The 245,963-nt window shown below is 37.2% G+C and overlaps 2 protein-coding genes across 12 annotated transcripts; one reads left to right on the top strand and one right to left on the bottom strand.

Annotated features, from left to right (window-relative positions):
- The first annotated feature begins 54,389 nt into the window (after window positions 1-54,389).
- Window positions 54,390-167,489, top strand: ATF7IP (activating transcription factor 7 interacting protein). 11 transcript variants are annotated; one of them, XM_014834208.3, is made up of 15 exons: window positions 54,390-54,576; window positions 103,899-105,421; window positions 110,759-110,842; window positions 111,860-112,005; window positions 113,393-113,530; window positions 122,062-122,127; window positions 138,101-138,174; window positions 139,284-139,372; window positions 141,705-142,343; window positions 147,026-147,090; window positions 153,996-154,074; window positions 156,128-156,283; window positions 157,909-158,091; window positions 159,266-159,378; window positions 162,846-167,489. In XM_014834208.3, exons 2-15 carry the CDS (start codon window positions 103,906-103,908, stop codon window positions 163,263-163,265), a joined length of 3,768 nt encoding a protein of 1,255 aa, XP_014689694.3. In that variant the 5' UTR covers window positions 54,390-54,576; window positions 103,899-103,905; the 3' UTR covers window positions 163,266-167,489. The 11 variants fall into 11 exon arrangements, with proteins under 11 accessions (XP_014689694.3, XP_070350956.1, XP_014689693.3 ...); XM_070494855.1 differs by having other exon boundaries at window positions 110,762-110,842; XM_014834207.3 differs by lacking the exon at window positions 54,390-54,576 and adding an exon at window positions 69,681-70,020.
- Window positions 167,490-168,202: 713 nt separating this feature from the next.
- Window positions 168,203-217,934, bottom strand: PLBD1 (phospholipase B domain containing 1). The gene is made up of 11 exons (XM_014834211.3): window positions 217,175-217,934; window positions 207,396-207,615; window positions 196,469-196,552; window positions 194,983-195,121; window positions 190,102-190,242; window positions 189,530-189,674; window positions 175,633-175,833; window positions 175,387-175,527; window positions 171,202-171,387; window positions 170,429-170,535; window positions 168,203-168,487 (listed from the first exon to the last, which is right to left on the bottom strand). The coding sequence occupies exons 1-11, from the start codon at window positions 217,284-217,286 to the stop codon at window positions 168,296-168,298; spliced, it is 1,668 nt and encodes a 555-aa protein (XP_014689697.2). The 5' UTR covers window positions 217,287-217,934; the 3' UTR covers window positions 168,203-168,295.
- Between the last annotated feature and the right edge of the window lie 28,029 nt (window positions 217,935-245,963).

Here is a 245,963-nt window from a genome sequence, read left to right on the forward strand (position 1 = left end):
CTTACCAGTTCAGCCTCTTTGAGGTGAGATTGGCTGATATTTGCAGCCAAGGATGATATTCAACATATTTGACCATCAATGTATATTGTAAATTAATCTATATATCAATATATAAATGTAAAAAATTTTAAATATATTTTCCTTCATTTCTAAATTATGTAAGTTATATATATGTATAAAACTGTTTATTCAATTACATATGTACATATGTAGGTGTGTATAAAGCTGCTTACCATATGATAAAAGCTTGGTGCAAATTGTTCTTCAAATTATACAATATTTCTAAATAATTCGTTGATTTTTAGAAATATTTGATATTACCTTTCTATGCAGCTCTCACTGGCTAAATGATGCTCCAGTATGAGCCATGATTTCATGGAAAGAACTGCATAAAACTCTTCCAACAATATTTCAATTGAATTGATAGTCATTACGTGACCTGTAATATAAACAAGTTTTAAATTTGTCTTACAACCAGCAGTTTTATTCATGGTGCTGATTTCTCAGTTTCCATTGAACTGAAGAAAATCCATTCAAAATATTTCAGTAAAATTTTTTTCCTAATAATTAGACTTTTATATAATCAATATACATATTATCAACAATCAAATAGAAAATGCCATTTAAAAAATAAGACAAAGATAATCCTTCAGGCCAGAAGAAAGGCAGTTAAATGTGTGCTCATGTGCCAGGTTGCCTGGGTTCATGCTGGCTTGCTAGATAAATTTTAAATAATTTTCTGTACCTCAGTTTTCTCATTTGTAAAATATGGTTGATGATGATTTCTTAAATGAGTTAATATAGTTTTAGAATAGAACCTGACACAGAGAAAATGCTCTGTAAGTATTAGTTAACATATTTATTAATAAAATTAATGTCAATGTCCTTGGTCAGTAGGCATTCAGTGAGTTTTAATGAATTCATCACATCGAGCGGGGGTGAAATTCAGCAAGGATATTGAAAACTGGTACCCATACCCCAGGTCACCCTTGGCTCCAAACTTCCCTAAGAGGCTTGTCTTTTCCTGCATCCTCCCTCCTGTTTTGGGAGTATCTGCAATGCCAGCAGAGAATACAGAGCTCTATCTATCCATGGCTGCATTTGCCTGGACTATGACCTACCCAACTGCATTTTCTCTCCTTCTTTTGCTCAGAGCCAAAATTCTACAGAAATTGCAGCTTCCAACAACAGTCATGTGAGGGCCACTCAGAGGGATCATCAGCAAGGGGTGCCTAGATGGACCCTAAGTCTTTGACGCTGGAGTGCCAGCACCAAATCAGAGGCCCTGTCTTCCTCACTGGGCTTAGGATCTAACTCTCACTAAGGCAGGGGCACCGTAGGACAGGAGACGTGGGCGTCAGAGCCCAGCCCAGTAGTGACTGGCATGGACATCAACCAATCAGAAAGGACAGTGGTCACAATTCTGAAGCAGGGTCATTAACCCTTTAGTTGCTTGACCTTAGGAAGTCTGAGAGGTTCCAGGGAAGAGGCCAGAATAGTCAGGGATGCAAGGATGAAGAGAGACTCATGGGCTTAAGGCAGTGGTTTTTTATTTATTGCCAGAGAAGTGGGTCTTTTGGTTTTTTTTAAAAACAACCAGTGCTTCCACACCAGTGCATCACTGGGCTTCATACAGAGAGAAACGTGTTTGAGGATGACAAACGTTACGTTACCTCCACAACTCTTCACCATACCTCTGACTGCTGATCTGGAAAACCTGTATTATGGGAGATATTCTGGAAGATCTCCACATGGGGCTTAGCAAAGAATTTTTTTTTAACATTTATTATTTTATTGTTTATATTTTTATATTTATAAACAAAGAGTACTAAAGTATTACAACTGTTATCCTTAAGCAAAGTAGCTCAAGGTCACAGAGTCCTTTCTTGGAATATATTTGCATATTTGCACCAAGAGAGAATGAATAATCTATGCAAATCCACTGCTTGAGGCTCTTTCCCTAAGGCGAATATCTTCCCAAAAAGAGAGAGACAGAAAACCTATCCCTTCAAACCCCAAATAGAACAAAAGAAAGATGCACTGAGATTTCTCTATGGGTAGAATTCTAATTGGATGTCGCCACTGAGGATCTTTATCATTCAGTATGCAATTAGGACAACAAAAACCACTCTAGTTATTTCAACCAGAAGAGATTTACATAAAGGAATTGGTTCAAGTTTGTTGAGAAGTCTGAAGAAGGGAAGGTTACTCAATGAGTAGTAAAGGACTACCATTTCTAGGTTGAGGGAACAAAATCGTTAAGCACAGACCAAGGGTATGTGCAGCTAGGGCGTGTTACTAGAATCCAGCTACCTGAGCTGCAGTCCAGGAGCCTGCAAGCCTGGGCTGCTTTTGGAGTCATTGTAGCTTCCTTTGCCCCACACATTGTTACTACTGTTGCCTCTGCCGCCAATGCTATTGCCACCTCCATTCTTTTTATCACGGTTGCAGTCTTTGTTGTTTCAACTGCTGTTTGAAACGAAAAGAAGAGTCACATCTGCCCTCCTCCTGTCTTTTAATCTCCCTCCATTGGCAGAATCTGATCAAAAACCAGCTAGTAAAAGTAGGTTACAGAATCTAAGCACCTTACAACAAACAGCAGAGCACTAAGTGTGAGAACGAGGGTTGAAAACAAATAAATAAATAACCAGCCTAGGAGGTTATAAGGCAGTTACACCACATGGACCCTAACAGGGTTAAGACACTGCTTCACGTCCCCTGGAAGGTTCTGTAAAGAGACACAACAGCAAAGCTGCAGGCAGCTACGTTAGAGTCTTCAGCCCTCAGATGCTGAGGATGCAGGATGATAGGAACTAGGAACTAGGAAACTTCAGACAGTTGAAGATTCCCACCTCAGGCAAAGGATGAGGGACAAATGCAATACTGGTAATGTCTAAATATTGTTTTTGTGAGTGAATTTGATAGGGGGAAAAGGACATGTGAATTCCTATTGCCTTTATCTCTTTGTGTCCTAAAATTGCAGTATTGCTGAGATTAAAGTGCAATCTTATCCAGGGATAGAAAACATCCTTATATTTGGAACTTTAAAACAGCAAGGCATTCATATTAGGACAATGTAGATGGAGAGAATAAGGTATAATTACTAAGGTCAGCACTGTGGAAATAAACAAAGACCAACCAAATGAGGACAAGTGAAGGCTACTTATTCAGAGCTTGCTATAGCAAGGGAGTCAACCACCATTACTATGTTTTGGCAGTGAGGAATAAATGACAAGCAATAGGATATATTGGAGTATATGTGGAGGCCATTTGGTTTAAAACTAATTCGGCCTGACATTTTTTTCCCCAGAGAGGCCTGCCATGGCCTGTTGAGCATGCATTGTACATCTGCTTTAAACTTTTACAATGTCCCAAAGCCAAAAATGATGACCTTACAGATAGGGATGTTGCCTCCCCCATATCAGCATTTCTTTAAGGATAAGCATTTTTTTTGTCCCAGAAACTAAGGATTAATTACTGACCTGCTTTAACTCATCTCCTGACCACTGAGCTGCTGATCACCCACTTGCTGTGCTCACCTCGTGACCACTGAACTGCTGTGCCAGCAAGATAGCTCATGATTGTTGTAAAAAGGATACTCCTGTCATATGTGATGTATGCTCTTTGTTACAAGATAGTATGTAACCACTCTGTATACCCCATTTCTTTGGAGGGCTTCCTTCCTTGGTGAAGGTCGTCTTCAACCTGGCTCATATAATAAACTCACCCCAATTTTGACTTGTAGATTGATTGTGGATTATTTGTATCAACAGCAGAGACTCAAAGGCAGGCAAAGAAGTGGAAAGCTTCATAGTGGAAAAAGGGGAAGGTTTCAAATATACCCTAAATAAAGGCTGTTGGCATGGGGAACCTGTAGGTGGCCTGATTAGAAGTGAGGCAGGTTATGTGATTGGTTAGGGATGCATATATCGCTTTCTCTGGCTGGTTGTAAGTTGGAATTGGGGACAAAAATTAGGGAAGCCTTCAGTTATTAATCAAGTCCTGGCCATTTGAGGCTGGTTGTCACAGGATTAGGTTTTAGTTTCTCGAACTATCAGTAGAGATAGCAGTCTGACTTCCTGCAAGTCTGACTTATAGCATGCCAGCTTTCTGAGCTGGCCATTGTAAATAATAGATCGGTTTCCTGGGCAGTTTGCTTCAGGTTGTTGGCATATAGGAGGACAAACTTTTCCCCTGCCCTCTTATGTTCAGTGACTGGGCCCTGAAAATTAAGCTAACAAAAGACCAAGTAAGAGGAGAAAAGCGTACAAATTGTATTTGATGTGAATATTTTTACGTGCCATGGGGGCTTCATAGTGAAGAACTGAATACCCCAAAGAAGTGGTTAGACTCAGAGCCTGATATACCCTTTTAACCAAGGGCTATAATGTGCAGGGAAATGACTAGACAAAGAAAAGGGGTTTAGGTTTCTACGGGCAGTAAATTGTGGGAAAATGACTCTCTGTCTCTGGTGGTAAGAATGTTCTCTTCTTCCTGGTGCCGGGAGGCCACCTTTCTAATGGGAAGTTTGTGACCTGCTTTTAGGCGGAAAGGGAGAGGGCACAGAGTCCTTCCTGCATCACTCTTTCTCAATTGCCTTCAGCTCACAAATATGCCAAATGGCATATTTTGGGTGGCATGTTTTGATCCCCTTCATGGGTCAAAAGATGTGTTTTTATATATGATCTGGCCATTGTCTATCTGTATATTCAGTCTCTCAACTCCAGATTGCAGATGTAGAGTTGAGATCGTACTCCTTCATAAACAACTCTATCAAGCCTGCTCCAGAATGAGGCAGTAGGAATTTACTTACATCTTGGTGGTTAATGATTCTTCTGAGCAATACTGAGGCCAGGTTGAATATTAATAAAAGGAAAGCAATGTAACCAACTAATTTTCCCTAAGATATTAAAAAATATAACAGCCACTTTTTAATCCTGCACAGGGTGTTTGAATTTCCCAAGTTAATACTGACACCCCATATGCATTTCCAAGGGGTAGAATTTCAAGCTTGATGAAATGGAGACGTTTAGCCAATTATGTTGGGGCAGCCTCGCAACTGAGCTGCCTTAGGGCAGATTTTTTAGAAGCAGACCCTAAGCAAAAGATTTCAAAGCAAGTAGTTTGAGAGGTGATCCTAGGAAGCGTTCTTAGGAGAGTGGGGAACTGAGATATGCAAGGGAGGAAGCCTAGACCAGTTACATTAATTACCAAGCTACCACTGGGGGAACTGAGGCTCAATCATTTTGGGAGCCTCTGGGAGTTGTCCCACCAGGGGGAGAGAAAGCTGGGGTATTTATCCTCTAATTCTCATCAGTCATTAGCTGAGAGTTGCTCCCAGGGGTAACTCCTCAGCGCTCAGAACCTGCTGTGCACCTGGGCTGAGAGAAAGTCCTCAGTCAGAGTCATGCCCTAGCATAGGACGTTGTCTGTATGTATAGAAACAGTAAGTGTTGTGGGGATACGGGCATGGTACTGACAGTATCTTCCACACTGGCCAAGAAAATGAGGTGTCTGACTCCCTATAAAGTACTGAGATCTAGAAGATTTCAGAAGTACTTTCTAGCAGCTCTCCAGGTTGCCTACCTTCTTCTTCCCTTCCCTGTGGGTATGTGTGTATAGTATATCCCAAAAATGTCCGACCGGTCTGACTTCCTTTTCCTGTACATCCCAATTTCAGGCTCTGACCTGCTCTTTTGTTCTTTCAGAATTGATTGTGGCTGGGTTTGGGGGGAAAAACTATATGCACCACAGTAGAAAACAATGGGAATAAAACCAAGTATTAGATAGTACGCCCACCAGCACTGATATCCTGAGAAGGACTCATGACTGGTTATTTTTCAGTCAGAAATGCGTAAACTGAATCAAATCATGAGGAAACATAAGACAAACCCAAATTGAGAAACGTGCTATAAAATAGAATGGATTCTTAAAAAATGTTGATATTATGAAAAGCAAAGAAAGAATAAGGAACTTTTCCAGATTGAAGGAGACAAAAGAGACATGACAACTAAATGTAATATGTGATCCTCAACACTATCCTCAAAGAAAAAAAGTCCCATAAAGGACATTACTGGGACAAAATCAGAATATGAGTCACAGAATAAGGTATCAATGTTAAATTTTTGAATTGGATTAACTGTGCAATCGTTACATAAGACAATATTCTTGTTCCTAGGAAATACACACTAAAATGTTGAGACAAAGGGCTATGAGGTATGCAAATGTGTCTGTTCTCAAGTGTAGCTTCTTTAAAGAGTTAAGTTGTTTTGAAACTCTTGAATTCAGGGTGATTTAATAAAAATTATGAGAATTAATGCTTCTTTTTGTACACACACACACACATGCAAGAACTGATTGTGACAACTTAGCCTAAAGTCTCTGCTTCAGTAGGCAGTATGCCAAGGATGTGACATTAATCTTTCCTCCGCTTTTAAATGTTAAATAAAACCAAAAAATGGACCCTAGCTCTTGCCTTGAGTGGAGCTCTACCTAATCAGGGGTTTTGCTTTTGGGGAGCTGACGTGGAAATAAACTAACAGACTGTCAATAAAACTGATTCCTTCCCAAGCCATTAACTAAACCTTGGAGACATATTGGCAATCTTTATTGATTGTTGCTCATATAATATGGTTCTCTGCTCAGCATGGTGGACTTTCAAGATAAAAACTCTAAAGCAACAAGGGATAAGAATCAGAGTAGTACTCCTGGACAGTAGGCCTATATGTATCGAGGTATAGAGGTTAAGCCCTCGGGCTCTTGCAGGGAGATTGGGTTACAAACGCGGCTTCACCACTTACTTGCTGCATGACAGTGAGAATGTTACTTAACTTCTCTAAACCTGTTTCCACATCAGTAAAATGGAGATAATAACAGTGCCACCTTCCTATGGTTCTTAGGAAGATTTAATGAGATAATGTAAGTGTCTCCATTCGCGTAAAGGTGGCCTACATATGCTTTAAAACCTAATGTATCAGTCAGGGTTTAGTGAGGGAATAGAGTCACTATGTGTATTATGAGACGACGGACTTATTACAGAATTAGAGCTTATACAACCGTGGGAGGAGCTGAGGAAGTAAAGATCCGGAAGGGGAAGCTGGAGGAACAGTAACTAAGCAATCCTCCCAAAGCTCTTGGGGGTGGGTGGACAAGTTGAAGCTTGAAAGGAAATCAGAGAAGCCAAGCACATCCGTCAGCCAAAATGGGACTGCGAATGGGGAGCTCACTCAGCACTCTGGGAAGCTACGCCTCTCCACAGCTACAATCCCTGTATGTCCACTGCTGGGAATCTGGTGGTTGTTGATCAGCAGGGCCAGCGATTGGGAAAAAGAGCCTGCAACGGAACAGAGGAGAGTGGACAAGCTGAGCCCACTGAGCACCTTGACGTCTGCCCATCATCACGTGGGACAATGAAGGCCTTCAGAGGGGTGGATACTGTTTCACTTCTGCCTCCCAGATTATGAGCAAATTCCTCTGTGGTCAACTCTAACCTGGAATCATAGAGGAAAGGGGATTCTGGGAAACACATTTCCCAGGTTAGCCAAACTGACAACAGAATAATCCAGCATACCCCAAATAATACTGGCTTTAAAAGTATAGTTTATTTCTGTCTCATGTAAAAGAAGCCTAGAGGTAGTCCTTCCATAGTGACAGGGATCTAGCTCTTTAGATCTTTTTGCTCCGCTGTGCACAGCAGGCAGCTTTACTCTATAGTCTAAGATGGGTAATGAAGCTCCAAAAATCATGTCCTCATTCCAGCTAGCAGGAAGGAGAAAAAGTAAGGTAGAGTTTGACCATTCTTTTTAAAAACACTTCCTGGAAAAATTACACAGCTGCAAGGAATGCTGGGAAATGTAGTCTTTATTTCAAGAAACAAAGCAGGACACAAGTAGCAGTCCTTGCCACAGTCCACTCATCCACACATGCTCCTTCTTTCCACATATAGACCCCCTCCCTTTGAGACATAACTCCAAAGTGCCATCTGGTTACTGCATTAAACTCAAAGCCCAGAATCTCTGGGTGCCAATTCATTCATCTCCATCATGGCAAGATGTAGCCACTCACAGTCCAGAAACCCACAAACTAAAAGTTATTTGCCCTATCCCTTCACTCTTACTCAATATATAATGGTAAAACAGGACTAGGATAACTTTAACTAAAATTCCAGTTGACTAAGGAGAAAACAGGAAACTTTCACACAACCCCGTCGGCACTGGTCCATAGAAATTATTGAACTCTGCTGGGCAGGAATCGCAAAGGCTGCCTGGCCTGGGAATGGAGTTCCTTGATTAGCCTACCAGGCAGCCCTTGGGTCTGCCCTCTATGATGAACTCTTTCACTTACTGTCCTTCATATGTTGACATACTGTCTTTCACATGTTGAAGCCCCAACCCCCAATGTGACTACATTTGGAGATAGGGCCTTTAAGGAAGTAATTAAGGTTAAATGAGGTCAAAATGGTGGTGCCCTAATCCAATATGATGGTAGTCCTTGAAAGAAAAGAGAAAGAGTCATGAGAGGAAAGGCCACATGAGGACACAGTGAGAAGGTGGCTGTCTACACAGCAAGGAGAGAGACCTCAGGAGGAGCCAAATGTGCTGACATCTTCACCCTGGACTTCTAGCTTCCTGAACTGTGAGAAAATACATTTCTGTTGTTTAAGCACCCCAGTCAGTGGTATTTTTTGATGGCAGCCCCAGAAGACTAATCCAGTCCTCCTGGCCTCTAGCTTTGCTATTTCAAAAGTTCTTCCTTGCAGGCAATATAATTCTTTCAAATAGGAAGGCATTTTTATTTACTTTCTGTCAATTCTCTGTCCTTGTAATCACAGCCAAAGAGCCTGTCGAGACATTGAGTTTTTTGTTTTTAAGCCTGAAGACTTGTCTTTTACTTATTGGTTGTGGTATTCTGCCCATCCGTTTCTCTCTCATCTTAATGGCAGCTACCTCGAAGTTGTTTACAACAGGCTTGAGTGCGAAGAAACAACCCTTAATCTACTCTCTGCCAGCTGGTTGATGCTTTTGTATAATGAGGCACTAGTTTTATCTCCTGCCAAAGCTGTAGGTTTTCAGCCACTGCTTACACCTGGTTGAGCTGGGGTGCAGAAGCTGTTGCTCTTCTCATCCCTGCAAGGGCCCAAATTATCAACTTGGACTGCAGGCCTCTTGTAGCAAAACTGTAGGCCCTTCTGTCTGTTTCTATACTGCCTGTCTTAAGCCTGGAAGGCTTTGCTGAAAGTGTCAAGAAAGAGCCAATACACACAGAAATCATTCATCTTTCCTGTCACTGGCCCTAAAGTTACAGCCTCGGTCAGCACATGGTCTCTTTTCCAAGCCAAAGCAGGGAAATGTTTGCCATCAAATCATCAGGCTGCAATTTGGAGTCTATACCACCTGCTGCCCAGCTTCTAGGCCAGTACCCCGACTTTAGTTCTTGTTAGGTACAGTACCCACTTCCAAGTGCTTAATGGATTCCAAGGATCCGTTTAGTATGAAACACAGAAACCTAAAAACAAGAGACAATTCAATCAGATGCAAGTTCTTCTCTTTCACGCATATTATGCTGGAAGTAAGTGGGGCAGCGGCAGTCCTCAAGGTCCCAGTCTTCTATCTTGTTGCTCTTCCATCCTCACAATCTTCCTGCAAATCTGCTGAAGCTTCTAGCTAGTAGAAAGAACAAAGGTGTAAAGAAGACGATGCCTCCACCCTTTAAAGACAATTTTCCAGAATGCTACCTTTGCTGACACCTGTCAGTTAGAAGTTAGTTCTATGGCAGCACCTAGTGAGAGGGGGTGCTTTCAGCTAAGTGTGGGAACACAGCTGAACGGCCAAACTGCTAGAAAGAAGAGGCCAGAAAAGATACGCTCTCTCCCTTTGGTTCACTGCCCAGAAAAAGTACTCACCAATTCCAGTTGTGCCCTATGGGTAGAAATTTAGTTATTTGGCACACCTACCTGCAAAGGCAGCTAGGAAATAAAGCCTTTATGCTAGGGAGCCAAATGCCCAGCTAAAAACGGAGAGTTTTATTACTAAGGGGAAGACAAGAACAGATATCTGGTGACAAATAGCAGTAGTGCCTATGGCATGTGGCACAGTGTCTATCACATAGTTCAAAACTGAAAAAGTGTTAACTATTATTTACATCAAAACATGACTCAGGGAAGACCCTACACAGGTACCTTGTTTCACTCCTACTCAGATAACTTTTTTTTAAACAGGTTTTTTTTTTTTTAAATTTTAGAGCAGTTTTAGGCTTACAGCAAAATTTAGCGGAAAGTACAGAGAGTTCCCGTGTACCTCCTGCCCCACACATGCATAGCCTCCCCCACCTTCAGTGAATAATCTTTTATGTTCACTATACAGAAGTGAAACCTAACTCTCCATTTCTTGATATCCTTCTATTGTCATCACCAGCACAAAAAACTCAGCTGATATTTTGAGTATGACGCTACTTTACTATCACTTGAAGAAATCTTAGGGTACAAACTATTACATACATAAAGAAAACTGGAGTGGAAGTTTAAGGAATAACATCAATGTTCTCTATACTTTCTTAAGTTTATATTATTAGCATATTTCATGAGTGTTAAAGAATGAAAGCAAAGCATAGATCAATAGAATATTTATTGTACCTCTGAGGGTATGCGCAGTGTGAATAAGTATATTTTATATTATAATTTTCTATTTGGAGAGCCAATAAAAATTAATATTGCTTTAATAACACACAGAAGAGGATGTTAAACTTGATCAAATCTTTGCTAATGGTAAAGCAGAAGATTTAGTGGTTCTCAACTGGGTACAGGGGTCAGATGAGGAACATTTCAGGAGCCATGGGAAAGGTACCCTACTCACTACTCTACTCCTCAAATACTCTTCTCTCTCTCCCTTAACATCTGAAATTCCTTTCAAAAGAGATAAAGCCTTTTACTTCACAAAGGTTTTAAAGAAAAAAAATATATTATTAGAGACCAAAGCTTGAGAGCTCAGTGAAAAAGTGTTGCTACCAAGTGGGGAACCCATTTGGACACTCTAAGTAGGCTCTTGGAAATGAGCCCTGAGGGAGGAAAAGTGCGATGGTCTTTGATGTCAAAACATCATAAACTCTATCTTCCCATATTAGAAAAGCAAATTCTCTGATTCCCTGCTTCCTGGGCTTATCAGTTGTGTAAGCACTGAGCTGGCTGGAAGGGATCTACTGTGCATTTGGAGCCCATCTCGGGATTATGGCATCCAACCACCTCTGATGAGTACATGAGGTCCTCCTTTGGGATTAGAGTGCCTATCTTTCATTTGACATGAATCAGGATTATTTAACTCAGTCAAGTCTGCATCAGGGCCACAGGCTAGGTGTCCAAGTCTGTTAGGTGAAGGTTTATCAAAAGTAAAAGATAAATGCAATTAAGTATGGGAGTGGCAGAATAATGTAAATAGGCTTCAGTCAAGGTATAAATAACTGATAACAGATTCTGTCATATTCTGTTTGGAAAGAAGAAAGGAAAACAAGAACTTAACAAAATTCCAATACTTTATCTATTTATTTATTTATTTTGGTGAGGAAGATTGGCCCTGAGCAAACATCTGTTGCCAATCTTCCTCTTTTTTTTTTCCTCCCCAAAGTCCCAGTACGTAGTTGTATATTCTAGCTGTAAGTCATTCTAGTGCTTCTATGTAGGATGCTGCCACAGGATAGTTTGATGAGCAGTGCGTAGGTCTGTGCCCAGGATCTGAACCTGCAAACACTGGGTCGCTGAAGCAGACACTCAGCCACAGGGCTGGCCCCTCCAACACTTTAAATAGGAGGTGAGCCAATAGCAATTGTAGATGTGTGGCAGTGAGTAAGCAAACTTAAGAAGAAACAAGAAGCAGAAAGGAGGATTGCTCACATATTAGAATATGAGGCACTCAGACAGAATCTCTCCTGCAGGTTGCCATGTTACCTGAATTCCACCACTAGTCTTTCCTTTACCTCTATAAGTGTTTTCATGTTTAAAAATCCACTTTTAAATTACAGTAATGTGCTGCATAACAATGTTTCAATCAAAAACTGACCACATATCCCATTCACAACAACATGGATGGACCTTGAGGGTATTATGTTAAGTGAAATAAGCCAGATGGAGAAAGATGAACTCTGTATGACTCCACTCATAGGTGGAAGTTAAACATAGAGACAAAGTGAACTGATTGGTGGTTACCAGGGGAAAGGGGGTGGGGGGAGGGCACAAAGGGTGAAGTGGTGCAGCTACAACATGACTGACAATAATGTACAACTGGAATTTCACAAGGTTGTAAACTACCATAATCTTAATAAAAAGTTAAAAAAAAAACCTGACCACATATATATGACTGTTGTCCCACAAGATTAGTACCAAATAGTCTAGGTGTGCAGCAGGCTATACCATCTAAGTTCGTGTAAGTACTCTCCATGATGTTCACAAAACAGTGAAACCGCCTGACGACACACTTCTCAGAATGTGCACCTCTTGCCAAGTAACATACAACTGTATTAATAACTTAGGAATAACATTACCAGAAATTAGCTAACTGAGAAGGAATGGAAAATAAAAGATGTTGGACAATAAAGAAACTTGAAGGGGATGAAAGCATCAGAAGGGGAAAGATGTCAAATGTAAGCTTCACCTCCCTCACGGTCCCATCCACAGCTCTCCTGGTAGTTAAGTTGCAGTCTTCAATTACTCAATTTACTTCACTGCAGAATCACACAAAACATTGTTTGCATGTTGTTCGAGTATCAGGTAGTGCCCCTAATTTAATACCCAGAGTAATTTCTTTAGTCACAGCAGAGCAAGGTCTTTTCTGACTCCAACCCGAGGAGACCCCTTTCTCCCTAAGGGAACTGCTTTTCAGTTAGGTGCCCAGTATTCAACTTCATCTCAGTTTGTAAAGAATTTCTTTCTTTCTTTTTTTTTTTTTTTTGAGGAAGATTAGCCCTGAGCTAACTACTGCCAGTCCTCCTCTCTTTTGCTGAGGAAGCCTGGCCCTGGGCTAACATCCGTGCCCATCTTCCTCTACTTTATATGTGGGACGCCTACCACAGCATGGGGTGCCAAGCGATGCCGTGTCCGCACCCGAGATTCAAACCGGCGAACCCTGGGCCACGGAGAAGCAGAATGTGCGAACTTAACCACTGCGCCACCAGGCTGGCCCTGTGAAGAATTTCTTAAACGAAATTCTCATATTACTGGGCAAAATTTTCCACAATCAGCATTTTTTAGCTTCTCTTAATTTTAAAGATTTATTTGTCTTTCAAAATTTAAACTACAACTGAGAGTTTTTTCCTCCACTCTTTCCAAAAGGAAGTAACTCACCCACCTGAGATTATATTGGTCTCCCTTTTGCAAGAGGATTCTGCCCGAACAAGGAAAAGTTCCAGGAGTTCTTAAAAATGTAAATGACCACTTGTACCAAAGAGATACCTACTCTTACACCAGGATTTTATCTTCAGGTTTCATTTATATCTAAATGTGGAGTAAGAGGGCAGGGCAGCAGGAAAACTCCACCCTTCCACTCCATTTGAGAAATAAAAGTAGAGGGGAGAAATCCTAAAATTACTTGCCACTTGTCATTTGCTAAGTCGGAAACTAGTCTACCGTAAGAACACTGTAGCTTCCTTTTTTTCTGTCATGGTTTTTCATGCTAATTTAGTTCCTGGTAGTGATTAACAACAAAACTTCTGAAGAGGAAAATCCCTTGTCGTGGGTTTGTCTTTAGAGCCTGAGAGAACAGTGTGAGATGGCAGCACCGGAAGGCGAGAAAGAAGGCTACAGCCTCCACAACAAGGAAGAAGGGACAACAGGGGCTGGCACTGAGACAGGGCCCTGTGGCTGAGCAGTCCTAAGACCCATGTGTGTGTTCTCAGCTGGCTGTCATAACATCCTGAATTTGTTATCTATGATCGTCAGTCTTACATTTATCTCCTAGAGCATGCCGAAGCATTCAGGCAGCTGTTGGAGATGGGAGATCCGTGGTCAGTGATTGGTCTCCTCACTCAGACTGGACCAGCTAATCTCTGTGGCGGACATGCTTGCCCAACCCCCACACTCAGCTCCCAGGAAGAACTTCTGTTTTCATTGTCTCATTATTAGCTGGATTTATGTGGGTGCTTAGCAGCCTCCACTATCAGGTCACTATTATCCTTTATCCTTTCATGTTAAATGTGGCTTTACATGGGGCTGGGAGGAGGGATGGGGAAAAGAAAAAAAAAACGATAGAATCAGCTCATTTTCTCTCTTTTGTGCATGCAAATTCCCAGATTTAAAGGCTTTTTTCTTTATATATAAAAAATACAACATAAGTGATATTTATTATGTAGTTGTTCATATGCTTTATAGAGATTTTTAAATCTTCCTGACATATGATAATAGCAAAGCCTCAAATGCTTGATAGTGAGTTCAGCGGCACACATTTATTAGATCAAAGAATCTTCAGTTTCTGATTATTCCAGATGGCAGGCTAGGGTGTTTATTTTTAGTTTATGTTGTTGTCATTGTTTCAAATCTTTAAACAGTCACAAATTTATTTCAATTTGTTAACTTCGAGCAACCAATTAGCAAATACTGATTTGCTCTAACCTACTTCATTTTGTTTTTAAAGCTTGGCCCTGAGCTAACATCTGTTGCCAGTCTTCTTGTTCTTTTCCTTCTCCCCAGAGCTCCACCAGCACACAGTTGTGTACTCTAGTTGTAGGCCCTTCTGGTTCTGCTATGTGGGACGCCGCCTCAGCACGGCTCGATGAGCGGCCCAGGATCTGAACTGGCGAAACCCTGGGCTGCCGAAGTGGAGAGCTCGAACTTAACCACTTGGCCACAGGGCCAGCCCCCTCTAACCTACTTCTTACAACACACTTTGTGAAGGGCAGCTAGGCATCAGGCAAGTTTCCTGTACTTGAGTGGCTAAAATCTGATTGGGGAGATTAGATATAGGGGGCTCTGTTATCCTTTGGTCACCAGGGTTGATTCGGCCTTTGTAACAACAGGAGTGCTCGTGTCCTTGCACAGGTGCAGGCCTTTCAGAAAGAGGCTAACTTTCTCACACAAAGATATGAGAAACACTCTCCTTCGTACAGGAAGCATTTGTTTACCAGTATGGGGAAACACTTAAGATGTTGGAATAAGCAAAAGAGATTCGTGGACATACTTTCAATGAAATAAATAAGCAAAAGAAATTACTGTATATACTTCCAATGAAATGCTATAATGCTAACATTAGCTGATCATATAGAGACATTCACTTTTGTCTTTGACTAGGCTATTTTACAACTTTTTAGAGAACTGAAATTAACTTGTGGAAAACAAGTAATAATGCAAATAATTCTTGCCCAGAGCCATACATATAAATTCTGTCCAGTGGGTGACAACTCTCCCTCTCTCACAAAAGCCAGTTTTGCATCCACTTGCAAATTCATTTCAATATCCCTGATCAATAAATATGTCTGTTTAAATTCTCCTTTGAACATACTTTAACATCTGGTTTCGAAATTTAACTAAAGAGTTCGTAAAATCTTTGATACATGTTATTTTTCTATTTCTATGAGAATCATGATTTTATCATTTAAAAAAATTATTCTTTAACACTAGTAACAAAAATCTGCTCAAACTAACTTGGGCAAATGGGGAAATACAATAAGAATACACAAACCCGTTTCAAGGAAAACCAAAGCAGAATGCCTTCGGACCTCACTGGATCTGGAACAGGAAAATCTTCAGCAGCCCAAAGTGGGTCATCTCACTATCTCTCCAGATTCATGTGACCTTTTTGTCTCTGCTTTTCACCTCTTTCAGCAGACTGATTTTCTCTGTTTTTCTATGTACATGAGGAAATCGCCCCCAAGCCCTATAGTTACAGAAACTTCTCATTTATTCATTCAACAAAAATCTATTGAGTACTTACTATGCCAGATACCTCATGCTCCAGCACCACCAACCAACGGATTAACATTTCAGTGTTCCCATACACATTCCTGGAAGACAGAATCTTACTGGTTTAGCTGGGTCATATATCCACTCTGATTAGTTGTACCCAGAGGGAAAAAATCACATAGTCCACTGCCACATAGTTCTCTCCTATAGGAGAGAATTCCTGAGAAGACAGCCAAAGCAGACAAATGGAATAGCATGCTTTCTCCACACATGAAATGTAAGCTATTAACATAATACATTGTTAGATATACACTCTGTTGCAATCCCAAATGGAGTATACTGCAATACAATTCTGACACAAACCACCCAGAGTTAGTACAGGCACCACAGGTTTAGAGCTCAGTCCTCCACAGACTGCCCTTATTTCAGTTGCCAACCACGAGTTCCAGAGGGCCTCAGCCCACCTGTACTTCTCACTGACTTGACTATATATTCAGGGGTTCCTGTAACCTCCTCACTTTGATAATTCACTGGAACAACTCAGGCAAGTGCTGTACTTAGGATTAGTTTCATTATAAGGGATACAACTCAGAAACAGTCAAATGAAGACATGTATAGGGTGAAGTCTGGGAGGAAATGCAGAGCTTCTGTGGCCTCTCTTCATGGACTCCAGGTAGCACATCAATGTGTACACCACCTAGGAAACTCCACTTGGTGTCCAGAGTTTTTATTGGGGTTTCATTACACACTATTGAGTAAATCATTGGCCACATGTTTAACTCAATCTCTAGCCCCTCTTGCTTCCCTGGAGGACAGGCTGGCTCAAAGGCCAAAGCATCTAATCCTCTAATCACATGGTCTTTCTGGTGACCTGTCCCCATCCTGAGGCTATCGAGGGGCCTACTGTAAGTTACCCACTAGTATAACAAAGACACTCCTCTCAGGAAGTTCCAAGGGTTTTTGAAGCTTTGTATCAGGAACCAGGGACAAAGACCACATATATCTTTATTATACCACAATATATCTTTATTCATGTTGTATTAAATGCTATCAGAGTTCAGGCATTTACTTCCCACGGGGGGTTACTAGTTAAGATAAAATAAGCTGGCTTGTAGGAATAGAAGTTTCAAGAGGGGAAGAGGACAGATAAAGCAATTCAGATGAGATTTTTAAAATTTCATTGTTTTACTATGACATATTGGTTAAAAAAAAAAAAGGTACTTTATTTTTGTTTGACCGAAATGAGATTTTGTGTGGAAGATAAGGTGCTAAAGACACCTGGAGTTCAAAAGTGAAGGATTGTGTATACTAGGCTAATGACTTTAGTAAAATTATCCTGTCGATAGGATATTTCATCAAGGAGGGGAGAGTATCATAAGTGGTATTTTAGGTAATCAGATTGACAGCAGTATGTAGTTTGAACTAGAATAGGTAAATTAGAGAAGCTATTAGGGAGTGTCAAAATCTAATTTTAAAAAAGTATAATTTTTTAAAACATGATTTTTTTACAAACATAGAATGAACATGTGTCAATGATTATTATTTAATTTACCCGTGAGTTGGGTGGTTAGTTAGTTCAAATGAGAATTAGATGAATGGAGGATATATTACAGTCCATCTGAAAAGCATACAGAATTACATTTGCTAGGTTTGAAATAAAACTTTGGATTTATTTTTTTCTTTGGGAAAGAAATCATTTTCCTCTCTCCCTGAAGAAATTTACAACTTAACCTGCAACTTCACAAAGTCTGGGCTCTGATCAACAGTAAATATTAAATCACACAAAAGTATATTCCCTAGAAAATTAAATAATCTGGGGGGCGGGGGAGTTTGTTAGACATTAAGGGACATGCAGTCATTTTTTTGTCTTGTTTCTGAGTTTTGGATAATTTTTCTTACTAGTTCCCCTTATGATTAGAAAAAGTTTCTGAAGATTGGTCTTGATAACACATATTTTTACAAGCTAGACATTGTATTTCAGCCTGATTCATTTATGTGTGTGGTTTCCACAGATTAAGAACCATTCTAGTTCCTTCACTGTAGGCTTGTCACAGCTGATGAAATGAGATTCATTCTCTAAAACGATACTCCAGTACAGCCCTGAAAGAAAAGCTGATTTGTTCAGGTGTATCTTGATAGAGAGTAGGAGAGATTCTTATTGAATGTCTGCAAATTACTATATTGACATGCAAAATAAAGAGATTCAGCAGAAGTATTTGTTCTTGAATGCCGAGGGGTCAGGGAGAACAAAGTATCATTTAAACAATGTTTCATTTCAGTTAATAAGCATAGTCTACGCCATTCCGGGTTGGAGATAGAATTTGAAGAAAGAGAAAGGGCTTCCTGGTAGGCTCATCAGAAAATAGGACATTATGAATAATACAACAATATTCCCCCCAAAATAAAATATTAGGTTTTTCTCATCAGTTCACACAGTACTATGTAGATCTTGTTTTGCACAGGATCTTGGGTTAGTAGGTTTTCACAGTCATGCCTTCTGATCTAAAAATAATTTGGAAATTACAGTTCAGCCCTCTGGTACAGTCTGACAGGGTGTAAACAGTGCTGGCTCAGAAGCCTGTGCCGATGAGTCTATTCACTGCAGTACTAATAATTAGAGTAGATGGTACAGTCCTGTTCTTGAGGCTCTGAGGCTGAAGACCCAATTTGTACTTGTAGCATATGGCAAAGCCCTTAGGCAAGCAGGAGAGGAAAACAGAAACCACATGTTGATGATAAGACTCAATGGCTCTGATTAATTAATAACACTAGCCAATAATATCAGAATGGAGAATAAAATTTTTTATAGGATAAAATATATAACAATTTCATTAAATATTGCTCAATGTTTTCCTGAAGATAAGAACATATTAGGGGCAGTAAGAACATTGGCAAGTCTTCCAGATAAAGTATACACAGTATCTGAAACAGATTTATATTAATACTTTACCTCTTCAAAATTCATCAAGGTAAAGGTACTCAGCATCGCTAATCATCAGGGAAATGCAAACCAAAACCACAATGAGATATCACCTCACATCTGTTTGGATGGCTATTATCAAAAAGACAAAAGATAACAAATGTTGGCAAGGATGTGGAGAAAGGAAACTCTTATACACTGTGGGTGGGAATGTAAATTGGTACAGCCATTATGGAAAACAGTATGAAAGTTCCTCAGAAAATTAAAAATATAACTACCATGTGATCTAGCAATCCCTCTTCTGGGTATCTACAAAAAGGAAATGAAATCAGTATCTCAAAGAGATATCTGTGCTTTCATGTTTATTGCAGCATTATTCACAATAGCCAAGATACGGAAGCAACCTAAGTATCTGTCAACAGATGAAAGGATGAAGAAATTGTCATATACATATACTATAGACTATTATTCAGCCTTAGAAAAGAAGGAAATCCTGCCATTTTCAACAGGATTGTGACAGTGTGGCTGAACCTGGAGGACATTATGTGAAGACACACAAAGAAACACACTGCGTGATCTCACTGATAGATGAAATCTAGAAATGGCAGATTCATAGAAGCAGAGAGTAGAATGGTGGTTACCAAGGGCAGGGAGGTGGGGGAAATCGGGAGATGTCTGTCAAAGGGTGCGAAGTTTTAGTTATGGAGGATGAATTTTAGTTCTAGAGATAGAATGTGCTACATGGTTACTATAGTTAATAGTACTGTATTGTATACTTGAAATTTGCTAAGAAAGTAGATCTCAGGTATTCTTAACACACACACACACACACAACTATGTGAGGAGATAGATATGTTAATTACCTTGACCGTTGCTATCATTTTATTATGTATATCAGAATATAATGTTGTACACCTTAAATATATGCAATTTTTATTTTAAACTGTAAAAAACAATAAAATTAACCAAGAGAAAGTTACACTTCTGTATTGACAGGGAAGGTCTTCCTAAGCACTTTTTAAGATAGTGTGAAAATAATTACAAAATCTAGAGCATACCAAATAAACTTCAGTTTTAGATTTCTCTTTCAATAAGATAAAAGAACAAATCTTTGTGATTGCCAAGGGGCCCTCTGGGAAACCCCTACCACAGTGTAAATGTGAAAAACATCTTGAGGGTTTTTTTTCCTGAATTTAGGCTCTAATCTTGGCAGGAAAAAAATAAAAAACTATCAGAGAAGATGTGCTCACTTGATTAAATAGGAGCATATATACCTTAGAACAATAAATGATTAGAGCTTGGCTGCCTATTAATCAAAGTGTCAATAAGGTAATTAAAAATAAACACAGCAGAAGGTAACACAATTGGTAGGAACTTTAGCTTTTTCAGAATTGAGATGCTAAAAAACAATTAAGTACAGCACAAACCACAGAACATTATTTTAGTGAGATAACGAATCTCTTCTATCTGGGCAGAAGGTAAAAAATAACATTTTATTTTTGCAGAAATAGAAAAATCCATCCTAAAATTCACATGGAACCTCAAATAGCCAAAACAATCTTGAAAAAGAAAAACAAAGTTGGAGGACTCATACTTCCTTATTTCAAAACTTATTACAAAGCTACAGTAATCAAAACAGTGTGTTACTGGCATAAAGACAGACAGACAGACCAATGGAATAGAATAGAAAGCCCAGAAATAAACCCTCCATATATGCTCAAATGTCTTTTGACAAGGATCCCAAGCCATTCAATGTGAAAAGGACAGTCTTTTCAACAAATGGTGTTGGGATAACTGGATATCCACACGCAAAAGAGTGAAGTTGGGTCTTACCTTACACCATACACAAAGCTTTCATTCCATTGCTTGTTTCCTTTGGTCCACAGAAGTTTAAATTTTGATGTAGTATAATTTATTTATTTATTTTAAAGATTTTATTATTTCCTTTTTCTCCCCAATGCCCCCTGGTACATAGTTGTATATTCTTCATTGTGGATTCTTCTAGTTGTGGTATGTGGGACGCTGCCTCAGCGTGGTTTGATGAGCAGTGCCATGTCCGCGCCCAGGATTCGAACCAACGAAACACTGGGCCACCTACAGCAGAGAGCACGAACTTAACCACTCGGCCACGGGGCCAGCCCCTTATTTATTGTTTTTTTGAGGAAGATTAGACCTAAGCTAACATCTGCCACCAAGCCTCCTCTTTTTGCTGAGGAAGACTGGCCGTGAGCTAATATCCACACTCATCTTCCTCTACTTTATATGTGAGACGCCTGCCACAGCATGGCTTGACAAGCAGTGTGTAGGTCCGCACCACGGATGCAAACCGGCAAACCTCCCCCGCACTGAAGTGGAATGTGTGAACTTAACCGCTGTGCCACTGGGCCAGCCCCCGTTTAGTTTTTGAGATTTCATGTGAGTTTTAGGAAGGTTTTTTCTATTTCTGCAAAAATAAAATGTTATTTTTTACCTTCTTTTTACTTTCTCCCAGATGTGGGAGAAATACAGGAGAAAAGCTTCATGACATTAGATTTGGCAATAATCTCCTGGATATACACCAAAAGTGCAGACAACAAAAGAAAAAATAAATCAGACTACATCAAAATTTAAAACTTCTATGCACCAAAGGAAACAATCAACAGAATGGAAAAGGTAACCAATGGAAGGGAGAAAATATTTTCAAATCATGCATCTGATAAGGGGTAAATATCCAGAATATATAAAGAACTCCTAGAACTCAATAACAGTAACAATAAACAAATAACCCAATTAAAAGATGGGGAAAGGACTTGAACAGACATTTCTCCAAAGAAGATATACAAATGGCCAAGAAGCATATGAAAAGATGATCAACATCCCTGATCATCAGAGAAATGCAAATAAAAAAATGAAAACCACTGAGATATGCCTTACACCCATCAGGATGGCTCCTATGAAAAACAAACTAAAAATGGAAAATAACCAGTCTTGGCAAGGATGTAGAGAAACTGGAATGCTTGTGTACTAGTGATGTGAATGTAAAAAGGTGCAGCTGCTATGGAAAACAGTATGGTGGTTCCTTAAAAAATTAAAAATAGAGTTACCAAATGATCCAGAGATCCCACTTCTGGGTATGTATCCAAAAGAACAAAAAGCAAGGTCCTGAAGAGCTATTTGTACAACCATGTTCATAGCAGCATTTTTCACAATAGCCAAAGGGCGGAAGCAACTGAAATGTTTGATAATGGAGAAAGTGATAAACAAAATGTGGTATATACATACGAAGAAATATTATTCAGTCTGAAAAAGGAAGGAAATTCTGACACATGCGACAACATGGATGAATCTTGAGAACATTATGCTCAGCAAAATAAGCCAGTCACAAAAGACAAATACTGTATGATTTCACTTAAATGAGGTATGTAGAGTAGTCAAACTCATAAAAACAGTAACTAGAATGGTGATCGCCAGAAGCTGGGGAGAGGAGAGAATGGGGGGTTTTTGAATGGGTATAGAGTTTCAGTTTTGCATAATGAAAAATTCTGGAGCCTACTTACACAAAAATGTGAATCTATTTAAAACTACTGAACTGTGCACTTAAAAATGTTTAAGATGGTAAATTTTATGTTATATGTATTTTATCACAGTTAGAAATTTTTTTAATTTAAATAACATTTTACTACCTCTAAATCTGCCAAGACTAAACTTTGGCATTTTAGTAGAAAGAAAACCAAATTCTACTTTCCATTAATATTTGGCAGGAAATGATTCATTAAGCTCCTTATAAAATGTTGCTTTTGAATAAGTCCATCAAAACTGAGCAAACTTTGCAGGTTTTTTTCAACACATTCATCACTGTTTTTCAGATTCATTGCTTCTTTTCAGACATCGCAGGTATTAGAAACTATTGCAAATAAAGTTCACATTCTGCACACCATTTACAATTTTCTGAAACTATTTAAGTTTCATCATTAGATTTCTTCTCACATTCTCCGTCAACCAGGGACATTAGGACAAAACTAATTTCAATTTCCCTTGATAAACAAAACACATCCTATTACCTTGCATACCTGGTTCTATTTCTCTGCCACTATTGCTTCTAAAATAGTGTACTAGTTATTAAGTTAGTCTTCTAGCTCCAAATCCACCCTTCTATATTTTGCTCTGTGATGCTACAGCTAGGATTCTTCATATAAGAGATCTGCATGCCAGATGGCTCCATTTTAGGCTCTGTCTACAGAACTTGTTAGAAGGAGACGGCAAGGCTAGAAGAAGAAGAAAGGACTCACCACTTCCTGTCTGCTTCCTGTCTCCTTGTGGTTCCTGTGAGCATCACCCCAACAATGCTTCTTCACCCTGGCAGCAGCAGTGCCTGCTTGTAGAAGCAGCTGAATCTAGTTTGCAGACTTCCCAGCAGTAGCAGAATGAACTTAATTTGCCTCCAATACCCTCAGAGACACCAGCAGCAACTGACTGCGGCCCCCTCAGCGCCTATTCCTCAGAAGTCTAGATTTTAGCTCTACATGGAGTTTTCTCTAAACTTTTAAGTTTTAATAATTCCAACCTCTTTCCTTGGTTTCTGTAGCATTAAGGGTGTTAGCTGCTTATTGCAATGCTACTCCTATGATATGCGCAGTGATCCGTCACCGACAGACTTTGAAGAAGTGACGTGATTGGTCACTGATGATGATGTGCGTCTGTTATTTACATAGTGATTTTTGTGCTGAAGACTGTTAAAAGATAAACGGAGGTATATTAAAAATTTTGAGTTTATTTGAACAAAAATCAATTTGAATCGGGCAGCATCTGATCTAACAGACAGAAAGGAGCTCTGAGGAGCGGTACAAAATGAAAGACTTTTATAGGCAGAAGGGAGCAGGAACAAGGAAGTTATACTAGGCAAAAAAGTGAGTTGGTTACAGCAAGGTTACTTTCCTTTGGGAGATGGCAGGGTTCTATCAGCAGATTACTAACTAGTGCTATCAGCTGATCCCTGACTGACTGGTTTAAGATTCCATTTCGGGGAGAGCTGAAACTGTAATTCGGTCAAGTCTCAGCTTGGTGATCTGGGGCTTAGAATAAACAACTCCATTTGGGGCCCGTTGCCTTGTTTTTAACAAAAGCTATCAGCACGGTTTTTACTTTATGCAATTACTCACAGTTACTATACCATGGTAACTGAAATGTGAAACATGTTGTTGGGGGACTGGTGTTATTTAGTGAAACCGTTGTGCTGTGAGTTGAATGGTGATCCTGAAAAATAATTTGAAGTCTTAACCCCTCGTCCTTTAGAATGTGAACTTATTTGGAAACAGAGTTGTTGTAGATGTAATTAGTTCAGATGAGGTCATCCTGGAATAGGATGGGCCATTAAGCCAGCATGACTCATATCCTTGTAAGAAGACAACGTGAAGATGGGTAGGAAGAACATCGTGTGAAGATGGAGGCAGAGATTGGAGTTATGTGGCTATTAACCAAGGAGCACCTAGGGCTACCAGAAGCTCTAAGGGGCAAGGAATGAGGGCTCTGCCGACACCAGACTTCTACCTCCAGAAAAACTCTAAGAGAATAAATTTCAGTTGTTTTAAGTCACTCAGTTTGCGGCACTTTGTTACAGCAGCCCTAGGAAACTAATACACTTGGTGACTGTATTGCAGAAACCTTCAGTTCTCCTCCTGTGCCCTTCTCCTTTACTTTCACACAGGACGCTTTACTGCTGACACTTCCGGTCACCAAACATGTGTGGTTTTTTCCCCACATGAAGCAATTCTGCGACACCAGCTGGGTGTCATCCTACTACTTAATTCTGACACTATTACCTGGAGATAGCATCACATCCCACAGGTTAAGGGCTCAGTCCCACAAGAGTGCCCCTACTTTAGATGTCAGTCGCAAGTAGTAGGACCCCAGCTTATCCACAACTTCTGTGTGACTTGACTACAAATCGACTTTCCCATGACCTCCTGCCCCATGGACTTGATTATTTGCTAGAACAGTTTGCAAGAACTCAGGGAAACACTGACATCTACTAGTTTATTGAAAGATCTGATGAAGAGATACATAGGGTGAGGTCTGGGACGGTCTGGAGCACAGGAGCTTCTGTCCCCGTGGAGTTGGTGTGCGTCACCCTCCTGGTACGTGGATGTGTTCACTGACCTGGAAGCTCTCTGGACCCCATACTATTGGGATTTTTATGGAGGCTTCATCATGTAGGAATGATCGATAATTAACTCTATTTTCAGCCCTTCTTCCTTCTCAAGAGAATAGGGGGAGGGGCTGAAAATTCCAAGCTTCTAATTATGACTTATTCTTTCCCGTGACCAGCCCTCATGCAGGTGCCCACCCAGAGTTGGCTCATTAGAACAAAAGACACTCCTTTCACTCAGGAAATTACAATGGTTTCAGGAGCCCTGTGCCAGGAACTTGGTGGCAGAGACCAATATATATTTTCTCTTATCTCACAGTAAGTAAAATTATAAAATGTTACACATGGTAAAATAAAATGTGGTAACTAAAATTCATGCATGTCAGAACTGTGCAAAGGAATGACTACCTGTAGTCTTTATTACCCATATTATGTATACATTTTAAACAAATATATCTAACTGCTATTTCACAGAGAGAACCAGGAGGTAGAGTATTAAGACCTATTATATGTAAGCATTTTAGCACATCAGTGGAGCATATCTGTGATGACCCTCATGGCCACATACACACATCATTTTAACACTTTCTTAAGGCCGCAGAAGTGAATACTGCCAGCTGTTTAATAACATATAAACATAAGAAGCAAAAGTATATATACTTTATATATAAATATATATTTTATATATAATGACCGATATTCATTATTCTATCATATTCAGAAATTATCCAGGTAAGCAAAGATGAACCATTAATTTACTAATATTAGTGTCGTAAAGTTAACTAAGGGTCTTGGAGATTTTGTTTAAGTCGACATGCTACAGAACATAATTACTATTGATATGAAAAAGTTGTCAGAACTATAATTCAATTTATAATTTAATAATTTAAATTATAATTTAATTCAGAAACAAAAACAAAACAAAGTCAGAACAAAAAAAAGAGCGAGACGCAGGACAGTCAGTGACGGCAAGATTACATTGCTGCTTGGAATGCACTCCAAAGATCAAAAAGAGAAATGCCTTAAATAACCCATGAGGTGCACGTCCTGAGCAAGACAGTTTCACCGGCTCTCGTGGGCGGGTGAATCCACTTGGGCCTCTAGGTGGAACAACTTCCATAACTGCGAAAGTATAATTTTATTTCCAAAAAGTTAAAAATGACTCAAACACACATAGAATGACACCATCAAGAATTTATTTCTTTAAAGAGGGAACTAGCAGGATTGTAAAGTTGATTTAAGGGAAAATTAGAGAAATTAAGGACTATATAATAAATCATCAGGAAAGACATATTGAAATAAATTTGTTAAGTTTAAGACAAAAGTGGTTAAATTCCTACTGGCCAATAATGCTATAACTTATAATGGTATCTTTTCTACAGAACATTAATTATTTCTATCTCTGCCAGGAAAAAAAATCTACAAGGTGATATGTACCTTCACAGTCTTAAACCATAGTAACTAAGTAATCCTAGAACTAGAGAGATCCTGTTAACAGGATAAAGTATAACATCGAACGGATATGCAACCATCTTTTGCTTTAATTCCAAGTTCAGGATAATTTTTCTTAACAAGAAAGAGAACCAGAGTAAAGTGTGAAAAAAAAATATTAGTTCAAGTTTATTTCTTATCTAGACGTTCATTTATTTCTTAGTTACTTCTGCCACATTTTTGCAGATTGCTAGGATCCCAAGCCAGGTGGAGACTGTAGGTCATCTAAAATTGCTTTCGGGGGCCGTCCTTGTGGCCGACTAGTTAAGTTCGCACTCTCTGCTTTGGTGGTCCAGGGTTTCGCCAGTTCGGATCCTGGGCGCGGACATGGCATGGCTCATCAAGCCATGCTGAGGCTGTGTCCCACATCAAAGAACTAGAAGAACCTCCAACTAGGATATACAACCATGTACTGGGGAGTTTTGGGGAGAAAAACAAAACAAAAACGAGCACGATTGGCAACAGATGTTAGCTCAGGGCCAATCTTTAAAATAAAAATAAATAAATAGATAGATAAATAAATAAATAAATAAATAAAATTGCTTTCACTGAGAATTTTCCCTTAATTTATTAGCAAAGGCAAGAATTCTAACACCTTTAATTTCCTTTTAAGCAGGTAAATACTAATGTTTCTTCAATGGGAATGCTTTTAGCTGAGTTTCTAAAAATGGAGAAATGGAGTTTGAGGCAGATGAGGTTCTAATATAACTCTCACACTCCATACCTCCCCACAAATAAATATGAATATTTTTTTACATTTATTTATACCTGTATCATCTGCAAAACTTACTTTTGGTTGTTACAGTCAACTACAACTTAGTTATATGTTTTGTTTTGTTTTTTCCCCAAGGAAGATTAGCCCTGAGCTAACTACTGCCAGTCCTCCTCTTTTTGCTGAGGAAGCCTGGCCCCGAGCTAACATCCATGCCCATCTTCCTCTACTTTATATGTGGGACGCCTACCACAGCATGGCATGCCAAGCAGTGCCATGTCCGCACCCGGGATCAGAACCAGCGAACCCCCGGCCGCTGAGAAGCAGAACATGCACACTTAACCGCTGCGCCACCGGGCTGGCCCAGTTATATGTTTTGAAGTACACATTCTTCGGTCTTCCCAAAGACCCTATATTTTTCAGCATAGAGCAGTGGTTAAGAGGGCAGCATAACTCCTTCTAGCTCTAACCTAGGTCTGCTAATCTGTGATTAACCCTTTTTTGTCTCACTTTCTTTATCTGGTTTTATGCTGAAAAGGAATACAAATCTTCCCCAAGAAGGAATATTACACTGGTTCTTCACTGCCCCATCAAATTCATGAATCAAGGTTCAATTATTTACCGCTCTCTCTAGCCATTTGGAGTCAAGTGATAAACAGCCGTCCAGGCAGTTGTTCTCATAGTACATGAGGGTCACTAAGAAACTTGTTAAAGTGAGGATTCCTGGCCCTGTATGCAGACACTCTGATTCTATAGAACTGAAATCAGCTCAGGAGTCTGCATTTTTTACCCAGACTTCCCAAGGAATTCTTAGGCACATGGACCGTATAATTTTGAGAATAGGAACAGAAAACTAGTTTTCTATACCAACTGATATGGAGGCAGAAACCAAAATAGGATTATTGGTAACTATATTGTTGGGAGGATTTGGGGTTGGCTTGGCCCAAGTGGCAACTTTAAGAAAATAAAACAGGTGTAATGATTCAGGCACAGCAGTTACTGAGGTTAAAAGAAAAGCAGCAGACAATTAGGCACTGTAATATAAGTGCTACCGAAAGATACCTCACTCCAGATAGCAATGGTTTTAGCTTCAGAACAGTGGTATTTACAAGAAAAATTTGACAACTAGCTTGCTAAGATGTTTCTTAATGTGTATTTTAGAAAAACACTGGTCCTAACAAAGAATGCTTTAAATCACCAGACTAGAATGACAGGCACTGAGGCAGTTCTCTGACTTAAATAAGTTTATAAAAGTAGGACATCAAATGAATGAGAGATGACGAACCACACAGAAAAGATGATATAATATCATACACTGGGAGAAGGCAAATAGCAAAACTTTTTATGAAGTTTTGATACTGAATATGACCTAACATAATAAGTCCTTAGGACCCAAGACATCACTAATTCCACTGGTCAGAATATGGGCTTGGAGAGATCATATGAGAGTTAGAACTCTAGTATAAATTTGTTGCACAGTTGGCCCAATCAGATTCTGAATTCATCCTGAGGTTTCAGATAGTCCTTGCCTAAAACATGATGGCTGGTTATTTAGTTGGATGGTATGACCCATATTGTGGTTATCAATCATCCTTGGCCTTGTTCTTGCCCAATGGGCTCATGAGCAAAGCAGCAATGGTGGCAGTGAAGGAGGCCATCATGAGTTTATCACCTTGACTTCACTTTACCAAGGCTAACTCATCTGCTAGCATTGCTAAAGTTCTAACTGGCAAGCCACAGTGATCAGTGAACAATTAGAAGGAAAATAGAGAGAGAGCCCATCCATACTTTAAGGGGAATGCTATCAACCTGATTGTAGGTCAACTTCACTGGGCTCTTCCTGACATGTAGAAGACAATGTTTTGTTCTCACCTAGATTCCCTCTGGTGTGTATTCATTTCCATGGTTATAGTGCCATCATCTATAAATTTATTGGATGCATTATACACCACTATGATATTCTAGCCACATTGCCTCAGACCATTCTTCACGGCAAAAGAAATGAGGCTGAAGCCCAGGGTATTTATCGTTATCATACTTTCTTGCGCCCACAAGTTAGCTATATAAGAAAGTGGAACATTTTATTGAAAATCCAATCAGGTATCAGATTGGGAACCTCATTTTGAAAAGTTAGAGTCCGGTATTGCAGAATGTGATATACGTTCTGAACCAGTGACCCAAAATGATACTTTCTCTCCCATAATAAGGAATGAGATTCTAGGAGACTAGCAATGTACTAAAGAGTGGCACTGCTCATGATGACATCTAATGATCAAGTTTCAGAATTTTTCTCTCCTGATCTTGAAACAACGGACTTTTCAGCTCTCAAATCTTAGTAACTGAGGAGAAGATGGGATGTGGTAATAGTAGAAATAAGTTAAAAGAAGAAACTGCCATTTGCTCCTTATGCCACCAAAGCAAGAGGCAGAAAAGAAGGTAATGACTTTAGCTAGATGATGGATCATGATTATAAAGGAGAAATGAAAAGTATAGCAAGAATCCTAGGGAACTCCTGAGGTCATCTCTTTTTTACTATTATCTAGTGGTACCAGAGTACCAGAGACATGTACAGGCAGGATCACAAATGATTCATTACCCTCAAAATTGAAGGTGTGAGTCACTCAACTGGGGGTGGGGTGAGTAGGCAAGGGAAGAGAGGAAAGGGAAGAGAAAACAGTGCAAGCTTAAGTGCTGCAAGAAGGCAAGGAATACACAGTGTAGCTAAAGGGAGACGTAAGTCATCAATCATAAATACGAGCTATTGCCTCATGACCAATTACAGACATGAGGGCTTTAGCTATAGTCTCTACATCAGATTGATCGTTATTGCTATTTTGTTTTTTTACTAATTATAATAGAAATTACCAATTGTCCTCCACCATCTCTTCCTCCTGTCCTTTCTTTGTAACAGAATACCCAGTTTTTATCTAGGCTCATGACTTCTCAAAATAAAGACTGCTTTTCCTTATCTGTCTTTAAGCTTGGTATGTCCATGTGAGTAAGTTCTGACCAGTGGAATAGAAGCAGAAATGTTTGTCAAAGTCCTTAAGTGGGGGTTGGGGGGACATATAATTTTCACTTCCTTGTTTTTCTTGTTGACTGAAATAACATGTTTGCTGTATTATTTGAGACTATTCAATTCTTCCACACATGGTAAGACAAACAAATGAGATATTTGAAACTCATAAGAAGTATTAAGCCTAGATAACAGGTAAGCTAGTAACTTATGAGATACAGGTGAAACTCACAGAATGTGTTAATTACAGATAATGTATAATCCAGTAGCTTGTGAGACAGGCAGGATTTATAAAAAATGTTAAATATAGATTTTAAGTAAGTTAGTAACTTGTAAGACACATTAAAGTTACAAAATAATAAATGGAGTATATGACAGGACAAACAAGAATGTTATTTACAGGCAGAAAGAGGTGGAAAGATCAGGTCATGAGGTACAGATGTAACTCCAGACTGACAGCTATGCCATCCTTACGCTGGCTACTGTGGTAGACAGAATTATAAAATGACCCCCAAATTTCTGGCCCTGGTGTATATATATATCTTCTCTGAGTTATTCATCAAACGCTAATTTAGGTGTTGTTGTGAAGGGATTTTTACAGATGTATTTAAGATCCCAAATTAGTTGACCTTAAGATAAAGAGACTATCCAGGTGGGCCTCACCTAACTCCAAGAGCCCTTTATTTTTTATTATTATTATTTAAAGATTTTATTTTTTTCCTTTTTCTCCCCAAAGCCCCCTGGTACATAGTTGTATATTCTTCGTTGAGGGTCCTTCTAGTTGTGGCATGTGGGACGCTGCCTGAGCGTGGTTTGATGAGCAGTGCCATGTCCGCGCCCAGGATTCAAACCAACGAAACACTGGGCCGCCTGCAGCAGAGCGCGCGAACTTAAACACTCGGCCACGGGGCCAGGCTCCAAGAGTCCTTTAAATCTGGGCCTAGACAGCAGAGACAGAGAGCCAGAGATTCAAAGCATGAGCAGTTGATGCACCATTCCTGCCTTGAAGATGGAGCGGGTCACATGGCAAGGAATGTGAGCAGCCTCTAGGAGCCAAGAGCAGCCCCTGGTTGACAATCAGTGAGGAAATGGGGACCTCAATCCCGTAGCTTCAAGGAACAGAATTCTGTCAACAAGAAGAATGAGCTTGAAAGTGGATTTTTCCACAGAGCCTCAGACAAGAACTCAGCCCAGCTGAACCTTGATTTCAGACTTGTGATACCTTGAGCAGAGAACCTAGTCATACCGTGCCAGACTTCTGACCTACAGAACTATGACTAGCAGATGGACATTGTTTTAAGCTGCCAAATTTGTGGTAATTTGTCACACAGCAATAGGAAATTAATAGTTACTCATTATTGATGTTCTTCATGGTCCCCTTCTGGCCCCACATGTGCTCTACCCTACAAACATGGATAACACTTATAGTTGTTCAGCAAGCTAAATAGGGAGCTACAATTGCATCCAGGCATACTCACCCTTGCCCCTTGCTGATAGAGCAAATGAGTGTGTTGGTTCCAGTTACCTTCTGTGTGCCAAGCTCCCTTGCTCAAATTCCAGTTCTGCTCCTCATAATCACACCATCAAAAGGGAAGACTGATGTTGTAGAGAGAAAGAGAGGATATATGAGCATTGTGTAACCCAGAATACAGGTAGTGTGGTCCTTCCACTCACTTGCATCCTATCATAAGTATGTTAACTGTTATCCCCTTTCTCTTTCCTTCTCATTCCGTGTTTTAAGTTTATTTAATAAGCCACATAATTTGAGCATCTTCATGTGGTCTGCAGGCCTTTTTTATACCATGATATCTGTGATAGCTTGCACGGTAGTGTACTTAGAGGCTACTGTTGCATCAAGGTAATTTCCCACAAGACAAACGTGGACATAATGGTTGGCACTCAAGTAGCCATCTTGGACCCATGAGATGAAAGGTACATGGTGACAATGGAGTGGCCATAAGACAGAAGGAGGAAGAATTTAGAAGGAGCCTGAGTTCCTTACATAATGGAGGGCTGTAACAGCCCTGGATTGCCTACCTCCGACTACACTAGTCCCCATTATCCACAGGTGACATGCTCCAAGACCCCAGTGGGTGCCTGAAAGTGCAAATAGTACCAACTCTATATATACTACGTTTCCTCCTATACATAATACCTATGATAAAGCTTAATTTATAAATTAGGCACAGCAAAAGATTAACAACAATAACTAACAATAAAGAAATTATAACAATATACTGTAATAAAAGTCACCATAGATCTTAGCAACCTCAGCATACGATTTTTTTTCTTTCCTTAAGTCGAGAACTTTCACCTTTTCACTTAAAGGAAGCACTCTACAGCTTCTCTTTGGCATGTCTGAATTGTCAGCACCACTACTCTTGCACTTTGTGGTCATTATTAAGTCAAATAAGGGTTACTTGAACACAAGCATTGTAATACTGTGACAGTCCATATCTGATAACCGAGACACCTACTAAGTGACTCACAGGAGGGTAGCGTATACAGCGTGGATACACGGGACAAAGGGATGAGTTATGTTCTAGGTGGGACAGAGTGGGACGGTGAGAGATTTCATCACGCTACTCAGAGTGCGATTTAAAACTTATGGACTGTTTATTTCTGGAATTTTCCACTTAATATTTTCGGACTGCAGTTGACCGTGGGTAATTGAAACCATGGAAAGCAAAACTGTGGATGGAGAGAACTATTGTACATTACATGTGTGAGAGAACTAAACTTCTATCTTTTAAAACTCAGTATTATTGATTTTCGGTCACTCACAGCAGAACCTAACTCTATTTGTACTAATGTTTCATGTTTCCTCCACTATTTTAAATAACTGGTTGTCAAAGTGTGGTCCAAGGCCATCGAAATGATCTGAGCTACTTGTCAAAAACTTAGTTTCTTAGATGCTCCCCTAAGGTTCTGGTGGGGCCCAAGGATTTGCACCAGTGATGAGCCTCCTATTATGCCACTAATATTGGTAAGCCACTGATCAATAGGGAACGACTGTGGTGTTTACATTCAGAATTTAGTCCAAAGACTAAAGAGCGGCTAGGGGTAAAACCTGTATGGGTCCCCAAAGGAATTAGAGGGCTAATATAAAATACCTGGAGATTTTGAATTGAAGGGAATAAACAACTTTGAAAATTACCCCTTGTATTAGTTTAGTGTGGCTGCCATAACAAATCGCTACAACTTGCTGGCTTAAAACAATATACATTTATTCTCTCACAGTGCTGGAGACTACAAGTACAAAATTAAGGTGTCAGAAGGGCCACACTTCCTGCAGAGGCTCCGGGGGAGAACTGATCCCTTGCCTAGCTGCTGGTGGCTGCCTGCCATTCCTTGGCTGGTGCCCACATCACTGCAAACCCTACCTCTGTCTTCACATTGCCTTCTCCTCTGTGTGTCTTTCTAATCTCCCTCTGCCTCTCTCTTATAAGGATGCATATGATGGTGTTTAGGACCCACCCGGATAACCCAGGGTCAATGCTGCCTCTGAAGGTCCTTAACTTAATCACATCTTTTGCCATACAAGGTAATATTCACTCTTGGGCCATATAAGGTAGTAGTCACAGGTTCTGGGGATTAGGAAGTAAATATATCTTTTTGTTGGAGGAGGGACATTTTTTTCTCCTACTACGTACCTTCATATCACTTTTGGATAGAGTAGTTATTCCTGTGTATTAAGGACAGTTCGAATACATTTATAGTTTTTCATGTGATAGATCATCTTTGGAATTATAAGGAGACATTTCATGCATTACACCCAAGAAGTGAAATATATTGGACATAAATGCATACTAACTGCCACACTCACTGTCCTTTTTTAACTCAAGCCCTGCTCAGGGCAGCTGCTTTGAGTTGCATTCCAGTTTTCTCTGATTAGATTAGGGTAGAGACATGATTCAAGGGAAGCTACCTTACAACCTATGAGATTGCCTCTAGAAATGATTGTAAGTATTTAAGACAAACACATTAGCTTCCTCTGTAATTTGGACTATGGAGTTTGAAATATGGAGAAGAGAGGGGCTGGCCCTGTGGCCGAGTGGTTAAGTTCGCGCGCTCCGCTGCAGGCGGCCCAGTGTTTCGTTGGTTCGAATCCTGGGCGCGGACATGGCACTGCTCATCAGACCACGCTGAGGCAGCGTCCCACATGCCACAACTAGAAGAACCCACAACGAAGAATGCACAACTATGTACTGGGGGGCTTTGGGGAGAAAAAGGAAAAAATAAAATCTTTAAAAAAAAAAAAAAAAAGAAATATGGAGAAGAGAGATTTAGTGGGACCTAAACTCAGGGTGAGACATAGATTTGGGGTGGGACCGACCTGAGTTCTCTCTTTCTTTTTTTACCCAGCTTTCCACTAGTTCCTATGCACTCCATAATTGGAGACGTCTGTTGTACTGAAAGGATTATGGTATACTGAGTCAAGTATTTAAATCTTGTCCCTACCACTTAATAGCTCTGTGATTGTCACTTGGTCTCTCTGATCTTTAATTTTGTCCACCATGAAGATTATGTTTACCTATCAGGGTTGTGAAGATTACACGACACAATGTATTTGAGATACCTAGCACAGTACTAGGCACACTGAAAATCCACAGTAAATGGAATATGGTAAGAGCTTTACTGCCCTTTCTAAAGAGAAATAGGTAGGGTGAGTAAAACTACAAACATAGTCAAGTCACAAAGAAATCTGACAAAGTTTTTACAGTCTTTTGTAACTCTTTTTATGAAATGTTATCAAGAACTCATTGGATTCCTACTTTCCAGATTCAGTCTAGTTCAACACATATAATTTTGTTAAAATTTCTCTTCCTATCAGGTGTGATTATATCATAATAATAAGGAATAACTAACTTTTGTTCAGGCGCCCCCTTATCTCTGAGCAGAAACTGGCATTTCTGACCATCTATAGATTGCAGGCCCTATGTGACCATGTCCTGGTCCTATTGGGGCATTTCTTGGTTATATATGGTAGTGATATTATATTGCAGCCCTAATTGACATTAACAAGACTATTTTTATGTAGTAAAAAAGGGTATTCATATGAGTCCAGCATCATAGATCTCTTCAAAGACAAGCAGAACTAAATCTGGACCAGGAAGCTCCGGATTACTCCTTACAGCCTCACTAATACTATACTTTGATTTCTGCTATAACTAGATACATCCATTCTTGAAAAATTTCTCGTTTAGCAAAACTATGCACTAAAAATACTCATTGAAAGCTCATGCAACATTTTAACAAGAGCAGTAGCAAAAAATGCTAATGAAAATAATAGCATAGTTAGAAAGATATACTAAATTCCTAACAAATAAATACTACAAAAAATATATGGGGGGAGAAACCATGAGAAGGTAGCATGAAGGAAGAAGGTTAAAAGAAGGATCTTAATAAGGGTTTAAATTATGAAGACCTGCGCAGAGCTACATTATCAGAATTTCCGAGTAGAGAAGCTATTGCTGACTTTGCACAGAATGTAGTGATGCCAAGACTTTGGCTCATTTTATTGCGTTTGTTTGTTTGCACAGACCCTGGGAAGAATTGCGCATTAAGCATTTTCAAGATGGAGTCTGGGCCACACAGAGCTAAACAGAAGAACTTGTGAAGTATGGGCATCCTGCACTCTTACCTTCCCTTGCAGCTTTCTGTGTTCCACTAAGTTTGCGTATTACACATTCAGCTGTTGGTACCTGGTGCCCAAACAAACTGGGGTTGAAACAACCTCTACTTATGGAAACTGAGAGTCTGCCCGGAACAACTGCCTCCCTCATGTCCATATGCAAGTACTCATTGAAGTGAAATATAAATAGGAAGTAATTCAACAAAAGTTATACCAACATTTAAAGAGATATCACATTTAAAACCATCCCTTGCGTTAGCCACATAGAATGTCGTTCCGGTAACTTGAAACCTAACATTTTTAACCCTAATTTCTCTTTTATGAACCTCTTTAGATCTCTCTTCACCTTTTTGTTCTCAAAGCCTTCCTCCTTAAGCAATCTAGCACTTCAGTTCTATCTAATGATAGACATTCATTTTTTTACACATATATTTTATACAAATATGGTTTATGAAATAAAATGAATATCCATATGCACAGCACTTTCTTTATATTTGATACAGCTGAACTGTGACAAAATCTCATACATAATCTCTTTATTTTCAACTCTAAGCCTGGAGGTAGTCTTTGTATCCATGCCAGCTAGCAACTTTTCTTTACCTCAGTTTACTTTCCTTCTCTCTAATAATCGATGTAAGGTATAGCGACTGAAGGGCTGTTTTGCTAATACACCCATTCTTTAATTAACTATTTGGTTATGTGCCATAAAAAATTAATTTAATATATTTAAATAAAAATATTTTTCGTATAAGAAAAAGCAAAAGATATTTACTACATTGAAAAAATGCATCTTTTAAAAAAATCATATCAAGACACTTTTAAAAGCTCTACGGAAATAAGTAAATATATAAAGTTTTTCATTTACCAAACCAATAAGCACTAATAATGTTAGTCAAGGCTCTAAAAATTTAGGCTATAAACGCCTATTATTTTCCCCTTTTCTCTGTTATTGGAATATTTGGAGAAAAAATTGACTCCAATGGAAACAATAGCTTATTTATTTATCTGTGAGCTGCCCTTTAATATTAATTGAATTTTCCAGCTTTTATTTCCCTTAAAACACACATGCACACACACACAACGCACACGCACGGTTCTCCACATACATATGAGTTTTGAAAAGTAAACTCAGACACACAGCAACTGGGAACATGAATGGTTCCATCAAGTTCCTTTTAGTAGGAGACCAACAATTTTGGTTGGAAATCTTGACCCTTTTTCAAATCAATAGTCTCTATATATTCGTTCTATATATGTGTTATTTTTCTCATTATTTCATTTATTTATTTGTTTGTTTACTTATGGTAAAAACACATAACATAAAATTGACCATCTTAGCCATTGTTAAGTGTACAGTAGTGTGAAGTATATTCACATTGTTGTGCAACTGATCTCCAGGACTTTTCATCCTGCAAAACTGAAACTCTATACCCATTGAACAGCTCCCCAGTTTCCTCTTCCCCAGCCCCTGGCAACTACCATTCTACTTTCCATTTCTATGAGTTTGACTACTTTAAATACCTCATATAAGTGAGATCATATAGTGTTTGTCTTTTTGCGACTGGTATGTTTCACTTAGCATAATTTTCTCAAAGTTCATCCATGTTGTAGCATGTAACAAGATTTCCTTCTTTTTTTAAGGCTGAATAGCATTCCACTGTGTGAGAAAGAAAATCCACATTTTCTTTATCTATTCGTCTATCAATGGACATTTGGGTTGCTTCTACCTCTTGGCTATTGTGAATAATGCTGCAATGAACATGGGTGTGCAAATATCTCTTTGAGATACTCTTTTCAATTCTTTTGGATATATACCCAGAAAGTGGGGTTGCTGGATCATATGGTAATTCTATTTTTAATTTTTTGAGGAACCTCCATACTGTTTTCCCTAGTGGACATTACCATTTTACATTTACATTCCCACCAATAGTGCTCAAGTGTTTTGATTTCTCCAAATCCTTGCCAAGACTTGGTTATTTTCTACTTTTTTTTTTTTTTTTAAGGAAGATTAGCCCTGAGCTAACATCTGCTGCCAATCCTCCTCTTTTTGCTGAGGAAGACTGGCTCTGAGCAAACACTGGTGCCCATATTCCTCTACTTTATATGTGGGATGCCTGTCAGAGTGTGGCTTGACAAGGGGTGCATACTCTACACTCGGGTTCTGAACTGGCAAACCTCGGGCTGCCAAAGCAGAACATGTCAACTTAACCGCTGTGCTACCAGGCTGGTCCCTATTTTCTACTTTTTTGTTAGTGGTCATCCTAATGGGTATGAGGTGATATCTGACTCTGGTTTTGATTTACATTTCTTTAAGGATTAGTGATGTTGCATGTCTTTTCATGTTTATCAGCTATTCATCATCTTATTTTAAAAAATCGGTAAAATATGTGTAAGTCAGAAAGCGGGTGTACTCTAACGTCTTTTGTCCTGTCTTCTTGTGAACTCACTTGGCAAAAACATGCAAGAACTCCCTATCCCATTCTCTGTGTTTGCATCTTGGGCAGCTCATTGCTGCAAAATGTGCACCTATTGTGTCTTCAAAGAATTGTAAATCTTCTCTGGAGGAAATAACATCATCTGGAGATTTTATAACTTCTAAACATGACTTAGCACCTGATCAAGAATTACTAGGTATGCCAAGAGACAAGACCATAAGATAGATAAGTGAAGACAAAATAGAGGACAGAAATAGATCCATAGCCAATCCAGACATTGAAAACAGCAGACAACAACTTAAAAATAATATGCTCAAGAATATCAAAGTAGAGATGGGCAAAATCAATGAAAGAATGGAGAATTTAATCAGAAAAGTGTAATCTATATGAAGGAATCAAATGGAATTTCTAATTCTAAACTGTAATTGACCTTAGCAATTACAGTTGGCCAACTCAGTAGAAGTCTGGGCCAAACTCAGTAGAAGGTCAGATTAGCATAGAAGAGATCACTAGTGAACTGAAAATAGAAAATTCTTTTTGAAGTACAGAAAGAAAAAAAAAGAATGGAAAATACAGAAAAGAACATAAGAGAATTGTTGGTCTAATTAAAAAGTCTAACATACATCTAAATGGTGTTCCAGAAGGAGAAGAGAAAGAGTATGTGGCAGAAAAAATATTTGAAGAGATAATGGCAAGGAATTTTCCAAAATTCTCTCATTGCTCTCTTCTCCTTCTCTTCCTCCCACTCTTCCATCTCTTTTTTCTTCTTTTCTCCATGTTTCACTTTGGATAATATATATTTGCTCTTCTTCAAGTTCTCTGATCCTTTATCTTATGTGCAGTGTGCTCTTAAGACTGTACAATGAATTCTTAATTTCAGTTATTGTATCTTCCAGTTCTAGAATCTCTATTTGCTTTTTGTAGAGATTCATTTTTATTACTTAAATTCTATATATTTGCACCTGTTTTATATGTCTTTTCTTTCGTTTTCCTTAATACATTCATAATAGAAATTTAAAAGTCCTTGTCTGCCAATTTCAACACCTGGGTCACTCTGTGAGTCTGCTTCTAATGACTATATTTTCTCTTGATTACAAGTCACATTTTCCTTCATATTTGTATGTCTTGTTTTTTTTTTATTGTATCTGGAACATTGTATATCCAAAAACTTATGGGAACTAAAATATTATTTTGTCCCAGAGAGTGCATGTCTTTTCCACTGTCAGGAAGCTAGAACGAGGGACACTGCTTTGATACAGTCAGGCATTTTGCTCTGCTGGGGTCTGAATTCCAGGTGTATCCTGTTTGAGTTCATCTCAGGTTTCAAACATCTTGAGGGTGAGATTTGGAGTTCTCGCCTGTGTATATAACATACCTATTCCTCTAGCAGGACTCTGAAACTAGTCATTGTGAGACTACCAACATCTTATCTGGAAGCAGAACTCCTGCAATTAACAAATTTATAATCTGTTCATGAAAGACAATTTGAAAAATATCCCAAATAGAAAGAAACAACAATCAAAACACCATCACTTCAATAAAGCTACATCATTATTTTGATGTATTTTTTAATAGAAGTTGTCCTGGGACTAGATAGTTTATAATTGTTTCATTATTTGAGATTCTGAAATTAAGTATGTACTTTGATGAAGGGTGAGGCTACCTAAGAAACATTTTTTTGCCAGATCCTAAAGGAAAATAATATTCATAATGATACTGCTTGCTTTTAAATTTTGTCCAAATTTCACTGAGAAGGAGGCATTCATACTTTTACATTCTTGAAAAATCATTAGTGTGGTAGTTAATCTGGTGTGGCTTGTTGAATTATTAGTCTCAGAATTCTTGTTGGGAGTTGTGTGCTGTGCCTATCAATGGTTCTTTTAAACAACTCTTTTTAATTAATACCCAAATTTTCTGGTTCTGGAGGTATTAATTTTGGTTAATCTCTTAGGTAAGTAGGTCCATAGCTGTTAGTAATTTTTTTAAAAGGGTAGATAGTTCATATATTTTCCGAACCTTTGAGTATCTAAGAATAAATGTGTTACTTTTCAACATGAAAGACAATTTAAACATAAATTCTAATGTCCCATCTTTTCCCCCTCAAAACTCTTATGATATTGCTCTATTAAGTATTTGGTATTTAATATAACAGAGGAGAAGTCTGATGTCAATGTGATTTTTGTTTCTTCAAATATAGCATGTTGTATCTCCATCCTTCACCCAACCACCAAATACCCATCCATGGCATATATACCCTTTTAACCCCATCCTCAGCTAAAACTCATAAAGTTTTTCTTTATCTTGCCTATTATTCAAACATGCTAAATATTTTTAAATTTAGGTCTCTTTTTTTTATTAATATCATTTGAAATGTACTTCAGAAGGCCAAAGTGAAGTCCTGGCCATTCCTCTCTGAAGGTCGTCTTAATCACATGTGGTGACAGACAAAGAGGTGCTTGGCAAGTTCCGGATTGCCTTCACTCTCCTTCACTTCACCTCAGCTTGTCTTCCTGTCTGCCAAACCTGTTTATGAGCAACAGACACTTGGTTTGGACCCATAGAGGCAATAACAAACAGAGACAATAGCTTTCGCTTTGCAGTCCCAATTAGACAGCTATATATGTTTGACTTTTCAGATTAAATAGTTGGTGACTCCTTCTCTATTCCTCCAACTAGCCTGCTTGGATTACTTCCTCAGCTTCTACTACAGGTGTAGAAGGTTTGAATACTATAACAAATCTGTTATTCCATATGACTCATTATGGTCTCCAGTTCTCTTACTAAACCCTAGCTGATACTGTTATTGGTACTGGAAATTGGTCCAGGGGAACAGAAACATGATGATGGGACTTTAGAATTGATTCTCTGACCTGCCTACATTTAGGATTAATGACACTGTTGTCGGTAGTAAATGGTAGCCCATTGCATGAAGTGGCAAAGTATTACTTAAATTTATAACACATGGTCACCGGCAATCAAGTGCCTATAGAAAGAGCTATTGCGGTAGTTTATGACAGGAGAAAAATAATAGCATTAATGGGTTCATTCTAGGTGCACTGTAGAACTTGAAGAAAGAAAATAATGAGTTCAGAGCTTTAAATTCCTAGCTTTAGATCCAGATAGGGAACCAGAGGGCTTCTTGATTGCCCAAAAACAAACCTTTATCTCTTTCAGTTGTGGAGTGTCAAGATTTCTGAACAAGCTCAAAGGCTGAGATAATGTCCTCCAATTTGTGGCATATGCTCTGATTCAGTGACAAAACTAGGATGCATGAGTCTTAAAATCAAGGGCTGGAAATAAGAGTGCTTCCTTTTGCAATTATGGTTAATGTTCCAAAAGTGAATTCTCTTGTTTCCTATCCCACAACTTTGGGCTTTGCGGGTCTGGAGGTTTTGGCTCCCAAGGGAAGAATGTTCCACCACTGGACACATTGATTCCATTAAACTGGAAATTACCTGGCTTTTTAGGCAACTCATACCAACAGACCTAAAGGTAAAAGGAAATTACTGGACTCTTTGGGGTAATTGACTCTATTAAGGGAAAATAAGGTTATTGCTACATAATGGACATAAAGAGAGGTATCTCTGGAACACAGGAGATACTCTGGAGGTGCCTCTTTGTGCTCCCATATCCTATGATAAAAATTAATGGGACACTACAACAAACCAATAAAGTCAGGACCATTAATGGCTCAGACCCTTCAGAAATAAAGATTTGGACCATTCCATCAGGTAAGGAAACACAACCAGTTGAGGGCAATGGCAACACATACTGAGTAGTAGAACAAGGCAGTTATAAATACCAAGTGATCAATTGTTATAAATACCGTTTACAAGCATATAACCAATTGTTATCCTATCCTAACACTTATTAGTGATTATTCTCCCTTCACTGAACCCCAAATGATTAACTTCTCTTACCAGAAGGAGGAGGAATGACTGTGGACAAACAAAAACAACTATTGTGAACTACGAAAACTTTCATTAGAAGGGATTATGGACTGGCTCTGTGCTTAATAACTGTAATTCAACATTACAGTCATAAAGACAGAATCAGGTTACCACTCTTATGCTTAGGATATTTTACCTCAGAAACTGAATGTTTTTATTTTAGATTAGGGATAATATCTACTATGTATTATTAGCTATAATTTTTAAAAGCACTCAATGTAGGGCCAGCATATAGTATATTAGTTTTCTTTGTTCCTTCCCCTTCCAAAACTACTTCCTTGCTGAATATGTGTATATATATTATCCTCTTTAACATCCTGAAAAACCTTGTTCTTTTTCTTTCGTTTGTTCATTTCTTCCCCTATAAACTTTAAATACAGGTTTTCCTTTTCTTATAAAAAATATTAATTTGGGTCTTGTAGATGAGAGCTTCCTAACTGATGTACCAAGATACAATGATGAGCCAAGGCCCAGTGATGTGCCATGTATAGGTTACAGGTGTGCAGCTACACTGACCCTCTCAGCTATCAGTGCAGCCAGCTTGGGTCTGGGGCAGCTGGAATCCCCATTATTTTTGTTCTCCCCGGACCAAGAGCAGCGTCTTTTATTTACCACAATGTTCCATACAAAAGCAGCAGCATCAATTTTTAATTTGCACTATGACCGAAAATATTATAATTCTACAAAAGGGAATTAGGGAGATTGATTCTTGGAATTAATATTATCAAAAGTGATTTGATTGATATAGATTGGATAAGAGCTGGGATATGAAAATTAGTACAAGATGCTTTGATTCCATTTTGGCATCGCTCTTTTACTGAGGCCATTTTGGTGTCGTGAACATTTGGACTCTGTATTTTTATTCCAGAAATTTTATACCTTATCCAATTATTCTGTGTTCTTCAGCTCAATACACAGCAGTTAAGCAAAAACCTTGCTTAACATGTGGAAAGGGAAAGAACTAAAAAAGCTCTAAGAAATTCCTCCAATGAAAAGGGTATTTGCTGCCTATGTAATTTAGTGCGGTGCTCTCATTTTACTAGTGATGGTAGAAGCTCTATATTTGTCAATAGCTGAACATTTAATAATTTGATTTCTCTTATCCTATTATGATTTTTATTCTTTTATTTGCTGAAATTATTTCTTAAAATTATTCATTTTATTTTTGCCAAACTAATACATGGATATAGTTTTAAAAACCTAATAGTGCTGAAAGTCTTAGAATAAAAACAGCACTCCACTATCCCTCCCCTCCCTACTCCATCTCTCTTTCCAAAAACAGCTACTTGCAACTTGGAAGCTCTATTTTTCTGTCATTTGGCTAAATATTTCTAAGTGACATTCACATGTCGCTATCACTGTGTTTACCCATTTACTTATTAACTTACTGGTATGGTAGATTATGATTCGTCTCACTTATACTCCATTCCTCCAAAGCACCCGAATCTTTATTCTCTGAATATAGCTAAAGCATTATGAAGTCAACATCAAGTATTTACACTATTAAGACCAGGTAAATATTATTCGCTGTTGAACCAAACAGTACCTTATGATTATATCTCCATTTTTCTCTAAATTAATTTTTCTTATGGATAGTAATTGGCCTGTTTTTCATTTGTTTGCTGTCCTTTTTATTAAGGATTATATTCCCATCTCCTCAATCATATATCTTGAAAATTTCCTCCCCTCTCTTGGATCTTTTCTTTTCTGAATTATCAGTTGGAGGCAGGACCTCCTGAACTGATCCTCTTTTTAAGAATTCTTTTTCTCCTATTTTCCATTCTTTGTCTTTCTTGAATTTGACTGCTTAACATTCCAAAAACTCTTATTTTTTTAAAGATTTTATTTTTCCTTTTTCTCCCTGAAGCCTCCCTGTACATAGTTGTGTATTTTTAGTTGTGGGTCCTTCTAGTTGTGGCATGTCGGACGCCGCCTCAGCATGGCTTGATGAGTGGTGCCAGGTCTGCACCCAGGATTTCAACCGGTGAAACCATGGGCTGCCCAAGCAGAGGGTGCGAACTTAACCACTTGGCCATCGGGTGGCCCCCACATTCCAGAAACTCTTAATTTTTAAAATTTTGATGATGATATTTATAATATTCAAGATCTTATTCTTGTTCTCTGTTCTTTTTTTAATCATGGGAAAATATACATAACCTAAAATTTACCATTTTAACCATTTTTAAGTGTACAATTCAGTGGCATTAAGTACATCCACAATTTTGTGTAACCATCACCACGATCCATTTTCAGAACATTTTCATCATCCCCAAATAAACTCTGTACTCATTAAACAATAACGTTCGATTCCTTATTTCCCCGAGTCCCTAGTAACCTTTATTCTACTTTCTCTCTCCATGAGTTTCCCTACTTTAGGTACTTCATATAAGTGGAATCATACAATATTTGTCCTTTTGTGTCTGGCTTATTTTATTTAGCAGAATGTTTTCAAGGTTTACCCATGCTGTAGCATGTATCAGAGTTTCACTCTTTTTTATGGGTGAATAATATTCCATTGTATATATATATATACCATGTTTTGCTTATCCATTCACTTGTTGATGGACACTTGGGTTTTTTCCACCTTTTGGTTATTGCAACTAATGCTACTATGAACATTGGTATATAAGTTTCTCTTTGAGTCCTTGCTATCAGTTTTTTTGTATATAACCTAGGAATGGAATTGTTGAATCCTATGGTAATTCCATGTTTAACTTTTTGAGGAAATGCCAAACTGTTTTCCATAGAGGCTGTACCATTTTACATACCTACCAGCAATACATGAGAGTTTCAATTTCTTCAGTTTCTTGCCAACCCTTGTCATTTTCCTTTTTTTGTTGGTGATAGCCCTCCTAATTGGTATGATGTGATATGTTATTGTGATTTTGATTTGCATTTTCCTAATCACTAATAGTGTTGAGTATGTTTTCATGTGCTTATTGGCTATTTGTATATCTTTTTTGGAGATGAAGCTATCTATTCAAATCCTTTGCCCATTTTTGAATTGGGTTTTGTTGTTGTTGTGTGATATAGGAATTTTTTATATATTCTGGATATTAATTCATATTTGCAAAGATTGTCCCATTAGGTGGGCTGACTTTTCACTCTCCTGATATTGTCCTTTGATGCACAAAAGTTTTTAATTTTTTAAATTGAGATATAATTGACATATAACATTGTATTAGTTTCAGGTATACAACATAATGATTTGATATTTGTATATATTGCAAAGTAGTTGCCACAATAAGTCTAGTTAACATCCATCACCACATAGTTGCAAATTTTCTTTTATTGTGGTGAGAACTTTTAAGATTTACTCTATTAGCATCTTTCAAATATACATTAACTATAGTCACCACGGTGTACACTACATCCCCATTACTTGTTTATTTTATAATTGGAAGTTTGTACCTTTTGATCCCCTTCACCCATTTTGCCTACCCCCCACCCCACACTTCTGGCAACCACCTATTTGTTTTCTGTATCTATGAGTTTGTTTTTTATTTTGTTAGGGTTTTCTTTTTTTTTTCAGATTTCACATCTAAGTGACTTCATACAATATTTGTCCTTGTCTGACTTATTTAACTTAGCAAATTGCCCTCAAGGTCCATCCATGTTGTTGCAATGGCAAGATTTCATTCTTTTTTATGGCTGAGTAATATTCTGTTCTATATATATATATATATATATATATATATATATATATACCACAGTTTCTTTATCAATTCACCCACTGATGAACACTTATGTTGTTTCTGTGTGTAGGCTATTGTAAATAATGCCCCAATGAACATAAGGTGCACATATCTTTTTAAGTTAGTGTTTTCATTTCCTTCGATAAATACCCAGAAGTGGAATTGCTGGATCATATGGTAGTTCTATAGCACTTTTTGAGGAAGCTTATACTGTTTTCCACAGTGGCTGCATCAATTTACCTTCCTACCAACCGTGCAAAAGGGTTCCCTTTCCTCCACATCCTTGCCAACACTCGTTATTTCTTATCTTTTTGATAATAGCCATTCCAAAAGGTATGAGGTGATATCTTACTGTGGTTTAAAAATTTTTTTTTCTTATCCCCAAAGCCCCCCAGTATATGGTTGTTTATTCTAGTTGTGAGTGCCTCTGGTTGTGTTATTGTGGTTTTGATTTTTATTTCCCTGGTGATTTGTGATGTTGAGCACCTTTTGGTCATCTGTATGTCCTCTTTGCAAAAATGTCTATTCAGATCCTCTGCTCATTTTTAAATTGGATTGTTTGGAGGGTTTTTTTGCTATTTAATTATATGAGTTCTTTATATATTTTGGATATTAACCTCTTATCAAATATATGATTTGCAAATATTATCTCCCATTCTGTAGATTGCCTTTTGATTTGGTTGATGATTTCCCTTGTTGTGCAGAGGCTTTTTATTTTGATGTAGTCCCATTTGTTTATTGTTGCTTTTGCTTTTGGTATCAAATCCAAAAAATCATCACCAAGATTGATGTCAAAGAGCTTACTGCCTGTGTTTTCTTCTAAAAGTTTCATGGTTTCAGGTCTTATGTTCAAGTCTAATCCATTTGAGTTAATTTTTCTGTATGGTGTAAGATAGTGGTCCAGTTTCACTCCTTTGCATGTGGCTGTCCAGATTTCCCAACACTATTTATTGATGAGACTCTCCTTTCCCCATTGTATATTCTTGGCTCCTTTGTCATAAATTAACTGACCATATATGCATGGGTTTATTTCTGGGCTGTCTATTCTGTTCCATTGTTCTATGTGTCTGTTTCTATGCCAATACCATACTGTTTTGATTATGATAGCTTTGTAATATAGTTTGAAATCAGGGCACGTGATGCCTCCAGCTTTGTTCTTCTTTCTTAAGATTGACTATTAGAGTTTTTTTGGTTCCACACAAATTTTAGGATTATTTGTTCTATTTCTGGGAAAAACGTCACTGGAATTTTGATAGGGATTGCATTGAATTTGTAGATTGCTTTGGGGACTATGGACAGTTTAACAATATTAATTCTTCTAATCTTCTAATCCATGAACATAGAATATCTCTCCATTTATTTATGTCTTCTTCAATTTTTTCATCAATGTCTTACAGTTTTCAGTGTACAGATCTTTCACCTCCTTGGTTCAATTTATTCTCTGGTATTTTTATTCTTTTTGATGCAATTTTAAATGAGATTCTGTTCATAATATCTCTTTGTGATACTTTGCTATCAGTGTATACAAATGCAACAGATTTTTGTGTATTGATTTTGTATCCAGCAACTTTACTGAATTTATTAGTTCTAACAGTTTTTTGGTAGAGTCTGTATGCTTTACTGTATATAATATCATGTCATCTGCAAATAGTGACAGTTCTACTTATTTCCTGATTTGGATAAATTTTATTTCTTTTTCTTGCCTAATTGCTCTGGCTAGGCCTTCCAATACGATGTTGAATAAAACTGGTGAGAGTGGCCATCTTTGTCTTGTTTCTGATCTTAGAGAAGAAGCTTTCAGCTTTTCACCATTGAGGATGATGTTGATTGCTGTCTTGTCATATAGAGGCTTTATTATACTGAGATATGTTCTGTCTATACACACTTTGTTGAGCATTTTTATCATAAATCAACATTGACTTCTGTCAAATACTTTTTCTGCATCTATTGAGATGATCACATGATTTTTATCCTTCATTTTCTTAATGTGGTGTAGCACATTGATTGCTTTGCTGATGTTGAACCATCCTTGCATTCCTTGAATAAATCCACTTGATTACGGTATATGATCCTTTTATTGTATTGTTGAATTTGGTTTGCTAATATTTTGTTGAGGATTTTTGCATCTACGTTTATCAGGGATATTGGCCTGTAATTTTCTTTTCTTGTGGCATCCTTGTCTGATTTTGGTATCAGTGTAATGCTGGCCTCCTAACATGAGTTTGGAAGTGGTCCCTCCTCTTCTGTCTTTTGGAAAATTTTGAGAATGATTGGTATTAATTCATCTTTAAATGTTTGGTAGAATTGGGGCCGGCTCCGTGGCCGAGTGGTTAAGTTCGTGCGCTCCACTGTGGGGGCCCAGGGTTCGGATCCTGGGCGTGGACATGGCACCGCTCGTCAGGCCACGTTGAGGTGGCGTCCCACATCCCACAACTAGAAGAACCTGCAACTAAGATATAACAACCATGAAATAAAGCAGAAAAAAAAAAAAAAAAAAAAAGATTGGTAACAGTTGTTAGCCCAGGTGCCAATCTTTAAAAAAAAAAAAAAAAAAAAAATGTTTGGTAGAATTCACCAGCAAAGCTATCTCGTCCTGGACTTTTGTTGTTGGGAGGTTTTTGATGACTAATTCAATCTCCTTACTCATAATCAGTGTGTGTTCAGATTTTCTATTTCTTCAGGCTTTAGTCTTGGTAGGTTGTATGTTTCTGGAAATTTATCCATTTCTTCTAGGTGATCTAACTTCTTGGTTTATAGTTGTTCATATAAGTGTCTTATGATCCTTTGTATTTCTGTGACATTGGTTGTAATGTCTCCTCTTTCATTTCTGATTCTATTTATTTGAGTCTTTTCTCTTTTTTTTTGGTGAGTCTAGCTAATGGTTTGTCAATTTTGCTCATCTTTCTAAAAAAAACAGCTCTTAGTTTCATTGATGTTTTCTATTTTCTTTTTAATCTCTATCTCATTTACTTTTGCTCTGATCTTTGTTATTTCCTTCCTTCTGCTAACTTTGGGCTTCATTTGTTCATCTCTTTCTAGTTCTTTGAAGTGTAAAGTTAGGTTGTGGAAATTCTTCTTTTTTCTTGATGTAGGCATTTAGTGCAATGAACTTCCCTTTTAGAACTGCTTTTGTTGTATCCCATAAGTTTTGATATGTTGTATTTCCAATTTCATTTGTCTCAGGTATTTTTTTTTGATGAGGAAGATTCTCCCTGAGGTGACATCCACTGTCAATCTTCCTCTTTTTATTTTTTGCTTGAAGAAGAGTAGCTCTGAGCTAACATCTGTGCCAGTCTTCCTCTATTTTGTATGTGGGTAGCCACTTCAGCATGGCTGACAGGCGGTGTAGGTCCATGCCCAGGATCCAAACTCATGAACCCCAGGCCACCAAAATGGTGCATGCCACACTTAATCACGCCACAGGGCTGGCCCCTGTCTCAGGTATTTTTAAATTTTGCTTTTGATTTCTTCTTTGACCTATTTTTTCAGAAATGAAATATTTTTATTAAAATGAAATCAGTTACAATTCTAGAACTCAATGCTGTTTAGTTGCTAGCTTAAAAATTGAATATCATGTTTCATTTATGTTATTTGACATCTACATGTATGGCATACAAATAGGAGTAATGTGGATTATTTAATATTTCAAACATTTTTCCAGAAGCTACATACAAATGTTGGGAATGCTGCAATAAGTTCTGAGTACCTACAGAACCACAAACTAGAAAATGCAAAAACTCAAGAAAAATGGAGGATTGACATTACTGTCAAATGAGTGTGTTATGCAAAAATCTATTGAATCAGTACTAATAGAGAAGAAGGATCTAATTTGCTGCTCAACTTTTTTACATACTCTAAGCTGTGTGTATGCTCAACCCACTGACCTTCACAGCATCTGATAGATGCCTTTTTTCTTTTTGAGGACACAATGCAAGAAATATGGAGAAGCATTCTCCTGAGGCCTTGAATAATATTAGGAGAGCAGATGTTTAAGGTTACAGTTCCTATTATGGTAGTGCTGAGTGTCAGATTATGAGTGACAAAGGCACCAGTGTATTCTTTAAATGTGTGTGTATGTTATGATATGTAGAGGCCCTCTAAAATATGGGGATGAGGACTGAGGCCTTCGTTACCCAGGTATAACTACAGTACTGGTTCTATCATTTTACTGAGTGTCAATTAAATATCTTCTAATAGGACCCATTTCACCCACTTAGGTGACGTCACCTATCTACCTTGGAAGATTGTTTAGATAACTTTTCCCTTCTCTGATAACTTCTTGCATTAGTTTTCTATTGCTAAGTAACAAATTACCACAGATTTAGTAACTTAAACCCACACGTTTATTATCTCAGGTTCTGTGGGTCAGGAGTTTGGGTCTGACTTAGATGGATCCTCTGCTCAGAGTCTCAAAAGGCTATAATCAAGCTGTTACTTGAACTCATTTTCATCTGAAAGCTTGATTGGTAAACAATCTGCTTCTGAGCTCAGTTAGTTTACTGGTAGAATTTGTTTCCTTTTGGCTATAAAACTGAGGGTCCTGGTTTTTTGCTGGCTTTTTGCTGAAGCCTAACCTCAGGTCCTAGAGGCTACCCACAGATTCTATAGGCCACTTGTAGTAACTGTCCACATGTGCTTCTTCAACATGGCTGCTTACTCCATCAAGGCAGCAAGGAGAATCTCTCTCCTTAGGGAAGGCCCAGTTCCTTTTTAAAGGGCTTCTTTCAGATCAAATAAATCCCATCTAAAATAATCTGTCTTTTGGTTAACTCAAAATCAATTTATTTTGGACTTTAATTACATCTGCAAAATTCATTCACCTTTACAATAAAAATTCTATTTGCTAGGAGCAAGTAATAGGTTCTGCCCACACTCTACTGGAGAGGATTATACAGGGTGTGAACACAAAGGGGTGGAGATTATCTTAGAGTTCTGTTTACCACACTTCCCATTTTTGAGAGTTGTTTCTTGAGTTCTGCCAGGTTTGTCTAATTAACACCACGGTAAACTTCTCTGCAAATTGGTGGACAATAATAAAAATCATCAGGTCATGGTTAATTCATATTCTTTTTTACTGATAGTGTAGAATGTGCATATAGAAACTGCTCAAGCTCAGCTGTATCTATACTATTACTACTCTGACAAGTACTACCACTACTATTACTACCATGATTACTATTAGCTAACACTTATTGAGATATTACTACAGGCATACCTCAGAGATATTACAGGTTCAGTTCTAGATCACTGCAATAAAGTGAATATTGCAATAAAGTGAGTTACATAAAATTTTTGGTTTTCCAGTGCATATAGGAGTTAGTTTACACTATACCATAGACTAAGTGTGCAATAACATTATGTGTAAAAAGAATGTACAAAACTTAATTTAAAAATACTTTATTGCTAAAAAATGCCAACCATAATCTGAGCTTTCTACAAGTCATAATCTTTTTTGCTGGCGGAGGGTCTTTTAAAAAATGCAATATCTGAAAAGTGCAATAAAATGAGGTATGCCTGTATATACCCAGTATTGCTCAAAGTGTTTTACCAGAATTTAATCTTTATAAAAACCTTACCAGATAGGGCTATTTTTGTTATCCTCACTTTATATTTCAGGAAAATTTGCATAGAGAAGTTAAGAGCATGTAGCAAGTAAGAAGTAGAGATAAGATTCCAAATCAGGTAGTAAACCACCAGAGCCCATTTTTATAAGCACTGCATTAGTCTGTCTCTTACAGTATTTAGAAACGTCAGTTTTCGTCTTCAGTTGTTCCTTTCGCAAGTTTATGCTATTTTCAAAAATCCTATTTTTCCTTGTTCAGTCGCTGCTCAATTGCTACAACTGAAATTCATTTATTCATGTTTATTATTTTAGGTTTTTTTGCTTTTTGTTCTTTGGATCTTTTCTTCTGTGAGAAGTTCTGTGATCTTGCTTTACTCCAGTATTTTTTTCTAGAAGAATATTCAGTCTGTATGTAAAATATGTAAAATAATGCCATAATGGTGGATAAAATATGGAAATCCTTCAGTACTGACTGGTAAGTAGCTGCCATACTCCTGAATACTTCTCCTACCACCCAGTCGGCCTCAGTCCCCAGCTCAAGAACCCCTGGACCTCTGCAGTCCTACAACTAAAGGATTAACATCTAACAAAGTAAGGAGTCTTCAGCCTGCTCCCACTTAATTGGTCAGTGCTTGGTGCCACAGAGATTGATAAACATTTTTTTTTAAGATTTTTAAAAAATTTTTTCCTTTTTCTCCCCAAAGCCCCCCAGTACATAGTCATATACTCTTCGTTGTGGGTCCTTCTAGTTGTGGCATGTGGGACATTGCCTCAGCGTGGTTTGATGAGCAGTGCCATGTCCACACCCAGGATTTGAACCAACGAAACACTGGGCCGCCTGCAGCGGAGCGCGCGAACTTAACCACTCAGCCACCGGGCCAGCCTGATGCATATTTTGATTATCAACCCATCTAGAAGTTGAAGTCACATCTTTTTCATTTTTCAGTGTCTTTGCATTTTTGTTTTAACTAACATGAATTCTCTTTCTTTTGTACCTATTCTGACAGCCAATAAGTTCCACATTATAAGTCAAGTCAAGTATCATCTCCTCTTGAAATTTTTCCCATGTTCTATGAGAAAGATTTAGGTCCTGTTGTTTTATATTTCTTTTATACTTATTGTATGCCTCCGTGACAGAAATGATCTCCTAATTTTATCTGTATATGTGACTCATTAGGGGATGTGTCATTTCCTGTGGTCATCTCCAGTGCCTAGAATAGTGTGTGAGTACATCATAAATACTGTACTTGTTGAATGCAATATGAAATGACTGGTTAGATCAACCAGCAGCTAGAATGGCTAAGGCGGCTGTAGATGAGTGGTTGAGGATATTTGGGGAAATTCAAATACAATAAAACTGTCTAGTTGGAGTCTTAGGGAGGAAAGTCTAGAATATGAGCATATCTAAGAAAATTGATCATTTGGTGAGTTAATGCTGAATTATTTTTCCCTTTGCCATAAGCCTAGACAATTGAGATTGAGCTATTATAAAAATGATACCTTTTTATTACTTTTTATTTGCTTATAGAAGAAATACAAAGAGAAACCTAATGGACTCTATTATTCCAATCTCATTTCTCTTATTATTATAGAGTAAAACTTTTAAGATTGATATCAATATTTATAATTTACTGAGCATCTATTTTATAATTGAGCACCTATATACTAAAAAATTTCAATACATAGTTTATTATAATTGAGCCTCCATTTGTAATTTATGGAGCACCTGTGTACTATGTTCTGTGCTAAGTACTTTATAAAGCTCAGCAATTAAGCAATGCAAATCTAATTGTGTTATTTCCTGACTTAGAACCTTTTAAGTGATTTCTCATTGCTCTCACAATAAAGTCCAGCCTTTAGGCAACAAATCTATTAGATCAGTTATCATGTTAGAGATGACCTCTTTTAGGGAGGCATTACTGATTTTCCAAGTCCGAATTAGGCGATCCTCCTAAAAGCCGCCCAGCATTTCAACTAAGTTGAAAGGTGCAAACTATAAAAATAAATATCAACCACCCTGTACTAATTTCTTATTACTTACAAAAATTTCCCGTTTACTTTTCTGTCTCCTTCACTATAGTACAGATTTCTTGAGGACAAGACATTTCTTGAGGACAGACCTAATATAGGTCCGGAACACAGTGATTGCTAAATAATACTGAATGAATAGATTAATTTAAGAGAGAAATTACGTTAAAAAACAATAACCAAGCCTTACGATCTGTCAGGCTCTTCTTACTTTGCAAAACACATTTACATTTATCCTATCATTTAGCTCTCTAAACCAATCTGAACTACAGGCATTAACACCATTTTAGAGATGAGAAAACTGAGTAACAAACTTATTCCAAGGAACAGGCAAGTAAGCATGAGCACTTGGACGTGAGCCCAGATCTCCCAACAAATAATGTAGCACCTTCTCCACCACATCCCGTGGCCAGGGTTGGCTCCCAATATAAAACTGAATCACAGGGATACAACTTCTGGTGGAGGGGTATGATTGCTTGCTCCGTGCTTGCTCTGGCTCAGAACTGAAAGAAAAGATGTGTTTTCGCTATGTCCTCCTTACTTATACAGTTTAAAGTATACTTTGTATATTTTTTATAAGTTATAAACAAATCAACATACTCCAGCCTTTTTGCAAACCTCTTCCCCTCTGCTCTTTAACTCTCACCTACCTATTTCCTTCCTTCCTTCTTTCCTAAGACTCATAGAGGGCGCTCACAAAGTGCTACTCATTGGTTGAGCGAAGCTCCACTTATAAACACACCTCACACTGCAACTGAAAGGCGCAGCGCCACCACCTCAGACTTACTTCTCTTTTCCACGGCAGGAGGCGGGGCCAACTCACCTCATTCAAATAAAAAACCGGGAGATTTGCATGGGGAGCGGCCAGTCCGTGAGCCTATTGGCTGACACCACAGTGGGCGTGGTCAATGCTACGACCACTGAGCCCCGCCTACATTAATTTGCATAACGGCCCCGGCGCGTGCAAGGCAGAAGCGGGTTTGTTTTTGAATCTGCGGCGGCGGCGGCGGCGTCAGCGGCGGCGCCGAGACTGAAGCGCGCGAGACTGAGGCGGCAGCGTTGGGGACGGCTGCGCGGCACAGCTCTGTAGGAAGGAACTTGGTTCCTCCCCTCCTCTCCCGCCCCGAAAGGTATATGTGAATCCCAGGGGCTGCAATGATCACATTTTCTTAAATTACTATTGTATTTAGGAAGAGTCAAGACCGCATTATGGCGGCTGCGGGAGTTGTACTTGCGCCTGCGCGGTTGCGGAGCTGCGGGCGGGCGCTGCATGGGAGCACGTGATCTTGCGGGGTCGGGCTCTAGCTGCAGTTGTGCAGCTGGCGGGCGGTGGCTGCGCAAGCGCAATATTCATTTTCGAGATCTAATGTTCTTGTTGGACGCCATTTGGGTTCTAGGTTTAATTTTGCTCATTCTTGACGGGTTTCGTTTTGTTACCCTCAAACTCCCACATTTTTCAAGGAAAACGTTTTTCTCATGTTGTACTCCTGGACCGACCCTGAAACTCTTTTCTTCTATTTCTCCGATTCTCTGAGAAGCTGTGACTTAATTTTCTGTAAAAATGCCTGTCACTTTTGGTTCTTGATTATAATTTCACTTTTAGGGTATTGCTGGATTCCGGTTTGTGTTAGGGAGATAAAGATGAGCGCCTAGTGGTGTTCTCACGGGAAGTGCATTTATTTGAACTGCATATTTGCAAATGCTTTTTTAACCCTGTTTTTGCCAGTTCTTTTATCATGGTTGTGTGGAATGTTTACAAAATAGAAACAATTTGAGTTTTGGAAATATGAGAGGAAGGGGTGTTGGAAGAACCGATATGATGTTGTTTAAAAAGAAATCTCTATCTCCTTGGGTATTTACTTATTTTTTAAAATTCTTGCTCCTAAGTCTATGAAGTTTTAATTTTAATCAGTTCCTGTGCCTCTGATCATACTTGCATTTGAGTTGTACATTCTTTCAGTCTCTGATCACTTGTCCGTTACTGTTTCAGTTAGATAATTTTTGTTACTCTGACGTTTTAAATTAAGTCATTTTCTTGGCATTTTGTTTGCTATGATATGTAAAATGTAACACTTGGGAAGTTTTTCTGAAAAAGAATTCTACAAAGAACTCTCAACTATACTGAGGCCTTTATGAGGAAATCAAGTTAACCATCAATCAAAAAATCAGTTGATTTTTTAAAAAAGAAGCTGCCCCATATACATGTGTATAAGTTACGGTTTTGTTTTTTTTTTTTTTTAATTTTGTGTGTTCCTGGTTTTAGTTTCTTAAAGAAGGTAGTTATAAGTATGCTACAGATTATTTTAGTTTAAAATGATAGTCACTATATTTAAGCGTTATGTAACACCCCGGGAGAAGTTTTATACAATTTGATATAATTCTCCCATTGTGCAAATTACTTCTTAGCTAAAAACTTGTAAATGGTCTTCTTAGACTTCGTCTGTGGTTTGTATATACAACAGTTGGTTTCTTGGGTGGTTCTATACCTCTAAGCTTGCATCAGTCACCTGTCAGGTGAAGAAGTGGCTGTTACTTTATAATCTTGATCGGTTTAGGGACATTTTTATTTCCTAAAGCAAGTAGTGTTAAAGTATTAAGTAGATGTAGTTGAAAGGAATTCTTTTGGTTGGTGGATTTTCTTAAATGACATCGCCTATGAGATAGAATGGAATGATAGGAAACATTTTTTTTTTCTCAACAGAAAATTTGTCGTTGATATAATGGCTGGACCTCTGAAGTCTTCTACACAGAAATATGTTTGGAAGGCAGTTGTGTAATCTCTTCTCTTTTATGCTTCTGGGGTGATTACCCAGCACACCCCTCCCCACCCCCTAAGACATTATTTCAGGTGTTTTCAAGTTGAAAATATGTTGTATTTTCTGTATTTGTGTATGTATGTGCATATATGGATACACATACATATTTAGGTTAAGAAAAGAAGTTTGATCTTAGAGCATGGTACACTTTGCGTTTCCAGAAAAGTGAAATATTTTGGTTTGTATATTTATATTCTCATTTGATATACAAATGATTGCCTTTTAGGTTAATGTTGAAGATCCTAAGAGGTATTTGAAAACACTGAAGACCATAATGTAAATATTTATTGATAGGACAATTTTTGTGTCATGTTTTTTAGAAAGGCAAATATAGTTTTATAAACTGAAAACTAAGATTAATGAATTGTCTGAACATCCACTGTTTGTTCATTGGTACACTGTCAATAACAAGAATGTTTTGAAATTTTGGTTTGTTGCTTAAGATGACACAAAATTTTGACACGTATACAGCATATATAAATATTAAGACTAGGTTACTCCAGGAATGAATACTAAGTTACTGAGGTCGTTTAAATTCTTTTTAGTTTTGTGAATTTTAAACATGATAAGTTAAGTTTAGGAAAAAAAGCTTTGAATGATTAAGCCATAAACCATTAAAATTGTTTTTTTCTATAAATTATGATTTGAATGTGTGATAAATATATTTAATTTTTTTAACTTGTAGCACATTTGGAAAGTGTTGAAAATAAGCAACATTTAGAAATAAACCTTTGGTGATTTTTGTGACTTTTCCGTGGTTGATCAATATTTGTTGATTAATGATCAATGATCAATATTTATTGATCGATATTTTTTCATTTGGATCATAATTTCATTCCTGCTCTTTTAACGTCGTAGTAACTTGTGGATGTTTTCATACTTCGTTATTCTTGTAAAATATTTTGTAGTGCTTACATAATATTATATCATGAAAATATCCCAAATTATAAACTCTTCTTCCAATACATTTTTAAATGGCTACATAATATTATCTCTAATAAGAATGCACTGTGACTTATTAAACTTTTTTTTCTTGTTGGCAATTTTATTTGTTGCCCATTTCTCTATTATAAATAATGCTACCATGCACGTCCTTGTACATGAGTCATGATCTGTGTCTCAAGATTTCTTTGAAATTACTGTTTCAAAGGACTTTTAAAGTAATTAACAAAATTGATAAAAACTTAGTTTTCCATCATCAATTTGGTGGTTGAAAAATAGTAGCTCATTAACTTTTTTTGATAACCAAGAGAAGTTGAACTTTTTATGTTTAGTATGTATGCAGTTTTCTCATTTTTTGTGAATTAGCTGTTTGAGGTTTGAGTATTTTTCTGTGGTGGATGTTAATGTTTTTATGTTTTTGTAACAGCTATTTATGGATATTAGCACTTTGCTTTTCATATTTTTTGCAGTAGTTTTTTTTAGTATATTACTTTTTAAATTGCTTATAGATGAACTTTAGATTCTTTTGGTTAAATTTTTAGAAAGCCAACTATTTGAAGTTTTATTTAGAGTTGCATTATACCTAAACTGGGGTGGGTTTACATCGTTATACTATTTGTTTTCTTTATTAATGAATATGATACACTTCCTTTGGAGCCTACAAAAATGTACTGTTTTTAGGAACTCTGGGAAAATTTGTGATTCCTGTTACTTTTCATTAAGATGTTATTTTACTTGTTTCCTGGTACTCATTTAATGTTAGTAAGGATGAGTTGACAGAGGATATAGGACTACATTTCTATTTTTAATCTGCTGTAGGACATGGTGACATGAAAATAATACAAGTATGAAGTGAGAACTGGGGAAAATAGGTTGCCAAAATAAAGTGTTCTACAGTATTTGAAACCAAAATTTTTCTTCTCTGTTTAACATAGATTTTTTTTTTTTAATGGAGGAAGTTTGAAAAGTTATCTAATTCGTTTTCTGGCCAGAATGAAGCCTAATACTATAATAAAGGTAAAAATTTTTTTTTAGTCTCTTTGGTGATATTAAGTTGCTATATTCTCATATAAGGATGTTTCCTTAAATTTTAACATAAATTGTTTTTCTCTTAAATCAGTTTTTTGTGCTTATTGTAGTGAAAAGTATTATCTTGATTAATAGTGATATATTTCAGTTGTAATTCTACTTTTTCATAATGGGTACAGCAAAGTAAGTCAGGTTATTGCCAAAATATTTTTATTGAACTAGTTAAACTTGAAAATTGGTGAAGGCATGAAAAGAAAAAGTCAAGGAAGTGAAGATAAAAATCAAGTGGTAAAATATTATTGGCTTTATGAAAATAAATCTAGGAAATAGGTAGAAATCAAATGTTAAGATATTGGCTTTTCTTAAGTATTTTCTTTTCTTTAATGAAAATTTCCCGTCTTTGGGAATTTTTCAAGCAAATTCGCTTGTAGAAGTTTGCATATTTTACTTTTTTATGTGACCTTTGCCCTTACCTGAGAACTTTTCCTGGTTCTGACTAATTATGATACTTGATTTTTCAGGCTATAACCCATGAGAAGTAGCAAAGTAGGGACAGGAGAAGTGCTGCTAGAGAAATGCATATGGTTCAGGGCAAGAAATGATGGCTAGCATCTTGAAGAGTGAAGGGGGGTCTGATTTCAAGTGTTAGAAGCAAGAATTTAAAAACTTAGTTTTGAGGTTGGTTAGTTTGGGAATCAGTACTCCTAGAGCTGAATCAGTATTTATAGCATGTTTATTATGGTACTTGATGATCTAATTAATGATTCTGAGTCATAGAGAAATTTAGTTATGTTTAACTTATTCAAGAAGGCAAAGAAGTGTATGACTTAATATAGAAAGATTTCTATTTTTTTTTTAAGTTTCGAGGTATATGGAAAATTCATATGCTGGCATATCTAGTTTTTTCACAGAGTCACATGTAGAAAGAAGTTTGAGGATCAAGTTCCTGCCTTTGAGTTCCTAACAGTTGAGGGGCATATTATAGATAAAAATTAGGCGATGTTTTAATGTTATTTAAACAGTAGATTACAAAAATACCGTCGAGTAGCTCTGGGGAGGGAGCCATAGTCCTTGTCAGTTCCCTAGACCACCTAGAAATTACCTATCCATTAGTGGAGCTTCTGTTTTACAATTGTTGCTCATTTGAACTTTGTTATGTTCTTTAGAGAGCCCAAGACTTTAAAAATTAGTTCAGAGTGTTCTTTCTCAGAGTGTCCTGCAATCTACAAAGTAAATCAGTTGTTTCTCCTGGCATTTTAGTTTGTTCAAAACAGAAAAGTGAATTCCACAAAATTAAACTTTGTTTACATATGTTTCAAGTAGCACAGTGGGAACCATTTTGTCCTGGAAGACAGACCGGGTGAGTGCTGGGCAAGTTTTCAGTCATTTAAGTCCTGCAAAATGAGAAATGCAGGGCACTAGTGCTTATTTATATAATGTGAATGTTTTCAGTTTTGGATTTTGATCATTTGGATCTTTGAGTCTTTAAGAGAATGACTCAGGCATCTCCTTGGCCACCTTCCAAAAAATGTGGCAGCCCTAAGGGTATAGTTGATGGTGCCTCCCTGAGAGTCTTTATAATTGGACCTATATAAACATGAAAGTCTAGGAAATGAAGATGACTTGTTAACTTACCATCAGAAATATTCACTTATTCATGTCTGCAATTTTTTATTGCTCTTAATGTTATAAAATGTGTTATAGTATTTGGAATCTAACAACTAGGAATCACTGTCTATATACCCTTTAGTTTGGGAGAGAGGCCCCCTTTGTATGATGGTGAGGTAAGGTAGTAGTGTCACAATATCTTACTATATAATCCTTTGTCCCTTCTTTGTTGTCTGTATAGGCCGGTGCTTCTTTGGGGAACTGTTGTCTTGGTGGGTAGCTAGGAACTATGTGTCCGGCCTTCTATGGCACTTTCTCATTCTTAGAAGAAATTTGGATTGTACATTGGAATATGACTCTCAGAACTGACAGAGCTGTAAAAGGATCTCTCCTTGTCAGTAATTCTCAAAGATAATGCCTTCCATTTTGTAGAAAGGTGACCCTAGAAGGTGGGAAGAGAATCTGCTGTTCTGAGGGACAGGAGATAAAGGATTTGGTGAAACATTAATGAGTGACTTGAGTGCTTCAGCTAATTCTCAACTAAGGCTTTGGAGCTTAGGAGTCTCTCTGTCCTGTTACCCTTATTAGATTCAGTGTCTTAAGCAGAAATGGGTAAAAGCCGGGAAGAGAAAAAAGACCACCTTTGAACTTTTCTACTGTTCTTATGTCCTTTTAGGCAGTAAATGTTTGGAGCTAGGTGGATTAGAGTTAAGGCTAAGCTGCTGAGATACTATTACTGTTGTTTAAGGGTGGTAAATGTTTATTTCTCCCATATAGCAATACAGAGGAAGACTGGTTAGGGTTTCTAGGTGGCTTTGGCTTCACATACAGTTTCCAGGTGTTGAACATTGTTTCTAGGTTGAACATGACCACTCCAGCGTTTCAACAGCAAGGGGCAAGGGAGAAAGGGCTGTGGGAGTGCACACTCATTCTTGTCAGAGCATGATGTGGAAGTGGCATCTATCACTTTGACTCGTATTTTGAGTGAGAATTTAGTCACAGGAACATACTTAGCTGGGAAAGGAGGGTTGGGAAATGTATATCTTGCTAGATAACCTTGTGCTCAGCTAAAATTAGAGTGTTTTATAAAAGGTGAGAGCTGTTTTGAGAATTAGATCCAGTTATCACTCTGTATATCTTCCTTTGAAATGGAATTTTGAGAGCTTTGTATTCATGATTTGTGGCTGAGGTTGTAGTTATTAGAAATATTTCTCTTTTCTGGTAGAATTCTTCCCCTTTCTGGTTGCCTTTGAAAACATATTAAATCATGATTAGCGTTGCAAGAATTGGAAGTTTAATTCAATTTTTGAACTTTAGCATACAGTGTTTTAACCTTTCCAGTTAACTTGCTTATTCTAAAAGGATGAAGGACTGCAGGGAAACTGTCAGTGACAGTTGTTTGAACTGCTTATTTTAGTCTCAGAGTTGAGTTTATGTTTGAATTATCTTATCCAGATTCTATTTTTTTCCACTTATAACTATATGTATAAAATACACATTTTCAAGATGGAAAATGTGACTTTTGAGGGCCTTGAAATATACACAGGTAAAAAGATTGTGGTTGTAAATTCCTTGCGTATAGGTAAAACTTATGTGATTAATAAGTAAGTAATTAAAAGCTTTCTGTAGAATATGATAAGTTTAACAATAGATATTTGTGTAAGGCACAGAAAGTAGGACTCTATTGAGGGGAGATCAATGAACTCTTAGAGGAGTTTATTTTAAGGGATGCATTAGAAGAATATGCTCAGTAAAGGGAATAAATTGGATGTTCAAAATCTCAGAGGTGGGAAAGAAGGTAGTATGTTAGGAGAACTCTAAATAGCTCCCTGATATAAATCCTTGATCTTTGTAAATAAGAGTCATTGCTGCTAGGTGCCCACATAATATGCCTAATAAAGGATATTGTTACAGCTGGAAGTTCTCTAATTTCTCTTTTTTACTTTGCTATACTTTGTCTCTCTTTTAAACGCATTTATTTCTCTCTACTTTTATGTTTATAGTTATTTGTGTAGTACTTTATAAGCTTTCTGCAGTTAAGAATTGTATCTTACTGACATATCTGACAAATGTCACATTTTAAGGCCGATTCCTTCTAGTTAGGTCTGATAAGACCACTATTAAAAGTATAAGATGGCTTTCTACAATGCCTACCTTAATAGTCAATAAATATTTGCTTATTGAAAGAATAGAACCCCTTTGTTTTAAGTGGAGCTTCAGAAAAAGGGAGTAAGATATTCTAACTCCTTTCTTTCCATTAACTCATGATTATTCACAAATGTCAGAACTTTATTTTTTTTAATACTTGAACATGAAATTTGCTTAAAGCACTCTGCATAAATTGTCAAAAGATTCGACAAGCACTTTGCATGTGAAAAATTATAAATAGTAAAACAACTTCTGGAAAAAATTATTTCATCTCTTTCATTAAGAAATAGAAGAAATTTAAGAAAATAAGGAAACACCATTGCTTACCTATTAATAAGAAGTTCCTAAACTATAACTCTGAAGGCCATATGTATGCAGATCAATAAGAGTTTGATGAAAAGATGGAATGATATAATTGTTTTATGTTTTAAGTTTATATAATTCACTCCGTATAAAATTTACTTGAAGTGATTTAAAAGTTAGGAGATAAAAACAAGTCAATGAAGAAAGAAAGAACAGGGGAAAAGGCAAAGGATTTTCCTAAAACCAGTTTGTAATATAGTGAAGTGGAAAGAACCGCAATTTTGTCTTGGGACCTGGGCATTCCTTATCTGTCAAATGGTGATACCACCTGCCTGGTAGGGTTGTTGTGAGGGTTAAATGAGATTAGATATATAAACTGCTTAGCATTTGTTCCTGAGATATTTTTCTTTTCTGGCTTCAATCAATTGGTGAATTCAATTAGTCAGGCATGAATATTTACTAAGAGGCAGCTATGTGCAGCTATAGGGAGCCCCGCAGTGCAAGGAGATTTATAGAAAACAACAGTATTCTTGATTACTAGAGCTAGAATTTAAATGCATTTAAAAAGTAATTTAGAAAAGCAGGTCTGATAATATCACTCACTAGTAGGGAAAATAAGCATTTAGAAAAGCAGCTTATTTGCAAAGGTTTGTGAGAGAGTCCAGGTTTAGGACTGATGGATTAAATTAAAAAAAACTTAAAGTAGGGGCGGCCCCATGGCCAGTGGTTAAGTGCGCGCGCTCCGCTGCAGGCGGCCCAGTGTTTCGTTGGTTCGAATCCTGGGCGCGGACATGGCACTGCTCATCAAACCACGCTCAGGCAGCGTCCCACATGCCACAACTAGAAGGACCCACAACGAAGAATATACAACTATGTACCGGGGAGCATTGGGGAGAAAAAGGAAAAAAATAAAATCTTAAAAAAAAAACCCAAAGTATTTAAAAAATAGAAAACCCTACAAGATTACTAAATTCACGAGGTTTATGGTAAGCCTCTTCATGGTGGAAAAGTGGCCATTTTCTCACATTAATTCTCATATCTTCAAGGTTTGTTAAATTTCTGTAGACAGTCATATTGCCAAAGTTAGAGATGTAGTCATTTGTTTGGGGGACTGGATCTACATACGTTTATCCCATTTTCTTTTTTAAATTTCAGGCGCAGAGTGCTATCTTCCACTTCACCCCCCAGCTATGGAACTTGCTGGACAGGCTCACTCAAAATTGAGACAAAACAAAGTATCAGTTTTGTTTCGTAACCCTTCCTGTGGCCACATTTCTGTCCCTTAAGGCACAGATTTAACTATATAAATTTGTTTAATGATTTTCTAATTCTTTATTTTGTTTGGATCTTTTATTTTATTTCACTGTGTTATTTAGATAGGTCTAATGAGGTGTTGATTGATATAGAAAAACTTCCCTATAGGCTGATTAACAAAACTTTGTCCATTTGACATGAGATTTAAGAGTTAACATCTGTCTAGATGCTTTGTAAAGTATAATAATTTGCTTATTTATTATCTGCTTGATTACAACATCAGGAACCAAGAGCCATCTAATTTATCTCAATGAGTTTTCACCTGCAGTACTTAAAACTGGTTAGGGTATCATGGTTCTTTGAGATTCCCACATTTGTCAGTGTTCTGTGTTTGGCAGGAAGTGATATTCTTTATTCCCTTTAAAGCTGGGAATCCATAAGCTGTAGAAGAGATACTAAATTGATTTCCTGTGAAGACGTAGTAGGCATCATTTCTGCATTTGAGGTGCAGTCCTTGTTTCTTGTCATACCTAATTAAAAGAGTTTTGTTTTTAAATGTCACATTTCTCTTGTGGTCATGGTTACAAATTTGATTTATCCAATTTTATCCTGGTAGGAAGGAAAACAGTTTCTTAATGAAACTATGTAAACTGGTTCATAAAAAATAGACTGTTATGATACTTAATATAATATTAATGTTTGTGCTAAGTAGTTTTTAGACAAGGCCAATCAATATATTCAGTATTTTTCTACAGAATTATTCTTGAAGTGTTCTGGTGGTTTATTAACTTATCACCTATATTAAGATCATTCAGAGGGTAATTTTCCCCTGGAATTCTGAAGGTATTGGATCAAGATATTATTTAAATTACTGCTTTATACAAAATGTATCTTAAATTGAGAGTTAAAGCTATATTAAGAAGTTGTTTTTCCTACATGACCATTAAGATAAAATATTAACCACAATGAAATCAGTTCATTTAGTCCTAGGTAATTCTTGTTTTACTGATCTAGGGTGAAGTAATCTACTTACACAAAGTTGTCTGCACTGGACTAACACAATCATGGAAATTCTAACCTATTCTCTTGATACATTTATGACAGATGTTGATTCACGAATATAATGTTAACTTTATAACAGGATGCCTGCATCCATGAATCTTTTCCATGTAATAGTAATAGTTAAGATGATTTGGTACAGTCCTTTACTTCAGATTTTGATGTTTATTTAGAAGACACTTTTTTTTTCCATCAGGTACAGTGACAGCAAGGATCTTGACTCACTTTTGTTTCTTGAGTCTCATTGCTCTAGTCTGACCTAGTTGCTCTCTATATCTGGTACACCACTGTCATCCTTAGAATTTTATTTACCACTGTGGGGATTTCCTTCACCCCTCTTCTGTGTAGGACCCTTGTTTTCTATGTGTCATGTCTTTTTATTGACTTATTCTGTCATTAGGGGGAGGAGACCATATTCTCTAGTAGCTTTTTGAGAAGATGTGTGTGAGAGGCATATCTTTTGAGACCATGTGTGTCTGAAAATTGTCATTCTGTGTTTTTATGCTTGATTGATAGTTTGGCTAGGTATAGAAATCTAGGTTGGAAATTATTTTTCTTTAGAATTTTAAAGGCACTGCTCCCTGATCTTGCTTCTATTAATACTGAGAAACCTGAAGACATTCTTATTTCTGACTTTCTCCTCCATGGAAGCTTGTAGAATCTGAGATTAGCTCCAGTGTTCTGAAATTTCACTGTAATTCCTTGAAGTAGAACTGTTTATTATTGTTTGCTCACATTCACTGGGCCCTACCAGACTAGCAACTTTTGCCTTTCGGTTTAGGAAGTTTTTCTTAAATGATTTCATTGGTGACATCTTTCTTTTGCCATTCTGTCATTCTAGTATGAATTTTCAGATGGGTACTCCAGTTTTCTTATGTTTTTCCTCCTATTTACAACTTTGTCTTTTTGCTCAGGCAGATTTCATCAGCTTTGTCATTGAGTCCTTCTGTTGAGTTTTTCATTTTTTTCTATCATGTTCTCAATTTCTTTTTTTTTGTTCCTTGCCTATAGTATTCTATTATTGACACATAAATGCAACATCTTTTCTTATCTGTGGATATTAATATTTTTTGAAATTTTCTTCCTGATAGTCTGTTACTTTGTGTTTTTGTTTTGTTTTGCTTTTTTGTTTTCATCTCTATCTTCCATGTTACACTTTTCTTAGTTCCCTACGTCTTCCTTGCCTGACTGTAGAATATATTATGGAAGATTAAAAAGTTGATTAGAATGTCTAAATTTATCAGTTTTGAACTTCACTATAGGCTGATTTGAGTAGGCCATTTTGGGAGAGCTCCCAAGACCTTAAGGTCTTTTGTACTTGTTAAGATACCCCCAGAGAATATCCTTCCATTTTCATCTATGGAGAATAAGGGTTTGATTGTAGCATTCTGGGAGATTATTGGAGGAACAGGACTAGGAGTCTCTGCAGTCAGCAATGTTACTCTCTTTTTGGTATGTACTCTCATTTTTAACTGTGGATGTTGTCTTCAGACTTTTGCTAGGATTGTGGTGAGCAGGTATTCAGTGGAATGTATTTGGTGACGGCATCTAGGGTATCTTACTGCTTCACAAACAGCTTTCACTAGTCCCTTTTTTAACCACATCATCCTATTTGCTCCCCTCACTTCAATTTCCAAAGGTACCTAGTTCTTCTATTTCCTATGTCTTTTGAAATTGCTGCCATGTAAATCAAATTGGTTCTTAACTTGTTCCCAGTACAACCTGGAATATGGGTTTTGGGGAGCTGCTAAGTTAGTTACCAGTGGTTCTGCTTATTTTCCAGCTCCCTAAATCTTTGTAGCTATTGTCTCTCTTACTTTTCTCCCTGTTCTTGAGGATTTATGCCTTCAAAAAATACCTTTACTGTAGTTTTTAATAAGTATGATGTTGATAATTTGTATAATTAAAGTATATTAACTGGATAAATGAAAAGTATATTTACCTTCTCTCTAGTGCAATGAAACCTTTTGTTTAGGTTCTATGGAATTTTCAATATTTTGCATATGTAAACTTTTCTAATAGTGTGATATATATAAAAAGTGTAGTTGACTAGAGTTAATCCTCTTCTAGTTCTGTTTCACAATACTTGTGTGACTGCTGGCAAATGATTACATTCTCTGGTCATAAATATCTGAGATTATAGCATTCTTATTTTACGTGGTCATTGTAAGAGTGAAATGAAAAAATTATGTGGAAAGTGCTAGTTTTTATTTAGGAGGAGATAAAATATTGAGTAATCATGGAAATATTTGCCTAATATTAGAAATAGTTTCCAAATGTGTTTACTTTTACATATAAATGGTGATTGGGTTTATTAGACTGACCCTATCTGAAACAAATTTCTTATAATCTATGACATTATATAATCAAGTTATATTCTTTCTTAGTAATATTAAAAAATTTAAATGTAAATAGTATGCTTATGTTCTATAATTTTCTGTAGATTTTCCTCAGAGTTCAGCTGTTCTAAGCATGTAGTAGCTCCTGTATAGTGCCTATAAAAACACTAAAAACTGGAAAATGCTCTACAAAAGGTATTTTTTCCATCCTAGGTTTTGAAGTGCAGAGGTCTGTTAGGCCAAGACCACAAACTTAATTGACTTATTAGTTGACTGCTTCTTCTTCCTAGAAAATAAGGGTTGAGATCCTGAAAATGAAAGTCCTTAAAGATACAGAATTTTCTAAGATTTTTGTGGTAGAAATGAAAATACTGGGAATTAATTTCAACTCAGTATCTATTGAGCAAATAAACATTGTTTCACACTATGGAAGTGAATGGAAATGAATTAAGTTGCAGTTTCTGTCCCTTTGGAACTGATATATAAAGATAGAAGTAATGACGTTTGTTAAGTGTAATGATAACATGCATGAAAGATCTTGAGAGAGAGCACTTGGACCTGGTTTGGGAGATGGACATAGTAAGGAGAAGGGAGAGTAAGGAAAAGATTGTCAGTAAGAAGGAAATTTAGGTTGAATCATGAATAGGATTTATCGGGTGAACTAGGATATTTTTTTTGGGCTAGAGAGTGAAACATGTTGGCAGTGGCACCCGTTTTCCGAATAACAGCCTAAACATTTTCCTTTCCTAAACTGTTTCCATGATGTACAGAAACACAACCAATGTGGAAAGGGGTGGACAGAGTTCCGTGGGCTCAGGCTGAGTGTAGTCTAGGGTACATGGAGGTCTTAGCACTTTTGTGAAGTTGTGTAATCTCTGAGCTTGTTTCCTCAATCACGAATTGGAGAGAAAACCTGCCTTGTAGGGTTAGTGGGAGAATTAATTGAGATAATGTGTATAAAATTTACCTAAAGGCTTGATCCACATTAATGTACCTCTCTAGTCCTTTGTCTTGTAAAGCCCCTTACATATAGTAGACAATCAGCATATTTATTGATTTGACTTACTGTGCCTTGGGATAATACAGAAAATCTAGTAAGTTGGTAGTAAAATGATTATAGTGGCTGGAGGAGGATTGGTATAATGATGAAATTTAGATTGTGTGTCTTATTTTGAAATCTAAATTGGGTGAAAAGTAGATCTTATAGCCAATAATAGTAGCCATCTAGCTGCTTAGCTTACCAAGAAAGCTTAGACTGAGGAAAAAGTAGCCAGGGTTTACATTGGAAAGGTATTTGAGAAGACAGGGGAGGCTTAAAGGGGGGAGGGGGCGGCGCTTTATACATTTCATGATGTGGTACGTAACTTGAATCTTTGTGGAACAGACTTCCAAAAGAATCTGCTTCCTGAATATCAGAATCCGTTCATCAAGCAGCTCTAAGTGTGTTGGCTATTTGTCCCCCATTAACCTTACTCACATTCCGGTGCTACGGTAATTTCTATCCTGTTTGACTCTTACCAAGGTCTTGCTTTCAATGAATAGATTTGAGCCACCGTCAGGGAATCACAGTTACATTTTTGAAGAACTAATGTGGCTTGGATCAGGTACAACCTTTTTTTTTTTCCCCTGAGACAGTACCCGAAGCAGTTTTTATATACATGATCCAGTTTGCCTCATGTAGAATAAATAAGGACCTTATAAAAGCTGATTTTTTTTTAACCTTTATTATGGAAAATTTCAAATATACAGAAATAGAATGAAATAATGAACTCCATGTGCCCATCACTCAGCTTAAACAATTATCAATTTATGGGGCCCTTCTCCTTTTAGTTACACCCCTCCCACTCCCTACACCCTTAACAATTGTTTTAATAAATACCCAGATGTAGTGGTGGATAGAGACCAGATAGCACAGGCCAGCTAAATTTGAGAAAGGTAAACCAAGGGAGAGAGAAGGAAAAGGTGATAGCTCGTGTGAACTGTCAAGCAGATTCCTCAGGTCTCTTGATGGCTAGGTTACTGCTAAGACAGATTTGTTGGGATCTCTCTCAAATTTGTCTTGTTAATATACCTACTTTCAGACTGAATTATACCCTTTTGGTCTCCTTATTTGTTTTTCCCCAGGAGTGTCCACATTCTTTATTTGCTTTTTACCCATATCAAAATGTTGCGAGGTCTGTGGCAGGGCATGCAATTTAATTTGCCCTGGGACCAAACATTCACCTGGAAATGTCTTTGTGACCATCTGGACTACAGAAGAGAAGAAATTATTTTTATCTTTATGGCAGATTACTCAAAATAACCCTTGTTGCCATCATAGCTCTAATGACTCTAGTCCCTCCCCAGCAGTTATTTAAAATTATTGTCAAGATTCAAAAATTTGATTGCCAGCTTTAACCATTCTGCTGGATTTGAGCACTTTGGGGCTTAGATTCTGTAGGGAAAATCTTTAATTAGCCTTCTATAAATGGAAATTGACTATCAGGATTTAAACATCTTAATTTTCCAGAAATTGTAAAAATTGGCACTCTTTTCATGATAAAAGTACTATAAAAGATTTTTTAAAAAGGGAGCCTTGAGCAGAGTTTGACTTTTTTTTTCTGGACTGAAATGGAGGCTTTTTTTTCAAGCGAATTCCCTGATGTTTGCTGTGTGTGATTTGGCTCTATCTCTGTAACTGCTAATATGTGGCGTGGACTTCAAGCTGCCTGGGATCTGGATGTGCCCAAAGTCTGTATTGCAAGTCGGGTTTCACAGGCATTATGTTACAAAACTGGCTTGCTGCCTTAGCTGTTTTCTCTGTCCTGAGTAGCTGCATTGTTTGTTGCAGTATATGCATTAGCTGTTGTCTGTGTTCAGTTTCCTGCAGGCTGACAAAGTGGGAGGGGCTTTGTTTGATTCATAGCTGAGTTTTCACTGTGTGAGTTCTTGAGTGCACATTGCAGCCATCTTAATTACACTTTAGTGCAACTGAGACAGTGCAGCTGTCTCAAAATGGCTGCTAACCTAGTCTTTGTAGCTGCTTAGGCAGCAACTATGCCAGTGAGGAGACTTGTCACATGCATCAGGACCAGAGGTAAGAACCAATTACTCTTTATCTTTGAACATTTTAATTAAAAAACATTGTAATTTTACTGAGTTTATATAGGAAGATGAACTTAGAGCTTGCTGGCTAAGAACTTGAAATGTTTGCTGATAGAACCTTTAAGCCTCTGTTATGGAAACAGTACATAGGTTGGTGAGGTCAAAGGTTAAATTCCTGTAATTTCTCACCATCTTATGTTCTGTCATTGCCAGAACATTTGATCATCACAGTAGTGTTTTTCTGGCTCTAATTAACTTAATATTCCTTTTGTGTTGGATATTTTAGTTTGCTTGATATTTATTTGTAGAAATTAAAAGCAGTATATCATCTGAATAGACTTTTAAAAGAGAAGCCATAAATAAGCCTTGTTTTGCACGAAGAATGCGATTTTCCTGGCTTTTTGTGTGTGTATGTGTGTTTTGGAGGTATTGTTTGGTAGCTTTCTGGAAAGAATGTTAATTCTCTGGATATAAATCATAGTTACAGAAAGAAAAATTTTTTTAAGACTGTTAGAGTTTTTTTGTACTATAGGTTCCAATTCTTTCTCCTTATGCTGCCTCCTCCCGGCCATCCAATTCTTTCACATTTTTAATGGTGCTAACTTTTTATCCTAATTACTTTTTTCTTAAAGTGGCATTCAGATTCAGATTTTGAATTTAGAAATAAGTTCACACCTTCTAGGTCTGGATACCCCTTTTCTTTATAGCTAATGGATTCTAGTGCAACAGAGCTGAAGCAAATGCTCAATTGTTTCAGTTAATTAAGTGATATTAATTGTTGATGTCCACTTTAGTCTTAGTTTAAACCTGTGGTATATTTAAAAGTAATATAACTCAATGATTTTATAAGTTTAGTTTCAAAATTTTCAAAAAGCTTTCTTAACATTGTTCTGAAGTAGAAACGTTTATTGAGATATTGTAAGTTCATAGTGACCCAGAAAGGTGGGAGAATGAAATTTGTATTCACATAATATTTCAGATAGCAGAACAGTTATACTTTAAGCGCTAATATTTAAATTGCAGTACTCATTAAAATTTTTTCTAGGTGGTATAGTACATTCCTCTAGCTTTGTCAATAGAGTATTTTGAATATATCCCTGACTAATAGGACATAGAACAATAAGTTTTGAACTTTCTAAATGCAACAACTTTTAAAAAACAGCAACTTTTTGCACATTAAATTCTTATGAAGGACCCCAATATATAAAAGGGATACATGTGGTATTTTATCGTTGTATACTTATTTTATAATGTACATTTATAACCTTTACTTATTATAAGTTTATTTAATAAAATGAGAACAATTAGGTTGATTAAAACAAAATTTTGAAATCAGATCATATATGACAGTTCTAATCTTCTATTAGTGTCAGGATCTAGGTCGTTTATTTGTAGAACTCCAGGCGCTAAGGGACTGTGGAATTCAGTTTGAAAAGTATTCTAGAACGTATATTCTGTTTTGATTTTCATGAAGGTAGAGTATAAGATCTATATTTATAAAGTTTAACAGTTTAAAATTGCTGCCTTGCCAAAAAATTGTGTTTATATTTGTTCTTAGTTTCTTTTAAATAAAATAATTGTTCATTTGTTCAGTGGCCTAAAATATATTTGACATTACTAGCTCAGTTTCATCAACAGCTTTAGCATGCTTATTTCACTTTCATTAACTTATTACTTTGTAACGTTGTTAGGACTATTTATGTGATATAGTAGATTCTCATAAACGGAACATTACTTTATGTAAATCCAGCCCTATGAACTTGCCCCTAAAAGAGAAAAAGAACACTGAATTCATTATGCTTGAGAGATTCTATCCATCATTCCTTTCAATAAGGTTGTGCCCTGGAGTAAGACATAGGAGAGCGAATGTGCTTAATCACTCTTATTTTCATGCCTCTCATAGTATGCACAGCTCACTGTGTTTCAAAAGTTTCATACAATTCAAGCCAGCTACTTGGTTTGATATTCTTTATTGCTGGAGGAAAACTGGCTAGGTTGAAATTATTGATCAACTTATGTTAATCTTCAGAGTAGGACCTCAGGGAAATTTTAATGATCCACTCTTTTTGCCTTCTGTTAGGGACTATAAAATTTACCTCCACCCTTCACAAGATGACTCCACTGATTATTTCTTGTACATGGGGAAACACCAGCCCTCTGTGGGTACTCAGGATATTGTTGCTAATTCTTTCAGTGCCATGTTACAGTTTTGCAACTATAAGCATAAACTAGACCTCACTGGAATTATTGTTTTTGAGATTGGTGAGTGTTCAGATTTTCTATGCTGAATTTCAGGTTAGCTGTTGTGCTGAACAACTGAGGGCATAATAAATCTGGGACCTAGGTAATTGAGATTTTTTTTCTTTTGAGGAAGATTAGTCCTGAGCTAACTGCTGCCAATCCTCCTCTTTTTGCTGAGGAAGACTGGCCCTGAGCTAACATCCGTGCCCATCTTCCTCTACTTTATATGTGGGACGCCTACCACAGCGTAGCTTGCCAAGCGGTGCCATGTCCACACCCGGGATCGGAACCGGTGAACTCCAGGCCACTGAAGCGGAATGTGCGCACTTAACCACTGCGCTACTGGGCTGGCCCCGATAATTCAGATTTTATGTTATTATTTTGTCACTTTTTCTTTCCCATTTGTTTACTCTTTTCATAAGCCCTTTCATTAGCGTAAGCCTTTAAGGGAAATGTTGAGATAGAGGAAAGAACATTAATCAAGAGTTCAAACCTAAATTTGAATCCTGTTTTTGCTACCTTTTTCTTGTATTGACCAACTCATTCTATTTTCTGACTCTTGGTTTCTCCTTTATAAAATGGAAAAATTCTTATCTATTTGGCAAGGATATGCTGACGATCAGTTTACATAATGTTTCTGAATATTACCATGAAATACTCCACAGATATCTAATTTTCCAGTAATATTTGAATGCTTTTCAGTTTCTTTGCTTCCCAGATGTCATACATTTTATCATATGTGATTGGGTCGGGGAATGTGGTATGTTTAAAAAGTATAGGAAATTTTTCATATAACTCATGCTCAGAAGCAAGAAGTGCTAACTAACATCAATATATATTCATATTTGTACCACTGGCTTCTACTCTGTTACATGAAGTACCCATCCTTTGCTGTATTGGAGTAGTAGCAGATGTATTTATTAACTAGAACAAATATGGAATGTTGGCATTACAGAAATAGAGGAGTAGGAGAAATGTTTCAGTTCTAATCTGGGTGAGTCTTCCAAATATACTGAGAAAAAATTATTTCTCTAAAGAGATGATTTGAGTTCAGGGCCTAGAGTTTTATGCGTTTCAGTATAAATGCAATCTTGAGAACAGTACAGTTCTCTTTCAGTGGCCATAAACTGGCAGCCAACAAACTTATTTTATACTTTGGCCACTGCCCCATTTCTCTAGTTGTTAATATTTAAAGCTGTCAGGTTTTACATAAAAATCTGGATGTCTCATCTGTTGGAAAATAGAAGAGTGGGCAGCACTGGGAATGCATTTCTGCTTGAGAAAAATAACCTATAGTTAAGTAGCTACTATCCCTTTCAGATAGGGCCTGCTCATTCTGCTCACATCTGGTCTTCTCCCTTAACTCACATTACCTGCTAGGTCCCTGTAGGCTGTTTCTTTTAAATCTCTGTCCTACTTATTTGACAGATTGTTGGCAGCTGTCTAAAATACAGCTTCTAACCCAGAAGAGAATAAACATAAGTAAAATCTAGTCTACTTCACTTGGTAGGAGAGACAGCATATGTAAAGTCAGTTCATTCTTTCTTTTTTTTTTTTTTTGGGTGAGGAAGATTTGCCCTGAGCTATCATCTGTTGCCAGTCCTTCTCTTTTTTTTTTTCACTTGAGGAAGATTATCCCTGAGCTAACATCCGTGCCAGTCTTCCTTTACTTTTTGTATGTAGGATGCCTCCACAGCATGGCTCATGAGTGGAGCAGGTCTGCGCCTGGGGTCCGAACCCACGAACCTGGGCCAGTGAAGTGGAGTGCATGGAACTTTAGCCACTTGGCCAAAGTTTGTTCTTTAGAAGATATAGCATCTTTGCTAACCGTTAGCCTTGTCTTAACTTTTATATTAGAGTACCGTGGTAGCTGAGTGAAGGAGAGCCAGAAACATCAGCAAAAAGTGACGACTGAAAGTGAAGAGATTAAAAAAGTATGAATTAGAAACATATAAGTACTTTGAGGTCTTTTAGTGTGACAAGTTCTCTTTTCTTTAAATGTTATCACTGTGTTAAAGACATGACTATCTATCAACTTGATGTTCTTGATGATATTGAATAGGAAAAAGTTAAACTATATTTAAGATAGGCAGTTTACTAAACAAGTAAATGAAGTACATTTTATAAAAGATTTTTGCCTAAATTGATTGAGCTAAGAAGTTTTCACACTTAAAATGAGTAAGTTCCTAATAGAAAGTTTTCTTATCCACGCTAGACTAGATAGTTTCAGAGGCTGTTGTAAACTTATTTTTGTTGAAAGTTTGCTCCTGTTTGCGTTAACTTTCACTGTCTCAACTGTGTGAAGCTCACCTTGATGAGCCGTGAAACGTGGTGGTTTAGAATCATGAGCTGGTGCGAATTTAAATTCCACATTTTCCAGAGTGAAAGCTGGCTTCTCAGCATCTGTGTAATACCACGACGGTGGTAACTCCAAGGAAACGTTAAAGCATGTTATTCCTTTTTAGAAAATGGCTTTCAAGTTAGAAAACTTGACTGAAAATTGAAACAGCAGGTAACTTGCACAGGAAACACTGACTCCCCCGCTTTCCTACTCCTCATACTCCCAAAAAAGAAAGTGATTTGGGAGAAAACTTAGTCTGTTCAAATGAGGGATTTTTAAAAAATTGCTCAGGTTAGAACTTTCACAAAGTGTTCTCTATTAGTAATTTGTAACAGTCTGTTATTAGTCATTAATGTGTAAATATGAAAATGATGAAAACAGTGCTTATTGACTTAATGAATCTTTGAGTTTAACGAAAGAGGGAGTTTAACCCAGAAAAATCTGAAGAGTTGCTTCCGCATCTGCCTGAGGGCTTCTACCTGCCCTGCTGACGGAAGCCAGAGCCCGCTGCCCAGGAGAGCCATCTGACCCGGTGCTTTCCTTTGCTGACACGGGAACATCATGGCATGCAAAGTGGAAAGTATTAGTATAGAAGTCAGGAAATGGATTATTTTTGTTCTGGTACTGCTATTAAGTAATCGTATAGTTTTGGGTAAATTATTTAAGCTCTTAATGCCATCCCTTGACCGTTCAATGATTGTGGGAGGTTGGTTGAGTTACATAAAGGAGTCAGGGAAGAATGCGAACTTTGGAGTCAGAGTCAAGGTAAATTCATGTTCTTCCGTTCACTAGGTAGAAGTTTATATGAGAAGTGTAGATATAGTGCTCAAAGTGTAATGCCTGTTTATGGTGAGTGCTCAATAAGTCTTATGCATTATTTTTTATGGGGTGAGGCCAGTTGCTTACTTTTAGAACCTCAGTTTTTTATCTTTAACATGGGGGAGAGTCTACCATACAGAACTGATGTTGGGATTTAAACGAGCATAACAAATAGAAAGCACCTAGTGCACTGTGTGGCATAAATTAAGTATGAGAAAGTATTGGTTGGCTTTTCCTTACAAGGTTCCCTCCAGCACAGTTTTTCTCTGTTTCTTTTTTTGTCATATGGAATTGGGCTACTGGGTACCTTAGGAAAGGATCTTTAGGGAGAGGGCTGTTAGGGGCCTGGCTGATTTACAATAACAATGCTGGAGAGCAAGGTGTGTGAATCTCAAAGTGGAGCCTTTAAAGAACCCAGAGGGGACAAAGTAAGAATTCTTAGAGCGAAAACAAAAATAGACTGTAAATTGATCAATTGATTCAGCAAATTTAACAAATATTTATTATGTACCTGTTATTTGCCAAGCCCTGTTTTGATGGTTGGCATACAAAACCCTGCCCTCAAGGAGTTTACACTGGGTCAGGGGAAACGGGAAGACAGACAATAAATAGGAGAAGGTTAACATAACGAGAGACGGAGAATGCTGGGGGGTAGGGTGGAATAGGCAGCCCATAGCTAGGTGAACACTATTCAAAGTGTGGTCTGTGGATGAGTTCAAGGTTAGTTCAGATTCATTTATCTGTTTGTTCTTGGTCCTCCCTGAGATAAAATTAAAGTGTCTCGATATTTTTATATCAATCCAATAGGGTAACTTTATGTCATTTGGATCAAATAGTAAAAGTAATTGAAGCTTATATTTTATATGCCTTTTTTAAATTTAATTTTTCAAGTAATTCATTTTCATTGTATTTTACAAAATTATTGATCTGCGATGGATTAGAAATAAAACATCGGTGCTTTCTTATTGTTAAAGGTGCGCTAAGCTAGATGAATAACTTTGTTGCTGACGCTTCAGTAAGAAGGTTGTAGAGAATTTGAGCTTCTTATATTTTATTAATTCACTGTCAGGTGATTAGTTTAACTTATTTGACTTTAAAAAAGCAGTATGTAAATACTTGTTATTTACATTATATTTTATGCTAGCCTGAATGATTTTCTGTCCTTTGGTTTTCAAGTACTTTTATTCAATGAGTTGGCTGCCTAAATTAGGAAGAGGGAGGGTGGAGGCATCTACCAAAATTAAAACTGGAAGAAATACAATATTTAGATGATTTCCAGCTCTGAGATTTTATGACCAATAGCTCTTTTGGTATAAGACCTTTCCTCCTACCCAGTGTTACCTATACAGTGTATACTACATGAAATCACACCGTTTTATATATATTTGTCCCTGTCCCTTTGTCTGCTGCTGGTAGAACACAGAATCTGAGAAGAGAATATGGTTGTCTGAGGAAATCTATTATTGCTTATCAAAGATAAGCTAAGTAACACTTAGAATTACCCACATATTAAAAGTCTCCTAATTCCTGTTGATATAGGATAACTTTATCATTCCCCTAATTTAAAGCCGTATTATCTTTATCGTGTAGTAGGGGTAATTTAAGAACTATGTTTTTAAGACAGCTGAAAATAAGATTAAAAATTAAGGCACATATTATGGATAAAGCCTAGCTAGCATATTAAGAACTTCTTTTCATTTTATCATTTTAGATGTGGCACTAAAGTAGTTTCTAGATTGTTATTTGAAAATGAAATTTAATGTATTTATATTCCATAAAATAAGTGGGAAAATAGAAGTAGAGATATAGAATTACTTATTAGTAGATCATAAAGTAACTACTAAAAAAATTTAGGGGCAGGCCCCGCCACCGAGTGGTTAAGTTTGCGCACTCCGCTTCGGCGGCCCAGGGTTTTGCTGGTTCGGATCCTGGGCACGGACATGGCACCGCTCATCAGGCCACGCTGAGGTGGCGTCCCACATGCCAGGACTAGAAGGACCCACAACTAAAATATACAACTATGTACTGGGGGAATTTGGGGACAAAAAGCAGGGGAAAAAAAGGAAGATTGGCAACAGTTGTTAGCTCAGGTGCCAATCTTTAAAAAAAAAAAAAATTTGAACAAAGGACTTCATAGATAATGACTCAACTCTTACCCAGTCGGTACATGAATAATTTAGGTTCAAAAAGAATGTGCCACTGACAAAATATGTTCTTGTGTAGCTATTTGTAATTTGTCATGCCTGAGTTTTAGTATTGAATGCATGCTTTAGTAATATTAACTAGTGGTAAATATGTTGAATTATTTAACCATCATTAATAGTGGTACCTGAAGATGCGTTTCAGTTTTATTGTTTGGTGAAACAAAGCAGTATGGTTGTAAGAGCAAATCTATTTAATGATCATTTACTATTTAAGTGATTAGTTAAAATTTGAAAGGTAACTGTCTAGTAGAATGAGGGTGGCTAAATTTTAGCTAATGTGAATGATAAAAATAGCAATGATTGGATTTATGTAATCATATTGGTCTATGCCACAGATAAACTAAGGCTTTTGAATATCTCTAGGGGTTAAAAATGTTTATGGTGTGGTGGGGGTAGATTTTCAAAATTATTAGTTGATTTTCTGTTATTACCTGGATTTGAATCATATTAGTAAATAGATAACTAGGTATATTCTAGAACCAGTCAGTGCCTCTTGGGGAACGAATGGGGGAGGGTTTACTCAGCAGTATTCTCCTTTACTTTGGTCATGAAATGAGAACTGCTTTATGTAAATTGTTCTTACTGGCGCCAGCTAGCTGTAACTGCAGTCTGGCTGTGCTAGGGCAGCAAATAATATGTGTCGTGGATTTTCTGTTTGGAATGTATAAGAATTCAGCTCTTTGGACTGAAAAAACAGTTGATGCATTAGAATAGGAGTACTAACACCTCCACAACTGACAGTGGCTATATGGAATAGTGAGAGCTATACGCCTTTGAAGCTTTTAGTCCTGCTTCTATAGATTCATGCCTATTGATACTGTTGGGTAATATGTGGGAGGTACTCAACTGCGCTCAGTTGCTGCAGCCCTAATAGTTGGCAGCATAGAAAGCAGTACAAAAGAATTCTCATTCCAGGCATCTTCACTTTCACCTGTCCTTTGGAAGATGTACTTTGTGTGTTCTGTGAGCTTCATTGACATATTGCCTGACGTTTTTTGGCTTTTGTGGTTAATGGGATGTTTGCTGCACAAACTACACAACAGATGTGAACCACTGTTTGAAAGGAATTTTAATATGTAGCCAATCTACTGTATTCCTCCTTTTTTATGAATATGAACCAAACACGGAATTTAGGCTCGAGAAGGCTGATCTAGAAGTCTGCATTAGCTGGTAATGTTTATACAAATGAACTAAGTAGCAGTGGTTTATAGAAGAGGAGGTCCTTTTCACAATATCAAGCTGCCCACAGGTAAGAGATTCAGGTCCTTTTTCTGATGCTCCCCCACCCCTTCCTCCCCCCCTCAGGCCTCTCTCTCTCTCTCTCACCATTGGGAAGTTTTTTGTTTTAGTTTTAATAAAACCAGGATTGATAGATTGTTTAATGTTAATTATCAGGAGATTTTGAATGCTATATTTGGATTTGGTCTTTTAAAAAATATTATTTTCACCTTTGTTTATTTTCTTCAGGTTTGAATTGAAATGAACCGTGGGCTTCATTTATGAATATTACTCATGCATACAGTATCTTCATATTACATAGAAATCAGTTTTAGGTCTCTTTTCATTATAGTCCTGTTACTGTGTTCTCAGTTGTAGTGACACCAACTGGTACATACAGAGAGATGACATTTTGTAACCTTGCTAAACTGTAAAGTTTTAGTGTAAACGTACCATTTTGAATTTATCATGAAAATCACACTGCTTATGTTTTCACAAATGGCTCATTGACATACATTAATGTATGTTCATATATATAGCATGGTCAAGTTTGCCAGTTCCATTGTTATCCTTTCCATTTCCACATATTTACATTTATCTCAATTTTAACAAAGTGGATTTCAGTCTAAAACTAAAATGAATTTATTAACTAGAAATTCCATTGAATTGAATATTTTATTTTTTAAGCTAGGTGAAGAGTTCACAGGCATTTGTTATTTTTTTTGAATGCCTGAAAAATTGCATACAGAAAAACAAAATCTCATTGAAATAAAAATAAAGAACTATATGAAATAAAGAATATATAACCATTACTGAAAGATATGAAGATTTGTATTTATAAAGAGATGCAAGTGTGTATGTCTATTAATATCAGTATGGCCAGTGATAAAATATATTACTGATAGATAGAATAATTTTGAGGGGATGAGTGTAGGGAGGTGAGTAAGTAGGGTGAAGTGAAGAGTAGTAGTGGGGCTTGCTTAGAAAAGTAGAGGAGGAAAGGAATTCTATTAGGCAGTTCTCTGCTCTTTGCCTCCCTCTCTAGAAGTTAAACAGCAGGCTCTTTCTGCAACATAAAAGTATTAGTTTTAGGTGGGACTGCTAGTTCTCAAGATTCTGAAAGGCAGTTGGTTCTTTACTACTACGTGGATGAATACTTAAAAACTAGAGGCCAGCAGTGATAGAAACCACGCTCATGTTTCAGGGGCACGAACTGTTTCCTCTTGCCTTTTGACATTGTTGCTTGGGCTTTTAAAAATTATTGTTTTAATGTATGTTCTCTTAAAGTATAAAACTTTCTATGTTTGTGTGTGGTTTTATCTCAGTAAATAATTTCACTAGGATTGGAGAATGGCTATGGTAGAAAGATATCAATTTTGATGAATGTGCTTGATGTTGAATGGGGAGAAAGTCATGTTTCTTTTGGTCTGGAGAACACACATATCTAAAACAGTTGGGAAATCTTTTCAGACTTCTCTCCAGCCATTGTTTGTGAGCATCTTGGGCTGGGAAGATAAGTTGAAATGGACTGATTGGTTTTTACATATAGATAAAGAGGCAAGAAGTTGTTAGACCAAAACAGTAGTTTACTGAATGCTATTAGAGTTACGGGTCATAGCAAAGAAAGTGAGGGAAATTAGGACAGAGGAGTATTCTGTATGGAGACAAATAAAGCTAAAAGGAAGCTTGTAAAACAAAGATAAAATCATGAGGATAAAGATGTGTAATATTTGAGACTACTGAAGTTCAGTGTGAATGATCACAGGGATAATCAGATAAAACTTGAGGGGGGATAAAACTTGAGATTTTAGTTCCTGTCTTCCTCTTAGACAACAAAATTTATTTAGCAAACAATGTGGAATCACAAAATGTTCCATGTGAAGTGGAGCTAAGTGGTCCAGTCGTTTGCACGTTGCACAGGAATCTACTATTTGGTATTCCTGATGGGGAATTACCTAATTTTTGCTTCAAAATTTCTAATGACAGAAGGGAGAGTCTCTAATTTCATAAGGGAGTTCCTTCTTTTGTTGGTCATATGAACAAATTAACATTTGTTGATTTTAAGACAAAGTTGGCCTTTCCTTTCTTTTTGTTTCTGCCCCCTGCCTTCTGTCTGTCTTTTTTTCTCTGTGTCTGTATCTCTTTATTTGACAGATCTGCACTATTTAAAGAAAGCCATTAAAATTCCCTTGGGTTTTCTAGGTTAAGTATTCTCCATTTTCTCAACTGTTCCTCATCAACATGTTCTAGGTCATTTTTAGCCTGGTCGTTCTCTTGTATGTCCTACTGTTTTAAAAGTTCGTCTTTATCCTTGATGCTCAGAACTAAATGTAATACTAAAAAAATGTCCCCCTTCTCTTTGGCTGTATACCTCTGTTCTGCAGTTTAATTTTGCATTGACGTTTTTGGCATCCACCTACACTGCTGAATTTTGTTGAGTTTGCAATAAATTAAAATACCTCAGTCTTTTTCACATAGTCCATTGGTAACCTTTAATAAACTTGAATATTTGAACCAAGTGTATTACCTTGCGTTTGTAGTTGTCTTCTTCGTAATAGCTAATATTTATTATGCTTTCTTTCAATTCTCCTTGCTGTATTTTCCCCTTGTTAATAGTCTTCAAAGAACTGCCTTTTGGTTTCATTGATTGCTTGCTATTTTGTTGAGTTTTCGCTGATAATTTTCTGCTTTTATTGTAATTCCTTGCTTTGGGTTTATACCTTTCCTCCTTTACTAGTGTTTTTGTCTGTGCTTTCTTATTAATGTGTGCGTTTAATGCCATCAGTTTTCCTTAGAGTATCATTTTAGTTGAATTTCCTAGGTCGTATTCTTTTAATACTTTGTTGTTATTATTATACCACTGATTTCCTCCTTAATCTAAAAGACTTTTTAAAAAAAAATTTATAAGGAGATACTTTTCCTGTCATTTCATTGTTGTTTATCTAACTTTATTATGTTACGGCCAGAGAATGTGTCCTTGTGTGATTTTTTTTTGTCTTTGAATTTATTAATATTTTCTTATCACCAGATAACACAATCAATAATAATGTACGTTGGATGTGTTCATGAAAAATGCGTATTCTGGGTTTTTTGGCTATTCAATTCTATTTATTTTTCTTTTTTCTAGCATGTTAATTGAGAAGTGCATTCTTTATATTACTTTTGTTTTCTTCAACTATAGATTTCAGAAAGAGATATGTTTATCTCTGATTGTGGATTTATTAGTTTTTTCCTGAAATTTTTCAACCTGTTTTTGTTTTATGTGATTTGAAGCGATATTATTTAGGTATATCAAAGATAGATGTTTCTAATGGATTGTGCCTTTTATCAATAGGAAATATTTTTTTTGTCCCATCACTTAAGTTTTAATTTGAATTCTTTTTTATGTGTAATATATAAGTTTTACATGTATACTTACCATTGTTTTTTAGCATTTGCCTAGTGTATCATTTTCCATTCCCTAATTTTCAGCCTTTTTATGCTATTTTATTATAAGGTGTGTCTCTTGTTTATAGTACATATCTGATGATATTTTTGTCATTTTACCCAGCTTGAAACTTATTTTTAGACTGATGGTTTTCTTATTTTTGTACCATATTCTGCAACCCCTAAATCTATTAACTTCCATCTTGTAATTATCTGGGATTTTAATTTCAGAATATTTATTTTTAAGACGATGCATCGTCAATTATTTCATCCTGCCTATGAATTTTACTTGTTTTTTAGAGCATTGCTATTTGCTTTATCTGAGTTCCTTCTTAGGGTCTTTTGCTGTCTTGTACCTGTTGTATATCTTCATGTAATTGTTTTACCAAGGGTCTGTTTCCTCAAACTTTGCTGAGAAGTAATATCTTTATTTCTCTATCTTGGTTGATTGCCAGTTTTTCTGGCAATAGAATTCTAGGCTAAAACTAACTTTTCCCCTGAACTTTGAGGATATTGTTAGTTATTTTAACATTCAGTATTGGTGATGACAAGTCTGATGTCAGTTTAATTCTTACTACTTTCTAGTTAAATGATTATTTTACTCTTCCTAAGTTACTAACATTTCCTCATATTGGTTTTAACCAATTAAAATCTTAACACAGGGGCCTGCCTGGTGGCATAGCAGTTAAGTTTGCATGCTCTGCTTTGGTGGCCTGGAGTTTGCCAATTTGGATCCTGGGCACGGATCTATGCACTGCCTATCAAGCTATGCTGTGGCAGGCATCCCACATATAAAATAGATGAAGATGGGCACAGATGTTAGCTCAGGGCCAGTCTTCCTCAGCAAAAAGAGGAGGATTGGCAGTGGATGTTAGCTCAGGGCTAATTTTCCTCAAAAATAAAAAACACAAACAAAAACCACAATATGTCTAGGTGTTAAAAAAGTATTTTTTGCTTGTTTAATTATTCTGTTTTGGTAATCAGTAGGCCTTTTCTATGGAAAATGTATATAGTTGTTAGCTCTGTGAATATTTTTTTCTTTTCTTATTTTCTTCTCTCCGTTTTTCCTAAAAGTCTTCTTCAGTGAAAGTTGTTGCTTCTGGGTATGTCCCTCATGTCTCTTTTGACTTTCCTGTTTTTCCTTTGTATAATATTTTAGAGAATATCTGGTTTTCATTCAGATTCAGGTCATGTCAGCTGTATCCATGCCACTCGTATTTTGAATTTCTAAGATTTCAGATTGATTTCTTTTTATATTTGCTTGTTCTTATGGGTGAAATAACATCCCATATACTTTGAAGATATTTAATATGTTATTTTAAAATGTTTTCTGGGGGCTGGGCCCATGGCCGAGTGGTTAGGCTCCGCTTTGGCAGCCCAGGGTTTCGCCAGTTCGAACACTGGGCACGGACATGGCACCACTCATCAGGCCGTGCTGAGGTGGCATTCCACATGCCACAACTAGAAGGACCCACAACTAAAAATGCACAACTATGTACTGGGGGGCTTTGGGGAGAAAAAAGGAAAAATAAAATCTTTAAAAAAAAATGTTTTGTGTTCATTCTGCTACTGATTAACAAGTTTTTTGTTTGTGAGATTTGGCACCTAACCTTTTTTAAAAAAATTCTTGATTGTACTTATTTTTGTATTTGAGATTTCCTATTTTACTTTGAGTGGATGCTGACTCAAGTGATTGTGAGGGGTGGGGAAGTGGTACTTGCTGCTCATAAGATATGCTGGGAATTTGTCTTTGGGTGGTAGCCTCCTTTCCTTGTCTCTTCTGGAGCTTAGTGTCTATGTGGATCACTACTCTATCCACATTCATAAATGTCACTGCTGCCCTGGGTTAGCATTAGCATGGAGAGATTGGGGAAAGTCTAATGAGCTTAGCTGTTAAGATACAAATTATGTGAATGTGTTTTTATTGTGAAAATTAAAACTAGCTTAACAAGTCTAAATGAAAGTCTAAATTTATATTCCCTTATCTCTCTCCAAGTGAAGTACTGTAACTGGTTTGGCATTTATCCTTCCCTACTTTAAAATATCACTGGCATCCATATATAAATGTTTAGAAAAATGTTATTTTGTGTTTTAAAACATAATGGCATAAAAAATGGAAACATTTATTGACTACTTCTATATGTAAGTGCTTTCTATCTATTATCTCATTTAATTCACAAAACATTTTTATGAGGACATGCATTGTTGTAGTCTCAGTTTCATAGATGAGGATACTGAGGCAAGGAGAGGATAAATATCTGAGATAGGTCACTTAACTAGGAAATGATAGTACCACTATTCAAATAGGTATGTGTGGCTCCAGCATCTGCAGTATAAGTACTAAGAGTTCTGCAGCGGCTTTGTTGTACACTTGATATTCATGCCCATGAAAGAGATCTACCAGATTCTTCTTAACTTCTTAGTGTTCTTTAGTGTGGATGCTCCAGTATTTTTTTAATCTTTATTATTTTTATTTATTTATTTTTAGGAAGATTAGTCCTGAGCTAACATCTGCTGCCAATCCTCCTCTTTTTGCTGAGGAATGCTGGCCCTGAACTCATATCCATGCCCATCTTCCTCTACTTTTTATGTGGGACACCTACCACAGCATGGCTTGCCAGCGGTGCCATGTCTGCACCCGGGATCCAAACTGGAATGTGTGAACTTAACCGCTGCGCCACCGGGCTGACCCCTCCAGTGTTTTTTTTAAACTATGCTGTTGGTGATGGATATTAAATTTGTTTGTTTCTTTGCTATTACTGTACAGCAGTAGGTATCCTGATACATTCCCTTTTTTAGACATGTTAGTGTATCTTAGGATGGGTATCTCAGGTGTCTTTGGTCTGTCAAAGTGATGCACTATTCCTGCCTGTTTGCCCTTAAAAATGGTTATGACAATGAACTCTTCTACCAGCAGTGTATGAGACTACTCACTGCTGTATACTATTGCTAGTCATAAATAATTGTCAATCTGATGTGTAAAAATATATTTTCATTTTGTTTTGTCTTTCCCTAGTTGTTAGTGAACATTTTTTTATATTTGTTGTTTTATTAATTGCCTGTTTAAGTTTCCTTCTTTTTCTTTTGAATTGTCCTTTTTATTCACTAATAGATGTTCTTTTTTATTCTGGATACTAATCCCGTATCACTTTGCTTTTTACTTTTCATATATTTCTCAAAATTTGTGGCTATTTGCAGTACTTTCTATGTCTTTGAAATTTTCTGTTATTTCATATCTAGTCTATTTGCTATTGTGCTCATATGCTTAACTGCTATTTTGATCCATTCTCAACCATTTATTTCAAAATCCATGTATTCTCTATTAATTTGTGATACTTTTCTATCACACATTATATTCTTTTATTGCTTGTATCTGTCTTTTGGATAATTTATTGCATTCTTTTATTTTATACTTATGATAATTATTGCTTTGTCATATACTCTCACATCTGAGAGGGCGAGCATCATTTTTTATTACTTTTGATTTTCAATTTTCTTCCTATGTTTGCCGTTTTTTCCTTTACAGATTAACTTTTACAAGTTTGTCATGATACAAAAATATCTAGGTGACATTTTGGTTAGAATTACTTTTAATAAGTTTTATCCAAGAAGAATTGTTACTTTTTCTACATTGAGTCTTGTATCCAATATAGCTCTAATATTTCACATATTTTCATACCTCTGTGAATTTTTTCATATATGTTAGTGTTTCTAGGTACTTTTTTGCTATTCTGAAGTAAATATTTTCTTCATTATATCTTCTGACTCTGTTTGAACTCTTACTACTTTGGTCAGGATTTCTAGAACAATATTGAAGATAGTATCACACTTTTTTTCCCTTTAATGGAAATCCCTTTGGTGTTTTACCACTAAATGTGATGTTTCCTGTTGGTTTGAAGTAGCCTTTATCAGCTTAAGGAGCAATCTTTTTGTTCTTTTTATTTTTATCAGTGAATGTGTATTGAAACATATTCAGTGCCTTTTCAATTTCTGTTGAAAATGACTTGATTTTTGCAACCATTTTAGGTTAATAAATTTCTGAATATGCTTAATGTTTTCATTGTTAGAGGTTTAAAATTGAAAAACAGTGCAGTTTGGGGTATAAAGTTGGTCTCTTCTTTAAATAGTTAACCTGACATATGGGGATAAAGGAATTTGAGGAAAATACATCGTTTCTTGTGTGCTGGTCTTAAAGATCCAACAGAGAAAGTCTTGGTCATTTCCCACAGACTGTTCTCCTAGTCTCTTTAAGGTCTGTTCTTTGCACTATGCATTTATTGAGTCCATTGTTATACCGTTAACAGTGATGTGGCTAAGTGGCTAATCTTACGTCCTCTATTCTCTGGTAGAATAGCTTCAGAGTCTTTTTTTCAACATAAAAAAGATGATAAAAAGTTTAGGATAGAAATATAATAAATATTTGGAAATACCAAAATAAGGTCCTTGATTTGACTTTGTGAACCCTTGTAAAGAGCTTGGTGGCCTATTGCTTTTATCATTGTATCTTTTTGATATTTTTTTCTTTTCTTTTTCCTTTCTTTCCTTTTCTTCTTTTTTAAATTCTGGAGGCTCTAGGCTCAGTTAAATATTTTCATGTGGCAGAGAGCCAGATTTCCAATAGCCCTGAACTCAGCATGCTGCTGTTGCTTAGCAACTACTTGTGAAGTCTTGTGGATATAACTGAATTATGAATAGGATTATGAGCAGAAGATCAGTTGAAATTGCCATTGGAAAGAAAGGCATAGTCGTTTTCCCCCTTCCTATTTGAATTTGAGTAATTCTTTATGCAGAGTCAGTTTTCAGAAATCTGGCTTATGAAAATTGGGAGTACTAACCCTATCAGGAAGACAATAAGGGCTCTGTAGAGGTCTTGTTTGTAATTACACATTTGAAAGCATGTTTTTGATTATTAGGATTAAACAGTCTATCTTGGAGAGATGTCAGTTAATGGAAAATAGAGAGTCCTAATTTTCATGGTCATTCATGTAGAAAGATATCTATACGTTGTATTGCTGCCTATTTCTCTTCCACATTTATATTAAAGTGTACATGCAGTAACACTTTATCTTGGGCTGTATTTTTATATGTTTAATCCCATTGTTTCTTTAGAGTGTCTTAAAAATTGTCCTAGAATGGTGATAGTGATCATGTAGACATTTGATAAATATTGACTATGTGAATAAATCAACCTGTCTTTATCATTCTTAAGTAAAGCAGTGCATTTTGGAGTGGAACTTATTAAAAATTTATTTAAGAATCAAAACTTAAAGAATCTTTTCAGTTCTGATTTAATTTCCTTTTATTGCAGATGGAAAACTTCAGACCTAGAGATAAAAGGATTTTTTTAAGCCAAACCCCCCTGATCTGTGCTTTTTCTTCATCAGTCTCTCTTATGCATATCTAGAAGCTCTTCTTTTTGCACTCATATTTCATCAGTTTACACAGATTAATTGTATTCTGTAATTTATAATAAAAATGTACAACTGAATTGAGTAATAAGCACAACTAATATGAACAGGTTTAGATGAGGGCAGAAGAACACGAGAGATCTCAGTGTATTTGTGGTTATCAGTCAGTATGTTTATAGGCTGGGTAGAGAACATTGGCTCATTTGGTGTAATGGTCAGGAAGATGATTCTGAAGTATAGTGTTTTTTGGACAGATCTCTGCAGATTTTTTTAGGTTCTAAAATATGAAACAAAATGATAATTCTTGGTTTTAGAAAAGGAGCTCTGTTTTCTTAAAATACATCATAAACTTTTGATAATAGCTTCCAACAGACTACCCTGTGAAACTAAGCTTCTTAGGAACATTTGCGTGAAAGAAGATTATAGTCTTATGCATTGTTTGACAGGAAAACCTTAGAATGGGAATGTAGTTTTTCTTCTTTTGCTCCCTGGAGATGTGGTGGTCCATTCTGAGTTTTATGCCCAGGAGAGATCTTGCTATCAAAAGCATAACTTTTTTCCTTAAGTTCCAACTGCAGAAAGATACAGATTTACAGATAGGATTGACAGAAAAAGTTGTGGTAAATATAATTCTAATTATATCTACAAGGAGGGATAAGATACCAGTAATATTGTTTTGCTACAGAAGAGGAAAGCAATAGGTACCTAGAAGAATTTGAGTTTCCTCCAGGATATGAAAGAAGATTAGAGTTCTTCCTTTAGTTTAGTTATGTTTGTTATTAAAGTTAGACCTCTGTACACATAGGCTAGGGCCACAGAACATCTGGCTCCCAGCTGACATTTTAAACTTCTGTGGGTTCTTGGGAAGGAGGGTGAGAAGAGGAGGAAGAGAATGGAGAGATGGAGAGCGAAATTTCTGGAACTACGTAAATTTTTCCAGGGCATTTTAGTTGCTGCACTAATTGTTAGCACTAAGATGCCATTGATTCTTTAGTCCCTTCAAATTTAGATTGGAGTATGATAAGATGTGTGACTACTTTGAATAATGTTCTTCAAACATTGTGCCGTATCTGTTCTCTTGACATTAAACTGTCTGGTATAAATAAAAAAAAGTATTATAACTATTTTAAATAATACCTAAGAAAATATGAAGTGCTGAGATTTATATTTAAAGTGATATTTGACTTACATATCTGGAATTATCAAATAACTTTTCTCACTTGTAGTGCCTTGTTATCAAAATTTCATCCACTTGTTATATTGTCCCCCATTAATTATAACTCATAGGTTAATGCATCCTGCTTTCCTTTGTGATGAGGATCACAGTTTATTTGTTGAGATAAGTAAACAAGATCTATGTGCCTATTAGATTTAAGTTATTTTGAAGATGTGAATACAATCGTAGTTAGATTCCGTATATCCAAGTCAACATATAAATACAAGAATAAGGAAAATAAATAAGACAGTAAGCTAAATTACTTTTCATCCAGACCAGTGTTTAAAATAACAGTATTTATGTTTTTAAAAGCTTGGTTAAACTTAATTTTAAAATCTGCTATCCTTAAATGTTTAGATTAAAGGGATGTGTTAGTTAATGGATCGCTCCTTTGATTTCCTCCGTCCTTCAGTGGAGCTCCTTTTGTTACTTGAAAATGTTCTGCATTCCTGTGCGTTTTACAGGCATTGTTTCTAAGCTTTATTCATGATTAAAATAAGCCCTTTACATATAATTTTCATAATTAAATGTTTAGAATTTCCTAGTGTCAAATATATGAATTCATTTTGCATTTTGGATAACAGTGTCCAAAGAAAACATTTTAAAATTAATTCATCATTTCATTAAAACATTGAGGAAGGGTGTGAGGTAAGAAATGCATATAGAACATATACTTTTAACATGACTGTCTAAGCAGCCTTTTATTTCAACAGCTGTAATTTAAATTCTTGAAATTAAAAAGTTGGGTCTTTTTCTCTATTTTTTTGATTTGCTTATTTCTTACTAGCCCATAATCTTCATAGTTATTACATTGTTTGCCATCTTTAGGAATTGAAATCTACTCCAGAGTAAATTTGTAATGCACGGAGAAACATGCATATTAAGCATTATTAGCTTGGAAAGTTAGAATGATGAAATGTATTCTGTTATCTGGGTGATAGAGTGAGAAATATCAAGTATTGTCAACTTTACCCCACTTTAGGCAAAATTGAAAACCGGAAAATAGCAAGTATACGAAAAACCAAATATACAGATTATACTTTTACATGTTTAACTTCTACTTGACATGAACAGTAAGAGTTTGTTTTCCTCACTGACAGGAATTATTTTATTTTGATTGAGAAAACAGTTATTGAATGCCTTCTATGTGGAAGACACTACTGTATGTTGGAACAAGTTTGTGTTAAAAATGAATAAGGCATAATAATCTCCACCCTATTTAGAGATGTGCTTTTATAAGTTATTTAATCTTTGTATTTTTAATACACAGTAAACCGTCTTTTACCCATATCTCAGATTGCCAAATAATTGCGAGGAAAAAGTGCTAGGAAAAAATGCAGTGCTGTTCAGATTATGAGAGATTTTAGAGAGCCTTGAATGTATTAGACTCGTGATTAAAGCGCTTCATTATTCTCCTGAAAAAAGAAAAACACTTAAATATATATGTACATATATATACACACACATATATACATATATATAAATAAAAGCACATGGACAATGAATGGCATGTAACTTGAAAGTGGCCGATTTATTTAGCTTAGCGTTCATTTTTCTTTAATTGCCATGTAGTAAGAAAAGGTGCCAAGTTAATATTTTAGATGATGAAATGCAAGGCATATCTTTTTCCCCAAGAAAATAAACTGGTTTTCGTATTAGTTTGGCTCTCATATTCACTTCTATTCTGGGATTCAGTCTAGCATATTGTTTCTATTTTTAGGCTGTTGCCAGGCAGATTTAAAGTTTCTCCTCTTATGGTTGCCCAATATCTAGCTTTCTGATTGGTTTACATGAGCCTGCTTTCTTTAGCCAACCACAGTGACTATGCAAATTGTATTTCAGTTTCTGTTGCTGTGAGAGAACTGTTAAGATGGCTGCAGGGGGCTCCCTTTAGGGTATGTTTATTATTTTAAAGAAGATTTTCATCATTATATAGTAATAAGCAAAAGTAGACTTCTTTCAAAATGATCTTTAATTTTTTGAAATAGGAAATCTGACATCTAAATAAGTTTTATGAGGCTTGAAAAATGCCTCCTTTGTGTCAGGTTTGATTAATTTTAATGGTACTATGTCTTGCACTGTCAGAGGCAGCACTATGTGTAAGTGGGTATATGTTCCTTTTTGTTAGTAAATAAGATCCTGACTCTCCAAAGCAAGGTTGTCCTCTGTATGTAAACCTGCTATGTGAACATGTTAGCATATTAGTTTACAATTTTGTCAAAAATATTCTAGATTACTACCTTTGCTTCCTGAAAGAATAATTTGGTTTTCATTTAAAAATTATTTTAGATGTTAGTTATATGTATATAGCACACCATTCTTTTAGTCTGTATTTATTGAGTGTGTACTATGTGCCAGACACTTTGTTGCTCAATATTATACCAGAATACTTATTTTATTTTTTGTTGGTTTGTTAAATGACCTCTGAAGCACATCATAATGATATCAGCATATTTTAAGGAGACTTAAAATGTATTAATGTTATACTGGATACATGATGAGACATGCCAAAGTGTTTCATTAAACAATACATAAATATAGGTATTAAAGTCCATTTATAATAATTATTTCTAAAAAGATACATTTAAAGTACTGACAGATAGAGTCAATGGTGGCAAGACAGGTCTTACTGAATAAAGACAGTATTGATAAAATGTGACAAAGCTGTGTGTAACTCCAGATAGTTCAATAAGTATATCTCATTTTAAAACAAATTTACCAACATTAATTACATATAATGCCTTTTGGATATAATGCCAGTTTATAATAGAGGAGAATGCTTCTATTTTACTTAAGACCTTCTAGTTCTTCTGGTAAAAGATAGTTAATTGTGTTTTCCATGTGTAGAAGGTTTTATTAATATATGAACATGGAGTCTTCATTGGCACATGCTCAATACTGTTTTTTTTTTTTTTGGTTGATAAAATTTGTTTTCTCTTTTATTTTATGAATTATCTCATGCCCGTTACTACCATCCTGTGAGATAAGCATGCTATAGAATTCTGTCCCATGTAGGACCTGGAAAAAGAGTAACACTTATCTAAGATGAGCACGAAAAAGAACAAGGGTGCTGTTATTTTATGTATACTGCCTTGCATCACCTCTATAGTTACACATAGACTTGTTGGCCTATAAGTGTAAATGCCCTGAAGTGTGAACCAGTATTCAGGTTTCTTGGTATAGTTGTTTGCCCATGTCGGAAGTGTGACCTAGTAAAGGGAGGTTAGATTAAAAGCAAATGAAACACAAAATTTTCAATTGTAGTTCTTCTATTCTTTTTTTTTTAAATAACAGATTTATTGAGGTGTAATTCACGTACCATACAATTCACCTGTATAAAATGTACAACTCAGTGGTTTTTAAAATATTCACAGAGTTGTGCAACCATCACCACAATCAATTTTAGACCGTTTTTACTACCTCATAAAGAAACCCTGTACCCTTTAGCAGCCACTCCTGATTTCCTCCCAACCTGTCAACCCTGGGTGACCACTAATCTGCTTTTTGTCTTTATAGGCTTGCCTATTCTGACCATTTCATATAAACAGAATCATTCAATCTGTGGCCTTTGTGACGGGCTTCTTTCACTCAGCATATTTTCAGGCATGTTGTAACATTTATCAGTACTTCATTCCTTTTTATGGCTAAATAATATTTCATTGTATGAGTATACCACATTTTATTTATCCACTTATCAGTGGCTGGACGTTTGGGTTGTTTTCCCTTTTGGGCTATTATGAATAGTGCTTCTATGAGCATTTGTGTACAAGTTTTTGCATGGACATCTGTTTTTCTTTCTTTTGGGTATATCCCTAGGACTGGAATCGCTAGTCTTATGGCAACTCTATGTTTAACGTGTTGAGGAACTGCCAGACTGTTTTTCAAAGCATCTGCTCTATTTTACAATCCCACCAGCATTGTATGAGGGTTCCAATTTCTCTACATCCTTGTTAACCACACTTGTTATTTGTTGTTTTTTTGATTATAGTAATCCTGGTCTGTGTGAAGTGTTTCATTGTGGTTTTGATGTGCATTTCCCTGATGACTGATGATATTGAGCATCTTTTCCCGTTTATTGCTTATTGGCTTTTCTTTGGAGAAATATCTAGTCAAGTCCTTTGCTCATTTTTAAATTGGGTTGTTTGTCTTTTCATTATTGTTGTAACAGTTTTTATTTATTCTGGTAGAAACAGGTCTCTTATCAGGTATATTATTTGCAAATATTTACTCTCATTGTGTGAGTTGTCTTTTCACTTTCTTGATGGTGTCCTTTGCAGCACAAAAGTGTTTGATTTTGGTGAAGTGCTGTTAATCTATTTTTTTGTTGTTGTTGCTTCTTCTCTTTGGGTCATACAGGAGAAACCATAAGCACAGTTGATCATAAATGCAAGAGTTATTTCTCACCTGGCAGCTTTGTTTCATTGATCTATGTGTCTCTCCTTTTGCTAGGAGCACCCCGCTGTCAGGATTACTGTGGCTTTGTAGTAAGTTTTGCAAATGAGAAGTGGTGAGTCCTTCAATGTTGTTGTCCTTTTTCAAGATTGTTTTGGCTATTTTGGGTCCCTTGCATTACCATGTGAATTGTAGGATCAGCTTGTCAGTTTCTGCCAAGAAGATAGCTGGAATTTTGGTAGGGACTGCTTTGAATCATTAGATCAATTTTGAGAGTATTGGCATCTTAATATTAAGCCTTTTGATTCAAGAGTGTGGGATATCTTTCCTGTTATTTAGGTCATCTTTAATTTCTTCAACAATGTTTTGTAGTTTTCAGAGTATTAAGTTTTGTACTTCATTTTGTTAAATTTATTATTTTTGATTCTATTGTAAATGGGATTGTTTTCTTAATTTCATTTTGGATTCTTCATTACAAGTGTATAGAAATAAAATAGATTTTTTATTTATTGATCTTGTATCTTGCAATCTTCCAAACTCATTGACTAGTTCTAGTAAGTTTTTAGTGGATTCCTTCTGATTTTCTATATCTAAGATTTTTTCTTCTGCAAATAGAGAATTTTACTTTTTCTTTTCAAGTTGGATGACTTTATTTCATTTTCTTGCCTAATTGTCCTAGCGAGAACTCTCTAGTCAATGTGGAATAGAAGTGGTAAGAGCAGAGCAGACATTTTGTCTTATTTCTGATCTTAGGTCTAGAGCTTTCTGTTTTTCAGTATCAAGAATGATGTTAGCTATGGGTTTTTCCTAGATGACCTTTATCAGGTTGAGGAAGTTCCCTTCTAGTTTGTTGAATGAGTTCTGTCATTTTTGGCTAAGATGACTTATGGATGTTACTTTTTAAAAGGTAACTGAGTATTTGGGAACCTGGTGGTAATACTGTTCTAGCGAATACAGGAACCAGTCTGCATCCTGGTGAAATGGAGAGTCTCCTGTCAGATCTAACTTATTGCATGGATGAGTCTCAGCAATTATATTAAGTGAATTCTCCATTTTCAAAGAGATAGAGAAGAAAATTGTGGCAAATACCATATAGTTTATTGCTTAACATTCTAATAAAATAGAACACCCCGTGGTAGCAAATTTAAAGAATGAAGTGCGCAAGAAGGGTGCCTATGCTAGTGAAAACGACTCCGTGCTCAATTGGGTGTCTGGTTGACCTTACCCAGTTAAAGTTATTGTCTGTGTAATGGAATGTATGATAGCAACATGGTTATTGATATATTAATTCAGATCATATGTAAAGTTGAATTTATATAAATTGTCACTTAAATAAATGAGAAAAGAATATTCCTTGGTATTATGTCTGACGTATAATTGCCCCTTGATAAGTGTCGGTTCCTTTTTCTCCTTTTAAGGAGTGTTTAGTTAATGAAAAGGGGAATTCATAATATAGAAAAAGTATAAGGTATGCCTGAGAATAACAAACATCAAATTCAAGATTATGCTTATCTTTGTGTTGAGGAGTTGGGATAGAGAAGGAGGAGCGTACTATCTGGTGGTGTTACACAGATGGCTTTTTTTTTTTTTTTTAAAGATTTTATTTATTTATTTATTTTTTTCCTTTTTCTCCCCAAAGCCCCCCGGTACATAGTTGTATATTCTTCGTTGTGGGTCCTTCTAGTTGTGGCATGTGGGACGCTGCCTGAGCGTGGTTTGATGAGCAGTGCCATGTCCGCGCCCGGGATTCGAATCAACGAAACACTGGGCCGCCTGCAGCGGAGCGCGCGAACTTAACCACTCGGCCACGGGGTCAGTCCCTGAAGCCTTTGTTTTTTATTTCGAAAGTTTTATTGCTCATCCAGGTGACAGATACACACATGTTCATTATGTCAGACTTTATATCTTACTGCGTGTTCACAGTATTTCATAATGAAAAATAAGTTATAAAAGAACATCAGTATAGCTCGACTTAGTAAAATAATACGAAATTTAGGCTGGACTGCAATTTAGCGAGTATTTGGTATAACAGGCTCAGTTTTACAGCTGAGGAACCTGAAATCTAGAGTTGGGTTTATTTATCCTATGCTGACTGTTATGCTAATGTTAGAACATGGAGTAGACCCAGTTTTGTCAGTTTAGAAATCGTTGCTATGCCAAGCTTTTTATAATTATATATTTTTAAAATGTGGAAGATCATATGATACTTCACTGTTATTCTCCCTTCCTGTAAGAAGATTATATATCTTTTTGCCATGTGACTTAAGTGTTTCCCCATGGGAGCTTTTTACTTCTACACCCTCTTAATGTCTAACTCGGCTTTAGCCAATGAAATGTGAGTGAAAATGATGTATACTATGTCTAAGAAAAAGCTTTACAAGTCATATATTGTATGGTTCTGTCATTGTGGTCTTTTTCCTCTGCCACAAGACCTAGATTTGGGTGTTAGGGGATGCTGTTCCTTCAGCCTATGACCTAGAATGAAGAAGAATGTTACGAGCTAATAATTTTTTTTTTAATTACTTCATTATTACCTAGTGAAAGCTGACTGATATAGAAAGTAAGCTCTCCACTCCTTCTCCGTAGGTTGGGTCAGTAAGAAAAGTAAGAGCTATTTTCTGGCATTTGAAGGATTTACATCTTTCAGCTTCTTATAAATTATTCTGGGTGTTTTAATTCACCCAAGCAAAGTGTGAAAAATACTTTTGGACGAGTGGCTTCTTAGATTCCTGAGGAAATAAATACGTGGCTTTCTGTAACTTTACTCATTGCATAAGTAGTAGTAGAGTTTGTGAGTGGGACAAGCTAATGGATAACTGCTCTGATGGATCACTGGCTGATTTTCTAATTGGGGGGGGGTGTAATTTGATAGATATATTCTGAAATGGCATTTGTTGGGTCAGGTCACTTCGTTTTAATTTTCCTGTGTAACAGCATGATCCCAAAAATACACTTGGGGAAGTGATCTTTCAAGCGTCTTGCATTTTTTTCACACACACTACTCTAGAATTTCTCAAAACATAGCAGTGAGCGCAAAAACAAGTTCGATTGTAGTGACCCTTGTGGTTTTGATGTATCCAAAATTTCAAGAGTGTGCTCTGCTCCTGCTTTGTCCAAGGAATTGTTAGTAAAGCGACTCCCTATTTCCTTTGTTGTTGGTTCTTTTTTAAAATTTAGTTAGCGAATATGCCATTCCTTATTTTGAAACCCCGGCTAATAGCAGTAGGTTGATGATGAGCAAAAGGGATTATTTGTTGAAGTGTCAAATATTATGATCACTCAATCCTTTACTGAATTGTTGAGTATTACATAAGGAACAGATTTTACCAACTAATATATTTTTTAAGATGATAGGATAGCTATTGATAGTGTTTTTATGCAATTGAGAGAAGAACCATAGCATAGTAGAATTGAAAATTGTGAACTATAGCAGGCTCTGGATTCTCAAGTAAATATTACCAGTGCTTTGTGTGTGACTGGGAAAGAGAACTTCTAGAAAGCAAGAGAATATGGAAACATGATGAAAATCTTTGTGGGATTTTTAACAAAAGTGGTGAAAGTAGTGGTTACGTTTTACTAAAGTTGTAGAAAATAATAACAGAGATGACAGGATATCCAGTATTTAAGATAAAAATTTAGGAAATCTGGGGGCTGGTCTGGTGGTGTAGTGGTTAAGTTTGCCTGCTCCACATCAGCAGCCCAGAGTTTGCAGGTTTGGATCTGGGGCACGGACCTACACACTGCTCATCAAACTGTGCTGTTGTGGCATCCCACGTACACAACAGAGGAAGATTGGCACAGATGATAGCTCAGGGCCACTCTTCCTCAAGCAAAAAGAGGAAGAGTGGCAATGATGTTAGCTCAGGGCCAATCTTCCTCACCAAGAAAAAAAAAAAGAAAAAAAAACAATTTAGAAAGTTTGTATACTAACTTAGTATCAAAGTGGATGAACTATTGTAGTATCAGTTTCCCCAGTCTCATTAATGGGCAGTACATAGTAAAGCAGATTATTACATTTATTGTGCAATACACTGATGCTTATTTTTTATTTTTTATTTACGATTATCTCAAAATTCTCAAGTAAAATTTAGGAGTGCAAAATAAAATCACGCATTTCTCAACTGAGAATGGGGTTCTTAAAGAATCCAGTAGCAGAGTTGCATTTCTAAAGAGGCTAGTAATCGTCAGTATAAAGTGATTATTTAAGAGTAGGCCGTTATTAGTCAGACCTATTGATTAATATTTATTTAAGCCATTTAACAAAAACTCAAGTTTGAGTAAATTATTTTCAGCATTCCATTATTCAGAATAATGTTATACTAGTGTCAGTTAGCAGCATGAATAAAATTGGAGTGTCTGTGTCAAAGATAGAAATGTCAAGTCCACTGAAATGGCTTTGCTTAACATTTTGTAAGTTTTATTTTTAAGTATACTTCATCAGGTACCCATAACTTTGAATTAATATAGTGTTTGTATGTGCCTGGGGTTTGACCCAACAATCCTGGTACTTTCTGCTGTTTTGTTAGATAAGGCTCTTCTTACCTTGTTTATTTAATCAGAATAACCCTGCTGTAGACCTGTTACTCAAACAAAGAATCTGGGGGTATATTATGAATATATTTCAGTTTCATCGTTCACCTTTGTTTTCACATCGTTTGGATTCTTGGTAGGGCACTTGCCCTCATCTGCTTCCCTTGTTGCTGGGCAAGGTTTGTGATGCTGCTGTGTGATTGGCTTTCGGCAACTGCGGCTTTGAGCCAATCAGACAGTGAATTTCAGTTCTCTCACAGGACTGAAGCATTGCAGCAGCTGCTGATTTATTTTCCTTGGGGAGAGTATATAAACTAAGAGTATGGCTGCAGCAAGCTCCCTCTTGGGTATGTTGGAAAAATTACAGGGTTTGTCTAACTGAAGGAGAAAAAAATGAGGTTTATTTTTAAAACTTGTTTACTCAGAAAATCTGATTGGGTAATGAATTTGAGAAAAAATATATTATGATGACAGATTTCCTATTTTTATTTTATAATTTTACATTTAAAAGACTGTAGAATGATGGTCAAATAAAAATTCCCGTTCACTTTACATGAATATTTACTGTGTAATCCACACACTTGCTTGATTGCTTCAAAAGGGGAGAGCTCGTATAACCTTTCTGTAACCTGCTGTGAAAGGCAGTTAAGGAGAAAAGAATGTAGTAATTTTCTTGTAACACTTAATATAAGTTGTCAAGAATCAGATGTTTTAATTTTATTGGATGACTCAAACTAAGTCAGTTCAGTGCAGTAGACAACAAAACACTTCATAATGCTATCCATAGTAGACCTTTGGGTCCGGAATACTAGTAATTTTTAGACTTGGAAATCTATAACAATAGTGATAGGTGGGTATGAAAATAATCTTGTTAGTTATTTGGATTAAAGTTTTGCCAGATTTTTAGTTATCAATGTTTTATAAATGTTAAGGACTATGGATTTTTTAAAAGAAATTTCCACTTGAATTTGGCAGATTCTAACCCATTGTGTAGAAAAGTATGTTCTTTTTATGTAGTGTCCATGTTTGACTCATTATCCAGGTAGGAAATTGATTTATTTTTCTGGAAACATGCACAGACATTTAAAGAAAGATAAAATAGCATAAAAGATGTATATCTGACTTGTTTATTTATGTGGTACATGTAACGCATATTATATGGGTTTAGGATTTTATGCAATTATGTTCTAGATTACTTATATCAGACAAAGAACCTCACTGAAGTGTTGCGGATCCAGGTTTTAACTATGTTTCCCTGACCTTATTGTCTGTCTCCTGTTGCTGGGCAGGAATCAGAATGCTGGCAACTGATTGGCTGAGTTTGTGAGCAGCTCTTGAACAGCCACTTAAATTCTTGAGCTTTTTGAGCAGGCAGATTGTAGGCTAAGACGTTACAGCTTTTGGTAATACTTCCCTTTGTTGTTTCATAGCTATGATCTCTTTGCTAGAAAGAAGGGTGGAAGGAGTGGGTGGAGGGGGGTGAAGCAGAGAAGAAAATAATGGTTTCACTTAAAGAAGAAGAGGCTCATTGGGCTTTCCTTAAAAATAATTTAACCAAAATTTGAAAAAAATTTCCAAGCCATAGAGACTTATTTGCAGGTAACACTCTCTTCTTGGTTATTTGAATATAAATTCCTTTGGTAAAGGTGAAACCCTTGTTATTGCCGTAGAAAGATTTTATTAGTGGTGGTATTTCCCTAGAGTTCTTGAATCTGAATATATAGAGTAGGAACTTAAAAAAACAGTTTTTTGAGTATCTTTTTCATGAAAAAATATTTTCAGAAGAAAGTAATCGCATTTTACACATTTACTGTTAGATATGGCAGACATTTTCTGCTGTAAAATATAAGTGCTTTTTCTTGTGAAAATGAATTACAGTCATGTGAGAGCTTCATGATTTTAGTGTCCCCACCTGAAAAAGTATTTCTTTTGTAGAATAGTTTTGTGAATGGCATCTCAGTCCAGATGACGGTATTTAAAATGATTCTTAGAAATGTTTTGTTCCGGTAATACAGCCCCATTGGAGACTTGTTTGCAGGTAACACACCCTTCTCTAATGTGTATCTTTCTTAAATACTGTTTGCTTATGCAAAATAGATTTTTAAAAACTTACTGTTGATTGGTTTGCACAGATATGGCTGAACTAGTTTGAACTGGTTGTTCAAGCTACTTCCTTATTGCTTTGTCTGTTTTTCATTCTACTTAGAACCCATGAAAGATCTGGTAAATGGCTGTAGTGTGCTCCCTTGTGGGTATAGATGGTAGTTATTCTGTAATTCTTTGTACAGTACTTTATTATTACTGAATAGAATGGCCGTTTTGTTGATAAAACCAGCTTGCTTCGATGATATTTATTTTTATTAAATGTTATTTGGTCGTGGCAGTTTAACATTAGACATGATGTTTGCATGTTGAATTTTCTAATTTATATACAAAATACCAAAAATACTTGAGGGAAATTTGTCCCCAATTCTTTAGTTTATGCCTAAAAAATTTCTGAATAAACATAGACAATTATGATGATAACATTTATTGAGTGCCTACTACATTCTAAGTGCTTAATATATAGAATCTCATTTAATCATTACCACAACCTCTGTGGCAGGTACTGATATTATTTAGTTTCAGGTAGCTGAAACTAAACGTTGAAATGTTAGGTAACTTGCTCTGTGTCATTTATAGTAAGTACATGGGAGAGCTGGAACTCAAATCCGTGTTTCTGTCTACAGAATTCATGTTCTTAATGGGGTTACTAAAAATTATGAAAATATACTTTTTAGAGGAATGTATGCTTTTAATGCAATTGGCAATAATTACCTGCCATCCATATAACAGATGAGAAATGTAGATATTAGGTCAAAATCCAACAGAATTGCAGGTCAGTATTTGAAATTACTTTTTTTTCCAGTATTTGAAAAAAATATGTGTAACCATACTTCTTATATTGTAAATTTAATTATGTGTGTCTGGAGTCAGCAGGGAAAAGTGACTATAACCTTTTCATTCTGTCTTCTTTACAGAAAATTTTTCAGTTTGCATGAGTTTGGATTGGATCATGGGTTGGAAAAAACTTGATGTTTAAATTTTAGACTGCAATTAATAACCTTTAAAATATTACCTATGGTAATTTTGCATTGAAGTTCTCGTTCAATTGAAAGGTAATTTTTGGAATTAGTTTTTACTCAGTTCCATAATTTAAAAAGCTAGGAAGACTAAGAAATATAGTATAAGTAATTGGCTTAAAGTGAGAGAATGAATGCAGAATGTACCACAACCTAGAAGTACTGTGACGAAGTACTGTGTCAAAGTCGTGGGTTCTCAAACTGTGTTGGTCTGGGGCGAATAGGCCAGGTCATTGTTTTATGCCTTTCAGCCAGAAAAACAATGGGACACTAGGAATACAGCTGTAATTGAACAAGTTGGGCTTATTATTTGTTGCAGCAAGGGAGAATGCCCATCATGGGGAAACCATGAGGCACATCAGTAAGAGACTGTTGGAAAAAACACCTAGTATATGACTTGGTTATAGTATAGTATAGGTTGGATTATTTTGGGGAGAGTTGGAGGAAGTAGAGCCTCACTCTGGATTGGGTTCTGTCAGAAGGTGGGGGCCGTTCTGTATCTCAGTAAATTTTATCTATAGGGAGGACAGATTACAGTGAGAATAAAGCTGCAGTTGATAAAGAAGTACCCATCACTCATTTGGTCATAGAGGGAGATGTTTGATATTTTACAGGTTGCATAGGGACCTTGTCTAATTTGAATGTTGAAATGGTTTTATGTTGAAAAGGAGAACAGCAGGGTTTCGCTGTAAGCGTCAAATCAGTTTGTAATAACATTGAGGCCCAGCTATGAGCCTCAGATAAATTCTCAGATGTCAGAGGCTGCTTTTTTTCTTCTCCAGCCAAAGCAGGTGTAACCTACCATCATTCCCACTGGTAAATGGTGATGGTAAGTGGATATCCAATGTGAAAGCAATATTCTTCCTCCTTTATATCTTAGTCCTTAAAGGACTTTTATTCCACTATAGAATGGTGACAATGTCTTTCTCCAGGACCAAATCCTTGCCCTCTTTTGTTTGCCTTACTGCACTGGCTAGATGTTAACATAGAAATGATGACAGAGAGCATCTGAGTCAGTGTTGAGTTTTTGTCAAATGACTATTCTGTATTTGTTGAGATAATCTTTTATTTTCATCCTCTTTCTGTTAACGTGGCGAATTGCATTGCTTGAATTTTTTTTTTCCTAAATTTATTGTCTCACAGTTTAGGAGGCTAGACGTCTGAAATCAAGGTGTTGGCAGGGCCATGCTCCCTCTGAAGCAGCTAAAGAAGGATTCATTCCAGGCCTCTCTCCCAGCTGTGGCTTGTTGCAGCCTAACTCGAATCTTCATATGGTGTTCTCCCTATGTGCGTGTCTGTGTCCACATTTTCCCCTTTTTATAAGAACACCAATCATACTGCATTAGGATTAATAATGACCTTATTTTAATTTGATTACCACTGCAAAGACTGTTGAAATAAGATAACATTCTGAAGTATTGGCGCTTAGGGCTCTAATATATTTTTATTAAGTGGACACTTTGGTTGAGTCTGAAATAAAGCCATAATGCCTCATGACTCATTCATAATCTACGTTGCTTGATTTTTGAATATGAAACCAACTTTGTATTTTTTTAATGAGCTTCATGTGGTCATATTATATTACATTTTTAAGAAACATAATTCTAAATAACTCATAGATGAAAGAAGAAATCACAATGGAAATTACAAAATATTTTAACAGAACAATGATGAAAATAGGATGCAACAAAATGTGAGATGCAGCTAAAGTAGTGCTTGGAGGGAAATTTATAGCTTAACATGTGTACATTACAAATAGGAAAGATCAAACGTTGATGATTAATGTTTAACCTGTTGACGAATTGCCAGAGTGTTTTCCACAGCAGCTGCAATATTTTGAAATCCCACCATCATGCGTGAGGATCCCAGTTTGTCCACATCCTTGCCAATACTTGTTATTCTCTCTGATTATAGCCACCCTGGTGTGTGTGAAGTGTTATCTCATTGTGGTTTTGATTTGCATTTCTCTGATAACTAATGATGTTGAGCATCTTTTCATGTTTATTGCCTATTGGCTATTGGCTTATTGGGTATTTGTATATCTTTTAGGGAAATGACTATTCAAGTCCTTTGCCTGTTTTTTTTTTGGTGAGGAAGATTGACCCTGAGCTAACATCTGTTGCCAATCCTCCTCTTTTTGCTTGAGGAAGATTGTCTCTGAGCTAACATCTTTGCCGTTCTTCTATTTTGTACGTGGGATGCTGCCACAGCATGGCTTGATCAGCGGTATGTAGGTCCCAGCACTGGATCCGAACCTGCAAACCCTGGGCTGCCAAAGCAGAGTGTGCAAATTTAACCACTACACCACTGGGCCAGCCCCGACCCATTTTTAAATTGAGTTATTTTTATTGTTGTTCTTATTCAGTTGTAACAGTATTTTATATTTTCTAGATGTAAATCTCTTATGAGATACATTATTTGCAAGTATTTCCTTCTGTTGTATGAGTTGTGTTTTCACTTTCTTGATGGTAATTTCTTGTTAATATGTTTACAGTTGTTAGTCTTGATATGCCTGGTTGCAAATGTAGTCTTTCTTTACACGTTTCTTAATTCTCCCTTCTCCTTGTCTCTATTCTTTTCCCATTCCCCTACTGCTTTCATTTTCTTGTACTTTTATTTTTCTTTCTCCGTCTACTTTTTTACTTTGTCTACTTTTTTAATGCTTACCTATCTTCTCCAGACTCTGAAACTATTAGCTTACTGAAAATGAAAACTAGAAACTAGTCACTTTTTTCCTAATACTTCCTAGTAATTGATCTTCTATGGACTGTACCTATTATCAATTTTATATTACATAAAACCAATAAATATGAAAACACACAGCAAGGATTATTGTCAGTTTTTCAAAATGACTTGAAGTGCTGCTTGGTTATAAGATCAATTTGCAGTAAGGCTGTAATTAGATGGGTTCTGTTTCAATTATTATAATCTCTCTTTCTCTCTCTCTTTAAAGATTCAAAATGGATGGTATAGAAGAACCTCAGAAAAAAGTCTTTAAGGCTCGAAAAACGATGAGAGTGAGTGATCGTCAACAACTTGAAGCAGTGTACAAGGTCAGAGAAGAACTGTTGAAAACTGATGTCAAGCTATTAAATGGCAACCATGAAAATGGAGATTTGGACCCAACCTCACCTTTGGAAAATATGGATTATATTAATGACAAGGAAGAGGTGAATGGTATTGAAGAGCTTTGTTTTGACCCTGAAAAAAGTAAATCAGAATGGAAAGAAACACCTTGTACCTTAAATATTAATGTAAAAAACAAGCAAGATGATGATTTAAAGTGTGAATCTTCATCTCCTAATAATGTAGCTCCTGAACTAGCCTCTAAACTGACTGCTGAACCAACTTCTGATCCAGCCGCTGGTGATCTGGCTACTGAAGATCTGGTCTCTGGAGATTCAGCCTCTGGAGATGTGGCTTCTGAAGTATTAACCTCTGGTGATCCCACCTCTGGTGATCCTGCCTCTCATAATTTCACCTGTAGTGATCCTGTCTCTGGTGATCCCGCCTCTGGTGAGCCTGTCTCTGGTGAACCCGTTTCTGGTGAATCAGTCTCTGGTGAACCGGTCTCTAGTGAACTGGTCTCTGGTGAACCGGTCCCTGGTGAACTGGTCTCCAGTGAACCAGTCTCCAGTGATCCAGCCTCTGATGATTCATCCTTTGGTGATCCAGCCTCTGGAGCATTGACCTCTGATGATCCAGCCTCTGGTGATCTGGCCTCTGGTGATCCGGCCTCTGATGAACCGACTTCTGATGAACTGACTCCTGAGTCAGCCTTTGATCCCACTTTTGAACCAAGTTCTGTACCAGTTTGTGAATCAGTTCCTGAAACTGACAATAGAGAGTTTAGTAGCAATAAAGGTGATGATTTTCTTGAAAAAAATAGGGATGATGATAAGTTAGATCAAATTTTCTCATTTGATGAGAAAAATAAAGTTGATAGTAATATTGATGCTGATGAAGAAACTCTAGAAACAGATGATACAATTATTTGTTCAGATCTACCTCCTGAAAATGAGAAGAAGGTAGAGGAAGATGCCATTATAGAACCTGCTCTTGGAGAGGAGGCTATATCTAGCAGTATCGAAATTGACCAAAGTGAGAAGAATGAAGATGAAAATTCTGCTGACCTTGCAGAAACCATTAATGAAAATGTTATGAAAGATGACAAAAATGAGAATATCTTAGAAAACACAGACTCTATGGAGACAGATGAAATCATTCCTATTTTGGAAAAGCTTGCACCTGCTGAAGATGAACTCACCTGCTTTTCTAAAACTTCTATCCTTCCAATTGATGAGACAAATCCAGATTTGGAAGAGAAGATGGAGGGTTCTTTTGGTTCACCATCTAAACAAGAAAGTAGTGAGAGTTTACCAAAAGAAGCTTTTTTGGTCCTCTCAGATGAAGAGGATATTTCGGGTGAAAAAGATGAGTCCGAAGTTATATCACAAAATGAGACATGCTCCGCAGGTTAGCATATTTAAATTTTAAAGATTTTGACTGTTTAATAAAACATTCTTACAAAGTTTTAAATGTCTTTTAGTTGCACAGAAAGTTGAGAATGGTGGTGACTAGAGTGATCTTTTAACTTCATAGATTCTTAGCTTCATAGAATTCAGAATTATAAAGTATCTACTCTGAGGAGTGGTGTGTGAAGTGCTAAGGGAGATAAAATAAGTAGAAAATATGGCTGTTGCCCTTAGGGGCCTTATAGTCTAGGAAGAGAGTTAAAATGGACCAATATAACACTATGAGATTGCAATTTCAAATCAGTACATAATTGGTCAAAGTCATAACAATTGTTCTTGCTGTCATTTAGTAACCAAATAACTTAGAATCTAAAAGTCTACTGGTTTAATTTATTTGCTTCAAGTGTAACAAATTAAGTTTTACAGTTTTACCGTTGACATCTGTTTCTTTTAATATTATTTGTCTGGGGAATGACACCACCATTGCCGGAAGCCAGAAACCTTGAAGGCTGATTATCTGTTTGATGAAGACTTCATCCATTTCCTTCCTCAACCCTTGTGTTTACGCACCCTACTCTCTTCCCCCTCATTTTCTGAATGATCTCGCTATAACCTAAATCTCTTTTATTTGATTGTGTTTCCTGTCTTTAGTTAGATCGCTATTACTTTTAGGTTAATTCCAGACTCCTTATATAAAAGGTATGTAAACTTGATTGTTTGTTCAATGCTTGTCTTTCCCACCTCTTTTATTATTCCTAGAGAAAAAAGAAAGAATGAGAAAAATCCTACTTTGCTTTCATGGTCAAACTCAAATATCATTCCTATATGAAACTTTCTCTGTTCTTTCAGATTGGTACAAATATTTTTGTGTTCTCATTGTATCACATTCTGTTAGAGATAGAGCTCTGTGAGAAGAGTGACCTTACAGCATGAAACATAGCATCTGGTTTCTAGTTTGTTCAAAGAAAAAAATAAGGCAGGCCTAGGAGAAATAGAGGATTTTTTTCTCCAATATATCATACCAGCTTTTGAAGGTGGAGATTTGTTTATTATTAAAAGATGACTTCATTTCCAAGAGCCTTTATTCAATCATTAAACCCATAGAGAGAGACAGGCTAGGCTCTTCCTGGTTCTGGGGATTTAAAGGTAAAATTTAGTACTTGCGCTCGGGATGCAGACAAGAATTAAAACCAGGCCGTTAAATAGAAGGCTGTGAATCCAGTAATAATGTTAAATTGGTATTCTGGGAGTTTAGAGGAGGGTGACTTTATAAGACTATAAGATGTGTTCAGGAAAGCACTTGCCTTTCACTATCTGTATACATAGGGTTTTAATGAAGATAATTTCTCTTAATGGCAGCTCCATCCTACTTGCTCAGGCTAAAAACCATAGAGCCATTGTTTTTTTTTCCTTCCAATCCATATCCATCCATCAGGAAATCCTGTTGGCTCTACCTTTATAGTAGATCTAGAATCCAGTCTCTTCTTACCATTCTTCACTGCTTTTTCCCTTGCTCTGAGCCACTATCATCAGGCCAAAATAATGCCTAGATGATAGTAAGTGCTCAGTAAAAATTTGTGGAGTGAATGAATAATTGGTAATATAAGAGAAGTATATCATGGAGTACCTTGGTTACAGTCCTAAAGCATTCTGATAACACTGTGGAGTCACTGAATGATTTCAAGCAGAAGAGAAGGACATGGTGAAATTTATGTTTTGGAAGATAATTAGGTAACAGTGTTTAGGGTGAACTTCATTCATTCATTCATTAAGTATTTATATAGAGAGTGATATTGGTGCAGGTCCTAAAAAAACCTTTTGGTAGTCTGTATAAGAAAGGCATAGCAAATTGCAGCGTATTATTTTGTGAGTTTATACGTTTTACTTTTATGTCTTGTTAATGGAGACCATCCCTCCCACACAGTGCAGTTAAATGCAAAGAAATTAATATTAAGCTATCCATGATTGTATAGGTTGAAAATTGAAAGTTGGCTTTGTCTTTGGTTACTTACTTTTAGACTTTTATCTGATTGTATATTATTAGCATAGTAAGTTTAGTGACATTTAATTTCTTAGCTGGTAACTAAATTTTACTTTCTGTCTCCCTCCTGCCCCACCCCAAAGGAACTTTTGTGTATTGTGGGTTGAAGTATAATTTCTTCATTGGTTCTTAAATTATATTCTGTTCTGTTTATATGGTAGCAGAATCTGTTATGTCATATTTGTTGCTGTGCACCTCCTGAGGTGTTAGTTTCTTCAGATTCTTTATTCATGAATAATTTTTAATGTTTTCCGCATACAGAATTGTACATTAGCAATTCCAAAGTCTGGCTCTTCCCTCTAACTGTTAACACTTATGTGCTGTACTAAGAGGAAAATATAAACCTCCATCATTTCAGATGATTGTTTAGCAAATTTGTTTTAAATACAGCAGTTGTGATGGGTATGAGCAGCAACAAAAAATAGTGAAAGAGATCAGAAAGCCAGGAGAAAAGCTATTTTAATTTTGCAAAAGTAGAAGAAAGACCTAAAAGTGTATTGCAGATATACCTTTGTAGGCCTTAAGACACTATCATATTGTTGGATAGTACTATATAATAACTGATACTCAGTAAATGATTAAAATGATAGTCTAAGAAGGCTAGGAAAATAAAGATTCTGTGGGAAAGTTTGAATACTAGAGGAGGTACACACATTAGATGTACCTTTCATGCACTCTCCATATCGTCTACTCTCCTCTAGCTACTGTTCCATCCCTCTCAGAGCCATCCTTCAAGTAATGTTAACAAAGCTAGCATCAATTCTTCTTTTCCGGTTTACTCTTTAACTTAATTGAATTTTGATTTCTACTTGGCTAGGGCCCCTCCTAATTGTCCTCAGTGAAGTGACATTGGTGCTAATGTTGTTAAATCCGGGGCATCTTTTTTTGTCTTTGTCTCTTAGTGAGCTAGTTGTCTGGTTGAAAGGAAAGAATACCATACGTAGAACTATATATGAAAATGTGCCAACTTGTAATGAGGCTATGCAGTCATGTGCCACATAACAATGTTTTGATCAATGACGGACCACGTGTATGACAGTGATCCCATCAGACGAGTACCATATAGCCTAGGTGTGCGGTAGGCTATACCATCTAGGTTTGTGTCAGTACCCTCTATGGTGTTTGCACAAGATGAAATTGTCTAACAACACATTTCTCAAAACATATCCTCCTTGTTAAGTGGCACATGGCTGTATTCAAGACCAGAATTATAGCAGAAACCGTCTGTGAGTGAAGACAGATTCTAAAAAAGATACCTAAATATTTGGCGGAGTTTCAGGAGTCCCAGGAATTACTTGAAATTATTATATAAAGATGTCTGTGTGCCTGGGCCTTTGATTATTATTCTGAGTTGAAGGAGATCCACTCAGATTCTCTAGAGGCTTTGTGGGGAAAAAAAAAATTAAAGAAATATAGAGCCTTACTCCTTTCTGTAGAATCTGTTAATACCATTTTTCTTATCCCAAGTTCTTTCCATTAAATAAAACTTGAGCATAAATTTTAATTTGTGTGTCTTTTCTAAAATCCTGATGAGTGTTTCGATTTAAGTGTTGAAAATCTAGTCATGTCCCCTAAGCACATCTGGAAAATAGAAATTGGATGGTAAGAGGACATTTTTGAGTAAAATGAAGGAATTTCAAGCTAAGCTTGACATATCTGAAAGGAGAGGGAGTAACATAAGCATCGAGAGGCAGGCCCGTTTGCTGTGCTGTGTTCTGGATGATCGGGCTTGCAGTTACTCTCATTGGAGCCCTGGCTAATTTTGTTCTTTGGGTGATGTGATGATTTGCTAAATAAAGACTATGTAAACCTTCGTCTCTAGCAACCCAATTACTCTGTGTCTCTGGAAACTCTGGGACTAGGAAACTCAGGAGTCATCACCCTCAGTATTAAAATCAGGAAGAAGTATAGTTATGTATAGAAAAAAATGCTCTGTAATAAGTTTGCTGTCTATAAAGAAGCAAAACAAATTTTCATTTCACTGAAACTGGGTTCAGGGATGAGATCTTAAAACATTTCTAGTGAGCATAGCATGGTAAATGGAAAGTTAATTTTCTAATACTCATGTGTTTTAAAGTTTAAAAATATTTTTAGTAATCTTTACTATAAACTTTTTTGGTTTTTTTACTATAGTAACATTTTACAGCTTTATTGTTTTCATCTTAGTGTGAAAAAACTATTTGTAAGAGCCTTAATAGGTTCATCAATGATCCTTGTCTCTACCCATTTTCACCTAAAAGGTCTTTTAAGTTTTTTTTACCTTGACTTCTACCATCAAGGCTGTTGGGATTAAAACCCTGGCGCTGGAGAAGACATACCATATCAAAGTCTTTGTATAGTGCTCTATTCCTTGTGATTGCTTAGATTTGGTTGCGGAATATGATGAAACAAAGCATGCTCTATTGAAGTCACTGAGGAGCCAGTTGCAGTGATGTAAGGGGAAAAATAGAAACCCAAATATATTCATGATTTATTCTTCTACCCCATTTAATGACTAAGTTAATTGAGGAGTATAGAGTGATTGACCAAAGGCCATTTCTGGTACCACTGAGATTTTATTTGTTATAACAATGTAATTGTATAGACATTTTTAGCAATATTTTTTGGTGGCACTCTTTATTATATTTTGTATGCCTCTTGAGAAAGTTACTTAATCTTCTGAACATTACTCATCTATATGATGGCAAAAATACTGTTTATAGTGTAGGATTATATTGAGGATATGAAGTCATATATGTCAAACGCCTAGCTCAGTTGTTGGCACTAGTATTAAAGTAGCTGTTACTTTTAAGTAAAACTTATATTATCTTTAGGATAACTTTTCCATTCCTGTTTTATGAACTATCCCATAACCATTAAAATGACATAATGGTTTAACCTGACTGGTCAAACTATTAGTTGTTTTGAATTTGCCAGTAATTTGTAATTTTTTATAATTGTCACAACCACTGTTTTAGTTTTAATAATTGAATGTAAAGGAGTCTAAGAGCTTTACAGTAGTTTTCACTTTTTATTAATCTATTGATGACAGTAAATTAGACTTTTTGTTTTAAAATCTGTGCCATTAAGTTTTTTCCCATGTTAAGAGTTCATTACAAATTTGCAGGAACATTTGAAAGTGGACTTAGTTATTCATTTCTACCAATTCATGCTCTCTGTTTATTCCCAGAATTTCACATTTTGAGACTCTCATTTCATAAAAGATTGTTAATGGATAGCTACACCAAAAGTATAAATTATAATGAGCTGCTGTGAGTTTTAATGGAAGTAAGATTTCCTTATCTATTTTTGTTATAGCAGAAGAAGAAAGTAATAAAAAGGACAGCAAACCTGAGGAAGAAGAGCAAGTAATACATGAAGATGAAAGGCCTTCTGAGAAAAGTAAGCCCGTACACAAAAACCTGAACTAGTTTAAAAGAAGGTCATTCATTACTTCTGCTTTTAAGGCTGTGGAGTATACTTTTCTGTTCATGAGATGATTGTAACATTTTGCAATTTAAGTAAGCCACAGTTAAATCGTTCAGATCTGTGTTTAGAGCATGGGACTATAAGAATCTTGCCTGGGGCGGTATAAGTGAATGGAAGTATGTGTCTCAGTCTCCTTAAGGTTCTTATGGTTCATGGGGAAGAGGAATGATGGGACTGAGTAGCCTTAGGTTTAATGGGAACATCATCGGACTAGAAGTTAGGAAACCTGGATTCTGTAACTGCCCCTGTCATACTACTCTCCACGTATCACTGTGTAAGGTATGATTACGAGAGACGTCATAGGGTAAAACTGGATTTAAAAAATAGGCACATAGATATGGACATAAAATGAAGTGGAGAAGGGTAGGGATGGTCACATAAGGACCACATTTGCCTTTAAAAAGTGTGGAGATTTTAGTGGTTTCCTGTTTTATGTATTGAAAAAGAAATTAGATAAAACTTGCTTATAATCTCATGATTGTTACCAGTATTTGAAATTTTCTAAGTGAAGATCTTTCAGTATCTATTCTTTACTAAATTTACTTTTATAATGACATTAATTTTATTATTTTTATATATTTGAAATTCATTAGGATATGTTAAGAATAACTATTATATTATTATTTTCCTAAGGCTGATGATTAAATAAGAATTTTTCCTACTGAGGAGGAAGAATTAAATATTTAAAGCTATGCACAGTAGTTAGAAATCTGTGACATGAGAATGAACACTGTATTTTGTCAGAGGATTCATGTGCACTATAAAATTTAGCAAAGAGAATGAATGTGAGATGATTTCTTCTCATCTTTTATTCATATTTTTAGGTGATTTTCTATCTTAAAATGAAGATTTCAAGGAAAGAGGATGGAGAATAGACATTAAGGTCAGTAACAAAAACACCTGACTGATCATTATGCTTTTTGTTCTCAGGTGAATTTTCCAGAAGAAAACGTTCTAAATCAGAGGACATGGACAATGTACAGTCCAAACGCCGTCGATATATGGAAGAAGAGTATGAGGCAGAATTTCAAGTAAAGATTACAGCCAAAGGAGATATTAACCAGAAGCTACAGAAGGTATTATAGATTATTTGTTAAAAACTGTGTTAAATAAAAAGCACTCCCATCTTTATTCTAGGTTTTTGACATTACTCTGTATTTTGCTGATATATTCAGGTTTTTCATGGAAAGAGAAAACTTGAAGTTAGTGGTTAAAGTTATTATCCTGAATAATTTAATTTTAAAATTTCTTCTGACTCTTTTAAAGCTACATATTTTTTTTAGATATGGTAGTAATTATCAAAATGGAAGAGAGAGATGATGACTTCTTTCCTTGCTTTAATAGCAAACCTGAATATCAGTTTTCAGATTTTATTCTTTCTTCTGTTTTGAACGTTATTCTAGTGAAAACATTAGAGTCTTATATGTTAGCATTTTAATCTTTGTAATAAGCTGGTTTCATGGTTATAAGTCCCTACATTTGAAAATCTTTGTTGTGTACTTTAGATTTAGTATTAAAAACAGTGGGGACAAGGCTTTAGGACTAGAAAAGGGAGTATTTAAAGTACAGACTTTGGAAACCTTCCCCTATGTCTGCTAACCTAGAGACAGAAATACTGAAAATATGCAGTATTTAATATATTTGTCAAAATGTGTTCACAAATGTTTATGACAAATGCCTTTTTAAGAGAAGACTATGAAACTCAGGTGAAACTAGTTTTTCAAAGTCTGATAGATTTAATAATGAAATTATAAATAATCTGGGTTTTAGACCAATGTTCTTCCACTAAGACACTATATGAAATATCTGCACTATGAAAAGGAATAGTAAGGCAGTAAAAAGTGGGGTTTTTCCCCCTCCCAGTTTTTTTTAATTTGTCATATGGAGATAATAATGCTTATTTAGTCTTTCTTACAGAGGTCTCTGAGAGCTCTATATAGATAGCTGTGTGGAAGAATTTTGAAAACTTCTATGTGTACTGTTTACTTCTCTAGAACAGTGTTGCTCAAGTATGATCCATGGACATGCACCACGTGTCCTGTTTGTTATGGGTCCATAAGGAGATAAATATGGAAATTGTGAGTAGGCATTTAGAAATGTTTTCTAGAAATTTCATAGTGCAGTGACATTCTTAGTGTCTCACAAAAATATCATCTGCAACAGATTAGAAACTTTAAAAACTGGTCTTTTCTTTAATTGATTTCCTTTAAATCCTGATAAAGGGTGTGGGAAGAAAATATTAAAAGTTCAATTTCAAATTATTTTTAAAATTTCACTCTGGAAATTTTCTCTTTGTAGAAGTGGAAGCTTTCAGCAGACAGCATTGTTTTATGGATGCCAGCATGTTTTCTCATTAAACTTGTTAATACGTTAGTGCTATTTATTATTACTTAAGAATATTTACTGTTTGCTACTTGCAGATGTGCCTTTTTTGCTGTAACAAAGGAATATATATTTCTTTAGGTTGTACAGTGGTTGCTGGAAGAAAAATTGTGCGCGCTGCAGTGTGCTGTGTTTGATAAGACTTTGGCAGAGTTGAAAACACGAGTGGAAAAGATTGAATGTAACAAGAGACATAAAACAGTTCTTACTGAACTACAGGTTTGTACACTGACTTGAATTATATACTCAGATGTATCATTTTTATAACTCATCTTTGGGGATACATTTTCAAAGTTGACAATAAAGTACATTTAACCTTTCAAAGTTAGAAGTAAAAGGAGCCTCTATTAGTTTGCTGGGGCTGCCATAAAAATAGTTCCATAAACTGGGTGGCATATAGAAAGGTTTTGTCTCATAGTTCTGGAGGCTAAAAGTCTAAGATCAAAGTGTTGGCAGGATTGGTTCTTTCTGAGGGCTGTGAGGAAGAATCTGTTCCATGTGTCTCCTCTCCCTTCTTTTGGTTTGCTGACAGTCTGTTGTTCTTGCCTTGTAGAAGCATCATCCTGATATCTGGCTTCATCTTCACATGGTGGTATACCTGTGTGTGTGTCTGCCCAAATTTCCCCTTTTTACAAGGAGACTGGATTAGAGTGCACCCTACTCCACTATGACCTAATCTTAACTAATTACTTCTACAGCGATCTTGTTTCCAAATAAAGTCAAGTTCTGAGATACTCAGAGTTCAGTTTCCATATATGAACTTTTGAGATACACAGTTCAACCCATAACAGAGCCTCAGAAATTATCTGATTTAGTGCTTCTTAAATATTTTTTAGTCACTGAAGAAAGACTGACATCATTTAGCGTATCCTAAGTAGTAAATGATATTTTTTGTAAGTGATTCTTTTTATATTAATCCACTTCCTTCCATGGATCCTTATGTTTTAAAGACATTAGTTTGTTAATCTATATTTCTTAATAATTACTACTTTTTTTTTATTAAATGTGTTTATATATTAACATATAGTGCCAGAGCTTCTAATCAGCTGAAATGAGCACATGCTGTTGTAACCCATTCTAGTCTAAGACTAAGACACTGGAAGTTTTTATTGGTACGTTCATTCTGTCATAACTAAATGTGTGGTTTCTATTAGGCTATCTGAAATATGAGCACAGTCTGCAGATGCTGAGTTGCAAACCACTTACAGAGCCTTAGTTTACAAATGAGGGAAAAGTAGTCCATGAAAATAAAGTCACTGTTTCCCAGTTAGAAGCAAATTGCAACCAAATGTGACTAGAATTTATTTGTTTCATTTCTCAACCTAAAATTTATTTTCTTGGTTTCATATTGTTAACTTTTTTTGAGGTGAAACTTTAATTAATAAGCTCTTTGTAGTAATTTTGCATGCACCATTTAGGACAACACTCGTCCCGTTTCTGACCTTTAGCAGGTCTCTCTGTAGTGATAGTGTTGTCTAATTAGTAAACTTTATTTTACTGGTATTGTTGAGAATTTTGAATAAGAACTTGAAAATGTCTGAAGTTTTAAAGAGTAATTTCATTCATTGTTTCTCATCAGTCCCATGGCTGCAACTAGGATTTTGTGTTTTTAAAACTTGAGATTTTTGAGGGGCTGACCCCGTGGCCGAGTGGTTAAGTTCGCGCACTCTGCTGCAGGCGGCCCAGTGTTTCGTTGGTTTGAATCCTGGGCACGGACGTGGCACTGCTCATCAAACCACGCTGAGGCAGCATCCCATATGCCACAACTAGAAGGACCCACAACAAAGAATATACAACTATGTACCGGGGGGGGGGGGGGGGGCTTTGGGGAGAAAAAGGACAAAAATAAAATCTTTTAAAAAAAATTAAAAAAAAAAACTTGAGATTTTGACTCCTATAGTCTCACGTAAGGTAGAAGTCCAGAACTCTTAACATTCAATAAACCCTTGCACTTGGATGTTTCTCTGTAGCCTCAGAATCTGAGTCTTTCCAGTACTAACCAGATCTCCTCCGCAAGCAAATCCCCCTTCTCATTATTCCTCTTAGAATTCTTGAATTCTTGGAAAAGTCTTCAAAGAATATCTTCCTGTTGTTCCTCTTAGTGACAGTTTTTGAGTTCTTGGAAACTGATTCCTCTCAATCGTTTCACATACGTAGTGAGTTGCAAAATGACAACTTTTTTATTTCTTGTAAAAGACTGTCTTTTACCTCCTCCCACTTTCCACAAGGCCATTGTTACTCAGTTCCTTGATCATAGTAACAGCCTTTTACATGACCACTTTGGTACTACTTTTTAAGTCCTACTGGTCCTTCTCAAGCATTGTATGCGTCTTTCTAAAGTAACTGCTTGTTTCATTCTCCTCAGTGTAGTCCGGGTTCCTCAGCTGTGCACCAGTTTAAACCAGTATTCATTTTTTGCTTTTTTTAGTTTGGATCTGCCAGTTTTTGACACACTTTTCCTAATACCTACCAGTTGTTTCCCTGTCCTGCAGAGTATCAGTGCTCATGGTACTTTTATTTGAGGCTTTCAACCTCATATTGTTTCTCCCATTCACTCACTCTTAATGATCTGCCCTTACCATGCCATTTATTTAAATTTTATTAAGCTCAATTTAGTTGCTGTCTCTGTATTGTTCTGATATTTAGGTTTTTATGGAAATAAAGTTCAGATAACAAAATAACTTTTGAAGTTTACAGTTTAGTGGCATTTAGTGCATTCACATTGTTGTGTGACCATCATCTCTCTCTGGTTCCAAAACGTTTTCCTCAACACAAAAGAAAACCACCTGCCTTAAAAAACCTTTAACAGTCACTCCCCACTCCCCCCTCTGCCTTACTCCTGGCAACCCCTAATCTGCTTTCTGTCTCTATTGATTTACCTATTCTGCATAATTCATATGAACTAAATCATAAAATATGTCACCTTTTGTGTCTGGCTTCTTTTTCTTAGCATAATCTTTTTGAGATTTATGTACATTGTTGCATGATTTGGTACTACATTCCTTTTTTAGGCTAATTAATATTTACTTATATCTGTATACTCTTAAAAATATTTGTAAACTATTGAAAATAAGTAGGTGTTAATTAAAAATGTTAAGTGTAATCCCCAGAGTAATCACTAAGGAAAAAAAATATACAGATATATAACATAATGGATACACACATGCATTTCGTTTATGCATTATTTTGTTGATGCGTATTTGGCTGGTTTCCACCTTTTGGATACTGTGAATAGTGCTGCTGTGGACATTTGTGTACCAGTCTTTGAATACCTGCTTCCAAATCTTTTGGGCTTATACCTAGGCATGGAATGGCCATATGGTAATTCTTTAACTTATTGAAGAACCACTCAGTTGTTTTTCAGAGCAGCTGCACCATTTTACATTCCTACTGGCAATGTGTGAGGGTTCCGTTTCTCCACATCCTTGCCAACACTTGTTATTTTCTGTTTTGTTTTGTTTTTTTTAAAAAAAATTATAACATCCTAGGGAGTGTGAAGTGGTGTCTCAGTCTGGTTTTCACTTGCATTTCTCTAATGACTAGTGATAGTTGAACATCTTTTCATGTGTGTGTTAAACACTTGTGTATCTTCTTTAGAGAAATATTCAAGTCTTTGCCCATTTTTAATATGGGTTTCTTGTTTTGTTGTCAGTTGTAAAAGTTCTTTACATATTGGATATTAAACACTTTAGGAAATAGGAGTTATAAATGTTTTCTCCCATTCTGTAAGTTGTCTCTTCACTTTCTTGATAACGTCCTTTAATGCACAAAATGTTTAAATTTTGATGAAGTCTTGTAGACAGTGCATAGTTGAGTCGTGATTTATTATCCACTCTGCTGAGCTCTACCTTTTAATTGTGGAATTTCGTCTATTAACTTAGATTTAAAGTAACTACTGTTAAGGAAAGACTTAACTCTTGCCATTTTATTTGTTTTCTACCTTGTTTTGTTCCTTAATTCCTCTATTACTGTCTTCTTTTGTGGTTGAATTTTCCTAGTGTATCATTTTGATTGCCTTCTTGTTTCTCTTTCTATGTATTTTTTAGTTTTTTTCTTAGTGATTACTCTGGAGATTGTATTTAACATCTTGAATTAATACCTACTTATTTTCAGCAGTATACAAAGCTCTATTCCTTTACGACTCTGTCCTGCTCAAATCTGCTGTTGAACCTCTTTGATGAGTTTTTAAATTTTAACGATTGTACTTTCAGCTCCAGAATTTCTATTTGGCTTTTTAAAAATATAGTTTCTATTTCTTTCTTGATATTCTCTATTTGGTGAGACATCATTTTCCCTAAAGTTCTCTGTGCATTGTTTCCTTTAGCTCTTTGAACAGATTTAAAACCATTTAATTAAAGTCTTTGTCCAGTAAGTCCAATACCTGAGCTGTCTTTCTATTAATTCTTTTTTTCCTGTGAATGAACCATATTTTCTTGTTTCTTTATATGCCTCCTAATTCTTTTTGTTGATTTGTGGGAATTCTGGAAATCAGATGTTTTCCCCCCTACCTGGGGTTTGTTGTTGCTGTCCATTGTGGTTTGTTGTTTGCTTGTTTAGTCAGTTTTGTAAACTGTTTTTTGAAAGTATATATTCTTTGTTGTGTGTGGCCACTGAAGTCTGTGTTTTGTTAGCTTAGTGGTCAGCTGGTGTTTTGACCTTAAATACTTAGAGCCTAAAAAAGCAAAAAGGAGGAAGGAAAAAAACCACTCCCTCAGTCTTTGAAGATTGGCTGTGTGTTGGGGCACCCCTTCAATGCTTGTTTAGGCCTTTTACAATCTGCCTTGTGCAACTTGCTGTATCCTTCACTTTCTGCTTACGCAGACCCTGAAGGCCAGTCATAGGTGAAAGCTTCGGATCTATTTAGACCATTTCTCAGCAGGCATTCTGTCCTGGGCATTTGCGTAGTCTTCTGGATTCCCCAGTATGGGCAAGAGCTTTTAAAGCCCCATTTTTGCTGTATGTCACTTTTCCCAACCTTTTCCCTCCCAGGCTTTTCTGTTTATTGCTTCCCAAAATTGTTGTCTTTTGCTCCATTATATTATACTTATACTTCGTATCATCATTAATTTTAGTATTAGTGGCTTTTTTTTAAAACTCCACAATTAAATAAAAGTAGACTTTTAAAGGACTTGTGATCCTTTTATTGTAGTGTAAAAATTTACTATACAGGCATACCTCGTTTTTGTTGTACTTTGCTTTGTTGCGCTGTGCAGACATTGCATTTTTTTTTACAAATTGAAGATCTGTGGCAATCCTGTGTCTAGCAAGTCTATTGGTGTCAAGTTTACAACAGCGTTTGCTCACTTGAGTACGTGTGTCACATTTTGGTAATTCTTGCATTATTTCAAACTTTTAAATTGTTTTCTGATATTTGTTAGGGTGACCTTTGATATTACTATTGTTAGTGTTTTAGGGCAACACCAGCCATGCCCATGTGAAATAGCAAACTTAATCGATAAATGTTGTGTGTGTTCTGACTGCTTCACTGATTGGCCCTTCCCCCATTTCTCTCCCTCTCTTTGGGCCTCCCTGTTCCCCAAGGCACAACAATATCAAACTTAGGCCAATTAATATTCCGACAGTGGCCTCTAAGTGTTCAAGTGAAAGAAAGAGTCACGTGTCTCTCACTTTAAATCAAAAGCTGGAAATGATTAAGCTTAGTGAAGAAGGTGTGTTGAAAGCCAAGGTAGGCTTAAAGCTAGGCCACTGGCATCAAACAGTTAGCGAAGTTGTGAATGCAAAGGAAGAGTTCTTGAAGGAAATTAAAATCTGCTCCGATGAACATATGAACGATAGGAAAGCAAAAACAGCTGTATTGCTGATAGGGAGAAAGTTTTAGTGGTCTGGATAGAAGAGCAAATCAACTACGACATTCCCTTAAGCCAAAGCCTAGTCCAGAGCAAGGCCATAACTCTCTTTAATTCCTGTGAAGGCTGAGAGGGGTGAGGAAGCTGCAGGAGAAAAGTTGGAAGCTAGCAGAGGTTGCTTCATAAGGTTTAAATAAAGAAGCCATCTCCATAACATAAAAGTGCAAGGTACAGCAGCAAATGCTGATGTAGAAGCTGCAGCAAATTATCCCAAAGATCTAGCTAAGAAAATTCATGAAAATGGCTACACTAAACAGCAGATTTTCAATGTAGATGAAACAGCCTTCTGTTGGCAGAAGATGCCATCTAGGACTTTCGTAGCTAGAGAGGAGATGTCAATGCCTGGCTTCAACACTTCAAAGGACAGGCTGACTCTCTTGTTGGGGCTGATGTGGCTGTTGACTTTAAGTTGAAGCCGATGCTTATATACCAGTCTGAAAATCCTAGGGCCCTTAAGAATTACGCTAAAGCTATTCTGTCTATGCTCTGTAAATGGAATAATAAAGCCTGGATGACAGCACATCTGTTTACAACATGGTTTATTGAATATTTTAAGCCAATTGTTGAGACCTGCTCCTCAGAATGAAAGATTCCTTTCAAAATATGACTGCTCACTGGCACTGCATCTCGTCAGCCAAGAGCTCTGATGGAGCTGTGCAAAAAGATTAATTTGTTTTCATGACTGCTAACACAGCATCCATTCTGCAGCCCATGGATCAAGGAGTAATTTTGACTTCTGAGTCTTATCATTAAAGAAATATGTTTCATTAGGGTATAGCTGCCGTAGTTGGTGATTCCTCTGATGGATCTGGGCAGAGTCGATTGAAAACCTGAAAAGGATTCACCATTCTAGATGCCATTGAAAACATTCGTGATTCATGGGAAGACGTCAAAATGTCAACATTAACAGGAGTTGGGAAGAAGTTGATTTCAGCCCTCATGGATGACTTTGAGAGGTTCAAGACTCCAGTGGACGAGTAATTGCAGATGTGGTAGAAATAGCAAGAAAACTAGAATTAGAAGTGTAACCTGAACATGTGACTGAATTGCTGCAATCTCATGATATAACTTGAATGATGAGGAGTTGCTTCTTATGGAAGAGCAAAAAAGTGGTTTCTTGAGATGGAATCTACTCCTGGTGAAGATGCTGTGAAGATTGTTGAAATGACAACAGAGAACTTAGACTATTCCATAAACTTAGTTGATAAAGCAGTGACGAGGTTTGAGAGGATTGACTCCAATTTTAAAAGAAGTTCTACAGTGGGTAAAGTGCTATCACTTAGCATCACATGCTACAGAGATATCATTCATGAAAGGAAGAATCAATCAATGCAGCAAATTTCATTGTCTTATTTTAAGAAATTGCTACAGCCACCCAGCCCTCAGCAGTCACCTCCGTGATTAGTCAGCAGCCATCAACATTGAGGCAAGACTCTCCACCAACGAAAAGATTATGACTCGCTGAAGGCTCGGATGATGGTTAGCATTTTTTAGCAATAAAGTCCTTTTCAATTAAAGTATATACATTTTTTTTTAGACATCATCCTATTGCACACTTAATAGACTACAGTGTGGTGTAAACATAATTTTTATAGGCACTGGGAAGCCAAAAAATTTGTGTGACTTTATTGCAATTATTTGCTTTATTGCAGTGGTCTTGAGCTGAATCTGCAGTGTCTCTTGAGGTATGCCTGTACATTAAAAAATTTAGTGAGAGGATAGAATTGAGTAGTACAGACTTTAGAGGAAAGTTCATGAAGTTCTCTATTCTGCTGTAATTTTTAAGGTATAAATTTCTTGGTAGAAGCAGGAAATTAAACTTTTGTGGATTTTCAAATTAGTTGTCCTTATGTATTTTTAAAATGGGCTAGTTTGGGATTAAAGTCATTTTTAAGTTTTTAATAGTATAATTGGTTCACTGTGCGATATGACTTTTGTCCACATACTCTTATTAAAACCTGTTTTTAATTATTAGCTCCTTCTCTGTGTACTAAATAGATATTTTATAAGAGCTAGAAATAATTGTCAACATTCACATATATGGAGAATTAGTTATATAACAACTTTCTGTATTAGTTTAGGGATTGGTTGCTTTCTGAATCATGAAAAAGTTTTATGTATTTTCACTTTTTCAGAGATGTCAAATTGTAAGGCAAATCCCAATGGTTATTTCCATGATTTTTATTATTTTTTAAGTAGAAAGATATATAAGTTTTAGGTTTATATATCTGATGCATTGTCAGATTAGAACTGTAGTAACTTCTAAGAAAGTCTTAAAATGCTAAGAATTATCATTTGTTGTGGATTCAGTAGTAACTGTGTAATAAAATTAGAAATTATCAGCAAATGTTTAGCTTTTCTACTCCTTCCAGACCATACTTCCCCCCAAAACATACTTTTAGATAATTGCAAAGAGAAGTAAAAATGGAATATTTCCGCCAGAAAACAGAATATATAAATAATGATTCAGTATATTACACATATAGCCATAAGTAGTATTGATGAGGGATCTTTTATGACTTACAGAGATGCTTACTCATAATTCTCATGGAGAAAAGTGTGGTTACAGCTGCGTTAAAAAATAACAAAAAACACAAGATGAGATAATCTGAAATGTACTGGTTTGTGAGCAAACGTGCATAGTTCTAGGAGGAGAAAGCTAACCTAAAATTAAGGGTGTTTACTTCTGAGTATTGAGTTCGAGTCACTTTAGCTTTCATTGATTTTCTGTATTTTCCAAGGGTATATTTTACAATCAACTTCCCTTATTTGCTGTTAGCTATTTTCTGAGGATCATGTTATCTGTGACTTTCTTATGTATGCGTGGGTTCCTTCTTAACGCCATAAACCACTTGATTTCCGTTTTGTTTTTGCTTTTTTTAGGCCAAGATAGCCAGGTTAACCAAACGCTTTGGAGCAGCCAAAGAAGATCTTAAGAAAAGACAAGAAGTAAGAATTTTTATTCTTGCATAATTAATATTAAGCTCTAAGTGGTAATCTTATGAAAAGCTAAGTTAGGTGGAAACTTACCTTATTGTATGTCTGAAATTTGCCTTCATACTGTTCGCTTCCTTTATGTTGTTTCTGGAGCTGCAGCTCTAGAACTAATTATTAACCCTTTTCTAATCCTCAGTTGCTGTTCATATATCAACACTTACATTAATCTATTTTATGTTATAGCATTCTTGAAGCTGTATTTTCTGTCCATCTTTAAAATTATGATTTTGGGATTTGTCTTGCCATATTTCTTTCTTTTTTTTTTTAAATTCTTGCCAGTGTCCTCGTCTAGTCTGTTATCATTTCCTCCAAAGTATTTTAGTCTACTTTCCACTGCCTCGAGTAGCCCTGTTTGCCTCTTTCTTCCCCCATGTAGTTAAGTCCAAACATCGTAGCAGAGCACAAACTCAAGTCTGTAGTCTAACTTTTGCTTTTTATTATTTCCTTAGTTATTCTGTAATATGTAATACATATTTTTAATACATCAGTTGTATATTGCATTATAGCTTTTATTTGAATTTCTTTCTTTTCTCTCTTTTTTTTTCCACTTGAGCAAGTTACATTTGTTTGTGTCTTGTTAGCTCCATTGTCTGGCATGTAGTAATTGGCAGTAATAATTATTTCAATAGTAATCCTTATTCATAGAGGATTTTTCTGTTGATTCATTTTCACATCTTCTTGACCTTTAAAAAAATTTATTTTGAAATAATTATAGACACACAGGAGTTGCTACAGTTGTACATATACTCCTATGAACTCTTTACCCAGCTTCTCCCAGTGGTGAAATCTTACATAACTGCAGTATAGTATCAAAATCAAGAAATTGGCACAATTCTACTAAGTAGTTATAGACCTTACTGGTTTTTGCAGTTTTTACTTGAATTCATTGTATGTGCGTGTGGATGTTGTCCTACATAATTTGATCCCGTGTATAGGTATATGTAACTCCCACCACAGTCGAGATAAGGAACTGTTCCATCACCATAAAGGGGCGCCCTCATACTGACCTTTTATAATTTCAACCTTAGCCCATCTCCCCATCCCACCCACTCCCTGTCCCCTGGTGACTACTAAACTGTTCTCCATCTCTGTATTTCTATATTGTTTTTACTTAACTTTTTTAAGCTCTGGTTTCTCTCTCTTCCTGAGCAACTGCCAGTTGGTTTTTATCTTTGTTTTACACAGACTGATCTCACTAAACCCTCATTTGGCCATACCCAAAGATTTTTTTATTATTATAGTCTTCAGTTATGTAATTAATTCTCTGATTCTAAATTCCACTTTCTCAGCTTTGTTTCTTTGTCATAATGTAAAAACTGAGCTATTTTATTTCTTATATTGGAAAATTGGTGTAAACCATTTTTTTTGCCTTTTTTATTTGCTATGCCTGAACCAAACAGGACTTTGACATTTTTCTGTTGTTTCGTACAGTATGGATTTCCACTTTTTTCCTTTCATCCTTGTGTCTGAACTAAGCGGCATGCTGCCCAGTGTGTACTTTTCCAGTGTTTGTGCATGTCAAATTTCTTCTCAAAATGACTTTCCAATTCTTGTTTATTTAGTCAAAGGACATAGGCAGAGCCTTTAAGGAATAAAGATGAAAGTGTTACCCTCCCTGAAAGGTTTGTGGTGGAGACCTACAAGTAGTAGGGAAGCAAGGAACAAATACTGTGTAATTCCTAAACTTTGGGGAAGCTTAATTTGTACAATTAGGGCATGTGGTGGTTAAAGAAAAACTGCAAGGTAGTCTTCAGTCTTTCAGATTCTCTTCCTTCCTTAGTTAGCCTGTGGGCAAGGCCAATTTTAAGTTCCAAAATTGGACATCTTTTTATCTATTCTTGTTAATATTTTCTTCTTATGAGAGAGGTTTCTAGAAGTTTCAGGAATTTTGTTCTTTCACCTCCTAATTTCCTTTAATCATGCTATTCGCTGTAATTTTATATCTGTGTCTTGCTAGGTTTTAAAAACAGGAGAGGGCCAGCCCGGTGGTAGAGTGGTTAAGTTTGCACATTCTGCTTCAGTAGCCTGGGATTCACTGGTTTGGATCCCGGGTGCAGACCTACACACTGCTTATCAAGCCATGCTGCGGCAGGCGTCCTACATGTAAAGTAGAGGAAGATGGGCATGGATGTTAGCTCAGGGCCAGTCTTCCTCAGCAAAAGGAGGAGGATTGGTGGCAGATGTGAGCTCAGGGCTAATCTTCCTCAAAAAAAAATATGGACAAAAGAAAAAAAAAACAGGAGAGATATAGAAAGAATGTTCAGAACTTTAGTTCTCTCCCTTATCAAAATTAATAAAAAAACAGTATCACTTTAAATACTTTTCTTCTATTTAGATTTGCTCCTTGGTCTTCTGATATTAACCAGTTAAAAACAAATCCCACCATTCAGGTTTGTCTTAAAACATTTTCTATTTTAATTTCTAAAAGAGCAGAAAATGCTCATAAGCTGTTTGCTATTAAGACCACATTCATAATGTGATCTGTTTTACTCCCTTATGATTGGTATCTCTAATTTTCATCCTTTCTAGTTCTTACTATAAAAGAAATGTCAAAATATTTCTCATCCTTAATGAAAATCAATGACCTAGTTGATTCTCAGTCACGTTTTAAATTAAATCTAAATCCTACATTAAAATTGTTTTTCATTTTGTGATGCACATTTTAAAAAATTCTTATTTTAATTGTGGTAAAAATATGTAACAAAATTTACCATTTTTAATTCTACAGTTCAGTAGTTTAACTCTGTTAACATTTTTGTGTAACAGATCTCTAGAACTTTCACATCTTGTAAAACTGAAACTCTGTATCCATAGAACAATGCCTCCCATTTCCCCCTCCTTTTAGCCCGTGGCAACCCTCATTGTTTTTTCTGTTTCCATGATTTTGACTACTCTAGATATCTCATAAGTGAAATCATATAGTATTTGTTCTTATGTGACTGGCTTATTTCATTCAGCATAATGTCCTTAAGTTTCATCTATGTTGTAGCATGTGACAGGATAACCTTCTTTTTAAAGGCTGAATAATGTTCCATTGTATGTACATAACACATTGTTTTTATCCATTCATTTATTGATGGATATTTGGGCTGCTTTCATCTCCTGGCTCTTGTGTATAATGCTACAGTGAACATCGGTGTGCAGGTATCTCTTTGAGATCCTGGTTTCAAGTCTTTTGGATAGGTACCCAGAAGTGAAATTGTTATATCATAGGGTAATTCTATTTTTACTTTTTTGAGGAGCCTCCATACTGATTTCTGTCCTGACCATACCATGTTAACTCCCACCAGTGGAGCACAAGTGTTAGAGTTTCTCCATATCATTGTCAACGCTTGTTATTTTCTGTTTTGTGAGTGGCCATCCCAATGGATGTGAGGTTCTATCTCGTTGTAGTTTTGATTTGCATTTCTCTAGTAATTAGTGATGTCGGACATCTTTTCATGTGCTTATTGGCCATTTTGTGTATCTACTTTGGAGAAATGTCTGTGCAGATCCTTTGCCCATTTTTTAATCAGTCTACTTCTTTTCTAGTTTATAAGTTGTAAGACTTCTTTATATATTCTGGATATTAACCCCTTATCAGATATATGATTTGCACTTATCTTCTCCTATTCTACAGATTTTCTTTTCACTCTGTTGTTTCCTTTGATATGCAGGAGTTTTTAAATTTAATGTAATCCCCTTTGTTTTTGCTTTTGTTGCCTGTGCTTTTGATGTCATATCCAAGAAATCATTGTCAAATCCAATGTAATGAAGCTTCCCCCTATGTTTTTTGCTAGAAATTTTATAGTTTACACCTTAGATTTAGGTCTTTAATCCATTTTGAATTAATTTTTGTGTATGCTGTGATGGTCCAACTTTGTTATTTTTCATTTGGATACTCAGTTTTCGCATCATTTGTTGCAAGACCATTCTTTTCCCTTTGTTTAGCCTTGGCACCTTTGTGGAAGATCATTTGACCATAGACCTGAGAATTTAGTTCTGGGTTCTCTATTCTGTTCCATTGGTTCATGTATCTGTCTTTATGCTGGCACCATACTGTTTTGATTCCTGTAGCTTTGTAACATGTCTTGAAATAAGGAAGTATGAAGCCCGCAAATTTGTTGTTCTTTTTCAAGATTTTTTTGGCAATTTAGGGTCCCTTGAGATTCCATATGAATTTTAGGATGCTTTTTTCTATTTCTGCAGAAGATGCCTTTGGGATTTTAGGGAATGCATTGAAAGTTGATCACTTTGGATAGTATGGACATTTTAACAGTATTACGTATTCCAGTCCATGAACATGGGATGTCTTTCCATTTTTTTGTGTCTTTTATTTCTTTCAACACTGTTTTGTAGTTTTTACTGTAAAGATTTTTTGTCTTCTTGGTTAAGTTTACTCTGAAATATTTTATTCTCTTTGATGATATTCTAATGGGATTATTTTCTTAATTTCTTTCTCAGATTGTTCCTTGTTAGTATATAGAAATACAACTGATTTTTGTGTATTGATTTTTCTATCCTACAACATTGTTGAATTCATTTATTAGTCCTAACACTTTTGTGGGTATAGACTCTTTAGGGTTTTCTAAATACAAGATCATTTTATCTCCCAACAGAGATAATTTTACTTCTTCCTTTCCAATTTGGCCACATTTTAGTTCATTTTCCTGCTTCAATGCTTTGGTGAGGTGTTTCTAGTACAATGCTGAACAGAACTTGGAAAGAATGGGCAACTTTGCCTTGTTCATGGTCTTAGAGGGAAAGCTTTCATTTATTCACCATTTAGTATGATGTTAACTATGGAATTTTGACTATGGTCTTTTTATGTTGAGGTAGTTTCCTTCCATTCCTAATTTGTTGGGTGTTTTTATCATGAAAAGGTGTTGAATTTTTTCAAATGCTTTTTCTGCAACAATTGAGAAAAAATCATGGTTTTTTCACTTCATTATGTTAATGTAGTGTATTATGTTGATTGATTTTCATATGTCGAGCTATTTTTGCATTATAGAGGTAAATCTCACTTAGCCATGTTGTATAATCCTTTTAATATACTGGTGAATTTGGTTTGCTGGTATTTTGTTGAGGACTTTTTCATCTATGTTCATCAGGGATATTAGCCCATAGTTTTATCTTATTGTAATATCTTTGACTCTGGTATTAGGATAATGCTGGCTTCCTAAAAGGATTTTGGAAGTGTCTCTCTTCAATTTTTGGAAGAGTTGAGAGAGGCAGTTGTTAATTCTTCTTTAAATGTCTGATAAAATTCTTCAGTGAAGCCGTCTGGTCCTTGGCTCTTTTTGTTGGTAGGATGATTTTGATTACTGATTCAATCTCCCTACTTGTTTAGTTTCATTCACATTTTTATTTCTTCTTGATTCAGTCTTGGTAGGTTGTCTATTTCTAGGAGTTTATCCGTTTCTTCTAGGTTATCAAATTTGTTGTCATGTAATTGTTCATACTAGTCTCCTATTATTTTTATTTCTGTGGGAACAGTTATAATGACTCCACTTTCATTTATGATTTTATTTATGTCTTCCCTCCTTTTTCTTAGGTAATCTAGGTAAAGTTTTGGTGATCTTTTAAAACACCAACATTTACTTTCACTGATTTCTTTTTCTATTGATTTTAATTTCTCTATTTCATTTACTTTTGCTGTAATCTTTATTACTTTTTTCCTTCTTCTAACTTTGAGTTTAGTTTGTTTTTCATTTCTAGTTCTTTCAAGTGTAAAGTTAGGTTTTTGATTTGAGATCTTTCTTAAAGGATTTACCATTTAATCTTTCCTCTTAGTTCTACCTTTGTTGCATAAAGTTCTTTGTAAATTTGGTATTTTGTGGTTGTGTTTTCGTTTGTCTCAAGATCTTTTCTAATATTTCTTGTGATTTCTTTTGCACATTGGATTTTTAAGTGTTTTTATTGTATTTTTTTTTTCAGTTATTTTATTGTGGTCATAATGGTTTATAACATTGTGTAGTTTCAGGTGTACATTATTATTTATCAGTTTTCATATAGACAGCATCATGCTCATCACCAATAGTCTAATTTTTATCTGCCATCATACATATGTGCCCCTTTACCTCTTTCACCCACCTTCCAAGCCCCTTCCCCTCTGACAACCACTAATCTGTTCTCTTTATCCACATGTTTGTTTCTTTTCCACATATGAGTGAAATCATGCTGTGTTTGTCTTTCTCTGTGTGGCTTATTTCATTAATATCATACCCTCAAGGTCCATCCACGTTGTTGCAAATGGGATAATTTTGTATTTTTTTATGGCTGAGGGTTTTCCATTGTATATAAGTACCACATTTGCTTTATCAATTCATCCAATGCTTGGGTTGCTTCCATGTCTCAGCTATTATGAATAATGCTGCGATGAACGTAGGGTGCATAAATCTCTTTGAATTGTTCATTTCAACTTTGTTGGATAAATACCCAGTAGTGAGATAGCTGGGTTGCATGGTATTTCTATTTTTAAATTTTTGAGAAATCTTAATACTGTTTTCCATAGTGACTGCACCAGTTTGCATTCTCACCAGCAGTGTATGAGGGTTCCCTTTTCTCCACATCTTCTCTAATGTTTCTTATTTTTTGCCTTGTTAATTGTAACCACTCTGACAGGTGTAAGGTGAAATCTTATTGTAGTTTTGATTTTCATTTCCCTAATAATTAGTAGTGCTGAACATCTTTTCAAGTGCCTGTTGGCTATCTGTATATCTTCTTTGGAAAAATGTGTTTCTGTCCTCTGCTAGTGTTTTGATTGGGTTGTTTGTTTTCTTGTTGTTGAGTTGTATAGGTTCTTTGTATATTTTGGAAATTAACCCCTTGTTGGGTATATGACTTGCAAATATTTTCTCCCAGTTGGTGGCTGGTCTTTTTGTTTTGTTCATGATTTCCATTGCCTTGCAGAAGCTCTTTAGTCTGATATAGTCCCATTTGTTTATTTTTTGTTTTGTTTCCATGCCTGAGTGGACATGGTATTTGAAAAGATGCTGCTAAGACCGATGTCAAAGAGAGTACTGCCTATATTTTCTTCTAGAAGTTTTATGATTTTAGGTCTTACCTTCAAGTCTTTAATGCATTTTGAATTAATTTTTGCGTATGGTGTAAGATAATGGTCTACTTTCATTCTTTTGCATGTGGCTATCCAGTTTTCCCAACACCATTTATTAAAGAGACTTTCCATTCTCCATTGTATGTTCTTGGCTCCTTTATCGAAGATTAGCTGTCCATGGATGTGTGGTTTTGTTTCTGGGTTCTCTGTTCTGTTCCATTGATCTGTATGTCTATTTTTGTGCCAGTACCATGCTGTTTTGATTACTATAGCTTTGTAGTATATTTTGAAGTCAGGGACTGTGATACCTCTAGCTTTGTCCTTTTTCCTCAGGATTGCTTGGCTTGTTCAAAGTCTTCTGTTGTTTCATATAAATTTTAGAATTCTTTGTTTTTTTTCCATAAAAAATGTCATTGGGATTCTGATTGGGATTGCGTTGAATCTGTAGATTGATTTAGTTAATAGGGACATTTTAACTATGTTTATTCTTCCAATCCATGTGCATGGAATATCTTTCCATTTCTTTATGTCATTTTTGATTTTTTTCAATAATGTCTTATAGTTTTCTTTGTATAGGTCTTTCACCTCCTTGGTTAAATTTATTCCTGGAAATTTAATTATTTTTGTTGCAATTGTAAATGGGATTTTACTTTTGACTTCTCTCTGCTAGTTTGTTGTTAGTGTATAGAAATGCAACTGATTTTTGTAAGTTGATTTTGTACCCTTCAACTTTGCTGTAGTTCTTGATTATTTCTAATAGTTTTCTGGTGGATTCTTTAGGGTTTTCTATATGTGGAATCATGTTGTCCACAAAGAGCGAGAGTTTTACTTCCTCTTTTCCAATTTGGATACCTTTTACTTCTTTTACTAGCGTAATTGCTCTGTCCAAAACCTCCAGTACTATTTTCAATAGGAGTTGTAAGAGTGGGCCCCCATGTCTTGTCCCTGTTCTCAGAAGAATGGCTTTCAGTTTCTGACTGGCAAGTATGATGTTGGATGTGGGTTTGTTACATATGGCCTTTGTTATGTTGAGGTAGTTTCCTTATATACCCATTTTAGTGAAAGTTTTTATCATAAATGGATGTTGTCACGTGCTTTCTCTGACTCTATTGAGATGATCATATGCTTTTTATTCCTCATTCTGTTAATGTAGTGGATCACATTGATTTGCAGTTGTTGAACCATCCCTGCATCCCTGGTATAAAGCACACTTGATTGTGGACATGATCCTTTTAATGTATTGTGTTTTGTTTGCCAATATTTTGTTGATGATTTTTGCATCTGTGATCATCAGTGATATTGGCCTATAATTTACCTTTTTTGTATTGTCCTTTTCTGGCTTTGGGAATGGAGTGATGTTGGCCTCATAGAATGAGTTAGGAAGTGTTCCATCCTCTTCAATTTTTTGGAATAGTTTCAGGATAGGTAGTAAGTCTTCCTTGAATGGTTGGTAGAATTCTCCAGAGAAGGTATCTGGTCCTGGACTTTTGTTCTTTAGGAGGTTTTTGATTGCTGTTTCGATCTCTTTGTTTCTGATTTGTCTATTCACATTCTGTATTTCTTCTTGATTCAGTTTTGGGAGGTTGTATGAATCTAAGAATTTATCCGTTACTTCTAAGTTATCCAGTTTGTTGGCGTATAGTTTTTCATAGTATTATCTTATAATCCTTTGTGTTTCTGCGGTGTCTGTTGTAATTTCTCCCTTTCATTTCTAATTTTATTTATTTGGGCCTTCTCTCTTTTTCCTTAGAGAGTCCAGCTAAGAGTTTGTCAATTTTGTTTATCTTCTCAAAGGACTAGTTCTTAGTTTCATTGATCCTTTCTACTGTATTTTTTAGCCTCTATTTCATTTATTTCTGGTCTGAAGGGGATAACCCTTCTGCTGACTTTGGGCTTTGTTCTTTTTCTAGTTCTGTTAGATGTAGTTTAAGATTACTTATTTAAGCTTTTACTTGTTTGTTGAGTTGGGCCTGAATTGTCATGAGTTTCTCTCTTAGATCTGCTTTTGCTGCATCCCATAAGAGTTGATATGTTGTATTTTCATTTTCTTTTGTTTCCAGTATTTTAAAAATTTGTCCTTTGATTTCTTCATTGACCCAATGGTTGTTCAGTAGCAGCATGTTCTTTAGTCTCCACGTATTGTGACTGTCCCAGCTTTTTTCCTTGTAGTTGATTTCTAGTTTCATAGCATTGTGGTTAGAAAAGATGATTGATATAATTTGTCTTCTTAAATTTATTGAGGCTTTGCTTGTTTCCCAACATATGGTCTATCTTTGAGATGTTCCATCTGCACTTGAGAAGCATGTGTATTCTGCTGTTTTTGGATGGAATATTCTATATATATCTGTTAAGTCCATCTGATCTAGTGTTTCATTTAAATCCATTAGTAACTTGTTGACTTCCTGTCTGGATGATCTATCTGTTGATATAAGTCGGGTGTTGAGGTCCCCTACTATTATCGTATCTTATTACAGCTGAGATGTGTTTCCTGCAGGCAGCAAATTGTTGGGTCTTGATTTTTAATCCATCCAGCTACTTTGTGTCTTTTGATAGGAGAATTCAGTCCGTTTAAAATTAGGGTGACTTTTGAAATATGAGGGCTTAGTAGTCCAATTTATTCCTTGTTTTCTGGTTATTCTATATTTCCATTCTTTCTCTTCCCTTATATTTCTGACTGCCATTTCAGTTTGCTGGCTTTCTGTGATGGTTTTCTCTTTATTTATGAATAGTGACTCTCCTCTCGTTTTTTGCTTAGTGCTTACTGTGAGCTTTCTATAAATGATCTCCATTTTCTGGAGATGAGATAGCCCATTCTCTGATAGCCTGTTATGTCCATTAGCTTAGGAACGTTCCATCCCTTTTCTCTTCAACTTCTCGGTTATTGTCATAAATTATTCTCTTTTGTTTTGTGAGTTTGTGACTAAATTGAAGTGTTTATAGTTATTTTTGATACTTTCCTTCCATTTATCATTTATGTTATAATCGTTTGCTCACCTGTTCTGATAGATAGCTTCAATTTTCTGGTTTCGTCTGTCTACTTATCTCCTTGCGCAAAGCTTTGGAAACCTTTGCCTTTTTCTTTCAAGTATGAGGTGTTCCTTCATCATTTCTTGTAACAGATATCTAGTTGCGATGAACTCCTTTAACTTTTGTTTATCTGGGAAAATTTTTATTTCTCCATCATATCTGAAGGTTAGTTTTGCTGAATAGACTATTCTTGGCTGAAAGTCTTTGTTTTTTATTATTCTGCATATATTATTCCATTCTCTCCTAGTTTGTAAAGTTTGCGGAGAAGTCTGCTGAAAACCTGATAGGGGTTCCTTTGTAGGTTATTTCCTTTTGCCCTGTTGCCCTTAATGTTTTTTCTTTGTCCTTAACTTTTGTCAGTTTTACTGTTGCATGCCTTGTAGAGGTCTTTTTGCATTGACTTAATTAGGAGTTCTGTTGGCTTCATGTACTTGTAAGTCAAGTCCTCCCCCAGGTTTGGGAAGTTCTCATATTATTTCTTTGAACAAGCTCTCTTGCTCCTTTCTCCCTCACTTCTCCCTCTGGAATACCTATAGGTCTTAGGTTGTATTTCCTTATTGAGTCAGATATTTCTTGGAGAATTTCTTCATTTAAAAAAAATTCTTAGTTCTTTCTCTTCCTCCACCGGAAGCATTTCTATATTTCTGTTCTCTAAATTACTAGTTCTGTCCTCCATAATGTCAGCTCTGTTTTTTAAGGATTCTAGATTATTTTTTATCTCATTTGTTCTGTTTTCATCTGTGGAATTTATGGGGATTTTTGTTCTTTTTTTAGTTTCAATCTTTTTGGTCAAGTATTCCTTCTACTCATTAATTGTATTCCTGCGTTCATTGGACTGTCTTTCTGAGTTTTCTTGTAACGTGTTGAGTTTCTTTATGTCAACTATATTTTGAGTTCTCTCTCATTTAGAATGTAAATTTTTGTGAGTTCAGGATTGGTTTCTGAAGAGTTGTCATTTGCCTTCTGCTGTGAAATGTTACTGTGGTTTTTTGTGGTGTTTACTGAATTGATCCTTTGCTGGTGTGTTTGTAGTAGTATCAGGTCACAGATTTCTCCTGCCACCTCTGGAGGGGAAGGAAGCTCTGTTTTCCAAACCTGCAACCTCTGCTGGAATCTTTGCCAGCAGGGCTTGTCTGTGTTTGCCCGCTGGCCGCAGCCTCTTGGCAAATCACATAGAAACTTGCAGGTGCTCTGGTACAGGACTGCTGCCTTTGCAGCAGACCGGCCAACCTAGTGTGCTAAGTGGGAGAGGAGGGGCACTTTCCTGTGTGCATGCAGGCTACTTTGCACTCATAGGTGCTTTGCCTGAGCTGCTGCACTTGTTGGTGGCTCCTTAGTGGGGGCTGTCTCTCTACTCGGTGGAGAGCGATCCCATGTATGGGGGCTACTGTGGCATGGCATGTGCTCCCTTGGCTAGGCCGGATCTCTTTTAAACTGAAAACATTCATGTACAGGCCTCATTGCTCCCTGCCTCCTCTTACAGTCATGCTTGCTACCATGTGAGGACCTGCCACCTAGATTGCTGCCACTGAGGAAGGGGAGGGATCCACTCACCTCTTTCCACTGCTTCCTGGGGATCCAGTCCCCCCACTTTCAGATGTGTGGTTGCATGGATCTCTCAGACATCCTATTTTGCTTTTGAGGGACTCCTCTATTGGTTAATGAATGTGTGTTTAGTTGCACCTTAGTGGGGAGAGACTAGAAACAACAGATTCTTCCATGATGCTGATGTCACGTCCCTTTTAAGTGAGTTTTTAAATTTCTATGTATTTTTGACTTTTCCCTTTTCTTTCTATTATTGATTCCTAGTCCTTTTCCATTGTGGTCAGAAAAGATATTTAGTATAATTTTCATTCATTTAAATTTGTTAATGCTTGTTTTGTGACCTAATATATGTTCTGTCTTGGAGAGTGTTCCATGTACATTTGAAAAAAATGTTTATTCTTTTGTTGTTTGGTGAAAATTACTGTGTGCGTCCATTTTGTCCATTTATTCTATAGTGTTGTTCTGTTCTCCTGTCTCCTTATCATTTTCTGTCTGGATTTACCTAACCATTATATAGAATGATGTATTGAAGACTACTACTATTATTTTGTTGCCGTCTATTTCTGCTTCTGTTCTGCCAGCTTTTGTGTTGTATATTTGGGGGCCTTGATGTTATGTGCATATTTACTTATAAATGTTATAGCTGGTCATTTGACCCTTTATTAGTATATAAAGTTCTTCTTTGTCTCTTGTGACAGCTTTTTACTTTAGATCTCTTGCCCTATGTATGTACGGCCACCCCCTACTCTCTTTTGGTTACCATTTGAATGGAATATCTTTTTCCATTCTTGTATTGTCCGCCTGTGTGTCTTTATATCTAAAGTGTGTTTATTGTTTACAGTGTATGACAGCATCCTGTTTTTGTATCTATTAAGCCAGTGTATGGCTTTCCATGCAGAATTTAAACCATTTAGATTTTAAGTAGTTACTGTAGGGAGGGACTTTTTATTGCCATTTTGTTAATTATTTTGTATTCATCTTGGTGGTGTTTTGTTTCTTTTCCTTTTTTGCTTACATTGTGTGTGGGGTTTTTTTTTTTTTACTTAAAATGTGTAATTCTTTTCTCATTTTCTTTTATGTATCTTCTTTAGGTATTTTCTCTGGGGTTACCATGGGGATTACGTAAACTATCCTAAAGTTACCACTGTTTTAAACTGGTAACAACTTCAATCACATCTAAGAACTCTCCTCTTTACAGCTTCACCCCACTCTATGTTATTGATATCTTACATATCTTTTTATATTGTGTCTTGTTTAGCATAGATTTACAGTTATTTTTAGTGCTTAAATTCTGTTCCAGAACTAACCATGATTTGTGCACCATCTTTACAGTAATCTAGGATTCTATATTTGTTCATTTATCTTTACCAGAGAATTCCATATTTTTGTGTGTGTTCAACTTGGTATCTAGTGTCCTCTCATTTCCAGTTCAAGTACTCTTTTTTAACATTTCCTGTATGGCAAATCTAATGGTGATAAACTCCCTTCAACTTTTTATTTACCTGAGAAAATCAGTATTTTGCCTTCATTTTTGAGTGAAAGGTTTGCTGGATATAATAGTCTTGTTTGGCAGGGGTTTTTTTCCCCCAAGCATTTTGAATATATCATCCCACTCCCTGAAGCCTGCTAAGATTCCACTCAGAAAATCACTGATAGTTTTTGGGGAGCTGCCTTGAGTGTCACTTTTCTCTTGCTACTTTCAAAATTCTTTATTTGTGACTTTTGACAGCTTGATTGTGTTGTTTCTCATTGAAGGTTGCTTTGAGTTATCCTCGCTGGAGGTTTTTGAGCTTCTTGAATTTAAATGTCAGTTTTCTTCCTCGGATTTGGAAAGTTGTTGGCCATTATTCATGGCCATTGTTCAAGCAGACTTTCTGCCTGTTTTCTTTCTTCTTTCATTCTGGGACTTCCATGTTCATGTGTTGGTCCACCCAGTGGTGTCTCATAAATCCATTCAGCTGTTTTCACTTATTTCAGTCCTTTTTCTTTTTGTTCCTGTAACTTGATAATTTTAAATGACTTGTTTTCAAGTTCACTGATTCTTTATTATACTCGATACAGTTTGTTGTTGATCCTCTCTAGTAAATTTTCAATTCACTGATTGTATTCTTCAGTTCCAGAATTCTGTTAGTTCTATTTTATAGTTTCTATCTCTTTATTAATATTCTCATTTTCTTAATGCGTCATTTTCCTAATTTCGTTTAGTTTTCTGTATTCTGTTTTGTCTCATTGAGAACGTCTTGTTGGTTATTTTCAATTCTCTTTTGGATAATTCATAGATCTTTGTTTCTTTAGGGTCAGTTCCTGGAAATAGATTGCTTTGATTGGGCCGTATTTCCATTTTTTTGTAAGTCTAGTTCTCTTTTGTTGAAATTTGCACATTTAAAAAAATTGCCACCTCTCCGTGTCTCTTTGGAATATCTTTGTACAGAGGATGATCTTCATTAGTCAGCCCAAGTAGATACTCTGGGGGCCTCTCAAACCTTTTCAATATCTCATCTTCTGTGAGCTTGTGCCTGTAATCTCCCATCTGAAGCAGTTTTTCTCTTTCTACTTGGGAGCTCCCCCAGCTGTCTTTCATAATTCAGTCTTGGTTTTGCAAGCAGTGGTTTGGGATGTCCCTCTGCTGTCTGTCTGTGTTGCTGTTATTTTTCTGGTGCTGTACCAAGCCAATAGACTTGCCTTTGTTCTTTCCCACCCAAAGACATTCAGCGTGTACTGCTTCCTCCAGGTTAGGTAAGACAGGAACTAATGCCTTGGGTAGTTGCCCCAAAAGCCGGAATGTTGCATGCAAGTTCCACTCTTCTCTTTCCTTCCTGATGTAGAAGCCTCGAGTGGGGAATTTTCTCTTGATTGTGCAGTGATGTGTGGGGAGGATCATGGGGTTTGGCATGTAAGTGCAGCAGAACTTCTTGCCCACTGCAGTGCACTGCTTCTTGGCTGTCTTCTCACTTGGAGTGCTATAACCTTTCAACTGGTTTCTGGAATTCTCACAAAGGAAATTTGATCTGTATGTTATTATATCATTGACTCCGTGAGGGAAGGGGGTGTGGGGATTCCTAGTGTTCTGTCTTTCTGATGTCAGCACACAGTAGTGTTTAAGGTCCTGTATCTTATGACTCCATACCAGGTTCTAAGGCAATTGTATTTATTTCTGTTTTATGCTTTACTCCTCTTTTTTCTGTTTTCTCTTTGAAGTATTTTTTACCTTAACTATTTTGTGTGTACTAATTACTCAAAGACCTATTTGAAGATGCATTCCTTTCCCCAAATACTTTTTTAAAAACTTTTTCCATTGACACTACACTGTTATTTTGCTTTTCTATTTGTTTCAAATATCTTTGTGTCCACAGATTTTAAGTAGTTAGAGCAGTTTTTCTTAATTCAATCTTTTGTCACCTCTACACATATAACCAGTATAATGCTATTCTTTTTGGTTAAAATTACCTTTTTAGCCTATAAAAATCAGCAAGATCTACTTGTTGTTGAGAAGAGAGGAGTGAATAGTGGCATCTGTTTGATGTGATCCTAAGCACTTGTCACCTTCAGTTTAACATGTGGTATTATTACACTTAATTAATTCCTGAGCAGAGTTATTTTATTTATTTTTCTCAATTTATGTAATGAATAATGATAGTGTCATTAATGATAGAGGCCCAAATAATGGTAATTAACATGTAGATGTTAGCATTCATTTCTATATTCCTTGTTTTTGGGGGTGAAAATGTTGAAGTTAGTTGATATTTAAGTTTAGAATTGAGACATCTTTTTATGAAATTATGTGACATAGTGGCAAATAGTTTTTAAACAAAAATCGTAAAAGTAATTTGATTTGAGGCCTAAGACACCACTTAATTGGTAATCAACTACTTCTGGGGAAGAATAAATATGTTCCTTGCTTCTTGAGTTTCTTGTGGTAATCTTGTGCCCTGCTGTGCCTGATACATAGTAGGGATTCACTAGATAATTATTGTGAGTGTGTCCAGTTATTCTTTATATTCATATTGTTAGTATTTGTTGAACCCTTAAAGCATGTAAGCCGTTTTTACATTCTTTATTTATTCATCTCAAAAAACTGACGTGTAGGCATTATTATATTCATCTTTCATGTGATAAGCAGCTGTTTCAATAGAATAAGTAATTTGCTTATAGCATAACTAATAATTGGCAACACCAAGATTCAAATTCTTGTCTCAACTAACAGTATTTTTCACTATATTACAGAAGTAACAGATAGTATATTGAAAGGATTAAAGTTATATCTTCAAAGATTTCTGTGTTTTGAGTTTTATTTTACATTGTATTTTTGTCCCCCAGAATCCACCAAATCCACCTGTCTCACCAGGGAAGTCTGTGGTTGATGTCAACAGCAATAACAGTGTGCCCTACAGGTAAGAATTATGAACAGTCTCTTTGTCACTTCTTTTTCTTTGTTATCTTATCCTCTTTTTCTGCCATTTTTTTTTGTTTGTTTTTAATTAAATTTACTTAAACTTGAAGAAAAAATAAAAACACTTTACCCATTTCTCCCATCCACCACCTCCTGCCTCTGGCAACTACCAGTCTCTTCTGTGTATCTATGAGCTTGGCCTATTTATTTATTTTTAGATTCCACATTTAAGAGAGGTCATATGGTATTTATCTTTTTCTGTCTGACTAATTGCACTTAGCATAATGCCCTTGAGGTCCATCTATGTTGTTGCAAGTGGAAAGATTTCATTCTTTTTTATGAGTGAATAATATTCCATTTATACACACATACCACAGTTTCTTTATGCATTCATACATTGATGGACATTTATGTTGCTTTCATATCTTTGTTATTGTAAAAAGTGCTGCAGTGAACATGGGAGTGCATATATTGTTTTGAATTAGTGTCCTAATTAGTCCTAATCATCTGGTAATTTTATCTTTAATTTTTTAAGGAATCTCTATACTGTTTTTCATAGTGGTTGTAGCAATTTACCTTCTCACCAACAGTGCACAAGAGTTTTAAATAACAAGTCTGTCAAGTTTTTAAATAACAGGACAAGCTTCTGATTTTTCTTTATTTTCCATAACAATCTTGGAATGTAGTCCTATGTATTTATGTAGAGGTATATGTTTTGTATACTGGACTAAGTATGTTTCCTTCTTTTTTGCTTTGTCATAGTTGTTTATGCATATTGGTTTTGTTAATTATTATAGGCTTTCTTTGGTCATTGCGGGTTTCTTTAACCACTTGTCCTAAATAATATTCTCTCAAATAATGGAGAAATGCTTTGGTCAGGGGTGATAAAAACTAATGTCTGCAGATATTAAGACCTACATGTGGTTTGCAGGTAGAAGTACTGAGGACATTAGAATGTAGGAGGAAGACTCTTCCCTATGCTCTAGTTTAGTGCTACAATACCCACGCCTAACCACTCTTTTTCCTATAAGCCACTGATTTCTCTATACATAAATCAATGTCCCCTAGAATGGCATATCCATTGACTATTTGTGTATGTATATTTCATAGAAATGTAACCACAGTGAGACAGATGCTGGAGTCCAAAAGAAATGTAAGCGAGAGTGCACCACCATCCTTTCAAACCCCTGTGAATACAGGTAATGTTCTTCAACACCGAAATACATTTTCCCAGGAACTGAAGGCATTGGTTCTCTTTTATTACATGCTTTTGAGGTTCAGAGGGACTAAGAAACTGAGCATATTGGTCTAAAATTGAGTGCTAAGTAAAAAATTTTATTAAAATATCAGGATTACAAATATGCATACAAGTATAGAAATTCAAATCTCCACTATAGTGTTTCTTAAACTTTCTGGTCTCCATATCCCTGTATAAACTTATAAAATGATCAAGAACCCCCAAAAGCTTTTGTTTTTGTGGGTTATATTAATTGATACTTACTGTAGTAAAAATTAAAACAAACATGTTAAATATTTATTCATTCAAAAATATTAAAAAAGCATTATGTAATTCACATAACATGTTTTAATGAAAAACAACTATTTTCCAAGCTTAAAAATTTAATGAAAAAAGTGTTACATTTTTATAAATCCTTTTCATACCTTGCTTAAAAACTTAAGAGGGCCTAAGATAGCTGGATTCTTATATGTATGTATGCATTCAGGCTGTTACAATTTGTTGTTTTGATTTATGCAATTTGAAGTATATGAAGAAAATTCAGCTTCATACAAATTTGTAGTTGGAAAAGGGTTAGCCCTTTTAGAGAATTGTGGATATTTTTCTTTGACACAGTCAACTTGTTGTTTATTAAAGGTTTGTTGTAAAGTGGAATCTGAAACCATACCAATTAACTTTTCAAATTTTTTTATTAAATTCATTCCTCTGTCTTATAGTTGGATATATCTTTTATGAATATCATTCCTAGATCATTTGGAAAATATTCACTGATTTATCTAAATCTTCCAAATTTTGAGACATCTCATTAATTTTTTTAAAGAATCACATTCATTTATTTCACTGTTGAGTCTAAAAGTCTAAAGTTTGGGAAACTGTCATGCTCTCAGTGGCAAATAGTAGCTTTTTCCAAAGTTCTAATTTTTCTTTCTAAAACTTTAATTTTACTATTGCCAATAAACATTGTTGGTTGTTTTCTGTGAAGTGACTGCTTTACTTGGTTTATTTTTAAGAGGAAATTTGCTAACTACCCAAGTATGAACAACCACAGTATGTCTGTAAGTCATTCTTTCAAGTATAGATAGTCTTCCATGAAAAAGGCTGTTAGCTCAGATTACAACTCAAACAATCATAGAAGCTCTTTTTCTTTAGCCAGCCGTTCTACTTTGGTGTGCAGCAGTAATGCTGTATGAGTGTGTACTTCCTGTGTCTTCACACAGCATGTTAAGCCTTATACTGAAGGGTTAAGATTTAATGAAATAGGTCGTTTTTACTACTTCATCATGGACATTCTTACATGGAACTGGTTTTGTTTGGTTGTTTTTCACTGTGAACATGTGGTGGTAAAGAGTGCAGTGACAGTTTGGTACTGCTACCTTGGTTTTTGTACTGCATCAGAAGCTTTACTCACCATTGCCTTTTCCCTGTCCCTACAAATACATACATGGTGAAAAAGTCAAATGTCTTATTGTTGTTAAGAAAATAGTTTTGACATTGCAAACTCCCTGAAAGGGTCTCCATAACCTCCAGGTATCCCCCTGGACCACACTTTGAGACTCGCTACTCTTAGTAACCATGTTCAAATGAGAATAAACACAAGTAGTTGAACCAAAATTACTTTAAGACTCCAGTGATCATCAGCTTTATTTTCTCTCATCTTTGGCCTTCTTCCTCATTTCTTAATTCATCTCCCATCTTCATTCTGCTATTTTGCATATCATAAAATGTCAGTAGAGTATCAAAGAGGCAGCCTCCTCTCACTAGTTCCTCTCCCAGGCAATTCAATAAAACTTGATCCTCAAATTCAAGTTTCACATGGTCCAAATGATAAAATACCATGACAAAGCCTATCTGTTATTCATTAATAGTGATGACTGTTAATGGATTTTTTCTTTGAGTATATATATTACCAGTGTCCTAAGGATTTATAGTGTTTTTAGTGTAGTTTCAAAAATATCTATAAAATTTTACTAAGTTTTCAGTGTTTTTTTATTTGTTTTTCCAGTTGGTTACTCTGAAGTGATTATAGTAATTTTCAGACTCTTATGATACTGAGATAGCTGTTCTCCATATTAATCATTAACCATGTGATAGTCTCATAATGTACCAAAAATAGCTATGAAAATATTTCTACAGATTTAATTCTAAGAATTTCCAGAATTAGATCTGGAAAAAAATTTCATCATGAAAGACGTTACTGTATCTACTGCAATGCATTAAATTTGTATTGTGTCATATTATCCTGCTTATAAATGAAAATAACCATTTAAACTGCAACTTCTTTTTTCTTTCTATAGTATCTTCAACCAATCTTGTCACTCCTCCAGCAGTTGTCACTAGTCAACCCAAATTGCAGACTCCAGTGACTTCGAGTTCTCTGACAGCACCGTCAGTTCTTCCTGCACCTAACACAGCCACAGTAGTTGCTACTACTCAGGTGCCTAGTGGAAATCCCCAACCTACAATCTCTTTACAACCTTTGCCGGTGATTTTGCATGTACCTGTTGCGGTATCCTCCCAGCCTCAGCTCCTACAGAGCCATCCAGGGACTTTAGTGACCAATCAACCATCTGGCAACGTTGAATTCATTTCTGTGCAAAGCCCACCTACAGTGAGTGGTCTTACCAAAAATCCAGTATCCTTGCCGTCCTTGCCAAACCCTACTAAACCAAACAACGTTCCTTCTGTGCCCAGTCCTAGTATTCAAAGGAACTCTCCTGCCAGTGCTGCACCATTAGGAACAACACTTGCTGTACAGGCTGTTCCAACAGCACACTCTATTGTACAAGCCACAAGGACTTCTTTACCCACAGTAGGCCCGTCAGGACTCTATAGTCCATCAAATAATCGAGGTCCTATACAGATGAAAATTCCAATTTCTGCTTTTAGTACTTCATCTTCGGCAGAGCAGACCAGCACTACCACCCCAAGAATTGGTAAGTCACTCTGTAGGTTTAATAATAGAAATGCAAGCATGTTAATGGCCTATAGGTAATTGAACTTGTGTGTGGGTGTGTGTGTGTGGAAGTGGCTAGCATTTTTGAAAGAACAGAGTAAATAGAATATCCTAGAGATTATTTTTAGTAAGTTTTTGGTTTTCAAAGAAATGATGTTGTTAAAATGGGATTTGAAAGAGTTTGAGTGAGAAGTTAGCATTTATAGTTGATCTTTTAGTAATTTTCCTAATCTGGGTGAATTTTTCGTTTAGGCTTTGTAGCAAGCATTATGAATTGCTTTTATAATACATTTGTCAGGAATATCTGAATAGAGCAAATTTATTTTAAAGTATCTAGAGGACATAATATGTGTTTATAAAGGGAAAATAAAAACCAGATATCTTCCCTAACCAGCTGGAAAATGCCTTTGTGCATTCATGACTCACATCTTCCAAATTTGAACACTTTAAAAATTGTCCCTCTCTAATTTACTACAAAATGTTTGCTTCTGGTTTTCTCTTTTGTATATTTTCCCATATGACATATGATTATGTTTGTATATACTTCGAAGTATTACAAAAAGGAGAACTTGATTGTTCTTGTATTTAAAATCTGTAAAACTGTATCTTCCTTGTTCTTAGAAAGTGTGCATTTTGCTTGCACTCTTGAACTTGCTAGTATTCGTTTCTGACTCCACATCTATTCCCACTCCTCTTGAAAAGACAGGCAAGAATGGGTAGACATCAAGTGTATAATGAAATTGCTATAGTATCTGTCTTATTGATATAGTAAGTGACCACGAAATAGAAGAAACAGATTCTAAAGTACAAAATTACTTTTATAAGTGAGATGTACAAGCCTTTGGGTTTTTTTTCCCTAATTTCTTCATGTAGCCATTAGTCATGTACTTGCCCTGTGAGTTTGTTTTCTCATACAAAGTAGTGATGATATTTCACAGAATTGTTGAGAGAGTAAATGAGTGGCAGATCAAATTTAATATTGGACTGCAGCTGAGAGTCACCTCATACAATTAACATCTGGGATATAAGAGTAAATCTGAAATTTTATATAAAAATGCAATTATTAGTAATATTAGTATTTAAAATGTATGTTTGCACAATACAATAACAATATTTTTTAGCATTATCTACTACCGTATTATTCCTTAGACACTCTAATTCATGTTTACAACACTAAAAGATGCTTACTTTTAATTGAGGTTAGATGATTAAGATTTTGGGGGATTAGTTCATTTTTCTCTAATTTATTTTTCTAATCCTCAGTATTTTTTAATATGTCAAGGGGAAGATGATTTATCATGGACATTGTTTTATGTGATTTTGGAGCTTTTCCTCTTTAGAAATATTGAGCATAAGTTGACATTGTTTTTAATTCATAGTCACAAGGTGAGATATATTCTTAAATATAGCACTTTTCCTGAAAGACCATGGCCTGAAAAGAAAGAAATAACTCAAGAGATTTTGATGAATGTTACGAATTCTAGTACTCTAAATACTTCTACACATATCAAATTATAGTATAATTTCATTACTGTTCTCAAAATTTTTATGAATATTTGTTTACGGAAAGGGTATATTTTCCCCTGTTATCTAGCTAATGCACTTTATTAGTTGTAATGTGTCAGTCTGTTTTGTATTTAATTACTTGATTATTCTTAATTATTTTTGTATATAAAATTAATAGTTTTCACAATCATTATTAAATAGTGCATCATTCTACTTTTCTGATAATATACATTTATACTTACACTTAAAATTTTACATTTTAGCATATTTAAGACATTTATATGTACTTTAATATATAAATTATATTAAGGAAATCTTCATTTCAAGCTCTATTTAGAACGCTTATCTTTGAAACGCTTACTTTACATTTGAAAGTAAATTATTAGGTATTAACTATAAATGTAAATGACAGGCTTTGTTTGTGTGTTGTTCATAATATTAATTAGATTGAGATCCTATGAGATGATACTTTCTTTGATCATGTATAATTTCAGGAGTGCCATAAATTATGTTAAAGTAGGCATTTAGCTGTTTAGGCTTCCCGAAAACTAACTGAAGCCAGAGAGCAAATTTTGGCTGAATATGAAGGTTGAAGCTAAACTTTAATACCTCCTTAATATGATAAATTAATTAGTTATATAATTACAACTTTTTGTCTTGTACTTATGTGGGTATTGTTGACTTAATGAGAACATATGCTAACTAGATCACTTGTATTTATATATATTTTATTATAGTTCATACATCCCTTTTAGTAAGTCATTCTTTTCTGTCTGTTGTAAAGTAGAAATCATCCTAGAGACTACTTGGAAATTTAGGGCTTAAATTATAGCTAATTTCATTCATTCGTGAAATATTGAAGGCATGTATTGTTCTAAAATCCTGCAGACACAGAAATGTATAAGATAGTCGCATTCTCACCAAGCTCACAATCAAATAGGGATCTGGGCTGTTAAATGAGTAATTCATTATAATGTGATAAGTATTAAGAAATGCAGGTTTCTGTGAGAGGATATGGGAGATCTGGAAAGGTAAGAGATAATGAATGGGAAGACGTGGGAAGTAAGGTTAAAGGATTTTTGCAGAGGAGTGTGACATTTATGAACACTGGCTACAGGGAGGGGAATGGTTTGGAGGGGATAAAAATGGAGTTAGGGAGACCAGTTAGGAGGCCCTTGTAGTGATTTAGATGAGAAGTGGTGTGAAAACGGTTTACAAGTTTTGCATTCCATTTTTTTCCGTACAACAGTTGTCCAGCACCTACTAAGGGACACTAATTGGCACTCCTGTAAAACGCTTTGTTGACTCTGGTAAAAATGCAGTGTTGGTTAAAAGTGACCGTATCTATTAAGAATAACAAGATAGAGATGTTTCCCAAATGATAGAAAGATTCCAAGGTACGATTTCTTATTTCACACCCTGATTAGTTTTATTGATACATAGATTGATTTATAACTTTTTACTTTCAGAAGTCATCTAAAGTAGATATTATAGTAAAAGAAAACAAGAAGGATGCAGTGAAACTGTAAAATGTTACATTAAGAACCAAGAAAAATGTCTGTAATAAAGGGGCAGGGGATATTACTTGAAAATCTAGATTAAGGAATATTATTACAGTTCTGTGAATAATTGACTCCTAGCTCTGAGACAGTTAGGTCAAAGAGTGAGTCATACTGGATAACAAAACTCTCATAGTTATTTTAAAAATAAATATATATTTCTGTGTGTGAATATGTATGTATATAAACTTTTATTAAGCAGTCTAAGTCTTTCCTGAATCTTGAGGAATTTTTTGTATGAGAATATGTAAACAAAAGAAAAATGAAGCTCCCTCATCTACTTTTCATCTGAAGTTACCTTTTATTTTCATTTGAAAATGAAAATGAGTTTCAAATCCAAGTGAATATATTCTAGCGTGGTATATAAACAACTTTGGTAGTGAATCGCTGAGGTTTTGGTAATGTCATCAGTGTATTTTAATACTCTGCAGTGTAGGATCAGTAACCTAGAATTAGTTTTTTGTTAGGTAGTATTTCGGGAACTTCACAGTCCAAAACAGATGCTGATTCATTATAAGTGAAGTAATTTTAAGATCTTTTTAAAAAACTAAATAATATCTTACTGTATTCTTCCTACAGAAAGAGCTAAGATAATTCAGATAGGGAGAAATTGTAGGGAAAAATTGTAAGGGCCTCCTTTTTACTTTGCTAGCCTGGAAAAACCAATTTTAAACAGTTGATGTTTACCCTGATTTTTTTGATGTACAGGTTTATATGTGTATATATGGAAATATATTGTTCTATCTCCTGTTTTTATTTATTTATTTTTAAAATAAATGATTTACACAATATGTGTTCTGAAGATTTGCAAATGAAAGGAATGCCATATTTTGACCAAGAGGGTTTTTATGTACAGAAAGCAAGGATGGGCTATTTCAGTATTAGAAAACTCCTGTTAACGTAATTCGCTGCATTTCCAAAGAGGAAAGGCTAAATAATTACCTTAGTAGATGCTAAAGATATCTGATAAAATTTAATACCTTCTCTTTAGAAACTGAGGCAGAAAAACATAGTTGGTTTATTTTCTCTGCTGTTCCGGAAGTGGCTCTCATATGTATGTCTGTACAGTGTGTGTGTGTGTGTGTAGCACAAACAATACAATTTAATTGAAAAATGAATAAAAAAAGAAAAATCATCTGTGATTGAACCACGGAGGCTATGCCTGTGTATTTTCTTGGAATCACTGTGTTTGTAACTATTTTTCTAAGGACTTTCTTATATTTTTTGCTATGGCATTGTTTTTTTCTCCAAAGGTGTATAGTATGGAAGAATTATATATTTTTTAACCATTCACTCATGTTAGAACATTTAAGTTATGCACATCTTAAATTGTTCCCTGAGATATTCCTTAGGATAGAGTTAAAGTTTCTGGGTCAATGGGTCTGTCAAGTTTTTTGATCCCTATTGTGAATTCATCCTTCTGAAAGATGTTGTAACAGTGATCTGTGAAAGACTCCATTTACGTACGTGACATGTTGACAGACAAAAAAATAACTGGAGAAAATTATATGAATTATTGTATATAAAGCAACACAACCTTTCATATTTTGTAGATGCTTTTAAAAATGACTCTGACTTTTTTTTTTTGACTCCTCAGAAAACCAGACAAACAAAACAATAGATGCTTCTGTTAATAAGAAAGCAGCTGATAGCACATCACAGGTAAGATTTTTCCTTCTATTTCAAAGTAAAATTCTAATTATAGTCCACAGGAGAATGGTTTTCCATCAGTATTCTTTGAGACAATGAAAATTATTCTATTTTTTACAACTGTCCAAAGATTTTCAAAGAGCTTCTCTGTAATGTTTGACAAGAATTGGATTTCTTTGCTTTGTAATTCTCTCAGAGATAATATTAGTTTATTATATTAACTAGGTACTTAGGTTATATAATTGATGGTCTGGTTATTTGCCTTCACATGGTTTAAAGATTCAGTCTGCACAAGTAGCTTCTCTCTGGCCCATCCTTTTAAGATGGTCTCTCTGTCTTACCCTCTACACCTCAACACATATAGAAAGGCACCATTTTAGCTTCTTCAAAGCTGATTAGAAATAGCTGTTTGGAAAGAAAATCTTAGTCTTTCTGATAGCATATTAGCACTTTGCCAGTCTTGCTACTTTTTCATGTTAAATCTTAATCCCCCAGGAATGGGGTAACTACTTTTTTCCTGTGTTAACAATATTGTTCCTTCTTCTTTCACTACGTAGCTTTAGAGGGAATAGATGTGTAGGGAAGTCATTAGGTTTTTGACAGTTTTATTGTATTTTCTTCCCTTCCTCTTAATCATTTCAAGAAACTCATATATTTTTCTAAAAAACCAAAAAGAAGTCTTGAATAAGCCAGGCACAAATAAATGACATAAATTTTAAAACAAAAGCATAATGATGTTTAATTATGTCTGTTTTCCTTTAAAATGGATTTTTGACCAAAGCTAGATATACAACATGGTTTATAGATCAAATTAAAGCTATTAGAAATATTTTTAGTTCTGTCAAATTATAGCAGTCTTTCTGTATGGTATTAAAGGTCAAATTTGTGATTGTTTCTGAGAATGTCCTGTGGATTATAGCTACATTTTTAATTAAAAGTAATGAGATACTTTACTTTCTGAAAGATGTGGTACAGAAAATGTTGATATATTCAGTGGTTTTTGTCTGACATTTATAGGAAGTCTAGCTTTATTTTGTAAAGTCAACCTAAAACTAAACAAAGAATTTACAGACATCTTTATTTCTCTCAGTGATTTTTTTTTTTGGTTTGGACAAGCTAAGTAACATTTACAGGACAGAAAATGGACATTGTAATGACTTGTTTAATCATCTTATTAATGGAGAAATAACGATAAAAATGGTGATAGAGTTATGGTGTCTAATATGGTAGACACTAGTCATGAGTAGCTATTCAAATTAAAATTAAACTTTACTTCCTCTGCCACAGTAGCCCCATTTCAAAGCTCAATAGCCACATATGGCTAATGACTACCATATTGGAAAAGACAGGTTTTGTCATTGTAAAAGGTTATATTGGGTTGCTGAAATGAAATGTATATAATATCATAAACATTTAAGTGAAATTAAAATTGATATAAAAGTTGCTCTACTTTTAAAATTCAGGAAAAATTAAAGTAATATAAATCCCAGTTACACCCAACTGCTTATTATATTCTAGAAAATCTGAAATATTATGTATTACTCCATACTTCATGAGTTTGAGAATCCAGAATATTTTACTTTGCATTGTATTATGTAACTGACATATTTGATGAAACAGCTTATACCAGTCAATCCAAAAGTCAGCTGAATCAGTAACTGCATCAGACAGCAAGAGACAGTACAACCAAATATTAAGCTCTCAATGGATATTTTATTTGGCGTAGAGGAGGAGGAATTCGATACCGTCTTATGAAAAACATGCAAGCAGTTTGACTAGGCAGCCAAGCTGTGCAAGTAATGCCTTGTCAAAAATAGCAGAGTTTCAGCTTTGAATGAGTACTACTTATGAATGTAATAAATGTAATATGCACATTTTATTATATAATGAAAAACCATTATGGAGGTATACAAGTGCTGCCAGTTATAAATCCTTGCTTTGCTGGTTTGACTTTTCTGGTACAAATATAATTTTTGTCATTGTGCTGAGTATCTTCATTAATGTAACACTATTGGTCTTTGGAAGATATATTAAGAAATTACATGTTGGCTTTTTATTAAATATGCCACTTAATAGCAACTAGAAAGTAATGTACACCAAGTAGACTGTGATGTTTTAGAATGTCGCTTTCTAAGTACACATGGCTAACTTCTTTTTTCTGTGCCAAATCTTAGTTGTGCTTCTGAGCACTTTAAAGCTAGTATAGATTAGGAGGAATCTGAGTGGCTGGTATGGAAATGATTATTGTTCAGTCATACCTAATTAGGAAATAATTAAATATGTAAAATGGTCTTTTTTTGTAGTCCTTGAATGAAGATTTCTCTAATATCCCCCAAATAAGAATTTATTAACATATTTTGTAAAATGAATTATTACTACATATTTTATTCATATATCTCATTTCACATATACCTTATTAATATATTTCATATATTGAAAAGTAAACTTATTATTTAAATTATTAGCATACATTGTCATACTTTCTGCTGCCATTTGTAGTTATATTGCTGTTTTGAGGGATTCAGGCTTACCGTCAAGTTTGCTGATTTGCTTGAAGGACTTAGAAGACCCATATCAGGTTGTACTCTTGGTTATGGTTTACATAGCAAAAAGGTAGAGAGCAAAAACAACAGGAAAAATATATGCACCAAGTGGGGTTCAGAGAGATCAGGCACAGGCTTCTAAATCCTCCCCTGTCCAGCATTGCATGAGATGTGCTTTCTCTCTGTTACTAACTGCAGGGACATGCCCTGAGAATCTCTGCCCAGAGAAACCTGATTGAGTCTCAGAGTCTGAGGTATTTTAGAGGGCTGGTCATATAGGCATGTCTTTGTATGTTACCAGTCATGGCAGCCACAACTCAGGACCCCAACAGTGAAATCAGGTGTACACCATCAATCTTAATGTTTGTGCGAATCAATCCTGACAAGTCAGTATGACACTGTCCATTATTCAAGGTGGACCTAAGAAAATTACAAATCATTTACGTAAACTTTCCAAGGGCCGCATTCCTAGTAGCTAGCCAAGCTTCAGTTATAGTTCCCAGTTCCCTGGGAGAGATGTGCAGGGAGTGAACAACCAGGTCTTCTGTCTTAACTTTCTTCGCAATTGTTGAATTGCTCTACTGTAGCCTTTCAAATATGTTCTTGTTATTTGTTTCATTAAAAAAAAAAAAATCTCTACAAAGCCAACATCTTTGCTCTCTTGAAATTTCCTTAGTGTTCACTTAATGGGAGTTATTGTTGGAGAATAACACATGATTAGATAACTTTTTAATAAAATATGTTCTTAGTACAGGCATACATCATTTAACGATGATGATACGTTCTAAGAAATGCATTGTTAGGCGTTTATGTTGTTGGGCAATTTTGTCGTTGTGTGAGCATCATAGAGTGTACTTACACAAAGCTGGTGGTATAGCCTACTATACACCTAGGCTGTATGGTACTAATCTTATGGGACCTCTGTCATATATTGCAGTCTGTCCTTAACTAAAACATTCTTTTGTGGTGCATGACTAGATTAAAACCTATTTGACCCAACTAAGTTTTGTGGGGTTTTTTTTGATAGTTTCAAGTTGAGAACTTCAGTAATACATGTAATTACAGATACAAATGTGTGATGTCTCTGATTAGATACGGATTCTTAGAAATGGTGTCAGAAAAAATGTAAAGATACATAGATAGGTATATGTGTCTGTTTATAAATCTATACCTGTTGGCATAGAAATAATAAACTCTAGAGTCAGACAACCAGGCTCCTGTCACTTAATAGTGGGTAACCTTTGGGCAAGTTATTTAACACCTTGGACTCGTATAATATGTAGCTAATGCTGGTACTCACCTCATAGGATTATTATAAAGATTAAATTTGTTAATGAATGTAAAACAATTAGCACAGAGCCTAATAGGAGTAATGCTGGCTATCATGATTGTCTTATGATTATCTTATAATTGCTATTAATGCCTATTTAAGTAATTACCAATTCTATTTTTAAAGAAGAAAATACAGCCAGGAAACTACGTGTAGTATATGATAATAGATGAATTGTATCAGTCAGGTTATGATCCAGAAAAATATAATTCAGTAGATTATGTCATTGATTGTAAACCATTTTGTCCTATTATAGATTATACATTATAGAAAAATATGCACTTCTATAATAGAACATCAAAAGCTATGAAGGGAAAACAACAAAATTAATGGGAGAAATAGACAAATTGACCCTTTTATCATTATTAAGTTTCCTTCTTTGTATCTCATCTAATATTAACATGGTCATAGCAGCTTTTTTATGCTTACTTTTTTCAGTCTGTTTGCATCTTTGTATTTAAAGTGAGTATCTAGGAGGAAAAAATAGTTATTTCTTGATTTCTTGATGTGTTATCCCATCTGACAATCCCCACATTTTGATAGGAAATTTGAGTCCATTTACAGTTAGTGTAATTATTAATATGATTGGGTTTAGGTCTGATGTTTTGTGATTTTAAAAACTTGTTTCATCTCTGTTTTTTGTTTGTGTGCTTTTTTCCTGTTTTGTGCCAACCTTTTTCTTTTTTTCTTTCTTTTTAAGTATTCTATCTTAATTCTTCTGTTGCCTTTCTAGCTATGTGTGTATTGACTTATTTTTTTTAAGGTTTTTTCTAGGTTTTACAATATGTATCTAAATTTTAAAGTTATTTCTCATTATTCTTAGAGTTAATATTTAATTACTTAGATAAGTTATGGGAACCTTGGCACTGTATATTTATATTTACCCCCTACTGCTTTTGATTTTCATGTATATTACATTCTTGTTTTCTTATGCATTATGGTTTTATTTTCACATATATTGCATTCTGTATTGCATCTACATATGCTACAAATCTATAAATACATTGTTTTTAACTTTTATCTTAGAGTATCATATATCTTTTAAGGAAATTAAGGAAAGCTATATTGTCTTTAATATTTATCCTCATATTTACTTACTTGGTTCTCTTTATTCTTTTCTATAAATCTGAATTGGCATTTCCTTTCAAACTAAAGAATTTTCTTAAGATTTTTTTACAGTGTAGATGTGTTTGTGATGAGTTCTTGTTTTTTGTATATCTAAAAATGTACTTTTTTGTGTTCAACCTTCTTTTTCTGAGGAGAGCTTTATTGTATACAGAGTTCTTAGTTTATACATTTTGAAAAAATTATCAGCCCTTTGAGTATATTGTTTGAGTCTTCTTAATTCCATAGTTTCTGATCAATACTCAGCAATAACTCTTTGCTCCTCTTGGAGCAAACCTCTTGGATTTGCAAATTAATGTTTTTTATCAAATTTGGGAAGGTTTTGGCCATTGTCTCTTCAAATAATTTTTTCAACCCCATTCTTTCTTTCCTTTCTTTTAGAGTTTTACTGAACTGCTTCTTTTTATATTATACAGGTCTCAGGTTCTTTTCATGTTTTCTTGTGTTTTTCTTTCTGTAAAATTTCTACTGATCTAGGATCAATTTCCCTGAGTCTTTTCTGCCATCTACAATCTGCTCTTGAATCTCCCTGGCTAATTTTTATTTAGCAATCGTACTGTCAGCCCTAAAATTTCTATTCTTTTTCAGTTTCTACTTCTGAGATTTCCTATTTGCACATTCATTATTATCATGCTTTCCTTTAATTCTTTAAACATATTTTTAACTGCTGCTTTGAAGTCTTTGCTGAATTAAACATCTGGCTCTGCTTGGAGTCATTTTCTATTGAGTATCTTTTGTCTTTAGTTGACTCCTAGTTTATTGGTCTTTGTATATTTTTCTAGTAATTTTTGATAAATTTAAATTTAGCAAACTTTGAAAAGTGGACCTTATAGATATATTGTAATGAGTGGATTCTGTTTCATTCTTCAAGGATTTGTTAGGACTTTTACTTTGAATTTTATATATTTGTGGTGTTTGTTAACAGGTCCGTTTCTATGAAGTCATTGTCATATAAAGGTTTATAATTGTAAGATTTAGAATTACATCATTATCTTTGGATTAGGCCTGAATTTTCTGACATCAAGGAATTACTTTCTTTAATTTCACAAAATCTGAGTTTCGCAGAAGAAAACCTTAATCATTGGAGTTAATCTCTTATATCATAAAGTAATTATGATTAGCATTTATTAAGCAGTTGCCATGTGTCATGCTGGGTGTTAAGCTCTTTATATACATATTTGGATTAATCCTTGTAACAGACTGCATATTCAGATTTTGGAAATTGAGGAAATTACCTTTCAACATAAATTCACATAACTAATAAGTACTGGAACTAAAAGTCTTTTTGTCTCAAAGATCTTGGTTCTTTAGGTCTGTGTTGTACTTCTTTCCTTTTTTGTTGCTATTATATAGTTAAAAAATTTTTTTTAAAATTACATTTCTAATGATTTTGGACAATGGGTTAACTTGGTCAAATTGGGTATTAGTTAACATTACTGTATATCATATCCTATCCTATCATACCATTCTTTAGGGGAAAAAATAGATTAAGTTATTTTATATAACCTAATTCTAGCTTTAAAGTTGCCTTTAGTGTTTTTCCAAATTAATATTGACAATTTAGTGTAGGATTGGTCAACATTTTAAATGTTGGAAAATGAATGATGTTTCTCTTTAATCATTTATCACTTAAAGCACTTAACTTCAATATCTCTATGCAATTGACAGCTTAATTTTTTAAAAAATACTACTAAAATTTCTTGTGAAAATATTTTAAAATTATTTTTGCATCATGGTAGATATTTAGCTGCTGAGAATCCTGGGGTCATTTATCTGACAAACTGTCTTTCTTTAGGGAAAGCCATTTAGAGGTCCAGATTGAACCAGGCTGCTCATTATCTTCGTTTCCCCTCAGTATTTCATTTTCCTTTATATCTGCCAGAGTTTCCTTTGCAAAATGCACAAGTTTTGTTTTTCAGAGTGGAAAAGCCGCAGGCAGTGATTCAGGTGGTGTCATTGATCTCACAATGGATGATGAGGAGAGTGGAGCTTCACAAGGTACTTAAATATAAGTAATTGTACTAAAGAATGCTTTGATACCATTTTTTCCTCTGAATCTAGTATAATATTTATTCAATGAAGACAGATCTCTACAGCATTACACTTGGTGTATTTGTATCCCTTTTAGTATGGGAATTTTTTAGATTAGAGTTAAAAAATAGAAATCAAATCTTGAATGAAGATGAACAAGGCATAAAGGAAAACAGAACAGTTAGAATATTTAACTTATGGAGCACCTCTTATTTTGTATCAGTTATTTCACTTGATCCTTGCAATAGCTCTATAATGCCCATTTTAAAGTAGAGGATAAATTCAGAGAGTAGGAGTCACTAAGGGATCTGGGAATCAAATTAAATGCCCTTTCTCTGTGTGTGTGTGTGTGTGTGTGTGTGTGTACTTTAATGTAGATAGTTTTAAGTATGTATACACTTAATTTTGGTTATTTGAAATAATTTCCTTTATTTAGTGTTATATAAATACAAATGAATGTAATGTTAAAAAGCATGCAAACCCAATATCCTCAATATTATTCTGAGTTAGAATATTTAGAAACTATATTGGATAGATATTAGCCAATTTTCCCAGTTGTTCTTCTGCAGTGTTAATAGGTGTTCTATGAATAAAAAGTTCACTGTTAAATATGCTTGGGAAATGCTGAATTAAACAAAATTAGGAGTTTTTTTTTTTTTTTCAGTACAGACTTCTCTGAGCCTTTATTATGCTAATTTATAATGTAATTCTTCAAGAACGATTCAAGATACAAAGTATTTCTCAAACTTACTTGCACAAAATAACTGTTCGCAGATATATCTGTAAAACTCTGTGATAATTATATAATGCATGTGGAAAATCTAGTAGGGTCAGATGATAAGTTTATTGTCTTAAAGACGTTAAACTTTTCAAAAACCTAAAGATTTAAAAATTGTATTTTAGGAAATAAGATCGTTCAATTGGTTTTAGGTATACAATTGATTATGTGACAGTAAATCAGCTTTTTTGTATAAAATGCATGTAAAATTAGAAGATTTATGCCATCATTTGTCAGAGTTGAATTCATACTAGTATGGTTATTCTTAAAAAGTTTCAAATCATCTCTCTTGCTTTTACTGTTTTTTAATACATGAGTCTAAATATAATGAACGTCTAGAGGACAAAAATACAGGTTTATTTTTCAGAGGACACAGGCAGGCTGATTCTGAATAAAAAAGTAAGTAAGCGAAGTTTGTCATCGGAACTCTTGCCCTTTTCCTTTCTAACATTCTTACCTCGTGGGATCTCTTTCTATTGTCCCACCTGAGTGTACCTTCAATTCTCCCATTCTAGAGTGAGTTCTTCTCCATCAGCACCCAATTAAAGTGACAGTTGCTAAAGCCTTAAATTTTGTTTACATTTTAATGAGGAATTCCATAGGATAGAAATCAGTGGGGATCGTTTTGGTCAGAGAAGGTCTTTTGGCTTACACTTTTTGTATTATGCTATGTAGGGGTTACCTATTTTTAAGGGCTTTTTCTGAGTTGCAAACATTTATTTCATAGGCTGTTGGAGAACTTTTTTGAGATCAGACACTCTGTGTATTTTATTTTAAAAGACTGGATAGTGTAGATAAGCAACCATCTGTGTTATCAAACAAAAGAACCTAAACAACAGTAGATTAATTGGAATACAAGATCACTGGTGAAAACCTCATTAGTTTATAGTTATTTATTTAGGAGAATGGCCTTGATATAGATATGTAGTAATGTAGGAAATGAAAGTATTCTGATTGACATGATATTGTATTGAGTTCACAAGGAGGATTCTTTCAAAACACAAAATGGAAAGCTGTGTTTCTGTAAATGGGAATTAGAATATGTGAGAAATCAGCAGTGAATTATTTAAGGTCTGACTTGGTTTTCAAATTGGCAAAAGTACACATAATTAAAATAGAAAGAAATTACTCTCTTAGCAGTGAATGTGACTGAGTGACAAAGTAAAATTCAGAGATGAAGGAAAAACCCATATTTCTAGTTTTCTTATATCAGTAATCATAATGTCACTTTTAATTAAACAGACCCTAAAAAGCTAAATCACACTCCTGTATCAACCATGGGATCTTCTCAGCCTGTGTCTCGACCGTTGCAACCCATCCAGCCAGCACCACCTCTTCAGCCATCTGGGGTGCCAACAAGTGGACCATCTCAGACAACCATACATTTACTACCTACAGGTAAACTTGCTGAATTATTGAGCTGAAGCTTTAGTGTTGCCTACAGTGAAATGTGACTATGAAATTGAGAGGAAAAAGCAGACAGAAAATTAAAAATAATTGTCATTGTTATTTAGGAGACAGTATGTCTTTTTGAATGCAATATAACTTAGTTTTGCTGACCCTCTTAAGTGGCAGCATTGATACAAAATGATTATAAAGAAGACAAATGATATATCTCTTTGTCATCTGCCACTGTAAAGAGCAAGAATGAATATATTTTCTCTGGGAGGGATGGATGAAATGATTCATTCTGATTATAACCAAGAAGTTATAATTGACTAATCAAACAGGAATTTTTAAATGATTCTTAATTTGAATTAGTTTTAACTGGTCTAACACTACCATCAGGAAATATGCACTAATATTTTACATGCTACCCCTCAAGAAGCTGTAAATTAGACATTTTTAAGTTGTAGCCTGTATTTCCTAAACTGTTTGGAAGCCAATCAGGATGATTTGTCTTCTTCATAAAATAGGCCACTACTTACAGATTTGTCTGCAAAATTCTTATATAAGTGCTCTTCTCATTAAGGAAAACATTGAGTTCCCGTGAAATTTTATCCAGTGAAATTAAAATGACAGTCACTTAAGTTAGGTAATTTAGAAGAAAATATCATTATGCAGACGCATTTGCAGTATAGATAATAAAATGGGTAATAAAGAGATGAAGAGATAAGTATTCCTCCTTGTATAGTTCCCCTTTCTAAAGGTTCACACCAAAAGTTAGAATATGTAAACACTAAGGAGTCTTTAGTAAAGAACCTTTTTATCTTTGTTATAGCCGGTGTTTACCCCTAAATTTATGTTATTATAGAACCCATTTTTCCATATGAAAGTAGATTTATTATTGCTTTTTATTCCATGGTCAATATGTAGTCATTTGTAAAATGTGATTCTAATTCAGAGTTATTAACAAGTTGTTAACTCTTAAAATCATTATTGTAGTTCCATGCTGTTAGTGAACATTTAGGACTCAATTTTTGATAAATATATACTAACATCATTCAAGGCATTAGTGATCTCTGGAACATAGACTAAGAGGAATGCCAGAAAAGAAAGACGTCTGCATCTTAATGGATTTTTTATTGTTTTGAATAAGAGATGGTTTGGTTCACCTGAAGAAATAGTCAACTGCGATAGCCAGCCAGTTTCTTGAACTGTGGGAAGGCAGAGTTACTCTTTTGGATTTATACCCGTTGGTAGAAGGCCTGGAGGGCCTAAAATTTCACTCTGCTAAGAACAGTTTAACATTGAGGAGGAAAAATTTAGTCTTTTCAGTCATCTGTAAGATCACACTGTGAAGTCTAAATCCTTGCTTTATCTTTGCATGCTTATTATCTAATCAAAGTAAAGAGCGGGAAGGCATTGGACCTGGTTGAGGTGCTCTTTTCTTCTGAAGTGCGGATTGTAATATTATTAATTTTGATTGGGCCTATCATTCTTATCTTTCAGGATTACAAGAGGAGAACTGTTGTCTCTGTTTCTCTCTTTATCATAGTTAGATTTTGTGCAAAGTTAATTACCACTTAATACTGTTAAATAGAATTTACTGCATTCTTATATATTTTTCTGCTTTTCGTTAGCTCCAACCACCGTGAATGTAACACATCGTCCAGTAACTCAGGTGACCACAAGACTCCCTGTACCAAGAGCTCCTGCAAACCACCAAGTGGTTTATACAACTCTCCCAGCACCACCAGCTCAGGCTCCCCTGCGGGGAACTGTTATGCAGGCTCCTGCTGTTCGGCAGGTCAATCCCCAAAATAGTAAGAGCCTCTTTTCTTGTATATGGTTCCAAGTTACATGTAGTTCTTCAGCATTTAGTTGGAGTGGCTTATTATTTAAGAAGTAAAGCTTTATCAATATCCTATAAGCCTACTATATGCCTATGCCTACCCTTAATTGCATCCCTATCACTTTCTATCAGAGGTAACCATCGTTCTTACATTCTGCTTTTCTGTATGGTTTTGCCATCTATATAAGTATCACTAAAAATGTTTATTTTTGCAGAATTTAATAGCAAAGGCAAATCTAGCTGTTTAAAGAACTACAATAATGCCATTATTAGGTGATGGTTTCTAGGAAGAGTCTCTCGTTCACAGTCTTGTTTCAACTTTCCCAAGTTTATAAGAGCTTTCCTTGGGGCAATCAGTCAACACGGTGATGAATGAGTTCTGAGAAACTGGGCTCACAACAGTCAGTGTACCTGGCAGAACTGTACTGTGGGCCAGGTATTGAATCTATGGCGGGAATACGGTTGGGGCAGTAGATGGTTCTAAATTTTCTGCTTCTGTTGCCCTGATGTGTGTCAAAACAGTTTTCTGTTGGGTGACGTGAGTATCTTCAGCTGATCACCAGGGCATAGAGAGAAAGAGAGGAACCTCGTTAACACGAGGCGAGGATAACTTAGTTGAGATTTCTCTCCTAGTTAAAAAGATGAGACAGCGGAGATATTTGTGAAGACAGCTTCACTTTGTCTGTCTTTTTAGTCACCCTGCTCCACTCTGGCCTGTTTGCTTTCTACATGTGAAGGCCTATTAGCCTTCTACCACCAGTGTTTCACTCTTCTAGGATGTTTGCTCATAGTCCCCTTGGAAGGGATTCCATTTCTTTCTCACTGGTGCTGGATCTCCTGTTCCTTGTATCTCATGTTTTTGTCCTCGTTCTTGATAGAGAACTCTTATATTGGTGGCATATATCCCTTAGTTGCTATGTGAGAAAGAGAGTTCATGGAGGTAGGATTTTTTTGGTTGCTTGCATATATGAAAATTTCTTTATCCTCATGCTTGGATGATATTTTGGCTGAGTGTAGACTTCTAGCTTAGAAATATTTTTCCTTTGAATTTTAAAAATATCACTTTATTGACTTCAAGTGCTTAATTAGTGTTCCACCAAATTTCGAATAGAATTCTGATTTTATCTGTTACCTTTCTTTTGTAGGTGTCACGGTTCGAGTGCCTCAAGCAACTACTTATGTTGTAAACAATGGGCTCACCCTGGGATCAACAGGACCTCAGCTCACAGTGCATCACCGCCCACCACAAGTGCATCCTGTAAGTGCTGAGACCTGGCTTTACAAAATTCTCAACGGTAAAGCTGTCAAATATTAGTGTAGTCAGCAATTTTTCTTTAAACTGGTTATATCGAACGGAAATGATAGATCCTCTGTTTTTCCAGCAGAAGTTTAAGAAAATAGATCTTAGCACTATGAACAAATGTTCCTCGGGATGATGGTCATCGAGGAACATGGCGTTTTCTTTTGGTGGTATACGGTGTACAAAAAGTCCACAGCTGAGCCATGAGAAGTGAAAAAAATGTTTCTAACTTATGGCTAAAAGAGTATTTTTGAGTATTAAAAAGAGTATTTTTAAAAAGTATTTTTTCATATTCTAACTTTATTCTTTTTCTCAAAGCCTTATATCAGTTCTAACTGTTACATTGCTATCACTTTATTGTTTTTAATAATCCAGTGGTATCAGGAATTCATTTTTGAGCTGTAACAGCAAAAAACAAAGATTTTCCCTTAGACTTAGTCTCCAAAACAGTCACATTATCCTGTGACATGATTATAACAGTGTTTGGTATGGTATACCATGTAAATGGAAATGCTGGCTCTATGAAGCTGATATCACTTTTTACCAAGCAAAGCATCCTTTTCTTTTTTTTAATTAATTAATTGATTTTTATTTTTTGATATTTATTTATTTTTTTGAGGAAGATTAGCCCTGAGCTAACATCTTCTGCCAATCCTCTTGTTTTTTCGCTGAGGAAGACTGGCCCTGAGCGAACATCTGTGCCCATCTTCCTCTACTTTATATGTGGGATGCCTGTCACAGCATGGCCTGACAAGTGGTGCCTAGATCTGCACTTGGGATCCTAACTGGTGAACCCCAGGCCACCGAAGTGAAACGTGCGAACTTAACTGCTGTGCCACCAGGCTGGCCCCCAAAGCATCCTTTTTTCAGTACTCAGTAATGGCTAGCATTTATGAGCATTTCCTAATGTGCCAGGCACTGTCAGTACACTCGGTCCTCACATAGGAATCCTTTAGGACTCTTGCTCTCCTTTTTTTATCCTTTATTATAGATACGCTAGCTAATGTACAGAGAGGTTGAGTAACAAGCCCACAGTCGTACTTCATAAAAACCCATGCATTCCAGCTCTAGAGCCAGTGCTCTTAACAGCTATTTTTTTTTTATTGTTCCACTACAATGAAAACATTAATATTAATGGAGTACTTATTATATACCAAGTACTCTATTAAGTACTTTACATGTATTTTTTTATTTAATCCTTAAAACCCTGTGAGGATTATTGTTCTCCTTTTGGTGGAAAGAGGATACAGTGTCACAAAGATCTTATGTGGTTACTTGGTGTCGTTACCCAAAGTAGTGTCAGAGCCATAGCTGTTTTCAAACTTAGCTGTCTGATCCCAGCACCTCCAGAGTCATTTCACAGTGCTTCAGATCTGGCCCTATTAGGGTATGTGGCAAATACACCATTACTGTTACTTGCGTCTATAAATAATTTCTTTCATTCCATAGTCTTTCAAAAAATACATAGCAAAAATCTTTTATACCATAGTTTTACAAATTTGTGCCCATCAGACCTTTTTTTTAAAAAACAGGATTCCATGTGTATTGTCTTAGAATAAACTGTCTCTCAGAGGAGAAACTTATTTTACTGTAATTTTTTAAATGTTTTTAAATGGGAATTTTCAAATATATATAGAAGTAGAGAAATGAGTATCATGATTCTCACATACCCATCACTCGTCTTGAACAGTGGTCAGCACTGGGCCAGTCTTAGTTCATCTGCAGCGCTACAACCCATGTCTACACTGGATTATTTTGAAGCAAATCCCTGATATCATATTATTTTATCTGTAAAATTTCACTGAAAACCTCCATTGCAAAGGCAAAAGGAAAACAAAGCAACAACTCAATTGACTTAACTGGTTTTGGGATATGAGCAGATTCAGAATCCTAGAACTTTAAGAATTAGGAGAGATATTACAGGCCATTTAAGCTATTGTCAAACTCCTAAAATCCCTGTGCTCTTTCCAGTCAAGTTCATGGCTTCAGGCCTCTTCTCTTAGATCTTGCTGGCTATATGTTTATTTAATGTTATTTACTTAAGTGATTGTCATTTTAGGAAAAAAGATCAGTTGAGGGAGGAAATAGCAGCAGCATGGCCAGTGTTCAGATCAGCTCTACTTCTCTAGCTTTCAATGTTATATATATATTTAAATTTGACGTTTTTCCCCTCTAACTTTCTTTTAACTTTTTAACTGTGGATTGTACCTTTTTCTGGATGTGTATGTGAAATTTTTCCACTAGGCATATGAATTTCAGCAGATTTACATTCCTTGAAATTATTCAGCATATCCTTTTCAGTTCTTACTATATGCAGATTACTGGTACTAAGCTTTGAGAAGGCATGGAAATTAAAAAGATATCAGACCTTCGCAGAAGTCGCTATTTAGTGTATGCAAATTATCCATTTAATGAAATACATATTAAAACAGTTTTTATTAAATGAATTTCAGTTAAGGAAATCTTATTTGTTTCATGATTTCCAATCTAAAGTCAGTGAGCAATATGTTTCACTTGGGAAAATAATCACTCATATCCGTATTTCCTGGCTGTCACTTGAATCATTTTTGAAAAAATTATCAGTGTAATCTTAAAGCCAGACGTAATAATAATAATAATAATATCCATTGTTAGACAAGTCAGTTTGACTTCCTAAGCTTAGTATTCGTGCTTTTTCATCGTCTGGCCTTAACCTGCCTTTCTGAATTTCTCTTTTCTTCTTCACATACCCTAGGTCTAAGTAAAAGTTAATACTTCTTTTTGCCCATAAGTCCCCTCCTGTTCCTCCCCATGCCTTTGTTCAGGCTTCACCTTTTGGCAGAAAGGTACATAACTATTTCTGCATTTCTAAATTCTATCTTTCATAGTCCACTTTAAATGTCACCTTTTTTGTGCAGACTGACCAAGAACATAATATACATTCAGCATTAAATGTGCTTATTTGTAAGAATATGCTTCTGTCTTTATGTGGAAAAACAGCTTAAAAATGAAAGTAGAGTGGAATAATCAAATTGCATATGATAGACTGCCACACATGATATTAAAAAACGTTACGTTATACTAAAATGAGAATCTGTAACATAGGTAGAGAATTAAATCATAAATTATTTTGTTAGAAGTAGATGATTATTTCAGTTTCTGTCAAGATGGTGTTCCATCAGCAAGGGCTTTTATTTTCCAAGGAAAACTCAATATTTTAGATCTAGAAAGTATAGCAGGAGTAACCTCAGCACCATGGTTTGGGATGTGATTGGTTACAAGTCAGCAAATAAAACTTGCCGTATGTGATGCAGTATTTGGTATTTCCCAGATTCTTGACATAAAATGCTCTCTCTCTAAATGATTTCTAAGGTGTTTGAGTACTAGCATTCAGAAACAGTCCTTTCTGTGATTATTGTAAATCGACGTGACTCTTCTTTTGTTAGGAGCCCCCACGCCCTGTGCACCCAGCACCCTTACCGGAAGCCCCACAACCACAGCGTCTTCCCCCAGAAGCTGCCAGCACATCTCTGCCTCAGAAGCCACACTTGAAGTTAGCACGAGTTCAGAGTCAAAATGGCATTGTACTGTCATGGAGTGTCCTGGAGGTGGATCGGAGCTGCGCCACTGTGGACAGCTACCATCTCTATGCTTACCATGAGGAACCCAGTGCCACTGTGCCCTCACAATGGAAAAAGATTGGAGAAGTCAAGGCACTTCCCTTGCCCATGGCATGCACTCTCACCCAGTTTGTGTCTGGCAGCAAGTACTACTTTGCAGTGCGAGCCAAGGACATTTATGGACGTTTTGGACCTTTCTGTGATCCTCAGTCGACGGATGTGATCTCTTCTTCCCAGAGCAGTTAAACCTTGCAGCCTTTATCTCTTCTCCTTTCAAAATTTCCACTTTCGGTCTTGTTTTAATCTTGTGCATGATATCCATTGTAAAATCCACATTGTGCAAGATTTCTTGGACAGATGTGTATATACACTACATTTGTTTATAATCAGAAGTAAAATAAACTCAGCCCATAAAGCAAGAATCTTTTTCTGGACAATTCAAGCTTCAAGGTTTTGAAATGTAAATGTGCACCTTGCTTTAGTTTTGAGGCTGGGAAATATGTGTGGGTGTTTGTGTGTGTTTTTCCCTATTTATATGTTTACTGCAGTGGAATCTCCCAATTTCATTCTCAAATTGACTTCTCTTCTGCTATGAAGTAAGTAGGTCAAAGGATCTGAGGTATGTAACTAGCATGGTTCTCTTCTGAGGGATCTGTAGGTTTACAGGTAAAGGATTTACACTGAATCTAAACAAAACCCAAAGAAAGAAAGAAAGAAAAAAAGTGGTAAATAGTTTGAAATAGGTTAATTTGAACACAGGAAATGATCTGTTCATCTTTTCTTTTGTCTCTTCTGGGTTGTTAATTAGGTGAAAAAGTTCTACAACTGCCCCTCCCTTTTCTTACTTGACTTTTACATTTATTTTGTGCCTTACAGATTAACCGCAGATACAAACACAGCCATTTGTGCATGGTCGTTTACTCTTCCCTTTCAGCCTTTCGCCCTTTGTTTCTCCTTCATCTCCACAAAAACAGAGCACATTCCCCTCAAATAAATTTTAAACCAAGTCCTTTATATATATTTTCATCAATGGTATTGCTACATTTAACTCCAAAAATTTGACTTGCTATTTTTTTTAAGAATATAAATGCTTTTATTTTTGGTCACTATTTAAATTAACTCTGTATAAAGTGGACCAAGAGAAGACCGTATTCATATTGTGTAAGAAAAATTTCCTTCAAACATATTTTAGTATGTATGTTGCACACTGTTAGAAATTATGAAAGCGGTTCTATTTCACTTTATCACCCAAAGCATAGTAATCTTTCAAAGGAAGTAAACCATAAAATTCACAAAATATGGTGAGCCAAAATATCAAAGGGAAAATCCATTTCCTCTTTTTTCTCATATCATTCTTTCTGTTTTAACCTTTTAACTTTGTTTTGATGGTGCCAAGTTTTGTCTGATTTACCCTGTGTGAACTTTGGATAGAATTTAAAATAGATCCTCCGGGGTCGTTTTATATAAGAATTAGACATAACGTCTGCGCATCTCTGTTCCTCTTCAAAGTTAATCAAATTCAGCATGGGTCATGGATTTTCACCATGAGTACCAGCTCTGCTGGTGTCAGGTAGGTGTTTGAATGTAGACAGTTTAGGACCAGAGAGCTGGGCTAAGTTTGGGGATGAGAATGTGGTTGGCAATATTTTGAAAGGACTTCATGGAGTTTGTGAAATAATTTTTCAAGTCATCTTTCCTTACCACATTTGAATTTGTGCTCCTACCTTCTCAAAATGAAATAGCCATTAATTTTACCTGGAATTATAGGAGGGAGTTATCCCTTCTGTTAGTGCTGCTTTGTTTGCAACTTTGATGGCTTATAGTAGGGAGCACTCTAGTTGTAAAGGTCAGTGTGCTGTCGCGTTAGGTGTAAAGTTTGACTGATACTCAAGAAAGCCTGTAGATTGCCAAAATGTAAATGCTCCCAAACCTTTCTTTCACTGTCAGAAAATGAGACCGCAATGAGCAAGTTTCCATGAGTCAAATTTGCCAACCAACTGTGTAGATGTTACTCATTCTGGGACTAATGATGATGGTAAAGAAGTTGCCAATGTCATGCCAATGGAAATTTCAAAAGGGAGAACCCTTCTGGATGTGTGTGAACACCTCTCTATATCTGCATGTATGTGTGTTTTTACCTGCAGTGGTTGCAGTGTCAGTTATATGTTGAAGATCATTTCTGTCTACAGAATAGAAAGCCCATGTTCAAAATTGTTCTTTATTGGCCGGTTTTATGGTCACGAGACAGCAATTTGCTTACCTAGCCTAGATAAGGTTCCCTTAGTGGATGTTTTTATTAATATTCACTAATCTTTTTTTTTTTTTTTTTACAAAAGCTTTGATGGCATTATATAATCAGGTGAAAAAAGCCCAGTAGAATGAAAATATTGCATTATTTTAGCCTATATTGTGTGTTTTCTAAGGAAAAAAATCTCAAATATTAACCCTAAAAATAGATTTACTACAGTAAAGTAAAGCTTTTTATTCCAGATGGTGGAAGGAAGGGACAAAAAGAGATTGTAATTATTTGAGGAAAAAGTATATTATAAGATGGTCCCCTCAAATTATGGGACTTTTGGGCAACAGCTATATAGGATTTGCTGAAAGGTGCTGGGCTAGAACTATAGGCTTTTATTTGGGGGAGGTTTTAATGTTGATGAGTGCTGGTTTTTTGTTTGGTTTGTTTCTTTGGGGAGAGAGAATGGAGGACTCAACTAGAAATAGCTACTGATTACAGACTTTTTTCTAGCAGTTCACACCTCATGGTACCTTTTGTATTTCACGGTACCTTTTCACAAAGTATTACATGTGAGCTTGATTATCCCATTTTGGGAATGCAAGTTTGCTACATTTTTACCTGACAATACTTGTGTAAGTATTGCCTTATTGGAAATCCTGGAAACTTCTGATATTTCAACCTGAGATGTAGGATGTTTATATGGCATTTAAAGGTAACAGTGATGTTTGTTACTCCCTACTTTGCACTTTGTCAGAGTAATTTTCACCCTGTTTTAAGTGTGAGTAAGCCTCTTTTTAAAATTATGTTCTTGCTAGTAAATTTATAAATTACATACAAAGGCAAAATGTGTTGCTAACAGCTAACTTTATGAGGTAACTATCTCCCTCTATTTCTCTAGACTGACTTTTTAAAATATGCAGAATACTGTGTACTGTTTAACACAGTAGAAGTTTATGAGAGAAGGGAAGAGTAGAACTTTCTTGCTGAAAAGTGAACATTTATTGGGATACTGTTGGCCTCACAGAGAGGTGTTCCCCTCTCCTCACCCCCATTGTCAGATAGTAGATGAAAAGTCTGATTGAAAAAAAGTGACCTAAAGCAGGGAGCTTAGACCCTTAGGGACATCTGTCTGTGGGAGTCTTTAGGCAGGCTGCTCCACGTGGTTCTCTTACTGTCCTGGATAAGTGTTAACTTCGGTTTCGTTGTTTGCTCTTTTGCTTACATTTTCTGAATTATCATTTATGCAGCAAGGTGAGTGCTAATATTGCATGATATGCATTTATCTTGTTCCGTGAATTTTCCAGTACTGTACAAGATTAACATGATAATGCCTGTGGTATCCTCTCTCACCTTTGTACACTGTGATCTTGGCAGTGCAGAGTACTGCAGAGACTTTCCAAGTGTTCTCCCCAACTTTCCTTCCTGGGCTACTAGTGTCCTGTGATTTGTTATTTTAACTTTGTCCTTGACCAGTCTTTGGCCAGTTTTATTCTAATTTCTGGAAAAACCATGTCCCAGTATTAGAGTAGATAACTCTTGCAGATAACTCTTACATAAAACCACTGTATGATTTTGCCTTCCTTACGATTTACTGGGCAAATGACGCCCCCTGCCCCCTTTTTAAATTTTGGGACAAAAGAAAAGATTAGAAGAATTCTCAAGTTTTGTTAGTGTGGCAGACTTGTCTAATTCCTACAACTTATTCCCCTTGAGCCAGCCGATGGGGAGGAATAGGAAGATACAAATACCTGGTTTGTCTTCTCGTCTTCACATAGTTTTATCATGCTAAATATAAGGTTTTGTTAATTTGTAGAGTCAACTAAGTACCTATCATTTATATTTAAATGCTGTCTTTTTTTTTTTTTCTAAGTTTTGTTTGTAAATAAGGTAACTGGGCAATCAAACACCTTTTGGGTATCCTGGCTTTAGTATTTTATCAGCCATTTCAAAATTAAATATAAAAACAAATCCTTTGTAGGATACTTGCATCCTGATTTTTCTTTATGACAGTTGCAAGTGTAAATAATAAGAGAATGTAAGACCTTCCTAATGTCTAATATAAACTGGGCTATAGCAGTTTGCCCTATTTTTATTAGGTTTTGAAGGTTTTTGTGGGTTTTTTCTTTTTTAAATGTACAGTAGAGTGGTGTCTGTATAAGTGTTAACTGTAGTGGGATTTTGTCCAGCAAGCCTGAAATTTATACTTTGAAATAAAACTACTGGATTTGTAACATTCTGAGTGCTCGGATTTCTTTGGGATTATTCTCAGCCCTGCGTTTCTTTCTTTTGAAAGTCTCTCAGCTTGTTAAGAATCACCCGTTAGTCTGTACAGTACGGCCGGTCTACCTCCTTGGCAGTACCACGGCACTCACAGCACATCCAGTTCTCCAGCTTTGAGAGAAAAGTTGTCATGCAGTTGCTCCCAGATTGGCTACGCTGCTTTGAACTAAAGGGAGCCAACATTAAGGTTTGCTCTCTTGTGTGCCTGGCCTGCACGACAGAAAGACTCAACGATGCTTGTTAGTACCCAGAAAAACCACTAACTGCATTTCTAGTAGAAGTTCCTTTGAAAAGGCAGCCCCCGCCCCTCTCGCCCAGGGCTTTGTCATTAAGTGTATTCAGTCAGGGGAAGGAGAAGGAGCATGGAGCAGTACAGGTTCTTGGGCCAGGCCTGGAAGTGGCACTCATCTCAGATTCCATTGGCAAGAACTCTGTCACATGGCACAACTGCCTGAGGGAATCTGGGAGATGTGGCCAGGCATAAAAGGAGAATATGGATTTTGTTGAGTGGGGAAGCAGTTTCTGCCATACCCTCTTGTATATGTTTGCGTGCTGAAGCCTGGTATTGTTATTTATCAGATACAATGCTGCTTCTACAGTGCTCCACCCCATAGTAAATGCTTGTTAAAAACTATAGAATCAACAGTGGAAAATGAAAGTGACACAGAATTTAATATATTTTATTCACACTAATTTTGAATGAAAAAACGTAACTAAAATAGTGCCTTTGGTATCTTATTTGCAGCCTTCCATTCCCTCATCTCCTTCCTTTTACGTAAGGTTTCAAGATTGGTTTCATGGTAATAAAATCAAAGTTGTAGGCCTCTGGCATGCCCTCATGGAGAGTTTTGTTGAACCGGTTCCAGTGAAAAACAGGGAGACCACCTTGTACGGTGGGACCACTAATGGCATAGGCTGTGTACTTTGATGCTAGATAGATATCTGCCACCTGGAAAGAGAGGAGAGGAGCATTTTAGAAAACCATGTGGACAAAACTTGACTAAATCCCTGTTTTTCATTGTTTTTTTTCCTGCTCTTTTTCCAAAGTCACAATATTAGCCCCCTTTAAAACAAAATCTTGCAGGCTTCCACGATATGGTCTTCTGTATCTATTTGGTATTCGAATGTGAACCGCCTAGTAGAAGAGTGTTAAACTAACGTAGCCAAAAGTGAGATCTGGAGTCAGATTACTCATATTCGGAATTATAGTTCCAAAACTTACTTCAAAATAAGCCCTATATGACTCAGTTTCCTCAACTGTAAAGTAGGCTAAACACCTTACTTCATAGAAGAGTTATCATGAGGATTAATGAGAGCAAATGCTTGGAGCAGTGCCTGGAATATATTAATTCCTCAATAAAAGTTATTCGGGGCAGTAACAAGAGTTTTAAAGTAGAAAAGGCTCAATATGAAAAAGTGATATCAAAAAGGGATCCACGGTTCTCAAAAACACCTAGACACCGAGTAGCAGCAGATCTCAACCTTGGAGGGAATTCCCCCATACTCAAATGGCTCAAGAGAAAGGCAATTTTTTAAGAATATCCTTCAACTTTTTTGATGAAAAATTGGCAGGCTCTTGTCTCCAGAAGAAGGTAAAATTGGCAAATGGAAGCTTGGCTTGGGTTCTCCCAAGCAAGGCAGCAGCGGTAATTTTCTTCGTGGGTTCTAGAATGGATATAACACTTTTCGCACACTTTACCAAATGTTTGCAAATACCATTAAAAAGAAAGAAATGCCAAAACATTCACTGGGGCGTCATGTGTGCCAGGCTTTCCATCCATCCTCTAAATTTTTTTCTACTTAACACAACATACTGAGAGTCATCAAGGCTAAAGCTTTGCCATCATCGCATAGCTAAAAGTGGGTTGAGTAGGAACTCAGACTACCCTAAAGCATCTCCTGTTTAGGCATTAGGCTGATGGAAAAATTAATGCACAGGGGCTCAGCATTCTTACAGTTTTCAGAGCTGATGATAGAAGAGTTAGCTCCACTTCTAACATTCCAGAATTTAGGACTGGAGATGCAAATGAAAAGACACATGCCCCAGCCCAAAGTGCGAAAGGATGTGCTAGAATGATTATTTCCACCAACTAAATGGCTAACTCATACCCTGGAACACCCAAAACCCAGTGGTGTCCAGGTAAATTTTTAACCACCAGCTCTCTAAGGAACGAAGGCCGTAATTTGTAGTGTTTGCTGATTTTCATGGTATAAATACTCCCACCATTGCTGATTTCAATCAACATGATGTCAACTGATTTTAGCAATTAGTTCTCACAAGTCTATATGAGCTGGCTTCAGCCTACCACTGCAAACCTATGTATTACCTATATTATGGGGCATATTACAGCACTTATCAATTCTAACATGGTGAAAACCCTTTAGTGCTTTGGGCATCTGGTCCAATACTTGTTCCTTCAGTTAAATTCAATTCCTGTTTAATGTGAAATCACACTGCTCTCAATAATACGTTCTTTGGACTTTGGGCCAGTCTGGTAAAACTTAAGGCCTCAACGTTATCACCATCATCATGATGATGATGATTGTGTACATTTACGAATAACCCACTAAGTATTGTTCTAAACCTTTTATAGATATTATATGTTTATTCTTCATAACAACCCAATGAGGCAAGTACTGCTATTTCCATTTCACAGATGAGGAAACAGAAGCATTACAAGATTATGTGATTTACTAGTAAGTGGCAGAGCAGGGACTAGAAGTTAGGCAGTGGGACCTACCACCAGAATCTCTGAAAAAGCTGACTCCTGAATTGAGTTTATGGTGACGGACTTTGCTGTGCTTTATGCCACAAAAACCTCTACAGCTTTGCCTGTGACTAGGCCTAGGTGCTGGTGGAAATTAAATTCAAAAGCCAGTAGCATATTACCTTCGTATCGTAGCAGCCTCCAGGACTCGGGTTCTGTGAGTTCAGGTCCTCACGGCAGCAGATGGTGTTGCAGGGATCGCCCCTACTGTAAGGATCCTTCTCATAATCTAGGAAACAGTGACGGGGAGAAGAGTGAATACTGGCTATTCTGAGATAACCCTTGTCCCCGCTAAGCTTCTGGGACCAGTTAAAGCCTAGATAATCAGAGAGTATACCCCAGAGACCTCCTGCGCCCAGCCTGCTCCCAGATCAGAGGTCCTCTTGGTCTGTACTAGGAGCTGCTCCAGGCCCAACCTGCTCCCAAGAACCTTGCACAGTGAAGAGTGGATGGAAGAGAGATGATAGAGGATAAATGTGCATTGATTTTTTTTCAACAAAATAAATACAAATTTGACTTTGATACTGTTCATCAAAAATAAAGTACTGATGAATAATTTTTGTTTTTTTGGCTGCTTTTGTCCTTGGAAGAAAACCTGTGTTTGAGGGGTGGGGTAAAAAAAGTACCCTGTATGAGTTATTTCTTCTGTGTTTTACATAGAATGTTTTCAATTAAAAAAAATCTGCAGAATCTTCTTCCCTGTCATTTTATAAGGGAAGACAAAATTCTATTTGTTGAATATAGATATGTATAGTATTAATTGAATACTAAATACTTAGTTCAATAACTTCTTATAATTCCTTCTAGTACAGAGATGATAAACTTACATGGATTCTTTATCCATGTGGAAGAAAAGGAGTTTTGAAGAATGATTCTTGAGAAATGTGCTACGTACTGTTGTATCGCATGATATATTTCATGGACTCCACATCAGTCACTTTCCCTTGGTCGCGCCGGAAGATTTTGGCTCGTGGAGCCAGATCATAAGAGAAGTCCAAACCCAGCTTCTGAACCAGCATTGGGTAGCCACTCCAGTTGTAGATTTTTTCATGGAAAGGAATGTTGTAGGAGGGCCAATATCCTGATTTGGAACAGAAGGGAAGGAAGGGTGGCATTGACAGGGGGAGAGAGAGAGGAAAAAAGAAAGAAGGAATGAAAGAAATGTTATTAATGACAATTTCTTATGAAAATTGGCACAGGTGTGTCATTACGAAACGATATTATACAGAAAATAAAACTTTGAATGTGAACCCTGGCAGTCAAACCGATCCTTTTAAATCTACAGAATTGGTATACCTCTAGATTATTCCCTTAGGGGAAGAAGAGCATCAGAATTCTTTAGTTTTCACCCAAAATTCTTAAAGCAATCTATTAGCCAGAAAATTATTATTTATGGAGCAAAATGAAGTATAACACAAAGTGGTCCAGGGAGTTCATTTAAGTGGATTTGGTTACTGAAATGCCAAAAGATGGCCACTTCCCAATGTGGCCCTAACAGGGACCTGTGCCAGGTGCTAACCATGGGAGAGCGGAAGAACACAGTACCGGGAATCAGAAAACCTGAATTTTAGACTTGAAGCTGAATAACCAGGTCTTAGGCAGTTAATCTCATTTTTTTTTTCTTTTTTTCAGCACGGGGAGGGAAGGGGAGAGTCCATAATGGGAAGGATTGGAGACGGACTCTAGGCTCCAGCAGGCTTTTCACCCTGACTCTAAGCATTCGTAACGGCTCAGCCTCATTCAAAGCTTCATAATGTGCCAAGGCCACGAGCCCATTAGTCACTGAGCATGTGACGTAACTCCAGCAGAATCAACATGTCAAGAACATCCCAGACCACAGTGGCCTGGGTTGTTGCCTTCGGACAGTCAGTTAACACAGGGACATCGCCACCACTTGGGTTGACTTCCCACCCTCATTCTCTTGGCCCTTGTCTGCCTTTTGCTCTTACTGTTTTATAGGATCCTCTACTCAGGGGTGAGGTTATTGAGACAGAACAAATGACAAGACTTCCAACTTTGCTGATTCTGGGACACACAGCCAGCGTCAGGCAGAACTGAGATAAAGACAACACTGGAATTACAGGCTAAAATCACATTTATGGCTACAATATATCTAGGTTACATAGACTTGGGGGTTAGAGGGCCTGGGTCTGAAGCCTAGTTCTGCCATAATTAAGTATGTGACCCTAGGCGAATTACTTAACCTCTCCGTGCCTCAGTTTCTTCACCTATGAAAGTAAACAATGATAGTACTTATCTTTCATAAGGATTGTTGTGAGCATTAAATGAGTTCAAACAGATAGAATGCTTATAATGGGGTCTAATTCTTGGTAAGCATTAGATAAATTTTTTTTAATTTAAAAAATATTTTTTTCCTTTTTCTCCCCAAAGCTCCCTGGTACATGGTTGTATATTTTTAGTTGTGGGTCCTTCTAGTTGTGGCATGTGGGACACCACCTCAGCATGGCCTGATGAGCAGTGCCATGTCGGCACCCAGGATTTGAACCGGTGAAACCCTGGGCCGCCACAGTGCAGCACGCGAACTTAACCACTCAGCCATGGGGCTGGCCCCTAGATAAATATTAACTGTTATCTTCATGTGAACAGCACAAATGAATAATAAAAAATGGCTGCTTTAAACAAATTCACATTTTCATAAATCTTCATGATTTACAAAAGCATTTCAAATAGAGTATCTTGTATAGTCTCACAACAACCTGACGATGTATAAGTATTACCATCCCTCCTTACAAAGGAAGAAACAGAGGTTCAGAGAGGTCACATACCTTCCTTCTGACTAAAACACCAAGCGCTTCCATCAACATACCGCAGTGGCTTCCAAATGTCAGGGGGTTTGCAGGACTTTTTTTTTTAATGGCTATATGATATCACAATTATTTGGGCAAATCACATGTTTCTTTCTGAGCCTTTCTTTCCTTACGGTAAAATGGTAACTATACTACTTATTTGGAAGTATGCTATGAAGATCAAACAAGAGATCATAAATAAAAGGCCCAGAAGTGTCTAAATACAGTAAACAGTGAATTTAACACTCTGTTCTTCCCTCTGGTGAAAAAACTACAGATGGATCAGCATCAGCTTCTTTAAGTCTCAGAGGAGTTTTCTTCATGGGATCTAGGAGTGGGATTGCAAAGAACCTGAACCCACCATTCCATAACCAGCGACTGTCCGAAGAAGAAAAGGCCTTGGATAATCTGTCCACTTTCACCAGCATCTCCCTCCTGGGACATGCTATTATTATCAGGCTCTTAGGAGGGGTGTGGACCAGGCTTTAAGGACAGACAACTGGGTCCTCAGCTTCGAACTGCCATGCTAACCAAGTAACCACCTGAGGATGTGATTTCTCAGGTAGATTTTCCTACAAGAGGAGGAGGTGGGGCCGCTGCCTGGTAGTATCTGATCTGCTTGGCAAGTGAACTTCCCACCGTAATTAATTCTGTGTTACGCACCTTAGGTACATTTAGTTGGCGTGAGCCATTTCCGCTGAGCTGGCTCACTCTGAGTGTCATTACAAAATCAATCTGAGGACCTGGGAAACCGAGGACCAGGCCCTGACCCCTGAGGTCTACACCCTATGCTGGCTCTGTCCCTACGGATCTATCAGCCGCTCTACTGCGACGGTTTCCTTCCTCTCTCTCACCTCCAGTCCAGTCTCCCTTTTCAAAACCTCCGATTCTCTAAAGTATGAAGGCGAAACTGCTGAGCAGGACACACAAGGCTAATATTCTTCCCTCACTACCCACCTTCCTCTTCACAGTCTCTCTAGCCGTCTTGAGCTAATAGTTTCTCAATCACGCCACAGTCTGCGTGCCTCCACTTATTTGACGTTGTCCCCAGGTCAGACTGGTGAGTCCCTTTTTAGCCTTTAAACCTCCCCTCAGGCATCATCTTCAGCTTCGTTTATTGAACAAATACTCAGTGAGGACTCTGTGTGCCGGGCACTATGTTTGACGCAAGATAATAGTGCTCAAGACTTTCAAGAATTATCTCAATTAACTCTCATGACAACCCTGTGAAATTGTAAAGGTCCACACTCCAACATCCAAAAACTCTTGGGGGGCAGATGTGTTTCAGAATTCAGGGTTTTTCAAATTTTAGAACAGCAATAGAGTCTGTATATTATATACAATATTGCAGTCTCTGTGGGGAGCAATTCATAATCAAAGGTATTGATATTTCTGGGGCCTAATGTATAAACAGTCTCCCTAGAGGAGAGGAAATAAAGACCATAAGTAGACAGTTCAAGTTAGTTTTTGCTACCAAATGAGTTCAGATAAGGTTAGATTTTGCTACCAAGTGAGCTAGGACAAAACAAACAAACAACTTCTGGTTTTAGAATTTTGAGATTTCAAAATTATAAATAAGTGACTGTGGACCTGTACCATTACTGTCGAGTTTTACAGATGAAGAAAGTGAGGCTTAGAGAGAGTGGATAATTTGCCCGAGATTGTGAGGAACAGAGATTCAAATCAAGGCAGGGTGACTCCAAAACCTGGGCTTCCAATGTCTGCGCTATGTCCTCGCCCTCCAGAACTGCCTTCTCTGACCCCTCCCACTGACAGTGGCGCCCTCGTTAGTTTCACACCGGGCTTGGGACACCAGAACTTATTCCCGCTCTTCACTTTCTGGGTTCCAATGGCTGCTTTACGTGTCTTACTAGACTGTGAGCCCCTAAAGGTCAGAGGTTTTGTCCTGTATCTGTGCTTTTCCAGTCCCTGGGCCACAGTAGCACTCCCAGAAATATTTGCTGAATTGAACTATAAAAGGTTTACTCAGGAACCCAGGAGAGAAGGTAATATTAGAGCCATGAGAAGTCATAAGATGGTCAGTGCCTGGCTTTGTCCCAATCTAGACACTGTCACATAAGACTTTGAGGTGCACGTTTTACACGTTGTGCTGAACCTGCTAATTCTTTCCCAGTGTAACTAGCAAGGGGAATCCCATTCCTTCTTCCCCACTATATAGTCCCCATCATACACTCACACACCACACATTCCCCACCATATACGCACGCACACATACTCCTCAGACTTCCAGACTTCCAGCACGAAGAAAGTACCTTTCCGTAGAACATCAGTTTGTTCAGAAAATTCTACATATGTGGGAATTTGCTCCACAATGTACAGAGTGCCTTTGTCAAGGCTGTGCCTCACGTTTACCTTCTTCAGGTCCAAGATCATGTACTGATTGTTATAGGTGCCTGAAATAGCAGGAAACGTGAGCAGGGCATGAGTATGGCTTTACTGGCTAACTCGAAATCTAAACAGATGCACGTGCTTAAAAGTTGCTCTGCGGGGCCACTTACCAGAGTTGTATTTTGAAAAGATCTCTGCCCACTCCCTGCCACCATTTGCCATCATATTGGCCACACGGACTCTTTGCCAGGCTAGGAGAGACTGGGGTACCACAAGCTTCAGCAGGGTCTTATTATACACACTGTTTGTGGTCTGCAGCAATATCAACCCACTGCTAAGAATGTAAAAGTCATCCAGAGACTCCAAAAACCCTGCAGGAAAGACAAATATATAAATCGGCATGTGAATACACAGAATACTGAACCATCATTAGCACAGAGCTTTACATACACAATGCATTTTGCAAAGAATAGCAGTTATTATCGTCCTTGACCTGTAGTAGCTGCTCCCAGCTCTGCCTCACCTTTGTGGCAGTTACTCAGCTGCTGCTTAGGAAGGGGCCAGGTCTTCCATCCCTGGGTTCTCTATTGAAATTTTTTGATTTTATGATTTGGGATGACAAAAATAAATTAAATCAGGACTGTTCCCATTTTCCAAAATGATGAACAGAAACAGATCCCCACTTGCTAGGATTTTGCAGACCTTTTAATTAGGGAGGGAGATTAGCAGAATTCATTGCTGGACAGTAAGAATATGGATGCCTTTTTCCTTCTCTTTCTACTTTTCTGTATTCTCCAAGTTTTACGTGATGAGTTTACATCATTTTTATAAATAGAAAAAAAATCTACATTTATAATGAACATGATTCTGATACTAGGATATTGACACTCTGGGTCTACGCTTTTTATAAATGTTGGAGTCAACACTTGAAAATCAATGAAGCTACAAGTCTTTTTTATTTTTTTAAGTTTTGATTTCTTTACTTTTGGTGAGGAAGATTGGCTCTGAGGTAAGATCTGTTGTCAATCTTCCTCTTTTTGCTTGAGGAAGATTACCCCTGAGCTAACACCTATGCCAATCTTCCTCTACTTTATATGTAGGATGCCACCATGGCATGGCTTGATGAGCTGTGTGTAGGCCCATGCCCAGGATCTAAACCTGCAAACCCTGGGCCACCAAAGCAGAGTGCATGAACTTAACCATTACACCACTGGGCTGGCCCTAACCACAAGTCTTTTTCAAAAGCCTGCTTTGTGTTTATGCTGCGATGAGTGTGGCAGAGATCAAGGATTATCAGACACAGCTGTAACAATGAGAGGATATATTTCATTGGTAACTAACAGTGATAGACAGACTGGCAGTGCTAAAGAACCATCAGACGGGCCCCAGGGAGAGTCAGAAGGGACCTGAGTAATGAGCTCCTCTGGTGCTTTGCAAACTTTCACCATTTTAATACCATTTTATTATTTTTGCCGCATCTAATTACTACTTGTACTATTATTTGCTTACTATTTTTTGTTGAATTAACTGTCTTCAAACTTAAAATATTTAGCCTTGTCACATACAATAATATCCAAGGAGTTGTGGCTTTAATGTTTTGGGGTTCTTTTCCTCCATGAAACACATTAAAACAAATACGATTCTACTAACATGCAAAAAATACTTGTGCACTAACCACCTAATAGCACCTCACCAGCACTATGCATGTCACGCGTTGAACAACACCCATGTCGTCCTATGCTTTCGTGATTGGGAAGAGCAAGATGAGGCTCAGAGAGGTGAGGGCATCTAACCGAGATGATGCAGCCAGCTCCTGGCACACTTGGGCCTAGAATGCAGGTCCTTGATCTGGTCACTTTTCAGACTTTCCATGAAGTCTGAACAACTAGGCTCAGCCTTCATGGCTCTCCCTCTTCTAGGTTAATGAAAGTTGGAGGAGGAGAGCTTCATGGAGGAAGTGGAGCTGGAACTGAGTCTTGGCAACTTGTATACGCATTGACCAGGTAGAGAGCAGTGAGCATTAAAAGTAGGAATGATAACATAACAAAGGTATACTAGCAGGAAAGATGTAGCATAGGCAGGTGGAAGCTTTGCGAGGCAGGAGCAAAGAAACATTAGAAAATACAGGTGGATAGTCATTCACTCATTCACTCAACAAACAAGCTATTGTGTATCCACTCTAGGCCTGGTAGGGATTGATAAGGTAGGGTCAAATACAGAGATGATCTGAAGCTAAAGATAATTATGAGTTCAGAGCATGCAATGGGAGTCAGGGGGCCTGCATTTTACTTCCCTGCACTGCCATGAATGACTTTGCGAATTCTCATTTGCCTCTCTGTTTCTTATTCCCTTCCTCTGATAACCTGGGACTAAGTGATGTCATTCAGCTCTGACAGTCCAATTCTAATTTCTGGAAATTTCTGAGTAGGAAAGTTACACGATGACAGCAGTGTTCAACTAATGCATAATGAGCCTCCACAAGTCTGCCATCAACCTAGACAGAGGTTTGTATAAATGAAAGAACGTTGCACACTGCAGGTGGTCCAACGTTTGATGAATGGATAGCATCCTTGAATGAAATTTTAATGGGCAACCCTTCTGGGAAGATACAGCCTGGACATCGGATACAGGGCTTGTCAAGCAAAGTGTGGGATGGATTTCAATGACCATTCATTCATCTTTTGGGCTGGGGTTGTTTTGCAGTGTTCAAACTGTACAACCATACTTGGCAGGCTTGAGCCAGCTCTCTGGTAGAAAATCCCCACAGGGTGGGATGCTGTACTGCCTGCCGGCATGATGAACTTGCTAATTCACTCTTATTGTAGCAACCTCTATGGACACAAGAGGGCAGGCATTCTTTAATATGAGCGAGTGAGTGAATAATACTGACATGTAAGAAGCAGTGTTTCATTCAAGGGCAAGACTGTTTATTAAAGATGGAAAAATGTAGGCCACTCAGAGTTCTGGAACACAGAGGAAGCATTGGGTTGCAAAAACCCTAATCAAGGAGGTTAATTCTAGTTTAGAGATGAAGATTTAAAAAAAAGGAAAAATCCCAGAGAGGGAATAAAGTCTTAAAACATTGCATTATAAGAGAAACACATATTCTTTGACTATGTAAAATTATATTCTTGCTCTAATCTGTCCTTCGCAGCTTCAGAAAGCAGACTATTTTAGATCAAGAGACAGTGAAGGACTCCAGTGTGACAGTCAGCCTGCAAAGAACATTTCATAGTAAGCTTCCTGCTGAATTCAACGAAGAAATAAAAGGGAACCTTTACAGTTAATAAATTGTATTTCAAGACTTAAAAGAAAACACTTGAATCACAAAAATAAACAGGGACCACTACCCTCTGATGCCATGTAGACCTATTGCTTAGTACAACCTGGAAAAGTTTACCCTTATTTATTTGCACATTGCATGCATTAACTGCTCCAAAGCTCCAAAAACCAGACATGCTCCTTCCTTCCAAAAGAGTAGAATCAGCGTTGACCAAGGACAGAAACAGCGTACAGCTCAGGGTCAGTAGTATGGGTCATGATTGTACAAATAGCTGTGCTGCATTTCTTCACCCCTCGCTCTACCCATATTCTCTGCAAGGTCACTTTGCAGTCTCACCCACCAAGAGATGTTGTCTGTTTCCCCATCTTTTAAATCTGGGCTAGCTTTGGAACTTGCTTCAGCTAACAGAATGTGCCAGGTCCGAGTCTAGGCCTCAAGAGAACTTGTGTACTTCTGCTCGCTCTCTTGCAATCCTGATACTGCCTTGTAAACAAGCCCTGTCTCGCCTGGTCTCTAGGATGAGAGACCACGTGGAGGAGAACCAGTCATCCAAGCCAAGGCCAGCCTCAAGCCAGCCAACCCCCAAATGTGCAAGAGAGTTCATCCCAGGTCAGCAGGGCTGCCCACCCAACCCATGGCCAACCAGAGATGCATGAATGTGCCAGCTGAGATATCCAGAAAGAACCACCTCACTGACCTGTGTGGACTCAAAAGCAATAATAATCACATGTTGTTCCCAGCCACAAAGTTTTGGAGGTTATTTCTTTACACAGCAATAGCTAACACACAATAATAGTAATCCAATTATACAACATATTTTGTTGTGAGATGTCTTGCTGCTTTTGATCGTAACACAGATGGATGTGACATGTTAGGAACTCTTTTTCCTTTCTTTCCTTTTTTCATAAAAGAAAAACCAAAGTAACAACTTTTCACCACACTCAGCCTTTCTGCCCAGCTTCTTCCCACTGCTGAGGAGGGACAATATCACTTCTCAGACGTGTGGAAAGTACCAACCTGTGCTGGGCTACCTGATTTCTCTGAGCCAGTCTGATAGTCAATCAATGTTTATTAAACACCTACTATATCCCAAGCACTGAACAATGGCCCCCAGCCCACAGACTGTGTCAGAATTCCCTCAGGAGCTTTCTCAAGAGGAACATGCCCGGAGTGCCCTCCCGCCCACCTCTGCTCCCCTCTGAGTCTCCACCAGGACCCCTGCTCGAAGATTGCTGTCTGCAGCACGAGAATCTTCTGCTTCTTCAATCTGAAAAAGGAAGCCTGTGGGTTCCCTGTTATCCCAGGACACACAACCCTACCATCATTTATTTTGCCTACTCCACAATGGACTCAGTCTTCCCATCGTCCAGAATGGCATTTATTTGCTTCTCTTCCTGCCAAGACCCTCACTGGTACCAATCAACCTGCATTTCTTTCAGTGATTATTCTTCAATCAAGTAAGGATTTATTGAGGACGTTTCTGCCTAATCCTGCCGTAGGAATGCGATCAGTGGAGGATCCATACTATCATGTATTATTGAGAAAATAAACAGCATTGTCAGAAATAAATCTAAGACTAAATCCCAATACAAAATGCCTTTCCCATGATACCATATGCCTGACAACTATGATGAGAACAGATATGTAGTCAAGTGAATGGTGACAACACTTAACACACGCAATGGAACAAATACAGTAGAAGCAATTAAGAAGAGAGTGAGTCACGGGGAGCTGCAAGTTTAGACAGGGTGTAGCTGGGCAAAACACCTTATAACCAGTTAACCAAAAAGAATATGGAAAATAAGGTGAGATTCCTGGAAAGATAGAAGGGAGGAAAGCTTCCTGAGCTAGGTGGGGAAAGATGGTCAAGACAGATATGACCTGGGAGAAGTCATCAGTGTCCTGGGATGCTGCCAAAGAGGAGATAAAGACCAAAGGAAAGGTATTTAAGAAAGCAGAAATGAAGTGCTACAAAATCTGTTTAGAATCCTAGTCCTACTTTCATTTCTTTTCCTCCCTTGGTTCTACTTTTATAGGGGGAAGACATCAAGCTTGGCGTGTATTAACTCACAGATTGTGTGTATATACTTCATTCAGCTTTATGAACAAAGTAGGATAAAAGAGGTAAGGTGAAATTAAAAAAAGTAACTACAATACCTTAAAAATGTTTACAACATACATAGGCAATTTTATAACCCATGAAAGTAATAACATATGGCTGATGATTGAGACTTTGCTAAATTTTCTTGGGGCTTTGAGACTATTCTTTTATCTTCTTGTGCACCGACTTTCAAGTATTTGAACTTCAAACAGGAAAAGGCTGGGCAAGTCTTTGCTACTCAGACCAGGTGGGCTGCCAGAGTCTCAATGGCTGGCTTGGACCCAGTATGTTAGAATCACCTAGGGTGCTTGTTACAAAGACCCCAGCCCAGATCAAGTGGAAAAGAATTTCTTTGGATGACACTTTGAAATCTGAATTTTTAGCAAGCACAACAGTAAATTTTAAGTTTAAGGGGTGTGTATATGTGTGCGGGGATGTAATGCAGAGTAGCACATGCAAGCTCTGTGAAACACACCAAGTTCATTCCAGAAAGCCTCATTTACTGCTAATTGAGCCTGAAGCCTCAACCTCATAGGGATCATCATTACAGGAACCCACAATTAAAACTCTTTGAATAGGTTCCAGCTTTTGTTCCCACGCAAAAACTCCACCCCCCTGACATGCCAGGAGGCCCTTTGAGTTCACAGCTTTTTTAGTTTTAACCATTTAACTTAAATGCAAACTGAATCATTTCTGAAAAGAAAAAGTGGATATTTATAGTCAGATATTGTGTTTGAACTCCAGTCCCCAACCTCTGAGTGGCATGATCTTGAGCATGCTAGCTAACTTCTCTGAGCCTGTTTCTGTATTTCAAAAATGCAGATATAATATGCTTCTCGTTAGGTTTTTATGAAAATTAAATGACATACTACATCACAGATGTTCAGCCTAGTATCAGTCACTGTGCCAGGCTCATAAGAGGGAACTGAACAAATATTAGTTGTTCTTTTAAGTTTCAAAAACAAGTTGGGCACAAACAAGTTTATAGTAACTTATTTAAAACTGAGTGCTGCCTAATTCCCATAAAACTAGTTAGGTCCTATTCACGTCACTAATCATCAGGGTGGCTACAAAGGATTAGCTTCAAGGTCCAACTTCTGTATTGAACATACAGGTTTGCATCGGAAATGCCTCGATGATAATTCCTGAGCATGTTGGACTCTGGTTTTCAAATCAAGGCTCTAAAAGGGAGCGCAGTACGACTAGAAAACAATGAGATTGTGAGAATAACAATGCTCTCTTGGGCAGCCCTCATCTCCACCTTTCACTTCGTTTCCCCCTCTTTCTCCCTGCAGTTACCATCATGTTCACATCAGGGTGGGGCATCCATATCTGTCTGCCTGTCTCCTTCCTTTCCTTTTTTCTTCCCATTCTTTTTTTCCTTCCTTCTTTTCCTCCCTTTTTTCTTCCTTGCTTCCATAAATATTTAGTCGATGATTACAATGTGCAAAGCTCTGGGCTGGCCCTGGGATGTAGACATAAATACGGAATATGGGCTCTGAAGAAATTACACACAGGCTTCTGGGGGAGCTCAAAGCAGGGGTGGGTTACTCAGCCTGACGGTGAGCAGAGGCTTCTAGGAGGAGCTCTTGTGACACCTTTTGTTAGCATGGAAAGCATTTGGGCAAAATGTATTAAAAGGCAATAAAAATGCTCATACCAATAATGGCAGTACAAAGAAACTGAATGATTTCTCCCACAAATAAAAATGATAAGCCCTATATAAAATTATTTAAAACAACTAGTTTGAAGTCACTAGAAAATGCCCAAAGGCAGGGAGAAACTGCACACTGGTAGCATTAGCTAAGCATATGAATACGTGGCTTCTTCGCTTGAGTGTGCTCCCTACCCACTACCCGCAGCTCTGGTCGGGGAAAACTGCAGCCATAATGACTTGAGATGGCAGGTGTCAGAATTCAGAGCTGTGGAACAGCTGAGAATTTAAGGGGGAAATTTTGGAAGCAAGAGAGAACTACAAAAGAGCAAAGGTGCAAAATCTGAATATAAAGTCCGCCGAGTTCCTTGGCGGACCACTAACTACGCAAGAGCGTGAGAGAGGCAGGGAGCCAGGGGCAAAAACAGAGAGAAGTGAGAGATGTACCCTTGTAAGACAGAATTGTTCCCGGTGAGATACGTGAGTTTGCTGCAACTTTGACAGACGGTGTTCCCCAACTCACATACAGCTCAGACTGCTGGGGCTGTCAAAGGGCAAAATTGACAGCTGGGGAACAAATGGAAATTTGGAGGAAAGCTTGGAAACAAGCCAATCACAGAGAGAGTTAGCTTTCAAATCTGAGTTACTCTCTGCCAAAATCCTTGGCTGTCTACTAAACTACACAGGTGCAGGGAAAATCTCCAGGGGGCCAGGTTGAAAAAGGAGCAGCTAGAAGCAAAAAACACTGAGCAAAGACATCAGCTGCTGCACACTGTGAGGGAGACATATTTTGAAGTTTGAGTACCAGCAAAGTAAGTACCTACTGTAACGAAACACCAACAATTCTCAGAAAAACAAATTCCAGAGTCAGTATAATGTACTATATCCTCATGTCCAATTTTCAACCAAAAACTATTAGGCATGAAAAGAAACAGGAAAATGTGACCCATCCTAAAAAAAGTCACTAGAAACTTTCCTTACACAGGCTTAGATACTGGATTTAACAGACAACGACTTCAACTTCAAACAGTTCAGAAAGGGAAAATATAGTATTACAAGTTACCTGAGGGAATATTAATAGAGAAACGGAAACTAAAGAATGAACAAAATGGAAATTCTAGACTCAAAAAGTACAATAATTGAAATGAAAATTTCACTGGATGGATTCAATAGTAAATTTGAGGTGGCAGAAGAAAGAATCAGTAAACTTGAAACAGGTCCATGAAAATTATCCAGTTTGAGGACTAGAGAATAAAATGAAGAAGATGAAGAAAAATGAACAAAATCTTAAAGACCTATGAGATAAGATTAAACATTCTGACATATAAGTAATTGGAGTCCCAGAAAGAGAGGGGAGAGCTAAGGGGATGGAAAAAATGTTTGAAGCCATAACTGTTGAAAAATTCTTGAATTTGATGAAAAACATTAATTTACAGATCTTAAAACTTAACAAACTCCAAATAGAATAATTACAAAGAAAATCAGAGCTAACATATTACAAAACCAAAGATAAAAATCGGAATACAGGGGAAAAATTATATATATATATAATATACATATTACACATATTATATATAATATATATTTTTTAATATTTAAAAGTATGTGTATATATATTACTTGTTTTAATTTCTTTAAAAGACATACATGTTTAAATAAAAATTATGACACCACATTGGTGGGTTTATAACATATACATATTATAACATATATATAATATATTACAACACCACCACAAAGAATGGAGGGAACTAAATGGGATTATTACCAATGCAATATTCCCATCCTTTTTTACTTGACATAATGAAATATTTAATTTATGTAAATTTTGATGAGTTAAAGGTAAATGTTACAATTTTTAGTGCAACTACTGAAAAACAATGCAACAAAATATAGCTAGAAAGCCAACGGGGTGCTAAAATATAAAATATTTTGTTAAAATACTAATGAAATATTTTCAATACAAAAGAAGACAGGAAAGAAGGAACAGAGAAATAAAACAGAGATGATTATAAAGAAACTAAATAGCAAAATGGCAGACCCAAATCCAAATATTTAAATATTAACATTAAATGTAAATGCACCAAATACTCCCATCAAAAGTCAGTGATTGTCAGGCTTAACAAAGAAAAAAAAGACCCAACTATTTGCTGCCTAGAAAGACATACCTTAAATACAAAGACAAATAGATTGTAAGTAAATGTATAGAAAAAGTACAAGATGCAAACAGTAAGCATAAGAAAACTGGAGTAGATTTATTAATATAAGACATTACAGATTTTAAGACAAAGGGTTTTACTAGAGACAAAGAGGGACATTTAAGAATCATAAAAGGGTATGATGATATTATTGTTGGAGGTGTAAATATTCCTCTCTTAGTAATTGGTAGAAAAGTAGACCAAAAAATCAATAAGGATATAGAAGACGTGAACCACACTATCAACTAACTTGACCTAATTGACATTTAGTGAAGGCTACACTCAGGAATACCAGAATTCACATTCTTTTCTATTGCATATGGATCATTCACTGAGATCGACCCCATGCTGGGCCATAAAACAAGTATTAATAAACTTCACAAAAATTTGAAATTGTACAGAGTATGTTCTCTGATCACAACAGAATTAAAATTAAAAAACCAGAAAGACATCTGGAAAGTCTTCAAATTTTTGGAAACTAAACAATATACTTCCGAATAAGTCACAGATTAAAGAACTCATGTGAAAGATTAGAAAAGATTCTAAATTGAATGAAAATGGAAACAAAATATAGCAAAAATTGTCACATGCACTGAAAAGAGTGCTTAGAGAGAAATTTATAGTTTTATTTCTTATAGTAGAAAGGAAGTAAGATCAAAATCAATTGTTTAAGATTCTACCTTAAAAAGCTAGAAAAAAAGCTGATTAAATATACATAGAAGAAAGAAAATGATAAAAGATTAGGAATGGAAATCAATGAGGAAGAAAAATAGACAAATAATAGGAAACAAATCAATGACAACAAAATCTGGTTATTGGGAAATATCAGTAAAATTGATATACCTCTAGCTAGACTGATCAAGAAAAAAGAAGACATATTATTGTGAATAATTAAAGGGACTTAACTACAGATCCTACAGACACTAAAAGATTAATAAAAATATTATAAATAACTTTACTTCAATAAACATAACAAAAGAAATAGACAAATTCCTTGAAAGACATAAATTTTTAAAAATGACTCAAGAAGAATTAGAAAACTTGAATAGTCCTATATCAATGAGAGAAATTGAATTCATAATTAAAAACTTTCCAATAAATAAAATTCCATGTCTAGATGGCTTAATCAATGAATTCTATTAAACATTTAAGGAAAAAAAGAATACCAGTCCTACACAAACACTTGCAGAAAACATAGAAGAAAAAAATAATTCCAAAATCAGATTATAAGGGCAAACCTATCCTAATGCCAAAACTATTAAAAGAAAAGGAAACCACAGACCAATATCTCTCATGAATATAGATGAAAAAATCTTTAACAAAATATTAATAAATTGGATTAAAAAAATAAGAATAACATATTATGGCTAAGTAGGGGTTATCCCAGGAATGCCAAATTGGTTTAACATCTGAAAATCAATCAAGAGAATTCACCATATTAATAAAGAAGAAAAATCATATGATTATTTTAATAGAAGCTGAGAAAGAATTTCACAAAACGCAACACTCATTCATGATAAAAACATTAAGCAAAGTAGAAATAGAAGGGATAAAACCTTAAAAAGGGTATCCACAACTAACGTCATACTTAATGGTGAAAGACTGAATACTCTTCACTCCACAGATTGACCCTCTTCCCTTTAAAAGATTCTGATTTCCTTTCCTTGAACATGGGCTGATCATAATAATGTGCTTCTAATGAATAGAATGTGGTAGAAGTGACAGTGTATGACTTCTGAGACTAGGTCATAATAAGCATTGCTGTTTCTGCTTTATTCTTTTGGACCACTTTGTCTGGGGGTGGGGGACACCAGGCACCTTGTCATAAGGATACTCAAGCAGTCCTGTGGAGGGGCCCAAGTGAAGGGGAACCAATTTGTCAGCACTACCTTGTCAACCATGTGAGTCACCTTGGAAGTGTATCCTCCAGCTGCAGTTAAGCTATCAGAGATTTCAGCCTCTCAGTCTTCCAGCTGATGCCCCACATATAGGGAGGTAGACACATGCCACCCTCACTGTGTCCTATCTAAATTGCTGATCCACAGAAACTATGAGATACTAAACGAATATTATTTGAAGCCACGAATTTTGGAGGTGATTTGTTTTGTAGAAATAGATAACTAATGCATATATACAAGCAATGAACTATTGAAAAAGGAATAAAAAACAAATTCTTATTATAGTAGCATCAAAAATTATTTAGGATTCAAATTAATTAAAAGGTATGTAAGACCCATAAACTGAAAACCACAAAACACACTTTATCATTGCTTTTTTGTCTCCATTTTTGCCCAGAAGGCAAATTCTGTTAGAATAGAGATTGTATCTGTCCTGCTCTCCATTGTAAATTGTTTGCCTAGCACAACAATTAACAGAAAATTGTTGATGAATAAATAAATTATATAATGTTTACAGCTTTGTGAATGAAGCATTATATTAGCCTCATTTTACAGATAAGAAAACTGAGTTTCACCAAAGTAAAATAGTCGGATTTCATAAGTGGAGGAAATGTTTAGCAGCTGTCCAAGATCTAACACTTTCCTTTTCAGAAACCTCAAAAAATATGTCATTGTTTATTGAACATTTAGTGTTTTTCATGGTAATCATCTTAGTGGTCACTTCTACAGAATTTGGCAGGAGGGTCGTGATGTATTACAAAAGTATGGATAAGTGCATGTGAGGTCTTCAGAGTTAGCAGCATCTTTAGTGTGATGGTATCTGTACCATCCCAGTCAGCATCATCTTTAACGTGTGCCTCAGCTAAGTCACGAATGTTTCGTGACTTGATCTGTCTGTTCTGACTCAGAAATTCTTTATATCCTTGTCCATATCCTAAAAAGACTCCAGGTCCTGCCCTCTTTGATACAAAACTAACACCACACTCCTAATCCACTCAATCTACTATGGCGCTCCTCCACCAAAGAAAAATAGACAAGCCGCCCAGCTTTGTTCTGGGATCAACAGCACACATGGCATGAGGTTCATGGCAAAGCACCGTTCCATATCTATTGTATCAAACCAATGTGGCTGATCCCTTAATCAAACAATTCTTTGTAATATAAATAATTCTACATGTTCTTCGTGTTTGCTGTTGAGAACAAAGCTGTCCAGTTAGAGAAAATATGAACCACATTGCACCACTGGTTCTTTTAAAAACACCTTGGGGTAAAAATAAGTCTTTTGTTTTCTCTCAGTTTAATTGTTCTAAAAATCTCTATTATCTATGTATCTATCTATTCTGGAAGGGTATATATGCAAATGTTAACAGCGTCATAAGTTTCACAGGAAATCCCTCCATGTGCTTCCCCATCACTACCTTTGGGATCCAGAAGTATTAAGACTACAGAAGAACAATATTCTCCAGAGATTTCAAAGCAGTGCATGTAACATCTGAATATTGCATTTTCTGGCAAATAAGAGGAAGAGTACGAATATTCGATGGGTCTCAGTTTCTTGCTGTCCTTAAATATTGGTCTAAAGGAGCACAAAAGAATGAAAGCACCATCTAACTTGGAGAGGGGAGTTCCTAGTTACCCTCAATACTAAAACAATTAAGCAAACTACGACAAAGACAAAATCAAAGTGATCTCAAAGGGAGGATCAGGTCACAAGGACAGAAAAACATCGAGTTACACCCCTGGTTGGAATTCCTCATAGGGTGGTGTTAATACTATCAGGAGCAATAATACCAGAAGGGGCAACAACACTCTGAAAAGGAAGATAGATATGACAGGTGGTTGGTATAATCATCCTGTAAGTCACAAATATGTAATTAAGGGTCAAAAGTGTCCACATCACATCCACGCTGGGCTCTCAGATGTTTGGTAAGAATTTTCCCCTTTCCTTTGCTACTGATGTTTCCTGAAGAGGTTGCAAACCTGCAACTGAGAGAGCAATTCTAGCTAACAGACGTGCTTTGTTGGGTTCCACAGTTGGTTTTGTTTTTTAAATCCATATTTCTATCTTGAGAAGTTGGAGGATCTGGAAGCGTTGATCTCCACATTGCTGGGTGACAACAGTTGTTGGGAGCCGAGCAGTTGGCCCCCTTTCAATGGGTCATGTGTTTGCTACAACTGTGTCCACTTCTATTTTCTCATACCAGCCACCATTTCTTCATTTATATCATCTGCCTGTCTCCTTTAGGCATAGGAGTTTGCAAGCCCTACTCTACAAAGACTGGTCCTTCCCATCCATCTCTACCTGGTCAAATTCTAGTCATCCTTCATGGTTCATCTCTGCTGTCAACCTCTCTTCTCTTTCCGCAACAATCAGATGTGAGTTCTCCCCCGTTAGAATTGCTCATAACATTTCTTCCACTTCTTTTGTAGTATACATAGTATCTGGTAATACTATTATTGTTATCTGTATTGTACTTATTTTGTTAGTGTAAGATTCATTCATTCGTTCATTCATCCATTCATTCAGCAAAAATTTATTACGTACTGGGTGCCATAGTCTAAGTTAAAGTACTGGGGTTATTGCAATGAATAAGAGAAGCAGAGAGGCCCTCAAGGAGACACCGAGAGCAGGATCTGCCTTGCTCATCTTTGCTTCACAACATAGACCCTAGGAAAGTGCCTTGTACTTAATAAATACCCAGCTGGCATTTGTTGAAGTGAATTTTTGGCAACTCTATTAACTTAGTTTATACCATTCTATTAAATAAAAGCACTAGAGCTGTATTTCTTCAAAAAGCATTCTGGAAATCAATTTTCATTAATGTATACTTAACTACTAAACATTTCTTCTCCCATTCAGTTACCCTGAATCACCAAGGTTTTATCCTGAAATAGTACTCAGGTTACTCAAATGTCCCTCTAAATTTATTTACCTGGGTAACTGCTGAAAGAGAGGCGATTACTGATGGTGTCTTTATCTCTGATGTTGAAGTCCCAGTGTTTATATATCCTGAGCATGGCTGCATACGTGTACCAGCTTGAATGAGCAAAAAAGATGTTCTCAAATCCAGGAAGAACCTATAGCCAGAATCATAGTGAATGACACAGAGACACATACACCACTGACTACAAGGGTATGAAATATACAGGGCTTGTGTTAATTCAGGTGTTTATTGTGATATTTATTACTGGAAAATATGACCAAAGAATCCAATATTAACCTTTAACGTGTACAAAAAAGACTCTGTGTTAGCATCCCAAATGGAAGACTGTGGAAGCTGGCATGTACAGCACAGGAGAACTGGCGGAAGAAACAGAGGTAAGATCATTTACTTCCAGTTCCTTCCATCAGTTCCTTTCCGTTCTTAATTTCTACAATAGAGGACCCCATGAGCTGATACATGGCTAGAGCCAGGGGTGAGCTTCATGTTGACATCATGAGATGTTGCCATACACGGGTGGACCAGAACAAGGGTAAAAAGAGAGGCTGCTATGTGTGTCTCACCTTAATAAGAGCAGAGCAATGTCCCATATCCCATCTCTTAAAAAACTTCAAATTGTAGACTTGTGTGGGAGAAAGTGAGGGAATCAGATCCAACAGATCTCCAACAGCATTCAGGAACTGAATCTGGAACATGGTCATGGGCTGGGGAAAGACAAAGACTGCACTTAACATTGATTTGTGACAGTTAGATGTCATTTTCTATTTTCCCTCTTGTTAGGAATCCATTAAATTATTTCTTTATGAAGGGTCCCTAATGTAACAGATACCCTAGATTTTTTTGGAGTGTCTAAAATAATTTTTATTAACTTATAGTTAAGAGATAGTTTAGCATGTTTTGATATCCACAGACTTTGGGAATGGCTCCTAAGAGAGTACAACAATCAGAGCATTCTGTATGCATCCCTCTAGGCGGGTTTTCTCAATCTCTCCACCAGTGATATTTTGGGCCTAGCAATTCTTTCTTGTGGGGGGCTGTTCATTGTAGGATGTTTAGCAGCATCCCTGGCCTCTAACCACTTAGATATCAGGAGCACCTCCCAATTTTGACAGTCAAAAATGTCTCCAGGCATTGCTAAATATCCTCTGGAGGGAAATCACCCCTAGTTGAGAATCAGTGCTTTGCAGCAAAAACATTCAATTAAGATGCTTAGAGTTTGTGCGTTTAATTAACTAACTTGACAGCATTAACCCTGAAGCCATGATCAGACTTGAACTTCGTGCTAAGTAGAGAGCGCTACTCCGGCAAAATTTAGTCCACCGGAGTAGCCAGGGGTTGGGTATCTACAACCAAACTGGTTTTTAGGCAGAGGTAGTGGGAGGACAAACACACAAGCCATATTAACCAAAATACAAAAACAAAACCAAAAAACTCAACCTGATTATTTATTTATATAAATATTCTCTTTGTTTTGGTTTTTGAAAAAGTAATACATTCATTTTCCAAGATTTTTAAAATTATAAGAAGATCTACAGTGGAAATTCTTCTCCTGCTCCCATTCTCCACTGGCTCAAGTCCCACCCCGTCTCCAGTTTACCACTTCTATTAGTTTCTTGCATATATCTCTAGACTTTTTAAAATGTCTTATAAATACATTTTTAAAACACAAATGGTGATGTATTACATGCACTACTCTTCACCTAGATTTTTTCTCTCAGTATCTTAATATCTTGGGGCTCTTTTGACATTGGATGTAAAAATCTTCCTCATTCTTTTAAACAGTATTCCAATGAATGGATGCATTGCCATATTTTTAACCAGTATTTTATTGACTGACTTCTGGTGGTTTCTAGTCTTTTTCTACTATAAATAATGTGACAATAATCAATCTTGGAAACATCATTTTGTATGTGTGTGAGTCTATGTGTAGGCTAAATTCTTAGAAGTGATTTTGACTTGCGTAGATATTGGCAAATTGTCTCGAAAGCGCTTGTTTCCACTATACTCTTAGAGCCTCAACAGCATATTAAACATGTAGTTTATTTCCAATTTGATAAGTGAAAAATAGTATCTCATTGTAGTTTATATTGGCATTTCTTTTGTTATGAGTAAGGCTGAACCTTTGGATTTGTTTTTTTTGTGAATTGTTCATGTGCTTTATTTTTCTACTAGGTTATTCTTTTTCTGATTGACTTTTAGGAGTTGAATATCAGGGAAATTAGTTCATTGTCTCTGATATGAATTGTAAATTCCTTTGCCTTTATTTTTTAAATTAAAAATGATACCATACATATGAAAGAATAAAGATGTAAATACACAGTTGAAGGAAAAATAATAAGAATAAACACCTATGTAACCACATCACAGTTTAAGAAACAGAATATCACTCTTTCCTTAGAAGTCTTCAGCCTCATCTCCCTCCTTCCCTGCCAGTTAGTAACCACTCTGCTAAATTTTGTGTTGCTCATTACCTGCTTTTCTGTTATTTTATCATCTATGTATGAATCGCTAAACAACATATTCTCTAAAATTTGCTGCTTTTGAATTTGCACAAACAGAATCCTATTGTGTGCCTTCTTTTGCTCAATATCATTTTTTGACATTCATCAATGTTGATAGTGTGGAAACTTCATTCATTTTCATTGCTATATGGCATTCATTACACGAATATATATATATATATATATATATATATATATATATAGTATCACGATATGCTTATGATGAACATTTGGGATATTCCCAGTTTACAGGAAAACAATGGTACTGTGAACTTTTATGTACATGGACCCCACATACAAGAGTGTCTCAAATCTCTGAGTGGATTTACCAAGTTGTAGAATATGTATTATCTTCAAATGTTTCAAGTAATGCCCAATTCTTTTCCAAAGTGGTTGTAGTTATTTACTCATTCCAGCAGAGGTTGAGATTTCCCAATCCTGGTGCATAATAGGATCTCACTGAGGTTTTAATATGCATTTCTTCAAAACAGAGCATTTCTTCACACGTTTTGGGCCATCTGTGTTTTCTTTTCTGTGAAATTCCTGTTGTTTTTTTGCCCTTGCTCATTTTTCTACTGAGTATTTTCTTTTTTAAAATTTTTTTTGTTGGTGTTCTTTATGTATTTTAGATACAAATCCTTTGTTAGTTAAATGTATTACAAACATTTTCTCTTGGTTTGCAGCTTATCTTTTCACTATCTAGTGTCTTCTGATAAAAAGAAATTCATTCTAATTAGCAGAATTTATCTATCTTTTTCTTCATGGCTAGTGCTTTTCTATCTTGTTTAAGACATGATTGCCTAGCCTAAGTCATATTCTCTTAGGGAAGACTCAATACTCCTGGGTCAATGCTATTGTCATTATTTCTAGACCTTTTCAGGGGACAAAGCAAGGAAATATGTATTTTTTTAAGGAAGCTAAAAGTATTGATTTTCTACCTAAATAACAACTTTAAAAACTACAGTCTTTACTTCATTGATTTTTCTTATGTTAAAAATCTTGATAGCAAACATATCTACTTATTTGCTTTATCTTACAATATCTATTTACTAAACTCCATCAAATCTCAAAATAAAAATACCAATATTCTTACTAAAGTAAGATTACTGAATAGAGCTAAAGGTTGTTTTGTTTTTGTTTTTGTTTTTTTGATGGTTCTTCTTATCCTTAGGTTCTATCCCACTAAGGATATACAGCAATAACTGTTTTTAAGATCACTTGAAATAAAAGATCTCTGTGTGGTTATGCCATGAACTTGATATACAATTAGATATATTTGTGTCAAGTTGTTTTCAGATTTTAGGAATTGTTTTTCTTATATGTAATTAAATTTTGTTTTATTATTAAGAACAGTATTTTCTTGGTTCCAGAGTCAAATGTACAAAGCAAGTTACATTCAGAGAAATGTAGCTTTCATCCCTGTCACCTCCAATCTCTCTTCTTACTTTTTTATAGATAATCATTTTTTAAAAAAATTTTGGGTTTATTCTTACATTGTTTCTTCTTGGAAAGATAAGCAAATCTGTCTGTCTATCTATCATCTTATTTCCATTTCTTACATAAAAGGTAGCAAATGATACACACTGGTCTTCACCTTCCTTTTTTACACTTAACAGATCCTGAAGGTCACTCCATAGCAGTATATGGAGAGCTGCCTCATTCCTGTTTACAGCTACGTCATTTACTCAGCCAGTCTTCTACATATTTGGCTGTTTTCAGTCTTTGGCTATTACAAACTATCTACGATGACTAGACTTGCACATATGCCATATTGTATTTTTGCCAGTGAATCTGTGTGGTAATCCTACAAGTGGGATGACTGGATCAAAGGGTAAATGAGCATGTGATTTGAGTACTGAGTGCCAAATTTTCTGTCCTTAGCAGATATACCATTTTGCATTCCCACTAATATTTTAGGAAAGTGCCTTTTCTCCCCATAGCCTAGACAACAGAGTATGCTTTCACACTTTGGAAGTTTTGCCAAACTGACAAGTGAGAAAGTATTTCTCAGTATGGTTTTAATTTGTATTTCCAGTCTTATGAGCAAGGCTGAACTCACATCACTAAGAATTTTTGGGGGGCTGACCCTGTGGCTGAGTAGTTAAAGTTCCATGCACTCTGCTTCAGTGGCCTGGGTTCCCTGGTTTGCAGGTTTGGAGCCCAGGTGTGGACCTGCTCTGCTCATCAGCCATGCTGTGGAGGCATCCCACATACAAAGTAGAGGAAGATTGGCACAGATGTTAGTTCATGGCTAATCTTCCTTAAGCAAAAAAAATAAAAAGAGGAGGATTGGCAACAAATGTTAGGCTCATAGCAAATCTTCCTCACACAACACAAATTAATTAAAAAAAAGAATTTGTTGCATCACTTTTCTATGAACAACCTTTTTGTATATTTTGTCCAGTGTATGTGTCTATGTATGTGTGTGTATATAACATATTACCCTCAGGAGCCAAAATTCCCATTATTTTTGAAAGTATATTCAATGGTACCTTTGAATCTTCAAAGAGTCAGTAAAGCTTTCCAAACAAATTATGATGTGTGCACACGTGTGTGTGTGTATGTTGTGGAGGATGGGAAGCCTAGAACTTGTACACTTAGACATTTTGCCTTAGCAATCATATTATCTAAAACACTAGCGTTATTGGGTTAAACAGCCAGTACATCTATACTAGGCTCTTTAACCTACTCCAGAGCACAAAACTATGAAAGAGATTGAGAAAACTCAGAAAGAATTTGGTTTATTTGTGTGTTAAGCTTGAATTTTGCGTGAGACAGTGAGTCTGGTGCTAGCAGTATGATAGACAAGACAGTGTGTGTGTGCAAGGAATTTCTACTCTAGTCGAATTTGATCTGCTTCTAAATTGGAAAGCTGTTTTAAAGATAATTTTCAATATTCCTGCTATACTATATAAATTCTGAGTAGCTTCTTAAAAGTCTTACCTTTATCCCTTCTAATGAAGCCCTCTTCATTGCTCCTACATACAGCCCATCTAATTGTGCCATAACATAGCCCATATGTCTCCAAAACGGGTCATCCTTGTAATCTTTGATCTTACTCCGGGTCCACTGATCTTGCTTCCTGAAAGAGAAATTAGAGTTGTACTAGAGGTCTCTATGGTTGCTCATCCAGAGCTAAATTAACCTCAGGCGTTTAGAAATTATGCATTCAGATACTTATGCTAGTATAATTTAATTCTGGATCTTGTAACCTTCCAATCACTCTGAAAGGATATCAGGGCAAATCCTAAATGATTTTTAATTTCTCCCTTGGACTACAACTCTTCCTTCATAGCTTCCTCCATGCTCTAGCTAGAACTGAAATACAGGTGTAATATTTACCCACCTGTGATACTGAGACCTAAGAAAGTCAAGGATAGACCATCCAAACACTTTCATATAAAATCATGTCTCCCTAAATCAGTAAGGATAAGTTGATCGACTTTATTTCTGTATGTAGAAGTGGTAAAGTTAAACAACAGGAAAAAATAAAAACTCTCAATGACAGGGTAATTTGTGTATGTTTATATTTCTCTCAAATCACTTTCATAGTTTATGGTTCATTCTATTTCTGTTGTTGCTAATAACTGCCTCAATGCCTCTGTCCTAGCACGCTTAGCTTTTGTTTGTAGGCTTGTTTTCTATAGTTCTCTCATTCTGTCTCTCCTCTTTGTTGTTCTCTGCAATTCATAGGGGATGCTTTTACATAGCTTTGTATCCTGAAAGCTATTTCTGATTTGTCCAGGCTCTCTCTAGATCAGTCTTAGAATACGATATCATTGCTTCGTGGGATCTAGCCCACTGGTTTTATCTGATGCTCTGTGGGTTCTTAGCATTCGATGAAGAGGGTAGCTAGTGTGTGACTTGGAGAGCCAAACCAAGAGCCTTTCTGTCCCCAAGTCAATCTCATAGTCTGTCATCCCACAAATATCAAAGAAGTTTTCTGAATATTGAGAATTATTAGTCTTTAGAAAACTTCATTAAAATGGAAATATTCTCAGAGGATGTTATGACTTTAGACATTAGCCAACACTCCAGCTAGGATTAGTCATCAGGCCCATGAAAAGGAATTTCTTTAAAGAAGGAGGAGGAGAGAGCTCTGCAAAGAGAGGGGCCCCCAAGTGGAAGTGATCCAGGTGGTTAACTTTGCCTGCCTTACACTCTTGGTGCGTCTTCCTCTAGTTGTGTTAGCAATTAATAGCGTGATCTTCAACCTGACCTCTGAAAGAGCCCAAATTGGGGGACATGTTGTCTGCAACCAGTTTTCATGCCATTACCAAAAAGTGCTATACCTACTACAGGAACAAAGTTCAGAGTCCTGCCTAAGAGACATAAAAGAAATTGGTAAAAGGAAAGCTGCTGTCTGAAATGACAGATTCAGGCCCCTCAGCCTCAATAACAAGGAGAAGAGGAAAGCCATTATACATACGCCATAAAATCCCGCACTTTATTCACGATGGAAGGTGTCTGAATCAGCTGTGGGTAGAGGTTTCTGAAGTGGTCAAACATGTGCCTGAAACGATAGATGAAAACTGTTACATTTCTATTTTTCTTCTTGGATTTCTGCATCACAGTAAATTACCCGTACTTGTGGCTAACTAGGATGTCCCCTATTACAAACTTTCCCTACTGTCTTTTTTTCATAAATCAAATGCACAACTTAAAATTGGGAAATATTTCTAACATATGGAAAAGCACAGAATGTAACAAACACTCAAGTATCCATCACCCAACTTTATTAAGCCATTCTATTTTGCCATGTTTTCTGTTTTAATCTCCACTCCCTCAAGATTATTGGCTATTTAGGATTCTTTATTTTAAAACTTACTTTAAAAAAATTAAATGTGTCTCATATGCTGTTCTGTAAACACTTTTTTATTGAAGTATAATTGACATATAACATTGTGTAAGTTTAAGGTGTACAAACTGTTGATTTGTTACATTTATATATTGCAATGTGATTACCCCCATAGCATTAACTAACATCTGTATCACATCACATAGTTACCATTTCTTTTTTGTGGTGAGAACAATTAAAATCTAATCTCTTAGAAACTTTGAAGTTTATAATACAGCGTTGTTGACTGTAATCACTATGCTGTGCAGTGGATCTCCTGAACTTACTTGCAAGTTTATACCCTTAAACAACATCTCCTCAATTAAACTCTTTTTTCATGTGTGAGGAAGATTGTCACTAGCTAGCATCTGTGCCAATCTTCCTCTATTTTATATTGGATACCACCACAGTGTGGCTTGCATCACTTGACAAGTCATGCTGGGTCCATGTCTGGGATCCGAACCTGCGAACCCCAGGCCACTGAAGCGGAGTGTGTGAACGGTAACAACTATGCCACCAGGCTGGTCCCTTAAACATTTTTTAAATAATGAAAATAATCCGTTTACATTTATTGTGATTTTAATATGCTGGGATTTATTTCTACAATCTTTTTTGTTTTCCATTTACCATCCCTTTCTTTGTCCTCCTTTTATGTTTTCCTTGTTTAGATAACATTTTCATTATCCTTATTTTTACTTCTGCTGTTTTAGAAGCTGTAAAATATATTTCTGTTCTATTAGTGATCCTCGTTAAAAATTTTAAAAAACATTCATAACTATGTATTTTCTTATAAAGTCTAAATAAATTTTGTATTTCTCTCTTCCTCCAAACATGATGCATATTTTAGCAAGCTTCAACTGCTCAATGACAACCCTCCATTATGCTATTGTTCAAAGATTTAATTTTACTTTTTCAATTAAAAAATTATTTCTATTTTAAAATTTTTTATATTTTAACTTTTACAATCAAATTTTATTAACTTCTCTGTTTCTTGTGTTACTTATTGCTCCTTATATCCCAATCTTTCCCTCCTGCTAATCTTGTTAATGTATATCCTATAATAGTGTGCGTCGTAAAGCATTTTAATCTGTACATCCAAAAATATCCTTATTTTGCCCTTGCTCTTGGATGATTTAAATGGTTATAAAATTCTAGTTAGTTATTTTCCCTTGGTACTTTTAAGATATTATCCTCATATCTTCTGGCTCTATTGCTGCTGATGAGAAGTATGCTGTCATTCTGGCTGAGATTCCTGTGTAGTCATGTCTTTTCTTTCTGATAGCTCTTAAGAATATTCTTTCTAACCTCAATTTTCTGTAATTTCACCCACTATGTTGTAGCAATTTAATAGGCTGTGTTTTCCAACTAAGGATTTTGTCTTTTTCAATTCTGATAAATTTTCAACTATTACACTGACAACTATTGCTTATCTGCGATTCCTTTAGTCTCTTTTTCTGAGACTCCTAATAGACATTTGCTGGAGTTTCTTGATTAAACTTCTCTATCTAATAACAGCTCTTTCATCGCTTTTACCCCTTTATCTCTTTGGGCTGTATACTATGTAAATCCCTCAATACTAATTTCTGACTCAGATTTTTTTCTCTGATTATGTCCAGTCCAGAGTTGCCCATTTATTGATATTTTTTAAAAATTTCCATAATTTTCATTTATAATATTTCAAACAGGTTCTTTAAAAATATCTACTTGTCTTATTTCTTCCTTTTTCTTCTTTTTTGTTTCATAAATTCTTCTTCAAGTTTTGTTCCATTTATAACTTAGAGTGCTTTAAGCATATTTAAAATCTTTGTTAACTCATCCTATAAACTTAATCTGGAGTGTATTATTATTATTGATTTTGTTGACTGTTTTTCTTAACATTCAATTTCTTTGTGTATTTTGCAACTTTGGCGTCCAGGCATTTTTAGTTACTTGTTTTTTTATATTCTCTCTCTCTGCTCTCATTTTTCTCTAAGTGCCTCCATCTGACTCCCTTCCAGGTCTTACAGTGGCTTTCTGGGACTTCTTTCCTATGGAATATTGGAGATATATCTGTAATTGAACCAGCACATGGATAATTCAGTTCTTGCTGCCCCAGCCGTGCCCCTGCTTCAAGCTCATGGTTTCTTATAAATCTGTACACTAGGATGCACATCAGTAGAAGTTATCCTGCAGCCTCCTCTTTCAATAAACAGTCAAAGCAGCAAGGTTAGTCCTGCTTCCCAGCCTTGACTCAGCTCACTCAGAGCACTGAGGCCTTCACCCGTCACCAGGGGTGGTTGTCTCTGCCTGCTTCATGCCAGCAGCCTGGCAGATCCATACTTCATCACCCTGTTTTCTGGTTCATTTCTGGTTCAAGAGATGTTTAATCTGGCTTTGGGACTCAGCTATATTATTATGAGGTTCTCTTTCTATATAATTTTTCTATCATTTGCTATAAGTTTGGAACAAAGTGGGTCAAACTGTGAGCCTCTTGCACCCTCTGGACTGGAAGTTTACTGAAAGCCCTAGTTGTGGTTTTTATTTGATGCTTTTTACTGACCTAGGGAGGTCAGCATTGTAAGCAGGAGGTGACTCAGATTTCAAGAATGGGAATTTCGTTCCCTATACTTTGGAACTTTAGAGATCCTTTATCTAGAAGTTTCCAGAATTGAAACTAATAAAATGAAAATAGAGTTTTATTGTCAGTTAGGTAAACAACATTGAAATCCTTTGAAATATTTTTTATATGGTCCTTAAATTCAATAAGCTTCACTTCATGAGAGCTTTTCCTTCAAATTATTTGTAAATATTTTTTAAAAACTGAATTATTGCTTTTAAGTTTTGTTTATATATCTTTTATTCTGACACATCAATTCCACTATCAAGTTGGTCACTTTTCCCTTCCCACCACCTCTAAACCTGGGGGAGAGAACAGCAAAAAAGCTAGACAGGTAGGCAGGTGACAAGAAAGGGACCCTCTGCCCTGGCCTCATACTTCAGGTAAAGGGAATGCAGAAACTCCAGGTGAGTTTGATGACTTGATTTCGCTGCTCAGGAAGGCAATAACCCTACAGTTTCCTGCTCTATGATTCCATGGGGAAGTAGAGATGGCTACCTGGACTGCCTAGGCTCGTAAGCCAAACATAGCACCCCTGTACACCTCCGTGAGTTTTGGGGAGCAGCCAAATGTTTTCTTGTGTGGCCTAGGGTAGAATAAGTGGACACTGAGCTGATAGACCTGCTGGGGACAGGGGACTTCTACTTGTGGTGAATATTGCAAGCTCAGGTGGTATTGATTACACAGTGGAGAACAGGGCGACCACGGAAGCCTCATCAGATGTCGGATGGAGAAATACCCAAACTAAAGACTAAAGGAGATTGTTCCACTGCAGTGGATGCCAGAGAAGGACACAGGACAACCACTGCTTAAACATTTCCTCTCCCTCCAAGATGCCTCTTTAACGCTAACCCATTCTGGGGAAAAGTGTTTGGAAGAGGAGTGGAACATTCTGAATTGACTCCATTTAAATGATAAATTAGTAAGTTTACTGAAATGACTATAGTAACGTTTTCTGCCATAAGGAAGAATAGGCTCTTAAAATTAAAATGATTTATATGAAAATAAAGTTCTATTTTTTGGAAAAAATAATTTGTGTGCTATTGACTTATAATGCTCACTCAGGTAAAGAAACCAAAAATGCATACTTTTACCTGAAGTTTCTAGCACTGCACCCTGCCCAGCCCATCCAGAGTTCTAGGCCCTCTCAGTTCTTCAGTCCGTTTCAAAACAGGGCTGTGTTTCTCAACTGGAGTGATTTTTCCTTCCGGGGGCATGTGGCAATGTATGGACACTTTTTTGGTTGTCACACCACTAGGGGAGAGAAAGGTGCAGCCAGCCTCTAGAGGGCAGAGGCCAGTGATGCCGCTAAACATCCTACTATGCACAGAACAGCTCCCACAACAAAGACTAATTCAACCCAACATGTCAACAGTGCTGAGGCTGAGAAACCCTGAAACAGAAGAACGTTCATCTTAACTCAGAGGTGGTTGCTGAGGATGTCCACGTAATGGTAGAGAAGACAGGTGGAGGTATAGGCGGGTAACTGGGCTAGAATTATTGAGAATTTTTCTTTCAAAGGGTGAGAGGGGGACTAGATTTTTCGACTCATTCTGACTTTCAGAGCAGGGAAAGACCTTGACATCAGAAGTGGAGGCCTCAACTGATCCTGCCCATTGAGGGGTCCTACACTTTTGGGGGAACCATATAGTATAGCAGTTAAGAGTAGAGGCTTTGAATTCTGAGCTCAGAGCTTGACTCTACTACTGCTAGGCTGTGCGACCATAAGCAAGATTCCCAACTTCTCCACACTTCTGAGTTCTCCTCCTACAGAGCTAACACTAGTAGCCACATCATGAACGAGCTCGATTTAGATTCAGCTCCTTAGTGTGTCAAGTCAGTAACCTTCCTCCCAAGCTGGCGGGGAATTGCTCACCTTCACATCTGCCACACGTGTTCATACGTGAGAATCATGGAGACACATGTACACCCACCTTTTCCTGAATCTTTTTCAATTATGTTAATGCCACATCACTTACCATTTGTCATGTGCTGTCTCCTACTCTTTCCTAATTGTTTTGACTTTCTGGGTCTGAGACCATACCTGGCTCCTTTCATATTTCCCATAGTGATTAATCCATTTGTGCGTGTATGTGCACACAAACTCTGTAATTAGAGAACCTGATTTCTAATCCTGGTTCCTGCGTACTAGCTTTGTGATTTTCAGTTTGTTACTTAACTTCTCTGTGCCCAAGTTTTCATGCCAATAATATGGGGATAATAATGATACATACCTCACAGTGTTATTGTGGATTAAATAATTTAACATACATAAAATGCTTTGAACAGTGTCTGGCACATTTTAAATGCTACATAAGTGTTAGTCATCATCATCATCATTGTTGTTTTGTGGTTCATCTTAAGTTCCAAACAATTACTAGCTGACGGGCCATTTGGTATTTTTGAGGGTGAGACTGCATCTTACTTTGCTCTGCCACAGCCTTGACCTGGAAGCATATTCAATTTCTAGCACCAAAAGGAGCAAGTTGAGGGTGTGGAGGAGATTCTCCTGGTATTTCTTGGTAGGAGGCCAAACACAAAAAAGATACCACCTTTGACTACTTCCCCTACTTGTGCCATAATCTTGTTAGAACCTCTTTTCATCATAGTTTTCGCAACTTTGTGTCAACATCCTAACTTAAGAGGAGTCCTCTGAAGAATGTTCTGAGGAACTAACTCTCCCCCTTATCTTTCTCCCTGTCCCCAGAGACTGGCACAAGTGTTTGTTGCACTGAACTGGGCCACTCAAACTGGGTAATTCTAGAGGAGCTCATTTCAGCAGCTGCCTCAGTAACACAGGAGATCAGCCACTTTACTAAAAACTAGAGCAGACCAGGTCCCCACTTCCTCATCACCAGTCTTTCCAGAAAAGTTTCATGATTCATTTTACTAAAAATCAATCTATGACTATCATCAGCTTTTCCATCATTAGTGAGACATCGGAGACTCTGAATTTGCAACTCTTTGGGACCCACGCCATAGAGTTAAAAAACAAAGGAAGAAACTTCATTTGGCCAAGCTGGCCAGACACTGCATTATGTGAAAATACATACCTTACACTTCTGATTCATCTCTAATAGAATTGAAGTAGCCAAAGAATTCAATTAAACTTAATAAGCATGTAATTACGTAGCTGCTGGGGACAGAAGTGCTGTGCCAGGTGTCTGGGTATGGAAAGATGAGTAAGATAGAGACCCTGCCCTCAAAGCATGAACAGATGGTGGAGGGGAGAGATGGAGCTCCAAGCCAGTGGGAATGGGATCAGAAAAAACATCACAAAGACAGCATCTGAGATAGGTCTTCTAGGCTGGGCAACATTTCAACAGGCAGATATGGGAGACGTAGCTCTGGCTCTCAGGACATCATGGTTCTGAGAGTTGGTGGGAAGCGGATGTGTGAGAGGCTGAAGGGGCATCACAGTACAGCTCAAGAGCCCATCTGCAATGCACGCTTGGAGGCAATGTCAACTCCCTGCAGTGGACAACTCCTCAGGATGGGTGGGGGCAGGGACAGTGGAAAAAGATGGAGAAAAGAAGAGAGTGTGAGGAAGGGCAAGACAGGGAGAGAAGACTCTAGAAATATCTAGCACCTACTCCAAGCTGTGGCCTACTCCAGCTGGATCTGGCTGCTGCTGCATGTGATAACTGCAGGAGCCGCGCAGGTAGATGGCCTTAAGCTTCATGATAAGGTACAAAGGGCTGAGCCCAGGACTAAATCGTTACCTGGAGAGTGTTGTAAAAGTTCAAGGAAGCAACAAATTATTGAACTCTTCAAGGGAAATGACGGAGGATTTGAGGATACTTCTTTGTGGGTTTTCATTTGGTCTCTCAAGTATTTCATTGGTTGGAAAGAGCAAACTATGTCATCCAAGGCGATTAAACCAGCCTCCTTATCTCAACATCTCAATTGTTCACCCCACAATATCCATCCTCTCACACGCCTCCTCCCCGCACAGTTAAGGAGGATATAAGGAACACTACTCCATTTTAAATGTGGCAATGTGGAAAAAAGCAGCAGCCCTACATTTCCCACTGCTCTTGGCAGCTGCCTGAGCAACCCTGCAAGCCGAGAGGAAAACGAGAAAAGACATCTCTTTCTTTTGGCATCTGGCACAAACTCATCTTCTCAGCCCAGGCTCAGACGCCCTTGCTCTTGGCTCTTGAGTCTTGGCAATGCGGGATCGCACTTTGCAAAGCATCCCCAAGTAACAGTCCAAGCAAGATAGTTTCAAGTTGGGACAACGATGTTTGTGTATGACATTGCTTTTGTTTCTCAGACAATTGCTCCTGTTTAGCTGAGAACAAACCAACCAATCTAGCCTGTGATTTGTATTCCTTCTCTACCACCGGTTTGTGGCTACAGTCACAGCTTCCAGATGGCTGACAGTTTACGCTGCTCCTCTGCTTTGCTTCAGAGAACACTGCATGCCTTTGCTCAGAGGGAGCCACACTGCCTCTCAGTGCTCAGCTGAGACAGTGTATGGCGGGCTGTGCAGGGGCGGTGCTGACTTCAGCAGGCCCTGGTGGTGCCTTTGGTCTGGAAGTCACAATTCTGTGAATCCTTCCAGCATCCCTTCTTTTCTGTCTCCCTGTTGGAGCTCTTGACACTGAGAGCCCAGCTTTTCTACTCCATTTGGAATATCTCCTTCCTTCAAAATAAATTCTTGGGCATCAGAATGTGTAATAAACCTTCATCTCCTGGAACATATCAGAAGAGGAGGAAGGAAAGTGATAGCCTCCTCCCTCTCTCCTCTCTTCCCCATCCCATTGCCCGGGGTCTGTTTTCAGCAGGCTGGATCACATCCTACTATTCTGAGCTTTAAGCTAGGCACAGAGCAGGTCCTTTAAATGCATGCTGATTCGGAAATTCCCCTACTTATCTGACTTTTCAGTAATGCAGTTAGAATGACAGCCTCTGAGAAGGAGCTTATGGAAAATACCCTTCTAAAGATAGTTTTGGTTGTAATTCTTCCTCCTCCTCTTCCTCTTTCCTGTTCTCCTCCCTCCCTCCCTCCCTTCCTTCTTTCTTTCTTTTTGTGCTCTCTTCTTTCTCTTTTTCCTTCTTCTTCTTCTTCAAATATACAAATACTGACTTCTCTCTTTAGTTCTTTATCATGCGTCTTCCTACTCACCAACATCTTCTCCTGTTCAATGAGATGTAGCAAGCTCTCTGCAGAGCGGCGGTCTTCTCAGACTCTTGGTACCACATATACAGGAAGCCCATCTCAAGCAGGTGAGGAGAATTACCACAGACACAAATATGAGATAGAGATGAACGGAGAGGTTGTCTTTCAAATTCAAGAAAACTGAGCACTCTACTCTTGAAATAGAGAATGATAACGGGCGGATGGACGTCCATTCAAAGCCCTCCACAACATGGCCTTCAGTTGCCTTTTTTCAATTTGTTGTCCTCTGCTTGCTCCATTGGAACCTCCACTCCTTGCTCACTGTAAATGTGACTTACTCATTTCAGACTCAAGACCTTTTCTCAGTACTCTGTTCTGTTACCTCCAGCTCAGGATGATTTTCTCCCTCTTCCCAGCAAAACCAAAAGGTTCTCATCTAGCAGATGCCAGACCCACAACTCACTTCTTCCACAAAGCCTTCTGTGACTGCTCTGGCCCACTGGGGTGCCTTCCTCTGGGACTCCTATAGTACTTAGGATTAAAGTATCCTTTTCAAGTAGTTCTCTGCAGCAGAAGTGCTGTCAAGTGTTTCCCAACTCTTCCTTAAGGATCAGTATTGACTAAGGTTACTAGACTGGTCTCTCCCGCACTCCTGAACATTCGCTCACAGGCTGCTGCTACTCGTCTGAGGGGAAGGCAGACTCAGTTGCCAGATGCTAAAAGCCTGGGTCTCAAAAATGTGCAGGAAGTGGTTTGTTTGTTTGTTTTAATCTTATAAGACTGACATATATGTCCAATTTCCTTTGTAAGTACATGGCAAAAAGGCAAAGTAAATAAGAAAAGAGTTACTGAATAGAGGCTGTCTTCTTTAAGAAATAAAATTAAAGTAATTTTCACTCTAATATAGAAGTATAAAAAAGTTATTAATAGAATGGGTTTAATAGAATTAATCTATGGATTTTCTTGGTAAATGGATACAAGTACTCAAGGATAGGTCAATGCTTTATATTAAGAATACAGGTGAAATGGTAAAGCCATTTCCAAGAGTGAGATGTTAAAATGCATGTTTTTCTGTGACGTAAGAATATCAGAAGTGCCACCTTTTTCAGAAGCTTTCTCAATCAAACTCCTTGAGCTTTCCAGTAACCAAGGAAGACATGATTATCCTTACAACATTCTCACAGATTAGAGCTGCTCCTTCTAATCGCACAGTTTCCCTTAATAACCCGTGATGTATATCACCCATGAGTCAATCTATTATATTTATATTCACACCACTTCGGTCTGAATTATTTCTCCAAACTGGCAACTCAATTTAAATAATGCAATCAGAACTCTGTGGATACAGAAATGGATAAAGATTTAGAGAGAAAGATAAAAAGTTCAGATTTTTACATGTGCAATACCGTTTTGAACATATTTTTAAAATCTTATTCAGTTTATAAAGTGTTTTTTGTTTTTCCTAAGGAAGACTCGCCCTGAGCTAACATCCATGCTGATCTTCCTCTATTTTTTAGCATCTGGGCCACCAGCATAGTATGGCCACTAACAGAGCAGTGTAGGTCCACGCCTGGGAATCAAACCTGGGCTGCTGAAGCTGAGCACGCTGAACTTAACCACTAGGCCACCAGGGCTGGCCCTATAAAGTTTTATACATCTCCGATTAGTATACTAGTAAGAGGACTTGTGTGGTAAGATAATGAAGGTTTGGTATAAAATTAAAAACAGGAATTTCTAGTTTAAATTAAAAAAGAGAAGTCGCAGCCCAATAATGGTCATTCAATATCTGACAGAATCTTGAGGCTGCAGAAACAGATTAAGACCAACAGTGCACTTACTATGACTAAGGTGGTAACAGTGCAATTTAAGGTTTGGTTAACCTGCACTCAACAATCTAGGTCACAGAGAATAAAGAAGAAAGCCAAGTCATCAAGACACTTTTTATCAAAGGAAGGATGAGGCTTGATTCAAGGAATTCCAACTTTCTTTTCCTTAAAGAGCTTTTCTCTAAAAAGGATGTGTCCTGATTGCATTGTGAACTACATTTTTGTTATTTTTCATAAGGGAAGGACACAAGAATCAAGTAACAATAGAATTGGAAAGAATGTTTATATTAGACATTAAAATTTCAATTTAAAAATCTTTGCCCACTTGAAAGTATTGTTTTAAGACTGTTGAAAATAAATGCTCTTACATTTTATTTTTGATTAATCTTCTCTATTTTGTACCTTCATTTGCTTTCTCCCAGATAATCAATAGTAGGATGAAATGGTTTAACTGTCTTTTATTTTTTTTAAAGATTGGCACCAGAGCTAATATCTGTTGCCAATCTTCTTTTTTTTTTCTTCTTCTTCTCCCTAAAGCCCCTCGTACATAGTTGTACATTCTAGTTGTAAGTCCTTCTGGCTGTGCCATGTGGGACATTACCTCAGCGTGGCCTGACAAGCGGTGCCATGTCCGTGCCCAGGATCCGAACCAGTGAAACCCCGGGCCACCGAAGCAGAGCATGTGAACTTAACCACTCGGCCCTAAGGCTGGCCCCTTAACTGTCTTTTAAAATCGTTTGATGACAAGGAAAGATTTTAAAAGGCAAGTGCCACAACTGGGAGCTTTGTTCCTTCTAGACAGGTAGTGATTATAGGTAGAAATGCAAGTCTGATAACGTTTCTATCCTATGAGAAGGGCTTCAGCTGCTTTGCGCTTCTAACGTACAACGCCAGGAAGACAAGAGCCACTGGTGGACAAAGAAAAGGACAGAGGTTGCCTGGCAGCACTCCACCATGACTTGGGGTACTTACAGGGCAGTGAGGTAACCCTCCAAAAAGCCGGCCACAAACATGGTGATATCATTGCTCAGGGTCTGAGAACCATACCCCGCTCTGATTTCCAGGATGCCCCAGCCTGTGGTTTTCACAGAGTTATTGTAAAAGCCATAGGCATCCCCATTCCTGTCCATTACGTTTTTGACTTGTACTGTCTTTTCCGCAGGCATCCAGTACGCAGTTGCAGAGTAGACCACTGGAAGAAAAGAAAAGGACAGAATGATAGGATGCCATTTAACTGAGTTGCTGATGCATTTCTTTCCTATGTAACCAACAATTCCAACACATTTGCTTTTTTTTCTTTTCTCCCCAAAGCCCCCAAGTACCTAGTTGTATATTCTAGTTGTGAGTGCCTCTGGTTGTGCTATGTGGGACTCCGCCTCAGTGTAGCCAGATGAGTGGTGCCATGCCTGCACCCAGGATCCAAACCGGTGAAACCCTGGGCCATGGGGCCGTCCCCTACATTTGCTTTTAAACAGTTCCATTCTCTCAGAATTGGGAAATCTGCCACTGTAGTTTGTCCTTCTTATAAGTGAGACTTGATCAAGGAGGATGAGCCCAGGTCAAAGGTAGGGACATAGTTAGAGCATCCTAGAGGTGGGTCTAAGTGCTTCATCCTTAGAGATGGGATTCTGGGCCAGGCTGGAGTTGGAGCTTTCCCCCACCTCTTTTTTCTTTTTGGTGAGGAAGACTGGCCCTGAGCTAACATCTGTAGCCAATCTTCCTCTTTTTACTTAAGGAAGAGTGGCCCTGAGCTAACATCTGTGCCAACCTCCCTCCATTTTGTCTGTGGGATGCCACCACAGCATGGCTTGATGAGTGGTGCATAGGTCCGCACCTGGAATCCAAAGCCGTGAACCTGGGGCTGCTGAAGCTGAGCCTGCAAACCACTATGCCACCAGGCCCACCCCTCGCCCACCTCTTGATTAAACCAAGGATACCATTCACATCCCTGGTCAGCAACATCTTCCATTCCTCTCACCAGTTGGGGCAAAGCATCCATATTCTCTGGCTCCTTATCCCATCTCTCCTGCTTAATTCTTCACACATGTCATTAATTCCTATTTTTCAGAAAAAAATCGAATCTATCACCTGTGACTCCCTAAGTTCTTGATAATTCTGTGAATTCACCCTCACAAATCCTGTACCCATCTCTCCCTTCTGGTTCACCTCAGTTCCGCTACCCACTTTCCTTATGGGGTTTGCTCCACCTCGTGCCTTCTTGCTCCTGCACCCTACGGCTCTCTCTGCAGTGGCTCCACTTCACTATTTTAACGAAGGCCCACCATTACGGTCATGACTCTACTCTGAATAAACTGACTTTCCCGGTCAGGATCATTCTTTAAGGGTCATAATCAGCATTCGCTTCTAAGTCTGACCAAGTCCTCGCCCCTCACCCAGGCCGCACGGGCCCAGACGCCATGATGCTCTAGCATTAAGTTTAAACTTTAGTGCTCCTTTGAGAGACAACCATTGCATCCAAAAAATGTAATGCTGAGTTAATTTTAAATGTTGACAACTGGTAACCCTACATAAATATTTAATCTGAGCTTTCTAGTATCTTAACCACTAAAAACTCAGCATGTCCCAAACTAAACTCATATTCCCTCCCAGACCTACTCCCCATCTGCTCCCCCTCTCAGTGAATGATACAACATCCATCCTCTGAGCCTCAACCTAGAAGCTGTGTGTCCTTTTGGCCTCCTCCCACCTCTCTGAGGACCTGAATGTAAAGTTTATCTTTAACCCAAGCAGCTGTGCAATAATTTATTAGACAAAAAAATATACTCTATGTCATTTCCTTTCTCCATTTCTTTTTTCCTTTTTTTCTCTCTCCTCCTTCCTTTCACAGATATGTATTGAGTACCTGTTATGAGCCAGGCACTATATCAAGTGCTGAGGAAACAGTCTCTGTCTCGAGTTCATAGGCCAGCAGTAGGGGCAGACATGTCAGTTACAGTGCAATGTGCTAAGACCTAAAGAAGATGTGCATACAAGGTTCATTGAGCTTATAGAGCAAGTCAACCCCTACAAAGGGAGTGTTGCTTCCTGAGTCTTAAATAGCAATTTTGAGATTGTTAGGTGGTTAACGAAATAGAACATCTCAAGCAGAGGAAACAGCATATGCAAAGTCAGAGGGGTTGGACCAGCTCATGGCAGGTTGGAGAGCGGTATGTGATGTTTTCCAGATCACACAGTGCATGGGGTGATGGATGAAGCTGGATAGGTAGGCAGAAACCAGATCATGAAAGCCAAGAATGTAAGCTGAAGAATTTTATTTCTAGGAAATAGAAGCCATTGAAGAATTTTGGTAGTCAAGTAAACAAATCAGTTTTGCACTTTAGATAGGTCACTCTGGCAGAGTATGCAGAATGGATGAAAGGTCAGAGGGAGCTTGAAAAAGTTCTCGTTTATAGTTAAGGCTAGTTGTGATACCTAAAGTATCATAGAAATGTAGAGCTAAAGAGGTGAAGGTTGGTGGGAGAGATACTCAGAAGGTTTTGATTAAACACGAGTTACGCAAGAGAGAGAGGAGACCTCGATGGACTTGGGTTTCAGGCTGACAGATCATGGAGCAAAAAAGCAGAAGATGGAGGATGGGTTGGGAGAGAATATGAGTTTTATTTTGGATACTTTAAATTTCTAGTGCTTATGGAATTATCCAGATGATGTTATCAAGGGTGCTGTTGGGTACACAAGTTAAAGAGGAACCCAGCAGAGGATGAGGAAGAAGGCAGGCAAAGGTGGAGATTCAGGAGAAGGTTGTTCCAGATACATGGGAGGAAAGAGTTTTAAAAATAAGTGATCACCAGGGTCCAGTGCTTTCAGAAGTTCTTGTGACATCAGCACATTAGCATAAGTAATGACATAAAGAAACATAGGTGGGTGCAGAATACTTGTCAACAGACTCCTGGTGACGAATAGTAGTTTAATTGTTAATAAAGCCAATTGGTCACAATTTGACAATTATGGGCAGCATCTGCAGAAACTTCCCTTCTTCTCCTCCCAAATGTAGTAAATATGTTTTCCAAATTGATTTTGGACCACAAATGCCATCGCCTCAGTTCTTCCCCAGCTTTTTTCACACATTCTCTTCTATCCTCACCTCCAGTGAGCTTTGGAAAGAAATGAGAAAGCAAGGCTCACTAAACAAAAGGCAGCCACAAATTGCCCGGCAGGGGGAGGGGTCATAAAGAGGAACTGTAAAAGAAAGCAGGAAGGTGAGCAAGCCTTGTTAGTCTCTTCTCCTTCGCTTCTAACCACATAGCATGATTTTAGCTTTGTCTCCTTCTCCAGAGCCTTGACATTTCTCATCTGGAGCACCTGGCCTTCCCTTCCGTTCACCTTCCATTCCAGAAGCCCCTTTTGCTGTAAACCATGGCTTGCTCTCAATCTATGCACTCAAGCACTGTGTTTTCACTGTTACTGGTACGACCTAATTTCCTGACCACAAATAACAAACTTCTGCAAATCTGGGCCTTTTGACACTAGTATACCTCCGTGCATGAAAAAAAACTTTTACCCAGTCCTCAAGAGAATTCAGTGATAAAAATTTACTGCTAGCAAGCTGACTAATTCAGCCAGTGCTTTGAGAAGTAAGACAAAATCTGAGTTTCGCGCTCCACCCCTAATCGCTGTATTCCATTCTTCAGTGTTTTCTCCACACATCAACTCTTTCTGGTTTTCCCACTACCATGCTATTTTATGATTTTTCTTAACTCCTTTAATAGTTCAAGCCATTATACTTTTCTATTTTTTAAAGGCATCTCCATGTTGGGAGGTGGATGGTGTGAAAAGTGTAATAGGGAAAAGGTAGAAAATATTACATAATTCTAATCCTAACCTAGCTTTATACAGGCTCCGTGAAGGCAGGGAGTGCTTCTGTTTACCACTGTGTATCCTGGGAGCACTGTACCTGGCACAATAATAATTCTGTGATGAATCTAGTTTAATCATGCGTGTTCTTGAAATAAAGTGAAGTTTATCAGAACATTCACAGAAGTTAGTCTAAAGTAACTCAAGTCATCATGTCTTCAGGCCTAGGTACGGGGCGCAGAGGATGGTTCAGATGCCCAAGGAGCACAAGCCGTATGTTCATATTTTCTCTCGAGTTGTGAAAATGAAAAACAAGATTTAAACATTTTTAACAGCAACATCTCCAAAACCAATGCACTTGATAAATATTTGTTGAATGAGTAGGAATGTTACTTTATAAAAACAGAGTATTTTTCTTCTATAAATAAAGAAGGAAGAAGCGCCATCATTTTTATATCTCTCTCTATGTAAAAACCCAAACACTCAAATTAAATTTCTTTTATTTAATTGTAAGTTCTGACTAAGATTTTCTATGAGTTAACTGTCTTCAGCTGAAAAAAAATTCACAGTCATAAGTGGCCTAAATCACTCTCTCCCATATTCAGAACTGAAGTTTCCTCGCACCTCACTTATGAAAGAATAAGTAGTTTACAACACCAAGCAATATGATGTTTTCCTAATATACTCAGTCAGTTAGATAGAGAAAAAAAGAAACACTGAGAGCAGAGGCAGAATATATGAGAGAAAATATTTAAAAATTAAGATTGCAACTTAATCTGTTCAGACTGGGTTTAGCTAATAGTTCACTGATTCTGATCCTTGAATTGTTTTTCTCTTCCATGTCCGCTGAGCGTGGTCCCTCGGTACTCTCTGTGTACCCTGGCATTACACTTCTCTTCTTTCCAAGGGCCCTCAGTAAATAGATGGCTGGTTTTTAGATTTGCTTTGACTTTTCATCAGAGTCACTAAGAAAATAACTAATTCATGAATAAACAAATTCCAGGCAACAAAATTATAAGTAGGTGATTTGCTCTCATTCCCAACAGAAATCAGAGCCGAGGACCCTTGCTAAAAGGAGGATTATCTGGGGATGTGCTCCCAGGGAACAGGAATTTGGGACTGGGAGAGTGAAACAGCAAAGGAGGGAAAGCTAATTCAGGGGTGCATTCTGAGACGGTCCAATGAAGCGCACAGAATAAGCCTCTGAAGACCCCATCCCAGGGATGGAAGAGGGAGCATTTACCCGCCTGCTCCCATCCTGCCTAGGTCAAAGGTTGCACTATGAAGTGTTAACCTCATAAACCTCACTCCCAGGTTTGCACGTGCTCCAGTGCTAAATGGTTATTTCAGAGAAGCTCTGAGATGGAAAGCAAGGGATGTTTGCAATGTCATTCAGGCGAGGTGCCTCATTTACACCTGCATGAAGCTAGAGTAAAAGGCAGGTGAGAGGATGTGAGGTGGGATGCAGAATGTGCCTGATACAGCAGGTAGGTAGAAAGGGATATAGCTTTTAAAAAATAGCTTCAAGCAACAGAACACTTACGCAGAAAAATGCTAGAGATTTGCTTAGATGTGGAATGATCCCTTTCCTTCATCTCCTCAAAACGAACTCATTCTTCACTGCCAGCTTCAATCAGATTTCCGGCCAAAAGTCCTATCAACAGGGAGCCAATTTTGCTCCCTTGTGATTCGGCACTCTGAGCCCACTCCTCATCTAGATCTTTTTTTAGTTATGTGTATCTGTATGTATTTGGCCCAATAAACTTAATTACAAGCTCCTTGAGAATCAGGGGTGTCACCTCACATTTCATTGTGTCGACTACTTTGGGTCTAACACAATGCTTTATTGATTATGGGGTCACCTAAGTCCCAAACTTTCACCCTAGCTGGGAAGGGCATAATTGGAGACAGATTCATATCAAGTCTACAGCATATTAATTCTTGATTTCTAATTGTGAATTACAATTTTGGTATCTTAGGTTTGCAAATGCTGGTTTGAATAACTCAACATTACCTTATGTTGGAATTGTAACTGTATTTGCAAGGTTAATGGCAAATTTCAGAGCAAGCCTGTCCCTTTCAATCAAGAAACTTTCACAATTTCCCGCTGAAAAATTATAACATGATATTTCTTGTTCGTATAGATACAGAATTTCAAGTTTTAGGCTAAAGTTTCCTCACAATTGCACTACCTCTATTAGTTTCATTTTTTACCACACTGAGCAAATTCCTGTTTTGCAGTAGGACAAAGAAATTTCATAATAACATTATTGATAAAATTTCTAGCCACATCTTAAAGCTAAATTTTCGAAAGATTCTGAAATAGAAGTTGTAGGAGTAACTGGAACCTACTCCATTAAGTAAAAGATGAGGCTTAAATGCACTAAAAAAAAAAAAAAACCCTTAAAATGTTGAACAGAACAAATCCTTTGACATTTATTCTGTTATCGGTGCTGCCACTTCTTTTGCTATCTCAATAGTTAACGCTTTGTAATTTGGAATCCAACAAAACAAAAGATAACAGGTGACAAAAGTAAAAATAATGCCTAAGGAAGTGTGAAAACAAAAATTTCTGTTCTGCATATCAGAACAAAGTCCCAAGGTCACATGATTCATAGTTTATATATTATGAAAAGTAAACTACCATTAAAAAGTTTTAAAAAATGTTCTACCTCAATTTAAAGACTGCAGGAGGATCCTTTTTAATTTTTTTTTCTTCTGGAGAAAGATTTTGATCTTTGTTCTCGGAGTCACATTTCCAGAAGGACTAGGAAACAAAGTTTAATAATAAAAAGGAATGGGCACTTCTCCCAGAAATTCTGGAACCTATCTTGTATACATTCTTTTACACAAACTGACATAGAGAGAACACAAGAAAATATTTGAGTTTATAGAGAACACTAACTTCCTTTGGGTTTGAAACACCAGGACAAAGGGAATGAGCTGTAGGAAGACTTAGTGAGGCTCAGAAAGACAGAAAAGAGTTGGGAAATTCTAAAGCAGCCACGGTTAATACAACTGCACTTAGGAAAAATAATCGAGGTGATTTCAGACAGTTATAACCCAGGAAAGCGACCTAGGACACTGCTCTCTGTCTTCTGAAACAGCTGCTTAATGTGCTGATGTGCACCCCAAATCCCCGAAATGTTGGGCCAGGATTAAGGGAAAATCCTGCTATTATAACAAGTTACTACTCCACAGCACCTAATTATCATCTGCAGTCCTGGTGGCCTTATCAAAAGATGCTTAGCGGAGAAAAGCAACTCCAGTGGCCAGTAACAATGGCCACTCAATTATAATGGCCCCTATTGTATGCCAGGCACTATCCCTCACATCTACCTTATGAGGATTCACACTTTTATAATACCCATTTTACAGAAGAGGAAATCAAGGCGCAGAGAGGTTAGATAACCGACTGAAGGTCACACAGTCACTAAGTACTGGAGCAGGATTGAAACCCAGGCAGTCTGGCTCCACGGGTTCTGTTTCTGGAATTCCACACCACCTCTCTAATACTATCCTTCCAAGAATGAAGAACTGTGATGGAAAGAGTGAACATATGGAGTACCTTCCTCAAGTGAATTTGGAAATCAGAATGCCCTCAGAGTTAAAGGATCAGTTGAGATTGGCCTCAACCATAGGTCTGCCAAGTCACCTTAAGGAGACTGAACGACTCCCAGCACACTGAACGCCTCCACAACCACACAAAAGTATTAGCCTGTCTAGGGAGGCAATCTGATATCTTAGGTGGGCCCTGGCGAGCCATGAAAGTGGGGAAAAGGAGTCAGCGCCAGCTGGTCCCAGCGAGCACTGTCCAATGGAGGGGCACCATGGGCTGACTGAAGTGTCCATCCCAGGCGGAGGCAGTGAAGCAAGCCTCCAGCCTGAGAATCCCTGATACAATTTACCCCGTGTAGTTTGATAACAGCAAGAACGTGCCTGGAGCAGGCAATGTAAGTATCCGGTCTGCTAAAAATTAACAACTGGCATTTTGGTAAATAGACTTGTGTGTTTATCAGGGTGAATCAACTTCCATGTATATGATCAGCTCTGGAGCGCTGCAAAGAATGAATTTCTGGAGTCTAGCCCTGCAAGGCCAAGGGCCAGATTTGGAACCAGTTTTACCAAGTCGCATGCCACCTTAGAGTCTCCTGGCAACCAACTCATCTCCTTCTCCAGAGGCAACTTGACTTCGCTATATACACCATTAGAAAAATTGCACAAGACATCCTAAAAACATATGGGGCTTTTCAGTCTGGAAAGATACAGTCAACTCTATCATACGCCAGAAGTCTACAAGAGTTCGAGAGAGATGGCTAGCATGAACGTGCAGTCATTTGCTGATTTCTGGAATAAGGAAAGTATAAAGTAAACTTTAAAAGTTAAAAAAGTTGTTTTTGGATAAATAGCTGCGTATTAGTGGATATAAAATTTATTCCAGGGGGATGAAAATGTAATCCTTTAGGTGTTTACTGGGTACTCACTAAATTTAGAGGACTGAGCTGGGCACTTCCGAGAAAACATGAAAACCAAGAGATAACAAAGGCCCCGTTCTCTGCCTGCAGGTTGCTGGCAGCCTAGTAGAAGGGTAACACCAAGAGCCAGAGCTGCCCTGGAAAACAGGTTCATATGGGCGGAACAAAGGAAACAGAGACCAGTCTTTCGAAACCATCAGCGAGAACATCACCAGCTGTGCTTCCACGCCACGCTGTCAGGATCACCTGCAGCACCAGTACCCTCACTCTCTGCCTTGACTCCCGACCCAGCTAGCACCAGGTCAGCTAATCCTCTAGGGAACTCAGCTTAAGAAACAGTTTCTTTCCAGGTGGTATGTTCTTGAATAAACAGTGTCCCATTTTCAGAAAAACAATGTCTCTATCTCATTCCTCAGGCTGTCCCCTCCACCTACAGAAACATTTAAAATAATCCCAATAATCCAAAAGAAGAACAGAATAGGGAGATAGTTTCAGCCAGCATTCCAGACACAAGAGCCATTTCCACATCTGGGGCGTTCTCTAGCCTGTCCCAGGTGTGTCTGCACGAGCAGTCTCCCAGGGCCAAAAGGTGGCACCAACACCACCTCCATGGTCCAGGGAAGGAACAGAATGTGCAGAGAAATCGAGTCAGGAGCCTGGGAGAGCACCACTTCTGATTCCAGAAGTGCAGGCAGCTTAAAAGACTGGAAAGATTTAAGAATACGTGGCGACTTTCAAAGCCAAGACCTTGACAAATCTGGTAACTGGAGATGATTTAAATGAGAGGATGTGGGTAGGTTATATGCAAATACTACGCCATTTTATATAAGGGACTTGAGCGTCTGCGGCTTTTGGTATCCGCAGGGGTTCTGGAACTAATCCCCCCACCCCACCCCGAGGGATGACTGTACTGAGTTTCTCTCAGTCTCAAATTTTCTCATCTGTAGAATGGGGATAATAATCCTATTTAGGATTATAGTGAATATTATATCGAAAAAACCGTAAATCCCTTTAGCATACTGTCTGGCACATATGAAGCTGGCAATACCAGGTTGCACTTCTTAGCCTTTTAAACCAAAGTCATTGTCAATCAACAAGAAAAAAACTCCGGCAGCCTGGAATCATAGCCCGCTATGATGTGAATAAATATATTTAGATGCCCTTTGGCTGGCGCTTTCAGGACCAGCAGAGGCTCAGCAAGCCAAGAATGGTTCAGGAGCGAACGGATCTGCCTGTCCAGAATTCTGGCCCACACTTTTTAAGTTGGCAGAAGCACGCCCCGTGGCCTTCCCGGGGGCCAGCACCGAGTACAGCAGGGCTGGAGCCAGGCGGGCCAGGCCCCCAGCGGAAGCGCGCTCCTTGGCGTGCACCCAGGACCCAGACAGGCGCTGGAAGTCAACCTGGCCGGCCGCGGGCTGGGGCGGCGGGCGCAGCGGGCTCTCCCCCGGGGCGCGCACTGCTCACCTGCCTGGCTCGGCGACACCGCGGCGACCAAGAGCAGCAGCAGCAGCGGGGGGAGCGGCGGGGCGGGCGGCTCGGGCAGCCCGAGGCGCCCGTCCGGGCGGTGGCGGGCCATCGCTGCGGCCGGCGGTGGCGGCTGTTGGCGGAGGGGCTCTCGGGCTGGCAGCCGGCGCCGCGACTCGGAGGTTGGGCGTCCTAACTTTCCTTTTTCATTCGCCCTGCCTGTCCGGGGCTTTTAGAGAGGAGGAAGCTTCACGTGGCCTTGGGAACAACCTTTGCCCTGCTGGTCCCCCAGCGTGGGAAGGGCGGGTCCTGTCTGACCCTCTGGCTGCCAGTAGGTCGTGCTAGGAAAGTTCCCCAGGGGCACGTCGAGGATCGTGCCACTTTCTCCGCGCTCGTCGGGCAGTTTTGCGGCTCACGGCTGGAACAGATCAGTTCACATCAACGCCACTAGCCTTTGGCTCCAGGGCCGGCCGGCCACTCCTCTGTCGCAGCGGGGATGAGGCACCCTGAGCAGTGGTGAAATGCATGCCCCCGCCTACACGCAGCTCTGATTCTTCTGGAGAGATCTTCACAGGTCCCTTACCTCTCAGGGATCAGAGCCCCTTCATCCCAGGCTGTTCAACTTCCATCCGTTTGCTGCAGCTCAAGAATCTGGATCGTTTGCTTTTCTCTTCGTTCGCTCGAGCCACCACTGGAGAGAGATTCAGACGGGGCTGAAAACTGGTATACCCCTGAGCCCCTGTGAAGTCCCCATTTCTGTGCAGGGTCAGTTGAAAGTGACATTGTGATGTAGGCAAAACTATGCCTTGGGTGACATTGTGAAGTTGGCAGAGGGTGCCCTAGGTGACATTGTGAAGTAGGCAAAAGACATTTTATTCATTCAATAAGTTTTCCTTGAGCCCATCTTGTGTGCCAGGTACCAGTGATATGTAGACAATTAAGAGCATGCCTACCACAGGCAAGAAGGGGCAAAGCCCTATGAATAAATGGGTACTCGGAAGTTGCCATTGGTGCTGTAATAGAGCTACGCTTAAGGTACAGTGAGGGAACCTGGGGTGGGACAAGCCACCACACAGCTGGGGGCCTAGGCACCTTACTCTTCTCCTTGGTCTTTCTTGCAAGCCTAACTGAGCTGTTAAGGGGAGACGGGAGGGGAGGACAAGAGGTACCTCTCCTAGAGGGGAAAATACATATGTAATTGTTAGAAAAGACACAGAACAGTGACATCAGATCTCTGTGCAAACTGTTAAACACAAGTCCTAAGTCATAATTTCATTTGGTGACAGCACCTATCACAGTACTTGGATGACAATATCATTTAATGAATTGAAGGAATTGAGGACTTCGTAAAAAATGCACATTTTTCTTAGATCCAGAAAATGAAAATGAAGGCAAATTCTGAAGATTTTGGTTGTGCCATGTTGAAGACAAGTACATTAGGACATTCAAGGCAGCTGTCCCTTGGGAGTATTTTAGTCATGCTACCTCGACAACCCTCCTCCCTATCACTAACCCTTCCAATCCAAGGAGCCACGTGTTGGGATGTGATCATGTGTATGAGAATGTCTGATGTGAACTAAAAGGCATTCATTCGCCTGTTACTTAGTCATCCAATATTTGCTGACTACCATGTTCCAGGCATAGAGCAGTAAACAAGATGGACAGGGTCCTGCCCTCGCAGAGCTTGCATTCTACTGGGGGAAGCAAATTATATATATAAACAAACTAATTGGATTAGGGGTTCTCAGCCTCAGCATTGTGACATTTTGGACCATACAGTTCTTTGTTCTGGGGGAGTTGTCCTGTGTATCCCCTGGTCTTTACCCACTGGATGCCAGTATCACTCTCCCCCCCCCCCTCCACCCCCAAGTTGTGACTATCAAAAACGTCTTCAGACATTGCCAAATATGTCCCTAGGGGACAAAATTGCCGTCAGTTGAAAATCACTGAATTAGATGATGATGAATCTTGCCTTCCATATCTGGGAAGGAAATGAGCAACAAAACTCCTACCAACGCTGAGGGGAGGATGACCAAAGATGTTTACTGTGAAATGTTTTTATCACTTCTGTAGTAGACATGTGTGGTTTGGGGCTACTTACCATCCATTTCTCTATTCCTGGTAGCAGTTTTTCCTGAATCTGGACTCCACTGGTTTAGAAGTTTCAGTGAACAAGGGAGGAGGTTTGTTTGCACCAAGAGACACAATAATAGTTGCATTGACTAGGAATTATTGCTCCCTGGTCTTTATTGGGCTCCCCTGAAAAAAATGAGTAAGAATAGGATTACAGTTTTGGTTAAAGTGATGGAGGCTGACCCTCAAATGGAAATTGCACTGCTGCACAGCAGGAGACAGGAGCAGAAGGGCTCAGGGGAGTCCCTTGTATCACCACATCCTACTGAAATGGCTAATGAAAGTGCTGTCACCTCACCTGGGCAGCACCACGGGGGACTCAGGCTCCTCACCCAATGGGCAAAGAACCCCAACTACCTGAGATGCTGGCCCAAACCCAGGGGAAACATGGAAAGAAGGTAGAGAAAAGAAGTCATGGGGGCCGGCCCGGTGGCGCAGGTTCGGATGTTCTGCTTAAGTTCACATGTTCTGCTTCTTGGCGGCCCGGGGTTCGCTGGCTCGGATCCCGGGTGCGGACATGGTACCCCTTGGCAAAAACCATGCTGTGGTAGGCATCCCACATATAAAGTAGAGGAAGATGGGCATAGATGTTAGCTCAGGGCCTGTCTTCCTCAGCAAAAAGAGGAGTATTGGCAGTAGTTAGCTCAGTGCTAATCTTCCTCAAAAAAAAAAAAAGAAAGAAAGAAAAAGAAGTCATGAATATCTATAGCCAGGTGACCAGTTGTAGAAACAGAGATAGCAGCCTCTATCTATATTTCTTTCCTGGCTGTAACATATATACAGTGGATTCAAAATTTTACAGTTCCAGAATGAAATATACATAATGGAAATTTGTTTCTTTTCCAAAAGGTATAATTAACTTAGCACTCAAGCACTCATTTACTGACAGTAGAAATTTTAGAATGCCAAATTTAAGGTTACTCAGTCTTATTTGGGCTAAATCCTTAGCATCCTTTGACTCCTCCATATCCTTCCCCTCTTTCCTTCAAGTTGATCTTAGTTTGAGGGGCCTTATGTATTGACCTGACATTGGATAAGGGACATCTACTCTGTGTGTCATCCTCTTGGCTTGGGGGCCTCCACTAAGATGTAGTTTCTCTCTTCTGGTCCTCATTGTGGTGTGCAGGAATGCACTGCTGGCATCTGTGGCTCTTGGCCTCAGGTCTAGATTCCTACATACTCTGTGTGTTAGTTAGGGTAATGCTAACTACTATGACAAATAGACTCCACAAGTACGATGAGGTAATGCCACAAAAATTTGTTTTTGGCACATAAACCAATCCAATGTGGGAGTTCTTCCCTGGTAGGTGTCTTTTCTTCCTGTAGAAACTTGGGAACCAGCCTCCTTTAATTCCGTGGTTCCACCATTCTCTAAGGCAGAGGTTCCAAACTTCTTTGGTTCATAGTACTCTTAGATTCTCAGTAATATGTTTTTGGGGCTGCAGACCAAAAGAAACATCTAACGGTTCCTTTTATTAAGTAGTTAGGGCCAAACAATTTAATAGTAGTAATTTGCTCAGCGTCCTGGGATGGTACAGTTTTCCTCAAAATTTTATAATATCCCAACTACCCGCTTTGGTTCATCATGGTATGCTCTGCTGATATTACTATTTCCTGTGATTATTTAATATATCCCAGGTACTCCTTGTGGATTCACTGTGGTCGTCAAACTGTATGCAGGAATCATGACTCTAGGGCCTTGGGGTATTTTCTTCCGGCCAGAAGAAGGGGAAAGAGGACGGGGAAAGCACTCCTGCTTTTTAATCACTTCTGCTTACGTTCCATTGGCAGTAAGTAGACATATTGCCATACCTGTATGCTAAAGAGGCTGGGGAATGCCGCCTCCAGCTGGGATGTCACCTCTTAATATGGAAACAAGAATATACATTTTTGGTAGGTATCCAGACCTTTGTGATCCTCTTGGCAACCTCTCCATCCAGACTTGAATTCTATAGTGTCCTTTGGCTCTTTCTCAGCCCCCTCTGAGCCCTGGGGAGTGGCAGCAGGAACTCAAAGATACCCTCATCTAGTGTGCAACAGTCAGTGAGCATGCTCTTGGGTTCGTCTCCCCAAACACATCCCCTCAGCCACTGCTACTCTACAACTCAGGTGCTGTGTGGAACACTTAACTCTTTTTTGAGGCTTCCAAGTGCATGGGCGACATTCTGGAAAGTTTAAACATAATCTTTTCTGCTGGTAATTCTAGACCTATCTTGAGTTTCTATTACCAAATATTTCCACACCCGGCCTTACCCGTCAAGTAGGTGACCCATCCCCTAGAGGAAGGGTGGGGCTGGTCCTTGCATCAACCCATATGTAATTCTCTTATCAGCTCTTCAAACTTCTTACTTCTTAGGGGTAGGAACTAATTCAACATTATTATACATCCTTAATCCAATTTATTGTTCTTGAATATACTTTATGTCCTTTTATTTCAATCTGAGTCTTGCAATTTTCCAAGTCAAGCTTTGAATGTTTCAAAATCCTTTTGTCTCTCAGATTCATAGATCTTACCTTTCAATAGCTTTGAAAACTATGGGCTCTGTCTACTCAAGACTACAAAAAGCCACAAATTTTACTCTCTGGTCTTTCAATATTTTTGTTTTCTCCTCCCTTGGGCCATAAGCCTCAGCCTCTTGGGATAAATCTAGTGGTGGAAGATTTGCTGGGTTAAAAAAGAATTTCTCAGAAGAAAAATGTGTAGGGTAATAATTTAGACTACTATCCAACTTGTCTTCCATATGTTTACTTCTGTGCTCATTTTCCCTTTTCTTTTCTATTCTTTTCCTCCATCACTGTGTGTTGGTTGTCTTGGTAGTTAAACTTACTGTCTGGTCTATAAGTATTAGAATATTGAGTTCAAATTGCTGCAGAACCAAAGAAAGGAAGAACGTTCCTCAGAAATCCCGGGCTTGGGCTGGATGTCTGTGGAGCTTGTCTTGGTCGCTTATAACATCGTTCTGAACTGTCTGCCTATCCTCTCTTCAATTCACTTGCCCACCCTTTATATAAGCTGCCATTCATGATAATTTCCAGACTGCAGGTGTCTTGTAAATTGGGTACACAAAAGAGGGGCTGCCTTTGGTCAATGATTGTAAGGCCACTAGCATGTCTTGGCTTTAAAACCATGGTATAAGGGTAAGATATGACTCAGGAATGGGTTGACTACAGCAGGAGAGGCAGAGGTTAAGAGAGAAGTTTCTGTACAAGTTAAATACTGATTAGGTGGTTTAGTTTTTGTTTTTGTTTTTGTTTTTGAGGAAGATTAGCCCTGAGCTAACATCTGCTGCCCATCCTCCTCTTTTTGCTGAGGAAGATTGGCCCTGAGCTAACATCCATGCCCATCTTCCTCTGCTTTATATGTGGGATGTCTGCCACAGCATGGCTTGACAAGCAGTGCATTGGTCTGCACCCGGGATCTGAACTGGCAAACCCCAGGCTGCTGAAGCAGAACATGTGAACTTAACTTCTGAGCCACTGGGCTGGCCCTGGTTTAGTATTTTTTTTTTCTACAAACAACAAACAGTAACTTTTTATTCTACTGGTAGGCATCTTTGTCCCCATCTTTATCTTCAAAGAGGCTGGAAGACACTCCCGAATACTTTTAGGACCAAAAACATTTTCTGCATTGTTTAAGGGATGTAATTTTTTGCCTGACAGTTCTTTTTTTCATAATTTCTCTGAACCTCTTTTTCTACTTCTTTCCTAAATTGAGTGGCTACATCCTGGAGTAGCTGCCACTGACTTCCTCTATTTACTTTTCTTCTCCCACTCTTAATATCCTAGTACCTTCTCTTCATTCTGCAGATAGAAGTACAAATGCCAAAAAAAAAAAAAAAACCAATTAGAAAAACACAACCCTTTCTTAGTGGTGTTTAACCTTGGCTGTAGATGCAAAATATTTCTGTATTCAAGGTCCCCACTCTGCTTCCAGGTTATAAGGAAAGATTTAAGCCTGAATGATATACAATAATGAATACGTGAAAAGTACTCAATAAATATTTGATGAATCTGGCTGCTACTGATATTCTTAAATGGAGACAATAAGAGGACAAATCTTAGGCAGTTAATTCTTGGAAAGTGGCTAGAAATTAACATTTAAATATGTCCCCAGGGTCAAAACTCCAGAAAATGTTACTAGAAAATATCTTATTTCAGTCTATTTGAGTAAACTACGTGAGCATCTCTTGGCTACAGGGAATTGAGTTATAAACCACGCATATCAATCTTCCAGACAACTGTGTCTGAGAAGGGAGTTCTGAGGGAGTGATGCCAAGGGAAATTTGAATACTCTCTCTGTTGAGAAACACACAATGTCTGTGAGCTCTTTCAAGTTAAAGATGAGTGATCAGAAATAAGAGCCAGCACAACACGAAGTCTTTGAAAAATATTTTGGAATAAGGAAAAGGGAACATCATCCTAAAATCTCAGGTTTCTAAAAACTACCAAATTTAGGAACCAAAATAAAATTTTAGAAAATGTTTTAGCATCTCATATCATAGGATATGAAGAAAATATAGCTTCTATTTACTAAGAGAAGAAAGTTTATAAAGAAAAACAGGTTGAGAAGAAAATGAATGAGATGAAAAGGGAGATGGATAGAATAACAAAGCATTGATAAAAAACAAAAAATTTCTGGGGCCAACCAGTGGTGCAGTGGTTAATTCGCATGCTCCATTCGGCAGCCAGGGGTTCGCCAGTTCGGATCTTGGGCACAGACATGACACCACTTACCAAGCCATGCTGTGACAGGCATCATACATATAAAGTAGAGGAAGATGGGCACAGATGTTAGCTTAGGGTCAGTCTTCCTCAGCAAAAAGAGGAGGATTGGCAGTGGATGTTAGCCCAGGGCAAATCTTCCAAAAAAAAAAAAAAACACAGAAAAATTTCATAGTAGAATTGACATTTTCATTACTATTAGCCATTCCAGGCTAATAGTAAAGAGCAGAATTTGGCACTGTTGAAAATGAAGTCAGTAATTTGAAGGACAAATTGATGAGACCCTCCCAAAAATAGAAGGAAAAGATAAAAATGAAAAGGAAGGTAAAGGTGAGAGGCACAAAAGACTTTAGAATTCAGCCTAAGAATATAGCCCCCTCTTAGAAGGGCCCCATGCTTGGTTTAATGCTCTGTTGTCACTGTCTTGAAATTCTTACTAATTTCTGAACAAAGGATCCTGCATTTTCATTTTGCACTGGGCCTCACAAATTATGGAGCCATTCCTGAATCTGGTAAATCTGATGCTGGCCCTGATATGAGTTCCCCCATATTAAATCCAGCAAATATGGGGTTAAAACCAAAGTACTCTTTCCCTGCTTACTCCCTGGCTTCCTGGCTCCAGAATCCACTACCTGCCATGGAGACAGACGGCCAAGGACAGCCACCTGCATTCCTTATCATCTCCCCCTCCCTGCAAACAGCCTCTCAAGGCTGAATACAGGCTGGTAGGAAAGCTCTGACCAGCAAGGCCACTGACTCCCCCCTTCCCCCACAAATAGTCACATTCCTCACAAACATTTAAAACCTCTCGCCTCCCATCTTTCGGGGAGACGAGATGAAACAAGACAAATTTGAGAGATCCCTCTCATCTCCTGGCTGATATCAAATAAGTAAAACCCTTTCTTTGCCATAAGCCTAGCGTTCTAGTTTTTATTTTGCCCCTCTTGTGTGGCGAGTAGGGAACCTATGTTTGTAGGAATTAACAAATCCAGATCATGGGACATTCTGTAAGACTACTGGACTATATTATTTTTTTAAATGTCAGTTTCCTAGTAGACGTCCCCTCCTCCCAAAAAACCCATCCACCTCCCAGAAAAAAAATGAAGGAAGTACTCTGCTAGTTAAAGTCAACTGAAGAGACATGACAGCTAAAAACAATGTGTGATCTGTAATCGGATCCTGTAATTGGATCCTGAATGGGGTATGTGTGTGTAGGGGTGTATCTACAAAAGGTATTTTGGGGGAGAATATTTCGAGAAATTTAAGTAAATAAGTACTGTATATGATGGTATTGTATATTTTTAAAATTTGTTGGTTGTGAAAATAGTATTGTGAATATTGTCAACCTTCAAAAACAGAAAACAGTTTAAGATGCAGAATGTTTATTTAAGATTAAAGAATTGCAATTTGGGAGCACAGATTCAGGTAGAAACTCAAATAGTGTCCCACTAGGAAGTGAAAGTCAGGGGCTTTTCAAGGCAAAGAAAGGAAGTTTGTATTACAAAGAATTTTAATTGGAGTTGGAGGCAGAGAGATAATCTTGGCTAAACATTGATTGATTATTGATTCCATCTTCAGAAAATCCGCAATCCTGTCTTTGTGATCAGGATGTCCATTCTCCTGCTGACTTCGCAAACAATTGCCTGTAAAACAATTGCTGTTTGGGCCCAGTCCAATGGTTTGGCCCAGTCCAAGATTTAAGACAGGAAGGCAATTTCTCTGGAAAGGCAGCTTCGACTCCATTTTAAAATGGCTCCACTATAGTCAACGCTGACAATATTCAGAAGGATGTCCCAGTTTTTAGGGGACATACATGCTGTGGTGAAGTGTTATGGTATCTGCAACTTACTTTCAAATGCTCTGGTAAAAATAAATGTATATATGGACAGAAGTAAAATAAATGTGGCAAAAAACCCCACAATCCCTTCAGCAAACCTTTTGTTTAAAAACAAAAAAAGAGCTTGGTTTTAATGAGTATTTGTTCATTGGCTTCCTAGCTGGCTTTTCACATTTCCAGAATCTCACTTTCCAAGCTGCCACCAATACCTAAGCTCTGGCCACCTCTCCCCTCCCCTCTCTCAGCAGCCAGCACATTCTTTTTCTTAGGCACAAATTCTCCCAAGCTTAAATCTGTCAGTCCATTGGCCCTGGGGGCTAAACCTTCATCTTCCAAGATTATCAAAGCCTTCTCTCAACAATGTGGGTCTCTCCCTTGGGGTAATAGCATACCAGCTATTAAGAAAATAGTAGGTACGGAATTAATACGTAAACAAAACAGCTACAAAACAAACAAACCCCCCAAACTGTGAACATTTCAATGGAAGGAAAATGGAAAATATTACCTGCAAAGTATTAAAAATCAGTTGGATTTTGACAATGGAGAATCATCTACAGACTTTTTGAGGGAGAAGGTTGTGACCATGAAATTTTGCACAGAGTTAATTTTAGTTCATGTGTCAGGGTAACATATTTTCAAGGACTCAAAAAACAGAATCGTTTTTGAAAGAATTACTTTGATATCCTTCAACTGACTGAGTGACAAGTCAAAATTTAGGCGCGAAGAGTGGAGAAGTCATAATGTAAAAACTTAGAGGGGTATCTTTCACTCAGTTTAGTAGATTCAGGACCCCAAATTCAGGAATCAAGCTGCTTCTGTATCCTCAGGTGGATTCTGCAACCTGGGGGACATCTTGCCCCTCAGTGTTTCCATTAGCAGGACTGTTGTTTCTTTCTGCTGCTTCTTCCTCACCAGTGACACAAGAGGTATTTCTCAAGCTGTGTTCTTCACAGCACAGTGCAGATTGATTCTTTGCTGTGGTTGATGACCATTTAATGCACTTGCAGGTGTCCTGTTCATCACTTGCTACCAAGCAACTCGGCTGCAACACTATGTCAACAAGAATTACACAACAGAAGCCAAGTTGCACAAAATAATGGCCATTTTGATTGCCAAATAAATTGAGCAATCATTTTCTACATCCTGACAACTCCTCTTGAACAACGAGTTATGTTTTTAAAAATTGGCTATGAACAACAAATGACTCAGGGGCAATCTATTAACAGTAATGAAGCCCATCCTCTCATTGTTCATCTTCTGGGGAATGATCTTATTGACTGCACTTAGGTAGTGTGGGATCTTTGGCCAAGCTAAACTGGGATTCTTGTTTGGAGATGTCTGATGAATACATGAGTCCACATGTATCCATCTGCCTGTGTTGGTTTGTACCGAGGCAGGACACTCAAGAAGTAAGTTTGTTTGTGGGCACTTGGGGGAAAAGCAGAGTGGGGAGAAGGAAGAAGGGATGGGGAGAAAAGATAATGTCTCTTCCATAACTTGCCTGCCTTGTTAACTTGGTTTGAGCTCTTGAAAGAGAAAGGGGCTTCAGGCAGTGGCAGAAGAAGCAGATTTCAGGAAGGCGTTGGTGAGACCTGAGGCCATTACAGCATTGTTCTGATGCCAGAGAACAGTATGGGCCATGGATTGTGGAAGAGAAGCATACTTTCCACATCAGCTTGGCTTTCACTCAGTAAAAACTGCAGGGAGGGCCAAATTGCATTGATAACATTAAGATAAAATGCATGTATGTGGTAAAATCCCTGCATAACTCAGCAAAAACACGCACCCCAACATAATGCTATGAGCGGAGTCCAAAAATTAGTTTAGTAGAAGAGACATGCTTTTGCAAGGTTAATGAAAAGAAAATGTGGCTGTGGGGAAGATGGGAATCAATTGCCTATTGTATCATAACTGAATTTGTTTTACTGTGTATATTACATATATGTTGGTATATGCACAAATGGATAGAGTTTTTTTTTTTTTTTGGCGGGGAAGATTGGTTCTGAGCTAACATCTGTTGCCAATCCTCTTTTTGCTTGAGGAAGGTTTTTACTGAGCTAACATCTGTGCCAATCTTCCTCTATTTTGTATGTGGGACGCTGCCACAGCATGGCTTGACAAGCGGTACATAGGTCCGTACCTGGGATCTGAACCAGCAAACCCCGGGCCGCTGAAGCGAAGCATGCAAACTTAACTGCTGCACCACCGGGCCGACCCCATCTTTTCATTCTTTTTCACAGTGCTTTTAAAAAAGCACAAAGTCTTAATTTTGATGAAGTCCAATGTTTTCATCTAGAAGTTTTACACATTTAGGTTTTACTTTTAGGTCTATGATTCATTTTGAATTAATTTTTGTACATATGCAAGATATTGGTGAACATTGTTCCTTCCTTCCTCCCCACCTCCTTCTCCCCCTCCTTGTCCCCCTCTCTCATTTGTCCATGTTTTTTCTTTCCAACCCCTTCAGTGAGGTTATGCCATTTATTTGTAATACATTTAAATTCGCTTGTTACTATTGTTCTTCGAGTTTTAGTCTGTCTTCCCTCCTCAGTCCTGGTTGATTTAAATTATACATATTTTCAGAGTAGGTGAAACATTAACATGGTTTTAAATTTCAGAACACAGAAAGTTATACTCGGAGAAGTGTCACACCTCCCCTCCCATTCATTCTACCTTGCTCCAATTCCCACATTCTTTACACCCCATTCCCATCCACCCACTCTAGATAACTCATCTTATTAGGTTTTGGTTTATCCTTCCTGTTTCTTTTTCACAAATAAGCTGATATACGGATATTTTATTTTTCCTTCTTTTTTACTCAAAGTTATTGTACTAAATACTCTCTCACATTTTGCTTTTTTCACTTAAAAATATATCTACAGCAGTTCCTAGAGACTATTATTTCTTACAGAATTTTCTGGATTACCACAGTTTATTGAACAGCTTCCAGTGTATGGATATTTAATTTGTTTCCAATATTTTTCAATTACAAATAATGCTGCAATGTGCATATGTATTTTCGTATTGTTGTCTTCAGAGTAAATTCCTAGAAGTCGAAATGCTGGGTCAAAAGGTAAGTACATGTGTCATTTTGTTATACTAACTTGTTTGCCAAATTCTTCTCCAAAAGGATGCACCAGTTTGTATTTCCGCCACCAAAGAAGAGAGTGCCTGCTTCCACAAAGCCTGCCGACGGCATGTGTGCCAATCTGATAGGTGAAAATTGGTATCTCAGTATTGCTTTAACTCACATATCTCTATGAATGAGTTTGAACATCTTTTTACTTATTTAAGAGCCATTTTTGTATCTTTTTGTGAATTTTCTGTTCATGTCTTTTTCTCATTTTTCTATCAGGTTTTCCATAATATGTTCCTCAAATTTTGAGAGTTCTTTGTATATTCAGGATATTAGGTCTTTATCTATGATACATGTTACAAATATTTTTTCCCAGTTTGCACCTGTTTTTTGGCTTTGTTTAATGGTGACCTTTTTTGCTGTGCAAAATTTTGTAATTTTGCACAGTCACATCTATAAATCTTAAATTTTATTGGCTTTGGATTTTGACAGTTTAATAATTCTGATAATTTCAAAGCTTTTCCCTATAATGCTAAAGAAGAGTTTACTCATATTTTATTCTGATACTTGTGTGGCTTCCTGTTTTACTTTTATTTTCCTGATTCATTTGAAGTTTACTCTTATGTACAGCATTAGTCATGGATATGATTTTAATATTTTCCAATGGCTAAGGAGTTGTCTCAGCATCATTTATTACAAAAGTCCATCTATGTCCCAAATGATTTGAGACATCATCTTTATCATACATTAATTTTCATAAGTACTTGGGTTGATTCTATTCCATTGGTCTATCTATTCGTGTTCCAGTGACCACACTTTTAATTACAGAGGCTTTATAATATATTTTAATGTTTAATTGAGCTAGTCCCCTTTGTTTTTGTTTCTCTTCAGGTTTTCTTATCTATTCTTACATGTTTATTTTTTCATATGAACTTTAGTAAAAACTTATCTAACTCCATAAAACTTTTGTTGGTATTTTATTGAGATTGTGTTAATTTTATAAGTTCCTTTAGGGAGAATTAATATCCTTGTGATATCGAGTCATCTTATCCGAGACCATGGTTTCCATGAATGCTTTTACTATCTCAGTAGCAAGTCATATTGTAACATTCACTCACTAAACACTCACTATACATTTAACATGTGTCAGCTACTGTGCTAGGCACTGGAGATATGGTGGTGAGTAAGATAGTTTTAGATTTTACATGACATCGATAAATGAAAGCACACATATCTCCATAAGAGTTAAAATATACATGTCAAAGTCATTAAGTCTTCAGATCTGTGATGTTTAATCTGGTGACAGTTTGCTATGGTTCTCTTTTACATTCTCACTTTTCTAAACTAACTTCTTTGCATTGCATGCTTTGCTTTGAAAAGGACTGAAATGGTATCATTGAGTTGCTGAAGTTTCAACAGGACCGGCTTGCATCACGGTGGACCTACCGAAGCCATTCTTAATGGCATCACAATTACCAGTTTAATCCAGTTGACAAATAACAGGATGAATCTAGCTATCTGTTTTGTCTGTGCCTCCACTCCACTATCAGAGCTCTAATGGAGAAAACCAACCAGCAGAAAAGTTTGGTGCCATTAAGCGTTCATAAGCCTCAACCTCCAACGGACCCTCAGCTCTACCTGACCATGTTATTGTGTTTCTTTGGTCAGTTTCTTTCTCCCTTCCACAAAGACTACTTCAAACTCTCTTCACTCTCTTTCAGATTTCTCTTATTATTTCACTTCTTCTGAGCAGATGGCCCACCTCCTACTACAAAGAGAAAGTAGAAGTCATAATGTGAGAACTCCCTCATCTTCCCTCTAGCAACCTTACACAAGTACCTGGATTTCCACCCATCTCTTTGTTCCAGCCTGTTACGATAGAGGAGGAATTCTTCCTCGCATCATCTAAGATCAATGTCTCTACCGTCTCTGGTCCACCTATCTTCTTTCCCCTTTTTACTCCTAATTCAACCTAATACTATCAAGTGTTTATTCTCTCTTCCCTGTCTTTGGCCTCTCTCTTTACTCTTTCCTTTTGCAAAACAAATAAACCTGCTGAAATTTATTGTTAAAAATGAAACAAACAAAACCATTCATCTTATTTTCCCTTCTAGCAATGGCTATATTTCTCTTCTCTCCTTCATAGCTTAATTTCTTAAGTCATAGAATTTTTTGAGGCTGAATGAGACAACTCTCATGAACACAGAAGTGTACAGTCACTGAAAAGAGGAAGAGCTGGAACAAGAGATGGGGAGAGCTGCAGACTACCACAGTGTACCTGGGCTTTGGGGTTAGGTTTGATCCGAGGGGCTGGGTGCCATAGGTGACACATAAAATATGTTTGCCTGTGGTGAACTAGTCAATATATGCAACATGGCATAAATGTGGCTCTGAAATCAGTTTCTTTATTTGAAAATTTAAAATAACAATAGTTACCTTGTAGCATTGTTTTGAGGATTAAATAAGCTAATGGGTATAAAGCTACTTATCATGGTACATACTCAAAAATATTACCTATTATTATTTTTGTAACTGTAATTATGCTGTCAGATGGGCAGGTTTGCACAACCAAATATGAAAGCATCCATATTCAATATGGAAATAAATATAAAGTGATACAGCTGTCTTTGACCTACAAGTTTGACTAGTGCTTTGGACATTCACTCATTCATAAAGAAACATATGTATCAGGAACTTTGCTAGGCATTGGGAATTACAAAGAAGAATAAGACAAGATCTCTGCTGTCAGTGAGCTCACAGTCTTAAGGCGGTCAAGGCATAAGCATGTAATTATAATACAGTGTGGTAAGTGCTGTGATTGACAAACACAGGGCATTTGGGGAATTCAAAGAAGGAAGCATATAGCTTGGGTGAGGCACATCAAAGAAATCTTTCTGGTTGAGGTGAAACTGGAGCTGATTCTTAAAGTGAGTAAATGTTATTAGAAGAAAGAAAGAAGGCAGGCGGGGGAAGGGTTTTAAAGTTCCTCTGTCCACACAGTTCAACTCAAAGGCACTGGGATTCCATACTTATTTAATTTAAAAAGTTGTACTGCTAAAAGTTATTTGAAACTCATTGACCTATTTGAATGATATGTAAGGAACAAAGTAGTATATGATAATACAAGGATGAGGGAAAACTTTTGTTTCATTACGAGTGGAACACAGCAGGAATTGCTGTAGGCAGGGTGACACAACGTATTTTAAAGAACCTGGTGGCTGGGAGCCCAGATAGGCTACTACCCGTGGTGAAATTGCCTAGGTGATGTCACCATGGTCCTCAGTTTTGATAGTGCAGGAAGTTTATTGTCAGCTAATAAGAAATAACCAATCTCTTGAGGACTGGTTCAATTTAAAATAGGAGGTGAATATATAAGCTACAATGCATTCACTTATAATAAGAAATATGAAATTCTTGCAAACTAAAATACTTCTGTTGTCATGATTGATAAATTTGCTCCATATGGGTGTGCTAAATATTCGTCTTGAGATCCTGAAATCAGAACAGAAGGAAGGAGCTAGAGTGGGAAGCTATCTGGTTCAGACAACGGTCTGAGCAACATGGGCTTAATTTCCTGCTCTGATTCTTCAGAACCTTACTCTATGTGATTTCACAGATTTAAAAATTCCCATTGCTGTGGTTATTGGAAAGCTGAGATGTAGAAACAGGGGCAGGTCTTAGACCGATAAGCATCTGATGAGAACGCATTTTGGAATAGGAGCAAGCAGCGCATGCTGAGGCAGCATCATGAGTTGAGGTCATGTTAAGACATCAGGGGAAAGAAATTAGCATGGGAACATACATCTGCCAAATAATTAGTGCAATATTGGCTGTGAAAGTGGGATTATCTCTGAACCTTTGAGAGCTAGATAAACTATAATAACAGGAATTCAGAGTATTATGCATATTATGCATTTATGTAAAGTAATTACATGTATATGCATAGGAAAAGGTTTAGAAATGTATATAAAATACTGTGAGTGGTTTTCCTATATAAAGAAACATATATGGAAGCATGAGTGTTCCTTATTTTTGTTTTGGTCTATCTGTGATTTCAAAATTATCTACAATAAAGATGTGCTACTCATTCAATAAAGAAGTATAAAGTTAGAAACAATTAGCATAAGGGGAAAAGGACCAAGTGTCTCTGACTTTCACTGGAACAACTACTAGTGATACAGCTTGGATGATGTTAGACGTGAACAAGTTCGTAGGAAGCACAGTGAAGGACAGCGGACAGGGAGCTGTTTGAAGGAGTCCAGGAAAGGCGAGGTGCTGCACAAAAAGAATTTCTTTTCAGTTTGGACTAAAAACAGGAAGGGACTATTTTTAGTAGAGGAGTTTTAGATGCTCCTCCCATTGGCACAGCCAGCGACAAAAATATTTTACTTTGTTTTTACTTTTTATTTCTTTCTCATTAATTTATTATATTGTGGTCATAACAGCTTAAAACATAGAGAGATTTTGGTTATACGCTATTGTTTGTCATACACCATATAAGTATGTCCCTTCACCCCTTGTGCCTACCCTCCACCCTCCTTCCCTCAGTAACCACTCATTTATTCTCTTTGTTCTTAAGTTTGTTTATATTCCACACATAAGTGAAATCATATGGTGTTTGTCTTTCTCTGTCTGGCTTACTTCGCTTAGCATGATGCCCCAAGGTTCATCCATGCAGTTGCGAATGGGACGATTTTGTCTTTTTTATGGCTGAGCAGTATTCCATTGTATATATATACTACATCATCTTTATCCAATCATCAGTCAATGGGCGCTTGGGTTGCTTCCACATTTTGGCTATTGTAAATAATGCTGCAATGAAGTTAAGGGTGCAGAAGTCTCTTTGAATTGTTGATTTCCAGTTCTTTGGGTAAATACCCAGTAGCGAGACAGCTGAGTCATATGGTATTGCTATTTTTAATTTTTTGAGAAATCTCCATACTGTTTTCCACAGTGGCTGCACCAGTTTGCATTCCCACCAACAGCGGATGAAGGTTCCCTTTTATCCAAAATCTCTCCAACATTTATTGTTTTTTGTTTTGGTGATTATAGCCATTCTAACGGGTGTAAGATGGTATGTAAGTATAGTTTTGACTTGCATTTTCCTGATGATTAATGATGAGCATCTTTTCATGCACCTATTGGCCATCTCTATGTCTTCTTCGGAAAAATATCTGTTTATATCTTCTGCCCACTTTTTGATTGAGTTGTTTGTTTTTTTGTAGTTCATTTGTGTGAGCTCTTTATATATTATGGAGATTAATGCCCTATCAGATGTATGATTTGCAAATATTTTCTCCAAGTTGGTGGGTTGTTTTTTCATTTTGATCTTGGCTTCCTTTGCCTGCCAGAAGCTCTTCAGTCTGATGAAGTCCCACTTGTTTATTTTTTCTTTTGTTTCCCTTGTTTGAGTAGACATGGTATTCAAAAAGATCCTTTTAAGTCTGATGTCAAAGAGTGTACTGCCTATATTCTATTCCAGAAGTTTTATGGTTTCAGGTCTACTTTCAAGTCTTTGGTCCATTTTGAGTCTATTTTTGTACATGGGAACAGATAACGGTCTACTTTCATCCTTTTGCGTGTGGCTGTCTGGTTTTCCCAGCACCATTTATTAAAGAGACTTTCCTTACTCCAGTGTATGTTCTTGGCTCCTTTGTCGAAGATTAGCTGTCCTTAGATGCGTGGTTTTATTTCTGGGCTTTCAATTCTGTTTCATTGATCTGTGTGTCTGTTCTTGTACCAGTACCATGCTGTTTTGATTACTATAGCTTCGTAATATATTTTGAAGTCAGAGATTGCAATGCCACCAGCTTTGTTCTTGTTTTTCAGTCTTGCTTTGCCTATTTGGGGTCTTTTGTTGCCCCAGATGAATTTTAAGATTCTTTGTTCTATTTCTGTGAAGAATGTCCTTGGGATTCTGATTGGGATTGCACTGAATCTGCAGATTGCTTTAGGTTGTATGGACATTTTAACTATGTTCATTCTTCCAATCCATGAGCATGGAATATCTTTCCATTTCTTTATGTCATTATCGATTTCTTTCAGTAATGTCTTATAGTTCCCTCTGTATAGGTCTTTCACCTCCTTGGTTAAATTTATTCCAAGATATTTTATTCTTTTTGTTGTGATTGTAAATAGAATTGTATTCTTGAGTTCTTGTTCTGTTAATTCAGTATCTGAGTATAGAAATGCTACTGATTTTTGTAAGTTGACTTTGTACCATGCAACTTTGCTGTAGCTGTTGATTATTTCTAATAGTTTTCTGATGGATTCGTTAGGGTTTTCTGTATATAATGTCATGTCGTCTGCAAAGAGTGAGAATTTCACTTCTTCAGTGCCTATTTGGATTTCTTTTATTTCTTTTGGTCTAACTGCTCTGGCCAAAACCTCCAGTACAATGTTGAATAAGAGTGGTGAGAGTGGACATCCTCGTCTTGTTCCTCTTCTCAGAGGGATGGCTCTCAGTTTTTCCCCATTGAGTATGATGTTGGCTGTGGGTTAGTCATATATGGCCTTTATCAGGTTGAGGTACTTTCCTTCTATATGCATTTTACTAAGAGTTTTTATCATGAATGGATGTTGGATCTTGTTAAATGCTTTCTCTGCATCTATGGAGGTTATCATGTGGTTTTTGTTCTTCATTTTGTTAATGTGGTGAATCACATTGATGGATTTGTGGATTTTGAACCATCCTTGTGTCCCTGGTATGAATCCAACTTGATCATGGTGTATGATCTTTTTAACGTATTGCTGTATTCGTTTTGCCAACATTTTGTTCAGGATTTTTGCATCTATGTTCATCAGTGATATTGGGCTGTAATTTTCCTTCTTTGTGTTGTCCTTATCTTGCTTTGGTATCAGGGTGATGTTGGCCTCGTAGAATGTGTTAGGGATATTTCCATCTTCCTCAATTTTTGGGAATAGTTTGAGAAGGATGGGTAATAAATCTTCTTTGAATGTTTGGTAGGATTCTCCAGAGAAGCCATCTGGTCCGGGACTTTGATTTTGGGGGAGGTTTTTGATAACTGTTTCTATCTCTTTACTTGGGATTGGTTTATTCAGATTCTCTATTTCTTCTTCATTTAGTCTTGGGAGGTTGGAAGGGTCTAAGAATTATCCATTTCTTCTAGATTGTCCAGTTTGTTGACATCTAGTTTTTCATAATATTCTCTTATAATCTTTTGTATTTCAGTGGTATCTGTTGTAATTTGTCCTCTTTATTTTTAATTTTATTTATGTGAGCCTTCTCTCTTTTTTTCTTAATGAGTCTGACCAAGGGTTTGTCAATTTTGTTTATCTTCTCAAAGAACCAGCTCCTTGTTTCATTGATACTTTTTACAGTCTTTTTTGTTCCAATTTCATTTATTTCTGCTCTAATTTTTAATATTTCCCTCCTTCTAGTGAGTCTGGGCTTTGTTCTTTTTCTAATTCTGTTAGGTGTAGTTTATGACTGTTTATTTGAGCTTTTTCTTGTTTGTTGACGTGGGCCTGTATTGCTATAAATTGCCCTCTTAAGACTGCTTTTGCTGAATCTCATATGAGTTGGTATGGTGTGTTTTCATTCTCATTTGTCTCCAAATATTTTTTATTTCTCCTTTTATTTCTTTGACAACCCATTGGTTGTTTAGTAGCATGTTGTTTAGTCTCCACATTTTTGTTCCTTTCCCTGTTTTCTTGTAGTTGATTTCTAGTTTCATAGCATTATGGCCAGAGAAGATAGTAGATATGATGCCAATATTCTTAAATTTATTGAGGTTTGCCTTGTTTCACAATATATGGTTTATCCTTGCGAAGTTCCATGTGCACTTGAGAAGAATGCATACTGTGCTGTTTTTGGATGGAGCACTCTATATATATCTATTAAGTCCATCTGGTCTAGTTTTTCATGTAATTCCACTATCTCCTTGTTGACTTTTTGTCTGGATGATCTATCCATTGAAGTAAGTGGGGCGTTGAGGTCCCCTACTATTATTGTGTGGTTGGTAATATCTCCTTTTAGGTTTGCTAATAGTTCCTTTATGTACTTTGGTGCTCCTGTGTTGGGTGCATATATATTTATAAGTGTTATGTCTTCTGGCTGGAGAGTCCCTTTTATCATTAAATACTGCCCCTCTATGTCTCTCTTTACCTGTTTTATCTTGAAGTCGACTTCATCTGACATAAGTATGGCAACACCTGCTTCCTTTTGTTTGCCATTAGCTTGGAGTATTGTCTTCCATCCCTTCAGTCTGAGCCTATGTTTATCTTTAGAGCTGAGATGTGTTTCCTGGAAGAAGCATATTTTTGGGTCTTGTTCTTTAATTCACCCTGCCACTCTGTGTCTTTTGATTGGAGAATTCAGTACATTTACATTTAGAGTGATGATTGATATATGAGAGCTGACAACTGCCATCTTATTGCATGTTTTCCAGTTCTTCTGCATATCCTTTGTTTCTTGTCCCATGTATATTGAGCTACCAATTTAATTAGGTAGTTTTCTATGTTGGTTTTCTTCATTTTCTCCTTGTTTATCACATATGTCTCTGTTCTAATTATTTGTTTAGTGGTTACCATTAGGTTTGTATATAAGTCTCAAAGATGAGATAGTCCATTTTCTGATTGCCTCTTATTTCCTTAATACTGATTCTATCCCTTTCTTCTTCCCCTTCTAACTTATTTTTGTCATATCTTATTCCATCTTGTGTTGTGAGTTTGTTTTGATGTTTTCCTTTTCTTCATCCTTGATGTAAGAATTAAGTGTTTACCAACCTGATTTGATAGAAAGCTGCCAATTTCTGGTTGTTGCACACCTATTCATCTCCTTGCTCAGGGCTTTGTAGCCCTTTTCCTGTTTTCTTTTTTTTCCTTTCAGGTATGAGGGCCTTCTTGAGGATTTCTTGTAGTGGGGGTCTTGTGGCAATGAACTCCCTTAACGCCCCTCCCCAGCTGAGTTGCTTGTCCAACCGGCCCCTCTCTCACCATGCTGCTCTCCTGGTGAATGTGGGGCTGGCATGCCAGGTGGGAACAGAGTGCCCCTCCCCAGCTAAGCTGCTTGTCTAACTGGCCTCTCTCTCACCATGCCACTCTCCCAGTGAATGTAGGGCTAGAGCACAGGGCTGGAGCACCAGGCAGGAACTGAGTGCCTCTCCCCAGCTGTGCCCCTGTTCTAGCTGTGGGTCTTCTCTCTTTATGGAGCTCCTGTCGAGCAGCTTCACCTTCTTCCAGGGGATCCAGCCTCACTTCCACCTTCAAGTGTATGGCTGCGTGGGTCTCCAAGACGTCTCCTGTGTTGTGTGTTGAATGTCCTTCTATTTGTATCTTAGAAGGGAGAGTCTGAGGGAGGAGCTCACTCTGCCGTGATGCTGATGTCATTCAATATTTTTCCTCATAAAGAATGCACACATTATTTTTCAAGTACACTAGAATCATTTATGAAAATCTAGCATGTTGTAGGCCATAAAGCAAGTAGCCACAACTTACAGAGTAATAGTATATAGATCACCATGAAGTTAAATCAGAATCAATAACAAAAAGATTACAAAATCCTCCCCCAAACATTTTAAAATTTAAGAAATATGCATTTAAATAATTCAGAATGACAGAAGAAATCATAAGCAAACTTGGAAAAGACTTAGAACTCAAAGATACAGAAAATACTAATTCTCACAACTTGTGGGATGCAGCCATTCTTCACTGCTTGTGCGTATGTTTTCCTCAGGGAAGATGTGGATGGGGCTTCCAGTGTGCTCTAGGCATTTTTCTTAAGCCATCTCATTTTTATTTTCTGTGTTATTTATGTTTATATATGAAATGGAGCCTAGTATCTATTACTTTGTAAAATTAAAAATAAATTTTTAAGGGCCAATTACTGATGTTAGTTTTTGATTTCAGTTGGAAGTTCTAAGACAATTATGTGACTGTTGTAGTTTTCCACTGAGAGTCAGGGTGGGTGAGTGCTCTCTTAGGACTCACTTCTAAAGAGTTCAGAAGCCTGGCCAGGGTGAGTGGGTAGGATTGTATTCTGGACATCTCCTTTCTCAACAGGATTCCTTGAGAAAATTGAGCCCTAATGGCCAAAGACATCCTTTGTATGTAAAGTTAACCTCTCTTATGTGTCTAGAACAGAGTGAGCTATGCACCATCTTTTGGAGGATTAAGAAAATAGTCACTCAAATAATTTTCTGCATTTTGTGGTTCAGAGGAGGAATCCAAGTTGAAGGGGGATGTGAGACACTACCCTGACAGTGGAGTAAATCCTACAGTGGTCCTTCTGGGCTTTATACCTGGGCTCAGCCCAGGGGATCCTCACTCTGGTGAAGAAGTAGGTGACCTATGATCAAGTGGAGCTGTGTGAAGGCCCAGACCCTAGGCTGATGGAATGCATGCTTGAGAGATGCATCCTTGAGCTTGTGGAGATCAGAATTTGTCATCCCAAAATATGTCTCTTTGGCTTGCTTATTTTTAAAAACAAAAGACTCAAAAAGAAATTTTGACCTTTCCTCTAACCACCTAAAAGAATTTGAGATAGAAGGCCTGTTGCAGGAAGGAGATATCATCAGAGATAACTCTAGGTGTGGTAAACTGGGAGGACCCTTGTGGAGCCCATTTTTATCAAAGTTCTCTCTTGAGTCGCATTGTTGGTAGATGGCCCAGCAAACATTTTGCTTATCAAACATTTGCTTTCCATCTCCATGTCAATTGCCTTCCTCCCCTTTGAAGTCCAAAACCATTACCCTGACATCTTCCTTTATCTTTAACTAAAGATGATATTTAAGGTCCTGTCTTCAGTCATTTTGGTGAATTACTCAGATATCCTGGATTTCTCCCATGCATACATATTATTAAACTTTGTTTGATTTTCTGCTCTTATTCTGTCTCATGTTAATTTGATTCTTAGATCAGCCAGAAGAACCTAGAGGGGAGAGGAATAGTTCTTCCTCCCGTACAAGCTCATAGTTAAGATTTTTCCCTTGGCTTCAGGGCTACCCTGTGTCCTCCCTCAAAATCCTCTCCTTGATTTTGGAGCCAAGTGAAAACAATTCAGTTCTCTTGTATAAAAGAGGACTCTACAGGACAGACATAGTAAAGAATTGTCAGTGGACTAAAATTGGAGCAAGAAAACAGAAACTTAGACACAATTCTGAGGGTATCATCTTAAAAATAATAAACATTAGCAACAAGTTCTGATTGTATCACAAATAGCAGTTCTAACAACCACTAGCATCAGAAACACCTGGAATCCTTATTAAAAAAGCAGAGTCCTCATCTCTATGTCCGAATCTCTACAACAGAGCTTGGGAATATAATTAAAGTTAAAGAACCATTTTGTTGGGCATGTAGCAAAACCCTTTACCCAACCCATGTTACATCTTAATTATGAGGATCCAGAGTGGTTTCTTTGACACATGGAAGACCTCTTTCATTTGTGGATCCAGTAATCATAGTTTAAATTGTCAAAGAGAGGTTCCAAATATCCATGACATGTAGCCTTTAGGGGCTTCCTCTTTCCAATCTTCTGCTGGAGCTCCCCACTGGCAAAACCCAACTGGTAAACAAAACTCAAAGAACCTTATTTGCTGAAGGTCAGATTCCTGGGGACACAGAGTAGAGAAGGGTGCAGAATGGATCCTGGGAGCAGAAAGAATATATCCAGCCCAGATAAATATAGGAAATGTAGAAGATATTTATCTCTATAAACTTCTGTGACTGACTGACAGAAGAGTGAAGGTGGTACAAGACAAATGTCCTGCCTGCAAGAAACTTTTAGAATAGTCAATGATGACTAAATATAGATAGATCTCCGATATGACTAAAGAATAAATGCAAATGCCAAATGAGCAGTATTGAGAAGAAAGAATAAATAATAACCCCCAAGTTTCAATCGCATCATTAGCTTTGGTGTCTGGACAACCTATGTCCCAATAAAGGCCCTGAATTTTGGTAGCTGTGTAATGTTAGGCAAATTGCTCATTTTTATTGCTACAGAATCTGTAAAGCAGGGATAATAGTTACTTTAGTAGTTGTTGTGGATTAAATTAAAGGATGTCCATAGCACCTAGTAGGTATTTAATAAACATAGGCGAACAGAGGAAAGCTGGGGACACAGACAGAAATGGATGAGTTGGGAAATGGTCTTTTTAGTTCTGCAGGATCTTCAGAAAAAGGGAGACGATTATCCCACAGTTTTAGAATTCTTGTGGTAGGAAGTTTTCCTTTACAACAGCATAGATGGCTACTTCTGCTGAGTATGGCCATTTTTCACAGAATGCTGTTCAATTTCCCTGCTGGGCTTGACAGAAAGAATAGAGAATTTGCAGACTGACAGATTTGGTTTCAAATCCTATCTCCACCAGTGAGTAGTGGCAAATTGTTTTAAGTCCTCTGTGCCACAGTTTTCTCAGTTACAAAATGCAGTAATGCTAATGAGGATTATGAGATAATGTTGTTCAACTGCCAGAGAGGTGCTCAACTTTCTATCTGATCTGTCACTCATTTTTGTGTGTGTGTGGAGGATGATTCACCCTGAGCTAACATCTGTGCCAGTCTTCCTCTATTTTGTATGTGGGTCACTGCCACAGCATGGCAACTGACAAGTGGTGTAGGTCCATGTCCCAGGTCTGAACCCATAAATCCTGGGCTGCTGAAGTGGAGTGCGCTGAAATTAACCATTAGGCCGTGGGGCCGGCCCCTGATCTGCCACTCTTATTAGTTGAGCTGGATTTAGGAAGCTCAGTTTCTTCCAGCCTTCTCCCCTAAAGCCTAAGCAGTTCCTATCTCCAGCAGCCAGCACTGTGGTTCTTTTCTGTGAATTTTATCGTTGTTCCCTGGGCCTTCCTGGTCACGGAATTCTGGAGCAAGAGAGTCAAGAAGAGGAAGAAAAGAAGAAGAATCTGCATTCACTTCTCCTGCAGACATGCTCTAGTTCCTCGCTGGCTTTCACCCAGACCTATGTCTAAACTTCCCTGCCTTGGAAATGTGTAATGTTAAAAGGGAAGCCTTGCACCTCCCTTATAAAGTAAAAGGGGAAGCCTTGGGCACTCCATTTTGAGATTATGTGAGTAGGGCAGAACGTGTCTGTAGCAAGTTGAATGATGGTCCCCCAAGATATATCCATGTCCCGTGAACATGACCTTATTTGTCAAAAGAGTCTTTGCAGATGTAATTAAATTAAAGATCTTGAGATGAGATCATTCTGGATTGTCTGGGTGGGTCCTAAATCCAATGACAAATGTCCTTAAAGAGACACACAGAGGATAGACACAGAGGGAAGACAAGGCCATATAAAGATGGAGGCAGAGACTGGAGTCATGGAGTTCACCAGAAGCTGGAAGTGACAAGGAAGGATTCTACCTTAGAGACTTCAGAGGGAGCACAACTCTGCTAGTACCTTGATTTCAGACTTATGGCCTCCAGAACCGTGAGAGAATAAATTCCTGTTTGTTTTTAGCCACCAAATTTGTGGTTATTTGTTCCAAGCAGCCCTAGGAATCAGTACAGTGTCCAATCAACACTAATTGTAAACAGTGAGTATATGTACTACGGCTCCTAATAGCTGCCATCCATTGAGAGTTGTGCTCAAGACAGCAGTTTCTGGGAGCTGCAAGTTGGCTCCTAATTATTCCTAACCTGTCCACCATCAGCAACCCTGGCTATGGCATAATAAAACTATATTTGCTTTTGTCACCTGTTCCTGCCTGGCACAGAGCTCTAAAAAACCCTGAGAATTTCCTGAGTGATAAGAGTGTGTTTTGTATGTTAATGAGATGACTCAGGATGAGAGCTGGTTGCCAGAAAAACCAACGATGGAATTAGAGGGTCAGAACTTTCAGCCCTGCCCCTCCATCTCTGGGCAGAGGAGGAAGGCTGGAGATTGAGTTCAATCACCGATGGCTAAGGATTTAATCAATCATGCCTATGTAATGAGACCTCCACGTAGTGAAAAACCCACAACAGAGTTCGAGAGCTACTGAACTGGTGAACACATCAAAATGCTGGGAGGATGGCACAACTGGAGAGGGCACGGAATCTCTGTGCATCCCCCACCCCCGCCCCGTTCCTTACGCTATGCCTTGTGGAGATGCAAATAACCCATAATCAATCTAAAAATCAAAATTGGGCTGAGTTTATTAGATGATCCAGTTTGAGGACCTTATCCTGGGAGAACTTTCCCACCAAGTCAGGAAGCTCTCTGAAGAAGAGGGGTGTACAGAGCGGTTGTATACCATCTTGGAACAAAGAGCATACATCACATGTGACAGGAATATCTCTTTTACTACAGTCATGAGATGCTTTTGTTGGGGCCCAGGGGAGGCCACGCCAAAATATCCCACAATGGCATATTAATTATTTTGAATTAACATTACTTGAAAAGGACAAAGGGCATTCTGATCCTTCTGTCTCTGTTCCCCTGAAAGCAGGAAATAAATCTGCCATGTGATAGGGCCTCTCCCTACATCCTTATCACCAGAGCAGGGGAATTCAGAGCCAAGAAGTCTGCAGAAACAAACTTTGTTCATTTACTGCCTCAAGCCCAAACTCTGTTAAAATTTCTCACTATTTATGTACCCCAAACCTAAGTTTCTTTGCCTGTCAGTTCTTTACAAATTTAGTTTCTTTGTATAAAAGATACATATATTACCTGCTTTGTTCATTCTCTGAGCATCATTTCTTTATGATCTCCAATACATGTGTATTAAACTGAATTTTTCTCCTGTTAATCTGGTCTTGTGTCAATTTTATTACTAGTCCAGCCGTAGGAACACAAGAAGGGAACAAAGGGGATTTTCCCCCTCCCTGACAGTTTTGGCGAGCCAGCCAGGAGAATCATGGGCTAGAAAACTGCTTTCTCCCTGAGGCTGCTGCAGATAAGAGATCCTGGGACCTCTGACACAGAAACTGGCAAAAAGGTAAGCCTGCTTATCATGGCAGCCTCCCAGATCTCTTTCTGAAAAGTCTAGCGGGAATGGTGAGTCTCTCTTTCTCCCTCTAAATTTAGATTAGTGGGAGAAAATATTTGTGAAAGTAGTCTCTTGGACTTTAGTGACTTTGGCATCTGGTAATGAGTACTCTTGGTTTTGTTGATCTTTCCTTTCAGGGAAAGTCTTTGCTTTCCTTTGACTCTCTGCCTGTCGCCTTGTTTGTCATAAGGAAGAACTATAGGGCAGGACAGCAGGTACAGTTCCTTGACAAGCCTGCTGTTTGAGCCAGCCTCACGGACTGGTGAGTTTTATAGTTCTCACCAGACTGGTGTCTATTTAGACAAACTTTGCTTCAGGTTCCCTATTTAAAAACTGGATGAGGTTTTTGCTTCCATCTTGTTCTGTGTCCTGAAAGCTTGGCTTTGTGGCCAATGAAAATATTTTCTCTGGCCTCCACCATCCAGAAGGTGCATTTACCAGGGTACACCTGGCAGCCAGTCGAAAGACTAGGATTCCAAGACTTGCAGTCACAAACAGCACTCTTTGTCCAGCTGTACCAGCTCTCAGGGGAGTTTGTCATAAAGGGTCCAGTCCATAAGGGCCTTTGTCATCTCAGCCTTGGTTGCTTGTTAGTGCTGGAAAAATCCCATTCCAGTAGTGCCTGCTATGTGTCACAGACTAGTGGGTCTGTGACTGGAGGTGTCCCATGCTCCTGTGGGAGACCAGAGACATTGTTTTCACTACACCATCCTTATTGCCTGTGCAACAAAGGTCTTTGCTTTCTAGACTATTTTCGAAGTGAACTTTTACTAAAAAAAAAAAAAAAATTGACCCCTCATTGCCAGACTTTTGCCATCCTGATGTCCTTGTAACGTGGCATGGCAACAGTCTGCCCTAACTCAGAGAAATTAAGATGGGTAAACAATGGCTGTAAATTAAATAAACAGTCTTGGCTATGGGGAACCCAAGATGGCTGCTTGGTTCTTCCTGGCTCCTTGGCAAACCCCATTTTTCAGTTTTTACATTCTTTCATCTACTAAAGAAAAAACTATTTCTGTCCCTAGAGGCTTCCGAATTCCTCTCTCTGGGTCCTTTGAACACCAGCACCTGAACTTCATCCAATTGCCACTCAGTTTCTAGTTGTCTATATGTTCTTGCTGTTGTATGTATGTTTTCCAGATAGGTTGAAGCCTTCCTTTGCCACGAAGCTGATGCCCTCACAATGGCAAAGAAAACTGTTGGAAAATGTTTTTCCCACTTAGGGTATACCTTTCACAGTCTCCAGTGATCGAGGCTTCCACTTCACTGGGCAAATTATACAAACCTTCACAAAAACCTTGCAAACTTCTTGGAATTATTACTGTTCATATCACCCTCAATCATTAGACAAAGCCAAGAGAGCCAATGGAAAAACTGGTCTTGTATCAATTTTATTACTAGTCCAGCCATAGGAACACAAGAAGGGAACAAAGGGGATTTTCCCCCTCCCTGACAGTTTTGGCGAGCCAGCCAGGAGAATCATGGGCTAGAAAACTGCTTTCTCCCTGAGGCTGCTGCAGATAAGAGATCCTGGGACCTCTGACACAGAAAGTGGCAAAAAGGTAAGCTAAACGAGATTCAATCAAAACGAGAATTAAGTCCGTGGGACTAAATGAACTAATGAGGATAATTATCATTTTTATGAATTTTTATCTAAAATATTAGTTTTTTTAATCTTTTGTTTTTCCAGATTTAAGGAAATCTTTTTTTCTCTTAAGCTATCTATGACTTACAGCAATTTGGTGAATTATACCTTGGTAAGCAGAATAGAAACAGTTACTTTTACTCCCTGTCTGATCCCTCCAGAATTCGGAAACTCTCCATGAGTATTCTCATTTTCATGACAATATATTTATTTGCATATAGTCTATAAGAATCTGTTCTTGCTGTAACAGGACACAATTGGAAACACTGGTTATATTACCAAGGCTTTGACTGGAATGTCATGTTTGAGAGAGACATACAGAAGCTCAGATATGACTAAACAACTTTAAGGAATTAACGATGACTCTGTGAAGCCAATAAAGCCCCTTGGAAAAATAGCAGGTTACCTTACCTAGGGGCTTCCTGACAGCCTAACCAGGT

The sequence above is a fragment of the Equus asinus genome, chromosome 22, assembly GCF_041296235.1.
Source record: "Equus asinus isolate D_3611 breed Donkey chromosome 22, EquAss-T2T_v2, whole genome shotgun sequence".
NCBI classification, from domain to species: Eukaryota; Metazoa; Chordata; class Mammalia; order Perissodactyla; family Equidae; genus Equus; species Equus asinus.

What these genes read in the sequence shown, in the direction of transcription:
- ATF7IP (XM_014834207.3), top strand. An exon ending in CAGTTCTTACTGAACTACAG is followed by an intron (nt 113,531 to 122,061) that starts GTTTGTACACTG and finishes TGCTTTTTTTAG; the next exon opens with GCCAAGATAGCCAGGTTAAC. An exon ending in CATACATTTACTACCTACAG is followed by an intron (nt 156,284 to 157,908) that starts GTAAACTTGCTG and finishes GCTTTTCGTTAG; the next exon opens with CTCCAACCACCGTGAATGTA.
- PLBD1 (XM_014834211.3), bottom strand. Translation starts at nt 217,286, where the DNA reads ATGGCCCGCCACCGCCCGGACGGGCGCCTCGGGCTGCCCGAGCCGCCC. An exon ending in CTTCATTAGAAGGGATAAAG is followed by an intron (nt 190,243 to 194,982) that starts GTAAGACTTTTA and finishes GTCTTTCCCCAG; the next exon opens with CCCATGACCATGTTCCAGAT. An exon ending in AACTGATGTTCTACGGAAAG is followed by an intron (nt 171,388 to 175,386) that starts GTACTTTCTTCG and finishes GTTCCAAATCAG; the next exon opens with GATATTGGCCCTCCTACAAC.